Here is a 231,904-nt window from a genome sequence, read left to right as displayed (position 1 = left end):
GGAAAGGGGCTTCATCTATGTTCATAAACCACCTATTCATATTAGATTTGAAGAGATTGCTTCTGTTAATTTTGCTAGAGGTGGTGGAAGTACAAGATCTTTTGACTTTGAAATTGAATTAAAGTCAGGCACTGTTCACACTTTTAGCAGTATAGAAAAAGAGGAGTATGGTAAGCTGTTTGACTTTATTACCAAAAAGAAGTTGAACATTAAAAATAGAGGTAAGAATGATAAAACTTCATATAAAGATGACTTTGGAGACTCAGATGAAGAAGCTGCTCCTGATGCATATCTGGAAAGGGTTAAAGCTGAAGGCCAAGAAAGGAATGATGATGATGACGACGAAGATGAAAGTACAGATGAAGATTTCAATCCAGGTCAAGATGAAAGTGATGTTGCTGAAGAATATGATAGTAATCACAGCAGCTCTTCTGAAGATGAAGATGAAGAAGGTGGAGGTGGTGGAGATAGTGATGAGAAAAAGAAAAAGAAAGAAAAGAAGGAAAAAAAGAAAACAAAGACAATTTCAGAAAAACCAAGAAAGAAACGTGAGAAAAAAGACAAATCAGATAATAAACCAAAGAGAGCAACTACTGCTTTTATGCTTTGGTTAAATGCTACCAGAGAAAAAATTAAGGAAGAAAATAAAGGAATCTCAGTAACTGAAATTGCAAAGAAAGGTGGAGAAATGTGGAAAGAATTAAAAGACAAATCAGAGTGGGAAGAAAAAGCTAAGAAGGACAAAGAAAGATATGAACAAGAAATGAAAGAATTTAAAGCTTCAGGAGGTGACACATCAAAAGAAAATAAGAAAGCACCAGCAAAGAAGGATAAGAAATCTCCTGCTAAAAGGGCCAGTTCACCTAAACCTGCAGAAGGAAAGATAAAAAGTAAGGAATATATTGATGATTCAGATTCTAGTAGTGATGATGAAAAGACTAAGAAAAAAAAGGAGGACTCTAAATCTAAAAAAGATGAAAGTAGTGAGGATGAGAAAGATAAGAAAGATGCAAGTAGTGAAGATGATATTAAAGATGAGTCAGAAAGTGAAGAGGAGAGAGGAAAGAAGAGAAAGAAAGAAAGTGATGATGAGAATGAAGATAGTGATTAAAGAAATGTTGCATAAATTTCAGGATATTCGTTTTAGTATTTTTTTTAAGTAATAAAATATTTGTATTAGTTATATCTTTTATTTGAATAGTATAGTAAGTTTAAAGCTTTTTCTTCTGAATGAATGATTGGATTTTGATGTTTTTTTCTTATAGGTCTACCCATATATGGGGTGTAAAAATAAAGTTTTGTTTTTTCATCGTTTTTTGCAACACCCTGTGAAATTTATTAGAAAAACGCTACATTTTATTAATATTTTAAGATAGAAAAATTATCTCGATATCTCTATTATCAAAGATTATACAGAACTTTAAATGTAACAAGTTTTTATTAATATTTAAAGCAAAGAAAACATTACTTACATAACTTTATTAACATTTAATACAAATAAAGCATAAGAAAACATAACCTAAATAATCTTTAACAATTCCCCCAAAAACACTTAGTAACAAGTATTTCCACCTCTACATCTAATTACTTCTTCACAGCAACGAGGCATACTTAAAATCAAGCAGCGTATTTGGTCTTGATCAATTGCATCTCAAACTTCTCTCACCATAACTTCTATGTAGTCAAAGACAGGTAGTGGTTATCAGCTTCTGAGTTGGCGATCAATAATATCCCACAAATTCTCTATGGAATTGAGATCAGGGCTGAAGAGTGGCCAGTTCATGGTTTATATTCCAACCTCGTCCGAATATTTACGGACCACACATGCAATATGTGCTCAAATGTTATCATGTATTAAGAGAAAATTATTTCCTATGTAATCTCTTCGTAAAGTAACAAGGTCTGTTCGCGCAGTATGAGATATTCCTCCCCAAACCATTACAAATGCGCCAATCTCAGTAACTTTATGTTTGTCTCTTTCTTTTTCTGATCTTGAAAGAATTTTCTCTTTTATCTGGTTTTTGTTTCGCTTGTAAACTTGGTTTATCGTCAGCATTATTAGAGAATGTACATTCTTCACACTGGTCTTTCTTGGGCTGACAGGAGATATTAAAGTCTATCACAAAAATGTGATCATGCATTTGGTGTGGAATATATTGTTTATCTTCAGAAACACATTTATTAACATAATTTCGGTGTAAAGCAGCAATGGTAAGACCGCCTTCTATATATTCGCGTTTAGAACGAGATTGTCATAGAGATGGATTAATCTGGTGATGATTATTGTGTCTTCCTCTAAGATCTTCATCCTGAATGCCATTGACAGTACAGTTGTTGTTCTTTTTCACAACAGTTCTGATCGTTTTCTCGGAAATATCTAGGGTATTCATGAAGAATATTTTGCATACTCTCTTACGTTCAGTACCTAAAGGCAAATGTATGCGTTGTTAAAATTTTTGCGTGTACTGTCAACGCGTATAATATAACGATACTTTGGTACAATATAGACTTTTTATTAGATATCAGAGCTGGGAACAAATTAATTACAATTAAAAATTGAGTATGCACTTTACTTAAAAGTGAATGTAATTAATTTCCCTCTGTAGCTGTGATGTGATCGTTATATTTTCTTTTTCGAGATAAAAATGTGATTACTTTTCACTATGGTATTAAGAAGCCTAAACAAAATAAAAATACAATCAGTCCCATTAAAAATAACTGATACAGAAAGCGAATCAAAAAGGATTTTTTGTTTACGGACTGTAAATTCAAGTAAATGATTCATTGTAAAATTCAAGTAAAATTGCTTGCTACATATTTCTATTATGAACTAATTTGATGAAGAGGAAGACATAGTAAAATATATTAATCCATAAAGACTGAGATAGTATAAATATTACATAATACCAGATCATTTAATTTTTAACTATCAACAAAAATGTAATATAATACCTATGATGTACCAATTTAATGGTAATATGATATTCACAGATATAGCCGCAATAATTTCTTTGTCGATAAAATTGTTTAGATAATTATTATATTCCGACTGACACAGCAGAGCAGTAAAGTATTATACATAAAGATGGTGTTAAAGATATTTTTATTTAAAGATATTTAAAGTTATAGCGTAGGTATTTGATAAAATTACTGTTTACACAACTTGGCAACTCAGCCAATTGATATAATGATAGAAAACTGCAATTTATGTTAGGGTTTGAAAATATTACAGAGTCATCATGTAGAAATCTACGATTAAGTTAAAAAAATTACCACAGTAGTATGCCGCAGTAGAGCCATCTCTAGGATCAGAAACAAATTAATCGATCCACGAAAACTACATCAGCTAAAGTAATTGCCTGAACACATTCATCTCGGCTCAAGATTTCTTGAAATAAATTCCATTTCTACTAACATACGCAAAATAGCAAAAAAATTTTGAAATGTAAACAATATTGACAGTCTACAACTGACCTGTCAAATTGTTTGATTTTTCATAGCCAACTAACTGCTTCCATTAATGACTATTACATTTCGATAAAATCACGTTACATTTTGAATGTACTTTTCTTTTTTGATAATAAAGATATCAATGATTTTTTTACGAAAAAATATTGAAAAAAAAATGGAGCGTTTTAGAAATATTAATAAGATGTAGCGTTTGCTTTTAATAAATTCCACAGGGTGTTACAAAATAAGATGAAAAATCAAATTTATTTTTAAACCCCTATATGGGTAAAACGTGGACATTTCCCAGAAAACATTAATACAGTAATTACTTAGAAATAGTTATCGAAATCCAATTAAGGATACAAAAGAAAAATAGCTTAAACATTATGGTAGAGTTGAGATGGTGCGTTAATTTTGGAGAGTAAAAAATCACGTAATGCTTTGAACATACTTTTCTTTTTTGATAATAGAAATATCGTGATGATTTTTTTACGAAATTGTGGAGAAAGAATAAAGCGATCTCGAAATATTAATAGCATGTCGCGTTTGTTTCTAATACATTCCACGGCGTGTTGCAAAATTAGATGAAAAACACAACTTTATTTTTACACCCTGTATATAGGTAAAACGTTGACATTTATCAAAAAACATTAATATAATAATTAAATAGAAATATTCCCACAATGTGAAAAATAAATCATTGAAATCCAATTAGGGGTTCCGAAGAAATATAGTTTGTCATAATAATCATATATATATATATATATATATATATATATATATATATATATATATATATATATATATATATATATAATATATATATATATATATATATATATATATATATATATATATATATATATATATATATATATTGTCATAATCAGTTAACTGAGACAACAAAAAAAATTACAAATAATTCTTATTGGTACTCATTGTGTGGATACCAGTATTATGAAATGTTAACTACAAATTTCAATGGTTGTGGGAATAACAAAGAAATATTTGGAAATATTAAATGTTTCAAATAATAAGGGAAGTATTTAAAATTAACCCTTCACTGCATTATATTTAAAATCAACATACTAAAAATAAACATTTATTTTAATAGCAGATAAAGATGAATTCATTTGTGCTTGATGAACTCCACTAACCATGCAGTATTAATCAGCTTAAGTAGACTAAACAATCATAGATGGTGTTGGTTACCAGTAGGTTTTTTTTTTCTTCATTTATGAGGGGGGTTGGTCCAAATGTTCGAAACATACCTCAGTCCTAGAAGGTGGGCAGAACCGCCTTCCAGCCTCGGTTATGCAGGACTCCTCCAGCGTGGCCACGATGATATCCGAGGCCGCGCACTAGGGTTGTTCGGACACCATCGCCGTCAATGCCAGAGACCTACCTGCTAAAAAAACACCCTCAGCGGTGAATTACCGGCCAGATCGCCCTGATTGGGACGCAACATCAGCACGGCATTCACCCGATCTTTCATTCACGCACAATTCTCACACATTCTAGCACTTTCCCAATACGACGGAATTCTTCACTCCCTCTATTCCTCCCTGTTCATGTTCAATCTCACCCTTCTCATTCTGCATTATCTTCTTTCTTGGTCCTGGGCACCCTGCCTACCTTCGGTTCGCCTTTCTTCTTGTTCCTTTCTTTCCAATGTTCTCCTCACATGTCTCTGAACTGCTCTCCACGGATCTGACGACCTAAGCATCTCCTCCACCAGTTCAGTGACTGATTGCACCCTACTTCCTAGCTCGCTCTCAAGCAGGCTCCTTTCACCTATCCATCTATCGCATACCAATAGAGTGTGTGAGACAGTGTCCGATATTTCACAATACAGGCATTTGTCATTTTCTGCCTTTCCAAATCTGTAAAGGTATGCCCTAAAGCAACCATGTCCTGTGAGCATCTGCGTCAGGAAATAATCCAAACGCCGGTGCCCGCAATCCATCCATCTTCTCAGATTAGGAATCAACGACTTCGTCCACTGCGCCACCCTTCTCATCTCATTCCATTCCTCTTGCCACACCATTATGGACCTTTCCCTTTCTTTTTTTTTTAAACGTTCTGTTGCCATGTCTTCATTTCTTCTGTCGTATATTCTTCTTCTTTCCTTCACTAGCATGTGCATCGGAATACACCCGGTGATAACTCCTAACGCCTCGGCAGAGACTGTTCTGTATGCACAAGCCACCCTCAATAGACTCTTCCTATCTGCTCGGGTGAGCTGCTTTCTGTACGCCTTTGTTAAAACTGCAGAACTCCAGACAGGCGCAGCGTAGAGGACGATCGATTGCGCAACAGAATGAAGGGCCCTCCTCTCAGTTTTGGGCCCTCCAATGTTGGGGATGATCCCTCCCAATGCGGCGGATGTCACCGCAGCTCTTTGAGTTACCGCTTTTACGTGCTCCCCCCACTTTCCGTTTTGACTCAGAGTCACCCCTAAATACCTCACGCACTTCTTTGGAACCACTCTCTTTCCTGCTTATTCAAATGTTATCCCGTCCCTTTTCCTTGGTCCCTTGAGAATTATAGCCTCGGTCTTACCCGCAGCCAGTTCTAGCTCATGCATTTTCATCCATTCCTCGACTTGGTCGCATGTACGCTGTGCACCAAAGATAAGGTCCTCCCTGTCCCGCGCCATTACCAGCATAGCAAGGTCCTCCGCAAATGCGAAAGGGGTTACACCCTCTCCGTATTGTTGGCTCACAACCCCGTCATATGCCAAGTTACCACAGCGTGGGTCCTAGGACCGACCCCTGCGGCACTCCAGCCGCCACGTCAACCACTACTTTTTCTACCACAATTTTCCTCTCTGACAAATAGTCGGAGACCAAATTTATCAAGTACCTCGGACACCTTCTCTCTCGTAGAGCATTCATTACCTCTTTCCATTTTAATCTGTTGAACGCATTTCGGACGTCAAACAACAGTAGGATTGCCCACCTCTTGTTATCTTGTTAACCCCCACCCCGCGTAACTCCCGGAAGACTTTCATCAGCGCATCCACCGTGCTCCTGTGCTTTCTGAAACCGTACTGCCTGAGTGACAGCCCGCCTGACTCTTCAATCACTGTGTCTATTTGCCCTCTTAGGAGCCTCTCGTATAATTTACCTATGCACGACAAAAGGCAAACAGGTCGATACTTGTCTTCCCCCTTTGGGAGTAGCACGAGCCTCGAGATCTTCCAATTTGCCGGAAATCGCTGAGTTTCAAGCAGTACATTAATGTGGTCCAAAAGCCACGTTGGCTCCATACTGCCAATGCGTTTCACCGCTTCTGGTGGTATTCCATCGAGTCCCGGAGCCTTTCGTGTCTTTAGGGCACTCAACGCTTCGTTGAGTTCGTCTACGGTAAAAGGTACAGCTCGCCCAGCTTCGGCGTCCCACTGCACTCCATGCCAATGGCCGGGTGGAAATAGCTCTCTGGTAACCTCAAGCTTCCTGTCCAGCGGCATCTCATACAGAGGGTACAGCTTGAACTGGTTCATTACGATTTTGTACCCCTGACCCCAAACGTCCTCATCCAACTTATCACACAGTTCTCTCCAGTACCTCTTCTCGGCTCGGATCTTCCTATTCAATTCCTTCTTTAGCACGTTGTATATTATATCCATTCTGCTAGCTTCGGTTACTTCTCCTTTACCTCTTGCCCTCGTAGCTTGTCTTCTGATGGCAATGCATTCCTTTCTCTTATTGGCGATCTTTTCGCACCACCAATAAGGCATTTTTCTTTTTTCATCTACCCTGTTTATGCAATTTCTCATAGTCTCTCTTATTATTGATTTAAGTCCTTCTGCCGATGGCGGTTGGCATCTTCTCCCCTCTATCAACCATCTAGAATACTCATCAAACGCTAACCAGTCCGTTCTATCTCCACCTCTGCTTTCTGTTTGGTTCGCTGATGACTCCACGTTGGTAGTCCCTACTCCGAGGATCGAAAAGCCAATGTAGCGGTGTTCTGTAGCAGTGTCATCCGGCAGAACGGTCCAGTCTCGAATTTTTCTCACCGCATTCTGTGTGGCACAGGTGATATCGATATATGAATGCGAATTTCCTCTCACGAACGTTGGTTCCCGACCATTATTTAAGAGAACTAAGTCCAGAGTTCCTATCCATTCAATAAGCATTTGACCGCGAGAGATAATCCGCAGATATATGACCTTCCTCGTCACAATTAAAGCATTTTACAGTGTTACTTTGACACTGGGATTGCACATGGCCCTCCATCCCACATTTCCAGCACCCCCTTTTGCTTCCCCCTCACAGTCTCTTGCTATGTGGCGTGTGCTTGGCATCTATATCATCGTGTCACCTTCACCATCTCCTTTACCGTGACGTGTACCATCCTAATCTTTATTCTTTCTGCCACTAAAAGTCTTCTGGCTATGTCCTCATCCACCTCCACATAACAAATTCTACTTTCTCCCCTATTTGCCCTTATTTTTCCAACTATTTCACATGCTTCCTCCCTACCAGCAAATTTCTCCACCGATTCGACGATGTCTTTTTTTGTTGTTTTGATGCTACTAAATTCTTGACTTGTTCCGCCATTTTCCTGCCTCCATCTAATTCCCGGACCACATCTTCTTGACTGGTTTGTCTAACCTTGTTTATGACGACATCCTCTCTCTTTTACAAGTTTAGCATAGGGCTTGTCCTTCGGTTTTGTGATAATTACCATCCCTTTCTTTTCTGTGGCTACTATTTGCCTTTCCTTAAACGTTTTGCTGTATATCGTTGCCGTTATCTTCTTTCCTCTTGCTGCCCACTCTAGCACTTTTCTTGATTTTGCCACTCCTAGTGCTGCTATCCCTATCTTTTCTTTATCCATTCTTTCCATACGGTCGAATAGTTTCCTGGCTGCTGCCAAGAATTTAACAGCCATTGGTTCTTCTCCTCTCCTTTGTTTCAGCTTGTGGACAAATTTTTTTGATGCCCTCTCTCTCCCATTTTCCTCCACTATACATGTTATTTGAGGCATAGTCCCAATTCCTCCAGTTTCATCTTCTTCCACGTATAATCCGGGGAGGTCTGGGTACCTTGCACTAAAATCCCCATTCACTCTGCGTCAGCAGCATCCTCTGTTACCAAGATTTCCACATCGTCCGCTGCCTCCAAAATTCCTTTTTCACAGATGGTTACTTTATCATAAACCTCCTCTGACCATTCTTGATCTACTACTTCACTTATTTCCTCGGTGCTTTCTGCCGTATTCATTTTCTTATATAGTTCCTCAATCCTTTTTCTTTGTAATTCTGGGTCCTCTTCCCAATTTACTTCTACCTGTGTCCCTACGCACCTCGTAGTTGTTGCTACAGTTATTTTTGTTTGCGTCCCTATTGTTGTTACGCATCTTCTTATACCTTTCCTTTTTTCAATATCCTCTGTAGCACTATACATTAACTCTCTAATGTTTCTTTCCATTTCGCACCAAATCTGCCGTACCTTTGCGGCACCCTGTTTGATCTCGTTCTTTGTATTTACCACCGCCTTTGTTAGGTTCACTAACTCGTCGATGCATCCCTTCATTTTTGACATTCCTTTCTCTGTTTCACTTCTTTTTAAATTGATCTTACTTTCATTCTTATTTCAACCAGCTCCTTTCTCTCCGTGCGATTTCCTTTTCTTTTTTCTATTAGTGTTGGTCGTCCATTCACTCTCGTCATTACTAGCCCCCGTTTCGTTTTCACTGCCATTCTTCTCCAGTGTTTCACCTATGTCCTCGTTTTCCCCTTCGTTCTTCTCCGTTTGCTCAACATTTTTCTCCCCCCGACTGCCCTTTTCTTCCTCTTCCGCTAATGTCGCCAGCCTCTCTTCGCCTATATCCTCCATAGACTCTTTTACCCCTATGCTTACCTTCTTTTTTATTAAATATTTTTCCATTTTTCTTCCCACGAGTTGGGTCGATTCTTCGGTCCAGCGGGGCAGTGCGCCCATACTCCGCCAAGGCTACAATCCCCTTCGGTTCGCCTTCTCCTTAGGGCATCGCTTGAGACCCACTTTTAACCTTGGGCCATGCACCCCTTCGGCACCATGGTGTTACACCTTGAGGTTAGGGTGGCGATATAGAATGATGCATAGCCGCCTGTTCTATGCATATCCATTTGTTCTCAGTGGTTTTTTACTGGTTTTTGTATTAGTGGAGGTTTTCTCCTCGGGTATAGGTTTGGGTATCAGGACGTGTATGATGGGTAGGGGTGGGTGTAGTATGATTGGGAGTTTTTGTTATGACACAGGGACAGGTTAGGAATTTGGGTAGTGGACAGCGGACAGATGCTCCATTTAGTCGCCTTTTACGACAAGCAGGAGAAGCCGTGAAGGTATTCTACTTGAGCGGCCCGCCTTCACACGGGGGTGGTTACCAGTAGGTATTGTGTCTTCTTAGTTAGGTAGTGTACACGATTAGACACTGACACGTACTTCAGATTTTTTTGTTAGTTTTACCAAAGTAATTTGAGTAAATATATTTTACGTGTTATTAATAAGGTAAGTAAAATGCATGATTTCTTGCGGTATACAGTACTGCGCATATTTTTCTCAATGATATTTTTTGTTGTTGTTTACAAACAACATCATGCATATCTAGTAAATTTGATCTTTTAGATAAAAATCATGGGTTGGAAAGACTCACAAAGAACTTGTTGATATAATAGATAGGCTTTGGCATAGCGAAGATGGGTTTGATGATGATGATACTGTCGATCCAGATTTCTTACCTGACGAACAAGTTGGTACATATAAGTCTGATAATTAGTGATAAGTCTGATAATTAGTGATCAAAAATACTAGATGTTTTTTTTTTTTATTTTTAGACATTGTTTGGAGGAAAAAATTCGAACTTATCCGAACAGCCACTGGAATTTAGAGTCTTCTAAATTATATCCTACAAGTAGAAAGTCCCATTTCAATAATAACGAGAATGCCTTATCCCGTGACAATCCAAACCCGTGATAGAGTTTATAAAATTAGACCAATAAATTGATCACCTCAATAAAGCATTTTCAAACGGAATTCCATCGGAACAAGATCTGTCCGTCGATGAGCTAATTTGTTCCACCAAAGCTAGGCACTACATGAAGCAGTACCTACCAAACAAGCCACATAAATGGGGTTTTAAATTTTTTTGTCTTGTGCAGTAGCTCTGGATATGTGTATCGTATAGAATTATATACAGGACAAGAGAATGATCAAAAAACGAGACCTGCTTTTGAACCTGACCTCGGAACAACTGCAAATGTTGTAGTGAGATTGGCTAGAATTATTCTTAGGAATATGAGTCACAGACTTTATTTTGACAATTATTACTCTTCTATACCTTTCTTTGTATATCTTTTCAAACAAGGTATCCACAGTTTAGGAACCGTAAGGAGGAATAAAATTCCAAATTGTAAGCTTCTGGATGAAAAGGCTATGAAAAATGAAAAAAGAGGAACTAGTGTAGAGTTTGTTGGTACTTGCGATGATGTGGAAATAAGTAGCTTAGTGTGGAAAGATAACAAATTAGTTACGTTTCTATCGACTTTCGCTGGCGAAGTTTCTAAAACTACTGCCAGGAGATACCTATGACAAAAAAGAAAAGAGAACAAAAGAAGTAAGTTGTCCATATCTTGTACAAGAATACAACCGTCATATGGACGGTGTTGATTTGTTGGACAGCAATGACAGCAAAAAAATTGTATTTTAGAATATTTTACCATCTACTAGATCTAACCGTTGCTAATAGTTGGATTCTTTACAAGAATTCAGCTGAACATAGAACTGGCGCGAAGCCTAAAGTCACACACGCTCAGTTTAGAACACAACTGAGAGAAGCATTACGCAGGACAGAAGAGCGATTCATCATTGCAAAAAGGGGAAGACTTTCAGAAAGTGAAACTGAGGAGGCGCTACAAATAAAGAAGAGAAAAGACCCAGTTACAGGTTATGCCAGTAAAGGATGTTCGAATGGATTGAATTCACCATTGGCCTGTAAGGTCCGAAAAACAGATAAGGTGCAAATTTCCACAGTGCAATGGCTATACACATGTGTTGTGCGAAAAGTGTGGTGTAGCAATTTGTTTCACTAAAACGAAGAAAGGTTTTAAAAATTTTCATTTTTTCCTAAATATTGTTTTACATATCCTTATTTGCATAATGTTGTTCATAAACAACACTTATTATTATTTTTCCAAAATAAAAAAAAATAGTTGTTCAGAATTTTTTTATTTTTTCCCGTAAAGATAACGAAAATTCAATCTGCAAACTTTTTTGTAACGAAAAATAAAAAATTATGCAGTGAAGGGTTAATGAATATTTACACAATAATTGGTACTAGAGAAGTTTTGCGAGAACTCAAAAAATAATATCAAAAACTAATGTAAGTAACTAATGTGGTTCAAAGGTTTCAGATATATTTAAAATGTTAATAGGGAATCTAGCTTTGGGCTAAAACGATCTCATTGTAAATGGAAATCAAAATTAGAAACAAAGGCATCAACATTTGATACATCTTGTATTTATGTCCTAAGTATGCCAAGTTTCAACTTTGGGTCTTTATCTGGAGTTATCTATAACTTTGGTGATCTTTTTACCCCAAATTTATTTGAGATTTTTCTCAAATAAAGAAAAACCTATATACCAACTTTCAAGATGTGGATTTTTTCTTGGGAGGTATTTGTTTCACACAGTTTCAAAAAGTCCTTAATAACATATCAAACTATCTGCTGGAAGTTTGGGTAAAAATTAGTACAAAAAAGATAAGCGTACCAACTTTTCAGGTCGAGTGGATTGGCAGCAAATTTATGGAGTTAGTTGATAGTTAACTACTCCTCTGAGCCTGTAAGTAAATGAAAAAAGAGGAAACCTTGGTGTGTACTCCGTGCTAAGCTAGCCTGTATTGGAAAAATCTACAATGGTCTACCAGTGATTTTTATGGGTCAACTGAGTGTATTAACAACTTGATTTATCCTGATCTACCACTTTTTTTGATGATCAATCGGCATCTTATGTAAAATGGTATTTAAACACAAACATCATCACCTGAAATATTAAATAAAACTGATTAAATTATGTTTATATATGTTTATTTAGTATTTAATTTTTAGTTTCTTTAGTAATCTTAATTAGTAATTAATATTTATAGTCTAAGTATAATTGAAATGTTACATTTTTTATGCTTAGCGGGAGGGTAAGTATAAACTTGAGTTAAAGCTTGTGGGGTCGCCATACTGGTGCCCTGGCCGAAATCTTGGGAAAATAAGGGGAAAGGGTTTTCGCACTGCATCTCCTAAACTAGCAATCCAACAAAAAATTTTATTAGACATTATTGGTAGAAAATTAAATTGCCTACAACTTTATTTTTATTACTTTTAGCCGTAAAATGGAATATAAAAAAGTTATAAACAAAAATAAGCAAACATTTTGGAACAAATATTCTTTTGGGCCTTATAACTTTTTTTCTTCTAATTTTACAATAAAATGACATCAGAGCTATATCATAGAGGCCTTTTCATAGAATAATTTTTTCTACAAATCAAAACTCCAGCACACTGATTTTCTGCAGATGCAAGTGAAACTGTGAAAGTATGTGTGGTTGCCGACAAGTAGACCCCAGTGGCCCCAGTGCTCTGCAGTGTACCTCAATTGTTCAGGTAAAACCTGCAGTGACATTATGGAAATATTAAAATTAATCGAAGAATTCAAAAATGTTACCCACAATGACCCCAATTCTAACTTTCGTTCTTTCGCAAACATTCACCTTCGATACTGAATTAGATCCTGAACCGCAGCCTAGACCATAAAAAAATTAAAAAACAATAGCTGGAAAACAACTTTTTAAATATATAATTATGCTTAATATTATCTCGGCTGGAAATTGTCAGTGAATTAGGCCTAATGGTATCCACTTAAAAAAACGCGCCTCCAGACTCTTCCTCATAGATGGTCAAGAAAAAGGTCGAATAATAAAATAATAAATTATATGAATAAAAACATAGATAATAAAAAACTAAGCCTAATGGTTCGTTTTTATCGTATTCTTATGAGTATTCAAGAACTCGGTCAACTTCGTGAGTGCTGTAAAACCCACAGAAATTAATGAAATTTAATTTCATTAATTTCTGTGGGTATATATACAATACCCATTTCTGTGGGTTTCATCTACACTTTCATCAGAAGATGAAGACGCTTCCTTAAATATTCTGCTTTTAGCTGGCATCTTTTCGTGTTACACTTCATATCTTTTTTCGATGTCTTTATTGGTGCAGATTGTTTTGAAATTTTACTTGCACGTCTGTTCTTTTTTTTTTTTTGTTTAAATATTTCTTTAAAGGGCGTTGAAGTCAGAATCTCATCTGAATGTTGTTTCCGTCTTAAAGTTTTTTTCTGGGTATTTGATAGTCCGGATATTGGCATTAATTCTGTAAATGATATGTTTGGTTTTGGAAATACATATTGTTTGGATTGCTGTCTGTAAACCAATGTTTGGACTTAGAGATCTTTCATTTCTTTCTTCCATTGTTGAATTTACTTCCAGAGTCTCCGAATCTTTTAAAGTATCAGATGCCAGAAAGTCTTCGTCACTGAATACGTTTAGATTAACAGGACATATACCATTTACCTAGAATCATTTAACTGCCTCCTCCACTGTAGCGATTCGAGTATAAGTACTGTTAAACAAGGATGTTAAGTCATCTACGTAAAGTGGCTGTATCTTGTGGGACGTATGTGACGGTAATGAAAACATGTGTATTCCATTGATTTTGCAGAATAAATAACTATTAAGGAAAGTATGGCTACTATGTTTTTCCAAAATAAGAAGGAAAAACATAGTAGCCAGAATTCAGAAATAAATTTTCAGTCGTCCAACCTGACTTATTGCGTTGATAGATAGACCCAGGAAGGCCTCCTAGTTCTAATAATGGCGTCATAAGCTGTCTGAGGTATATAAACATTGGTATATTAAAGAATTCAGAGGCACTAATTGCACAACACACAGTATGGTTTTTACTTCGCTCCCAACTACTTACAACACCAACTTGTTTTTGTCTTTTTTGTGCCAGAATATTGCAAGGGTTTTTGACCGTAGAAATCTGTAGGACCTGTTTCATCTACGTTAAATATCCTCGCAGAATTAAATTTATACCGCTTCATTAAGACTTCGAGGTTGGAAAAAAATCGTCGAACTTCATACCTATTGAATGCCTTCACTCTGTTGTCGCCAGATAGATAGATTTAGAGAGGTGGCCTTTTGGCCTATTCCACTGCGATCTTTTCAGATCTATTGTGGTCCTGAAGTCCTAGATAACATTTTCTAGCCTGACCCTTTTTAAAAAGTCTAATAGCTTCGAGACTGTGGACCTTCTATGTAGCTATTTGCCGGTGGATTTTCTTCTACTAATGCAAAGAACCGCACATTTGCCAATGTGCGTCTATGTCACACTGACATAGAATATGCTCTGCTGTTTCTTCTTCGAGGTGACCGCATCTGCACAGGTGATCATCTGATAATCCATCAGCTTCAAGTGTCTATTCAGCTTACAGTGCGCTGTTAGAAGACCTACTATGGCTTTGACTGTTTTTCTGTGTTTGCTTATTAGGTCTGCCGTAAATTTTGGCTAATGTTCTGTAATGAACTGTTTCGCCTGTCTTTGTCCTGGTGAATTCCTCCACCATTCCAGAGATTTGTGAGCTACCCACTTTCTTGTAGCCGTTCTTGTTACTGACTTTGCAACGCCGCAGAAGGGTTCCGGTCCAATGAATGGCATTGATTGGCCATTTCATCTGCTTTTTAATTGCCCTTATGACCCTCGTGGCCCAGTACCCAGGCTACCGTGACCTTGCTACCGTCTCCTAGTTTATTTAGGGCACGCACACAATCCCATACTAGCTTAGAATTGACCTCTACAGAATTGAGTGCCTTAAGCGCTGCCTGAATATCTGTAAAGATGGCAACTGAACGTTCTTTCCTGCCTTTCTATTTTTTCCACGCAGTGATGGATTGCCGTTATTTCCGCCTGGAAAACTGTCACATTCTTAGATAGACTTACCGGGAAATATATCCTTGATTTGTCCCTACTATGCCGGCTCCCACACCCTCCGATGTTTTTGAGCCATCCATGTTCCAGGTAGCAGCAGCTTGCATGGGTACACCTTTATGCCAGTCTTCCCTGCCTGGTATCTTAATTGTGAACTTAATCTTAAGCTTAATTGTTAAAGCTATATCTCGTAGCTGTTGCATCGATAGGTTGTCCCATCACAATATCGACTTTTAGCTCCTCGATTAGCTTTCTGTTGTCAGCACAATGCATCTGGCTTATATGTCGCTGACTATGGATTAATCTGTGCATCTCTGATCTGACTTCGCTCTGTATAAAGATATGAAGTCGTGGTAGATTCAGCAGGACTTCCAACGATGCAGTAGGAGTTGTTTTTATGGCCCCTGTAATACACAGGCATGCTAGCATTTGTGTATTACTTAGCATCCTTATTGCTCCTACTTGCTGTCTCTTTGTACACCACGTCACCGAGCCATAGGTTATCATTGGTCTAATAACCCTCGTGTATAACCATAGAGTCATTTTGGCGTTAAGTCCCCAATTCTTACCATACATTCTTCTACATCTGCACAGGGACATAGTAGCTTTCTGTGTGGTTTTCCGAATGTAAGTATTCTATGTAAGCCTATGATCAAAATACACCCCAAATTATTTTGTTTCTTTGGCAAATGAAATCTCTGTTCCTCCCAGCACCGGTGGTTTTAGGCTTTGTAGTGCTGTTTTTTTTGGTAAAGTTGACGATTTGTGTTTTCTGAGCATCTGACTATCAGTCTCTCTTGTTTACACTAATTGTCAACTATATTTAGGGCTGCTTGCATTCACTCAGACGCCACCTAAGCAAACCTGCCCCTGACAACGATTGCTATACCGTCAGCATATCCTAGATAGAATAAAAGTCTTCTGTGGACAGATTTCTGAGGAGATCATCTACCAAGGTTGCCCAAAGTAGAGGGCACAACTCCTCCTTGTGGACAGCCTCCACCTACTTTTGCTTTGATGGTTGCTTTACCCAGAGTGGACATTACTGTCCTATTCTCCAGGGATGCCCTTATCCATCTGCATATTACCGCAGGTGCGCCTCGTCTGCTCATAGCTCCTTTCAAAGAGCTGGTAGTAACATTATTAAATCATATCTAAAAAAATCTTTCATATCTAAAAAAAGCGGCTATTGCTATATAACCTTTGTCTTCCATTGACTTTGAGATAAGCCTATTTAGATCATCCAACGCAGAGTCCGTAGATTTACCAGGTTGGTATGCATATTGACGATTGCTTAGAGGATTATCTTTTAACACTTCGTCTCTGATGTACCTATCAAGAAGCCTTTCCAGCGTTTTTAATAGAAAAGAAGATAGGCTTATCGGTCTATATGACTTTGGTGTTAAGTCTGATACTTTACCTACCTTAGGCAAGTATATAACTTTAACCTTTTGCCATATTTCCGGTACGACCCCCCATGCTAAACTGGCTTTGAGGAGCTTGCATAGGTGTGGTATCAATACCTGTATTCCCATATGCAATTATATTAGATATATGCCATCTGTCCCTGGAGACTTATATGGCCGAAACTTATTTATAGCCCATCTAATTCTGTTTGGTCTTGTGATTGCTTTGGCTATTTCCCAATCTGTAGACAGGGAGCCTAGTCAGCCGTTGGTCTATGTTGCTTTGCCTATATGCATCATTCAGAATTTTTGAGCCCGGAAAGTGCGTGTTTATCACTTCTCTAAGACTATGGATTCGAGAACATGCCGGGATATCTGTAATCTCCTCGCAAAACTCTCTCCATGAATTCCTTTTAGCTTTCCGAATTTCTTTATTGTATAGCGTTAGCTTATACTTGTAGGCATCTCAGTCTTGATTACTTTTGGCTTTGTTAAATAGGCTTCGGACTTCCGACCTCATCCTCTTTAAGCCGTTGTTCCACCAGATTGTATTACTGTATGTACTTTCTCTTGTTTTTTCTGGACAGTTTTCCTGGTAAGCCGTCATAATAGCTTCGCTTACCGTTTCTGCCACCGAATCTATAACCTCTGGGCCTTTAAACACGATCATACTTTCCCGGGAGATTTTTACTGGGGGACTCCCTATATCCTACCCAGTGTGTATCTCTAGGACTTCTGTATTTAATTTCCGATGGAAAAATATCAAGGTCAAATCGTGCATATCTATGATCCTAACATGAGGGTTCGTCAGACACAACCCAATTTGTTAATATTGTACCGTTTTTAAATAAAACGAGTGGCTCTTAATTTATATAAATATATTTATTTATATAAATACAAGTTTACAGCACGAAAATATCTTATCAACTAAACTTAACTCATAGAAGGTATGCTTATATATAAAAGTTATTATGTACTAGAATATTCTAACGTAGTCCACCTCTAATTCGTTTGCTTGTCGGGTCGAACTCTCCAGTGGTCGACAGTTCCAGTCGCTTCTAGGACAGATCATCCTCGTCCCGGCCTGCAACCGTTATATGGGCTACATAGAATGCATGTTCGTAACAATATACCACTTATCTTGCTTATGCATAGTGTTAAATCCAACACTTCTTTGCGTGCCTTAGTGACAAAAGTTGGCTTGTATCCTATATTGGATATAACCAAACTATCAGATAAGGTGAAATTCAAAATAGACTCGCCCCTTGCATTGATGTTTGTGCTGCCCCATATGGTGTTTCTGCGTTGGCATCTCATCCTATAATGAGCTGTAACCCTTTTCCTAGACAATATGCAACTATGTCACTTATAAAGTGACATATTTGCATATTGTAATTGTTGCATATCAGAGAACCAAAGTGCGGCAATTACTAGAAGAGCAAGACTAGCATGGGCAGGATTTGGAAAACTTAGTTGGATACTTATGAACCGCAAAATACACCAATACTTGAGGAGCAAAGTGTTCAACCAATGCATCCTTTCTATTATGACATATGGATGTCAAACCTGGACCCTAACCAAGGCAAACATGAATAAACTAGCCACAACAGAAAGAACAATGGAAAGAGTAATGTTAGGTATACGACTGTCAGATAAAAAGAGGAACGACTGGGTGAGATCCAAAACAAAAGTCGAGGACATAGCAACAAAAATTGCCTAAGTTAAATGGAGCTTCGCGGGCCACACTGCTAGACAAAGAGACCAACGTTGGAATACTACAATACAACATTGGAGACCTTACGAAAGTAAACGACCAAGAGGAAGACCACAGATGAGATGGGTTGATGACATTAAAAGAATAGCCGGAACAAATTGGAAATATGTTGCTCAAGATAGAGACCGATGGAAGGAGTTGGGAGAGGCCTATGTCCAAACATAGACGACGAAGGCTAAGAAGAAGAAGAAGAAGTCACTTATAATGCTTGGTGGACACAGAGCCTCATCGCCTGGAAAGTAGGCTGAACACACCACCAGTTTTTTCTCTCCTTCTTCCGTGGTTATAGTTAGAACAGCTGTAACAATATCATCGATGCAGAGCACCGGGATTAGTGTACAATCTACTCTATTACTGTGAATTATACACGACCTTGGCCTTATAGCTTTGGGTATGTATAAAACCTTACCTTGTTTAGTTGATATTCCAGCAATCTTCTCACCTATCCTCCAAGGCTCCTGCAGGATACCTCAATACCTTCTTGTTCCTCTCTTCTAACTAGCGTTGCCGATGCGGCTTTTTCATGTTGAAGATTGGCCTGCAGAAGCCTTATTTCTCTCTTCATTGCGAAGAGATGTCCGGTTCTAGATCTATGGACATTCCTTCTGCACACATTTGGACATTAGTCCTTGTGAGTGTGTCAGCTCCACAAGAAAGAAGGTTGATACTCTTCCTGAACCTCCACATGTAGGGAAGTTTCCCCTGTTTTACTGTAACGAGTTGCTACTGGCTTTTCATTCCATGTTTTTGTCTTCCCCTCTTTGGGTCGGAATTTTAACTGTCCTACTCCGAAAAAGGGTGACATTTTTAATTTCTGGAGTTCTTCTCGAGATTCAGAATCCATCGAAAAGGTCCATAACACCACTTTGTCTGAAGGTTTACTACCCCAGACTGTCCATAGATGTGTCCTGAGCCCATGGTTACTTATCCTTAGTCTATTAAGGATCCTTTTGGACTCAAGGCGTTCCCCATGTTCGTCCTGTACGAAGATAGTGCATGAGTGCGGCTTGGGTATATCTTCCCCCTCCACAGCCCTGAGAGATGCACTCTCCCATGCTTCATTGTTTATCGACTATCTAGTCTAGATCCGCTGAGTTCAGTCTCAACTGGGACACCACGTGAAGGGTGCAATTAAAGATTGATTACACGCCCCTAATCATTGTTGGCGGTACCCAGCGGTCTTGGGATAGTTTAAGGAGGTGCAAACTCCTAACACTCTCCGTGCAAAATTTGTTCTTTTCCCGCTCAGCTTTGCGTCGATTAGAAGAAGAGCTTATCCCCCGGTCCCTCTGGTGACACTTGTTGGTTCTGGTTTCCTTAGACTTAAACTAGGGTTTAACAAAAGTAAAAATAGTTTTGAGAAAAGTAAAACTTGGTTTGCAATTTCCGTTACTTCATGTTTTATAAATGTTGCAGAACGTCCTACGTTCAGGAGTGCATACGTCAGTTCGTATTCTATCTCTGATTGAACTATAAGGAAGGTATATCTACTGCTAGCACTCCAAATACTTGTCTTATTTTGAATAGACTACGAAGCACTTTCAATCACATCGACTGACCAAGAAGCAATTTGGGCGGTCCTTTTTCTTTCACGAAGCATCTGAAAAGTAAAAAAAAAAATATTGAAAGCCATTCAGATAACGATATTCTATTTTAGGGTAACTACTCTTACTATGGGGTAATCCCGCTTATAGTGAGTGGCATTACCCCACTTTATTAACTAATGATCAATAGACTAGAAAATCTTAACAGTATGTCTGTACTTACCATTAAACACAAGTTAGCACAATTTTACATCAAATATCTGCTTAATTTATTTTTAATTACACCGTCCTTGCTATACAGCGGAATGAAACGAACTGAGCTCGGTATTGTTAAGTATAACGGAATACACAAGCCAGCGTTGCCCAATCGTGTCCGTATTATAGTTTTCGTGGTAAATCGGTCTGAGCGGCATTGCTCACGCGAATGTAATTCCCCCATGTTCCCCTACTCTACAAGAACCTCATGTATCTAATCATGTGCCAATTATTATTTCCTCACAAAGTTTCTTCGCAACGGAAGCCACTTCCAGTAGAAAACATAGAATATGCAACCATAGCAGAGCCAATTGAATGATGTATACCAGTACTTTGCAAACAGTGGAAATATCATTACTCTAAAGAATTGTTGACAAATATAAACCAGGCAGCCAACATCACTATCTCAAGATATTCTTCCATTAAGGAAAAAATATAGGCCATATTCCGAAACTATGGTGAAACAATCATTGTCAGTTAGCAGCTGAAAGTAGAAAACACGCGTTTATTAATTAAACACAGAATCTAAGACTCCAAAATCTAATGGAGTATAAACGACTCGACGCTGTTGCAAAGAAAATTTGCAAACAGAAGAAAAAGAAGAATTAGATTGATTTTTGCGAAAGCCCAAACTCAAGAACAACATTAATAGATGTCTGGTGAAAAGTTAATTGTTTTAAAAATCACAAAGAATCTAACAAAGTTCCTATTGAATTAGAAGATACATGGTTGTAGGAATTCCACAGAAAAATTGCTCCGACATCGGTTCCAAATGACGACATCGTACAAGAACATTCAAACAGTACCCAGACAAAACCACAATTTCGACGAAAATTTTCATCCATGGGAAGTACTACTTAAACAAAGTAATAATACGATAATACTTTGCCTACCTACTCCAGGTATAGATAATGTGTCATATTCGCTGTTGTACAACTTACCGATAGAATATAAAATTTCACTAGTAAACACTTTCAACAATATTTGGACAAATAACTATAGGTTTGACTATTGATTATAGGTTTTGAAGATTGGGCTCTAAAAATTGAAATTCCATAGATACTCGTCAATAAAAGTAATAAATTTGATTGATCTCACGAGAATCATAAAAAATAGCAAAAATCGCGCAACGTATATTTATGTAACAACTTTATAAAAACTAAGTTCATTTGCAGCGACACAAAAATTGAATACGAAAGCTATACTCTTCACCTTTAGAAGCCATTTTGATTTTTGTCGATAGGATCAAAAGATATCGAATTTTTACCGTTGGCTTGATACAAATTTTATTTAAAATTGATTTCGCGCTCATAACTGAAATTTAAAGTTAATTAGTGAACGGTGCGTTTTTCATAAAAAGTGATACTTCACATTTTTATTCAAAATTATCTAAGCCACATTTTCCATTTGAAATATTTTTTTCTGCGGTTTTCTGAGGTTTAGTGGCATTTTCGTATCTGACGACTGGATTATAATTGAAATTCAGTCGACTTCAAAAACAAAAAATAACAAGTCTGGCTAATTGGCTCTGCCAAAGCCATTTTTCAGGGAAAAAAATACAGCTTAAATGTTTAAAATTAGTTTATTCAAATGTAATAGAAAAATAATTTATATTGAACTTTTAAAATAAAAATGTTTAATTTTTTTTTTAAATTATGTAGGCAGTAAAATTATCATAAATATCCTCCGCTTTGTTCCTAAGCTAATAAAAAAGCAGAAAATTAAAAAATATAGTCTAACCTAAACAAATACCTATATTATCTAATAAAGTACTACAAAATAATAATAATACTGTCTTACGTTAAAAATACTGCCATACGTTGTTTAGGAGAGATTGGTACACATATTTATTCTCTTTTGAAGTATAAGTTAAAAAAATTAAGAGACATGGATAAGATAGTTGAACAATAATAATTGTTAGAATGAGTAATAAATCTATACCTTTATATCAAGGTTCTTATTTTACTTTTATTATTGCTGTATTTTAAAATCAATAGGACTATATTTTATTTTACGGATTTCTTAAATACCTTTGTAAAAAATATTCTACAGATGGTTCTTCTAATAATTGTAGATATAAAAATAATTAATTGTTTATCTTTAAATTCTTGTAAAAAATCGAATGAGATCCATGTCGGTAGATTTAGATGACGTTTCAGAAGACGCTTTATTTGAAGTTTTATTGAAGTAGGACCCAGTCTTAGCTCAATTCAAAGAAAAAATTTAAATATTTATTCAAGAAATTAAGGTAAAATTACCCATAATTTCTTTTTTAATTTAGGAGTAAATATCTTAATACTTTGATATTCTTACCTCACAAATTCACGAAAACAAATAATACAAGTTGCACAGAATGAATGTTCATAACTAAAAGTCCTTATTTACTCTTCAAACAATTAAAAAAAAACAATATTTTCAATTTCCTTATGAGCAAATACACGGGAATTAGATATGTTTGGAAATGTTTTATAAGCCCCGCCCATTGTGACGTCTTTTCTTATTTGGTCCATTACCACTGGTTTCCTAAATTAAGTGTGTGCGTAGACCATCGAGCAAAAAGACAAAAGAGGGAATCTAATTGTTATGAAAAGGAGGCCAAAAAAGTGGCCTCTGATGGCGGACATATCCGGAAATTCGAATGCGCCAAATTTAAATTTCATGACACTTCACAATAATCATACAGTGGTGTAGGGGTTCTAATTTATCTATTTATTTGTTATATTAGATAATATTAATATTACATAATATTAATACATAATACACTTAAAATACTTTTTAACTAGGACACAATAAAGTTTTAATTAAATAATAACAATAATAGTCTAAAATGTGAAGCAATTGTTAAAAAACTTCAATAGAAAATACAAATAATCTTTCATGTGATAGTTGAGAAATAAAATAACCTAACTAAATTTGATTTCTTAAACAAGGAAAGAGTCTCTCTTTCCTTGTTTAATGTGGCCTCTCAAGATGGCACTTCCTGTCTAACAATATTTTTGCCCCCACTACCTTTACATTCCCTCTTTTGTCTTTTTTCTCGATGGCGTAGACAAAGACACTTCAACAGAACTAATATAATACCAATATCGACTAATTCAATACATGAAAAAACCTAATAATTAAGTTAATAGGAACGTGACCTTATTTAATTTGCCAAAACTAGTATTTTTGATTACTTTCATGTATTATAAAAAGGATCACAAGCTCGCATTTAATGTAAGGCTCTAACCAAAGTGTCGAGTTAATCAGATTATATCTTATATATCCTATCCTCTGATTTTGTACTCGTTGGAACTTTAAAGTCACACTTGTGTATTTTAATACTAAAGTAATTTTTTTGTACTTTTAATTTAATTTTGTATTATTCCGAACCCGGAATCTTTTGCGAAAAGTAACTGCAAGACGTTCTCAAACGTAACATTTGGCGACCGTGATAGGACTTACATACGGATGCGCTTAAAAGTTCGTTTTTGTCGCGATGATAGGAAAAGTTAACCTTTTTAAGTGAAAAATGGAACCAGATAAAAAAGCGCAGAACGGTGCTTCGTAGTGCATTTACGAAATTTGCTAATGTTTTGGACAGTTTGTTAATGTTAGCTGAACCGGTGAACACTCGACCCTAGCCGAAAATAAGCGTATAGTAGGAACTTTTACAAGTACAGTGAGCTTTGTGAAGTGGAAAGTGCGATACTTGAAAATATATATTCGAAGAAGCTTCTGAAGAAGAGTTAAACAGTGAGATGGAGGCAAAGGATAAATACAGTGCAAAAAGTACAAATATGATGACATACCAGGTTCGGTAAGTTCAGAGTCATTAAGTGTAAAAGATAAGTGGAAATTTAAATTACCTAAAATCAAGTTCAAGAAATTTAAAGGAGACTTGAAAGATTGGTTTCCCTTTTGGTCGCAGTTCAAAGTAGTGCATGATAATCCATCAATTTGTTTAACTTTCAGATAGTTTGTAGATACTAGTAAGGCCAGACGATTAGTGGAGAGTTTTACTAAAATATTAAGTATATGACTAGTCCAGTCGTCAGAGAGTTGACCCCTAAAAATTATACGAACAAGCTGAATTTTGCAAAGAATATTAATTTTGGGACCCCAAAAAAGATGCAAAAAAATTTACCACTTTTACCTACGGGTTTCCTCCCAAAACTTCCCTCGCAGGGGGGTAAAAACGTGAAAAAATCGATTTACCAAGAATCTGTACACCGTAGAAAAAAATGCTTTAAATAAAAAATGTAGCTGAGATAATTTTAAACCAAAATGTTAATAACCATTTTTGTGTAGAATAAACAATTCTCTTAGAAACAACGCTTGAAGCGATCGTCGATTTTGTATGTCAGTTACGAGCGCGAAACCAATGTTCAATAAAATTTGTATTAGCTGCACGGTAAAAATTCGATATCTTTTGATTCAAATGTCCTATCAACAAAAATCAAGATGCGTTTTAACGGCAAAGAGTGCAGTTTTCGCATTTTGCCGAGAATAAACTCAGTTTTTATAAAGGTGTTAAATAAATTAATGTGGTCCGATTTTTGCCATTTTTTACGATTCTCGTGAGATCAATAAAATTGATCACTTTCATTGACCAGTTATAGTAAACTTTTCGTTTTTAGAGATCAATCTTTAAAACATATGACATGAAATTTCAATTTTGAGTTGTGGTAACAAATGTGAGGCATTTGAAATACGAATACAAAACAATCACTAGCCACGGAAAATGCATTTAAGAAGACTGTTTTGGGTGTAGATTATTGCAGTAGTATTGTTCTTTTAAAAAACGTAGTAGTGTAATTTAAAAAAAAAAATTTAAATGTTTTAGGTCGTTTGTTGTGTGAAAGTTTAAATCCAACGTTTTTTAAGCATATTTCAAATGCCTAACATAACACAAAACTAAATTTTCATGCTATAGCTTTTACAGGTTAGGTTCTAGTAATCACAACTTCATAGTGGCGAGTCAATGAAAGGAATAAATTGTATTGATCTCGCGAGAATCATAAAAAATGGCAAAAATCGCGCAACGTTTATTTATTTAACACCTGTATAAAATCTGAGTTTATTTGCGGCAAAATACAAAAAATTTCATACAAAAGCTCTTTACTTTTAAAACGCATCTTGATTTTTGTCGATAAGTCACTTGAATCAAAAGATATCGAATTTTTACCGTCGAGCTGATACAAATTTTATTGAACATTGATTTCGCGCGCGCACTGACATGCAAAATCGACGGTCGCTTCAAGCGTTGATTTTAACAGAAATTATTTATTTGAAACATTGTTTTATACGGTGTACAGATTCTGAGTAAATCGTTTTCTGTGTAAAATCGGTCGATTTTGCGTTTTTACCCCCCTGCGAGGGGGTTTTTAGGGAGAAACCCGGGAGTAAAAGTGGTAAACTTTTTTGCATCTTTTTTGGGGTCCCAAAATTAATATTCTCGGCAAAATTCAGCTTGTTCGTATGATTTTTAGAGGTTCAGTATTATTTTAGTCTCTGACGACTGGAGTAGACCCTCAAAAATTTAAAATAAAATTTGCTTGTCACCTAAAATATGCAAACACAACGTCACTTCGTAAAAAATCGTGAACTTCGTATCATAACAATAACATAACCGGAGGTATTCATGTTTAGGACACTTTTTACAGCATTCACTGAGTATATTGGATATTATACATCGTTTTTCGCTTGTTTTTCGTATATCTAGAGACCGATGCGTATACATAGGTTGGGTATACCCTGTATACCACAGAGATCTATTAAATTTAATAACCTTTTATTTATTGTTACTACATCTATGATATAGTAATAATATAGATATAGTTATATATTTATATATGTATGATATATCCAGGATATAGTTATAATATTGGTTATATATTTGGAAGTGGACTCTTATTTATTGTCAAAGTAGGCGTGCGTCTATTGTATCTTGCGATGAAGAAGAGATGAAGAGATGTCAAAAAAACTAACCTGAAATGTACAACAACGATATTTGATGATGATTCCAAAGTTGTATTGGTCGTATTGATACTAATATAATGAAAATAAAATAAAAACAGTATTTTTAATTTACAAGATAATTTAGAAAATGACTGAAGAAAAATTAGTCACAGAAGTCCCGAGTAGTCTAAAACAACTGGCTAGACTTGTTGTAAGAGGTTTTTATTCAATTGAAGATGCATTAATTATAGATATGTTAGTTAGAAATCCCTGTATGAAAGAGGATGATATTTGTGAACTTCTCAAATTTGAAAGAAAAATGTTAAGAGCTAGAATAGCTACCCTAAAAAATGATAAATTTATTCAAGTTAGGTTGAGAATGGAAACTGGTTCTGATGGTAAAGCACAAAAAGTGAACTACTACTTTATTAACTATAAGACCTTTGTAAATGTAATAAAATATAAGTTAGATTTAATGAGAAAACGACTGGAAACTGAAGAACGAGATGCAACAAGTAGAGCTAGTTTTAAATGCCCAGGTTGCTTAAAAACTTTTACAGGTTAGTTTAAAATATACAATTTTACTTGCTAAATTTTAAACGATTTTGTAAAATGTTATATAAATTTAAACTACAGCCCTACATTTGATGAACTAGGTGAATTTACTAATAATACAGTATTTTTTATATATAATTGTTACTTTGACATTACCCATATGTTTACATTGAATGTCAACTATAACAAAAACTATAAACTAGATTTATTTTTTATCCTAAAGCAGCAAATAGAAATATTAAGTTATGAAAAAATAAACCTTCATTTACTGATATTGAGGAAACATGAGAGTACTATGAGAATTTATACCACCATGCTTTTATAAAGGAATTCCGGATGTGTATGTGGAATTTATAGAGCCTTCTTTCAGTTAAGAGGTATTGTATTTTAGTCATGTCAAGAATTATTGTAAAAAATTTATTTATTTATTCAGACCCTAAAGATATAATAATTACAGACCCTGAGCGAAGGCTATGTGGGTCAAATTAGAAAAAAATATGTATATTAATACTAACACTAATAATAATTACTTTGACACATTAGAAATTTTGAGTAAGAAAATGAGCTTCAATGGTGCAAACAATTTGTATAAGGTGTACAGATATTATCATTATTGATATTTAACAGAAAGAAAACTTATTATACAAAAAGGAAAAAAACAAATGTAAAAAATGTCAGTGTGAGGCAGTGATGTAAATTTTTGTTACTTTTGAATATTTGTAACGATTTGTTACTTTAAATATCAATACCAGGGCCTTTATACTCTTTACTTTCTATACTTCTGGTCTTCAGTTAAAGTACAATATTTGTGACTTTAGTGATTAGTATTTAAAAGGTAATGATAGTAGTAACTTACTACTAAGTAATAAGATTAGTTAAGTACTTATAATATATAAATATAGTCCAAACTTGGTTAACTGGGATTTTCTTAAACATAATAAAAACCACTTTATTTTCACAAAACAAAAGAAAAATACAAAATAAAATATAAATGAAAAATCAAAAATATTAAATTTTTTATAAATCGGTATTATAATGCAAAAATAGTAGTTTTTCTACATTTTTTTTATTTTAATCTGTTTCTGCCTTTGGTTGCTTTTTTACTGGCTTTAGAAAATATATGTTTGCATCAAACAGAAGAGGCACATACACATAAATACTTTTTAAATAACCAGGAATACACTCTTTGCCCCTCGCACCACCAAATGAGAGGATTCTTTTTTGCCAGATTTGGCTCTTCAGAAAACATTTTGATTTTCGGCAATGGCAGCTGCTGTTGGACTCCAAATAGTTCTTTATACATGTAGAGTAGAGTAGAGTAAATTTTTATTTGCATATATATATATATATATATATATATATATATATATATATATATATATATATATATTGACACACTTTTAAAATACATTAATATTACAAATTAAGTATGCTGATCAAGGAGAAGGATAGGCTCTGCCACAGTATATGGTCCAATATCAACTAGGTGTTGAAAAACCTTTCTTTTAAAAGCTCTATAGTGTGTTTCCTGTTGAATGTCAGATGGTAGACTATTATAAAATTTAACACATGCATACAAAGGACTTCTTTCTGTGTAGATAATCTGTGAAGTGGCAATCTACAATCTGACAATTTGAAACGGCCTCTACAAGATTCTCCTGCCTTTAGTCCTAAGATCACCCGGACTGCCTTATTTTGGACTATAAAGACAGTTGAGCTATCTACTGCAGTACCCCAGAAGATTACTCCATATCGCATAACAGAATAAAAGTTTGCGTAATATACTGATAGTAAAATCCCCTGGTCTAGATAGCTCTTTAACACTCTTAATGAGTAGCAGGCTCTATTTAGTTTTTTTGTTGTATTTTGTATTTGTTCCCTCCAATTCAGATTCTGGTCAATATGAATACCAAGAAATTTAACCAATCTAGCAGGTTCCGTGTTTTGAGATAGAAAATTAATTGTATCTGGAAACTGTTCTCGTGTCTGGCTAAATAATATGCAAATATAAAAACTATGTATCAAAATCCTCCAAATCATATCGTAATTTTCTGTATTGTCCAATAGGTCCTCCTTGATGTTTTTATTTGTTTCATTAACCATTTCATTTTCAGCAGATTGATATTCTGAAAGATGAACTAGTTCATCCTGAATTTGATTACGAACTCTTTTTAAATTGTCTTCGTTACTGAATAACTTTGTTTTAAATGTCGGATCCAAGAAAGAAGCTTTACCCAATATAATATTGTTTTCATGATTTCCAAAATGAGCAATAATCGAGGCAAGTATAGAATTATTACAGTTCTTCCTGCTTGACGAAATACTTTAACTTTAATTTATTCTAAAAAAGAAAGTAGCCCTTTTATAATAAGTATAACTTTGGAGAGGGTTACTTGCTTTTCTGCTCTCATTTGAACAGTAACTTAAAAAGGCTTTTAAAATATGGCAAAGTTCTTTAAATATCGACAATTCTTCTCAGTTAGAAGATTAATAGGATTAAGCAAAAGACCAACTATTGCAGCCAAAGGTTCCGATAATGTAACTAGTCTCTCAAACATATAGTACATCAAGTTCCACCTTGTTAATGCCACATCATTAATCAACCTTAAGGGAGTTTCGTCATGTTTCATTTGATTTTGAGTAGCTATAGTTTTAAAAAATAGACAAATGATATAAGACCAATAATTAAATGCAAAACGCAGCTTCTTAGCTCTAGTTCCCAATTCCCATCCATTAAAAGAAAACAAATATTTCAAACTTACAAAGTGAAATATTAGATTCTTTTTCTGGGCCATTGTTCTGCCTATTTATTTTCATTTATATTAAAAAACTATAGCTTTCTTTTTATTACAGTTTCAAGTAATAAATAGTGTAAATATCAAAGAAACCTCCACCTACTTCGGCAGGCGTCTCTAGTCCTTACCAACGATGTATAATATACTCCATCGTTGGTCTTTACATTACACCGCGTCGCTGGCGCCGCCTCGATATATCTTTTGAAGTGCTGATTAGTCACATGCCAATTGACAAAGATTTTGTTTTGTTTTGTGTTGCAGACATCTGGGTAATTTGCTTAATTTACTAGCTTGATTATCTGTACCAAAAGTAAAGAGTATATCTAACAATTAGAAATCTCTACTTTGGGTGTTGGACAAATACCCGTTACTTTGTAACAGGTAGGTACTTTTTTACATCACTAGTGTGAGGGTGTTATAAAATGGTTCTCATAAATTAGATGTTTTAATTTTCGTTTAAAGGCAGTGGTGTTCATTGCCTTCACTATGCCTGGGATAAGGTTGTAGTACTTTATTCCTTCTACCACAATGCTTCATTGTCCTGCAATTGTTCATTGCTGTATCTCTAAGGTAGAATTTTTTTACGTTATAGTTGTGAACTTAATGAGTGGCAGTTGTTTCCATATTATATAAAATTTCTCCATTTGACACTGGTGTAGGAACATATGTCAGTACAATGCCAAAACCACTTAAATTTTTGCCTAAGTAGTTTAGCAGGTGAGGTAACCTTGATAGCTATTGGTCAAAGTTGTGAGTGCCTATCGAGTCCAATGGGGTGTTAGGTTTTTGAGTACTCTTTGAGTTACAGATGTGTCCACAAACACTTTTCACAAAAGAAAGCTACAAATTCTGGAACTCACTTTATGTTCATTAGGATAGTGAAGAATACATGAAGAAGTATTGGCAGACCAAGAAAAAGATGGTGCGACAATTTAAACAATTTAGGAGGCTAATATTGAAGAAGAAACAGGCAAAGCCTACATACAAGAAGGAAAAAGAAGCGGAAGAACTTTAAGTTCATTCAATAAACCTTAAAATCACTTTATCAAAAAATGCTTCCTAAGGGAGCTGGAGATTTTTATCTTGCCGTTACATGCATTTTCTATTTTAATGTAGTTGCACCCCTATGAGCGTCACCCTCACCTACATCAATTTCACATATTTCGAGGAAGAATGAATGTCAGCATGTATAAAATTACAATGGTTTATACTTACATATAATAGAAAGTCTTATAAACCAAAATATTTTTATTAATTTAACAAAACAAAGTGATAAAATATTGTAAATCAAACAAATAAGTAAATCAAATATAATTAGATAATATACAAATAAGATGATGAATACACAAATGAAAAGTTTTAAAGGTAATGTATGTACCTACAGATAATGAATGGATCTACACAGATTCTTCCTCCTCTATTTCATAATAAGAGGAATTAGACCAAAAATTTTTGTGTGCTCCTTACAAATAGGGTTACCAGAATTTGACTTTCAGTACTTTGTTTGAGTTTTCGGTTCTTTCTCTTAGGATAAGAGGCACATTTATTAGATTCTCGTTTTATTGCTATAATAGAGGCTCTGCTTCAACTCGAATTTGAAAATGGTCCCTTAGTTCTTGACCATTTTACAAATCTGTAAAATCTTTATCCAAATTAAAAATGGCAATGTTTTGCAAATCAGCTTTCTAACCTAACAATAATGTTTTAATGATATACCTTAAACTTACCTAAATATTAAACAAAAACATAAAAGTTTCTTTGAAATTACAAAAACGTGATCGCATGTGCAGTGAGGAGTACCCTCACATAAAGAGGGCTGTCACTTCGATCAAGTATGACAGCATACTGACCGCCTGAAATATTCTGAAATGTTGATATCTCCTCTTACTAACGATACTAAAAGCAAAGTTGTCATATTAGCTAAGATAATTGTCATTGCTTATAAATAAATATGGTGAGGGATTCGCTCATAGCGCGTGTAACGGGGTTAAAGATGGCGCCTGAACGCATCGGTTTAATTTAAATATCTTCAAAACTCAACAGACAACAGTAATAAAGTTAAAAAAGTACAAAGATCCGGTTGTATAGGTATCACAGTTAAATTGAGATTGTACCCAACTGCAGCCTTAGATGTAATGCTTCCTCACTACAGACAGATACATATAAGGGGCAACTAATACAGTTTCAGTATTTAAAGCCCAGCGACTTTACTAGATATTGGAGCTGTGGAAGGTCGAAACAACACAATTAATGAAGATGCCCACAGACATAATGGCTGCAAAACAAGATTTTTAACTAAGAACTAAATTTCATCGTAAATGATTGCGAGGAAACATAAAACAAAATCACTCATATCACTATCATGCAACTCAACAGCCCTCGAAAATCCTAAAATATTTCAGACAGTGTTACTAACAATATATTTGGGGTTTGATTTATTGCCTCTGAAAGCCAAGCTGCACTAAATAGTCTGAAGTCTACAACCTGTCAGTCTGTAACAACTTTTTTTTTCGTCTTTTATGAGGGAGTGGTCAAAATATTCGAAACACCTCAGTCATAAAGGGTGGGTAGAAACGTCTTCCAGCCTCGATTTTGCAGGATTCCTCCAATGTGACCACGATGATATCCTAGACCACACAGCAGGTTGTTCAGACACCATCGCTGTCAATGTCAGAGACCTACCTGCTAAAAAATACCCTCTTAGTCCTGGGCACCCTGTCTCCTTTCTTCCTGTTCGGTTCTCTCCAGCGTTCTCTTCACATGTTTCTGAATTCTCCACCGATCCAACGACCTAAGGATCTCCTCCACCAGTTCCTATTGCATCCTACCTCCTAGCTCTCTCAAGCAGGCTCCTCTCAGCTCTCCATTTATTGCATATTAAAATAGTGTATAAAACCTTTGCCTTGGTCACTTGAGAACTATGGCCTCTGTTTTACACTGTGCATCAAAAATTATGTTCTTCTCTCTGCCACCACCAGCATAGTGAGGTATTGTTGGCTCACAATCCCGTCATATGCAGGTTCCAGTGTGGGTCTCAGAACCGACCCCTGCCGCACTACAGCCGTGACTCTTCCACCGCTCCTTTTTCGACCATAATGTATGCCAACTTTATGGTAAAGCTTTAGTTTAGTGACACACAGTTTGGCTGTAGAAATGGTATGGGCACAAGAATATTCTCGAACCTAGTAACTGTAGTATATATAGGTAACAATGTTAGAAGTAGAGTTAGTTGTTAAGATACTACCGAACTGTAAAGTTATAAATAAATATATGTATATAAATTCGAACCGCTCGTTTTATTTAATCTCGCTACAGTGGTGTTACGGTGTGAGTAAAAGAAATAAATTCAGCAGTGACTTTTGAAAAAGACTTTTGAACTTTTGAAAAGTATTGTTCGTCGGGAACATCCGCGTAGTTCGGTAGTGATCTTTGTACGAAAAGAACATTTAAAAAGTACGTGTGTGCCTGACAAAGATGCTGCTAGTAGAACTTTCAGTAAAACAGTTGCGTGAGCAACTAGAAGAACGCGATGAAGACTGCAGCGGGTCCAAACAGATACTTCAAGAACGACTGAAGACTGTTCTCAACAAGAATGGAGAAGACCCAGAGACATTCCAGTTCCAGTCAGCAGAAGAAGCAGTTTTAATGAAAATAAAAAATGTCTCGCAAATGATAGAAGAATCTTCTAAAAAAAATGGTGATAAATTCGAGAATGTTTCCAAAAGATTCGATGAAACGTCTCAAATGATCGAAGAAACTTCTCAAATTATTAAAGAAACAGTCAGACAAAACGACGAGAAATTCGAAAATATGTCTAGAAGATTCGACGAAGTATGTAATCAAAACAATGAGAAATTTGAAGAAGTCTCAAGAACATTTGATAAGATACAGAAAAATGTTAACGATAAGATAGAAGACGTAGAAGAGAAGATCAAACAATTAGAGACCATGATAACTAACACAAAAGTGCTACCACCAGTTAATACAATAGCCTTAGATCCAGTAGTGAAAGAAGAATCACCGAGAGACGAAATGACACATCATATGAGATTCAAATTGCCACCATTTCATGGAAAGTCCTCTTGGTCCATATACCTTAGACAATTTGAAGCTATTGCGACAGCCAATCATTGGACAGAACAAGAAAAAGCTGTTTCCTTGACTGCTGCTTTACGAGGTGATGCTGCGGATATCCTAAGATCAATTCCTAAGGGTCAAGAAAAATGTTACCAGACCTTGTTCACTCGACTAGATAAACGTTACGGAGATGCCCATCTACAACCAGTCTACAAAGTACAAATAAGAAGTAGAATCCAACGAGCAAGTGAGAGTTTGCAAGAATTTGAAGCAAATATTGCTCGTATAGCGCTGTTGGCCTATCCAGAGGCACCAGACAACATTTTGGAAGAAATCGCTGTAGATGCCTTCGTCAATGGGTTAAGAGACATTGAACTACAGAAAGCTTTACGACTAGCAAGACCGAAAGATTTAGATGAAGCGCTCGCTATTGCCTTAGAACATGAAACAGCTAGTCAAGCTTCACGGAGCTATCGAGTACGAACCTCTGAAGAGAGCGACGAACAAAACGAGAAACGTCTGGAGGAAATCGTACGGAAAGTAGTTCGTGACATGATGCCGAAGAGAAGTGAACCCAGATGTTGGAATGGTAACGACGTAGGTCACATTCGTCGTAAATTGCAAGAAAATAATACAACAGTCAGAAAGCTAGAACAAATCGAACACAGGGCTGGAAAAAGTCATTCAAATGCTGATGCTCGGTTAAGACGGCCATACAGTGCAAATCGTAATCATTGTCTTGAATTAGAAGAACGACTTTGCCCCGTGAGACGAACCGCCGTCATTAATGATCAATGGCAGCCTCAACAGCTACAAGACGCTCAAGCAGATGATCCATGTATAAAAAGAGTATTGGGTTGGATGCGTCGAAGTGAAAGACCTTCTTGGCAAGACATTAGTGCATGTAGTCCAGAAGTCAAGTGTTACTGGAGCCAATGGAATTGCCTAGTGCTGAAAGATGATCTTCTGTATAGAACCTTTGAGAACGATGATGGTACAGAAACTAAGCTTCAGTTGATTGTACCTAAAAGTAAAGTGTCAGAAGTATTGCGTCAGTTGCATGACGGTGCATCAGGTGGACACTTTGGTATCACGAAGACTCTGCAAAAGGTTCGAGAACGGTTCTATTGGGTAAACTGTAAAGATGATGTAAGAAGATGGTGCCGGAAATGTGAACTGTGTGCAACCAGTAATGGTCCAGCTGGTAAAAAGAGGGCACCCATGAGACAGTACAATGTTGGTAGTCCTATGGAAAGAGTAGCAATCGACATTGCAGGTCCACTTCCAGAGACAAATGATGGAAATAAATATAACCTGGTAGCCATGGATTATTTTACGAAATGGACTGAGGCCTATGCGATACCAAATCAAGAAGCTGCTACCGTTGCAGAGGTACTTGTTAAAGAATTCTTTAGCCGATTTGGTGTTCCTTTGGAGATCCACTCCGACCAAGGGCGAAACTTCGAGTCAACGCTTTTCCAAAACGTTTGTAAATTGATTGGTGTCAATAAGACCAGAACGACACCCCTGCATCCTCAATCAGATGGAATGGTCGAGAGAATGAACCGAACAATGGGTAAACACCTGTCCAAAGTTGTATCAGAACATCAAAGAGATTGGGACCAGCACATTCATTTATTCCTAATGGCCTACCGCTCGGCCGTGAATGAAACTATAGGACAGACTCCAACCTGCCTGATGTTAGGTCGTGAAGTTCGTTTACCCTGAGACCTAGAGTTTGGCTGCAGACCTTCCGAAGAACATGTTGCAAGCGAAGATTATGTCGACCGCCTGAAGTTAAGAATGAACAACATTCATGAACTTGCCCGAAAACACATCCAGATAGCCAGTGACAGAATGAAAGATCAATATGATTCTCGATGCAAGAGTGAAAGCTATGAAGTAGGTGATCTTGTTTGGCTTTATAATCCACAACGTCGTCGAGGCTTGTCTCCCAAACTGCAAAGACAATGGGAAGGTCCATATGAAATTAAAAAGAAAATAAATGACGTAATATACCGAATTAAGAAGTTGCCGAAAGGTAAACCAAAACTAGTTCACATAAATCGTCTTGCACCATATGCTGGCTCAAATGAAACAGAAGAAGCACGAACCCTTCAACATGAGATCAAAGATGACCGGCGACCAAGCTTTAATGAATTTATGTCAAATTACGCAGAGAGAAAGAGTGCTAGATTCGGCGTGACCACAGAAGTTCAACAGGATCTTTTTAGATTCCGCCATCCTGTGCCTACATATAGAGTTGCTGATCGGGACGATCAGATTTAAGAGGGGAGCAGTGTTACGAACATACTCTCGGCATGGCCCAGGTAACGGTTGCATTGCATCTCTAATACTCTCCTCGAAACTTCGAGGCGTATCGAGTGCGAGAGAGAATAACCGGTCACGTAGGCGAATTAGAGGTGGGACAACGCCAGAATATTCTCGAACCTAGTAACTGTAGTATATATAGGTAACAATGTTAGAAGTAGAGTTAGTTGTTAAGATACTACCGAACTGTAAAGTTATAAATAAATATATGTATATAAATTCGAACCGCTCGTTTTATTTAATCTCGCTACAATATCAAATGTAGACCAAACCAAAGAAATTAAGACACGTATTGAAATAGCACGTGCATCATTCGTTAAACTTAAAAAGTTTCTTTGTTGTCGGGATATAAGGTTAGGACTACGCCTAAGAATTCTTCGGTGTTACGTATTCACTACTCTTCTTTATGGCTTGGAAGCATTGACATTAAAACAAGTATATCTAAATAAGTTGGCCGCCTTTGAATTTTGGTATTACAGAAGAATCCTACGAATGTCATGGATTTAAAGAATGTCAAACGCAGAAGTTACTAGAAGAATAGGAAATGAAGCTGAAATAATATTGACTATCAAAAGAAAAAAACTTGAGTACCTACTTAGGCCATGTTATGAGAGGGCAAAGATACTCATTATTGCAGCTTATTATGCAAAGCAAAATTCGAGGAAAGCGAAATGTTGGAAGACGAAGAATATCGTGGCTTAAGAACTTGAGGGAATGGTTTGAATTCAGTAGTGCAGAACTATTTAGAGCGGCAGTCAACAGGGTCCGCTAAAGAAGATGGTAAAGCTAGCATATTTATATAGCTCTATCTCGGCAAGAAAAAGGGCTACAGAGCTCATTATGGCGGCACATTTTATTGCTAATTAATTGCTGCTGATTGGTTCTGGTTCATTGACCAATCACCAAAAACAACCCCATCGTCCCCTATCGCAAAAGTCACCCCCGGGAAATTGTCCCGTGGGTACATTGTCCAATCCTCAAATCTACCCCATTTTCTTATAGCGAAAAACTTACTCCGAAAAAATTGAGATGTCGGACAAAAACGTTGAAACTAGAAAAGTGAACAGCTAGGAATTAATTGTTAATAGAATTAATAAAATACTAGCGGACCAACACGACATCGAGTTTTTTAAATGAAATTTTTATTTTGCGAGAAAAATATACAATAATATATACAATGACCGGAAGTAAAAATATTTTTATCAATAACTCAAAAACTATAAATGATAATTTCGTGAACTTACATTTTTGAACTCTACGTTGAATTCTCTATTGATTTGACTAATAAAAACGAAAGCGGAAGTCGACCTCAAAACCGGAATGCAATTTTTAGTTCATCAAATGTCGACATGGATATCATTTAGCAGTTAATTTTGCATGCTGATCACGAATCCGGTGTCAGATTTGCTCTATCTTGACGTTTTATGCGCGTTTCGGGTCACTTCCGGTGTCGGATCTCAACCGGAAGTACATATTTAGATTCGTCTCGACGAGACCTTTCGATCCATATATACATTGTGGGGTCTAAAACTTAAAGTAAATTTTAACTTCCGGTCATCTCAAAACCGGAAGTGAATTTTTGTACCAAAAGTATATCTTGACAATCTCATACGTAATACTAATAATATTCCGAAAAAATATTTTAATTATCTAATATGGTTTTTGAGTAAAGTGGTGGACAAGAAAAGAGCTTAGCGTTTTAGTATATAAGATGCCGCCAAGATAGGCCCTGTAGCCCTTTTCCTTGCTGAGATATAGCTATGGCTATGCTAACTTTACCTTAAAGTTAGCATAACCATTGTTTCTCGGAAACGGCTACAGCAATAATTTTTTTCTTTCCGTAATAAACAAGCAATAAATTATAGTCTTGGTCTTAATTCGGCCTTATAAAATTTATATGCTAACTTTACTGACATTCACCCATATACTCTCCCTATACTTTCTTCTTTTTTATTAAGTATTTGTCCATTTTTATTCCCATTATTCCCACGAGTTGAGTCTGTTCTTCGGTCCAGGGTGGCAGTGCGCCTATACTCCGCCAAGGCTATAATCCCCTTCGGTTCACCCCCTCCTTCGGGCATCGCTTTTTCCCCTTCGGCCATGCATTCCTTCGGCACAATGGTATTACATCTTGAGGTTGGGATGGAGGTATATTAGAATGATTCCTTTGCAGTTTAATTTGTTTTGTAAAATCAAAATATCTTTAGCATATACACGGTGTTTAAACAAAAATTTGTACTCCCTAAAACTAAAAAATAATTTTTTTTTATTTACAATTAAGGCGCATCAACCTATGTGGTCATTAGCGCCGCTCGGTATTACAATTTTTTTTCATTTTTGGATACTTAATATATACTGATTTTGACATACATCAATTTTTACATACTTAAATCTGAGTTAACCGAGTCATACAAAACCCTTATACAACCAGTGTTGACATATGGGCCGGAGACATGGACCATTTCCAAGGCAGATGAAAATCTCCTGCTTATATTTGAACGAAGGATCCCGAGAAGAATATTTGGTGGCATCTGTGAAAATGGTGTTTGGAGAAGGAGGTACAACTACGAGATATATCACAGATATAAACATATATTTGGTGGTAAAGACGTAGTATCCTTTATAAAAATAGGAAGACTAAGATGGGCAGGACATCTGGCAAGATCACAGCAGAACAACCCTCCTAGAAGAATCCTTATGTCACAACCTGTGGGAAGTAGAAGTAGGGGTAGACCAAAACTCAGATGGAGGGATGGTGTAGATGAGGATGGTAGACAAATAGGCGCAGCAAACTGGCAACAGTTGGCAATGGATAGAACTGACTGGCGTTCTAGACTTGGGAAGGTCGAGGCTCTTTTTATAGGGCTGTAGCACCAATGATGATGATGAAATCTGAGTTAAACTAAGTACATTGGTTAATAGAAGCATTGACTATTACACATTTATTTGTACACGCATTACTGATGTTTATATTTGGTTGTATATTCCTATTGATTTTAGAAAACTTAAAACTGACGAATAGATACAGTTTTCTACTACACTCGCGAAGCGTTGTCGGTAGGTTACACTATTTCCTCTCATTTGAATATGCAGGGCATTCGATTAAGCAATGTTGAACACTTAAACTGTTGAAACACTTACCGCACATTGGATGAACACTTCCAGTAATATGGTATTCATGTGTTAAGCGTGTATGTCCTAATCTCAGTCTGTTTATTAGAGTTTGGCCTTTCCTGTTGCTACATTTATTCTTCCATCTTGTAACTGTTATTTTTATGTCTCGTAGTTTTTGTTGAGATTGATTCCATTCTTGAAGCCACCGTTCTTTCAATGTCGAGTTAATCGAGTGATAGGTAGGTTCTGTCAAATCTTCGTTGTTAACGGAAGATTTGGCGGCAGCATCTACTCTGTCATTACCATGTATACCTATATGTGACGGGATCCACATAAATTTTACAATCGCATAAAAAAAATTAATTTTTTGACAAAAATTAAAAAACCAGTTGATTTGTACATCAAGGGAGACCGATTTTTACCCAAAACTAATTCTTGCGACATTACCCTTCAACGCCCCAAAAATGTTTAAATGGGATGAGAGGTCAAATGTGCCATAATTTGGACGGGATTTTCATTAAAATAAATATAGAAGTTTGCGTTTCGAGTCGGTTTTCATTACTTACACTACCGATTTTCTTTTTTTTTTAACAACCGATCGATTAGTTACCGACAAATCTCTTTAAAATTTCAAGTTCCCCCTAAAATTAAAAAATGTTAAAATCAAAAAACATTTTTATATCGGGGGACCAGTTTTTATGCAAAATTAATTCTTACAACTTTAACTCTGTACTGGGGGATGCAATCATGTACAAATTTTTAAATTTTCGATAAATAATCTATCGATTTAAAAAAATAAATAAACACTCATGTAAGTAATGAAACTCTCTTATAAAAGTCATTCTACTCCTTGTGCTATATAAAAAAAATTGCAAGAATTATTTTTGCATAACAATTGATGCCCCTCGATATAAAAATCGACCGTTTTTTGGATTTTTGTCAAAACATTTATTTTGCATGTTTTTAAGGGTACAAATGTTCATAGATGGTTTAACAAACCATGGTAAACATGGCAAACAAGTCGCTAAACTTTAAACGCGATTCGTGGGTAAATAATCGATAGCTTTTAAACAAATAAAAACGGTTGTATTGGTAATGAAAACCTGTTCCAAATATAAGTCATTTGACACCTCATCCTCATCCTGTTTAAAAGCTTGTGTGGGGTGGCAACCCCCAGCTCAGGGTTAAAGTTGCAAGAATATTTTTGCATAAAAATTGGCCTACTCGATATAAAAATCGACTGCTTTTTTGATTTTTTTTTTAAACATTTAGTTTGCTAGTTTTAGGGAGTACAAATTTTCGTTTAGAGCACCGTGAAAATAATTATTTAAAATTAAATAATAAATATTTTTAGATTTGGAGGCTGATCAACTCTTTGATTTCACAACTGGCGAATTCCATTGTACATATTGTAGAGAAGTTGTTGAAGAAGATTCCTCAGCTTTGCCCAAAAAAGACTCTAGGTTATTATTAGCAAAATTCAATGAACAATTAGATCCTCTGTATATTCTATTGCGTGAAGTAGAAGGTATTAAATTAGCACCTGAAGTACTAGAACCTGAACCAGTTGATATTAGTACAATCAGAGGTTTGGATAAAAAAACCAATGCACCTCCAACTGGACAGGAATGGTCCGGAGAGGCGACTAGGAGAGGAGGATTTGCAGTGGAAGAAACTAGAGTTGATATCACTATTGGAGAAGAAAGTAATGCTACTGCTAACCGGAAGGAACAACCAATATGGATGACTGAATCTACTGTTATAACAAATATGGACTCACAAGAGTCTAATAAAGTTAGTGATAGTTTAGGTGATATTACAGAGGCTACAGGTGAGTTGATATATCTTAAACACAAAATTTATGTTTTCTTTCGAATTTGTTTTGTTTTGGCTAATTCGAGACTGTTTTCTGCTCGGTTTTCTCGCGGTCGAGTCAATTATGCTATAGTCGGATTCACGAGAAGAATTCAGTGCTGCCGTTGCCGTTTAAAAGCTATGCACGTTCTTGATCGTCACGTACAATACAGGACCGTGCTGGCCCTCATGTATGATAACATGAAACCATGCAATCATAGTAGAACTAAATGCAACATTTACAACTTTCAGACTTTTGCAAATCACACAAAATTTAATAAAAACTTTTTCCTTGAATTTTTTTTTACTAAATTATACAGGGTGTGACAACGAGACGGAGTTTACTAGGAAAACTGTCAGTGATATTAAAAATTCCTTCGGCAAAAATCCGCAGTGGCTACAAAGTTTAATTAGGAATTCATATACCTACTGCATGTCCCAACTTGGATCAATGATATAAATTTAAATGTTTTTAAAGCAAACCCTGTATTTTATTTTAATTTTAGAATCTTAAAAAAGTAATGTAATATTATTTATTGTATTGTATATTTTATTAGTATACGAGGTTTGTCAAAAAATGTGATTTTATGTCTTACATATGACAGATTGGGATACTGTTCAGTCGTAGAAGGTCAAATATTTGAATCATTTGTGTAGGGCATAAGAATTATTTCTTATTTTATTAGGAATTATTTTTTATTTTCAATAAAAGTATATTTTTTTTTGTCTTTTTAAAGAAATGCGTTTTGATTTTTAATGCAACCACAAAAAATTGTTCTCATTATTAAAAACCGATACAAATGCACCGCCTTATAATGTCAGTCTATTTTTATCAAGTTTATGTTATAAGAAATGAACCGGGTGTACGTAAGTAAAACAAAAATCAACGGACGGACGCACTGTACAATTTTGCCACTGTTCAGCAGAGACATTGGCAAACGCTTCATGTATGAGTTGTTGCACACGATCTTCTTTAAAGTCACTGTTTCGGCAGCAATGTAATGTATAACTTGACTCCAAACCATCTCTATCGGATTGAGCTCACAGTGATAGGGAGGCAATCGTAATACTTCTACACCATATTTCTCGGCCAAAGTTTCGATGTTATATTTGTATATATCTGCTTAACTGTTTGCTACATATAATAGTTCTGACTTTAAATAATCTTCTTTAAAACATATCCTTATTTCGTAACCATTCTTGAATTTGATGTTTGTTCTAGGAGCTTCTTGGGAAATTTTGTTTGCATAAATGATATGGAGCATTCATTATCCATTACTAGCTCATTTATCTCTCCCTTCGGGAGGCATGCGATTAGTTTATTTTCAAACTAATCTTCGAAGGACTCGCCGTTCATTTCGACATGGTTGTCGCCTAAATTTTTTTGTTAAAAATACACATTCTGAATTTGGTACAAAACCTCGTGTCATATCCAACATGTAACAAGACGAATCTTGGACCTCTTTGTTTTGGATCATTTAGACCAATAGTCAAGCCTTTTAAAAATTCATCCTTATAACTGGTTATGGTTGAATCCATCTATACTTTATTTACTGTATGCCCGATATTTACCCAACTTTCATCCAAATAGAAAATATTGTATCCTTACTATCAATAATTCTGTATTTTTCTGAGAAATTTATGCCTCTGATTTATTATGTCAGGACGCTCCATCATTACTGCTTTCTTTCCTCTTTTTTCATAAACAAAGCCTATCTCTCGCAATAGTCGGTAGAGAGTACTTTTGGAAAATTTAGGCAAATATTCATGTAAACTAACGGTATCCAGAATAGTTTTGATTGTGGGAGGTATCTTCTTTAAGAAAAATTCCATGTGGTAGTGGTAGTCTTCTCAATTGGCTCCTCATATTCTCATCGTAGGTAAACTCCCGATTGGTTTTCATTATGTTCCAATCCTCCCTAACGAATTTTCAAGGCTGTACTTGGTTTAGAAACAATTTGTGTTGGAGTCAGAACCAAATTTGTTCTTGTTGCACATATAAACATATTCAAAATCATTTCTCGCGCATACAAATCTAAAACTTGTCCTCATTTGAAACTTTTCACCTCCTAATGCTGATTTTTTTGACACAGTAGATAAAAAAGTTTAAAAATAAATTGCACTTATTTTTTGACCGGTTAACGTCCCTTCTCGAATGCACACATAAAACTGTTAAACCATTTATACAAACTGCCATTCGTCAGTAATCTATTTTCTTATTTGTTAATTTATTATAATACCCACTCGGGTAACAAATAGTAGATACTATTATCAGGAAAACTCTAAATTACCAATGGGAATTTATCAGACATTCACCTCTAAATCATTGTTTTTTTGTAGATAATGAAATATCTGTTTCATTATTTTATTTACAGTTCTCGTAACAATAAAATTTAATAATTGATTTGAAGTGGTTGCACATTTGGCTAAATTCTGAAAATCTTGTAGTTTTTTAACATCCGGTAGTTCATCAATTTCCGTATTAGTGATTCCAGATATTCCCGGTATTTGTGTCTCATTATTATCTGGTTCAGTTTCAAAAGTCTCAAAACATCCATTTACGTAAATATAACAAAACGATATGTAAGAAGTTTTGTATTCGTCAAATATTGCGAGGACGTCCGAATATTTTCTGGAATGGACGTGTCAGGGCAAATCAGTGAATGTTAGTGCAGAAATGCAAGTGTTCCTTGTATAATGGAGTGTTTTAAGTTCGAATGCAAATAGTATATCTACCCACTATCGTTTTACTCGCATCTGAAGCCGTCTCTGCCGCGGCAGGGCTGGTGACGATGAACTCGCAACAGCGCAGCATTTTCTTCCATTTGATTTACATTGTCCGTAATAGCTAACTCTGAAATCTTCTCGTGAATCCGACTATAAATATAAGTTTATTTCTCAATTTGTTATTTTATTTTAGCTGGTGGTACAAATGCCAAGAATGATGATATTATGTCAGTCCTACTTGCTCACGAAAAGAGACCAACGAACACAACAGTTAATGCTGTTAAGGGTTTGAACAATGAATCGGAATCCAGTTCAGATGAAATGAATGATGTTCATGACGAAATGCAAGATGTAGAAACAATGGATTCAGACGATGAAGACAATGATGATGTTCCAACTGTTACAGTAGGCAATAAGACATATCCTATAACTGAAATTAACGATACTATAATTGCAGAAATGAGTCAGTCTGAAAAAGAGATTTATGTACAGGTTTTTCAGGATTACTACTCTCATATGAATATTTAGATGTATTTTTTATATTTTTTGTAATGCAAACAAATTCAATACTGATAATTATAAGTTTTAAAACTAACATCTCTTTTTTATATAATTTCTTCTATATTTTTAGATGTGTGGTTGCTCTAATACAGTGAATTTCCACCTAATTTCCTCAGACTTGGTTAGTGAATGTCATAACATACCAAGTTGTAACTGTTTCATGTATTGAGATTTACATACCGTGGTCTAGAATTTTTGCTTTATGATGTTTTGTTTAAAACTGCAGTATAAATTATTAAAGGCGATACAAAAGCCGATGTACTTGTAGCCTCCTATCGCTCGTAGTCTATATTAAATGTCTCGAGTATATGCGCCATTTGTACCCTTGATGTGCTTTTGAGAGTCTGTCGGTTTTCGTACAGACTTTTCGTACATTTCGTAGTGTTGAGAGCCACAATCTATTTAGATCCAGAACCTCTTTTTCAATAAAATACGCTGCTCATGCCATATATGCATGTTTTTTATATCAAATTAAAGCTATTTTTTTAATATGATGATATAAGGTTGCCTGAGAAAAAATGGTCGCAAATTAGGATTGCCAGCTGTTAAAAACGCGAGAAATCAAAGATAAAGTAAAAGAGTGCTCGAGCTCAGCGCCACTGGTTTTGACATGGTAATGTCAGTTGTGTGAGTTTTTAAAGCATGCGTCGATAGATAGTGTTAATAATATACATATTATCACTTGTCAAACTAGTGTCGTTGCGGGCTATCTCCATTTTACTTTATCTTTGATACCTCGCGTTTTTAACAGCTGGTACCCTTATATCATCATATTAAAAAAAACTATCTTTAATTTGATATAAAAAAAACATGCATATACGTTGGTGCAGCGTATTTTAAGAAAAAATCAAATTTTTTGTTCAAAAATTAATTACCATTAATTGAATTAAAACTATTTGCGGCCACTTTATAATAAACGGTAGGTATCGAGCACAGTTCTTGGGTTAAATTTTGCCCAAGTATTTTCGTTCTCAGAGCATATTCAGGGGCATTTCGTTAAAAATTGGCTATCCAGCACATTTAAGAATGTCATAAACATTCAAACACACTTATACAAATAACAAACACTAGACAAAAGGTCACAGTTTAAAATAATTCAAATGATGAAAATGTTGCCAATGTGAGTCCATAATCTTAATATATATAAATCTCGTGTCACAATGTTTGTCTTCAATGGACTCCTAAACCAATTAACCGATTATAATAAAATTTCGCACACCATGTGCAGTTCGATCCAACTTGAGAGATAGGATAGTTTAAATCTCAAATTATAGTCGCAATTTTAATTTATTGCTAATTATTTGTCTGTTATTATTTGACAGTCACAATTATCTGTTAACTCCAAATGATTCTAACAGATGTCGATACCTTTCGACTGGGTTGAGTAAGTAATCAATAGATGGCGCTGCTATGGTAAATCTACGAACGTGTTATATAAGATACATTTTAATAGCATAATTACCACGTGTTGTTGACGCTATAAAATTAATTAAATTTATTTTGTAGTGAACGAAATACTGTATAATTCAATTATTTCCACTTTTTAAATTTTTGGTGTTAGCATAGCCGGCCACGTGTTACTTAGACTGAAGTGTAAATTGAATTCATATTATAATGAAGATAATACAGTGAAATTAATCCTGTTTTTTACTTATTTGTGCTTCATTGATCAAAACTTTATAATTTAATTTGAATATATGTATGTAAGTATTATCACATAATTATAAAATTTAATTAAAATGTCAATGCAAAAATGATACACAATTTCCTACACTTTTTCAATAGTTGTACAAATATTTTTTCATGGTCGAGTATTCAATACATACCAGGATGCATGTCGTGAACTGCAATTGCTAGAAGACGATAACCATTGGGACTTAACGCTTGCTGATGCTGCGTTGACATCAACACCGAATAACATTCGTCAGTTGTTTGCAATTATTTTGACGACATGTTATCCCTCGCAAGCACAAACTTTGTGGGAAAAATATAAAAATTGTATGACAGAAGACATCTTGCACCTAATTAGACAAACAAATCAATGCCAAAACATAGATTATACACCAGAGATGTACAATGAAGCATTGGTCTTGATCGAGGATTTATGTGTTCTTATTTCAAATTTACCACTTAATCATTATGGTATGCCATCACCTAATCGTCCAGCCACCGACTTAGTCAATACCGATTTACAACGAGAAAATCAATATGACCATGGAAGTTTAGCAACAATGATCATGAACATGAACCATTACTGACAGCAGAACAAAAAATTATTTATGATCGGATTATGCTGGCTGTTGCTGCTGAACAAGGCGGTTTTTTTTTCTTGGATGCACCCGGTGGAACCGGTAAGACATTTTTAATATCGTTGACTCTTGCCAAAATACGGTCGCAACAAAAAATCGCATTAGCAGTAGCATCGTCAGGCATTGCGGCTACTTTACTGGATGGTGGGCGAACAGCACATTCAACATTCAAGCTGCCATTGGACGTTCGTAATAAACCAGATGCAATGTGTAACATCAAAAAGAATAGTGGAATAGCTGCAGTGTTGCGGAAGAGTTCTATAATAATTTGGGATGAGTGCACAATGGCACACAAATATTCACTTGAAGCATTAAACAGAACTATGCAAGATTTAAACAGCAATAATAAACTTTTCGGTGGTGCTATCTTACATTTGTCTGGTGACTTCGGGCAGACCTTACCGGTTATACCTCGCTCTACTTTCGCGGATGAGATTAATGCATGTTTGAATGCAATCATTCTTATGGCGAAGTGTTGAAACACTTCGATTGACCATAAATATGCAAGTACAATTGCAAAATGATCCATCAGCACAAATATTTTCCGAACAACTACTAGATATTGGAAACGGTAAAATAGAACTGCAACCAAATACGCAATGCATTAAACTACCAGACAATTTTTGCACTGTTGTTCAGGATAAAAATGAATTGATTCAGAGTATTTTCCCGGATATACAGAATAATTATTTGAATTATGAATGGCTTAGTCAACGGGCGATTTTGGCAGCCAAAAACGTTGATGTTGACGAAATTAACTTCCAGATACAACAGTTGTTACCAGGTGATCTGATGTTTTTTAAATCAATCGATACTGTTGTTGATGAAAATGAAAGTGTAAATTTTCCGATTGAATTTTTAAATTCATTAGATATCCCTGGAATGCCACCACATAATCTTCGATTAAAGATTGGTTCCCCTATTATTCTCCTCCGTAATTTGAATCCACCTCAATTATGTAACGGTACGCGTTTGGTCATCAAAAAGATCACCGGAAACATTCTTGAAGCAACCATTTTGGCTGGGAAGTTTAAAGGAAAAGTGGTCCTGCTGCCACGTATTCCGATGATACCATCAGATTCTACCATATCCTTCAAAAGGCTACAGTTTCCAATTCGTTTAGCTTTCGCCATGTCTATAAATAAATCTCAAGGTCAAACAATGTCCATTTGTGGTTTAGATTTGGAAAATCCATGTTTTTCTCATGGGCAACTATATGTTGCGTGTTCACGTGTTGGGAAACCGTCGAATCTATTTGTGTTAGCTAAAGACAGGTTAACCAAAAACATTGTGCACCGATTGGTGTTAAATTAAATTGAAATTGAAAGTATTTATAATTCAAAAAAATAGATATTAATGTTTAAAAGTTTAAGACTGTCTGCCTTGCCTACCTCATTCATGAGTTTAAGCGTCACATGTTATTTACTGTATTATACTGTAATATACTTATATTTGTTATAAAATTAAATGGAAATAATAAATCTAATAAATTTTTATTTTGTACCTATTGATTTCTGCTTAATATCGAGTGTTAGAACATTTTAATTAATTGTGTTCAACGTACTTCCCCTTCAAATCTCAATCCAGTGAATTTGTATACCAACATCAACATTTTCGTCTTTGTTCGTAAATAATTTCATTGTACTAAAGGGTTATAGTAGTAGAAAGTCAAATAAGGAGATCACCATATTTTTTTACAAATACCATCTGTGTGAAAAAGCATAGTGGACTCCGTGACTGATGTTCTCTTATTGTTCCTCTTAGATTGTTTACTATAATGTAATATAACAAAAACTTTAGCCACAGCAACGCGAGGCCGGGTCAGCTAGTACTAGTATATGGGAAATGAGTCAATACTCACAATCTTAAGTATTTTTTATTTAATAAAGTTGGTAAATTTTGGGCTACGGGTTTCAAGGCTTACAATATTTGCCCCATCATCAGACCCCAGTACGTTATTTTTATTTGTATTAAAAACGAAAACAACATAAAAAAAAGCAATAAACAACTGAAATACAATAAATGACACTAAATAATAACAAATTGACTGAGCAGCTATAACATTAATTAAAAGTGAGTATACTCCCTTCGTAAAATAGTACATTCCTTCTCTCTAATCGGACAAACCGTGTCAAAGTCGTTTCACACTCCACAAGCTGGAGTCCCCCAGGGCTCAATTCTAGCACCAATATTATACACAGTCTGTAACAGTAACATCTCCCACCCCTTAACCAGATAAAAGTCAATACTACTATTTGCGATACTACGATACTGCACTCCTCTCTGTAGGAACATACGATGGGACGCGAGACATGCGTCTGTATTCGAAAGAGCACAAAACCAATTTAACAGAATTGTCATGTGGTGCAACAACTGGAGAGTCACACTCAACCCTTCCAAAATGCAAATAATTTTATTCAAATCCCCTCGCAGCCGCGATGCTGGAGATAACCCTCCTAGGAGAAAATCTTCATTTTATCAGGACTCTCAACTAGGACAATGACATTAAAAACATAGACAGGTTAGGAAAAAGAGCTAAACTCATAAGCGCGCTGTCTGGAAAACAAGAAAATACCTCGAAATCTCTGAGACCCTACAGAAAGATTATCGTGTTGTACACCTACAAGATTTTCATCAGGCTAACCATCGAATACAAGGCGTGTGCCTACGCGTCACTAAACAATCGCCAAACCAACGCCATTGTGGCAACAGAAATGAAAATCCTCAGAAAATGCACAAGGAAAAGTGCAGATGAACCGTCAGCAATAATTCACCAAATTGCGAATCTACCATCAACAAAGAACAGAGTCCGCTACCTTAGCAAAAGATACGTCTTCCTCACAATAGCTAGCTGCAACAACAGAGCTAAGCAAACTCCAAGGACTCCTTGCCAAATAAAAGTTCCATTCACTCAAGTCAAGCTTCTACACTTTGCTGGTAACGAACTTCCTGATGAGTATTAAGACATCCTTGACACAACTTCCTCAAATATCGCAGATAAAATAACTGCACACCAAAAACGCTGATTCAGAGCCATTCCGCTCATGGCTTGGATGGCTAGTTTAAATTCTCCCTCATTACGCACATTTTCTACACTAGCACTATCAAAGCCTTCGCTCTATAACAGCATATCACCGAAACAACTACTCACACGCAAGTAAAGTTGCTCACCCCCCTCAAACACGCCCGCAAAAAAGGGAACAAACACTCCCGCAAAAAAGGGAACAGCCACTCCTTGAAGAAGCGTAAGCTTAAGCACGGTTATAATGTTCAGATCTCTCTATCTAAACATCTGCTAACATCATTATTTGATCTTCTGATGAGAGGTTTTCAAAAGTTTCCTGAAGTTGATCATAGAAAGTTTCACATTCTGTTTTTATTTTTTCATTTCAATATCTATATATCTTGAGATACAAGATATTAAGGTGCGGAAAAACAACCGAGGCCGGTATAGAAATACAACAACAACGGAGTTTAGAGGATATAGGCTATGCATTTGTAACTATGAAAAGAAGGGCTTCTTCTTACAGTGAAAACACAAAGTTTGATAACAGATATCTGGAACAATTTGATTGATCATAACACAAAGTTTGATAACAGCGATTTTCCAAACTTCACAGACAATCAAAAAAGTTTCATCAATCAACGATTTACTCTGGCTAAGTACTGGGAAGGAAGCTAATTAGTTAGACCCAAACCCACATGACTTGTAAAGACTCGGAGTAAGTAGCTAGTACATATGTAAGAACTTTTATAGTTTGAATGTCAATCTAAATCGACAACAAATTATTATTTTACTATGTTCACATAACTTGTACGTCTTCTCAGATTGGCTTCAATATTTCATAGATTTACTCGTATATTGAATCTTAAACTTACCAATATAGGTTTATTCACTGAATTTGAAAATTTACTGAGTGGGAGAATAAAAAAAATATTTATTGTTAAAACAATAAAACTGTATATCTATCCATATTTTTATTAGGATACTTTACAAAAAAATAAATAGGCTATACTACAACCATTGGTACTAAAACTTTATCAGTAATACCACAAGCATTTTGATTTCTAATTAATCTAAAAAATCCGCCCTCTCCCCATGAACTGTCAACCCAGTTTTTAAGAATCCAATAGTCGGTATCATTTTCTCTGCCATATCCTATTAAGTTTACGGTCCAAGGGTCGGGATTACTTTTATTACAATCGTCAGACAACCATATTCCTCCTGTGTAACTACGAAGATTTGCACCGTTTATCATTACATTGAGAATACCTCTTGTGACTAAAATATACAGAAGCATAATAAACAATATAAAAAAAGTAAAATATGGTGTAAAGTAATAGAAAAAGTAACAATGATAGAGGTAAGTAGATTACACAGTTTCATAAGGGACATAGTTACATGTTAAATATTATGTTTATATGAGATTAAACTACAATTTGTTTCAATGAAAATTACAGTTATAACTATTTGACGATTCGCTTTAGCTTTACACTCCGAGAATCGCTTAAAAAAATTATTTTAAATTAGGGACTTATTGTTATAACCTATAGTGGTTTTGGCGATTTTGTTTACCAAATTTGACAGGTGATTTACTTGGTCCCTATCTTGTAAGCTTGTATGCAAATAGACATGCTTTTAGTTAAAAATTCTGAGGGTGGTGTTTGTACCCTCGGGATGATATTAAATTCTAATTATTTTGTGTGTTTGTGTATTATATGTTTATGTATTATATGCCTATGTATTGTATGTTGTATGTATGTAAATTCTGAATAATTGTAAATGATATGTCTCTGATTTTGTTTTAATTCATTAATGTTGGAATATTCTTGTTAGTGACGTCTTTTTTTAGTATTGGCAACCAGAGCCTGCAAGATTCTGCTGATGCATGGGTTTGCTAGACATTTTTCTTCATTAAGTAAGATGAGAGCTTTTTTTTATTTTTCTTCTGTGCTCATTGTCTCAGACATGTTTGCATATATGTAATTTGTCGGTCTCTCTTTTTGGTGTATGTTGCATGATCGTTTATCCTGACACGTGATATTGCGGTTTTCTCCACGTAAAAATGCTTGCATTCACAGGGTATTTTATAGATACAGTTCTTTGATCTCGCTTGTGTGTTGTTATTTTTGGTTTTGGATAGAATAAATCTCAGTGTATTGGTTGCTTTAAATGTGCTTGTGATGTAATACTTATTTCCTATTTTTTTATATATTTTTTTGGATCATTTGGAACTTCTCAGTGCTCATGTTAAGCCCTACATTTGAAGTTAATTTTGTAAATATAGTCAGATCGTTATCTCTGACTGTGCCATTCAATTTGCCGTAGACCAGGCTTTGTGTGTCCTCCCCGATCTTCCGATTTTTCAACAACCAGTCTTCCGTCTTGATTTTGTTTCCTTAGAAATTGATAATTTATTCATCATTAATCGATTGCATTTAAGTTTACCCCTTTCCACAGACTCTACATAGTCCTCACCACATCAGTAGTCAATTTTTTTGCATAATCGTTAGCATAGTTTACGCACAATGTCCTTGCGCTAAAGGTTGTTTTACGGAACTGCAGAAGTTGATTTTGATTTCCGATAGGAGCCTCTCCACTGCTCGTTGCAGTTTGTTGATGATAAGATCTGTTTGAGCCTGATCTAGTTGAATATCAGGATGGTGTAGTTATGCCACCGCCATCCTGAATACTTTTGTGGCATTGTTATATGACCTAGTCTGTCGGTTAGAGTTCCTTAGTTTTTTAGCGACTCTTTTTCACGGGGGCAAATAAGGGTATTCTCTCGAGGTTTTGCTGGTACCTCGACCTTGGTTTTATATGGATTTGCTGTGCTACATATTCCAACAATCATTTTTACTCTTTCTTCATACTCTTAGATAGGTGTTTTTTTTTAACTGTCTCATGTTCTGTTTTTTTTTACACTTTTACCCTGCACCATGCAACTCCTAAGTACGATTGTGTTACATCTCGGGATAAGGAAGTGCAATAGTTGCAGAACAAATCTGACCGTAAGATTAGCTTGTTGTGGTGCAACTGTCTGTGATGTACCACTGACCATGGTGTAGAAAAAAAAGTGTGTGTGGGTGTGTGTTCTATGTATTTGTTTTTCTGAGTGTGTGTATGGGTTATGTATTATCAATAGTAATGACATGGCTGCAGCTGTGCTATATTCTCAGTTGATCGACGGATGTTTAAGTTATATATTATTCACACCTATCCTATATGTCTATAGGACGTCCCTTATCAGACCCTTTAACAGTATTATCAGTTTTAAAACAGCATACTCAAGAAAGTGTAAGCCAAAAGATTTATGAATCATACATATGAAAACACTTATGAGCAGGAACTCATTAAATTACAATTTACACAAACAATTACCTAAAAGCCTTTTAAGTTCTTCTTCGCTAATTTTATTCCATATTTCGAACTGTATTGGTAAATTCGCCCCTCCGAAACAAGGTCTTTGCATTCCATCGAAATATGAGTATTGCGAATTAACCCCTCCATTTCGTTCCAAACATGCGTATGCTGTTTCTATAGATGGACCGTTGTTGCAACCATCAGAGAATGAACAGCAATCTAATATATATTGAGGACTGAAAGATTCTAAAGTTCCATTTGCTAAAAAAAGTTGAGTTTCTACTGCGTTTGCCTGAAAAAAGAAATCAGTTATGGGTACGATAGGGAGTTGATTAAACGGACTATGATAATTGTAAAAGATTAAATGAAATAATGATTAAATTTAATACCAATTATGAGGTAGTGATATGCTACCACAAAAACAAAATAGTCGAAGATAAACAGTTGTGAGGTAAGAGAATGTTTATTAGCCCATTCATCATCATCATCGGCTCTACAGCCCAGATTCGGCCTTGGCCTGTTTAATTAATCCTCTCGATTCATTCCTATTTCTGGCTTTCATTCTTCAGTTTGTAGTTTCAAGTTCTCTGAAATTCTTCTGTACTTGGTCCATATATCGCTTTTTTGGCCGCCCCTTGGGTCGCTTTCCCAACATTTATTGTGAGTTATTATTCTTGTTGGTTCAAAATGTTTCATGCACTACAAATGAGCTATCCATCTCAGTCTACTAATTTTATTAGATTTACCATACTAGGGTCTTCGTAGGCTTATTTTGCCATAACAATTATAAAGGTATTCCATGTAATTTTAGAAATATTTGTTTAATACCTGATTTGTCTAAATTTACATTTTTGTTTTTTGTTATTTGCCTTGTTTGATTTATGTCTACTTTGCTAATGTGTTGACATTTTGTAACACTTTTACCTGGCTGAACTTTTAAGAAATAAAAACTGTTAATTAGTAGCAATTATTTGTTTAATACTCTCATAATCTTCCTTTCTTCTGGTAACTGATAAGAAGCTAAATCTGACAGGAATGTAGAGCGACAATATAAGATAAGTATATTTGCTTTTCTTTCTTTTTGACTATTTATGCATTTTGGTTTTTTTTAGAGAGGTTTAGCCTATCTGCCATTTTTTTGGAATCTTTCTTAGATCAATCTTCTCATAGGTCAAGTGTCGACTTTTCCTGGTCCCTCGACAAAGGAATAGGTGCCGCCCTTTATTTTTCCCATTTTTTTTTAGTACCAAATTCTGTCATTTTCATTGGTACGTTTCAATTCCCAATTGTTTTTCTAAATATATCTCCATCCCAGATCTATAGACCCATGTCCCAAAACTCACCGTTGGGTCCTTCAAAACACCCGAGCACCGGTTTGCAAGGTGAACATACTTAAACCTTTCCTTTTTCTCTTTCTATTCCCCACTTCCCATCCAGGCAAGTATCGTTACAATCTTATGACCTGTTTAAAGAAGATGGTAGGCGAGAGTAGAAATTGAATAGTAATTGTGGACTATTAAGGGCAGTGTGCACATGAAATTTTATAAAGTCTATGATATTCAAGGAAAGACAGTTAATATTTGATTTCACGTATAGTGCGTCTGTATATCCGCTTATACGAATTTCATCCTAACAGGAATCTTCGGAGCGGCTATTCACAAACGCCATGCACGTGAAAACAATCTTTCCTGTCGTAGTAGAAGCAACACTAAAATGGCTTCTAAGAATTGCAAGGCAAAACAGACGTTGATAAAGATGTAATTAGTTGGTTTGGACAATTAGGTTCCGGTTCTATGATATTCGTTTGGAATATTGTTTTTATGATTGTGTTTAGTCCTTTTGATTTACGAAGTTTTATCTTTTTTTGCCAGTGGCACTCTTGATAGATGGAAGAAAAACTTTGGTATGGTCTGTGTCTGATTCGTGAATTGGAGATAGATATTTGTGAATGCTCTTGTTGATATTATTTTTATGGTGATCGTTTAAACCAGGGCTTCTTTTAAAGAAACAAGTTCTGAGGATATACTTGCATTGTCGCAAAGACATACTGATCTGGAAAAAGGTTATTAATTACTGAATTAATTTGGGAAGCGGATGATGAGATTTAACATGCGAATAGGAATTGATATAGGCCGCCTCTAGATAAAGGGTGATTGATTAGTGTGGTAAAGCTCAGTAGATCCGATATGATAATAGATAGCAATAAAAGTTAATAACAAAAATGATAGGCAACTTTGAGGCTGATATTACAAAATTACAGGGTGTTCAATAATATAGTGTTGGCAGACCTAACTTTTGTTTTTTTTTTTAATGGAAGACACTATATTTTATTTTATATTCGAAATCTTCACTTTCCTATCACAACAGTATAAAGTTTTATTATGTTAACAAGTCTTAAAATCTTAACAAGTGCAACTTCCTGTATAATTAAAAAGAAGTACAATAAGAATGATCTGTTGCTGCCACATTTTTTTATTATCAAAAGTTTCAAAAATGATTGATATTGCTAATTTTCTTTATATCGAATACAGGCGGAGTCCAAACGCAAGTACATTATTTTCTCAGTAATTTTAAGTAGAACACCCAGTAGGTATTTTATGTCATCATTTAAAAGTAAAATTACCATACTTCAATTTTTATTTAATATTTCGTATGTCTAAATGTATTAATTTTTGAGATATTTTCATTTTTCAAAGCAAATTATTATTAAAGTGTCTAAATTTTTATAAGTTTTAGGTAAGCCATGACTAAATTTTCTAAAACTGACAGTTCACCATAACTGATTATTAATCCGGTAATCAATGTACCTAACAATGTAACCAATAAAGAAAAAAAAAAAGAATTTTTTATTAAGATATTTTACAAAAAGAAACACAAATATTTAATTACATAAGATGTTCAAAATGACCTAAAACATTAATGCATGCCTAAAAACAGCCATTGAATGAGCCACTTACATTACGAAGCATTTGTACACTCACACATCGAAATACATTTCATATTCTATCTTTTATTGCATCCCTTGTTGTTGGAGGTATTTTATAAACTTCATTCTCAACGTCAGTCACCCCAAAAAAATGAGGTCAATTTTATTAAATCCTGGTGATCTGGGTAGCCACGCTACTAGTTCATTTCTTCCAATCCAACTATCAGGAAAATGATCGTCAAATTCACCTTGAATCAATGCACTATGGTGAACAAGAGCACCGTTATGCAAAAACCACATTTGTTCACGTATATGAAGTGGAACGTCTTCCAATAATATGGGCAATTGATTTACTAAAAAATCTAAATATATATCACTATTTAGATTTTCTTCAAAAAAATGTGGATCCAGGACATGGTCACCAACAGTACCTCCCTACACGTTGAGCGACCATCTAGTTTGACCATGTATAACGATGTGGTATGGACTAGTTGTGGCATAATAGTGAAAGCTGTGCCTATTAACAGAACCATTTTTATGAAACGTAGCTTCATCTCTAAATGGTCATTACAGAAGAAATCTCTCTGTTGATTAATTTTATCTAAGGGCCGTATGATACTATGCATTTTCTTGTATCATTTCTTATGTCGTGTCTAATATAACAAAAAATGGATAGTGTCATACAAGCGAATAGTTCTTATATCAGAAACGATACAAGAATTTGTGTCCGCTGCAGTTTCTTGTACAAGAAATGCGCTAATTTGTGCGCAAAAACGTAAAACTTCTGTCATAATGGCGGCATAACTTTGATATACAATTAGACCAAGCGCAGACATCAGAGAAAAGTGCCCACCAATAATAACCAAGATTAGAACAGCAGTAGCCAAATTTAAAAACAATAAATCACAGGGATTGGATCAAATAGCATCGGAACTACTGAAAGTAGGAGGAGATGTATAACTAAAAACAATACATAACCGCTTTAAAAATTCGTGATGAGTTTAAAGATTATTTTATATCTCCAAATAAGAGCGTAGAATTTCAAGAGCATGCCATTCAAACACATAATTTGTAAAAAAAAAACAAATAAATTATTACAACCAAATTATTTATTATTTCTGTCTTCCATTACAGCCTGTTGAATATCTTCAAAAATTGTGGTTTCCAATTTAGTTTTAATATTGGGACATTTTATTTCTTTCATTTTTGAACCACAGGATTTTAAAAAATAATCAGTAGCATCTGGCTTCTGGTCCTCAGGTACTGCAGTTCTATTTGTATAAGTGTCAAAATTTCGACCAATCATGTGCCGAATCACATACAATTTCCGGTAAAAGAACTTGCATAGTGCCATACAGAGCACAAATGTACGTGCAAGAAATGATACAAGAAAACATAAATAACTTTCTATATCAGAAACGATATAAGAAATGATACAAGAAAATGCATAGTGTCATACGGCCTTAAGGTCCATTCACAAAATACGATTATCTTTTCAAAATCTCCCTGAATTAATTCTTGGTGTAATTGAATACGGTAAGGGTGCATTCTGTTTGTTGCAAGAATTCTTTACACGGAGTAGTAAGTTGGTTATTTTTCTTTGAAAATACTCTGTATATCTACTTGTATTTGGGTTTTCAGTAACTGCCAGCAACACATTTATTTCGTTTTCCTCTCTCGTCAGTACTTTTTGTTCGTTCGTGTTTTTCATATATAACTAAACTAATGTGGTTAAACTGAACTTTCAAAGCTTACTGTTGGAGGTTGTCGCCCCTCAGGGCCTCAGAAAACCGTTCATGATAAATTCTTATTGATTGATAATAATGCATTTTTATTGCATTCCTCAGCAAAACGGCAAAAGTATAGAGAAAGTGCCGGAGAAGTTAGCTACAAATGAGGGAAAGTTTTGTACTTGGCAGTGTTGCCATGTCGTTTTAATAAATCACGAAAAAGCATGCGATATAATATTAATTAATTTTACTAAACATTCTTTTTAAGTTTTTAAAAGAAGTTTAATTAATTTAAATTTAATTTATTATAATTTAAATTAATTTTTTAAGCTTTTAAATTCTTATGTTTTTAAGGTATTCAGGTACCATTTCATCCCAAAATTATAAGAAAATAGTCATAAAATTGAAACCTTCTGAACATCTGTTGCAATCTGGCAACTAGTGTTTTGAAAGTATTGCCAAGTTTATTTGCTAATCTACCAAAGGCCAATTATAACATTTTTTTCTAATAACTAACTGCAGCTAATATCAAAAGAAACAAATATTCATTCGTTCGTGTTTTATATAAATTTAAAAAAATACCCGATTCCATAAAATAATATAATACAAATGAAAAAATGTACTGTTTCAAAGCATATTTGAGGCATAAAACGTATACATAATAAGGACATGGCAATACCGCAACGCAAATTTGACGGTTCATTTGTAGCTAACTTCACCGGCACTTCCTCTATACTTTTGTACATTCCTCTAATATCCAGATCATATTTACCATTTCATCAACACTAAAAATGATCTTAACTATTAGTAAGACAATAGTCTTACTTTCTTTACTAAACCACAGAATAATAAAACAATTGTTATTTATTCTGCAACTAAACTATCAATAAATATACCAACTTACAATTGCATATGCCCAATCAGATTTAGCACAAAATATTCCTGGCACTGTTGGAGTACCTAATACAGCTCCTTCATCTCTCCAATCGAACGATTCAGGCAAATCGTCTAAAAAATTAAATTTGTATATTTATGACTTATAATTAAACTTACAAATTTGTATACTATCCAATAGCAGCTAAGAAATGACTGACATTTTTTTAAGCTCTGCCTAATCAACATCCATACGTCCACCGAGGAAGACAGTGAGATGAAAAACCAATTCTATGATAAAGACCTAGAAAGAGCACAAAATAGCTGCACAAAAATGATTTTAAAATAATTATTGGGGAAATGAACTCACAAATTAGAAAAAAGACATGCAACCAAGATTATGTTGGTAAACCCAACCTTTACTATGTAACTATTGACGATATATTATGATTAATTAGTATGGAAATCGCCAAAAACATGGTAGTGGAAAATCCATGTTTTAATCACAATAATATTCATTATTATAGATAATAATAATGAATATTATTATTATCTATAATAATAATATTCATATTGTGGTTTTGTCTAGCGATGAATCCCCTATCCCAGCTACTGAACTCAACTGACACAGGTTTTAGCATCAAAAATAACACTACTGTTGTGGCAAAGCTTAATCATCTATTGTATATGGATGATTTAAAACTATTGGCTTCTACTTGATGCCACCTGGATCAGGTGCTGAAAACAGTGGAACATTTCTCTAATGACATTAGTATGCACTTCGGTCTTGGCAAGTGCCGTGTCTTAAATATAATCAAAGGAAAGGCTCAGTCCGGTGGATTCGATATGCAAAACGGCCAGAACATCGAGGCCATGGGTGAAAATGATATGTATAAATACCTCGGAATAAAGCAAACGCGGAAGATTGACCATAAGCAAATGAAAACTGAGATAACTAATGAGTTTATACGAAGGGTAAAACAGCTGCTTCGTTCACACCTTAATAGTAAAAATTTGTTTAAGGCACTAAACACCTATGCATGTTCCGCGCTTAGCTACTCATTTGGTATTGTTAAGTGGACAAAAAACGGATACAGAAAATCTTCAGCGAAAAATACGAACACACCTCACAAAGGCACAAAAACACCATCCTCGAAGTGCAGTAGAAAGAACGACATTACCAAGGTATTTAGGAGGACGAGGACTTAAGGATATAAGTGAGCAACTAGAAAAACACATTACTAATTTAAGAACTTATTTTCAGGTGCAGGCTGAGACATCTACTCTACATCGCGCGATTTGTGCAGTAGATGATACAACACCGATAAAACTGAGGGAACCAGAAGTGCGCATAAACCAGCTTACTAAGAACGAAAAAATGCGCAGTCAAGACCACGTCGGCAATAAAGCGTCGAACTATTGGCTGACATCAGGAAAGTTGTTCCCTGAAACAGAGGGTTCATTACTCGCCATTCAGGATCAGGTTATACCAACTAAAAATTACCTGAAATATATCGTCAAAGACCCTCAGGTCCAAAATGACAAATGCCGATATGGGTGTCAAGCTCAATAAACCATCCAACACCTTACCGGGGGCTGCCAGGCATCTGCTGCAACTGAATATAAGGAACGGCACGACTCAGTAGGGAAGATCCTTCACCAAAAGATAGCCATCAAACTGGGACTTCTCCAATCAAACCATCTCCCATATTATCAATACGTTCCTGAAAGTATACTAGATAATGATAACTGCAAGCTATACTGGGACCGCACTGTGCTCACAGACCAAATAGTGGCACATAATAGACCAGATCTCATACTAGTTAATAAAGTAAAGAGACAAACAACACTAATTGATGTGGCGATACCCAACAACAATAATCTTCCTGTTAAACAAAACGAAAAGATCGAAGTACAGGGATCTGGAAATTCAAATACGAAGACAGTGGAGAATGGAAAGTACCCAGACAATACCTATTATTCTCTCTACTACTGGAGTCATTCCGAAGAACCTCCTAGAAAACATAAGAAAGCTAGGTTTGAATTGAACATCTCTACAAGACCATGCAGAAAGCTGTACTTCTCTCAACGTCCAGATGTGTACGAAAATTTTTGGGAGATACTCCAGCATACCAAGTCACCTAGGGCTCGATAACACGGAAAAAGTCCCACCAGAGCTCAATGCTTTTGATACCGTAGGTATCTGGGACGAGTGAATTTTCCCCTTAGAGGGAGTGTGAGCCGTATGGCTAAATCTGGGGATTATAGATAATAATTATATGAATATATTATTATTATCTGAATGGAGGTTTTTCGAGGAGGCCTATGTTCAGCAGTGGACGACTATGGGCTGATGATGATGAATATTTATAAACCATCTGGATATCATTAGATGGAAGGACTAAAAATTATATCAATCAAACACAATACAATTTACATATATTTAAAAACGAGAAGTTACTGAAACTGTCATTCTTATATAAGAAAAACTCCAAACCAAGACAGTCGATCAATAAAGTACAGAAATATGGAATAACCGGAAAGAAGCTCTAAAATTTGCAGCCGAAAACACATTAGGTAGATCCCGAAATTCAGCAAGAAACATGATTTGACGAAGAATTTATGAAAATAATGGAGAAAAAGGAAAAACTCTTGCACAGAAAACATACACAAATATCACAAACTGACGTAAATATCAGCTAAGAAGAAACACGAACTTTCAATGACTAGATAAACATTATAAGACAATGTTTGAATCAATAACTAATTTATGCATCTCTAGGGATGATATATTTATTTCCAGCAGAGAACATTTTCTTATGAGATAAACAGATTACTTCTGAGAATTGCTGTAAGGTGAACCTGCTAACAATATAGAACTAGAGATCCAAACAAGGAATTTATGGAGACCTCCACAGTAGATGAAATAAAAATGGTCATACAAAATCTATAAAACAACAAATCCCAGGCAGTGATGATATCCCAATAGAATTTTTAAAACACGGAGGACAACATTAAACTTCTTTTTCTAGTTTCATGACCGCTATCGATCGTTGGATATCATGCTGGCTACCATAATCGCTATCGTGACTTTATTGACAGCAGCTCTAAATATTGATGTAGTTGATTTTTCCATACCATTGTCTTATATTTTTCAGCCATGATGTTCTTCTTCTACCAGGACCACGTTTACCTTGGATCTTTTCCGGAACAATCAGATGTAAAAGTTCATATTTTTCAGGGTCTTTATTATATTGACCAGTTGTGTTGTTTAGTTCAGGTATCTAAGGACCTTCTCATTTCTAACTCTGTCGACCCAACTTATTCTTAGTAATCATCTGTATACCCATATCTCAAAGGTTCGCAATGTTTATAAACGTCGTCTCACTTAGACTCCACGCTTCTACTCCATACAGTAGCACTGAAGAGATATAGCAATATGTCATTCAAACGTTGTATCATATATTTAGTTTTCTTAATGTTGAGTTTTAATCCATACTGATTACAGGTTTGCTTTGCTTTACTGATTACAGGTTAATTAGATTTTGAAGGTCTTCTTCGCAATTAGCCAGCACTAAGGTATCGTCGGCATATCTAATATTGTTTACGGTTACACCATTCACAATAATACCTTCTGTTGTCTCCATTAGGGCTTAAATGTTTCTTCTGAATGCAAGTTAAAGAGTAAAGGCAATAGTTTACAGTTTTGTCTCACTCCTCTTTTTATATTTATTTCATCTGATAGTTCTTGTTTAACTTTTATTCTTGTCACTTGATGCCAGTATAGATTTGTAATTATTTGTAAATTTTTCTTGTCCAATCCAGCTGTTTTCAATATTTCTAATTTAAAAGAAAGACAGTTAAGATTTAATTTCACGTGTAGTGCCTCTGTATATTCGCTTATACGTATTTTATCCTAACAGGACTCATCAGAGCGACTGTTACAGAAGCTCTGAAAGTGAAAACAAACTTTTCCGTCGAAAAGAAGCAACAATAAAACGACTTCAGTATGGAAGCTATAGCGACATCTGATAATAAATCTCGTAGGTAGAAATCCGAAGATTTCTATTGACGAAACCAAAATTCAGATTTTTGCTTTAATCTGTACCTTCTAAGAATTTCAAGTCAAAACAGACGATGTTAAAAGATGTAAAGAGAGATATGGAGAATCTAAAATTTGCATTCTACAACATATCTCCCCGTTCTAAGCAAAAATCCTTGGCGAATTGGTTTTTATTACTCATAAACAGTAAAGGTTTCGTCAATACAATTCTTCGGATTTCCACTTTCGCGATTTATTTCTAATTTAATTTAATTTTATTGTCAAAAGCTATTTCAAAATCGATTGCACAGATGTATACGTGATGATTATATCTCTGCATATATAGATCAGAACTTGTATACTGAACAAGGTTTCTCTCGTATCCAAACCACTTCTAAATCCGAAATGAGTATTGCTAACTCTCTCCTCTAATATCATGTATATTCTGCCATGTATTACTCGCAGGAAAATTCTCAAAACGTAACTCATCAGAGTTATTGTCCCATAATCACTGCATGTCTTTGCACAATGTTTCTTTAGTACTGTGGCAAACTTTGGGATAGTTGTTTCCGTTTGTTTCTTGTCATAGTGTTTGATTCATTACATTAACTATAAAATTGTGTTTTTACATCTTATTTTTTGCCTGATTATTGCGTGAATCCTCTTGTATTCGCTTTTATCTTTATTTCTGACTTCTCTTGTTTGGTCCATGAGTCTCAGTGTATACCTTCTGTCATCTACCCTTGTTTTTACTGCACTTAATTTTGTTTCTTGAACGGTCTGTAATATATCTTTAATTCTCGTACAGTTTTCCTCAATCTTTCACTTTTTCTTGATTTCAACTTAATTTTTTGTTCTAATACACTGATTATTTCTTGTTTAATGGTATCATTTGACATCTTTTCTCTATCAGTAGTAACTGTTTGCTTATTAATCTTTGTAACTCTTTTCAATCTGTCTTACTTTTCCTACCAAAATATTGTGATCTGTGAACGGATAACTAGAAATAGTTTATAAGATCTGGGCAGATGAAGAATTTTCAGAGAACTGGAGCATAGGAGTAGTATTTGGATAAAGATGGAAACAAACTAGAATTAGATAACTACCGAAGAATAACCCCTCTGAATATTGCCTGATAATACCAACATCTTGTATGAGAGATTGAAGTTATACAAAGAAGTCTATCTATCGGAATATCAGGCTGGTTTCAGGCCAAACATTTGATCATTAACCAAATTTTCATTTTGCGCAGAATTCCTAAAAAATGTCCCAAAGTTCCTAAAGTTATCCGTAGTAAACATTTAGAACGTCTCATCAGCTCCCTTTGAAACAAATAGAGGACTGCGACAAGGCGATGCGCTGGCATGCCAGCTCTTTAACTTGGCCTTAGAAAAGATTATCCGAGACGCTAACTTAGATAACATAGGGCTTATATTAAAAAAAAAAAAAATCAGTTCAAACTTTAGCATTCGCCGAGTATGTCACACCACCGATGATTATAATGATACGATTATATTAAGAAATCAAAAGTTTACTATTTCATCCTATTAAATAAAAACAAGCTAGCTATAATGTACAATAAATGGAAGCAAATTATCTATAACCAAAAACTAAGCTTAGACATCCGAATTAGAGTTATTAAATAATACATTTGGTTAGTCCTTCCGTATGGAATTGAAGACTGGACATTAAAATTAAATACCATGAGACGACTAGAAGCCTTTGAAATGTGGCTTTATCGCAGAATGCTCAGAATATCATGGACACAACACATTACAAATCGAACAGTATTAAACACCATAAATAGAGAGCTAGAACTTATAACAACAAATAAAGAAAAGAAAGACCTCGTACCTAGGCCACATAATGAGAAATGACAAATACAACCTGTTGCGATTAATAATTAACGGGAAGATAGAGGGCCGAAGAGGAGTAGGCAGAAAAGGCATGTCATAGCTTCGCAATATCAGAACTTGGACGGGCATGAATGTTCAACAATTATATATTTATACACAATATTTATTCGACATAAAAAATAAAAATCACTTACCACTATATTTGTTAGCTATACATTTGAGAATGCAGAAACAGAAGACAACAATAAAGAATTTCATTTTAAATTTGATAACATTTATAATAACATGGTATTTATATATAAAATAATCGGATTAAAGCAAATAAATACGGATCTTAAGATTAAGTAGATAACGTTAAAGGTCGTACAATTATTAGATCATTATTTAAAATCCTATAAAAAAATCTATAGGTAAACTTCATATGTTTGTTTTTTTTTTTAAATAATTATTTTATTTCAATTCCTTTAGATCTTATTCATTTATTAACTTTATATTTTATTTTACTATTTTTATTCTAAAAATAGTTGGAGCTTAACTCTTGATTCAACTTTCTATTTACTAAATATTCTGTCGTAATCTAAATTCCGATTTTCATTTTCACTTAATATTCTAATTCCTTTATTCAGACCTCATTATGTCGTAAAACATGAAATTTCTACCACACTTCAGTCGACTTTCTTTCAACCATGCGTTTACAGACTTTCGAGTCAATAGCCAAGTGTTATATCAATAGCATTGCTCACTATTGTATTATTACTATTGTCTTGTAGATTCCTATCCTAGTCATTTTTTATGTACGTCTCGTGATTTACACATCTGGTTCATAGCAGAGTACATATGCCGCATTAGCTAGGATGATTATTTTGTTATCGTATATGTTATTCTTTGTGATGTTGACTCCGAAATAGATAAAGCTATCAGCTTTTTCTAAGTTGTCAACTGTCAAGTGGGTCATGTTGCTCTCTTCGATTGGCTTTGTACTAGGATTTTAGTCTATTTTGTGTTTATATTGACAGACCTATTTGTTGATATAAGTTCTGTATACGTATTCTTGCTTGTTGCTTTGGTTCTGTTTATATTTATGTCATATACTGTTTTTTCTTTGTAAGAAGTGGTTTACCTTTGCTTAAAGTGAGATAAGTTTGAATATTTAAGATGGGATCAAGTGTTGCTTGTAAAAACTTACCTTATAGAATCAATATCCCACTTTTTGATTCTTCCCAAACAAGTGTTTTTTGAAATTGATCTACTAACAGCATGAGCTCATTTTACAGCAAATTCTCGAGAAGAAGCACGGCGGTCTTGTTTAATAAGTGTCTGAAGAGCCCGCTCATCTCTTTCGGTAATCTTTGAAGTAGTACGAACAATTGCAACTTGTTTCGAAACTTCCCATTTTTTTAACTATTAAATTATATTTCTTGAGGAATACTTAAATTTTGAGCAATTTTGTCCAGAAAGTTATATGTCCCAACAATGGAATTTCGTAAATCGATAAATAAACACTTTCCCGAACCATTTTGACAAGTAACTAAATTAAATCATTCAATTAACGTCATAAATTATGTCTTCAATGCACACTTGATAATATAATTTCCAGAAAAAAAAACAGATTTTATTGGACGAATAAATATTTGTTATTAATTTGGTGATGGTCCAATTAATTTGAGCTAAACAATACTTTCTTTGTGTTTATTTTATAATTATTGTAAGCCGATTTATTAAATTCAATTGATTTTTCAGTTATTTGAAGACAAAAAATGGAAAATCTTTTTTATTTTATAATGCCAGGAAATAAAAAAGCTCAAACTGGATCAGGAAAAACAAAATAATCCTGGTTAACAATATAGGACATAAAATAAATCTATAGGTAAATCTTTATTTATTAATTATAATTAAAGTAAACAAGTTAAACATTTCTTATATCTATAGAATCTTACATCTATAGAAACTTACATCTATAGAAATACAAAACATTGGTAAATCATCATTCCCCTTCATCAAATTTAATATGCTTAGCCCTTTCCTTCTCCGCTTTCTTCAGTAACTTGTCTCTTCCTCTTTGTTTTTTAACATTTTTTGAAAATTTTATGCTTCGGTCATTCTGTATTTTTTCCCAATACATTTGTTCTTCATCTCCTTCCAACAAAGTCTTGTCGCCAGGATATTCTTTATTGCAAAATTCTTTGGCACACTCCGAATTTGAAAATCTTACAAAAATTTCCTCGCAGCCGGCAGGTACAGGTATATCAACGTATTTAATATCTGATGAAAATGACTTGATTTCATTCTAAAAAAAGTATATAATGTATTAAACACAACTCATCATGCTCCTAATAATATTAGCATATACTGTACAATATTAAATCATCATATACAAGTTGGAAGTGATGAGAACGGACAAAAAGAGAATGCCAAAGATGATCCTAAAACGGGACCCAATCAGGAAAAGGAGGAAAGGACGACCCAGACAAAGATGGTTTCATAGCGTAAAGGAAGATCTCAGAAAAGAGGGAATTGATGGATGAAGTTCTTATCAGTGCATGAACGAGTCTTCATTAAGTGTTTGTTTATTTGTTTTTCGATTGTTATGATCGGGGATTCGGACGGAAGATATGAACCTCCTAAAAGGGGAAAAAGTATTATTATAGATGAAGTGAATATGGAATTTATCGGAAATGGAAAAAGCGACGAAACAAGTGGTATTGAAAAAATATTAAAACAAAAAAATAAATATAGTTCAACGGACCAAGGTCCATATTATGTATTTGTGCAAAGTAAAGAAGGAAACATAGGTAAGTTTCATAAAATTTCTACTGCTAGATTAATTTTAAACGCAGAACCGGAGATCAGGGATAACATTTTAAATATTTCTGTAACTGGTAGAAATAAAGTTAAAGTCGAATTAAATTCATTCAATAGTTCCAACAAATTAGTCGAATCTAAAGTATTTCAGGAAAAAAATTACGAGGCTTATATACCCACTTTCTTTACATACAAAAAAGGTGTAATAAAAAGTATTGACAAGGATATCAAAGACGATGATTTATTAAACATAATTAAACCTAAATATGGAAATATCAATGGAGATATCAAAGACGATGATTTATTAAACATAATTAAACCTAAATATGGAAATAATTTTAAAGTTTATGAAGTAAGGAGAATAAAATGAAAGGTAAATGGTGAGTTACTCCCTACAATGACAGTTATTGTTACTTTTAAGGGGCAAATGATACCTAAACAGGTAGTAATAAAAAAAATTATTTACGATGTAGACATATATGTTTCACGAGTAATTCAATGCAGACAATGCATGAGGTACGGTCACATTAATACACAATGTAGAGGTAAAGTTCGATGTGGAAAATGCGGCAATGAACATGAAACAAATTCTTGTAATTCGCAATTGACATCATGTATTTTATGCAAAGGAAATCATGAAGCAACGGATAGGAAAAATTGTGAAGAATTTCATCGTCAGAAACAAATTAAAACATATATGGCCACAGAAAATTTATCCTATAGTGAGGCTAATAAAAAATATGATCATAGTTACGCAACGGTGATAAAGAATGTAAATAAAAGCACTCATTACTCAGTACCAGTTAAATGCAGACGAAATTTAGAAAGTTATCCTAATTATTCCCGTTTTCAGGATATTCTGACGAGCATAAGGAGATTCTTTCATCTACATCTACTAGTAGTCAACCGGTATATCAAAATTATAGAAATATCCCTAATTATTCCCAATCAACAATGAGCTCAAATTCAAATAATAACTGTAAAATAAATTCTATTTGTGATATGATTATAAGCACTTTTAAAAATGTATTAAAGAATAACTCAATGATTTTGGACAATATAAAAATGCTTGACGATTTTAAAAATAATTTAAGTCGTATTCTCGCATGGGGTTGCGATCAGAATGATAGGGCTGGTCTTAGTCTCTTAACAGCAATAGAAGACTGTGAGTTATGTTTTTTAAATAATGGGGCCGAAACTATAATACCTAGATTATACACTAGAAATAAATCAGCAGTGCACATAACTATATGTTCCAGTGACATATCTTCCTGTTTTGATTGGAACGTAAAAAATGTAGCTCTAGGTTCTGATCACTTTCCAATAATAATTGAAAGCGATGTTGATAATATAACAATAGTTAATGAGAGAACCCGATGAAACGTGAACAGAGCAGATTGGTCGTTATTTTCTTCGATTCTTGTAACTACTGATACCAAAGATATAAATACTGATGAAAATATTAATATATATAATACAAAACATATATAATACATTTATCAATATAATTAATGATGCTTGTGAATTATTAATACCTAAGAAAAAAAATGACGATCAATAGTAAGTTTAATAAAAAATGGTGGAACCCAGAATGTGCACAAGCTATAAAATTTCAGCAGAAGCTTTTTTAGAATTTAAACGAAATAGTACATACGAAAATTACATAAAATATCAGAAAGCAGAGGCAATTAAGAAAAAAACAATATTAAAAAGTAAAAAAGCTTCTTGGCGAGAATTTTGTAATAAATTAAATAAAATACTCCGGTCCAAGAAATTTGGAAAGAAATTAAAAAAATCAAAAATACTTATAATGTCCCAAAAAATCAAGTAAAGAAAGATAATTGGACTAAGTTAGCTCCACCCTGGGTTCCACCAAATTTAAATACAAACCATGCTAAAAAGGCGAATAATAATAATTCAAACTATTTGTTAAATTAATTTACTCTAAAAGAACTAGAATATAGTTTAAAATGTCATAAAAATACTGCTCCTGGCTTAGACAATGTCCATTATATTATGCTGTACTACTTACCAAGGTGTCAGAAAATAAAGTTGTTAAATATAATTAATTTAATATGGATGAAATCTGAATTTCCGGATTCATGGAAAGATTATGTAATTATACCGATTTTAAAACCAAATAAAGATATAGACTCAGCGGATTCATATAGAGAAATTTCGTTAGGATCCTGTATTTTAAAAACATTCGAACGGATGGTAAAGAGAAGACTTGAATTATGGTTAGAGAAAAATAACAAAATTAGTGATACACAATATGGGTTTCGTAAACTTAGATCGACATCAGAAAATATAGCTAACCTTGTCCTTGACATTAATATATCCTTTTCTGAACGTAAATCCTTGGTATCTCTATTAATAGATGAAGAAAGAAGGTGCATATGACAATGTCAAATTAAATATCCTCTATCAACAAATGGAGAAGATAGGAATACCCAGTGACTTTGGTAAAAAAATAATAAAATTGTATTCAAATAGGAGTCTACAACTTCAAATTAACAATGAACTATCGGATCCAAGAATTTCTAATGTTGGGTTACCGCAAGCATCCTTAGTCCTTTACTATATCTCATTTATACCTCAGAATTACACAAAAAAATTAATACAAGGGGAAATGTTCTACAGTTTGTGGATGATGTGTGTATATATGTACCTAAAGTTGAAATCGATCAAGGTATCAATATAATGAGTGAAATGTTTTCGACAATAGAAGAGTATTATTTTAACATAGGACTCAGCATCTCTACAAAGAAAACCCAAGCATGTATATTCTCCAAAAAACATAGATTACCACAATCTATAGTATTCAATGACGTTAATTTTGAGGTTCAATCATCCATTAATTATTTGGGTATGGTAATAGATAGGAAGTTATTGTGGAAAAAACAGAAAAAGGATTAAATGCAATAAGATCAGTGTGTCATACAAGTTGGGGAGCTGATCCAAATATTACGCTTACCTTTTATAAAGCTTATATTCGTTCAATAATAGATTATGGGTAAATTTTTTATAGCCAAGCAGCGAAGACTCACCTGCAGAAATTAGATAGGCTAGTAAATAAAGTCTTAAGAATAAGTATAGGTGCACTTAAGAGTACACCCATTTCAAATTTAAATGCAGAATGCAATGAACCTCCACTAAATTTCTCTCCAAAGAAAAGTCCGGTAGTCCAAAAATGCTTTGAACTCAGTATTTACGATCCAGTTAAGGAATGAAATGAATGAAATGTTGGCAAAAAAAGCCTACAATTCCTAATATTGAATCGTACAAATACGTAAGCATACAACTTAGTAAGGATATTTCGACTTCAAATCCGGAATAGCATGTTCCAAGCTGACATAAAATCTATGTTCCCTAATTATTCATATATTTTTTCAGATGCATCTAAATCAGATTTAAAGGTTACATCTGCCTTTTACGATCAAGATCGAAAATTGAGTACAGTAGTAGATCTAAATATTAAAACCTCAATATATACCGCTGAATTAATAGCAATATTAGAAGCACTTAAATATAATAGTAATTTGCCAGGAACAAAATCTAATTACGTTATATTCTCTGATAGTAAAAGTTCAATACAAAAAATTGAAAATATTTCTAAATATAACGATATTGGATTTAATTATGTGTTATCTGAAATTATAAACCTGGTGGGTACAATAAAATTAAGAGGATCGAATATAATGTTTTGTTGGATAAAAGCTCATTGTGGAATATTAAATAATGAAATAGTAGACAAAATTGCTAAATATAATGAACCATCTAAAGAATCAGAATATAAATGTGTAATTGAAGATCTAAATTCTCATCTAAGGAAAAAAATGATAAATTCATGGCAAACAATGTACAATTTGTCCAACAAAGGATTATATTATAAAGATATAAAACCAAAAATACAGTCCTCAACGTGGTTCAAAAACTCAAATTTTAATAAAGATATGATTAGAATACTATGTAGAATAAGATTTAACCATGCTCTGTCTCCGTTACATAAATTTAGAATTAATTTAGCTGAAAATCCATTTTGCGAATGTGGCGAAGAAGGCTCAATTGAGCATTTAGTTTTAAGCTCATTAAATACACGATGTATAAACCAATTTATAATAAAAATATACGAGTATATCAATAATGAAAAAATTCCTATTAAAAGACCTTTTAATTTAGCAGATTTAATAAAAACCAATAACTTGCATATATATGAAATAGTTTTTCGCCACATACGTGAAATGAAATTTCTAAATGTATTATGGAAACAGTGTATATATTTCACACATAAAAAGTTAGTTATATAAGTCCTGTGTTTTAACCCAGTTGTTAACCTTTCTATCTGTGGTCTAATTTTGTGTTGTGCAAATCGCCTTGATAGACCCCTAGGCGTATGTAAAAAATCAGCAAAACCTTATATTTTCCTTTTCCTTCCAGTAAAAAAAAAGTAACAAAAAAAATAAAAAAAAATAAAATAAAAAAAATATAAATAAAATAAAAAAAAATATAACGATAATAAAAAAAAATTTTAACGTAGGTACGTACTTATATGTGTGTCAATAGAAGATTAGATTTTATTGTTGTTACGGATTCTCTCTATAACAATTGTATAAAAAAAATTAATTAATAATTCAAAACATGCTAATGGATTATGTCTCTAGTCATAAAATGAAACTTCACAGACACACACTTCCGTTTGTCATGGTTTTTATCACTAGTCATTTCAACCTCCCCTCTCCAAGATAATTAAAAACAAAAATTGATTATTTCCATCCATCACTGAATCCATCACTGTTAAAAATTAGTAAAGCACCTGGTACCGATACTACAACAGTTCTTCTTCTTCAAGTGCCCTGTCCGTTGAGAACGTTCGCTATTAACATGGCAATTCTGATCTTGTTTGCGGCGCTTCTGAATAGTTCGACCGATGTGAGCCCGAACCACTTCCTCAGATTTTGGAGCCACGAGTGTCTTCTCCTGCCTGGCCCTCGCTTACTGTCTATTTTTCCCTGGACAATCAATTGCAGTAGACGGTACTTATCGTGTCTCAATATGTGGCCTAGATATTCAAGCTTTCTTTGTTTAATTGTATTCACGATTTCTTTCTCCTTTCCGATTCTTTGGATTACCTCTATGTTGGTGACATGTTCGGTCCAGGATATACGAAGAATGCGTCGGTACACCCACATTTCGAATGCTTCTAGTTTTCTCGTGAGCGTCTCCGTCAGCGTCCAGACCTCCACACCATACAGTAAGATCGGAAAAATGTAGCATTTAACTAGACGTAGTTTTAGGGGAAGAGACAAATCCCTGCTTATGAGGAGCTTTTTCATATTGCTAAATGCTGCTCTAGCTCGTTCTATTCTCGCCCTATTCTCTACAGTAATTAAAAATGGGCTACCGATACTATTGAAACAAATACATGGTCTACTTCTCCACGTATGGGTCATTGAAATAAGTGTTGAATAGAGGAAATGGGGACTTTACACCCACTTTATAAAAAATAAACAAGAGTGGCTACCTAAAGAGAAATTATACTTCTGAATTTTTATTCCTCTTTATTGGTTTAAAATAAACCTTTGAACTCAGTAAACAGAAGAAAACTATATAAAAATCCTTTTCTCGTGTACTAGGAATACTCAAAACACTAGTAAGAACTTACTCTGATACCAAAGTATGTAGACCGGGTGTTTCTTTGGGAAAGTAAGATACGCTAACTATAAAAAAAAAATCGGTTGCCTGTAAAGTCGGTTTTACGGGCGAAGATTTTACGTGACAACGTCTTTTTCTCGGTAGAATATTTATTGATATGAATATTATTAAATTGCACAATAGGAACAAGGAATTGAATGAAAATAAGAATTGCACAAATTTTAACTATAGAAATATATTTTGTTTACTAAAACATTGTACATGTAAACTTAAACTTAACTAATTTCTATTTGAGTGATTTTGTTGAGGATAGGATGATAGCGCCTAATTCTCTAGTGCTGCGCGCGCAGCGGACCGATCATGTTTGAGTGGGAGAGAGACGCAAGGCATTCGCCGGTCCGGCGGGCCTCTCTCTCGTTCGGTGACTCACTGTAACAGACGTGAGCGGGCGTTACACTTTTTCATGAATGACTCCGAGCCACAACCTAATTTAAGACGTTGTCACGTCAAAAGGACACTTAGTCGATCTCAAAAACCCCATACGTAATGAGTCTTACTTCATCAAAAACAAAGATACTGGGTGTTTTATCTATTTTGCCAACCTCTTTTTCCAGACAACAAAATTGTCCCATTGTTCAGGCGGTGCGTTAATTTTGCTGCTTAGTGTATATATTTATATAAAGTTTCTGAGTAACAATTCCAAACATGGATTTGGCAAAGTTTTATGTCGAAATATGCTGATTATCTACGAAAAATATCAAAAGTCTGCTCAGATTATTACATTGCTGGAAACGGAACAAGTCAAAAGGATGTGGCAAGCCAATTGAATGTTAGTCATTCAATTGTGCAGAAAACTTACCAACGATATCTTGAGACCGGATCTCACTAACGACTACCCGGTACAAGTGTCAAAAGGAAGATACAAGTCAGAGAAGATCGTGTTCTCACTATTGCTGCATTGCGAGACCGGAAGCAAACTGCTAAAATGCTCCAAGGCCATCTTAAGCAACCCGAAGGAGCAGTAGTCAGCGTTTCTACTCTTCGAAAAACGTTAGAACGGAGTTTGGCAGCTTACCGTCCAACAACGGGGCCATGACTTATCGATGCTCACAAAAGATGCAGACTTGCATCCTGAACCATATACCTGTGAACACGTCAATTGGACAATAGACGGATCTATAAAAGGGTTGGAAAACGTTCTGTGGCCTGCACTCCATCACATATATAAGAGCTACTGACATGAAGTCAAAAATCAAATAAATTAAAAATTGCATACCTTTATTTTTTTGGCATCTATCACTGGTTCTGGTAGTGCCACTTTTACAATCACTCCTCTTAAAAATGTTAATTTTACATTCGGCTCTTCCTTCTGGTTTTCTTCTTGAGAGCTTTGTTGGTTGTCAATATTCCCCTTCTTGAATTTATCATGTTTCTGACTGAATTTCGGTTTATTTAAATATTGTTTGAATTCCTTCATTTTCTTTTTCTGTAGGTCCAAATATCTATTTCTCATTTTTTTCCATTCTGGCCTAGATTAAAATATAATTTATTTTAGTATTAGGTAGTCACTGTGTCCCTATAAAAATGTTTACCCCCTAAAACTATGTAAAATAAATATTTTGACAAAAAAAAATCCAATAATCGGTCTACTTTTATATCAAGAGGGACCAATTTTATTCAAAAATAATTCTTGCAATTTTAGTCCTGCGCTGTGAGTTGTGACCCCTCTAAAATTTTTAAATGGAACTTACACAGCCTTTTTATTTTTTTAAATCGATCTATAAGTGAACGACAAATCGTGTTTTAAAATTTCAAAGTTTGTATCTGCTAAGACTCAGTTTAAAAAAAAAATGAAGCCCAAAAGGCTTAAAAATTAATAAAAGGCCAAAAAGGTTTAAACTAACGAATGTATTGCCCGAAATGATATCCACTCACTTCCATACAATAATATAATCTTCATTCCAACCCAGATTTGACAGTTGTTAAGACCTCAGGGGTTATTCTTCGATATTCGGCGATATTTCTTTGTCGCAGTTCTTGAGGATTTTCGTATTAAGTGGCGCGAACGGTTTAGTTCAGATGGATCTAGATGAAAAATCGTGGGTAACAAAATCTCCTTGAAACTCGCCAATATTGCGTCATTTTATATGAATGATGAAATTATATATATATATATATATATATATATATATATATATATATATATATATATATATATATATATATATATAAACTAAGGTACACTCGAAGAGTGGTGGGTTTTTCGGTCAAAGTGGAGAAATAAAAGACAAAGAAGGTGGCTACTTCATCTATTTATTGAAGACGTTTCGCTTTCTGCTCAGAAAGCATCATCAGTTCATCTAAAAAGAACAATATGAAACCAAACATCCATAGAGAAGTTACAACAAAAGTGTGTTACCTTACAAAGACATGTAGCAGTCAATGATGATAACATCATTGACTGCTACATGTCTTTGTAAGGTAACACACTTTTGTTGTAACTTCTCTATGGCTGTTTGGTTTCATATTGTTCTTTTTAGATGAACTGATGATGCTTTCTGAGCAGAAAGCGAAACGTCTTCAATAAATAGATGAAGTAGCCACCTTCTTTGTCTTTTATTTCTCCACTTTGACCGAAAAACCCACCACTCTTCGAGTGTACCTTAGTTTATTTTGGATTGACGGTCGTACTCCTTTTCTCGATATATATATATATATATATATATATATATATATATATATATATATATATATATATATATATATATATATATATATATATATATATATATATATATATATATATATATATATACACTCGTGATCATAAAATTCGGGTCACCTTGAAAATCGCCGTTATTTCATTTTTAACGAGCTTTATCGTAAATAATAATACTACCAATACAAACTAATGCATGTTTCTGAGAATTGTTGTCAGCTTAGCGGTTTCCTTTGTAACAAAGAATTCCAATAGTGCCGATTTTGCGGAAAAGTGCACACTTTTCAAAATGAACGGTACCTGTAATTGCCGCTTGTTTTAAATTAGTGTTTATTGGTGCTTATTATTGTTTATTTTTTGCCAAAAATGCCTTGACTGTTGTTGAAACGGCACGCATTGTTGCGCTTATGTAAGACGGTCAAGTCGCCAGAACTGTTGGCGTAAGCCTTTCTACGGTTCAACGAGTGCTTAAACGCTTTCAGGAGACGAGTTTGCTAACCAAACGATCTGGCTCTGGACGAAGAAGAAAGACCACTGCACGAGATGACCGTTTTGCTCGACAATACGCGCATTGGGGAATTAATGAATGGAGCAAAGTGTTATTCTCAGATGAATCCCGTTTCTGTCTAACTGGATCCAATGGACGTGCAAGAGTTTGGAGTAGAACCCGTGAACGATTTTCACAAGCTTGCATTGCTCCAAGAATGCCATTTGGTAAAGGCTCGGTCATGGCTTTGGGAGGTGTATCTTCTGACTTCCGCACAGAATTACCCTTCATCGAAAATGGGTCCTTAACTGTCCGAAGGAACATTACGGAGATTCTGGAAGAACATGTTATGCCCACCATGGCAGGGCTTGGAGAAGACGCCGTTTTTATGCAGGACAACGCGCGACCGCACGTTGCCAGGATCAGTATGCAATACTTGGACGAGGTTAGAATTACGAGGTTACCCTCGCCAGCTAGGTCTTTGGACCTTAATCCCATCAAACATCTCTGGGACGATTTGAAAAAACGTATTCAAACCCATACACCTCCTCCTAACAACGCACAGGAGCTTAAGGATCTGTTAGTGAGAGAGTGGAATAACATACCTCTTCATGTAATCCGGAGAAAAATTTGAGAATATGCCCCGTCGTCTGCAAGAGGTTATTAGAGCAAGGGGAGGCAATACACGATATTAGTCATTGAAATTCCACTGATGTTTTACCACCTTCTGTATTTTTCATTTTTTCTTTCGTATGTCTGTTTCAACAATTTGGTTTGTTTTCTGCTTTTTCAATAAAAACCAAAAAAAAACCGTTTTTTTTTCTTTCAAAACAAACATTGATGACAAATAAAAAATACATTAGCTTAAAAAAAAGGTTATTACTGCACCAGATGCAAAAATATTCAAGAAACTCGAAATTTTCAAGGTGACCCGGATTTTATGATCGCGAGTGTATATATATAAATATATATATTGTTATGATGTATTGTTTGTTTGAATGATGAGAAATGAGTATTTTTAATAATATAATATATAGGGTTTTTATCGCGGTTCTCAAAGAATTAGTTTGTAAGTACTTTTTTAAATTATCTTTATTAGATCTACTATGAAACACACATATATATCTAAACTAGCTAATGTAAATTTAAAATAAACTATTTTTAAATTGAAATTCTTATGAAACTAATTAAATTCTATAGACAATGTAAAATTTAAACAAACTATCTACAAAATTGAAATTGTTATGACACTAACTAAATTATATTAACAAAATTTTGTACCTTTCTGTCACTGAATGCCTAAATGAACTGTTTTCCACTATATAGATTATAATCACCACTCAAATGTCTTCTTCTCAGCTTCGGTTATCCTTGTTTTTGTGAAATTACTTTTTCCAATTATTAGCTTCCACCAATTTAAGATATTTTTCTTCACCAGCATTTATAAACCACCAAGCAAACCAGCAAACAGCATTTATTTTTATTCTTCTTTTCTATATACCAATATCCAATCACCAAAAATATTATTTAATTTTAATATTCAATTAAAACTTCTTCCATTATCATCATCTATACATAACATAATTTTTAATCTTCAATATTATTTTCTTTATACTGTTTCTTAATATTGATTTAACTCACTATTCTCACTAACTCACTAACTGATTGACTGCCTCTAACTAATTTTCATACTAAAAAACTCATAACTGATTGACTAACTGAATGGACTTTCTTACTAAACTTTTTGACTGACTGACTTGAATCCAAATCACCGGGTATTTATATCTTTTTGGATGTTCCAGAACCATCTGGTAAGAAATCATGTTCCATTTGTTCTATTAAATACATGTCTGAATTTTCTGGAACAAACCATTTCGCAAACAAGGCCATCTCCGGTGATCTAGAGAATTCCATACTTTTCTATTAATAATTTTGTTGACATTTAGGCTTTTCAGATCAGAATATACACTTAAATCATTAACTTAACATTCTAATTTAATAAACTACACATTTTATTATTATAACCCCACTTTATATTCACAACCATTCCTTAAATGTCACTTTAGAGTATGTATATCTGGTTGCCTAGTCACATGGCTCACTTAAATATATTTACAACATTATAATTATATAAAAAAAATACTTTTTATATGCTAATTTCTTAAAAATGCCCTCACATAAATAATTTTTATTAAATTCTCTAGTATATAACTTCTTAAAATAACCAAATACTTGTTATATCTAATATTATCTAGTATATAACTTATAAATTATTTTCTTTAAACACTAATCATATCAATACCCCAAAATAATATTTAAAATAAATAATTTACTTATTATTTTTTTAAATATTAATTTTCTTGTCCACTAATTTAATTTCTTATTTAAAAATTGTTCTATTAAATACATCCCTGTTCGCTGTCTATGTCAAACTGTCATGTCAAATGGAGCAATTGAAAATGGAGGCTATATCAGAAAATAAACATATAATCTAATCATCTATTATTGTGTTATGTTTATTTATAAACAAAATCTAGGAATTATTTCCATTCAACAGGCTTTCATCCATATAAATTGGTAAGTTTTACACTTTATTATATTAGAAAGACATTTATAAAATCAATTTTGTATCTAACCCCAAATTATGATTTTTAGGGTACAAAATAATTTCCATATGTACAAGACAACAAGTATGATGTCAAATTGATTCACAATAATGAAATCTACCATTTATTTAACAAATCAAGTCTATTGAATAAAATGGATATATCAGTAAGCTGTTTGTGTTGTTAAAATTAGTGTTAAAAGTATAGAAAACATTATTCATTCTCTTCATAATACTTAAAGATGTCGTTGATATGAAACATGCCTCTTAGTCTATTCTCTGCATCTATTAACACATAACTATTTAGTCCATTCTGATTTTCAATTCTGTATGGACCTTCAAACATTGGTTGTAATTTCTTACAACGGTTTTCTTTAACATTACTTTTTCTAAGTGAACGAATTAACACTTTATCTCCCTTTTGAAATGTGATTGGTTTTTTTATTTTTCGATTTTGTCTTCTGATATATTTTTCAGCTTTCCTCCTAATTCGGTTATTCACTTTCTGCATTACTTGTTCTAACATATCCTGATTACATTCACTAATCCATTTTCTGTTTCCTATATGGCCAAACATTAAATATTCTGGTACTTCCTCTGTATTTAAATTATGTGTATTATTTAAAAAATATTCTACTTGTGGTATATGTTGCTGCCACGTTTCATGTTGATCTTGGCACACTATTCTTAAATATTTTATAACTTCTTTAATATATCTTTCTGCAGGATTTGCCTGAGGATGTCTGATACTTGTAAAATGAATGTTGATCCCCTTTTTCTCACAAAATGCTCGAAATTTTTGGTTGTTAAAATATGTAGCATTATTTATTATGCAATTTCTTAATGGTCCTATTTCTTCGAAAAATTGATTAATATATAATTTCAATGTTTTAACATTTGTTCTTGAGCAGGGATATAGTTTAATAAATTTTGTATATAAATCAACTATCACTAGTATATGCTTTTTTCCTGTTGGACTTGGAACTAAATTTGAAATAAAATCCATGGAAACTGTATTTAGTTTTTCATATACAACATTAGATCTATATGTGTTCTGGTTTTTGAAATTCTTTTCTTTGTTTATTTGACATATTGGGCATTGGTTAGTAATTTCCTTTGCTATACTTATGTCATTCTTTGCAAAATAATTGTCCCTAAATAGCATGAATAGCTTTCTTGAACCAATATGTATGTAATTATTATGTAAATTTTTCAATATTTTCCTTGCTAAAGTTCTAGTTATTACATATACTTCTATGCCATTTATTATTTTATAATAAACTCCATCTTTCTTAAGGACTTTTTGTTTTTCACTCAAATTGATCTGATCTCTTATAATTTCTTCTTTAGAATATAATCCTGTACTTTCTACTAATTGATTTAATCCAATTTTTATTGTTCGCTGCCCTTTTTGTGATGTATTTTCTAACCTTGATAAAGCATCTGCCACTATATTGGATTTTCCAGAAATGTATTTGATTTCAAAGGAGTATTCACTCAATATTAGACTCCACCGATGTATTCTACTGTTTCCATATTTGTTATTTAATATAGATGTTAAAGCTTGGTGATCTGTTTCTATTGTAAATTCATTACCCAACAAATAAAATCTTAATTTTGTGACACAATGTATAATACTTGCTAGTTCTAATTCTGAAACTGAGTAACCCTTTTCATGTGGCTTTGTAATTCTTGAAATGAATTGTATTGGGTATTCGACCCCATCATGTATTTGTAATAATACCCCTGATAATCTCTCTATGGATGCATCTGTTCTTAATATGAATGGCTGTGTGTAGTCAGGATAATATATTTTTAAATTTGACAGAAAAATGTTTTTAATTTCTTGGAATGCTAGTTCTCTTCTCTGATCCCATCTCCATTTTACACCTTTTCTCAGTAGTTCAAGTAAAGGAATTTCTTTTATACTTAGATCTGGTATCATCCTTTTATAATAATTAATTATTCCAATAAATCCTCTTAAAGTTCTTAAATTGTGTGGTGTTTTATATTCCTGAATGACTTGTGTCCGTTCTGGATCCATTTCGATTCCCTTAGTGTTAAGTTTATAACCTAGATATATTACTTCTTTTTGAAAAATTCTACATTTTTCTTGATTTATTTTTAGTCCAACTTTGTCTAATCTATTTATTATAATTTTTAGGTGTTTCTCATGATCTTCAGCCGTTTTAGAAAAAATTAATATATCATCAATGTAGTGAATTACAAAATGTTCATATTGATCCAAAATATCATGAAGACATCTACATAGAGCACTGCAAGATGATTGAAGTCCAAATGGTACTACTTTGAATTGATATACTACTCCATCTATCTGAAATCCTATATACTGTCTACTTTTTCTTTCTAGAGGTATTAACCAAAAGCTATGCTGTAAATCAATTTTAGTGAAAAATGACATTCCTGTAATTCTTCCTAGTATTCCATCTATACTCATTGGTGCTTCAAATTGCTTTTCAGTGATCTTGTTAATATTCCTTGCATCCAAACATAACCTGATTTCACCTGATCTTTTACGTACTAGTACTATTGGGTTTATGAAACGTGTATCTGCCTTCTCAATGATTCCATCTTCTAACATATTATTAATCGTTCTGTTTACTTCTTCTCTGTATTTATATGGTATTGGGTATGATTTTGTTTTAAAATCTTTTTCTTCTTTAACTTTTATACTATGGATATAATTTTGTGCAATTCTATTTTCTTTATTGACAAGTCCCTTGTGTTGCTGCAATATGGAAATGACTATTGATTTATATTCTTCAGGGCAATTTAAAACTTTTATCATATCTTCTTCTTTACAAATAAAATTATTCTTCATTATGTACTCATTATTCCTTGCTTCCAATTTTACGCACTCCACCTCGTAGGCATCCATCTGCTTAAAATTTCCATTCCTTAAATATTCACTACAATAATTATTCTTTACATTCTTTTGGGACATATCCCTATCATCAAAATACATTTCTTCTTCATAAACATCATTATTTTCTTTTAATAATATCCTATCAACTCTTATTCCTTCTTCCACCTCATCTTTCTGCATAAATTTAATTATTTGCCCTTCCAAAGTTACCATTTTTTCTTCAAAATCTATCTTTACTTTCTTCTTTTCCAATTCATCATTTCCCATTAATATATCAACACATAAATCCTTGACAATAAATCCTTGCATATTAATTTCTTTATTAAGAATATTAATTTTAAAATTGGCTAGTTTATCAATTTCACCCAACTTCTTATTATTTGCACCAACAATTTTAATTTTTGGAATCTTTATTATATCTGATAGTTTTAATGTATTAAAAATAAAATTCTCCGAGACTAAAGTACTTTCTGAACCAGTATCTATCATAATTTTAATCATTTTATTTTTGGCCAAAGCATTTATATAAATTAAATTAATAGATTCAATAATTTTATCTTCATCTAGAGAAATAAATTCAGAAGGTTTTTCATAATAGCAATGGCCTAACTTGTAATTCAGAAAGTTTACTGAACAAAATTTTGATTATTAGAATTGTCAGATTGTATCTGACCACTTGGATCTGATGTCCTATGTCTTTCCCTACTGTGACTTCTACTCACATTTTCTTGCCTTGTACTATTTCGTTCCCTGTCTTCGCAGCTTCTATTCCTTCGTACACAATTTACCTGTCTGTTATAGTTAGGTCGCTCTGTATTTCTGCTATTGTTAAAATCTTGTCTATTATTATTAGTACTGTTATTAAAATGTTGTCTATTATAATTACTGATATTATTATTAAAATTTTGTAAATTATTACCATATCTATAATTATTATATGATTGTCTATATTGTTGATTATCATTTTTATTATATTGAAAGTTATTATTGTTTTTTCTGTTGTTATTATTACTTGTCATATTGCCTCTTTGTATTCTTTGAATAAAATTAATAAAACTATCTATTGTTTGAATATTTTGTACAGTTACTGTTTGCACAACATCAGCATCAAAATGTCTAGATACATTTAAGACTGTTTCTTCCTCTCTAAGTGGTGGTTCTAAATATTTTGCAACTGTTATCAGTTTCAATGCATAATCTACCATATTTGATTTTAAATTGTGATTATACTTTCCAAAATATAGAATTTCTCTAAACTTGGCTTGCTCTAATTCACCCCAATAATAATTTAAAAATTTATTTTCAAATGTTTGAAAATTATCTAAATCATTTTCAATACTAGCAAACCAAGTTGCTGCATTGTCATTTAATGTCATTCTAATATAATCTTTAATATCATTAATATTATTCACAAATCTTAATTTATGTTTTAAACTATTTATGTATACCCTAGGATGCAAATTTTTTATATTACCAGTGAATTTAATCCCAGTCTCATTTGTTAAATTTAAGTAAGGTCTCCCTATGTCTCTCATTTGTGAAATATCATCTATTCTCTGTTCCACATTTCTTATTTGATTACTATTTATTTGGATATTTTGTTGTATATCGTCTAATTTTTCTTCTGTGTTTCTCCTGTCTTCGTTAATTTTTACTTCTAAGTTACATTTCTGCAACTCTATTTTCTGTTCTATATCTATCTTATTATCTTGAATAATCCTCTTTACTTCTGTCCTCTCATTTTCTATCCTTTTCTTGTAGTCATTCCGTATATTTTTTATTTCATTTGCTACTTTTTTCTCTGCAGTTTCAAGTTTTTTATCCATTTGTTTTTCTATTTGCTTTACAATTTTATTATTATTATCTTCTATTTTCTTTTCTAATTTTCTATAATTCTCTTCCAATTTCTGTTCCACTTTTTTTATGTCCTCTTTGACTTCTTTTGAATTCTCTTCCATTTTTTTTGTATTTTTTTTATGTCCTCTTTGACTTCTTTTGAATTCTCTTCCATTTTTTTCGTATTTTCTTCCATTTTTTTCGTATTCTCTTCCATTGTCTTGTTCATCTGCATCACTAATGACATCAAAGCTGCCATATTGACATTTTCCTCTCTTTCTGGATTCATTTCTGCAGTATCTTGTGGAACTTGAACTAAACTCTCCTCTTGTATAGGTTGTGTTTCTACTTCCACATCTTCTTCATTCTTTTTGCTTCTTGTACCTTTCTTTCCTTGAGACATTTTGAGACTTTACTTGTTCAAATATAATTAAAAATAAAATCTATAATTTTTTCTTTCTAATGAAAATTAATTTAATTATATGAGAGCACTTATCTTCCCAAACTAATTCTTTTAAATAGAGAGCCCCGCGGTGGGCGCCAAATTGTTATGATGTATTGTTTGTTTGAATGATGAGAAATGAGTATTTTTAATAATATAATATATAGGGTTTTTATCGCGGTTCTCAAAGAATTAGTTTGTAAGTACTTTTTTAAATTATCTTTATTAGATCTACTATGAAACACACATATATATCTAAACTAGCTAATGTAAATTTAAAATAAACTATCTTTAAATTGAAATTCTTATGAAACTAATTAAATTCTATAGACAATGTAAAATTTAAACAAACTATCTACAAAATTGAAATTGTTATGACACTAACTAAATTATATTAACAAAATTTTGTACCTTTCTGTCACTGAATGCCTAAATGAACTGTTTTCCACTATATAGATTATAATCACCACTCAAATGTCTTCTTCTCAGCTTCGGTTATCCTTGTTTTTGTGAAATTACTTTTTCCAATTATTAGCTTCCACCAATTTAAGATATTTTTCTTCACCAGCATTTATAAACCACCAAGCAAACCAGCAAACAGCATTTATTTTTATTCTTCTTTTCTATATACCAATATCCAATCACCAAAAATATTATTTAATTTTAATATTCAATTAATACTTCTTCCATTATCATCATCTATACATAACATAATTTTTAATCTTCAATATTATTTTCTTTATACTGTTTCTTAATATTGATTTAACTCACTATTCTCACTAACTCACTAACTGATTGACTGCCTCTAACTAATTTTCATACTAAAAAACTCATAACTGATTGACTAACTGAATGGACTTTCTTACTAAACTTTTTGACTGACTGACTTGAATCCAAATCACCGGGTATTTATATCTTTTTGGATGTTCCAGAACCATCTGGTAAGAAATCATGTTCCATTTGTTCTATTAAATACATGTCTGAATTTTCTGGAACAAACCATTTCGCAAACAAGGCCATCTCCGGTGATCTAGAGAATTCCATACTTTTCTATTAATAATTTTGTTGACATTTAGGCTTTTCAGATCAGAATATACACTTAAATCATTAACTTAACATTCTAATTTAATAAACTACACATTTTATTATTATAACCCCACTTTATATTCACAACCATTCCTTAAATGTCACTTTAGAGTATGTATATCTGGTTGCCTAGTCACATGGCTCACTTAAATATATTTACAACATTATAATTATATAAAAAAAATACTTTTTATATGCTAATTTCTTAAAAATGCCCTCACATAAATAATTTTTATTAAATTCTCTAGTATATAACTTCTTAAAATAACCAAATACTTGTTATATCTAATATTATCTAGTATATAACTTATAAATTATTTTCTTTAAACACTAATCATATCAATATATATATATATATATATATATATATATATATATATATATATATATATATATATATATATATATATATATATATATATATATATATATATATATATATGACTCAACAGGCACTAGGGGCTTGCAATTTTTTCACACTGTTTTCCTCCATTTCCTTCTGTCCATGGTCGCAGTTCTCCAATTTTTTATCCCGATTGTTTGTAGGTCTTCCTTCACGCTTCTAGCCACTTTTTTTGTGATCGTCCTCTTCTCTTCTTTCCTTCCACTCAGCAGCGAGTCCTTTGTCCACCTTACGACTGCCATTCTTGCAATATGGCCTAACCATTTAAGTCACTTTGACTTGACGATCTGGCTAATTTCTGGTTTCTCAGATGTTCAGCATATTTTTGCTGATTTTTATTCATAACTCATGTTTCGCTTCTGTACATGTTTCGGCGTGGGTTAGATCACTGTTTGGTATAGTCTCAATTTTGCCCCTCTAGAGATGTTTTTGCTCTTAGTAGTTTGAGTAGAGCTCCGACCGTCCTTCTTCCTCTCGAAATATGCTTCTTAATTTCTTGATTTTCTTCCCTTTTGGGGAAGGACCTGACTTCTGTTGTCATAAATCATAAGAGATTTAACTTTAACTGTTATTTGTACTTACTGCTCTGAATCCTTTTTACCACAAATATTTGATCTGTGGTGGATCTGCCCGTTTTGAATCCTCCTCTGGCGAGTACCTTTTATGTTATACCCATAAGAGCGATACCCCTGTAGTTTTTGCACACTGCTTTATCTACCTTCGTATAAAGGTAGATAAAGCTTCATACGAATTTATGTGTTTTTCCAATTCTATGAACACTAGGATGTGAAACACCAAAAACTTCAGATATCTTTATACTAGACTGACTGGAAGCCATTTACACATGACTAAAAACTACATCTTCAATACCTTCATTTCAAACTGGACTGGACTTACTTCTCATTTGTTGTTGCTGACTAAACCAATATTTTGAAACTTTTCAATTAAGTATTGCATGTATTGGTATACTAGGTTCACTAATCTAAGTCCTATGTATCTTATAATTTTACTAATTTTTTTCCCTACATTGAATCAATTAAAATAAAGGTTGAAATGTTTATTTATGAAATTTTATAGTTGTTTATAGATTAGTATTTATAAATGGAAAGTTTATAATCGAAATTATAATCAAAATACTTAAAACTTACTTTGATAAAATTTGTAGACCTATCTCTTTGATAACACTTTTCTTTTTATCTTTCTTGTGCTTTTTCTTCTTCTTATGTTCAGTATCTTCAAATTCCATATTTTCTTGATGATCTGTTTTTGGGTCAGAGTCATCATTGTCCGCTTTTATTTTTTTGTTAGACTCTCTTAAATCTTCTTCAGACTTGCTTATATTGTCACATTCATTCTTTTCTATTTGATCTTTGTTAGTTTCCTGACAATCCAGTTTTCTTTTTTTATTGGATTCATTTGAATCTTCCCCTTTCTTCCTCTTTGTAGTAGATAGCAGTTCCTCAGGCTCGTTTGCTTTAGTATCAGTGGCATACTCTGAATTGACTAAATCATCTGCATCTAAAAATATTCCAAAATTATAACTGATCATAAAAAACTATCAAAGTAGATGGGAATATTAAGGAAGTAAATATCTAAGCCTCATATATATATATATATATATATATATATATATATATATATAAATATTTATATATATATATATATATATATATATATATATATATATATATATATATATATATATATATATTATGAACAGATGAACTTTTCTGGAAAAAAACCCTCAGATGTCATAAAGTCCTTATGGTATGCAAAAACTTTTCAATAAAAAAATAGTTTTATAATTCCATTTGTATCCAATCATCATTTAAGAGACAGTGGCCAATTAGCAAAGTCAATCCAACCCCCACAAAGATTCAAAAGTGTCTATGAAACTTAACTTGATGATAGTAAACATGGAAATAATATTACACCTCATGCCTTCACACATTTTGACAAACCAAAATATTCAACTAGGTGAAACAATTTATAAAGGAATACAAAGATATACTACATATTTCCTTACTCAACCAAATTCAGAAAAACTGGGTAAAACTCCAAATATTTTCTAAGTAGAAACTGAAATCATTTGAAAATGTATCCAGCCTAACCTTCTCTGCCTGGAATATTAAGGTATATTCTCCTAGTGGAATGGAAGTGTTTACATTTCCACCAATACTAAATATTCCTATACCTGGCCCTTCTAAAGTTTTACCACTCATATGTGTACCAGGTATAAACCTGCAATCTGGGTTATGAAGAAGAAGAGAAGTTAGAGTAGTTATGTCGATATCAAATGAATGACGATTATGATCATGTGCATACTTTTTAGTAAATAAAACTATAATATCCCATATTTCATTACTGAAGTACAGCGAAAAAAGTTCGAAAGGAGTTTTACCCGCAACTCTGTGTTTAATTTCTTCACAACTATGTTTCTTACTCACTTAGAATTATTATTGTACAAACAAAAACGCAAAATCTAAATTTTATTATCTAAATCCGTTAGTCTGTCGACTTAGCGGCACCTATTACAGGAAATCCCAATATCCTGTAAACGCAACATTATTGAAATCGATTAGGAATGCAAAAACCAAAAAAGATTTTTGAAATATGACACACTATCTTTTCTACTGATAGATATATCAATATAAATTGATACATTCAGAAATATAATTTTATGTTTAGTACAGAAATTACATTGACAAAAATATGAAAAAAGAATTTTTGATTTTTTCACTATTCAATAAACTTAAAAAATATACCTTTTTAATTATTTCAAAATATTTGATTAGATACGTATTTTATGTCCTGTTTTAAATAAAATGTAGCAATAAAAATTATATTTGAGTAGTGATACATTTAAAAAAAAATACAATTAAAAATGTTGTGTTTACACAACATTGGGAACTAATGGGTTAAATTTACCATGAGCTAAGATGACTAAGGTGATCTGCATAGCCCAGGAGATGATGTCTGTTGGTACTAAGCCTAATATACCTCTGTATTTCAGGCAGAGATTTGCAATCTTGCAGTGTGCAATTGAAATTAACATAAGAGCTTTCAAACTGAAGAGGATCAATATATGCACATATAACCAAATAGTCATGGGGACACTCATAAGCCCTAAGGTGGACTCTGTGGGAATACTGAGAAGAACTCAACAGACTGGTAGAACATAACTGGTATGGATGCCAAGTTACTGAGGAATATACAGCAATGAAAGAGCTGATGCAATTGTCAGAAGAGCATCAGGTACAAAATACTTAGGCCCAAACCTGGCAGTGAGTGCCAAAAACTTTGACAAGGACTAGAAAAAAGCCTAGATCTAAAGGCAACATATACTGACTGGGAAAATATACTTGGTCAAACACATGACAAAATATATATTGGACAGACATGTGCTAATAGGGCTGAAGTACTGTAAAAAACTAGCAGGAATCAGCTCAGTCATAATAGGCTTCCTTACTGGACATGCACCAGTCAAGGTGCACCTGTGTACAATAGGATTGTTTCAAGGAGACTTGAGCCACAGGCTGTAGTAAAGAACCTGAAACAGTCAACCATATCTTGCATGACCACAAAGTATTAGATTGCAGATAGCAAACACTTTTTGGAAAGAAACAAGCGATTCAAAAACAAATGGTACCCATCCACTAGACTTGTATAAGCTGCTACAAGGTTCCAGAATCCATGAATTTTTATCATGAGGGAATAGAAGATGTATAATAAGCCTCTTGGCTGCGTTATAACCAGTTTATAAGAGGCATCTTCCAAGAAAAAAACTGAATCTAATAGACCTCAGGGACTTAATCTTTTCCTATCCTGTTTTGCCAGATTTTGGTATAAAGGGTATCCTTAGCATTTTTCATTTCATTAGGTCATTTCCTTTCGGCCAAATACTCATTATTTCAGTAACATAATCAGTTTTAAAAATGATCTAACATGTTCTTGTTTGATTGCCATATTCATTCTATAATATCCATATTCATTTCTTGAATAGGTGCAATATAATTTTTGAAGTAAGTAAGCTATAAATTAAATACTGTTAATAATGATACTAACTCTAAGCTATTAGCTTGGCTCAATATATCATCACTTTACACAAAAGATTGGTTTTTTGACACATTGTGACTTTTTATATTTTTTATACAGTAAAATTATTGGTCTTGAAATACTACATAAAATGTTTCCTCCAACATAACAACACCAAGTAATAACTCCACTGTTCCTATTCATTGTATAATTTATGGTTTTTGTCCTTTTATATATCAAGGTATTCTGGACTGGCTAATCAACACCAGAAATTGACATTTTTGCTGCCTCATTCCTGAGTGGAGTTCTAAATGGTAATCTGTAACAACTTTTCTTTTGTGATTGAAATTGGACGCTCAAATAATAAATAAATAAGGAAATAAGATCTCTGTGCCCCAATGGATTTTAAGGGATAGTAGGGCATTATTATAATTTTGACCTATGAAACAGATGTCCACAAGACATACTAGTTTACTGAATAAAGAGCTAAAGGCAACTACAATTCTATATATCTATATATTATAAAGACTTACCTTTTTCCTGAAATGTCTGAATACTTTTTAAATTCTCTGGGTTTGTTTCTGATGGCATTTTACACCCAATACTCTCAAAGTATGTAAGAGCATTTTTAGCACCATTTTCATCTTCGAACTCAACAAAAGCAAAACCTTTGTTTGTTTTATTATGTCTGTATTTTGGTATTGAAACATAAACCACATTTCCAAATTCTGAAAATATCTGTGAAACCCACTCATGGTTAGCATCAGCTTTAATATTTTCAACATATATTGTACAATTGTCTACATTTTCATTAATTTTTATCGGCATCTTCCTTCTTATTCTTTCTTTGCATTCTGATAGTTCTATCATATCGGACTTACTAATTGCTTTTCGTATATCATCTAGAGTACAGTTTAATTTTCTAATTTTATTGAATTTCAAAAATATGTTTATATCTACAACTGATAAAGGCAAAATATGATTTTTGATACAATTCAAAAATATGAATGTAATTATACTTACATGGATTTTCACTAATTAATTGTGAAAGAAATCTATCTTTAGCTAGGTTAGAATCACTGAAGTAAAATTCCATTAATTGTAAAATTGAATTGTAGAGTAATTTTTTACGATGTCGCCCTTTTTTCGAGACTTCTATATGTTCATTTTCATATTCACCTTCACCCATCTCAAATATTCTCCGAAATTCAAACTTACCAAAAGAAAAATTCTACCACTAAAGAAGTTGTTGACTGTTGACTTAGGTTAGGTTACGTTTACGTTAGTTCATTACATCTTCTTCTTGTTCTTTTTGTGGGCTAAAATTGAAATACATCGGGCTATGCAGTTCACTTCAAACCAAGGATTTTTAATGGACGATTTAATTCTGGATTAAAATTAATATACAATTCAGGAAATTGCGACAACAATTTGGGTTTATTCGAACACCATTTCCGTAACATTTTTTTTCTTTTTTTGTGAGGGTGGAGGGGGTGGTCCAAATGTTCGAAACATACCTCGGTCCTAGAAGGTGGGCAGAACCGCTCGGTTATGCAGGACACCTCCAGCGTGGCCACGATGACATCCAAGGCCGCGCGCTAGCGTTGTTCGGATACCATCGCCATCAATGCCAGAGACCTACCTGCTAAAAAAACACCTTCCTCAGTGGTGAATTATCGGCCGGATCGCCCTGATTGGGACGCAACATCGGCACGGCATTCAACCAATCTCTCATTTACGCACAACATTCTAGCACTTTCTCACTACGACTGAATTCTTCTCTCCCTCTGTTCCTTCCTGTTCATGTTCAATCTCACCCCTTCTCATTCTGCCTCATCTTCTTGATTGCTCCTGGACACCCTGCCTTCCTTCGGGTTGCCTTTCTACTTGTTCCTTTCTCTCCAATGTTCTCCTCACATATCTCTGAACTTCTCTCCACCGATCTGACGAGCTAAGCATCTCCTCCACCAGTTCCGTGACTGATTGCACCTTACTTCCTAGCTCTCTCTCAAGCAGGTTCCTCTCATCTATCCATCTATCGCATACCAATAGAGTGTGTGAGACACTGTCTGATATTTCACAATACAGGCATTTGTCATTATCTGCCTTTCAAAATCTGTAAAGGTATGCCCTGAAGTAACTATGTCATGTAAGCATCTGCGTCAGGAAGTAATCCAAACGCCGTTGCCCGCAATCCATCCATCTTATCAAATTAGGAATCAACGATTTCGTCCACTGCGCCTTCCTTCTCATCTCCTCCCATTCTTCTTGCCACACCATTATGGACCTTTCCCTTTCTTTTTTTTAAACGTTCTGTTGCTATGTCTTCATTTCTTCTCTCGTATATTCTTCCTCTTTCCTTCACTAGCACGTGCATCGGAATACACCCGGTGATAACTCCCAACGGCTCGGCAGAGACTGTTTTGTATGCCCACGCCACACTCAATAGACTCTTCCTATCTGCTCAGATGGGGTGATTTCAGTACGTCTTTGTTATAATTGCAGTACGCCAGACAAGCGCAGCGTAGAGGACGATCGTTTGCACAACAGAATGAAGGGTCCTCCTTCTCTCAGTTTTGGACCCTCCGATGTTGGGCATGTTCCCCCCCAATGCGGCGGATCTCACTGCAACTCTTTGAGTCACCGCTTTTACGTGGTCTTCCCCTTTTCCGTCTTGACTCAGAGTCACCCCTAAATACTTCACGCATTTTTTTGGAACCACTCTCTTTCCTGCACATTCGAATGTTATCCCGTCCCTTTTCCTTGCTCCCTTGAGAACTATAGCCTGGGTCTTACCCGTAGTCAGTTCTAGCTCATGCATTTTCATCAATTTCTCGACTTGGTTGCATGTACTTTATGCACCAAAGATAAGGTTCTCTCTGCCCCGCGTCACTACCAGCATAGCGAGGTCATCCGCAAATGTGAAAGGGGTTACACCCTCTCCGTATTGTTGACTCACAACCCCGTCATATGCCAAGTTTCACAGCGTGGGTCCTGGGACCGACTGCTGCGGCACTCCAGCCGTCACATCAACCACTACTCCTTTCTCTACCAAAATTTTCTTCTCTGACAGATAGTCGGAGGAGCTCGGACACCTTCATTACCTCTTTCCATTTTAATGTGTTGAAAGCATTTCGGACGTCAAACAACAGTAGGATTGTCCACCTCTTGTTAACCCCCACCCCGCGTAACTCCCGGAAGACTTCCATCAGCGCATCCACCGTGCTCCTGTGCTTTCTGAAACCGTACTGCCTGAGTGACAGCCCGCCTGACTCTTCAATCACTGTGTCTATTTGCCCTCTTAGGAGCCTCTCGTATAATTTACCTATGCACGACAGAAGGCAAACAGGTCGATACTTGTCTTCCCCCTTTGGGAGTAGCACGAGCCTCGAGATCTTCCAATTTGCCGGAAATCGCTGAGTTTCAAGCAGTACATTCATGTGGTCCAAAAGCCACGTTGGCTCCATACTGCCAATGCGTTTCACCGCTTCTGGTGGTATTCCATCGAGTCCCGGAAGACTTCCATCAGCGCATACACCGTGCTCCTGTTCTTTCTGAAACCGTACTGCCTGGCAGACAACCTGCCTGACTCTTCAATCACTGTGTCTATGCACGACAAATGGCAAACAGGTCGATACTTGTCTTACCCCTTTGGGAGTAGCATGAGCCTCAGGATCTTCCAATTTGCCGGAAATCGCTGAGTTTCAAGCAGTACATTCATGTGTTCCTAAAGCCACGTCGGCTCCATACTGAAAATGCGTTTCACAGCTTCGTGTGACATTCCATCGAGTCCCGGAGCCTTTCGTGTCTTTAGGGCAGCCAACACTTCGTTGAGTTCGTCTACGGTAAAAGGTACAGCTTCACTGCACTCCATGCCAATGATGGCCGGGTGGAAACAGCTCTCTGGTAACCTCAAGCTTCCTATTCAGTGGCATCTCATACAGAGAGCTTGATACTTGATAGCTTGAACTAGTTTATTACGATTTTGTACCCCTGACCCTAAACGTCCTCATCCAACTTGTCACACAGTTCTCTCCAGTACCTCTTCTTCTCGACTCGGATATTCCTGTTCAGTTCCTTCAGTATACCATATCCATTATGCTAGCTTCGGTTACTTCTCCTCTACCTCTTGCCCTCGTAGCATGTCTTCTGATGGCAATGCATTCCTTGCTCTTATTGGCGATCTCTTCGCACCATCAATAAGGCATTTTTCTTTTTTCATCTACCCCGTTTATGCAATTTCTCATAGTCTCTCTTATTATTGATTCAAGTCCTGCTGACGATGGCGGTTGGCATCTTCTCCTCTCTATCAACTATCTAAAATACTCATCAAGCGCTAGTCAGTCCGTTCTATATTCACCTCTGCTTCCTGTTTGGTTCGCTGATGACTCCACGTTGGTAGTCCCTACTCCGACGATCGAAAAGCTAATGTAGCTATGTTCTGTAGCAGTGTCATCCGGCAGCACGGTCCAGTCTTTAATTTTTCTCGCAGCATTATTAAGACCATTATTTAAGATAACTAAGTCCAGAGTTCCTATCCATTCCATAAGCATTTGTCCGTGAGCGTCCGTTCTGGGAGAACCCCACTCCGCCGCTTTATAGTAATTATAAAGAGATGATAAAATTATGTTATTATATTATTTAATCATAAACCATATTTTGAGGTTAATTTAATTTTATTGATTTTTGGTACAGTTATTTTGTTCACATAGATATTCTTTTTACACAAGTACACACTTTTAAAACAAGTTTTATTTATCTTTTATAACACATAAGTACAGGTTGATCAACTTATACTCCAGAGTTCAATATTTCAGACGTTTAAAAAGATACAAAAAATTGGTATCTACATAAAAATGGGTCGAGTACAGCTAAAAATTTTTAAATTATTTTCAAATATACAAGGTATTCCCACTTCTTAATTTGTTAATGATCACTTTGTAATGTAGGTACACAAAATTTGTACGTATATACTGAACTATACACAAAATCAAAATAAATAAGGATAACATCAACTTTATTTAGATCGGATGAGCTAGCTGGTCATCGAATATGAGTGTAGAGAGGTCACATAATATTGCACAATGTTTTAAATGACATCTTATGTAATTTTTACATATAAAATTATCTTGGTGGGTATTGTTTAATAATGATATTAATATGTAGGCCCATGGCTGATGTACTATTCTTTGTCCCATCCTTTTCTTTCACAGTTCGTTACGTTAAGTCTTCTCATATCTTCTTTAACTTCGTTGCTCCATCTTGACCTCGGTCTTCCTCTTCGCCTTTTGTCTGCCAATGCACTAGGTAGTACCATTTTGGAAATTCTAGATAGAATCATTATCTGCACATGGCTCAACCATCTATGTCTTTGAACCTTAATTACCGCTAATATATTACCACCAGATTTTGCAAACTAATAAAAACTCCTGGTGTTTTTTTGTTGTGACCCATTTGTCAGAAGCATACATCATTACTATTGTCCTTACTACGGTCTTGTCTTAGTTGTCCTTAGTTTTGCTCTTCCAGATATATTTTTGCTTCTTAACAACCTATTGAGAGCATATACAGCGCCAATGCCAGACATAATTTTTTTCTGTATTTCTTCCTCACAGTTAGGTTATTTTGTGAAGACATTTCCTAAGTACTGAAATTTTCTTACTTTTTTGAATTTATGTTATGTTACCTTTGCTGTTATCATTGTTTTGTACCGGCCCCGGACGCATTTCTTATTTGTGCATTCCATATACTTCATTTATATACATTCAGGGGCGGCTCGTGATAGTACAAGATGGTGAGGCACACTACACTTAAGGAAAATTATTATTATTATGGTTAGCTTCTCTTTGCTCCAGTCATACCCGGCTAAGGAGGCATTGCTCGCGCCAGCAAACAATGACTTGGCGTGAGAAGGACTTCTGACGATACGCGCGCGGATCAACAAAAGTCATCCTCACCTCAAAGCTCTCCTAAGCCCTCCTCCACCCTCCCTTATGTGCACTGAAGGTGCAACATAAGGGCTGACTGCTTTTTGAAAAAGTCCGCGATTGAGCTGTATTTATGAGCACCATGTGTAATAGGGTGCTCATAAATGTAACTTAAATGATACCCAAGGTGTCGTTAAGCGACTTACTCCGGTTTATCATGAAATCTCGTATCGTGAGATAAAAGCGAACGAAAAACGAGGGAGCTCTAATCCTCGAGCCTGCACCTTGGTTAGCGGCCAAGTTGTAGCCTCAAGGATCTAGGTGGCCTCTCCCGTGGCCTTTTTTTATTTTTATAATTTTTTTGTGAATTTTTTATTATTTTATATTTTTTTTGAATCTTTATATTTTTTATTAATTTTTTTGGGATTTTTATATTTTTTGGGGGTTAGTAGGTATTTTTTATCTGGGAGATTTGTTAGTAAGTGTTATAAATGGCGACTGCTAATCTAGTGCCATCTTCTTCACGCTCTCACATATCCCTTCAGTTGAAGCTTCGGTCTAGCATATCTCCATTGATCGTTCTCGTCGTAAGATGTTAGTCGGAAGGTCGATTTTGTGACATCATAACGTGAGGCCGTTTACGTTAAATAAACTTAAACAAAGGGTTAAATTTTGTTTTTTGGTTTTTTATTTCACGATTTTTAAAAATTATAATTATTTTAGAAAAACTTCAAAAAATATAAATTCTAAAAGGAAAACTGAGTTCTAAAATTTAAAGTTTTTTATAAATTAAAGGAATTCTGCGAGACTTCTGTTCTGCAAAATGATCTATTACATCGTCTATAAAAACGTTCTCATCCTGTGATTTTATAAATGATTTTTCAATTGAGATTTTTGCCATATTACTCAATCGTGTCTGTCCAGTTGTATTTCTGATGTAATTTTTAATCCTTTTTAGCGCGGAGAAACTTCTTTCTGCAGAAGCACTTGTCACTGGCAAAACAACACAAATGCATAATAATTTAAAAACTTCTGGCATACAAAGTTTTAAATCATAATCGTGAAAAAAAGTTAACATTTCATAAGGGCTTGCGCAATTTTCTATTATATCATTCCCGTACATAGCGGATAACTCACTTTTTAGTTGATTTATATCAAAAATATTATACTGCGTTGTCAAGTTTTTTAATAGATCATGAGGAAATTCTTTAGCAAAAATGGGAAATTTTGATATATTCAACAGATCAAAGAAATGTAATTTTTCAACGTCGCAAAACCTAACCTCTATTTGGGTTGCTATAATGTCAAGAATTTCAAAAAAAATTTGCCTTAATTGTTGAGTTTTATCAGTCATTTCAACTCCCTTACGACGACGTTTCGAGTGTAACGCAGCGGTATCCAGTTTTTCATAAATTGTATCAAAATAAGTACTGTTACTCCTAAATTCACGTATTTTACTTAGGGTATTTTGAAGTAAATTTCTGGCCTTAACAATGTCTGTATTTCTATTTTGTAGAATGGAAAAAACAGTATCAGTTTGATGAAAAATCAACGAAAATATTTCTAAAAAAAATATGTTCTGAGGATCTTCTAAAAAAGCTTTTAAACCTACTGCTTTTCTTATTGTTTTGTCATCAAAATCGCGACTATTAATAATAAAATCAAAGGTCTCAAGTAATTTATCCTTATTATTATTAACTGTGAGAACTGCGCGTGAAGTAAAATTCCAGCGACTTGCTACATTAGAAGGTATACGATTTCCTCCAATGTGTTCTAACACTTGGGTACGCTTTGTAGATTTAGAAAAATATGAAGAAAAACCGGATAAGGTTGAGAAAAAAACTTTAACTTGTTGAATTGAACTGCATGCGTTACTTAAAACTAAATTAAATACATGTGCATAGCAATGAATGAACATGGCTTGAGGCGCTATAGATTTAATTTTTGCCTGTAGACCATTCACTTCTCCCGACATTACAGAAGCTCCATCGTATGTCTGAGCCACTAATTTACTATGCAAGTTGAACTTTCGAAATTTGGTAGATAAAAATTCAAATAAATCTTGAGCAGAACGCCCGGAACTTACATCGTAAAATCCCATGAATCGTTCGACTGGTTTATCGTTTATTACGTATCGAAAAATAACGGATAGTTGTGAATGGCAGCTTATATCAGTAGTCTCATCCACCTGCCAGGAAAAGAATAATGATTTTGAAATTTCTTCCTCAATATTTTTTTATTTATAACAAAAGCAATTGAATCGATTAATTCATTTTGTATGGTTTTAGATGTCCCAGAAAAAACTGATCTAGAGTCATTATCATGTTCTAAAAATGTTTTTAAATTAGTGTCAAATTTACTAACAAGAACAACTAGCTCTTTGAAATTCCCGCGATTTAAAGATTCATTAGATTCATCATGCCCCCTAAACGGTAACTCTTGCATACAGAGGTGTAACGTAATATCTATAAGGCTTTTTAAAATTTGCCGATTTTCTTTAACCCTAGCATTGAAATTTTCAATATCTATTTTACGCGAATTGTCTAGTGCTGTGGCGATATTTTGCTTTTGTTTTCTCATAAGAGTAAGCTTGCAATTCGATGTAATATGTTGAGAACTTTTATTGTGTAACAATAGACTCCGAGACAAATTTTTCAAATCAGTATAACCACTTTTGAACCAAACTTTGTCGCTAGTATTAGCTGTGGCAAATAAAATGCATGGCCAACAAAACAATTTATTTAATGTTATACTACCCGTAAGCCAGTCAAACTTTTCGTACCATGCATTTTGAAATCCCCGATTTGGTTTTCCGACGCCACCGATAGAAACAAGATGTTTACTTAAATCTGGAATAGGTCGTTTTACGACTTTAACTATATATAATTTATCTTCATATGAATGACTTGAAAAATTCTGCTGATTGACTAAAAAATTTACGAGATCACAAGTATTACGAATATTTACATTTACCTGGGAAAGTTGTGACGAAGTGCTCGGTGCTAAATCCATTTTTCACTAAAACCGAAAATCCTGCACACAAAAACAAACCCACCAAAATTATTAAAAAAACTTAATTAGAATTGCACTGCACTTATTATATAACATGTAATCTTACTGTTTTTTTAATGAAAAACAACACGAGATACGTCAAACGTGATCCTGCCGCACAAAGAGGTCAACAGGAAGTAATTTAACTACTACTTACTCTTACTACAACAATTTTGCAGAAATGTTCCAAAATGTACCAATGTTGCCAATCTGGTAAATGCATAGAAAGAAATATTTTTTGTTAAATCGGAAAACAATAGAACAATATGTATAGTACCATCTACTAAAGGAAAATACTCTACTACAACATAACAATGTTACAATTTTCAAATAAAAATCTATGTTTTATTTAAAATGTACTTTTATACCCCGAGGGAAAAAATGTAGCGAATTGGGTACCTTTGTACCCAAACGGCAACGCTGCTAATTAAAAGAACTACACCAAACCAGAGCGGCATGCCTCTCTTGTTCGGTGAAATCGTGGGCAGAAAATAAATAAATCATGTTGAATTTCGCTAGATAATGTGATGTCTAATATGTCAGACAGAGCAATGCCGTGAGGCTTGCCTCGGCGGCTATAATTTTTAAAGAGAGAATGAGATGCACAGATGATATATTAGAAGCTGGCGCGGAAAATGGAGCCGTTGTTTATTTAATATTTTGTGGTTTAAGCTTGTCCCTTGTCCGGCCCGTAGATTATGAAGAAATATACAAAGATAAGACATCAGGGGTGTACATATTTTAATTTTTTATCATAATGAAAATAAAGTTATTTAGAAAATTCCAAAAAGTTAAATTGTAGTTAAAGAACGTAAATAGTCGATTGATACTGGTGAGGCACTGCCTCACCTGCCTCATAGGACCAGCCGCCCCTGTATACATTCCCTTGGTTTTACCCTCTTTCAGTTTCATGACTGTTTCCATCAGCTCTATTTTTCTTCTAGCCAATATTACCAAGTCGTTCGCAAATGCTAAGCAGTGATGTTTTTTGTGGTAGATCAGACCTGTTCGATTAACGTTTGCTTCCTGTATCATCATCATCATCATCATAAGTGGCTCGACAATCCGTTGTGGATCTTGGCCTGCTCACAAAGAAGTCGCCACTCCTGTCGATTCCTGGCAACTTCCCTCCATCTTCTAACCCCTAGAATCTGTAGGTCTTCTTCCACATCATCAATCCATCTCATTCGTGGTCGTCCTCTGCTTCTTGTGCCCTCTGGTTGTGAAAATGTTAATCTCTTCGTGTATTCGTGATCTGACATCCTAGCAATGTGTCCAGCCCATCTAAGTCTCTGCACTTTAACGAATTTCACAATATCTGGATCGGTGTATAACTGATACAGTTCAAAGTTGTATCTTCGACGCCATAGCCCATTTTCATTTACGGCCCCAAAAATCTTTCTAAGAATTTTTCTCTCAAAAATACCAAGAAGTCTTTTATCATTTTGAGATAAGATCCACGTTTCAGCCCCATATATCAAAACTGGTCTTATTAAGGTCCTGTATATATTAAGCTTTAGTGCACGTTTTATATTTTTATTTTTTAAATGTCTCCGGAGGCCGTGAACAGTTTTGTTTGCTATTGCTATGCGTCTTTTTATTTCGTCGCTTGTCGTGTTTGTTGCGTTTACTAGCGATCCAAGATATGTAAATTCTTTGACTTGCTCAAAGGTATGGTTGTTAATTTGAATTATTTCTTGGATATTTCGAGGGTTTTTAGAAACCAACATATATTTGGTTTTTTCCTCGTTTACCACAAGTCCTAATTCACTTGCTGCGTCCGCAAGCCTTGTAAAACACTGCACCATGTCTCTCATACTTCTGCCCACTATAACTATATCGTCAGCGAATGCGAGAATTTGCGTCGATCTATTAAAAATAGTTCCATTCATTCTAATATTTAATTGTCTGATTGCCTTTTCCAAGGCAATATTAAAGAGCAGACACGCCAACACGTCCCCCTGTCTTAGACCATTATTAATGTCAAAGAACGTAGAGTTTTCTCCTTCAATTCTAACGCATGAGCTTACGTTTTGCATTGTTAGGTGGGTCAACTTAACTAACTTAGGTGGGATCCCAAAGTCTATCATTGCATTATATAATGCAGTTCTTTTCACACTGTCATAGGCTGCTTTGAAGTCAACGAAGAGATGGTGTGTTTCTATGTTATATTCTAGTGACTTTTCTAGAATCTGCCTATGTGCTTGAATTTGATGTGTAGTTGACTTTCCAGCAGTAAATCCGCATTGATATTGACCAACAATATCCTTTGTAAAATGTTTAAGTCTTTCAGATAATACATTGCCGAAGATCTTATACGCAAATGCTAACAGAGTAATGCCTCTATAGTTCTTACACTCCAGTTGATCCCCCTTTTTATGCAATGGACATATTATTCCCTTCAGCCACTCTTCTGGTACCCGTTCATTCTGCCATATAAGTACTATTAGTTTATGGATTGCTGCAAAAAGTTGATCACCACCTTTTTTATACATTTCCGAACAGATGTCATCGATTCCTGGGGCTTTATTGTCTTTGAGTTTTAGGATCGCATCTGACACTTCTCTTCTTGTTGGGTCTTCACTGTGTAGTTGACGTTGTATATTTTGTTCATTTTCTATATTGTACTCTCCTTCAATATCGTTTATATTTAGATGTTCGCTGAAATGTTGTGCCCATCTGTTAAGAACTGAGTTTTTATCATGTAGAATTTCACCGTTAGTGTCTTTACAAATTTTTAATCGTGGTTTAAATTCTCGACGGCTAATATTTAAGGATTTGTAGTATTTCCTCGTTTCATTTTTATCGAATAAACTTTGTATCTCACTGAGAGTGTTCTGTTCGTATTCCCTCTTCTTACGTCGATGGATACGTTTTTCCTCTCTTCTAAGACGTCTATACTCTTCTTTTTTTTCTCCGTGTACAACCTGCGTCAATGGTTTTTTGATATGCTGCGTTCTTTCTATTTGTGGCCATTTCGCACTCATGATCAAACCAATGATTTCTTTTTTCTGATTTGGTTTTGCCCAATATTTCAACGGATTTCTGTAACACAATATCTCATATATTTGCCCATAGTTGGTTAATATCTTCTTCTTCTTCTAAGTTTTTTGTCCTTATTTGGTCTTCTATTTGCTGTCTGTATACATTTGCAATGTCGGGATCTTTTAGTTTATTAATGTCGATTTTTTCTCTCCTTCTTCCCATCTCCTTTTTTAAATTGGATATTCTCTCCTTAAATCGTGTTTTAACTAGATAATGATCACTATCTATGTTTGCTCCTCTAAAAGACCTAACATCTAATAAGTTAGAGCAGTGTCTTGCATCGATGATTATATGATCTATGTGGTTAATCGTTTCATTATCAGGAGATTTCCAAGTTCCCTTATGTATATCTTTATGGGGAAATCTTGTCCCAGCTATAACCATGTTCTTAGACATGGCAAAGTTTATGATTCTGAGACCGTTATCATTAGATTCTACGTGTAGGCTCTCTTTTCCGATGGTGGGCGAAAATATATTCTCTCTTCCGACTTTGGCATTAAAGTCTCCTGCTATTATTTTGATGTCATTTTTTGGGCATTGATCGTACTCTCGGTCTAGTGCCTCATAGAACATGTCTTTTTCATTATCCTCTTTTTCTTCCGTTGGAGCATGGATGCTAATAATGCTTATATTAGCGAACTTCCCTTTAAAACGTGATCCTGCCGCACAAAGAGGTCAACAGGAAGTAATTTAACTACTACTTACTCTTACTACAACAATTTTGCAGAAATGTTCCAAAATGTACCAATGTTGCCAATCTGGTAAATGCATAGAAAAAAAATATTTTTTGTTAAATCGGAAAACAATAGAACAATATGTATAGTCATCATCATCATCAATCAGCCAATCCCGTCCACTGCTGGACATAGGCCTCCCTCAGTTCTTTCCAGTGTTCTCTACACTGGGCCGCTTGTAGCCAGTTTCCCGCTACTCTTTTTATGTCGTCGGTCCATCTAGTCGGTGGTCGTCCTCGGCTTCTTTTATAATTTCTGGGCCTCCATTCCATAATTCGTCTTGTCCATCGTCCATCTTGTGTTCTGGCTAAGTGTCCTGCCCAGTTCCACTTAAGTCTCGTGGTTCTTTCGATGACGTCTTGAACTCCTGATCTTTGCCTGATTTGTCGGTTTGTTATGTGGTCTCGGAGGCTCACATTCAGCATTGCACGTTCCATGGCTCGTTGTGTAACTCTTAGTTTATTCGCAGATTTCTGCGTGAGTGTTAAAGTCTCTGCTCCATAAGTTTGTACAGGCAAAACACATTGGTTATAAACTTTTCGCTTGAGACACATGGGAATTGAACTTTTTAGAATATGGCTTAGTTTGCCAAATGCTGCCCATGTCAGGCCTATTCGCCTCTGTATTTCATTTGTTTGATTGTCTCTGTTTATTTTGATCTCGTGTCCCAGATATTTGTAAATTGTAAAACAATTGTGTAACAAAAAATTGTAAAAAACTAAAGGAAAATACTCTACTACAACATAACAATGTTGTTACAATTTTCAAATAAAAATCTATGTTTTATTTAAAATGTACTTTTATACCCCGAGGGAAAAAATGTAGCGAATTGGGTACCTTTGTACCCAAACGGCAACGCTGCTAATTAAAAGAACTACACCAAACCAGAGCGGCATGCCTCTCTTGTTCGGTGAAATCGTGGGCAGAAAATAAATAAATCATGTTGAATTTCGCTAGATAATGTGATGTCTAATATGTCAGACAGAGCAATGCCGTGAGGCTTGCCTCGGCGGCTATAATTTTTAAAGAGAGAATGAGATGCACAGATGATATATTAGAAGCTGGCGCGGAAAATGGAGCCGTTGTTTATTTAATATTTTGTGGTTTAAGCTTGTCCCTTGTCCGGCCCGTAGATTATGAAGAAATATACAAAGATAAGACATCAGGGGTGTACATATTTTAATTTTTTATCATAATGAAAATAAAGTTATTTAGAAAATTCCAAAAAGTTAAATTGTAGTTAAAGAACGTAAATAGTCGATTGATACTGGTGAGGCACTGCCTCACCTGCCTCATAGGACCAGCCGCCCCTGTATACATTCCCTTGGTTTTACCCTCTTTCAGTTTCATGACTGTTTCCATCAGCTCTATTTTTCTTCTAGCCAATATTACCAAGTCGTTCGCAAATGCTAAGCAGTGATGTTTTTTGTGGTAGATCAGACCTGTTCGATTAACGTTTGCTTCCTGTATAACCTTTTCTAATATTAGGTTAAACATTTTAGATGATAATGGATCTCAAAGATTTCTGTTATACTCTTGTTTATCTTGATTTTATGGAGAGTCCTTTGAAGAGTTAATGGTGCTGTTGTAATATGGTATTAGGAAAAAAGTGGGAAATTTAAAAGGTGTAAGATAGATAGATTGATTTATGTAAATTGCTACATTATTACATTCGTCAAACATAAAAAATACAATACATGAGACAGATACTCATTAATAGAATAGAAACTGTGGTAAATCAAGAGTTCTTTAACAGTATGTTTAAAAGACTTAGAAGATACCTGTTCATATTGTATGGGTATAGAATAGAATAAACTAGAAATATGCTTTATCACAGAAAATTTTACAATTTTATGGACAAAGCTTACAAAAAATCAGAATAACAATCATTAAAATTTACTGAAATTACAAAAATCGCCATAATCACAAAATAAAAGATAATAAAATAAACAATTAATTGCACAATTTAAATAAATTGCAAGTTGCATAATAAAACATTACGAACTAATAAGTTGAAGTTGCTGCGTATAATACCCAAATATATATTAAAAATACTTAAGTTACTTGGACATAAAGGTACTGTAATTTCTTAGTTATTCGTTAAGAAACTCTTCTACTGAATATGTTCTTTCAGATGATAGCATCATCTTCAGAACGATCACTTGTATATGAATTGTTACTACCAAGCAAAGAATATGATTTATTTGCAATTGGGACAAAGCTCACCTTCTCGACTAACTTTAAAATATTAAAATAGACTCAGGAGTTATATTTGAATCTGTTAACATCTTCTGTATTATAGAAATACTCAAACTCTTTTTATGTATATCACAAGAGTCATGTTGTACAATACTATCTTCAGAAGATATAATTAGTATAACTGGTTCTCTTGTATTCATTGTGTTCAAATGTCATGCGCCATATCATACCTTGTGTTTTGTGTTCATTGTACCATGGGAAGGAATGAATAGGTAGTGAGCCGTCGAGGACTCGTAGAGGTAGCGAGTCCGCTTACGGTCGTATGCCGAAAGGCAGGTAGACCAGGGTCCTGCCAATGCTTTCATTGGAGGGACCACGAATCTTTTTCAATGGACAATTCGGTGAAATGTAGCAGCTTACCACATTTACTCCCTCCACACGTATCGTCACAAATCCCTCATGCGTATCGATACCATATATTCTAAGTCTTCTATTAAGTATCCACACTCCTACCACACCCGACGTATCCACAAACCATTCTCTACTGCGCACTAACGTGGAGTTTGGCCCGCCGCTATCAGGATATCAATTTCAGACTGTCCTTTTCTTCCTCTTCCTCTAATGTCGCCAGCCTCTCATTGCCTATATCCTCCATAGACTCTCCTACCCCTATACTTACCTTCTTTTTAATTAAATATTTTTTTATTTTTATTCCCACGTTTTGGGTCGATTCTTCGGTCCAGCGGAGCAGTGCGCCCATACTCCTCCAAGGGTATAATCCCCTTCGGTTCGTATGAAACTCGTTTTATATGAATCATAATTGAAATCACAAATAATTAAATATATTTTAGGTTTGACTATCTTCTCCGAAACCGCGTCTAGAGATTCAAAGAAACTAATAAAATTACCAGAAGGAGATCTATACCAATTTAATATACATACTGAATTATTTAAATATACTTCAGCTGAAATACCATTTATTTCAAAACAGATTATCAGTAAAATGGTTGTCAAGCCTTATGACATTTAAAGACAAATAGTTTTTTTACCCATATGGCAGTATCACTCCAATAACTCAGCGACAATAATGAATAATAGAGAGAGAGCAGGTACAGGCATAGGATCGCTTTGGACTATCCCACTCCTCGTTTTTAGACCACGCTTCCTCCGAATTAAAATGATTCCCCTTATGGGAATGGGCCTAAAATAATATACCCAATTTTCTCCTACTTGTCGCATAAATAAATTAACTAAATCCAATTATCAATTTTTTAAATAGATATATTCAAAGAAATACACCTGAATATATAAAAATGTGAGGTTGAATGTCTGGTGGACAGATTTGATGTGGTTGTAAAGAAAAGTTTACGGTGGGAGAGGCAATGAATATATTAATACAGAGATATAGTTCTTCTCACAGCGCTTTTCTAAGAGCCCCATTTCTTTTAATACGTATACTAGTATTTTTTATTTTCTTTATTTTTAAAATTTTTCAATAAGAATCACCATATTCTTCCTCAGTAAAACGATCATAACACTTTACATTTGGAAATATAAAACAATATATAATAGTCCGATATTTGTATAATCCACAATCTTGGATTTTATAGGGTCACTTGGACACCCCACTCCTCTTTTTTAGGCCACACCCCCAGGGGAAATAAAGTCGAATCTTTCCCGCCATCCCCGCCCGACGCCTATTTGATCTAGTGCCGGATTTTACCTACGATTATTTCAATACTATTTATATAATAGTGTGTAACAAATATAGCTTTTACAGTAAACTCAGAATAAAAACAGATCTGTGGACTAGTTGTGAAAGTCGGTTTTGTATACTGAAAGAGTAAGTCGCCAATAATAATTTTAATATATGCATTTTCTTGTTAAAAATGAAGCAATTGTATGAGTAAATAAATAATAATGTAAGATAATAAAGTTCTATGTCAGTATAATATGTACTACTAATATAAATTATATAAATTTATAAATGACCTAAAAGTTCGTAGGTGTACCAGTTTTCAAATGTTAAAATGTTATTTTTTTCATGACCTGTTTCTGTGAACCGATGAAAACAATTTTTACACTTTTCTTCCTCTGTATGTACTATCAAAAGTCTCTGCAAACTATTTTTTCAAAAATATCATTAAATCACATTTTTACTGTGTGAACTTTCGTATGTATATCCAAAGAATTTTTGTAAGCAAACTGCCCCAAACAAATTTCACACTTGTAAGGATTTCCCCAGTATGAATTCTCAAATGAACCTTTAAATCAAATTTCCGAGAAAACTGCTTGAAACAAATATCGCACTTTTAAGGTTTTTCTTTAGAGTGTATTCTCATATGTCGTTTCATATGTCCTAGTTGAGAAAACTGTTTGAAACAAATTTCGCACTTGTAATGTTTTTCTCTAGTGTGTATTCCCATATGTCGTTTCATATGTACTAGTTGAGAAAACTGTTTAAAACAAATTTCGCACTTGTAAGGTTTTTCTCCAGTGTGATATCCCATATGTCGTTTTACAGTACTTACTTGAGAAAACTGTTTAAAACAAATTTCACACTTGTATGGTTTTTCTCCAGTGTGCGATCTCAAGTGTGTTTTTAAATTCACTTTATCAGTAAACTGCTTTAAACAAATTTCGCAGATGTAAGGCTTTTCTCCAGTGTGCCATCTAATGTGCTGCTTCAGGCCCCCCAGTTGAGAAAATTGCTTAAAACAAATTTCGCACTTATAAGGTTTTTCTCCAGTATGAATTCTCAAATGGATCTTTAACTCATCTTTCCGAGAAAACTGCTTAAAACAAATTTCGCACTTGTCAGGTTTTTCTCCAGTATGAATTCTCAAATGGATCTTTAACTCATCTTTCCGGGAAAACTGCTTAAAACAAATTTCGCACTTGTAAGGTTTTTCTCCAGTGTGCCATCTCATATGCTGCTTCATACCTCCTAGTTGAGAAAATTGCGTTAAACAAATTTCGCACTTGTAAGGTTTTTCTCCAGTATGAATTCTCAAATGGATCTTTAACTCCTCTTTCCGGGAAAACTGCTTAAAACAAATTTCGCATTTGTTAGGTTTTTCTCCAGTGTGCGATTTCATATGTTGCTTCATATGAAAAAGATGAGAAAACTGTTTAAAACAAATTTCACACTTATGAGATTTTTCTCCAGTGTGCGATCTCAAATGTCTTTTCAAAAGACTTCCTGTAGTAAATTGCTTAAAACAAATTTCACACTTGTATGGTTTTTTTCCAGTGTGAATATGTGTATGATTATCTAAAGAACTTCTCTGAGTAAACTGATTTAAACAAATTTCACACTTATAAGGCGTTTCTCCAGCGTGCGGTCTCAAATGTGTTTTTAAATTACCCTTACCAGTAAACTGCTTTAAGCTAATTTCACACTCGTAAGGTTTTTCTATGGTGTGTATCATCAAATGTTTTTTTAAAGTGTTTGTTTGGGAAAACGGCTTTAAACAAATTTGACACGTGTAAGGTCCCTGGCCGGTTTGAAGTTTCATATTTATATCTAATGTTGTTTCTTTAGTGTTTCTGTTGCCATATATTTTTTTAGGATATGAATCTTCAGATGTTTTCATAATTTTCATTCTGCTCTCCTCCTGGAGACAACCTAAAATACAAATCAACCATAAAACATTTTTTTCAAGCAAAAATAAAATGAATATTACATAAGAAGTATAATAACATGTTCAGCAAAAGTCGACCCAATGATATATAAAATTAGGTAAGATGCATATTAAAATTTTGACTCATTAGCCAATATTTGATTATATCAAAGAATACCCCACCCACCAAGAAACGAAAGCTTTGTCGGTAAGCATACAATATAATAAAGAAATTTATTGTATTTATTAGTAGGTATATCTCAAAAAACGAAATAAAGATTGGAAATAAATTGGAACTTAAAAAACTAAATAAAGAACAGGTGTTTGTTGAACAAGATTTATTGTAGTATTGAAAAAAGGAAGATCTAAAAACTACACTAATTTTAAATATGTTTTTATAGATGTGACAATATTTTCAACCTTTTTTACTTTACTTTACTTTAGATCCGCGTTAAAATATGTTAAAGAATAAAATAATCTTAAACAAAAAAAAATTTTACAACATATGTATATGGATATGAATCACATGGATGTTTAAAAGAAACTTCTTTCACTACCCTAAAGTATGAGTGTGATACGCTTTTAGTTAACATATTTTCAAATGAAGAACAAAACATGTGTTCTAACTTATAAATATATTGAACAAAGTCGTTACTTGGTGTTCTCAGTTCCCCATATTCACATTTATCAATAGTATATGTTTTAAAATGTATCAATATTAAACTAGTATCTATTTCTTCAATTTCCTTTGAATATTTTTTACATATGTATATGACAAACATGAATATTGAGAGCCTTTTTAATTAAATAACCACATACATAATGAAAAGAATTTTGGTTTACCTATTAGTTTTTCTGTTCTTTAATCACAGTCAATATTGTTGAGTTGAAACTTTCTTTACATTTAAATCCATTAAACGTTTATCTGAATCATCTTTGCGATTAATATTGTTAAAATGCATACAATTTGACAAAACAGTTTTTTAAATGCCCTCTGAAATTGTATGAGAGTTTGAATGATGGAATTTCTGCCTTGTTGTCTTATACTCCCAAAATAATTTTCAACAGTTTTGGTTAAGTCTTCTTGTTTTTAAGTATTTAAAATTGTTAGATGATAAATTATCCCAAAGCTGTTTGACACCATTTTAATTGTTACAATCTAACAATTTTTTTTATCGAGAACGACATATTACATCTTTACCTGTTTTATCTAATATTTCCAGTTTATGTATTAAATCTATCATGGAATTTGGGAAATTGATCTGAAAATCAGTTCCGCCAAATACATTTTTAAATTCGTTAGAATTATTCTTATCAGTAAAATTTAAAATATCAAACACATTATTAAATTTTTCAATAATCTCTGTTGTTCCCAATGCATCTGATGGAAGAATACCAAGAGCAGCAATATATGTAGGTATACATAGAACTTGCAACAATGTTACTTAAAATTTAAGATAGTAGTTTTACTCGCATTTTTTCAAAAGATATAAAATATATATGAGAGTGTGTTAGTTTTGGCGGACATCAATAAAACTGTTTATTATCTTCATGATAAAAAATTTCTATAAATGACCAAAACATTTGTAATCAAAATAAAAAAACATATTAATTAAGTTATTTCTAGTTGCTTTAATTAAATGACATGGATGAAATATATATCATGGATGCTAAAATATGGAGAAACAACACTAAGTAAATGGCTCCTGAAAGTATTAGTTGATATAATAAATACTGGAGTAGTACCAGCGGAATGGAAGGAAAGTCTCCTGCTACCGATACCTACTTCAAAAGGGAGACTCGAGAAATCCTGAAAATTATAGAGGCGTTATAAAATATAATTATAAAATCGAGGAAAAAGCGAACATGGCAGAGGAACAACAAGGCTTCCGGAAGAACCCCAGCACAATTTAAAAAGTGCTTTTGACAGGGTGAAGCGAAATGACATCTTAAATTTATTACAAGCTCAACAAATAGACCATCAGATAATAAGCATAATTAATGAAATTAACAAGAACAACAAGACCAGAGTTATAATGCCAATAGGGGCAACAGAATGCATATAATTAAAAGGAGGAATCCGCCAAGGAGACTCGCTCAGCCCATTGTTATTCAATATGGTGATGAATCAAATAATTCACGAAGTAAGAAAACGACACGGATACCACATGGGAGCGCATAAAATCACGATACTATGCTATGCCGATGATGCAGTACTAATTGCTGATAACGAAGATGACCTACAAAGGCAGCTCCACACCTTTAATATCACAGAAAACAAACTTAATATGAGAATATCAGTAGAAAAAACTAAATGTATAGTGATCAGTAAAGAGCAGCGTAGATGCAAACTAGAAACAGATGGCCAAATTGTAGAACAAGTAATGAAATTAAATTACCTAGGAGTAGAGATCACTAGTGACAGGGATATAAGTACAGAGACCACAAGGCAAGCATTAAAAGCGGCAAGAGTAAGTGGTTGCCTCCGAGAAACCATATGGAGAAACAAATATCAGACCACGGAAAGCAAAATGAAAGTATACAAGACAACAGTAAGACCAATCCTAAGGAGGGCCGATACAATAAAGACGAAACAACAAATTAACAATATCGAAATGAAAGTATTAAGATCAATAGCGGGCATATCATTAAGAGACAGACAAACCAACAGAAGTACACGCGAGCAATGCAAAATTCAAAATATTAACAGGTGGATAAAAACAAGAAAAAAAAAACTGGAACAAACATGTAAACCGAATGGGACCAGATAGATTAGCGAACATCTGTAAAAACAACAAGCCGTATAGCAGAAGACCCGTTGGAAGGCCGCCAAAAAGGTAGAAAGATAATGTACAGTCAACAACGACTGAAACAGAATAAGAGGCAGACAAACAGGAGTAATCCTAGTCGCACGAAGAAGAAGAAGAAGGATGAAATAGATAAACAATTTTTTGTCAGTTGGAGAAATCACAAGTAATTCACTCATATTTAGAAAATTTGAGCACATATCAGTAAGGAGACAGTTCACATATAAACCTTATTGAAATAGTTTTAAAATACATTCTTTTCTAATAGGAAGAAAGCGATTTGCTTCAAATCTAGTATTCAAAAAGAAATATGCTATGTGCTGTTTCCAATTTGAATACAAGCCTGGAATCATTATCACAAGTACATTTTGTGTAACTATTGATTCCTTTTTTTCCAGTTCCTATATCATATAGACCAACAGTTTCATCACGACCTGTATCAAAAAATAAATTACTTTTAATGGACATTTCTTCAATACAAATACAATGCTTGTCCTAATCTAACATTGTGTTCGCTTTTAATTTTAAGGCATCAAATATTTGGTCATTATTTAAGCCAAATTTACAGACCATATTTTTTGAAAACTTCGTTTTAAGGGGAAGTACAATATTTTTCCATAATAACATATGCTCTTGGGTCCAAAAAATATTGTGTTAATGTAAATTGTTTATTTTCATCAGAATACCTCCTACTTTTTGAAGGTTTAGTTTTAAAATTGCTGTGATTGAACTATTTCAGATAGGGACTTGCTTAATAGCTTATCACATTTGATTAAATTTATTCAAATAATATCCACACGGAAACTAAATTTCTGTAGTTGGCTATATACCATGTATCACAAAAAAAAATATTTAAAAAATTTTCTTTATAAAAGATATATTGATAAAAAATCTTATCGGACTACACAGAGCATTTTCGGAATAACTATTCCATCATCAGCGCTATCTGAATGTACATGTTTGAAGCCACTAAATATGTGGGTAAAAACCACAGAAACCGAATTAAAATTTTTACCACCGTGCTTTCTAAAACTTGCAAAGCAAACAGCTTGATAAATTACTCGGCGAGGGAATCTAAAATTAAATTCCACATGCCGTTCATCATGGTCAAAATTCGTAGTGAATTCAGTTTCTGGTACTCCAAACGGAGTAAAGTAATAAAACATATTGACGGTATTAGATTTTTGTTTCGATACAGGGCAGCGACAAGCCGCTTATACGGTTTCGTCAGGTAGAAATCGTTTGATTTCTCTTTTTGTTTTTAGATGGCGTAGTTACGTCCTTCTTCTTCTTAACATGCCATACACCAAAGTGCGTAGGCGACTATCTCATTACTAGAATTCTGTTCTTGGCGGCGTGACACAGCTCGCCTGTATTGTGTATTCCTGTCCATTCTTTAATATTCCTTAACCAGGATAATTGTTTGCGGCCGGCTCCTCTCCTACCTTCGATCTTCCCTTGTAGGATTAACTGTGGTATTTCATATTTTGCTCCTCTCAATATGTGTCCAAGGTAACCAATCTTGCGTTTTTTAATTAATTCAAAGAGTTCTCTTTCCACGCCGGCTCTCTTAAGGACGTCATCGTTTCGAACTCTATCCACCCAAGGTATGCGCATCATTCTTCTCAATGACCACATTTCAAATGCTTCAAATTTGTTGATAGAGGTTTTTTTCAAAGTCCACGTTTCCATGCCATAAAGCAAGATGGACCATATGTAGTTACGTCCGTATATAGTTATTTTGATAACTATTGTCTAGGACGGGAAAGATTTTTGTTTTGGTTCAGAGCAGTGGCTATACCGTTCTGAGGAGACCTAAAGAGGTCGAAATACGTATAAGCGGCTTTTCGCTGCCCTGTATCGAAACAAAAATCTAATACCGTCATTATGTTTTATTACTTTACTCCGTTTGGAGTACCAGAAACTGAATTCACTACGAATTTTGACCACGATGAACGGCATGTGGAATGCAATTTTAGATACCCTTGCCGAGTAATTTATCAAGCTGTTTGCTTTGCAACTTTTAGAAAGCACAGTGGTAAAAATTTGAATTTGGTTTCGCCAGGTAGAAATCGTTTGATTTCTCTTTTTGTTAACCCAGTTTAATTGATTTACGCAACCATAGAGATAATATGCACTATTTTATTCGTACTTTTAGTTGAAGAACAGATTAAATTATTTTTAATTTACTAAATTATTAATCTCTAAAAATTTAAATTACAGTTAAGTCGTAGCTTGCCACAAATTTCTCAATCCGAGTCTATGTTTCCGTTTAAAATATGGCGATTGCGTACTGACACACTTCAAAGGCGGCATCTGAGAGTGGGCATTGTTGGATTGTTTTTTATTCTGTCCCTGGCGGGCAAAAGTCACCCGAAATTACGGTACATTTAAAATTGGGAGAATACATTGATAATAGGTTGCTAGTCAAAAAGTGGCCGCAAATATTATTAATTTAATTTGTAGCAATTTTTATTTGCCTACCACGTTGTGTGTCACTTATAACAATATATAATTGCTTATAGGGGGTTGAAAGGGGGGACCAATTACTGGGTCGTGAATAAGGTTTCTTGATTTGAGGGACTGGGGAAACTAACTACAAAAAAAAAATAAAAAAATGCTTACAGAGATTTCCTAGACAACAAACACAAGAAGATTCTTAAACAATTTTGTGATGGGTAGCTCTTTCGGGGCGACAGACTCAGTAAAACACAGGTTGAAATAAAAAAATAAATCTATTAATTTAGCATATATACAATAAATAAAATAAAATGAATTCTACGCCGTACATACAATAAATGAAGTGAATTCTACGTCCCCGTCTGGGTCTCGCGATGAATGAACTCCCCGGCGAACGTCTATAATAGAAAAGAAACTAATTATTACTAATAAAGAAATGAAATAGGTGAAGTCGATCACACGCAGACTTGCAGACCCACGGCAATGTTCAATACACAATACCGATGGGTTCCGCTTGGTTAAGGACAGAATACGATCCTCAATACGGAAATCTCTCTGTCCGGGTTGGCTCTGTGCAGATCCACGGTAATGTTCAATACACAATACCGATGGGTTCTGCTTGGTTAAGGACAGAGTACGATCCTCAATACGGAAATCTCTCTGTCCGGGTTGGCTCGCAGGTTCACTACACCGGCGAGTCAGGGAGCCTAGAGAGCTAGCTACAAGACTGTCTAGTGTCTAATTCCGCTACTCACACACCTTAAATAGCCGTTCTGAATCCCACTTCGTCGTCTCGTAGAAGTGGATGCGCAAATATTGACACTCCCACGGTTCGAACTGTTAAACGATCAGAACATCGTTACAATTTAAAATGGACGGCGTTTAAAAAAATCCTCTTGCTGGTTAGAAAGAAAGGCTTTTCTTTCCTGAAAAATTTTTAAGGGTGAAAATTTTTTAAAAGAAATAATTTTAAACTCCTGGTTTAAAGAGAAACATTACATAATTATTATTATTTCACATAAACAGTTATTACAAATCAACAAACTTTACATTGAGTTTAAGCTTTTAACAATACAGAATTTAAAATTTTGGTTATGTACCAATTGACAGAAAAGGATAATACTGACTGTCATTTATGTCGAAATGAAATATCACACTTTTCTGAATTATTAATTAATTATCAAGGTTAACTTTATTTAAAAGAAGACTAATATGACAATTAGCTGATCCATAAATCTTATAATTTTATTTATATAATTTTTTAATTTGTCATGAAAGCAAATCTTTGTATATTAATAGAAAGATTTAACAAAAACTACCTTACTTCACTGGCTGTGTATTTCCTATGTATAGTATAGCTGTATAGTTATTAAGAAAGTTTATCATCTTGGGATTGGAGACAAATCAAACACACTGAACCACACAAACTGCAAATGATCTGGATTGACCCATGGAGACACAAAATGGACAAATCTTGGGAAGGACAAACATCGAATTTGGACTTTAGGTTATCCTGATGATAACAAAATGTATTCTTCAAAACTTGGCTGCTTAATTTTCACTTAAATCCATGTGGACTTCTTAAAACCTTGGAAACACTGTTTTCAATTCTCTCCTCTACCGAGAAAGATCTTTGCTGTTCTGAGCCCAATCTGCTTCTCTGTTTTGACTGCTCAATCGAATTTCCGATAACAAAAATGAATAAAGGTAATAATTTTAAGTAGAATATCCGGACTCAAACAAATACAACAAACTTCTCAGTCAGTGGTTCATCTAGTAGGGATATCATTCTCTTCCCCGCATCACTTTCTCACCAACCTTGGAAAGATCATATTTATTTGACGCACAATATCCCTGCGGAATCAAGATCAAACGAAATAGCAATTTGTGTTATTATAAACAGACTAAATATGTTTATATTATCAATCTTAGCGAAGCAAAAAGTGTTTTAATATATACGAGGTAAAATGAAATGCTACAAATTAGTAGTAATTAGTTTTTGACAAATATTTTATTTCGTTCATTCATTTTTTAAATAAAATACGCTGATCATAGCATATGCATGTTTTTTATATCAAACTAAAACTAATTTTTTTCCTAATATGATGATAAGGTTGCCTGAGAAAAAATTGTAGTAAATTAGGGTTACTAGCAGTTAAAAATGTGAGGTATCAAAGATACAGTTAAATAGAGTTAGGGTGCAACGACACTGGTTTGAGAGGTGATCATATGTATATTATTATATATCTATCGATGCATGCTTTAAAAACTCACACAACTGACACCAAAACCAGTAATGTTGTACTCTAGCTGTCTTTTATTTTATCTTTAATACCCTGTGTTTTTAACAGTTTTAACCCTAATTTTTGACCATTTTTTCTCAGGTAAACTTATATCATCATATTAAGAAAAAAATTAGCTTTGCATGCATATGTTACGAGCAAAGCCCGAAATTGGACAATCCTAACATTGTACACAAATTATTGTCCACTTCTAGCATTGTACCCCCAAACTGTACAATGTCCGAAATAATCAAAATAATTGTCGACACGTTCATCGGTTCGAATCGATTATTATTGACAAGCGACACACCAAATCAAAAATTGAAAAATCGAATCGAAGAAGAAATTGTTCTACAATAGGGATATTGTTCGTTAAACATTTCAAAGCTTCAAGAGATAGATACATCACTATAATATAGGGAAGATGTTTGTAAAACATCTTAGATTTTCAAGAGATATGTATGATAATTTAATTCTACGAATCCAAAAGTCAAAAATGCTGGTTAATTATGGATTTATAACCTCAATTGATGTTTGTTTGTCGTTAATAACAAATGGGGAATAATTGTAAAAATCGATATGAATCAATATCTGATATATTATCTTAAACTTTGACGCATGGCTACTTATTGAAATTCGAACATTGTACAGCAATTCTTTTATACAAAGTCCGACGATTATATATATTTCGGAGATTGTACAGTAAAGGGGTGCAATGCTAGAAGTGGGCAAGATTTTCTGTACAATGCTAGGATTGTCCAATTTCGGACATTGCTCGTAACACATATACTTAATGAGCAGCATATTTTATTTAAAAAATAAGTGAACTAAAATAAAAAAAAATTCAAAAATTAATTAAAAACTGTTAATTTAATTAAAAATATTTGTGCCTACTTTTTGACTGGCAACCTATTATCAATGTATTCTCCTAATTTTAAATGTATGTACAAATAAAAGTTTGATTAACTACATTATGAATGTAGTGATCCTGCAGTGGGATCTTAGGGTGTCATTGGGGGAATGCAACTGTATTGCAGCAGTCCATCTATCTTGTATTATATGTCTATGCATATAATATATATTAAATGCCACTGTCAAATCTGTCTGTAAGAAAAACATGGTGGTTGATGAAAAGTACTATGGATATTATGTATACTAATAGTTGGACCCTTGCCACAGTAGTGTCCTTGCTTTCTTAACTCAATAACTTGTGTTATTTTATGTTTTATCTCTTCTTTAACATCAAATATGCCATAATATTGTGTCTTTATCATGTGTAATTATTACTATTAATTCAAAACAGAAAAAAAAATTTTCACTATAATATTCAAGAATAGAATTTATTCAAATAGCAATTATAGACAAATTAATAATAAAACAAATCATAAGTTACTTAACTTGATAATTTATATAGTGGCACTAAAGAATATAGACACATCTATATTCATCTATATTCTTTGGTGTCACATTTGAGCAAAAGTGGACTAGCTGAAAACATTTTAACTCAATGGAAAACCCATAGAATAAAGCTGCTTTTAAAGTTCTTTTTTTTTCCCAACTGTCTCTTACAAACTGGCCATACTGCATGAAATACGAGTCATGCATGCAAATCCTGGTCAATGCATGACATATTTTAAGATTATAGTAGGTTTAACTTTTTAACTATTTTATAGTAGACATGGCAAACTGAATTTAGCTAAATGCGATAAATACATATTAGCCGCAAGAAATGCGGAAGTCCTGAGCCCTGTTTGATACATACTATAAATACCTACAAAAATATTTTTATTACCTTTCTTACCTGGGTAATCTTCCCCTGGTTCATTTTTTAAATCTTCCAGATCTACTGATCTGGATAGGTCTATATCATTTTGGTAATAATCTTCAAATTCTTTCTTAATTTCAACTTTGCCCTCCATAACTAATATAAATTCTGGGTTAACATATGGTAACAGCATAGACTATGGAGTGATATGGTCACAGTATAATATCAGCATATTGCTTTAAAAGAAAAAGAATACTCTTTTATGCATTAAACTGTGATAGGTTAACCATTGATATAATATACCAAGGATGGAGCCTGTGGCCTGTTTTGCGGGAAGCAAAGTAATCGAGGCACACTTTAAACTATTTTAATGGTTTATTAATAAGAAACTACATACCGACTAAAACAAGTAAGAAAACAATAATATTATAATAATTAGTTCCTTTTTGGAGTTGAATCCTGTTCTGACGGGGATCAGCTGACTGCCTTGTCTTGTCCAATTTTCTTCTGTTTTCTTGCCAGCCAGCCAGTCTGTCTTTCGGCGCCGAAGTTCGCTCGCTTCAGCAGACAGTCAACCCAAGTGTGGCGGGCGGTTAAGTATCAATCCGCCACCACAGGGCTCTTCTCTAGTGAGCAATCTGCTGGTTTCGAACGGCTCTGTTGACCTGTGTTGGTCAGCAGACAGTTGGCATATGCTGGTCGCTGGAATATATGCTGGTTTGAGTCGATCCATGGAAATTCGTTGATGAACATTTTGGACATCTACTGTGATAAACTTGTTACTACGTTCCAAAACTCTAGACGGGCCAGTATAGGGTGGTGTAAGGAAGGCTTCACTTTATAGGTCCGAATAAACACATGAGTCGTGGTCTGCAGATTTAGATAGACAAAGGCAGTGCGGGCTGAGTGGTTGCTTGTTGGTATAGGCCGCATGGTTTTATGTTGTTGTTAGAAAAAATATGTTCGTCGGGTGCAGCCGCACTAGGGACAAGCAGCTGTCCAGGGAGGCACACTGGGGTACCACACACTAACTCGGAGGCTGTGACATGAAATGTCCTGTTTGAAAGTGTTTCGAAGACTCAGAATGACCAAAGGGAGGGCTTCAACTCACGATAATGTATCAGCAGCGATGAGCGCAGTTTTGAGTGTTCGGTGAAAACGTTCAATACACCCGTTTGACTATGGGAGCTAGGCAGTGGTCTTAATACGATGTACTCCTAGCATTGTATTGAGCTCTCTAAGCAATTGGCTCTCAAATTGTCTACCTCTGTCTGTAGTTATGGTTGCTGGCACATCAAACTGGGATATCCATCCCTTAAGAAGCTTCTGTGGGTATGGGTATGGCCTCTCTGGCCATCTCGTGAATCTATCGAAGATTGTAAGCAGGTATCAAAAACTCTGACTTTTTGGAAGTGGGCCCACGATATCAATATGTATGTGTACGAATCGATCGTCAGGCATTCCTAGAGTTTTCATAGGTGTAACAGTGTGACGTTCAATTTTGGCACGCTGATATTGGATGCACTCTCGTGGCCATTGCTTGACTTAGCGATTCATGTTATGCCACACAAATCGTTAACGTGCCCTGAGCGGGACTGCGTGTGTAATTTCAGGAAAACATCTCTCTGGAGACGTTTTCTTGTACACGACCATCTTGGACTGGACAAAAAAGGATCGCTGGTTGTCTGGTAGAACTATGCGTTGAAGTTGTAAAGAGCTGGCAGGATCGTTCAGAATCTGTTGGAGACCCTCATCTGTTGCCTGAGCTTCGGATAGCCGCTCATAGTCAATGGTAATGGGTGCTGTGACAGCGTCTACTTCAGGTTGTGAGAGACAATCGGCAACGATATTGTCTGCACTCTGAATTATGTCGAATATCGGTAGGTAGAGAATTGGCCAATAAATTCTAGTTGACGTATCTGTCATGGAGACTGTCACTCATGTCGCTATTGGAAGGCAAACGTTAAAAGCTTGTGATCAGTATAAATGATAAACAGCATGCCCTCGAGAAAATGGCGGAAGTGATGTATGCCACTGAATATGGCAAGTAGCTCTCGGTCATAAATGCTGTAGTTTCGTTCCGTCAGCAGGTGTTTACCTACGAGCTGTTGCAAAACATCGCCGATGGCAGCATCTGAGGCATCAACTGACGTGTTCAATTGGGCATTCGGTGCTGGAAAAACCAATTCAGTCGAAGTGGCCAGGAGTCTGCTGCCGCCGTTGGTATCAATGTCAGTTCTTGCTGCTTCTCCTTTTGCTGGGATAGTAGCGCCGTTAGTGGCATTCGCTCATTGTATACTGAAGATAGAAGCATTCTCGAAAAAGGTCGTCGATGTATCTCTGGAACGTCTGGGGAGCATTTCACAAACCAAACGGCATTCGGATGAACTCGTACAGGCCAAAGGGGGTTATTACAGCCGTATTTTGTACATTTTTATGTGGACTGGGATTTGGTAACAAGCACGTATCAAATCAATAGGTACATGAGAAAATTTTCTTGCCACGCAGCTGGTTAGCAAAATCCTGGATGTGCGGTATTGGGTAGCGATCTAGTTTCGTCATGGCATTTAGACGGCATAAATATCCACAGGCACTCCATCGTCCATTAGACTTCTAAACCATGTGAAGCGGATTTGCCCAAGATGACCTTAAGCAGAGATTCTGCTCATGTAGCTTAAAGACGATGTGGTGGGGGTCTTCGTAGTTTAGAGAAAACTGGTGTACCTCGAGTCTCAATATAGTTCTGGACTCTTCCAGTATCCTCTGGTATAGCAGCAGTTGGACGATCGTAAGGATGGGCAGTGGATAGGCCTACTTCTGGTACCTTAACACGACGAAAAACGCAGGTAATACTGCTTGAGAGACTTACTAGTTGTTTGTTTCCCTATGTATACACTAATGCTGTGGTGTGACAGCAAATCGTCTCCTAGTATAGGTGTGGTGACATCTGCGACTACAAATGTCCATGTTACTGATTGGCCTAGACCAAGGTTTAGTATAAGCTGTTTTTGTCCATACGTTTGGATGCATGATCCGGTAGCAGAATATAGGCATACAGTGCTGGGCTAAGTTGCAGTGCAGATTTTTCGTGGAAGCACACTTAGTTCTGATCCTGTATCGATAAGAAACTGAAGTTGGAGAGCACCATCGGTGATGAAGAGGCGACGTGGTATGTGAGGGGCTGCAGTTGCCGCCATTACTGCGTCCTTTGGTCGTTTTTTGTAAACTTGCAGGGTGGTCTACATTTCTTTGCTTGTGCACCAAATCTCCGATGGTAGTAACACTGCGATGATAACTTGGTCCTCTAGACCATTTGAAGCTTTTGCCTTTATTCAGATACAACCTAATCTTTTGGATAAAGCGTTAACTTGGTCACTCAATGCAGCCACTGCTTTGCCTAAGGTAGGGCTTTCGGTAACAGCCATAACTGGAAAACTAGAACACCGGATATACTTATCGGCTTTCTTAACAAGGTTTTCTAGGTTTCCATAGAGAATAGATATAACACTTCGAACCGAAGGTGGTAGGCGGTCGAACTAAAAGTTAAGTGGGAAAGTTAAGTCACCCAGACTCTCCCCTATTCATAAGTATTTAAAACTGCCAATATACATTTATATCTTACTTTACGAAGATAAAAATAAAAAACCAACAACTCGGATTATGTTGTAAATTTTCATTTTATTTTAAAATTCATGTTTTTTGCGTATATTACATATATTTAATAAGATTAACGTGAGGTTTTTAAATATTTCAAAAATAAAAAAGGAAATTCATAATTGGGATTCGAACTCACAACCACCAGCGTATGAACCAAACACGTAAAGGATTTGCCAATTAGACATAACACTAACGGATTTTAAAATTGACAGTTCTCGGTAAAACAGTGATTATTTTGAAAATACAAAAGCCTAAAATAATTATAAACGTTTAATTTTAAATAATACAAAACATATCACATAAATAATAATATTAATACATATTATATTATATATAATATTATATATACAATATTATATAATATATAATATTAAATATATATACAAAAGGAACATTTTTATTCTCGAGAGGGAGAGAAAATATATCTTCTGTCTCTCTCTTACTCATTATCTTACATATGTAATGGTTTCACAGATTCACTCTCATGCAAATTTCCAACGCCGACCGTGCGTATAGAAGTATAACTTCTATACGAAAAGAAAAATCAATAAAACCTCACTCATTGTCACTCATATCATAAGTCATAACTTATCATGCAGTATAAACACGATTTTTTAAAACATCATAGAAACGAGGAATCATAACAAATCTCATATGATATTGTCATATGATAAAATCATGTAGTGTTAAGTCTACTTTACATGCATGCAACCCGTGTTGCGCTGTGTGTTGCCTGCCATGCAGTTTATCGATATTATATCCAGCCATAGCAGTTTTCAACGCTTCTTGTTTATTTTGAGCTTCTGTCATATGGCGTATATTAATATTATAGACGGATTATATGACATATTATGCCAGAAGCTCGAAACAAATGAGAAGCGTTGTAAAGTGCAGGTGGCACTGACAGGCATAGTAATTGTTTTTGACATTACTGACAGTATGACAGTTATTATATACTTAGAATTACAGGAAATTATAATGCCTCATGACTTCTAAGAAGTCTTGATAATTTTATTTGTTTCTTCTAAGTCAGGGAACCCGGGGAACCCCGGACCTACACAGGTAGTTTATAATAGATGACAGTGTCAGGGAACCCCAGTCTACATCATTGTTCGCGGTAGCGCCAATTCACCAAACTGTATTGAGTGTGGCCTATACAATGTGGAATCAGTCACCGCGATCTTATCTTGTCCTTGTAGTACATTTATTATTCACATAATTGCTGGACTTTCAAAAATAACAATTTTTTACTAAATTTAATAACATATTTTAGTCAGTTTGATTTCCCCAGATATTAAGCTGGATTTATAGTTTGACGCACTGTAAACGTAGACGCACTGGAAAAAGATCAACATAGAATTTTATGTACTCTTATTTATAAATGAACGTAAACGCATGACGGAACGTAAGTGAAACGCACTGCAACGGAAGAGTTGGCCAACTTTCATCTTTTACAGTGCGTTACTTGCGTCTGGCCAATCAAAAGGAAGAATTTTGTGCTGTCAACCAAAGTGAACTGTCTGGCCCGCCCACCATTTTGTAAAGTTGTTTATCAACATAATCGAATTTTGATTTTGTTGATTATTTGTTACAATGAACGTTAAGAATTTATAAAATAATAGTAATAAATAATAAAAGAATATTATAGTATCATGGTCACCAACTCTAGCCACTGTTTCTACTCATGCGAAAAAATTCCACTCCGTCGATTTATAAATTGAAATAATATTTACAGTCCGTTGGTTACGTCTACAGTGCGTCTACGTCTTCTACAGTCCATCAAACTATAAATCCAGCTTTAGTCATCTTAAAAAAGTTTTTCTCCAGTCCCCAAGATTCTCAATTTTCCCCAGTTCTAAAGAAAAATCCCCAGACCTGGTATCCCTGATAGAAGACAGAACAGAACATTGCATTTTGCATTCATAGATGAGTCATGATTCATAGAATGATTGACTGATGATTGATTAACCTTACAGTTAACCAGAAAACCAGAAACCAGAACACCAGAAGTTGTTTTTGTGAATTTTGTGTATGCTAAAAAATATTTATGGTGTAGTTAAAATTATCGGTCCTGTACCTACATAATTTGGAAAATTAAAAAAAAACTATCTTTGGCATGTCTAGTGCTAGTGAACCAGCTTCCATAGAAGGGCCCCATCTATATAACGATGCCTTGGATATCCAAACAGTTTTACCCTGGATTGAATCTGAAGACAAAATTATATCCTTTTTCAGAACAATTCCTCAAAAATACGAAAATTTAAGAATACGGCTAGCTCTTCAATATTTTATACAACTCAGGGATAAAGATGAACAAAACTCTAGGCTAAGTATTGAGAGTGATGCTCTAGATATATCTAAGCTTTTACCCTATACTGATAGGAATCGCATTCAAAATCATCTTAAAGACTTAGGTAATTATATTTTTATTACTACAAACTTTTTGGCACAAAATTTTAGGTACATTCAGTTTAATTTGTCACTATAATTTTTGACAAATTGCCATGACTGTAACATGTGTTTAAACATGATAAAAATTAACATTGTTCAGTACTTAAATCATGTAAACGCTCCGTTATTGATACAGTAGAACCTCTTTAAGTAGAACCTTGATGTATTGAAAACCTCCAAAACTTGAAATAATGTTTTTTGGTCCCTCCCCTTCAAGCCCCAAAACAGCATTACTTGAAATGTCAACCTTTATTTGTCGAAATAATAAGTGTGTCACTGTAAGTCATTTTGGCACATATTTTCCTCTATAACTAGAAAAATTAAATTGGACTTCTGTATCTGAAACCTAGCAATGTTTTACTTTACAACCTTTACAACTCAATTATTTGAGTTATAACATACCTGTATAGTTTGAAGAGTGGTGAAGTGCACCATTGTACAACCTTTATAACTAGATAATTTTTATTACCTCAATAGTTTGAAGAAAAATAAGATAACGAATTTGCCAACATTGTAAGTACACCATTGTCTCTTAGAAAACAATTTAGTATACAATAAATATAATTACCACTTAAGGAATTTATGACTAACATTAACACTTGCGTGCTTGCTTGGTGTTAGATATTTAATTTTGTTATTTTTGATTTTTGTCATTTGTTCTTGATTGGAAAATTGTCAGAAGTAGTTCAGGGTTACTGCAATACGCATTAATTTATACAACAGTTTACAAATAAAATTGTTAAAACATGAGTGCTGTGAAAAATAAATTGAAAACTGTGAGTCTTGCTGAAAATTTAGAAGTGCTGAAAGCTGTAAAGAACTGTCAAATGAAGAAAGATATTTCTGAATGAAAAGTTTGGCCTACCAATGAGTATTCTGTAAACAACACTAAAACTTGACAATATCTCCATCAATGACGAAATGGGACTGTTTTTAAATGTCTTCTTGATAAGAATGTAACTTTTAAAAATGATAAATGTCATGGTAGTGAAACGGCAAGGACTGTTGGACTACTCTGCTAGTAGCAAACATGTTGGATACAGAAAAACTGTCACCATTAGTCATCTTCAAATCTAACAAACTTCGTTGTTTTTCAAGATGTTGATTACTATCTTGAAATATGACGCAAATTTTCAAAAACTGGCTTATAAATATTGATAATAAAATGGTCAAAGAAAAAAGAAAAATCTTGTTATTAATTGATAATTGTATAGCCCATAATGATATCCCACAAATGAAAGCAGTTAAAATTAAAAAAATCTGCTTGCCAATAATACATCAAAATTAAAGAATATGGATCAAGGTATCATTAAAAACTTCAAGTCATTATATAGAAAGAAATTATTAAGAACATGTTGGATAATATGGAAGAAAAAAGAATTCTACTTTAGATATATTGCAAGCCATGAAAATGGCTGATAAAACTTGATGAAATATAACTATGACTACTATAAAAAACTTATGTACACTGTGGTTTTCCATTGTCGTCAACAGAAGAAGCTGAAACCGAAGATATTTCTATTTCACCTCTTGCAGAATGGAATACAGTGGTGTCTGAATCAAGAATATCATGTGAGAACTTTATTATGGGATAACGAAATTATTGATTCAGTAGCTCAGAAAACTGGTACTAATGATTTAGATGACATAGAAGACTTGAATAATACTAGATGCACTCCGTGGGTTTCCATCAAAGCGGCAATCCATTGTGGATCTTGGCCTGCTCACAAAGAACTTGCCACTCCTGTTGATTCCTGGCAACTTCCCTCTATCTTCTGACCCTTAGAATCTGTAGGTCTTCTTCCACATCATTAATCCATCTCATTAGTGGTCATCCTCTGCTTCTTGTGCCCTCTGGTTTTGAAAATGTTAATCTCTTCATGTATTCATGATCTGACATCCTGAACAGTATCTGAACAGCATTGAATACTTTACGGAATTTTATAGAGCAAACTAGCAACTATGAAGAACCAGAATTTTCTGCTCTTTATACCGTAGACAATACTATAGTTAGAGAACACTCGAATTATCTAAAGCAGAAAGAAATGTCTGATTTTTTTTATGCCATATTTATTTATTTTAAGGATGTTTTGAAATAAAGTTGATTTATAATAAATAAAAATGTTTGTTATCTTTTTTTAACATGAATTTTTATTTATTTCACCTCTCTAATTCAAAATTAGTAATAGGTTGAGTTTACCGAAAGTATAAGCTGATTATAGTCGCAAATGTCAAACATGGAATAAAAAATTTCTGTATATCAGTGTTGGCATATTTTTATAATGTAGATGCTGTATGCTTCAAATATAAAAAGATAAAGCTTTAGAAAAGTACATTTTGTTTATATTATGATAAAAATTCTGCAATTTTTTATTTATATAAAACAACAATGAGTAAATATTTGTTTCTTTGTACATTAATTGCAGTTAATTAATAGAAATTTTTTAGCAATTACCCTTTGATAGATTAAGGGATAGATTTAGCAATCGTCAAATCAGCAGTTGCCAGATTACAACAGATGTTTACAATTAAATCTTGAAAGAGGCAAATATTTACTCGTTATTGCTTTATATAAATTAAACATTGCAGAATTCATAAAATAGTATAATCAAAATGTACTTTTTAAAAGCTTTATCTCTTTATATTTGAAGCATACAACATATGCGTTATAAAAACATGCCAACACTGCCAAACCAAAATATTTTTGACATTTACGGCTATATTCAGCTTGTACTTTCAGTAAACTCAGCCATGAATCCCAACCTCTTTATGTCTAATTAAAATTTGTCTAAGTTGAAATACTCCATAAGTTGAAAACTCTATACATCGAACATTTTGACATGTTCCCTGATGTTGGACTTATTGAGGTTCTACTGTATTTTATGGACTTCAGTCATGACTGATTGATACATATTCTATGTCATTAAAAAACACTGAGTACCCAATCTAATGCGTTGTATGTTTCAAAACATCATGAACCTTGGAATTACATGTTCCAGAAAAAAAAAATGAATAATAAAAACATTAACTATTTTAATTTGATACTGAATTCAATTCAAGTAAGGGATATAGATAAAAATTAAATAATAATTGTTTATAGTTTATTACCCCAGGAAATAAAGCCAAAAAATCACTTAAAAAATCAAAAAAATACTGGGCGCTATTTTTTAACTGGAATACCTGGGGGTAGTCAATAGAAAAGGTGTACCATCTCATAGTTATCGACAATTTTACTGAGTCATGGTTTTTTATTAACATTTATACAAAAAAGTGAACTTTTTCATTCATTTTAATATTGTGAAAAAACTATGCATTTTAGAAAAAAAAATGTTCAACAGACAACTTTCTTGATGGGAAATACTTTCTCTTTAAAATGAGTTTTCCCAAATTAAAAGCTGTTTATAAACAAAAAAGTTATTTCAAATTAAACCCGGAAGTAAGCATTTTTTTAATTGTTTATAGGTACTTAATTTCCAAAATAAACAATAAAAATGTTTAAAATACATTTAATAATGTGAGTTTTTGTGTAGTTACTATATTTGCGTAAGATGGGCCCAATCAGTCAAGTAATTTTTAAACAATTCTATTGGTTTATCCCATTTGAGAGAAAAAAAGGTCATTTTCATATGGCTGTACAGGTGCTTTGTCAATACCTAGATTTGTTTTTGGTCTGATTCTCTTTAAGGTCTCAAATTTTCATATTTTTTAAAAAGCATATTCATTTTTAATTGTTTACTTACAAATAATGGGTGAATAATGAAGCGCCATGACCAGTATAATGCCAATATCCCTATGCTGCACAGTATATATTACTAATGTTAAAACTAGTTTGACCCTCGTTTTGCATACATACTGCAGATAAATAAATGTTTTAAGACGAATACATTAATCACTAGCTGATGCAGAATCCATTCATAATCAATTTCCGATTTATAGAGGTCCTACCCTCTTACTACATTGGTATACTCGATTCACTGATCCCAGTCTCAACTATCTAGTAAATTTAGTAGTCTTTATTTTGCTAGGTTGCCTAAATTTTGACAGCCTGGAAGTGGTGGGAGAATACTATACAACCAAGCACACATGCTTATAACCAATATTAATTATAATTTAAAAACAAAAAGTTATTCACATTCAATTTAGTACCATAATAAAACTGCATCTTAATTAAAACAAAAGTTCAAATCTTTATTTTTGAAGTTTTATAGTTGTTTATACAGCAGATCTGCCGAATCTTTGCACATTGTCCTCATTCATATTATAGGAATTAAAATAATTTAAATTTAAATTAATAATTTAAATCATATTTTTAAAATTGAATAAAGTAATTTTATTATTTGTTTATTATTTTAATTACACCTGTAACTTTAATAAACATGTGGTAGATAGATAGATTTAGAGAGATGACCTTTTGGCCTATTCCACTCTGACCTTTTCAGATCTATTGTGGTCCTCTAGTCCTAGATTACATTCTCTAGCCTGACCTTTTTTAACAAGGCTAATAGCTTCGAGACTGTACCTTCCATGTAGCTATTTGCCAGTGGATTTTCTTCTTCTAATGCAAAGAACTGCACATTTGCCAGACTATCACACTGACCTAATGCAAAGAACTGCACATTTGCCAGACTATCACACTGACGTAGAATGTGCTCTGCTGTTTCTTCTTCGAGGTGATAGAATCTGCACAGGTCATGATCTGATAATCCCATCAGCTTCAAGTGCCTATTCAGCTTACAGTGCCCTGTTAGAAGACCTATTATGGCTTTGACTGTTTTCCTGTCTTTGCTTATTAAGTCTGCCATAAATTTTGGAATGAACTGTTTCACCTGTCTTTGTCCTGGTGAATTCCTCCACAATTCCAGAGATTTGTGAGCTACCCACTTCCTTGTAGCCATTCTTATTACTGTCTTTGCAACACTGCAGAAGGGTTTTAATCCAATGAATGGGATTGATAAGCCTTGTTTGGCCATTTCATCTGCTTTTTAATTTAATTACTATTTAAATGGGAATAAGCCACAATTAAAGGTTAAAATAAGTTTATTATGTTTTTTAATCGCCCTTATGGCCTCGTGCACCAGTCCCCAGGCTACCGTAACCTTGCTAGGGTTTCCTAGTTTATTTAGGACACACACACAATCCCGTACTAGCTTAGAATTGACCTCTACAGAATTGAGTGCCTTAAGAGATGCCTGACTATCTGTGAAGATGGCAACTGAACAGAACATTCTTTCCTGCCTTTCTATTTCTTCCACGCAGTGATGGATTGCCGTTATTTCCGCCTGGTAAACTGTCACATTCTTAGATAGACTTACTGGGAAATCTATCTCTTGATTTGTTCCTACTATGCCGGCTCCCACACCCTCCAATGTTTTTGAGCCATCCGTGTACCAGGTAGCAGCAGCTTGTATGGGCACACCTTCATTCCAGTCTTCCCTGCCTGGTATTTTAATTGTGAACTTATTATTAAAGCTATATCTCGTAGCTGTTGCATCAATAGGTTTTCCCATCACCATATCGGCTTTTAGCTCCTCAATTAACTTTCTGTTGTCAGCACCATGCATCTGGCTTATATGTTGCTGACTATGGATTAATCTGTGGTTGTAGATTCAGCAGGACTTCCAACGCTGCTGTAGGAGTTGTTTTTATGGCCTCCGTAATACACAGGCATGCTAGCCTTTGTGTATTACCTAGCAGCTTTATTGCTCCCACTTGCTGCGTCTTTGTCCACCACGTCACCGAACCATAGGTTATCATTGGTCTAATAACCATTGTGTATAACCATAGAGTCATTTTGTTTTTTATTTTATTTATACACACACATTTTGGGGTTAAGTCTCCAATTCTTACCGCACATTGTTCTACATCTGCCCAAGAACATAGTCTCTTTCTGTGTGGTTTTCAGAATGTTAGTATTCCATGTAAGCCTATGATCAAAATACACCCCAAGGTATTTTGTTTTTTTTTTGGCATCTTAAATACAACTTTTCTAAAAAAATATAAGTAAATATTAAAAGAAAGAGATATTAAAATTAAAACCTAATTTATTTCTTGGTACCATGTCAAGCTTCTAGTAGCACTATATGGTATTATGACATCTGATCGGAATATTCTTCGCCATTATTTGCAGAGTTGTAAGCAATTATATATTTTGGTTTCACAATATCCTCTTTTTACTATGGGTCCGGATACTTATCCATCCACTTAATAATTCCTAGTTATTTTTTGCTTTTTTTCCAATAACCTCCGTTCGCTTCATCATTTTGGACTGGTTAAAAATAGGTGGTATTTCTTTTCTGTTTCCTCTCAATACATCACAGTACATCATGTTTTCTGCTAAAAATCTTTTAACGAGAGGTGTCCCTGAATGAAAGTTATCAGCAAATAATATTTTGGCAGCTGTATTTGTGATACACTGAAGTAAATTTAGAACAACTGCTTCAGAGTGTGGTACATTAACTGGTTGTTGTTTTTTTTCCTGTGTAAATACTTGCATTGAAAGTATAGTCGTCAGGTGAACAGAGTTTGTACAGTTTCACTCTATATTTATGAGTCTTGTTGGGGATGTACTGACGAAAATGGAGTCTCCCTCTAAAGAGTACCATAGATTCATATATAAGGAGAATGTTGCCAGTTTCCATTAGTTTCATCAGGTATGTCATTATTTACAAAATGAAGAGGTTTCAATAAAAGCAAAAAGCGATCTCGACTTAAAATTTTTGTAATAAAATTATAAAATATATCATCATGTGTGTTAAAATGAGTCACCGTCCTTTGCCCGCTGGTGTTTTCAGAGCCGATGATAACCCTTCAATAAAGGTTTGTTGACGGTTTGTAACTTAAAAATCTTGCGAAACCTTTGAGACAGTATGATCTTAATTTAACCAAGTTTCGTGTAAATAGATTTTTCTTCCTTAATGTTCGCAATAATACACGTCGTGATATTTTGGGTTATCAAATCGTCGGAATCTATTTCGGTTGCTACTTTCTTTAAGGTTGGGATTTAATTTTTAGAAAAAGAAAGCATTGAATTTTTTACAAATAACATAATTAGTTTCCTCTTTAAGCTGATTACGTTTTCTTTCTCTGGTTTCCATTTTTTCGACTTACCTTCAAGTTGTTTCAAATGGAATTCAATTCTGTGAACACTTTTCATAGTCATGGGGTTCACAATACATGTTATATATAATAGTTTTTTCACTTGAAAAATTTTGCAGACGACGTTTCATTTGACTATTTTTACCTTCCATATTTGTCAGAACATTATAAAAACGTATTAACCGCTTCAGTTTAATTATAAAACTGACGTATTTTAGTATGTATTTTATTATTGTATTTTAGCAAGAACTTTGGGACTTCCCAAACAATTAAAATAAGTTAAATTGTATTTGGGAGCAAACTAAAGCATATATTGTTTTCTGTTTAGATGTAAAGTTTGAGTGTTGAAAAAATCAATAATTTATTAAATGCCATTGAATTGTTTAATAGAAAGGGGAGTATTGTAATACATCATTTGAAAGGTCTTTTAAATACCTATTCAGCTATATCAATATGTCTAAGTATAATTAAAGTTTGTAATTGTTTAAAAAAATAATTAAATTTTTATTATTACAATAAATATTTATTAAGTATTATTTAATAAATACAACGAAACCTAAATTAAGTGCTCAAATTGTTTACCTTCAGCTAAAATACAATGAGAAACAACCTCATTACGTATTCTTTCTTTCAGTTCATTAATATTTTGTGGTCTATTTTGATACACCTTACTTTTTAAATATCCCCATAAAAATAAATCAAGAGGAGTCAAATCAGGTGACCTAGGGGGCCATTCTATTGTTCCTCTTCGACCTATCCACCGATTTGGAAAGACGTTGTTTAAGTAGTTGCGTACCAAGACAGCATAGTGTGGAGGCGCACCATCTTGCTGTAGCCATAAATCATTTCTGTTTGGAAACAACCGGTTCAATTCTGGAAGCAAGAAATTTTGAAGAAATTCTAAATATCGAGGACCTGTTAAGTTTTCTTCGAAAAAGTATGGTCCAATACACCTATTATCTATTATTCCCATCCAAACAATAATTTTCTCTGGGTATTGAGTATGGTACTCTTGCATCCAGTGTGGATTTTCCGTAGCCCAGTACCGATAAGTTTGACGATTGACATGACCGTTTAGTAGAAATGTAGCTTCATCAGAGAAAATAATCTTTTTTAAAAACATCGGATCTCTGTTATTTCGTTCCATTATAATGTCACAAAATTCAATTCGTCTATCAAAATCATCTTCCATAAGTTCTTGTACTAAACTTACTTTGTAGGGATGCCACTTTTCCTTCTTTAGCTGTTTAAGAACTGTTGAATGGTCCATGTCATTATCTAATGCTACTTGCCGTGAACTGTTATGAGGATTATCTTGAAAAGCTAACAGAACGTCTACTTGTTGGTTTTCAGATATTGGTTTTCTACTACCTTTAGGAAGGTCTTTAACATGACCCGTTTCTCTAAATTTTTTCTCAATTTTGCTTACAGTGGATTGTGAAATTGGTTCTCGACGGGGGTATTTATTATTAAATAACGCACATACTTCTTTCTGCGTACGTGTTTTATCTCCATAACCAATCATTATGAGAATTTCAATTCTTTGCGTTTCAGTTAGCTTCATGTTCAAAGATACAAAGACTTTTTGAATACGTTTACTACAATAATACTATTAATCACTTCACAGAAAGATAATTAAGTTTGAATGTCCAACTATCAATGTTCATATTGATAAGGTAACTAGTTTTTTTAAAAAGGTAAAAAGTAGATAAAAAAGATATTTCATTACCAGTGATGGCCTTTATAAAATTTATTTTTGGGTGTCAATAATACATCATATCAATACTTAATAAATATTTATTGTAATAATAAATATTTAATAATTTTTTTAAACAATTACAAACATCAAATACTCAGACATATTGATATGGCTGGATAGGTATTTAAAAGACCTTTCAAATGATGTATTACAATACCCCCTTTCTATTTAAAAATTTTAGCAATGACGTCATCACGCTCACATAGATGACGTCAAAAATAAAAATGTATTACGAATAGCTTATTTAAAAATAAAAATCGACGGGTTTCAGGATTTTTCCTTAAAGTCTCCGGTTTACGAAATAACGAATTTATTCCTTTCATTTCCACCATACTGTATATTTAATTATCTAACATATATACCTAACATACACTGTAAAACGATTCATACAAAACGAATTATATTTGCAAGAAACTTGTAGAAATATTTTACTGTATCAGTTTACTGATAATATCTTTTGGTCACCTAAAGTGACAAATACCTCAATTTTATGTATTAATCATATTTTTTAAAATTTTACTTTATAAGGTCCTAAATGTGTACTTGATAATGTTGTTAAGGACAACTCAGCAACAGAAATGGTTTTATATTCGTTTACCGAGGACGAATTATATGAATTGCTAATTAAAAAACTGAAAAATACCAAATCTTGTGGACTTTTTTGTTAGTATTTATAATCCGATGTCTAAATTATTCAGTTGCATTATGGCCGATCCCACATATTTGTTTAGAAGTTTCTTATTGCTAGAGAGAGAATAGTGGTTCATATAATTTGTAAAAATTCTTGAATACTGGTAGCGTTATCTCTAACTCTTACAAAACAATTTTGTACGCCACTGGAAGACCAAGAATATAAAAATCACCATTTCCTGGAATTTAGTGTCTACAATTCTGATACCCAACTAGACGTTGCGTCAACATTGACTAACAGGGTGCCCTATTTGGACATTATCTAAGGAGCGATGTATTTCATTAATTTTTTGGGATATACTAAAATCTATTAAAACGGTTTAATTCAAATTTAGATTATTATTTAGCATGGGTAATAAGAAAATGATGTTAGTTTTTATTCCAACAAAATCAAAGTACACCTTAATTAGCTTTAAAAATGATTTGTATTGGTTAACAATACTTAGTAACATTTTTAACAGTGAACATTTTTACAGAAAATAAGGTACCCATTTCGTTCCATAAATTTTGTATTATTCTGAAGCTATTTTCTTGAGGCATCTTAATGCAATTGGGAATAAGCCACAATTTGTGTTTAGAATAAATTTATTGTTGATGTTTCCATCTCCACTTCGGAAATCGTTCTCAAAATACAAAACATTAATACAATCGTGGAAAGTGGAAATCGAAATGTCAACAATAAAATTATTTTAAACATAAATTGTGGATTATTTCCATTAAAAATAGTAATTACTTATAAACTTTTGTAAAATTTAAAATTGCCATCATTATAGTATTGTCATCTTACTTGTTAATTGATTTAAATTTTTTACTTGCATTTTCTAATAATGTCTTGCTTAATATCATTGAGTAAATTTTAATCTTAATAGAAATTTTTTTTGCAGGTAATGTTTATAACAGAAAAGAAATTGTGATAAGACAATTACTTAAGGAACAGACTCATTTAAATCCACTTATAAACAGTTTGATATCAAATGTGCCAGAATTAAAAGTCTCATTAAACGGAAATGTGTTTCACAAAAGAAAGAGACCAATCGAAACTCATGTATTAGATAATACCACTGTTAATGAAGAAAAAACATCTCCATTCAAAACTATGAAAGTACAAACAAATGAAATAGAAGAAGACCAACTTCCTCCACTTTATCCTTCCTCGGCTATCAACAATGTAGAGATTGAAGAAAAACCAATAGGGTAATCTAATATTTTTTTATTGTGGTATATTGAAAAATTTCTTTTCTTTTCAAGAATTTTTAAACGGACTAAATAATATGTGGAGTTTTTTAAAGCATATTTTAAGACATTAATAATTTATTAAGAAAATTATAAAATAGATGACGCCATACACCTCCAAATTCCACACCACTGCGGAAAACGTGCTCAAAAAATATTTATATACAAATTCTGAAAAATGTATAACCAAAGTTTTTGTTTTTGGTTCTGACTGTTTTGTGTATTCTGTGTTATATGTTTGTGTGAAAAAAATGTATCCCAGTTGTAATTGAGTAACGTAAATTGAGCAAAAAATCGATTTGTTGTTTTGTGTGTTGCACACAACAAAAAGACCGAAATTGGTAGTTTCGTTTCGTTCGTATAATTTATTTATATTGTTTGGTAAATACTGATAAAATACAGGGTATGACAGATAAACGGCCAATTAGAAATATCTCGAGAACTAAAGGTAACTAAATAATGAAAATTGGATTGAAGGAGTTTTGAAGAGTGAACTGTTTATTGAAAATATTTTTATCTATTTTGTACTTCAGGTTATACCTGAAGTTGCTGATAACTTCGTTTTGTTTAATGGGACCCACTACCGTTTTTGAGTTATCATGGTTTTTATAATTATGAAAATTACACCTTTCTACCATGTATATAAAGTGCAATATCCTCTAATGTAATTTGAATATAAAAGTAAATTCCTTAGGCCTTATCGTTTACAGTATAAAGTTGCCTTTTTTATTATATAGTGTGCTGTCAAAATTATGGCCGGCATAAAACCGGCATCCTAAATTTTCGCCTAATTCCTTTTTTTAAAATGGGACACCCTGTATGTTGTTGATTATTTTAGAAGACTACTTTTCTCACTATCGATCTGTATTAGTATTCCCTATACCTATTTATTGCAGTTTTCAAATAAATTAACTTAAGACACTTTTGTCACAAAAAATTTATTTTTCTATAAACTATGTTGTGTTAATTTACAACTTTCATATTATAAGTCAAACATTGAACAATTAAAAAAATGCCATCAAAGAAAATAGGCACTAACTTATTAATGTTCAAACTAGTGATAAATGTTCAAAATGTTGCCCATTAACTTCCAAACATTTATGAACTCTATCAGATTTTCATTAGTAGCTCTTGATATTGATTCTCCATTTATCTCGTTAAAAACTTGAAGGATTTTATTTATCATATCTTCCTTAGTAGTGACAGGTTCAGAGAACACCTTATTTTTTACTTATTCCCAAATATAGTTATCTAACGGTGACAATTATAGTTGTCCTGGTGGCCAGAGAAACGGACCTTATTAGCTATCCATCTATCGCTAAATATTTCATCAAGCAATGTGCCGACTCCTCGAATATTGTGAGCCGGTGACCCACCTTGATGAAATCAAGCCTCGTTAGCCCCATTATTATTCGCGAGGAACCGCAAAGTGGGCGACGCCTGGTGGTAGATTTCAAAAGCATCCACTTCGGGAAAACATTGAAATTGTCCTTAATTTGTATACATATTAGCGGCCGGTTTATATTGTAATTAACAATGACTTCGACTTCAAAAAACTATTGCAATGTTCCTCAATGTTCATCCTATTATAATTCACAAAAAAATTCCATATATAAAAGTTTGGCAATGCATTTTGCGAATTGGCAAACCTGTAACCAAGTACATGACTGTGTGCAGTTTACATTTTACTGAGAACGATTACTTTCCAAGTAAGTATTGATTAAAATATTATTTATATTTTAATATATTTATATTTAATTGACTTTATAGTAACACCTGAAACTAAATTGAGAAGACGGAAGAAAGATACTGTTCCACCATCTAAATTGCCCCAAACGTCTCATGAAATTATTAGTAGAAAACGTAAGGCGTAATTTACAAAATATAACATGGTCAGCTCCAAAAACTGCCTCGCCCTCAACTAAAGATCTCTGTCGACCTTGCAACCACAAAAATAATTGAGACAATGTAAATTTTACTTTCCGTGTTTCAGACATACTGTAAAAAAAACAAACATTTAATTTTATTTTTATTCAGGTTTGGGAGTCAATTGCCGTATGTATAAACTCGAATCACAAACAAATAAACTTTGAAGAACCTACTCCAACTTTTACTTTGGCAAAACACACGTGTAAATGATTTATATTAAACGTTTTATAGCTTCGAGATCAAATGACAAAATTATTTGTTTTCCCGAAGTTATCGTCCATCTTTGAAATCTTGAGCGCCCCCTGTCGGAATTGGCTATCGCGAATGTAAAGCGTGCAGTGCTGGTACAATTACTTGCCGTAAAATGTTGCCAACGCTCTCCGTTCAAATTTTTGTTATTAATCATGAGAGCGAATATCTTATTATTTTTCATAGCACAAAAAACATTAAACGAAAAGCACACTTGAAATTTACTGTCTCACGTGGGCTGGGGATTTTCGTCACTCTATAAGTGACTGTTATGGCGGTTAAACATAATATTTTTTGTAAACTTCGATTCATCACACCAAATCTCTTTTTTGTTGTAAAATCTAGATCTTGTCATATTATTAAAATCCATTCACAAAAATCTACGTCTTACATAATCTCCAGGATGAAAATGTTGAACGAGTGTATACGAATATGGGGTCCAATGATTTGGTTGGTGATGGTTTTTTTTTTAATTCTGTGAATTGTTCTAGTCAATACCTGTAATAATTGCTCTAATTCCCGTAAGGATGAATTTGGATTAGCTGCAAAATATCCCAGGATATCGATTTGTAAGTCCTTATTACCGACGTGGGTTTTGGACTTTTTCCTTTTACTTTTAAACTTACCAAACTGCGAACAGTTGTTCAACAAACGTTTTACAATTTTATGATTAGTTCGAGGCTGCACACGATATCTCTCAGCAAAAACACGGAAAGTTCTGGATACTATTCTGTTACACTCATCGTAAGTTATAATTAAATTTAAAAAATCATCATTTGTATTCCCAAATGACCCATTATTATTTTGTCAAGAAAATTAGTTAAATTATTATAACTGTCACCCAACGGCATACAAAAAAGTTACTATTAAATATGAACAAAAACTGACATTTGATAAATAAATTTTTTGTGACAAAAATGTGTGAAGTTAATTTATTTGAAAACTGCAAGAGATAGGTATAGGGAATACTTATCTAGATCGATAGTGAGAAACGTATTCTTCTAAAATAATAAATCGCATACAGGGTGTCCCATTTGAAAAAAAAAAAGAATTAGGTGAAAATTTAGGATGCTAGCTTTATGCAAATTTTGAGAGCACCCTGTATAATAAAAAAGACAACTTTACATTGTAAACGATAAAGCTGTATGTGTTTACTAAGTTCCTAAAGAAATTAAACTTTTATCAAATTACATTAGAGGATATTGAACTTAATATACATGGTAGAAAAGTGTAATTTTCATATAAAAACCATTATAACTCAAAAACGGTTCACAATAAGTATAGGGACGTATTAACAAAAATGTTCATAATAACGTGAATATATTTCTAAAATTAAAACAATATACAGGGTTTTCCATTAAAAAAAAAACGAAGTTATAGGGCATAACCGGAAGTTGCAGTAGTAAATAGATGATTAAACAGTTCACTCTTCAAAAACCTTTCTTCTTTAGTTCTCGAGATATTTTTAATTGGCCGTTTATCTGCCGCACCCTGTATACAACATAATAAAATTAAATAAAAATAAGAGTATTAAAATTTTAGATTTTATAAAAAGGTTTTGCAACTGTTTTCTTGTGGCATGTTTAAGTTAAATATTATGTTTATATGGGGTTAAGCCACAATTGATTGCAACGAAATTTACGTTGACAGTTGACGTTTTGATTTCCACTCCGTAAATTGTTCTCAAAAAAGATATTAAAAAAAAAGAGCAAAATCAAAAGAAGCAGCTCCCATTCTACTTAATGAGGAAAAATGTGTAGCAAACCCATCAGCAGAATGTAGCAGGCCTTGGTTGTCAATACTAAAAGAAGAAGTCAACAACAAGAACATACAAACAATAGCGGATTAAAGGAAGTCGTAGACGTCATCTACAATTACACACGATACATATGCAAGGGCAAAAACATCACCCTCAGATTTTTTTGTCCACTAAAAGAAGGCTATTGCCTACAAGATCGAGACCAAGTGTCAACAGCCCATTTTTGAAAAACATAACCCAACTTACCAACTTGTTGGTTACACTTTTCGCACAATTTTTTAAATATCTTTTTTGAGAACGATTTCCGCAGTGGAAATCGAAACGTCAAAGGTTAACGTTATTAACAATGTAATTTTCATTACAATCACAACCTCATATAAAAATAAAAATGTGGCTTAACCTCATATAAAAATAATATTTATTTTAGATTATGTTTCATTTTTCTGATCTCATATGACCTGTCTTACTTTCCTCTTTCCTGTATTTTCAGCTATCAAAACCTATACACATTATTAAATTTATTGATATCTATGCATCGAAAATATCGATGTTTCAATTCGATACATTGAAAAACATCGATGCAAGCTTTCCGATTGATACATTGCAAAACACATCGAATGTATATTTTAAATGAACGTCCCAAAGTGGTTCAATCCCTTCCATTTTGCACGGAGAACATTTATAGGTTCTATAAAGGATAGTTGGAAACATACAGCGCTTTTACTCACTTGTAAAACCTTACGGCCTACAAAATTCGGCGGAATTGAAAGTACCGTTGGGAAATAACGTCAAAAAACTACATATTTTGGTTGACATTTATTGTTGATCACTATACTTTACATTTTCTACTTCGTCGAATTTTATGAGGCATCATGCATATTTATTTTAAAATTGCTTATAGTTATTTATTTTAAAATTGGCTATAGTTATATCTCCATGTTTATTTTTTATTTCTAAGAATTTGGTGCAGAACTAATTCTTTTGGTTTAAATTTGTAATATTTCCTTCAAACATTTCGTCCCTTGCCCTCTTTAAATTATTTGATTATGTTGACTGGACTAATGGCAAACGAGATATGTTAATAAAACAATTTTTGGTAAAAAACCGGCTTTAGTGTTTAATTTTTACCGTATAACCTGTATTTCTTGTAGGTTTTCTGCTTCCTTAAAATTACACCATTGTGAACAAGTTCCAGCAGTGCCACCGAAATTTGGACTGCCTTCTCGTTTAAATTTCCAAAACGGTGAAGAAGTTCCAGCAATGCCATCGAAATTTGGACAACCTCCTCAATTAAATTATCCGAAATATGAAACATTTCCTTCTGCATCAGAGCAGATTGAACCATCTGCTCCTTTAAATTTTCAGAACCGTGAAGAAATTCCTTCTGTATTAGTGAAGCGTGAACCACCTACTCGTTTAAATTTTCAAGACCGTGAAGAAATTCCTTCTGTATCATTGAAATCTGAATCAGCTGTTAGTTTTGTGAACTATGAAGAAGCCAATTCTCTATCAGTGAAGTTTGAACCAGCTGCTCGTTCCAATTTTTCCAACTCTAAAGAAGTTCCTGCAGTACCTCCGGAGTTTATGGATGTAATATCGCTAGTATCTGAAAGTAGTAAGTGTTTTTATTATTACGGAAATTTTGAGAATAAGATTGGGCCTTTTTTAACTTTATATATTATTTTAACTGTGTAATATTTATAAATATGGTGTCACCGATGTATAATGTTGCCTCATTTATAAAATAGTACTGGAGATACGGATAATTATACTCGGTTCGCTCATCACAATCCCAACTGTCTAGTAAATTAAATATTTTTTTGCTACGTTGTTTAAATTTTAACCGACTGGCAGTGACTGGAAATTACTATACAACTAAGCATACGTGCTCATAGCCAATATTTAAACCCAAAAATTATTAACATGCAGTTTTATAAGAAAATAAAACTGCGTAAATTAAAACAAAAGTTTATTCTTGAAATTTTGTAGTCGTTAATATATTAGTATTTACAAATATATATATATATATATATATATATATATATATATATATATATATATATATATATATATATATATATATATATATATATATATATATATATAGGTTCTTGAACTCCTAAGTGGAGCATAGAGCTTCAGTGAAAACGCGCCATCGTGTTCTATTTTGCGCTAAGGCCTTCACCTCATTCCAAGACTTTCCTTGGCCTCTTATCTCGTCCATGATGGATCTTCTCCAAGTTTGTACTGGGCGACCTCTTTTTCTTTTCCCTTGGGGATTCCACTCTAGGGCAGTCTTTGCGATACTGGAACTATTTTTTCGGAGTGTGTGACCGAGCCAACCCCACTTTTTGGACTTAATTTCATTTTGTACTCTCTTTTGTTCGGTCAGGTGTAGCAGATCTTCGTTTCTGATGGTGTTAGGCCAGAATATACGAACAATTCTTCGTAGACATTTGTTAACAAAGACCTGCAGTTTGTCTGTCAGGGTGTTTGTCACTTTCCAGGTTTCACATCCGTAGAGTAGAACAGACATGACATTTGATCGGAATATTCGGATCTTTGTCCTTGTAGTATACTCGCCAGATCTCCAAACAGGGTTGAGCGTGCTGAAAGCTTGTTGAGCTTTTCGTATCCTCATACGAATATCGTCTTCTGTACCTCCGTTTTCTGTTATGACACTTCCAAGATACAAGTTTTCCACATTTTCAATCTGCATATTGTCGATAGTAAATAGCGTGTTGTTCCTTGCATTTATTCTCATGGACTTGGTTTTACTAATATTGATTTTCAAACCTTTCTTTCCGACAATAAATCTGTTAAAATAATCCCCAGCTGAGCAAATTGACTATATAAATGATGAAAGTATAAGATTATTTTGTTTTTTTTATATATTCGTTGTATAAATAACACACAAGTTAACTAATATTCCAGTTATACACATCATCTAGTTATATATTCAAGTTTTTATATACAGCGTGAAGAAATGTGAAATTCGGTTTATAGGAATTGTATAATATGGTCGATCTTTAAACGGTATTTGCGTTATCATTTCTTCTACTTTTTCGATAACACAGGAAACTTTCTATTTTTCAGTTGATCATCTTGTAGTTCAGTCGTCAGTGAGTTGACCCCTAAAATTCATACGAACAAGCTGAATTTTGCAGAGAATATTAATTTTAGGACCCAAAAAAATATGCAAAAAAGTTTACCACTTTTACCTTCGGGATTTCCCTTAAAACCCCCCTCGCAGCGCAGGGGGGGGGGGGTAAAAATGAAAAAAATCGATTTACCAAGAACCTGTACACCGTAGAAAAAAATGTTTCAAATAAAAAAAAACTGTAGCTGAGATAATTTTAAACAAAAATGTTTATAAGCATTTTTTGTGTAGAATGAACCGTTCTCTCAGAAATAACGCTTAAATCGACCGTCGATTTTGCATGTCAGTTACGCGCTCGAAATCAATGTTCAATAAAATTTGTATCAGCAGCTCGACGGTAAAAATTTGGTATTTCTTGATCCAAATGTCCTATCAGGAAGTGTGCAGCTTTCGTAAGCAGTTTTTGTATTTTGCCGAGAATAAACTCAGCTTTTATAAAGGTGTTAAATAAATTAACGTGGCGCGATTTTTGCCATTTTTTACGATTCTCTTGAGATCAATAAAGTTGATCATTTTCATCATTTGATCATAATAACATCTTTATCAACGTCTGTTTTGCTTTGCAATTCTTAGAAGGCACAGATTAAAGCAAAATTCTAAATTTGGTTTCGAAAATTTGTTTACGGATTTTAATATCAGATGTCGCTATTTGCGTCTATACGAAACCATGTTAGAGTTGCTTCCTAAGACAGAAAAGATTTCTTTTCACGTTCAGAGCGACTGTGAAAGCCGTTCTGAAGAGGCCTATTAGGCCGAAAAACATATAAGCGGATACACAGACGTACTATACGTGAAATCAAATCTTAACTGTCTTTTCCTTTTTGATCATTTTCATTGACCAGTTGTAGTAAAATTTCCATTTTTAGAGAATATTATTTAAAACCTATAACATGAAATTTTAATTACTATTTAAATGGGAATAAGCCACAATTAAAGGTTAAAATACGTTTATTGACGTTTCAATTTCCACTTCGGAAATCGTTCTCAAAATACAAACATTAGTAATTTCACTAATGTTTGTATTTTGAGAACGATTTCCGAAGTGGAAATTGAAACGTCAATAAACGTATTTTAACCTTTAATTGTGGCTTATTCCCATTTAAATAGTAATTAATTTAAAATGTCACAAGAAAATAGCTTCAGAACAATATTATGAAATTTTAATTTTGAGTTGTGGTAACAAATATGAGGCATTTGAAATGTGAATAAAAAACGCAGAATTTAATGTTATACATTACAAACGATCGTACATCACGTACTAGTGTAATTAAAAAAAAAGTTTTAAACGTTTTAGATCGTTTGTTGTGCGAAAGTTTAAATCCAGGGTTTTTTAAGCATATTTCAAATGCCTCACATTTCTTGTCAAAACTCAAAACTAAAATTTCATGCTATAGGTTTTAAAGGTTAGGCTCTAGTAATCGAAACTTTGGAGTGGCCAGTCAATGAAAGAGGTAGGTACATTGTATTAATCTCATGTGAATCATAAAAAATGTCAAAAATCGCGCAACGTTTATTTATTTAACACCTGTATAAAATTTGAGTTTAGTTACCGCAAAATACAAAACTGTATACGAAAGTTGAACTCTTAACCTTTAAAACCCATCTTGATTTTTGTCAATAGGTCACTCTGAAATGGTCACAAACTGACACGCAAAATTGACGGTCTCTTCAAGCGTTGTTCCTAAAAGAACGGTTCATTCTACACAAAATTGCTCATAAACATTTTTGTTTAAAATGATCTTAGCTACATTTTTTATTTGAAACATTTTTTTTCTACGGTGTAGATATTCTTGGTAAATCGATTTTTTTGCATTTTTACCCCCTTGGTTTTAGGGGGAAGCTTGGGGGTAAAAGTGGTAAACTTTTTTGCATCTTTTTTGGGATCCCAAAATTAATTTAGCTTGTTCGTATGATTTTTAGAGCTTCAGTAGTATTTTCGTCTCTGACGACTGGAGTATTGTATATTTTACGATTTTTAGATTATCTATAGTTGGTAGAGTATAAATCCCGATTCACGTCATTATCTAAGTCAGAGATCTAAGTTGACATTGTTGCCAAATTACAAAAAAATTACTGAATTCATTTTAAATCACATGTATATCACATAATTATTATCGCAGAAGTGACTGCAACAGACTGCAAAAATTATACAACAAAACAAATTATTATTCAATGTAAATAAATTAAAAAAAAACTAGGAATAGAAAACAAGAATTAAGTAATAATCTTATGTTAAAAACAGTTTAAGCTGCTTGTGTAGTATAAAGAAGTAAAATAGAATGAAAAAAACAGCATTGTTTTGTTACGACTAGATTTTCATATGTTAACCAATCTTCTTCAGCTTTATTTACGTTTCATTTTTCTGATGGATACATTACAATTATGCATATGATGGTTTTATATAATTTGTGAACAATGTAAAAAAAGTGTGGTGATTAAAAGTTACACACTAGCATATGCTTCTGTTTCCAGATTTTAGTCTTTCTTATACTTTTTTCATCCATCTTATGGTTTTTTTTAGAAAAACTTTGTTTCATCATCAGTTTAAACCTATAAAAAGTTAAGCTTAATTTTAATGCTCAAAGAGCCATAAGATTCTTTACTTACTATTCACTGTCTATGTCACAGCTGCTACTGGAACCACTGTCACTGTTTATATTAATTATAATATAATTTCCTCTCGGTCATATCACTTTTTAATTAAATTTTCTGTTTGACTAATAGAATTTTGTCATATCTGGGGTGTAATAGTAGCTTCTTTCCACATGTTTAAAGCGTCCAATTCTTTATAGCCATCTCTACCAATATGTCGGTTATAATAGTTTTTGGCAATTCCCCATATTAATAAAATTCTATAGCATTGGAAACACAGTAGTATGGTGGTAGACGTAATACTTTATAGGAATATTGTTCTACTAGATAATCAACAATGCATTTTGGAGGTGGCTGGTTTCTAAAAATAAATATTGATAACCTGATCTAAACTCTAATTAGGCGTACTGCGCAACAATCTGCAAAACCTCGTTTTTCAATGTTGTCTCATTAAAAGGCAGCTTATTGTTAGTTAACCAATCTTATTTCAGTCTTGGTTGAAGACATGGTTGGTGTTTTTTCTAAAAACATGCTATGGTATAATAGGGATGGTGCAGAAACTTTTTAATAGTTGATTTTCAGACCACGATAAAAAATTTGCTTAATGCATTTCCCCATGGTAGTTCATTAAAGCCATCGAACAGAGTTTAATTAATAGTAAATATTTAAAAAAATCTGAAGTGTCTACACCGCAACTGTCAAATAAGTGTTACCAATTTATGCCAAAATGTCACCTTCATTCGATTGCAGTTAAAGTGTGATCCATACACATGTGCTTCATAAAAAGGGTTTATAATCCACACAATTAAATGAAACAAGTTATGGTGAATTTCTTAAAGTTTAGATTAATAACAATTGTTAAATATTATTTCTGCGCGTATATAATAAGATATATCTAATGGCTGTACTTCTAGTGTACTTGGCTAAAAGATTCTAAAAAAGAACGGACCTACGACTTAAGTATTTTGTGTTGGTATCATGTGACGTCACTTACTATGACGCGGATGACGTGCATCGGAATTTATACTGTACCAACTGTAATTAGTTCTTAATATTTTTCATGTAGCATTCCCTATACTTAAATAACAGATTCAGAAATGAATTTATCCTTAATATAACATTAAAATTATCAGTTTGTAATACGGATAATTTGAATGAACTCAAAATAATTTTACTGACAAACATCAGAAATTTGCAATAAATATCAAAGATGTTGGCTAATTTTTTCAAAAAGGCCTCTATTCTCCATATCTTTGTAATTATTATCATATCTTTTACTGCTTTTAATAATGTCACAAATGTCTCCAGTTTTGCAGTTAATGAGTAAAAATAATTACTATTTTCGTTGCGAATAAGCCACAATATAAGTTTAAAATAAGTTTATTTTTGACTTTTCGATTTCCACTTCGGAAATCGTTCTCAAAATACACACATTAATAAATTAAACAAATTTTGTTTTTTGTTACTTGGTCTAACAAAAAAATTAACAAAAATTACCCATCTAAATATCGAACTATTACGTTGTTTAACACCAGTATGAAACTATTGTTTCGGTGTAACAGTAACTGTCGATGTCATATTCATAATAAGACAAATAGGAGAGAAAGCAGTAGAATTTAATACACCCGCATTCATGTGTTTTATCGAACTCACCTTCGCCTTCGATTGTATTAGACTACAAGATGTGATTGAACTTTTACACAGAGAGACTATAACAGTCACTATAACACAGATAATAGAGGATATTAACTCTGATCACAAAACAAGAATAAAAATAGGAACCGAACTAACGGAGGAAGTCAACATTCAATCAGGTATAAGACAGGGTGATAGCTTGAGTCCGTTATTGCTTAACTTGATAATGGACAAACTAATAGAAGTAAAAAAAGTCAGAAACAGGGTATAAAATGGGTAATAGAGCAATAAAGATTCTATGCTACGCAGATGAAGCTGTAATAATATCAAATAATGGCGATGGCCTACAACGAATGGTCCACGCTTTGGAAGCTAACGCAGAAAAGTTTAACCTGAAAATATCAGGACTAATAACAAAGTCCCTCGTTATTTACAGCGAGCCAGTGAGATGCAAAATTGTAATAAACGAAGAAATAATAGAACAAGTATCGAAATTCAACTATCTGGGAACACTAATATCGTATTATGGAAACATTTCCGAATGAACCCGCATACAAGCTAATAAAGCAGCCTACGTGTCAGGATGCCTACGAGACATGATATGGAGAAATGAGAATGCTATAAAAACAAGAGCAGAAACAACAATTACAAAGAAAATCTTAAGAACGATAGAGATGAAAACAATGAGGGCGATAGCAGGTAAAACTTTAAGAGACAGATACACAAATCGTCAGATGGGGACGCCAAAGAAGACAAGAATGGAACCAATGCATTAAGATAATGGGAAGAGACTTGTCCGAATAGTAAGAGTTGGAAAACCAGAAGGTAAAAGACCACAAGGCAGACCCCCTAAAAGATGGAGAGATGGCTTGCAGTCAATATCGCAAATACTGCTAAATATAGCACCTTTGCACAAATTATGGAGATGGTGAGTGACGAAGAAATACCCTTTTTGGAAACAAAAAAGCTTACAGGAAAAAAGAAAAGTCCTCCGTGGTGGGACAAGGAATGCTCAAATCTAATTAAAATGAGGAAAGAGAAAATCAAGAAATACAAAGATGAAGCAAATACAGATAATTATATCGAAATCAAAAAAATTTTTGCCTATAGCAAAAAATATTAAAAATGAAAAAAGAAATAGTTTTAGATGTTTTTGTAATGGATTGAACAGGGACACTCCTCTAGCAGAAATATGGCGAACTGTTATACAGTTCTCCACATATCAAAACGCAATAATTCCTGCCAAACTTCCCAGCAAATACATAGCTTTGGATATATTGGATAAATTGGGAATTGATATAACAAATCCAGAATTTACTGTTATCAAATCCAATGAGGATGTAGAGGTCAATTCTAGAGAGGAAATAATAAGTGTCATAAAAAAAGGATAACACTACTGGTTTAGATCTAATAACGTATAGTATGATTGGCAGACTTCCTCAGGTGGCATTAGAATCACTGTCGATAATATTTAATCAAATAATTAAAAGAAAAGCTGGCTTTCCACAAGAATGGAAAAATACTCTTGTTATTCCTTTCTTAAACCCCTATAGAGATCCATGATATGCGGATAACTATAGAAATATAGCTCTAGTCACGTGTTGGAAAAACACTCCAAAATATAACTAAAGTAAGAATTGAACAAATAATTGAAAAAAATTATATATTGAACCCAAAGTAGTTAGGATTTAAAAGAAATAAAGGATGTAACGATAATTTAGCTTTAACAATAAATTATATTAGAACAGAATATAGTAAAAATTTAAATACAATCGCAATTTTTTTGGACATTAGTAACGCATATGATACTGTCAATACGTTTTTGCTATATAAATATCTAATAAAGTATAGCATTCCAACAACCTATGCAAACTTAATCATGAAATTCTTGCTTAATTGAAATAAATCAAACAATATATATGGCCCAATCCAAGCATCAACTGGATTGCCACAAGGGTCACCTCTCAGTCCAATATTATTTAATTTATACACAAAGTCCTTACATGATTTAATCAAACCTGAAATAGAGTGCTTCCAATATGCAGATGATTTTGTAATTCTGGTACAAGGGTCAGATATACCTATATATATATATATATATATATATATATATATATATATATATATATATATATATATACCTATATATATATATATATAAATTAATTCCTTAAATACTTATTTAACTTCCCCGCCTTATTTACCAAAACATGGAAATCCCATGGAAAAATGAAATAAAGTATCTGGGATTCCATGTACAGTGTAACTTGAATATGACAATTCAAATAAATGATAGATAAAGCAAACAAAGGAATTAATGTTATGAGAGCAATTTGTAGTACAAAATGGGGAGCTGATCCAAACATACTTTTAAGTTTATACAAAGGGATAGTAAGATCTCATTTAGATTATGCAGCCAATCTTCTAAACCCTTGTAGTAAAAGCCTGATGATGAAGTTGGAACACGTACAAAATCTGGCCTTAAGGATTATACAGGTTGTTTACGTTCTACACCAATTTTAATATTACAAGCGGAATGTTCAGTATCCACACTAAAAGTCTGAAATTAGTCTGAAATTTCTGAAAAAAATAACATAATAATAAGAAGTTTAAATAAGTTAAATGAAGCTATAAATGCAAATAACCAATTTTTGAAGAATAAAGCTATACTATTAGCATACACAGACATAGTCAAAAAATCAAAAAATATAATCCGATATAAAATGAATCCCATATATGAAGTAGAAAGAAAAATTCTTTTATATCCTATCACAATTAAAAGCCTAGAATATGAAAAATACGAAATTGAATCTAATGAAATATTTTTAGCAAAATATGGTGGAATATATAGTAATCATACTTATGTATATACAGATCGATCTATTATCGACCCACAAACTAACCAATCCTGATTTGGAATTTATATACCACGCATTAATTATAAATTTTCATCAAGACTCCATAATTACACACAAATCTGTACAACTGAAGTATATATATATATATATATATATATATATATATATATATATATATATATATATATATATATATATATATATATATATATATATGTAGTGGATTCAAAAAGTGCTTTATCCAAAATTTCTAGTCTCAAATGGGATCCAAGGGATTATGTTACCAGAATATCCAAAAAACTATTGGTAGAAGCTAATAATATGGGATTCTCAATACGAATAGAATGGGTACCTGGACATCAGGGGATTAAAGGTAATGAGGTAGCAGATAGGTTGGCGAATATTGGGAGGGAATTAAGAGTACCATATGATATAAAAAATATTAGTACAGAGGTACTTACAGAGTACTTATAATCCCTAAGGCCACATCTTTTGTGTTACAAAAAAGACATTTTAACACAAGTCTACAATGAATGGCATTCCCAAATTAAAGATAAAGATCCAGATTATTTTAGATTTGAGAGTGATTTCCCCGTAAAACCATGGTACGCCAAATGTGGGTATATGGGCGGGAATACTATAACAAATATTAATCGTTTACGTAGTGGACATTGTAAAACTCCTTGCTATCTCTACAAAATAGGTAAAACAGAAACACCGATATGTGAATGTTGAACCATTGGAACAGTGATCCACATCTTCTTTGAATGTCACATAAACAAACACAAAAATATGGATCTGTATTTAGAATTATTAAAAGCAGGATTAGAGAGTCCAATATCTCTACGTAGTACTGTTTACAAACCCTCTGACAAAGTTATAAAAATAATTAATAAATTTATTAAATTCTTTCAAATAGATCCATAAAAAATTTTTTACTTGTCAAAATAAGAAAAAAATAAATTCAGAAAATATTGGAATATCCTAACATATAAAAATTTAAGTATCAACCAGCTGTCAATTAGTAGTAAACAGAAATTTATCGCTGGTTGTGCATTGCCTAGAGCAAGACGAGCATAACCTTACATGGACTGAGTAATTGATTATACAATCGAAACCTAAAAAAAAACGAAGAAGACGCAGATACTGCTAAATCAGACCGGAAACCGGAAACAACAGGCCTTAAGGCCTAACAAACGAACAAGAAGAAGACTAGAATACAAGTAGTTAGCACTCGATAACTAAGAATTTTCTACAATATGGCGTACTGGAAAGGTTAAAAGAAGTCATTGTGACGTCTTGATGACAGCCGTCACTAAGTGGATAATATCGACGAAAAAAAAAAACGATTAAGTAGCCGGTTTCTTCGACTGAATTAGCCACAAGTTTTTCCATACGGATATGTGGATTGTTTCCTTCATGAAATAGCTCAAAATTGAGAAGTCTGACTGAAGTCGTCATCGACATCATTTTATGACCATTTAAGAATTTGCAAGGCTGAAAGAGGTGACATTTTTAAAACAATCATTAGTTTACGGAGTATTTTTTGAATAAATAATATTAGAGAAGATTCTTCTTCTTAATGGCTTCATGCTTTTTCAGGACGTTCGAAGCGGCGATCTAAGCTTTACTAAAACTTTTTGATGTGTGCATTGAATTAACATCATTCACACACACACACACACACACACACACACACACACACACACACACACACACACACACACACACACACACACACACACACACACACACACACACACACACACACACACAACATACACACACACACACACACACACACACACACACACACACAATTTGTACAAACCCCAGCTCCGAGTGACATGTGTATTCCAATGGATCAGTGGGACCCACATGTCCGAAGATCAAACTGCTCACACTTCTTAATGGAGCGGTACCTATCTGACTCCCAAGCTACAACCAATCACCCCTCCCTATCACAGGACATAACGAATGAGGAGACTTTTGTACTGAGCGTTACTTTGGATGCCATGGGTAATGGGGCCCTCTGTTTTACTAGCTCTGTTAGCCCTATAGTCATTTTTGTAGACATTATAGTTCGGAAGTTTTGTTTTTATTTTTTCCGTTATCTTAGTTTCTTATAAAGCTATGATGTCTATTTTAAGTGTGTTTTTTCAAACTCGTCTAGTGTGTTAATTTTCTGTCTTAGTCCTCCAGAATTCCATGACCCTATTTTCAGATCGTCCAACCGATTAGAGAGTTCCGTTTAAACCGATAGTGCCCATTGCGCTCAGTACACCGGTCATTTTCTCGAACATAAAAGTGAAGTTCTTAATTTGTTCGTCCAGGATTGCCATGAGATTGCTACTTCATAATTTTCTTTTGGTTCTTCTATCTTCTTTGCTGCTTGGGCATAGCTTATGTTGTTTTTAGTTGTTGGTGCATATTCCACTGTTTTGCTTTTTATTGGTGCATGTGGGGTGTGTGTTCTTCTTTTTGGTGCTTTGGGGCATCCTCTGTAATTGTAAGTGTGGGCTTCGCCACAGTTTGCACATTTTGGATCAGTGTTTCTGTCCTTTGTGCATTCGCTGCTGATGTGATGTGTTCTTTGCGACATTTGACGCATTTAGTTCCACAGTGGCATGATTTGGACCCATGGTAGTATTCTTGGCAATTATAGCGCTGCACAACTTCTTTGCTTGTTCTTACTTCTTCTTCTACGTGTATTCTCAGGTAGCAGAGATTTGTTGAGCTTCTTAGTTTTTCTTTTTCCTCTTTTTTTATTGTAACTAGGAACAGTGGCGGAACTTTGCCGTCTTCCTTTTTGGAAATCATATTTGAGACTTTAATTACCTTAATACTTCCATCTTTTAGTTCTTGGTGGATTTTTGTTGTTTCTGTAGTTTCGTGTAATTCTCTAATTACAAGTCTTGTTGTTCTCTCTTGGTTTATTGGATATGCAATATTTTCAATAGGGTTCTGTTGACTGTATTCTTCGAGTATCTTGATCATTGCAAGGTATCCTTCTCTGTGACTAGTCTGTATAATGATAGATCTTCCGGATTTAACGAATTTGTTCGCCGATCCTATTCCTTTTTCTAATGTTTTTTGCAAGATATCCTGGCTTTTTCCAATGGTTTTGAGAATGATCGCCGGTGATTTGGGCGCATCCTTCCTTAGCGGTTCTTTTTCGTTTGTTGTATCTTCCGTCTCCACAGGTGGTTTGGGCATGTTCTTTTTTGATTTACCTTTTTCGGTATTCTTTTTCATTTCATCGTGATGGGATTTTCTTAGGATACTTCTGGGTACGCATGTATCTTCTGTTCGCTTCTGTATTTCTTGTATCTTTTCAGCAACACTGGTCTTTTTTGGTTTATCTACTTCGGTATTCTTTCTTTCCAAGTTCGCATTTTTGTTTATTTTTCTTTTTTGATTCTGTGGAATTCTCCAGTCAGCATCATCCTTCTCTTCTGTTTCCATCTAATATTCTTTACTGGTACTGGGTCTTCCCAGTTCTTGAGTTTTTGTTTGTTCTTCTGTCATTTTTTTTTATTTTGTTTCTGTTTTTCAGTTTGTATTGATTCATCATTTGGTATTGCTACCGGCTTTTGTAATGCTGCTATTATATCTGTTAATTCGAATATCTTTTGCGTTAGCTTTTGTATTTCTTGGTCTTTTCCGCAGATTTTTTCTTCTAGTTTTGTCATTTGCTTCATATTTTCCTCCTGAATCTTATGGATTCGGTCCACCAGCCGCTTGTTTCGGTTTCCATTTTTTAGACCAATGTGTCCATTGATCGAACTAGTTCCCTATTTGTAGCCATTTCTTTGGTACGTTTGGTATATTCTGTTTCTGAGCCACTTCCTGCGGAATGGGGTATTTTTCTTTTTACTAAGTCTACGTTATTTACATTTACACTTATTTCACCTTCACTGTCACTATGGGCAATATGGGAGGATATATCACTATTACTACTATTTATCATGCAATTATTATCTACTGACTACTGAACGCATCTTTAGAATTTGTTTCTTGTAAGAACTCTGTACTATTGATATTTATTTTATTGTGAACTGTTTTGTTTCAGATGGATCTGATTTTTTTATTAATGTATTTAAACGAACTGTAATTGTACTATTTAAAATATTTACATTGTCTGAAGGACTTATTTCTAATTTATTCTTATTTGAGTTTTGTATGTCTATATCATTTGATTCATTGTCTTCTATTTCTTTTAATAAATCATCTACCGTAAAGTCAGGCAGATCATCGTCAATATTATAGTCTATAAATTCATTTGATCTACTTACTTCGGGGGTAATCTGATAACTAGTATGCTCGTTTGTAATTATTATTTAATGTTACTTGTCCGTCACTTTTATACATAAATTTAGTTAGTTGTTTGCCCTAATCAATCACTTTATTTCGGTAGTTTATCCGATTAATAATCTTTATTAAATTTATTTGGCGCCAAGTCCACACCTTTACCGGCTCTTTATCGGTAGAAATAATCGTTTGAATATTCAAATTTTTTAAGAGAAACTTTGAAATGCGTCTTAACACTTTGACCGAACATCATTCAGTACCAAAGGCACATTTGAACTGCTATGCCTTAGGCCACCTAAAATGAAAATGTTTAAAGTCAGAAATTCTTTTTATTTAAAAATTGCAGTGTTGCAACTTCTATCGGTTGTATATTAATTTCTTGGAGTTCAAACCCTGCATGACCTCTCATTTTTCATTACTTTATTGATTTTTTAATAATGCGTTTTTTTTTTCATTTTAAGATATCATGGAAGATATGTTGGAACCGAATCCAGTCGAAATAAATCTGTGCGGATCAGTACCGACAGTGGATATTACATCAGAACGTAGGGAAGAATACTATGATGAATCATTAATAATACGATTAAAAGAAATTTTTCCTCAAGCTTGCCCCGATTATATCCGAAACTTGTGTCAAGGCAAACAGTGGTCTGAATTTGATAATTTAGTAACTGAGTTATTGTCAAATGAGTATCCTCAAAGACCTGAAAGAGTTCCCAGTCCACCCAAGGAGTTAGATCTCGACGAACAACTAAAAATAGTAAAAGAATTATTGCCGGACGCAGATCCTACATATCTTAGTTATAAATGTGAAAAAATTGGAAATGATGTTGAGGCTTTAAATGCCTTTATAAACGAAGCAAGAGAACTAAAGAACTATCCAACTATGAAAGAGTATTTGAGAAAACAAAAGTTCACAGCACAAATAAAACAATATACAACAGAGTTTAATGTTGAAAATTTTGTAGCATTGTTTCCAAATCCAGAGGAGACCTTTAAAGATCCAAATAGAATTGTTGAAGTGGATTATCGTTCTGAAGCGTACGTCTGTTATTTTTTTCAACTCAGATATGACAGAATACCTCTAAAGGTTATACGAGCTGCACTAGTCGAAACTAAGTTCAATATCCAAGCATCCGACGAAATATTAAAATCTAAATTTAAAATGGGCGCTACTTTGAAATCGCGTAGAAAAACCGTTCGTCATCAAAATCCTCCTCAAAACATTCTTTTATTACAAAATCTCGCCTATTTAACTCACAAAGAGGAAATAGAGCAGTACATTAAGGAGGTAAAAGAAAAAGAAGAAGCAGAACGCAAACATGCAAAAGAAAACAGTTTATTGAATGAATGTAAATGCTGTTATGACAACGAGGTCATGCCTAAAGATTCATTTAGTTGTCCAAATGGCTGTGTTTTTTGTAAGAGCTGTATCAAAAAGAGTTGTGAAATATCTTTTGGAGAGGGTAAGACTGAAATGATGTGCTTGAATGGTTGTCCAATAGAATTTAGTCTACATACGCTACAGTTGGTACTTCCGCCAAAATTATTTTCAAAATTGGCACAAAAGAAAGCACTAGCTGAAGTCAGAGCAGCAGGTAAGCGTAATTTATTTTTAGTCAAGTTTATAATTACCTTAAATTATTTGACACAAATTTTGAGAAAAAATAAGTATAATACTTTTATTATAATACTACAGAAAAACCATGTTATTTTATATTATAATATATATTTATATTATTAGATTTCAAATTTTATTAGTTTCTGAAAATTGAATCATAATTGTTTTTGCCTTTATACTGATCACTTATACATATATAGTGGCTATCTGTAACACTCCCTCCACGTATTCTTTGGCCTTCATCTACTGCGTCTTTCAAGAACATAACACTCAGCCTTTCCCTCTATTAGGTGATTATCATTTCAGCGTTGAACATGCCTTCTTCTTCTTATTAAAGTTAGTCCAATCTCTAATATTCCTCAGCCAAGATTTCTTCTTTCTGTCCAAGCTTTTTCTTCCCTTTACTCTTCCTTGCATGATGACTTGTAGAAGAGAGTATTTATCGTTTCGAAGTATGTGGCCCAGATACGATGTTTTTCTTATTTTAATTGTGTTCATAAGCTTTTTGCCATGTCCAATTCTTTTTAACACTTCTCCGTTTCAGACGTTTGCAGTCCCAAGAAATTTTAAGAATACGTCTATATAGATACATTTCGAATGCCTCCAATTTTTTTACGAATTGTGTTTTCAGTCCAACCTTCTATCCCATATAGCAGTTGCGACCATATATAACATTCCACGAACCTCAATCTGATAACCATACTCAATTTATTATTTGTAAACATTGACTTTTATTTTATATGTAAATCCTTTTCGAGCTATTTTAATTCTGACTTTTATCTGCTCATCTTGATCTAACTGTGAGTTTAAAATTGCTCCGAGGTATTTATACTTGTCGACCCTCTCTAACGGTTTACCCTTCAATGTCAGATGTATCTTGTCAACTTGAGTTTTCGAGATCACCATGTATTTGGTTTTATGCATATTCATTGTTAGTTCCATGTTTTTGCTTTCTCTGTTAATGATTTCTATAATTTGTAAATCTTCTATATTTTCTACCATGATTGCGGTATCGTCTGCAAATCTTATGTCATTCATGATGCTTTCTCCAATCCTTACAGCAAGGAAAAATAGCAGGCAAACGCAGTTCAGGACGAAGAAGTACCTCATGGTTGAAGAACTTGCGAGATTGGTATGGTGTTGATAGAAACATGCTATTTAGGGTGGCAGTGAATAAAATTAAGATAGCTATGATGGTAACCAACGTTCTGAAAGGACGTGGTACACGAAGAAGAAGAATCCTTACACCTTCAGTTATTTCCCATAGTGCCTCATGATATAATAGTTGGGAGTTTACATTAAATAATTTTGGTGACAGCACATATTCCTGTCTGACTCCTCTTTTAATTTCTACTTGGTTTTTCTCACTATCTTCCACCCGTACGGCCGCTATTTGATTGTAGTATAGGTGTATGTGTTTCCATGCATGTATGAGTTTATCATGTTGAACTCTGTCAAACGCTTTTTGAAAATCTTGAAACATATATGAATACGGTGATTTTATTATATTCCCTGCATTTTTGTAATAGTACCGTCATTGCGCCCAATGCCTCTCTTGTTCCCATTCCACCTCTAAATTCAATCTGTGTTGTCTAATTACTGTTCTTCACATTTTTTATATATACGCTGTTGAATAACATTGAGTAGTATTTTTAAAGTGTGGCCCATGAGGCTAATTAATCGGTATTCATTGCAAGATTTGGGATTATTTTTCTTCTTCATGTGCCATCTCCTCTAAGAAGGTTGGCAACCATCATGGCAATTCGTATTGTCGATACCGCTGCTCTAAAAAGGCCAGCAAAAGTGAAGTTAAAGCAAGCTCTCAAATTGTTTAACCAGGAGATGCGTCTTCTTCCGCCGTTCCTTCTACCCTGTATTCTTCCTTGTATTATTAATTGCAGCAAGTTATATCGCTCGCCCCTCATGACATGTCCCAAATATTGCGGTTTTCTGACTTTAATTGTATTTAAAACCTCTTTATCTTTTCCCATCCTTCTCAACACCTCGTGAGGTGACGAGGTGACATTCGTGACTCTATCCACCCAACTTATTCTTAATATCCTTCTGTAGGCCCATTACTCGAAGGCTTCTAATCTGTCCGAAACATCTTTCTTTAATGTCCAAGCCTCCAACCCATAAAATAATACGGAGAACACGTAGCATCTCAGAAGTCTTATCTTTAAAGAAATTGAAATGTGCCTGCTGCAGAGTACTTTTTTCAGTTTGGTGAAAGAATTTCTTGCCTGTCCCATTTTTGCCTTAAACTCTTCTGTGTACTCATTATTTTCGTTAATTATTGTACCCAGATATTTATATTTTTCAACTTTTTTAATTTGTTCTCCATGTATTGTTATGTTATCTTGGCGCTGTTGGGCTTTTGTAATTACCATAAATTGTGTCTTTTTTGTGTTTAGGGACAGTCCGTTTTCTTCACTGCCTTCTGCCACTCTGTCAACCATTTGTTGTAAATCCTCAAGACATTCCGCTAATAAAATAGTGTCGTCGGCAAACTGTATATTATTGATTGGTCGGCCATTTACTTTTATTCCCATAGTTAGTTCTTCTAGTGCTTCCTGGATTATTTCTTCTGAATACAAATTGAACAAAGTAGGAGACAAGACACAGCCCTGCCTGTCACCCCTCTCAATCTGTATTTCATTTGAAAAGACGTTGTTCTCTTTTACCACAGCGATCTGATTATAATAGATAGCGCTAATGATCCTGATGTCTCTCATATCTAAGTTTTTCTTTTCAAGTAATTCGATAAGACGGTTATGTCTGACCTTATCGAAGGCTTTGTTGTAATCCAAGAAACACATATATACTAGCTGATTAACATCCATGCACCTTTGCACAAGTACATTCACAGCGAACAGGGCTTCCCTCGTTCCCAGTGCAATTCTAAATCCAAATTGCGTGTCACTTATGTCCTGCTCAAGTTTGTTGTGTATTATCCGGTGGTCTTGGCATTCTTTTGAATTTGGTTTTTTTGGTAATGTTATGAATGTTGACATCAGCCAATCTCTGGGAATTATTTCTATACTGTATATTGTATTGAATAAGTCGACCAATATTCCAATTTGCTGTTCTTCTATTAACCGTATTATGTCTACAGGTATTTCGTCAGGACCTATTGCCTTGTTGTTCTTTGTTCGCTTTATCGCCTCTAATACCTCATCTTCTGTTATGTCTGGGTCGTTGTCGAACTTTTCCTGCTCTAGTACTATCTCAGTCCGTTCGTCTTTAAATAGCTCTTGAATATATTCCTGCCATCTTTTAAGCCTTTCATCGACGTCTATAATTATTTTGCCGTTTTTATCCAGCAGTATGTTTGATTTTTTCTTAATATTAGTGCCTGTTATTTCCCTAATCTTTTTATGAAGGTTTAAGTTATCATGTTTCTCTTATCATGTTTCTCTACCAACTGTTCAATCTCTTCGCATCGGTCACTATACCATCTTTCCTTTGGATCTCTGATCTTTCTCCTTATTTCTGTGTGTATAAGATTATACATGTTTTTGTATTTGGTTTTATAAGATCTCCTTGTTTCCATGAGATCCAGAATCTCATCGGTCATCCATTCATTTTTGTTCTTGATCGGCTTAGGTGTTAGTCTTCTCACATGTGCGTATAAGAGCATCTTGTTACATTTCCTGTTCGAATCTTCAGTAGGAATAATTTCTATTTTGGTGAGCTCTTCTTTAATTTTTAGTGTGACTTTTGTTGATGGATCTCTCAAACGGGATACTTGTATCTTCTCTACTTTAGTTTTAGCCACAAGCTTTTTTAGATTAATTCCAAACCTTCCTACAACTGGGTTGTGATCTGATCTCACATCAGCTCCGGAGTATGATTTTACCGATTTTATGGAATTTCGGTATCGTTTGCAGATGAGAAGGTAGTCAATTTAGTATTCTCTTCCGTGTATTACCCGTAATTTCTTTCAGTTTCTTATGTAGGTTATGTGTGTCGTGTTTCATATTAAATTCTTCTAGTTCTTTACAATTTTCATTTATCCAGTGTTCTTTAGCTTCCTTTATCTGCGTTTCTACTAGTTTCTTCATGTGCTTGTATTTTTCTTTATTTGTATTTGTATAATATCTGGTGTCATCCAGTCTTTTTTGGCACTTGGTTCTTTTCTACCCACAAACGTTTCGCCTGCGTTAAGTACTGCCGCCTTTATTCCGTTCCAGGCACTGTTAATATCATTTTTTAAAGCTTCTGTGGTTGCTGGTGGAATTGCTTCATTTATTTGTTGTTGACATTTTTCTCCCTCAAGCTTTGATAAATCTAGTCTCAATTTTACTTTTTTTCTGTTGTTTTCTCAAGCAAAGATATACAAGAGTGTGGTGAGGCCTGCGTTGGTGTACGATGGTGAAGTGTGACCTGTAAAGAGGTTTCAGGAAAAGAATATGGAGATAGCTGAAATGAAAATATTGTGGTGGATATTGAGTAAGACTAGAAGGAACTGGATCAGTAACGACTTGATTGGGGAAAAAGCCAGGATGACTACAGTCTCAGAAAATATTCAAGAACAAAGACTGCAATGGTTTGGTCTTGTCAGACGTAGAAATGAAAACTATGTAAGACGAAGGATAGAAGTTGATGGAAGAAGAGGTAGAAGAAAACTGAGAAGAAGATGGAAGGACTGTGTAGCAGAGGAGGGTAGGGCAATTGTATGCACAATGGGACGTAGAGGAATATGGGGTTTGTGAATTTTGGGTAGGCCATGTATTCGAGGTGTTCTGGAAGATTTTTCACGAGGAATTAGAGATTGTTTCATGTTCACAGGAAGAGAGGTTTTATTGATATGGCTTTTGTTGTTTTCTCCAGATAGGTTGTTGTATTATTAGAAATTGGTCTGTAGTCTGCAGTATTAATGAGATTTGAGTGTTTATTAATGTAAGAAGAAGTGTTTAGGATGACGGGGGAATTGCCTTTATCGGCGGGAAGAATGACTAAATTTGGATTTGACTGAAATTCTTTCAGGGCTTTTTTCTCGGGTTGACTAATGTTCGGAGTAGGAGGCTTTGAGTTTCGAAGAACTCTAGCGATGTCTTGTCTAGTTATTTAAGCATCTTCGGAAGGTAAATTGGATATGGCTTCTTCAGTTTGACATACGATTGTTTTAATTGGAATGTGACTTGGTAACAGAGTAATTAAAACTTTTTGCTAAAGCTTGAGTGGCAATGGTCTAGATACGGGTATCAGATAAGTTATGAATCACTGTAGTGGGTTTCAACGTTGTGGTTTTTGGAATTCGTTATAAGCGCAATTAGATGCGCTAATTTGCGTTTCTGAGTTTTAGTCTTAGATTCGAAAGTGTTTAGGACTGTGTTTGTGTTAATACGGTTGAAACTTTTCAATAATATAGAATGTACATTGAAGGAATGAATAGATGACCAGGTAATGAAAATATTGATATTTGTGACATCTAGTTTTCATTTCATTTTCATTTAGTGGAATGAATAGCTTCACGGAGAACAGCAAAACTGGTCTTTCTAAAAATTTGGGAAATAGAAGAAGTACGGTATTTGAGTTTAAGAAATTTAAGAATGACTTTATGGCCTCGGTAGGCTTTAAGGAATGTAAATCACAAAGAGACGATTTTTACGTAGCAACAGATTGCTATATGATTTAGTGAGCTGGTAAAATTCCTCCCCTTAGAGACGAATAAAACTTCTTTTCGGAACATATATATATATATATATATATATATATATATATATATATATATATATATATATATATATATATATATATATATATATATATATATATATATATATATATATATATATATATATATATATATATATTAAATTTTCTTCCTTTCGTTATCTCGTTATATAATATATATGAGACCATGATTAAAACTAATCTTCTTTATGGCGCTGAAACATGGAGAATTAGTGAAAAGAACAATAAGCGAATAGAAGCAGTAGAGATGGATGCAATGAGAAGATCTTTAGGTATTTCCAGACGAGACCGAATCAGAAATGATGTAATAAAACAACGTATGGGAATAGAAGGAAATATAACTCAAGAAATAGAGAAGAAACAATTAAGGTGATATGGGCATGTTCAACGGATGCCAGCAACAAGACTCCCCAAAAAAGTAGTAGAATGGCAACCGATAGGTTGACGGAAAAGAGGAAGACCCAGATTAGAATGGCAACACGGCGTAAACAAGTCCATGAGCGAAAGAAATTTAACAACAAACGACTGCGAAGATAGGAAGAGATGGTGTTTAGGTATCGGACAACGTCGAAAGACGTTCTAAACCGATGTATATATATATATATATATATATATATATATATATATATATATATATATATATACTGAGGTCATCAAAATATTTAGAAACCTAGAATGAACTTAAATGGCGATTAAAGAAGTAATTTATGCGTTATATATTAGAGAATATTATAAAAAGTATTTATATGAGGGCATCCTTAAAAAAATAGCATAATAGTTTGTTTAGTTATTTTGATAGTTATTTTAGTTATTTTGTTTGGTTGTTTTGATAGTTATGATGATATAAATAGATTAAGATGAGTAAATTTGTTATATTGGGACATTTTGTGAATGAAAGTTATATGGGACAGTGAATCCAGGTGAAGTTGAACAGAAAGTGGACATTTGAAATAATAATTATGGATTAAAATGTTATTTACTAATTTAAGATGTTTAATTTATATATAAGTTCTCATTCTGATCTAAAAAGCCTAAATTTCGATAAAAATTCGAAATAAAAAAAGAAGGTTCTAGAAGTTTAAAAATAAAACGTTAAAAAGTCTAATATATCAAAATAGAAAGAATCTAACTTCTTTTCGCTCGAGAATTTTCGCGAGCATTGAAATATCTATAAATACGTTGTCACTTTGAGCGTGGGGATTAATTTTAGAGAAATGAGAATTGTCACAATTAATTTAAAAAAAAAGTCGAGTTTTTGTTAAATTTTCATAGAAAAGAAATCAAACAAACAATAATATATAAATAATTATTAATAGTAAAAGTCAATTAAAATAAAGAAGAAATAATATTTTACAAAAACTCAAGTATAACTTTTAATAAGAAGAAAAATAATTTGAAATGGTGGAAGTTGATAATTGAAACATTGTGGTCTATTTTGGAAAGCAATTTCATAAAAAGAAGGATAACCAGAGGCTGATATCTGAGACATTGAGTGGCGATTAAAGACTTTATTTTGGAAAACAATTTCATTTAGACATTTAGGTGACAGAAAGGTACCAAATTTTGATACTACATATTATTTAATTATTGTAATAAGAACTTCAGTTTAAAGATAATTTGTTTCAAATTTATATTTAAACATTGTATGAATTAGATATATATGTTTGTTTCCTGATAATTGTAATAAAGATAATTTTAAAAGAACATATGTACTTACAAACTAATTCTTTGAGAACCGCCACAAAAACCCTATATATATATATATATATATATATATATATATATATATATATATATATATATATATATATATATATATATATATATATATATATATATATATATCTTATATACTAAAAGGCTAAGCCCTTTTCTTGTGCGCAATACTCCTCCTAAACGTTGATAGATAGGAGAATATTTTTTTTGAATAATTAAACAGATTGTTGAGTAGATTCCCCTTAAGGTTTAAAATTTAAAAAATTCGAACCGGTTTAAAAATGGCGGCCATAAAATGAATTTTTCCTATAGTAAAGTATAGGAATTTTACAGGTTTCATTCTTCAAAATTTAAAGTCCTAATTTTCAATGTATTTTTAAAATATGCCCGCGTCTACTTTTTGCTTATACTCACTGATTGAATTCAGAATTATGAAACCGGAAGTATTTACTTCCGGTAAGATATCCTAGCCTAACCTAACCTAACTTTAATTAATTTACTTTTTAATTTATTAGTTAGAAATATATTATTAATTTTGTTAAAAATAAACTTATTATAAAGTAAAATTGTGGCGTATTCTCAAAAAAGTGGAACAGTAGGCGGTAGTGTAGACTAGAGCGGAGCATCATACTGTTTTCTGTATTTTTTAAATTTAAATAATATTTACATATAAATTTAGTTAGTTAGTTAGTTAGAGGTCTCAAACCGACTTCTTTTTCTTAAACGTGCCATTTTACAATCTAAAATATGTAAAAAAAAGTTACTTCCGGTTTTACTTCCGTTTTTATTTAAGAGGGGCGGAGTCTAACAATCATATTGTTTCCGTTTCCTAATGTAAATCTTCCTGAAAATCCTAAAAAGCTACTGTATTGATTTTCAATTTAAAAAAATTGGCGTCGATACAGTTTATTTTTAGGATATTTGGAACATTTACACCAGGCGACGGAAACGATGGATCGTTAGACTCCACCCCTCTTAAATATCAGCAAAACTTACATCAAAACTCGATGTCGAGTTGGACCGCTAGTATATATATATGTATATATATATATATATATATATATATATATATATATATATATATATATATATATTATATATTATTTTAAAATACTCATTGCTCATAATACAATCAAACAACACGTCATAACAATACATGTACATAAAGTGAACTAAAAGTCTCTAAACGCATAATTTATTATCTCTTTAACAGATGGTCCGAATTATACAATAACAGGGATATATCTATTCTTCAAAATGAAGATTTGAAATTTGATGTTTGTAACGTTGCCAGATTTACTATTTTTCTTATATCTCCACTTCCATACAAGTTTAACTGTATACAGTAATTTCGATTTTATGTAATTAGGAACATCTTAAAAAGATAAAACAAGCCTAAACGCTTAGAAACCCTAAAGCCTAGAAATGCGTATTGTCTCAATAAATTTTTTGATTCAACTAAATTTGAACGTAATAATTAAAAGTTTACTACATTGCTAAATTAATGTCTACCTCATCAAGTGTTCAAAATGTCCTCTTTTGTTAATTTGACAGTATCCTAAACCATGGTAGAATGCGTCTATTAAATTTCTGTTATGTTTATGTAGAAATTAATATGGATTCATCGATAATTCTTTGCCTTAGCTCTGCAATACATGCAGGTTACTTTTATAAATTCTAATTTTCAAGTATTCGTAATAAAAATTATCTTTATGATTAAAACCGGGTGAACGAGGAGGCCATTCAATACTACTTAATCTACCAATCGATCGTCCGGAAAATGTCTGATCTAAATAAAACTGAACATTTACACCAAAATGATCTGAAGCTCCGTCTTGCTGAAACCATATCTCATTAAAATTGATTCTAAACGTGTTTTTTAGGACAGTTATAGTTTCATTTCTAAGTTTAATATAATTATCGCTTGTTAAATTTCCTTCTATACAAAACGGTTCAATTAACTGAGTACCCACTGTACCCGACCATACATTTAGTTTTTGTTGTCTTTAATCATGGTTTTCACGTATCCAGTGTGGATTTGCCTCACTCCAATACCTTAAATTTTGGCGATTTACATTCCCATACAATATAAATATTGCTTCGTCGGAAAACATATCTTATTAACAAAGTTCTTGTCAGATACAATGCTATTCATCATTACATCACTAAACTGTAATCTACGATCCTAGTTATCTTCATTTAATTCTTGCTACAACTGGGTGAAGTAGGGTTTAAATGAATCTTTATGTAATAATTTATAACAGTTTTGTCTGTTACCGTCTTTATACTGCTGCCTTACAATTTTTTCTACGGTCGCCTTATGGATAGGAGAATGATTTGGGAAAATATCGTTGAACAAGTTTGCTACTTCGTTGTAAGATCTTTTCTATCTCCGTAGTCCCTTATCATTAAAACAGTAATTTGCTCATTTTCATTAAAAACCATCTTGATTGTAGAGCTTTTAAAAACATAAATAACTGCCAGCTCTAGTTATTAATACAATTTATTTTACAAAACTTCAGTAAACTTCAAGCTATTATTAGTTTTATGAATTAATGTAAAAGTCACAACATTATGTATGTACTGAACCACTTAAAAACTATTTAATTGGAAAACCCTGCACATTAGTATTGTATTTTGTAGAAAATATTACCATTCATTTGATATGAGGTTGTATATATCTAACATGTTTTATTTTGTAGATATTTAAAAAAGAACTGTAGATTTTATTTTTTGTAAATTTTTACTAAAACATTTTTTTGTGAAAATAAGAAATTATATCTGATTTTAGAAACATACGTTAAAATATCAAAAATTAAAATAAAAACAGTCTGCTATGACTATATAATTCGTTGACATTAACAGTCTAGTTATAATTTTTATAGTTAGCTATTAATATTCCCAACTCTTCAAATTTCTTTTTGTGAATATATATTATTATATATTTTTTGTAGGTATTGATGAGCTCGAGTCTTGCCCGTTCTGCGACTTCGCGAGTATCCCGAACGCTGAAGATAAAATTTTCCGTTGCCTCAATCCTGATTGTATGAAAGAGTCTTGTAGATTATGCAAAGAAGAAAACCACGTGCCTTATAAATGTGATGAAATTGAAAAGGATGATGACGTTAAAGCTCGTATCTATGTCGAAAATCAAATGACAGAAGCCTTGCTTCGCAAATGTTACAAATGTGGCAAAAGTTTCTACAAAGAGGAAGGTTGCAATAAGATGACTTGCATCTGTGGAGCGACAATGTGTTATGTATGTAAAAAACCAGTCAAAGATTATAAACATTTCAATGGTTTGGGAGGCGATCGATTTGAAAGGTGTCCATTATACAGTGATTCCAACGAAATTAATCGGACCAACGTTCTCCAGGCTGCTGAAGCTGCAAAATCTAAAGTTGATCCAAACAAACTAAAAGTAAGTATAGTACCTCCGTAGTTGACAAGCGATAATAATGGTAATAAAAACTCATAATTTGCGTAATAAATTTATTTCACATCATCAATTACGTTAAGGGACATTTCACGTGAATCCGACAACGAAATAAAAGTAAAATAATGGCTTTTTTCATATTTCGGTCAGTTATATTTTTATTAGATATGAATTTTAACACTATTTTTTTGTATGGTGCTTGATTACCGATATATGGACTTCTAAAAAATGTACGAAATATTAAGTCCTTACTTTTTAGATGCTATTTATTGTAAATTAGTAAGCAAGTTCATAAAAATATGATTTCATGTAGTAAATAGGCTCCGTGTCTGTCTGAGTCATCATGACAATCTTTATCTTATCTGCAGCAGGCGGAAAAGCTGCACATATGTTGTGTTGAACGAGGTTCTGAGGTTCCCTTCTTTCTGGACCTCGATTTTCAAATATTTTTCCTTGCAGGATGGCTTGTAGCAGGGCATATCTAGATTCATTTCGCATAATGTGTCTAAAGTATTGTAACTTTAGAGATTTGATAGTGGTCAGTACTTCTCGGTCCTTCTTCATTCTTCTCAGGACTTTCTCATTTGTGCCTTGGTCAGTCCATGAGATCTTCTCCGATGTAGCCACATCTCAAATGGTTTCAATCTTCTGCACATAGCATCGTTTAAGGTCCAGGATTTAACACCATAAAAAGGAAAGAGAAGACGTAGCAACGCAGCTTACTTACTTTTATACCAAGAGAGAGGTTGTGGCTTGAGAGATCATGACATAAGGACTGTAATTTAACTAGGGGACAGATCCACTTTAAGTGAACTTTTGAATTTATAATATATTATTCCTGTTCATCTTACTTATTATGTTTTAAAACATTTTTTAGTTACATGTGGGGTTATTCAACATGAGGTTTCAACAAACTGAAAAGAGTACTCTGCAACAGGGACATTTCAATTTCTTTAAAGATAAGACTTCTGAGATGCTACGTGTTCACCGTATTATTTTATGGGTTGGAGGCTTGGACATTAAAGAAAGATGTTTCGGACAGATTAGAAGCCTTCGAGTTATGGGCCTACAGAAGGATATTAAGAATAAGTTGGGTGGATAGAGTCACGAGTGTCGAGGTGTTGAGAAGAATGGGAAAAGATAAAGAGGTTTTAAATACAATTAAAGTCAGAAAACCGCAATATCTGGGACATGTCATGAGGAGCGAGCGTTATAACTTGTTGCAATTAATAATGCAAGGTAGAATACAGGGTAGAAGGAGTCGCGGAAGAAGACGCATCTTCTGGTTAAACAATTTGAGAGCTTGGTTTAACTGCACTTCTGTTGAGCTCTTTAGAGCAGCGGTATCAAAAGTGCGAATTGCCATGATGGTTGCCAACCTTCTGAGGGGATGGAGATGGCACTTGAAGAAGGGGTTATTAAAAAAAGAATGGAGGGAAACAGACACCTTGGTGGAATAACGAAATAGAAGAAATTAAGAAGGAGAAACATATGTGAAGGAAATATCTTGGAAAAACCAAAAATACGGAGGACTACTCAAGATATAAAGTACCAGAGAAAAAAAGTCAAATTAAGGGAAACACACTTTTAAAAAATGTAAGAGATAAAGATTGACAAACTATTACACAGAAAATCAACATAATATAATGATGGAGAGAATACTATAAATATTTACTTGGACAACAACTAAAACTAAAACAGGAAAGCGAAGAACAGGAGGAAGAACACAATATGCAAGAAAGAGGACAAGTAGAAGAACACGAAATTAGATTTGAAGAAACTACAAAATCCCTTCGAAAACTAAAAACGGAAAAAGTCGTAAGGATAGACAATATACGACCAGATGTGTTAAAATATATGGTGTTAATATATAAAAAGGAGCTTCTTATGCCCCAGGTTCTGTTGTACATGTTATTAATGCGATAGGTTATTCTTTTGCAAAATATCTCCATCTCCGAACAGACTATGAATGCTGCGGCAGTTTTTTGTTTCTTTTGAAATCCAGCTTTACGTAGTTGGTGACAAGGTTTGATCCGTACAGTTTCGGTGATGCGAAAGCCTGTTTGTTTAATGGAGATATTTTCAAGTATACTGTTATGACTTCTTTTAAGGAGAAGCTGTTTGATCAGTTTATATACAGCAGTTGTATGGGACGTAGTTTTCTGGCCTGTATTCGAAGGAGACATGTCGGAGTGAAGGATACCTTCTACCCGGAGGCCACTGTTTCGTTCATGCACCGCTGTGTATAAGGAACTTTGGATGAATGCCATCAAAACTAGGTGGTTTATCTGATTTTATTTCATTCGAAAGCTTTTGTGATTTCGAATATCGAATTTTTGGTGAATATTAGGCGTCTATTGCGCTCGTCACTTAAATCTCTTTTCACATTCGTTATAAGTGTTCGTGGAGCTCTAGATATAAATACTATATAGTACGCAACCTTGTTAAAGTATATTTTATCATCTTTGGATTGCGGACAACTTTTCAAAATTTTCGCAACAGAGACCAATGCCTGGCGGTCTGTTTTGTTAAGGTTTTTGACTTTTGGTGTCTAGCTGTATTGATATTGTGTAAGAACTCATCAGCTATTTGTCAGTCAACACTCTGTGACTGCCTATACATCTTCGCATATTTCAGTCCATCCGAGCACATAGCCCTTACGATATCCCGTAGGGATGATTGCTTTTACGGGACTTCTTACTGCATCCATAAATCTTACTTTCACCAACCACCATCCCATCGCTGGTTGGTAGAATCCTGCATAAGTCACAGCACAGTTGTTCTGAGAACTTCTTCCATTCCGCCTTTCTAAAGTTCCACTTAGGTCGAGGGTTTGATCTGATTATTTGTATAGATATGCTCATATTAATAAGCACAGGATGATGTTAACTGTGGGAAGTGTGCAAGTATGCTTTTAGAAGCTGTTAGTGGCCTATCGTTGACGGTTTTTGGGATAATGCTTAAGCTGTAATCCTTTCTTCGTGCGGCTGATGTAAATATTCCTTCGTCTTTGGCATCAAAAACGAGATATATGTTTTGTTCTTTGGACCATTCAACTGGTGCCTCCCCAGTTTTATCATTCTTAGTGTCCACATTTCGTCGTGGTTATTAAACTTCGTAATGTAAGTACTAGGCTGTGGTTGGACCTGTTTCACTTCGGGTTTCCAGGTACCGGCAGAAGACCATGGTCTTTGTTAACCACGGTCTTCTCACATATTTTATTGAAGATATATATTATCCGATGGATATTATTTTCATATGATGTAGAAACCAGATATATTTCGGAATAACCAGACTATAACCAGACTTCTACTGGTCGAAGTTTCCAAGACAAGATGAAATTCATAGTTTATACATTGAACTTGCCAGTTCTCAATATGTACCAGCCATGTCTGTTATAGACTACCGTAGGTTTGACTGTATGTCAGTTTTACGATCTAACTTACGGCCGGTTTCCGAAACGCTATTCAAATCTCTAATCATGTAATCAAGTATCAAATTTGATCAATTGTTAACAAGCGACAGGTTTCCGAAACGAAAATTATGGTAAAATTGCGTGATCACCGATTATAGATTATTTGACATACGATTTTACATGGAAACAGTAGAATCGATTGTAATCGTTTATTATTTCTGTACGAATTGTTCTTTATCTTGCTCTAAATTAAGAAAGTAATGTTGCTGTTTCACTTTACCATCATTCCTGTTTATGTGTAATCTGCATTATGGAAATCAACAAACATAACCTAACTAACTAATAATTTTGTGTCGTTCGTTAATGTTTACCAATTTGTCATTTATCATCTTTAATTCTTAAAATGAACCTTTGTAACAATATTTTTGGGTTCTTTCTAAACAACAGCTTTTTATAAAATACCTTAGGTTTATGTATCTTACCACGTAACCAAAGATTTTATTTTATTTACTTACAACCATTGGTACATAACCAAAGATTATAAGATTAATCGTCCAAAAATCTCAGATTACCTGACAAGCTAGTAAGTATGACAGAAGTTTGACATAGATAAAACGATAATTAGCGTTTCGGAAACCCAAAATACTTCTGTTAATCATCGATTATTTGCTTTTTAGATTAGTTAATGTGTGTTATGTGATTGAAGTTTGATCGATGTTTCTGCAACTCAAAATGCATTTAATCGACTGTAAACAGTAGATTACCTAATTTTGATAATGATCAGCCTTTCGGAAACCGGCTGTTAAACTTTCAAATAGGGATCATTCGTCATAGTACAATTATAATTAAAAAAATCCTTACTAGTCAATTCGTTAAACGCGGTAAACTGATACTAATCGAAATTTTAATATCGGTATGAAATGGAATCATGTATTATTTTAATAAAAACTCATTTAATTATTATACACTGAGTGCAAAATTAACCGGACACCCAATTAAATTTAAAAATCCAAAAGGATTAAGTTCATAACTAATCAGTCCATCTTCAGTGAACCTAAAAGCAAGTAAACCCACTAAATTAATAAAAACGTAGGGTCAAATTTTGACTATTATATGCAAACATGTGATTAATTACTTTACTTGCAAAATAACCCAAAAGCCAACAGTGGTTGGGTTTAAACGGATTAAACAGTAGTTAAAATTGTTAAATTACCTGGCTATGAGGCAGGTAATTGCCTACTAACCATTAGATGACAGTCGCTTTTATTACAGGATCCTTTAATAAAGTAAAAAATACTTGAGAGTATGTCTGAAAGAGAGTTATCGCTAACATGTTAAAGAAATCTTTTATTTTGACAAATGACATATATTTTTATATAATATAAATAACCTATAAATGCTTATAAGATTATGTTTGTTAGTTTTATAGCTAATCCTAGATTAAAAATTAAAATAAGGTAAGAGTAAAACGTTCAATTTAATTAAATTATTATTTAAATAATTCTTTAATCCATAATACTCATCTTAAAATGTAGAAGAACCATTAGATATAGCTAGATAGTTTAGCTGGCGCAAATGATATAGAGTTGTTACTTATGAATATAAGTAACAACTCTATATGAAAATAATGAAAATAATCATGAAGACTTTACTAATTAAGAATAATAATAATACTAAAAACAATATTCATTAAATAAAACAAAACATCATACAATAAATTTGATCAAATATCCAAATAAATATAAGTGAAGTTACACGTCTTTCTCCCTTCTACTCGTAATATGACAGGTTACATAAAAATAAGGGATCTTTAAATAAAAGTTATCTGGCCTGTATTTAACAGGATACAGGGGTCCTGTATTTTATTAAAGGACAAAAATAAAGGACGCAAAACAGGGCATGCGTATATGTCAAAATAAAGGAGCTTTTATTACAGGACGACATAAAATACCTCTTTAATAACTAATATCCTGTAGTGTAATTCAAACTAATTCTGTGTGAATAAGGTAATGTTAATAGTGAATAAGTAAAAAGAATTGTATTGGAAATTTGGTCAATTTTAGGGTAGGTTGTATATGTACACATAAACATCACTATTTCAGATTAATAACAAAAATTTGTGTAGAACTGTTGTTGGCAAAAATCATCTAAACAGGTTGAAACAAGAAAAAACATTATTGCTAATAAGACATAAAATAAAATAAAAAAAATTAAGTTTTTATCTATAACGAAAAAATACATCAAACTGAGTGTCCGTTAATTTTGCGTTCCAGTATATTATTAACATATATAAAATAATAAAACAAATTGTTTATATTAAATTCTCTATCGTTTGGATTTATTACTAAATAAAATATCTTTTACAGATCGATCCTACCCTGGATATTAAAAAACACTACGAACAAAGAAAGAAAGCACTTCCCGCTGAACCTCATCTTAGGTACGTTGGACAAGTGCCTCCTATAATGGAATTAGTACATATTCTGGAACATCACGGACATAGATTGCCACAATTACAACGACATCCTCCTGGACAGCTATAAAGTTTCATTGTTATATATTTTGTTTATTAACACAGTCCTGAGAACTCCAATACTGATACACTTCTAACTACCAATCCCGAGTGATTTTGATTGCACTTTTTAGTGAAAGACATTGAAGTGCGCTCATTTATAAATTTTAATATGTTTTTATGTTATTCAAGTTAATATTTCTTTTTCTGCAGTGCTCTATCGGTCATTGGATGATGGGTTGTATTGATACTTTTTGAAGATTCCATTTTTAAATATACGATGTTCGTCCAAAATGTATCCGACCTTCGTTTATAACTCCGGAATGTTTTATTATTCGTCATCCAGCTCGTGGTATTCTTTGAAATAATTCCTATTCGACTTACAATACTCCTCCATTGGTGTTTGTCATTGAAGCAGTTTTAATTAAGTTTTTGTAATGGCCTTCAGAGATGTCATCGCCTTCATTTGAATCGTCTTTGTTTCGTCGAAACGTTGACGTTTAAGTGGCATTTTCAGTTTTAGAAACATCAAAAAGTTGCAGGATGTTATGTTGGAACTGTGCGGAGTAGTGTAACCTTGGGTTTTGCCAAAAACTGAGGCGTAAGGCTTGATAACTATCCTGACGAAGTATCTTGAGGAGGAAACTAGTCGCTGCTCGGCCACAAATGGGTCGTTTTCTTCTCACTGCATTGTACTATCATTTAGGACTTCAAGAGAAATACGCTAGGATGGAAACTTCCATTGTAAAGCCTGTTGTTTTGTTACGGGATTATCGTAAACCTACGATCCATTCCTGGTAGTAGTCTCTTTAAATATATTTCATATTTAACAGCTATTTCTAAGTTGTCCAGAGCGACTTCTAAACGAATCTTTTCGCTTTCAGATGTCGATTTTCAATCGTTAGCCGTACAATTTCGGTATATTTCGGTGTTACAGTAAAAAAAGCTGACCAGAACACGGATCTTTTTTAACAAATGTGCGACCATTTTATAACTGAAACATTTTTCATCTGAGTTTTGCATATATATTAATCTCCAAAGTACTTTCGTATCATTGCACACATTCTTCGAGTTCAATCCATCTTTTTCAGCGATAAAGAAATGGTACAAACGCAAAGGAGAATATGTGGATAAAAACATGCCATTACCAAGTAGACAATTCTTCTTGGTGACAATAGCTGTTCAAGATCATGAAGAGTTATTAATTGCGATCGTACCCATAGAGAACGCGGGCGCTAGAAACTTTTGGAGTGAGCGATAAAGAAATGGTACAAACGCAAAGGAGAATATGTGGATAAAAACATGCTATTACCAAGTAGACAATTCTCCTTGGTGACAATAGCTGTTCAAGATCATGAAGAGTTATTAATTGCGATCGTACCCATAGAGAACGCGGGCGCTAGAAACTTTTGGAGTGAAATTATGAAAGAAGATTGGATACTTTAGGAATCATTTCTACATGTACATGTATATGACCAAATTATATTTTTTTATTTATAAATATTTTTATTCATATCAATATTTTTATTTATTCATTTTTTAAAATTTTACAGCCCTGAAAACTTTTGTCACAAGCTAAACAAAATATAATTAAAACATTTAAATTAAAAAAAAAATTGTTACAAAGTCAAGAAAATTCATGAAATGCATGGGAATATCCAAAAATATGCTAAATTAAAAATCCAATTTGGCTCCGATAATTCAGGCTAAATTCAAATTTCAAAAAATATGTTTCTACAATGCATATTGATGAATAATCTAGTATGGGTATAATTTTATGATTTGGATCAATGAATGAGTTTCATTCATTTTTGAGACTAACATCCTTTTTCAAACTGCCATATTTTAATACTCCAATTATTAAGTTATTATTAATAAATTTCTACCAATTTTGTCTAATTAATATTCCAAGAAACATCTTTTCAGTTCTAAAAAGATTTTTGTTGTATTGTTCACAGGAAAATTGCCAAGTTCTTCCAATATTTGAATTTATATTGATGGGTACTGATTAGTTAGTCCTGTCTGCTGGATATTTGCAAAAACACAATTTTCGGGAATGCACAGGTTGTCTAAAAATGGTGTATATAGCAAATTAATATTTAAACTGTAATAATCAGAATTATAGGAGTTGTTTTCACTACTGATATGCAGATTGGTGGATTATAAATCAAAAATATCGATTTGGTAAATTGGCGACGCACGTTTCGATTTATTTATAATCTTCCTCAATGTTCTTCGTTCTTGAATATTTCGTTTACTCACTGGTAATTATGATTATTAGTGATATTAGTTTACTACTGGTAATCGGAAATCTCAAGACTTGTATACTTGTACACAAGGTGTATACTGAGTATTATGCACACAAAATAGTTAAAAGATAATAAATATAGATAACTATGAGATATAGGATAATATGTTGTAGGTCAAACTCACCTTCCTTTTTTACAATTCAAAGTATGCATGCACCTTCAGCACAGTTGCTGTGCTTGGGAGCTTAATGGTTTTCTAGACATACTCTAAAAATAAAAAAACCCTTGAAAATGTGTTCTACCGTTTCACAAAGTATTTCTATTACTTGTATATTTTGACAGGAAACATGTTCCATATTAATTTAAGGTTACACAATATTATCCCTCGTTATTAGTACACTACTGTCCAAAATCCTGGAAACTTTACACAAAAATTGTAGGTTTGTTAGCAACATACCTCTTTTTACACGACTAATGTTATTTTCAAAATTATATATAATTTTATTGCATCGTTTTATGCTTCTACTTAATATTTAAACATAGTTTTAAGGGGACAAACCCTCTAAAAGCTTAAAAATAAATCAAACAACTGAAACTTTAAATAGTACCAAAATAGTAGCTGTAAACAAACGCGCTGTTTGTGCAAAACTATCAAAACTCAAAATTCCCAGTGGCCAGAATGTGAATCAATAATCACTGTCCATGATCACGTTGCTTTGTTTGACGTATAAGAATAAATCTTAATTTCACGGTTTTAGGTTCTGTGTGTCTTTTAGAAAAGATACTATAAAAAAATAGTTCGAAAATAATGTCATACTTTGCAAATATCCAACAGACAGACTATAACTAAGCATAATACATTTATTTTATAATATTGGGCTATGTTTTTTTCCAAGTTAATGTGTACAAATTATTTTTCACATTGAGCAATAAATACTCATCACTTTGCGTTAGTAAATTTTGTAAGTGATTTTTCCAAGTAATTTCATTTTACTGTCAGACCAATTTTACTATGAGATATAATTTGCTTTTTTTTTTCAAATTGTGTGCTTAGCTTTAACGTTTGTAGTAAATCATATTTTTATGAAAATAAAGATCGAATTTTCCTTTTCCGGAAGTCATCACTAGATTGAAAACTTCTTTTATACTCAATATTAATTTAATAACAATATAATTAAATACTGTATACGTATTCAAACTGTATCACAATCAACCGAAAAAACTTTGAATTCGTAGCATAAGCGTGACCTAGTTGTTTCAAATAAATCAATTATTTGGATTTCGAGGCAGCTAGATTGGTTTTGAATTATCCACGACGGTTATTGTCTATGCTACACATCTCATATGATTTGTATACTTTTAATTTATTGTTTACAAAAGAAAATGACGGCGAAAATGCTCCATGACGACCATATTTTTTTATTTATTCATTTTTTTTACTCCAATCCCTGCTATAACTTTTGAAACGCTTGATCTCTTCTCATTCATTTTATTTAATGTTTTTCTATAAATTATCTAGTTCTTGGGTACGTTTGTTATGACTGGTATTGTAGTTGCTTTAAGTAATTTTTTTTCTGCCCTTCATTTCTAGTGGCTTTTGACTTAAAATTGAATTATTCAATATATTATAATCTTTTTTTTTGTTCATAAATTCAGCATCTTTATTAGATATGAACATGAATTTTTTTAAATATTATTTTATCTTTGAGTTAAACAATTTTTTTTTTATTTTTAGTTCCCATGAATAGCCCTTTTTGTAAAGGCGCCTAAGATAACATTTCAAAAAAAGGTGCCCGATAGCGGACACTAATTCTCAAGAATGGTACATTTTAAACAAAACATTCCAACGAGATTACTTAAAGAAAACGCTCTTGCAAAACAATTAACCACTTCTAATCGAAAATTAAAATAAAAAAACAAAATGGCTACAATTTGTTGAAGAAAAATTTGAAAAAAATCGATTTTTTTTACCAATTTTTGTATGTCAAAATATATTTTTCGACTTTTTTTCTAAAAAGTGGTTAATTGTCTTGTACGGACTCTTTCTTTAGGTAATCCTGTTGGAATTTTTTGTTTCAGATGTGCCAATCCTAAGATTTAGTGAGCGCCATCGGACACCTTTTTTGAGACTTTTAACTGAAACTTCCTCTATAAAACCCTCTAGCGCCCTGTTTTTAGTACATGGGAACTAAAAAAAAATGCTTTTGTTTAATTCAAAGATAAAATAATATTTAAAAATCATGTTCGATTCTAATATTTCATGTTGGTATCTAATAAAGGAGCTGAGATTTTTTTTTGAAAGTATGTATTTTTTAGCTTTCTAATCTGTACTAGTACCTTAAAATGTTTCCCTGTTTTATTCCGTCGTTTATTTATAAGCCTGTGTGGGTTCTGTTCTTCTATTTATACTTTTCAGATCTAAAAGCCACTAGTTCTTTTTTTATAATATAGTAATTATGTACCTTTTAATAGTTTAATATTCTTATTAACAGCTGAATTATACACAATATTTCGTGTATTCAAAAAAGTACTTCTTTTTTCAGTACATTACTTTCTTTTATAAATATCATAGTATACAGTGCGGCTAAAATTTTCTCCCCCCATCTTTTTTCTGAATTATACAATTTAAATTAATAAATTTTGGAGTAACAATTACTGCGCCTTTTCTGCAATTTTGAAAGATAAAGATAAATGTTCTCAGAGCTGTAAATCTTGATTTTTTTGTTTGAAATATTTGCAAGGCGTTTGATTATTAATATTTGCACAATCGGAGGCATTTGTCAGTTTTTTTATTGCATATTTATTTATGTTATCAGTTATTTTTCCTTTTTTTTTCAGATTAGTACCTATTGCCCGCTTGACTTAAAAGAAACATTGCTAGTCAAGTTTCTACTCCCTAAAGTGCAATTATATGGAATCCAGTTTGTACTTATTATCATCAGAAGTATCATCCACAAAACAAGCTGTAGACTCCCTTAAAAACCCCAACTGATCCATACAAAAATCATTTTTATGTGGATTAGTCCGTTATGAGTTAATTTTTCAATATCTATTTTTTCGTATTGTTGACTATTTTTCTCTGGCCTTCTTACACTCAATATTTTATTACTTTTAAACTATTATTACTATTACTATTTTTCTCTTATCTTGTAATTTTTTTTTGTTTCTAAGTATTCTTCGGCATAAAGAAATATTAACAACTGGAACCGAAACTTTCTTTGTCTTATTTACCGATGTAATGAATAATACCTTTGATAAGAAGTCGCTTTTTGTCACTGTTTTTTATTGTATTTTTGTGTGCTTCTATTGCTGCTTTGATGGCCTACAGAATTATGCGAATTAATGTGAACACAAGTCATAATTTGAAATAAACAAGATTCATAGTTACAGAACAAGACAAAGTATTACAATTTATTGTTTTTATAGAGACATATGTCCTCCCTTGACGTTCATAACTTCTTGAACGTGTTTTTGGCGTATAATCAAACATTTTTTAGTTTTTCTGATATTTATAGATGTAGAAACAATATCTGAATTACACTCAGTTTTGTTTTTGTTGTGCAATATATTTTACAACGTCTGGCTTTTACAATAGCCCACATATTTTCAATTGGAATAAAAGTTTTCTGGCCATTCAAGCATTATATATTTTTTTCCTTGAAATTTATTATTGGCATGTAACATGGAACCGAATCTTTTAAAAAACTGCTTGACATTGGCATCAACTTCATACCTTCAATCGACACTTTTTATGGGAATCGTTACCCCTATAAAAAAAATCTTCAACGGTTTTTAACTGTTTAACCAATATGAGCAGTCGTAAGTTTTCCGTTGTCACTTACTCTAAAACGAGATCGCCGTCCTTTTACCAAAAAAATGAACAATATTTTTTTCTCAATCTTCAGTACTTCAGCTCAGATATTTTTTTCCAATCGTATCGTTTTTATATCATGACAGAAGTTAATAACTTCTGCGGCCTAATATTTTTTTCCACATTTTGTCTTAACAGTAACTCAGGCGTATACTTGTTTTCATAGAGTACCTTTGTACCTGGTTCAATCTCTATGGTTTTTCCTTATGGTTTGATTCACTTTACCTAATAAAAAGCTTCATTCATTGCTGTTTCTTTTTCTTCATCTCTTGCTGTTTGTTTTCCTTTCATATTTCCGCTATCTGTTACCTCAATCATCTCAGTGTCTCTTTTTTGTTTCAAAATCTTGTGTACAACTCCTATCTATTTCTAACAATATCTCTTTGAGTCATTGACATGTGTTCACCCAAAATAACAATATTAGTTTTGGAAGTAATATCAATCTTCAAAAATAAAAAGCAAATAAAGCCATAATTCAGCGTACTTTGGAAATAAAACGATAATCCAAATAAAAGATCAAAATGTTAACATGCCTGTAGCTTGATATGTATGTGTCATAACTTGTCAACTGCTAAAATGTAAAATTTGACGTCCATATTAATTCACACAATACTGTATTATTTGTATAATTTTATTCAATATTTTAATATTTTTAGTGCACTCTCATTTCTTTCTTTTGTTTAGTCGAACTAGTATCTGTGTGTTAATGATTTTGTAAATGTTTGTGAACATTCAGTAAATTGTTGCCTCACTAATTTTACATACTATATGGCACCCTTATTTTATGGTACTTTGATTTCTGGGTTTATAAGACACTGCTTGGAATTATCCCCTGGCGTTCCGTATGCAACTGTGGCAGATATTATTAAAGACAGTGGTCGTAACCTAATCATGATGATCCATCATCAGTGGGCGCAGAAGATTACAACTCTTTTGATGAGAAGTATTAAAATATTAAAGAATGTAATAAAGCAATTGGACAACAATAATTTGGACATTATTCCTTTAATTAGTGCTTAAGTAGAGTGTATCGTATTGAGTTTGTTATTTACTCTAGTTTATTTTAAATATAATAGTACTATCGAAAAATTGAATTTTGACATGGAAAATATAACAAAATAATTTGGCACAAGCTGCATTTTTGGAGATGATAAATAGAACAGCTTAAGTTGAGTAATTGTCGTCGAATTTGAAAGTTTTCATCTTTAAGTGTGAAATGTGTTTGTAGTGGTATGGCAAAACTTGATGTCGCGACTTTTTGCCAAAATCAGATTATTGGCTTGATATGTTATATAGTAACATTTCTTTAAATTGTCAGAGATTGATATGCCTGTGGTGAAGGTGAAACCGTTAAAAATGAGAATGAAATTTATGATATGTCAGCTCTACTACTTATTAGATACGGCAGAACTTGATATGTTATATATTAAGTCCTGCCTAATCCCATATCTTAGAGTAAGAGAATTTCTGACTCTGTGTAAACAAACACATGCTTATATGTCACATATCATGTTTTGCAACTCCAGCCATTCGTAAACAAAGCTTGGGAAAACAACTCTGTAGTAGTATGGCAATAGTTAATATGTCAATCTAGCCCAATTTTTCAGTAAACCTTTTTGAAAGTTTGATGGCCTCTAAATTCTTGAAATTTTTGAAGTCTATTGCCAACGTTTCTTGAACTAACCACCCTAACGTGCAACGAAATTTAATAACGTATTAGCTAATTGTTTAGTGAATACCCTTTTTTTTATGATTTTGTTCAGAATAGTAGACATGTCATGTTTTGCCAACCCAAAAACGAGAAGTAAATGGACTTATTATTAAAACTTTGTGGACGACAGTTTTGATTCTAGAAAGTCCTACAGATCGTTCTCATGTCAAGCATGCTCACCAATGCAAGTGTTACACCAATACCATATATACGGATGGGATTGAACCTGGTTGGTCTGGGTTCAATTCCGGCTGACACCAGAAATAATATAAATAATAAGCCAATAGGCTGAAGCACGACCGGTTTTAACAACAAACGGCTTCCAAAAAAACATTGAGTAATTAGATGTCGAATGTGGTTCTTCATCTATTTTATGTATGCTCTGTAATGTATATTTATTTATAGCTAAAATTTATATTTGGTATGAATAAGAAGACAATAATATAAAATATCTATGTAAATATTTTTCCCATACATTTTTAATATTATATTTTTTGATTCCTACTAGTATAAAGAAAAAGATACTTCTTAATTTAATCAATATAGCATCTAGCTTCTTTTATTACAACTGGATGGTAACAGTCCATAGTCGATGTACAATACTATGGCGATGCTATCTTCATTCTTTATAAAAATACATGAATCTGCATCACTTTGCTTGAAACCAAGGCATATTATGAAATCTCGTATTCTTATGTTCCAGCATCCCGTCGTTTGGTTAGGTTAGGTTAGGTTAGGTTAAGACTACATACTTCCATATAAACTTTCTCAAGATGACATACTCTATCAGTTTCAGCAGTGAAAGCTTCTGGTTGTCGCACTTATACTTGTAACACAACATACAAAAACGCTGTACAGTCGCCAAACTGTCAGTCAGCTCATTGGCAGATATACTTAGAACAGACCTTATTGTAGCTAATTTGAAAACTGGACTAAAGATTTCATTACAAACCTGACCTTTTTGTATACATTTTATGACTAATCCAGTTTCAAATTTGTCAATCGATTCATCTGATAAATGCACTTATTCGGAATAGCTTTCTTTCCTTTAGATACAGTCGTCAAAATCTAAATTTACTTTATAGGAATCCATTTCCTTTTTCATTATTTGATGATCTGGTTTGAGTCTGTATCCACTCATTTGATATATAGTAACTTTTAGATAAGTATTTGATTGTGTTATGTCCAATTGTCATCAATTATCTTCAAATTTCAGTAGTTTCTATCACTGTTTTATGTTTTCTGATATTAACTGTTTTTACGGTAACGACATTTCTATTAATCAGATCAACTACCATAATCTTCAAACCAAGTTTCTGTTCTGAATTTTCTTTGAAATATTGACACTTATTATCTTTTTCCTTGCAGTAGTACCTTGTTTCTATACATGATACTTTTACAAATTCTCAGGTACGGCTTTTTTCTCTATTTTTAGCAATCCATGCATCCACATAGTAAAGTTTATAATATCAAGTTATTTAACATATACTCCACAATAAAACATCTAAACAAAAAATATACTTCAACATCGCATACTCTGATGATAGAAGGTATGGATTGTTTGTGAGGTATTTGTTGAAAATACTTACAGTATTTTATCGAGTACCAATGGATAAAGTGATACACATCGACATTTTACAATAGTAATATGCCCTTAAAGAGTAATCATTCTTGTTCTCTTCTTTAGAATAAAATCCATTTTTAAAACATATTTTTACAGGAAAACATGAGTTTGGTCCATTTAATTCGTATAAGTACACATTTATGTCGACTGGTTACTTTTTTCTTATACTGGAGCTTGTGGTTAGTTTCAGTTTCTCTATATTCTTCGAAAATGTGAATGGAAAACATCTTACTGTTTAAAATGAGCCAAACAGTTCAATTATGGATACTTCCATTTATTAAAATACAATTTTTCATAGAACATATTTTTAACCATTTTTGTGATTTGTAGTTTTAAGAAAGTAGTTTAGGATTTTATAATTTCGTAACCTATTTTATAACTTGATTTATTAAGGTCAAAAAAGAAAATATATTATCACGTGTAAAAACCTGATACCTCGTTTTTTTTTAGTTGCTAGTAATCGAAATATTTGGTCCTGATCAAATATTAATGGTTTAAAGGGTTTTCTTTTATCAGACAGTAATTGCTATATTATTCACTATCACCGTTTAGGATATTATATCACGAAATTGCTGAAAATTTGATAATCAAATTTTTGAGATATCTGGTTTTTGCACCAAAATGACGTTTTAGTTTATTATAGTTTCATTGTTTTTAGTTATTCGAGAGGGAAACCAATGCAAATTCCTCTATGCAGTCAGTTCAGACTGAATCCACTGCTGGACATATTTCTCTATGAGTCTTCCAATATTCTTTGGGACTGTTTTTTTTACTACTCTTAATTTCTATTTTGGATTAATTCTGGCTGCGTGTTTGCAGTTACAATCTCAATTGCTCTCCATTTTTTGTGTTTTGATTGCAATTCTAAACTCCTATCTGTTTTTGATCGCTCATCACTGTTAGTTTGTCCAGTACATCTTAATACATTTACTTGGTTCATCTTATATAGGTATACGGTTCACGAGAGTAACAATATCTATATTTAGTATACCTCTTTTGGTTTCCTTAAGTGAATTTACCAATTTGTTAAACCAAAACTTATTTAAATGTATATTACACATATGTAAAATAAATAAATAGAAGAGATATAATTTAAATAATATGTAAATTACATCTCATCACATATTTCATCCACATTTATCAACGAGCGAAGCAGCTACATAGAAACAAACTTTTTTCTTAAATCGATGATAAAAGTGGATTATTTCCCTCATTTAATGTTATTCGTTTTATATTATAAATAAAAAGATGTTATTTTGTATGTATTTTGTTTTTTTTTGTTTTTAACTGGATATTGAACTAGAAGATGAAGATAAAATGGAAATGAAAATTATCATCTTTTGTCAAAGAAATGACGTGATAATAGGAACTACAATACGTTGCCAGGGCAATGAAGCTTGACTATTAAGATACAAATCCCAAATATAAAATCATAATGTAGGTATAATAAAAGGCAATTTAAATGCAATTTTCACCCTCTAGACATTTTTGGCATAGCTGATTTCCCTTGTTTCAACAATTCATCCATTGGTATACCAAGCACCTTTTAAATGAGATGTTTTCACCCTGACAACAGAGGAGTTGGCCTTCTAATATTTTTTAATGTGTGTTGTGTCGACAATCACTCTTCTAATTTTACACTCTATCAAGTTTTTTGAGAACATATACGTGTTGCCAATTTTGACCTATATTTTAGAAGTGTGTACAAGTCATACAGTCATTTTTCAATTTATTATCTACAGTATGGCAGTTGACTTTAAGGAATACCTAGACTGTCCAGGAAAGGAGAATTGCTGAACATAGAAATATGGTTCATTCACAAGTGCATCAAATTCAAAGTAACACCACAGAATAGTTGTGATTAGTATTCTGTGGTAACACCAACGTTAAGCTAAGAATTGAAATTTCTTTAAAATTAACTTTGTAGATATTATGCTCATTTAGAAAACTGTTCAGCTAAAACTTTTAACATTTTACGGAAAGTTTCATTTGCTAATTTCAGTGATTCTATGGCTAACCATCTAGATATAGTATAGAGTACATTAAAAATTTTAAAGTTACACAACTTGCTAAATGAGAAAAATAATCTCAATAACAATGATAATCAAAACTTCAATAGACCGAGGGTTTCTTTTAAGTATAAATTTTATGAACGTATAGTCAACTTAACAAATTGTTCTTTTACTAATAGGGAACTTGATTTTTTGTCAAATTCTCCACCTTAGTACCGTTTAACAATAAAACAATTGAAGCATTTTCAGTAGACATTGACAGTTATAGAAAGCTTACATTTAGACAACATTTCTAAATCAAACGTGAAACGCAACTGTTTCATCTCTACAAAAAGATTTAACCAAATTTAAAAACAATGTCAATAATATTAAAATTAAATGTTTTAAACAACTGCATTTGATTTATATTCAGAAACTAACGAATTTATAAACCAACAACTTTTAATCCTTTAAACAAGTTAGTCACTAATTTAAAAGCCACCTTACCTAAACACAAAAATTTCCTACAATCAAATAACATTAAAGAGAAAACCTTCATTTTGTCAAATCTCTAACTACTAATATATGATTTACTAAAAATTCATAAACCTGGTGTTCCTATGAGATCAGTAGTTACACCCCAGTTATTACCTTGTCCAAATTTATTAACTCCATTTTACAATCGTCACCAGGGCCGCCCAGAGCCAGGCCGGGCCCCGGGGATGAGACCCGGCAGGGCCCCTCCCCTAACCCAGTTGAACGAAAATTCCCAAAAATCTGATAACTCGTAAACTGGGATATGTAATAGTGAACACTCATGCTATTGACACAGGAAGGAAGAAAATTAAAACAGTTTTAACAATTAAACTTTGTTTTTAATTATTTACAATAGTTACAACATAACTTTTCTTGCTTTCATATCCGCAAAGTTTTGGATCACGTGGTCGAAATCAAGAGTTTTTGCAAGTTTCGACTCTATGCTTAACAGTCCCAAATCAGATAATCGTTGTTGACCCATAGTAGATCTTAAACAATTCTTAATTCGGTTCAAAACACTAAATGATCTCTCGGCCTGAGCAACGGATACTGGTAGGCAACAGAATATGCGAAGAGCAATGCACACATTGGGGAAAAGATTTGTCACATTAAGGGACACGAGCTTGTTCAAAAGTTTTGCTGGTTTCAGTGACGTATCTGAGATGTTTGATTTACTAACAGTTTTCAACTAAATCATTTCATCAACTAGATCCCTGCTTACATCTGAATTGTACTCTTCGGCGAATCTTACACAACTTTCTGAGATCGTATTCTCGTCCATTTCGTTATACTTCCATAAAAATGAAAATTTCATTTCGATTTCTCTCAGTGCTGTGGGTTGGCCACGTTTTCAGGTTGGCCACCAAAACATCAATTATTGTGTAAAAAACTTCTGTTTTGAAGCATTCTTCCGGGGATAAATTTAACATTACATATTCTGTAGCTGTTTTATCGTGAAAAGTCTTCCTCTTTCTAGCACGGGAAGTGGAGAGTTCCGGTTCGATACCATAAGCATTTGCAACATGTTTGCATTCAGACAATATCTTGTCCCAGATATTTCTTAAGGCACTTAAATCATCAATTAGGCTCTCTATATAACTACTCTCAACATCCAAAGTAGCGTCCATAGTTTGAAGTAGTTGACTTCTGTAGTTGATGGGTACCAACACTTTCACCCAAATTGACGCCATGAGGATGCACTTGAAGGTGTTAAGATATTCTAAAACCCCATTGATTGTGGCTCTCGTTTCAACAGTTAAGTTAAGATTCAACAATGATGAAACTGCCTCAATGATTTTGCCTATGTGTGCCGCTATTGGTTTCACACATTCTACTCTAGCACTCCACCTCGTATTAGACAATGAGTGCAGTAAAGATCCTACTATCTCTTTCAGAAGCTCCCATCTTTTCGGGCTGCAACTGAATAAATTGGAGCTTCCGATCAGGGACTCCCACGCGCAATGTATTCCCGATATATTTGTATTAATTGTAACTTATGCAAAGAAATAATTTCTTGCATATTGCCTTTTCCAAATGCATAATATTCCTTATAATAAATGTTGTAAAATATTTTAATAAAAGGAATTTTTTTAAATTTGCTAACGGCCGGGCCCGGGCCCCGGGGATTTTGCCCCCCTGCCCCCCCCCCTCTGGTCGGGCTTGATTGTCACTATCTTTTCTTTTGATGTCAGTAACTTGTTTAAAAATGTTTCCAGAGATGAAATCATCCCATAGTGGAAAATTTACTTATTAATAAAGACACAACTTTCCATATTTTGAGTCTACTTAAATTTTGTTCAACACAAGATTTCTTTTAATGATGTCATTTACAGACAGGCACAAGGTTTTGCTATGGGTAATCCCTTATCACCCTTGCTAGTAGATTTATTTTTGTACAACATAGAGAATAAAATCTTCACCAATCAACCTTTAAACCCGAATTTCTTCCAAAAAATCTTACATTGGTTTAGATATGTAGATGATGTGTTTGCCATTATAGACGAAAACCTTTCGGGTGCAGAAAACATTCTAGATTCGCTTAACGACTTACATTCGACTTTTAGATTTACTTTAGAAATGGAGTCTAATAATTCTATCAATTTTCTAGATCTAACTAACATTAACCAGAATGGATGATAAATTAAATTTTTTAGTCTTTAGAAAACCTACTTAGACTGACTACACTATCCCGAGATCTAATCATCCTTTTCAACAGATGATGCCTTCTTTTTGCTGCTACATCCATAGACTACTTAACTTACCATTATCAGACATGAACTTTAAATCTGAACTAGAAATCATTAAACAACTTGCACGCAGTAATGATAAAATAAATTAAGGCATAAAAGGAATAGATCTCTAGCTTACAACTCTGCCCCTGATAACTCTAATTCAGAAGTTCTGTATAGATCAATATCATACATAAGTTATACTTCAGATAATATAGCCAAAATCTTAAATAGCATTCCTAACTTAAAATTGCCTTCAAATGTAAAGAAAATATTAAATCTATTTGCTCATACACTAAAGACAAAATTGAACAAAATGTCGAAAAGTGGCATCTATAAGTTATCATGTGGAAATTTTCCAGTGACGTATGTTATGAAAACGGTGAGACCGTTGGAAATACGGATAAAAGAACACCTGTCGATCGATAAATCTAGTTTTGGTCGTCAAATATACGAGACCAATCACACTTTTTGCCCCAAAGAGATAGTTGGATCTTACATAATATGATACCTAGTAATAACCGAGGAAGAACGGTCCTTACAAAAGATCATATGGCGATCTGATCAGACACACTCTCTCGAAATTTATACACCGTAACTTACAGTACCTACTGCTTCTGCTAGTTTTCTTGCCACAAGACGTACGTGTTCAAGAAGTGGCACATATTCAAGCGATTTTCCCGACATATCTTCTATCATTTTACAGGAATTTCATGTCGACGGCTTTTACACATGTGGTTCTACAATAGAAGATATCAAAGGAATTAAATCACTTACTTCTGAATTTTTATCTTAAATCTTTTTATTTTAAACTTTTACAATCAAAATAATGTTCCTTTGGAAATTGGAACTGACAATATCATAAAAACTTTAGGCTTTTTGTGGAGTCCAAAATCTGACGCTTTTCATTTTAATGTTCAACCAATAGAGCACAAATAATATAAAGCTACAAAGAGACTTCTTTTCACTGTATTGAAAATATATCATTCCTTAGGTTTGCTTTTGGATGTAATTATAATAGCTAAAGTTATCCTCCAAGATTTGTGGAAATTAAAAATTTCCTGGGGCGAAGTCGTTCATATGGATATCTTTACGAAATGGGTTATATATCAGACTCAACTCGTTAAACTTAATCAGTTACTTCCTAGGCGCATCAAATTACAAGTCAATTCAACTACAATGGCTTTTCATATGTATCCACTACCGTATTGAAAATTTTCGTTGTCCGTCTACTTTGCTCCAAAACCAGAGTAGCTCCTTTAAAACACATCCTCACGGTACCGCGTCTAGAACTTTGTGAAGCTCTATTGCTCGCTGAGCTGATGGGCAAGGTAAAACAACACATGCAATTACACTTCGAAAAAATTACTTACTGGTGCGACTCCAAAATTGTTCTAGGATGGATAAAGACTGCTCCGAATTTGTTGAAAACAAAGACAAGATCAAATTGAGAAATTTGTATAAATTTAAATAATTTAGTACGTTTAAAATAATTTAATTTATTCTTCAACTAAAAGTACGAATAAAATAGTGCATATTATGTCTATAGTTGCCGTAAATAAATTAAACCGGGTTAATTTTTCTATGCACACCAGATAAAATGTCACTGAACAGCACTGGTTCCGTTTAAAACATGGCTGATTCCGTCTACGCGAACGAGATGCGCGTACAACTTATTTTTTTCAAGCAGAGTGGGTATTCTGTTCTGTCTTCGTAATCTCTGCTTCGTATACATCGAGCAATTCCATAGTATATAACATGATACTATGATTAAGAAGACAAGATATTGCGCATAAGTCGTGACGTAATTGGAGAGCTGCACGTTCGTAATGTCAGTTTTTTGTATGTGTCAATAAATAATCTTTAATAAATAGTTTGGAGATATCCTTTTGTGTACGATTATTGTAATTATTAAACCTTTTTTTAATATTATTATTTTGCTAATCGAATAATTTCATCACAGAATGCATAAAAATCCCATTTAACTTTAACAAGAATTCAAATTCTGCTCTCCAATGACGGCATGCGCGAACACGACCGATTTTGTGCTACGGGAAGATCCTATCTTGTTATTCATAGTATCATGGTATATAAAAAAAATTCTTGCTCGGTTTCTTATTCTGTGGTATGGCATATTTTCAATCAAGATTTTGACATTTGTTTGCCAATGAACCACAGAACACTAATAAGGCTGAAGAAAATGAAGTGAAATCGCTGTCACTGTCATATAAAGGTGTTTTCTCACAGCATAACTTCAGCAACTGTCAAAGTTTATTTTAACTAAAAATTTTATATTGCGTTTATTTTATTATGGCAGTATACTAACTTCTCAACTTTCAACAAAATAATGGAGAAATTACCAGTAGAGGTTATTGAAAATATTCTCACTTTCAAGAAAATATCTATTGAAGATGTGGTACATTTTTCTCTAACTTGCCATTATTTTCATAATATTGTAACTAACAACAACAAAATCTGGAAAACTAAGCTGTTTCAGAAGTAAGTAATTATGATCTCATGTATTTTAAAACTTAAATTATTTTTGTAATATTGGCATTTCAAAAAATGCTTGCATTCAATATTGTATAATAAAGATGGCTTGATATGAAAAAAATTGCCATTGAACCGGCATTTTGCAACATAAAAATATTAATATTTACTTATCTTTCATATGATCTAAATATATCTTATTAAAATTTCTGTAGTTGTCTAGTTTTATGAGTACCAGAATAGTGTTTTATACTTATCATTTATATATGTCAATTAGAGAAGTATTTTCCTAATTATTTCCTTTATCTATTAATATGTAATTTTCCTATTGTATATAATTAAGTACAGTAGTACTTGTATACTATCTAAATCTATTCCTAGTAATAATCAAAAAGTAACTTTGTAAAAGTAAGTTTTTGGTTATCCTGTTCTCCTCAATGATTTCTTTCAATTTGTGACTTATTTTTATCAAAATATGTGATAAATTAAAATATATAATTGATAATTTATAGACTGCCAGTTTAATATTCTATAAACTGCTTTTATAGAATATTATTCTGCCAGAATAATATTCTAGTTTTACAAATGACAATACAATTTTAAAGTGAAATTTTGTTGTTCCCTGGATAATAAAAATAGCTAATATAGTCAGTTTGCTAATCCCAGTCCCAACAGTCTTGTGAATTTAGTAATTATTTTTTGCGAAGTTAGTTATACTTTGATAGACTAGAAGTAGTCTATCACATGTAGTTTATTAACAAAATAAAACAAAATATTGTTACACTTCTTTTAAATCAACTTTTATCAGAACATCAATAATATTACAATGACAACTATAAACTTCAAAACTCAAAATAGTACTGCTGGCCTAAACTGTCAAAAACATCTGTTTATATATATTTTCTGAGGTTCTAAACTTCACTATAGAGCGTTTCACTTTAAGAAAATAACATTGCGGAGATAGGGCCATGTATTTCTTATGGACGATAGAAGCGCAGTGATGCCACGATGAACGCAAGCACGATTCAGGGTTGTATAATTTGTATTTTCGTTTTCACAGACATGAATTAAATTAATGTTTTTTAACGTAATTGACTAAAAGTGCCCATTCGAAACAAGAGATGAAAAGTAGGGAAAATGATTTTAATTAAATAAATAGTATTAACAAAAGATAATGTTGTTTTATCTTATTTTAATTATAGTAACGACAGTTTATTTGTTTTTCGGTAAGAATATCATATACCATGAATCATAGAAAATATTGCTTAGTTAAATCATACACTTTGCCGGCTATTAAAGATTTAAAAGCAAATAAACGGAATGCATATATCTAATTACTAATTGCAACTTAAAATAATATGGTGTGCGTATGTCAGCGATTTTATGTCGTTCTCTGAGACTGCATAATGATAATAAGGCTTTGTGGTTCTTCAGTTGTTATTCTGACTTTACAGTTAAATGTTAATTGAAAATGGAAATTCGAAAAATATATCGACAATCTAGTAAACCTCATGCCTGAGAGTTTTGGCAACACTGATCTCCATAAGCCTAATGTTATTTTCTTAACGTGGAACGCTCTATAGACATTTCATGAATTTTCTATGTCATCTTGAATGTCCTCGAACTACTTTCTTTTCATCAAGGGGCTTTTTCTATGTGGGATAAATCTTATGGAACTTTCGTAACAATATTTTGAGGAAATTAATGTTATAAAGTTAGGCAGTCAATCAGAAAAGGTTAAGACAATGCATCATACTTGTTATTTTTGTCTGATAGAACCAACAGAACCTTTGATTTTTTATCTTACAAAATGAGTATAATTCCCTATGGAAAGAAGATTTAGCATAGCAAATAGTAGTAATTTTCCAACAATTGATGCTGTTATGCTAGGCAAATTTGTGTCAAATTGTTATTTTTGCTCATTAAATTCGGCAATGTTGAAAATTTCCATATGTAAACAAGTTTAAAGTTAATTTAAATTATTTATATTTTAATAGAACTATGGTTAATAACAATATTATCAGTTCAAAATGCACCTAATATCTCAAGAACCTATGTTTAATAGCCTCTATTGTGTCAATATGACATTGAAAGTAGGATGACCAAACTAGACAACAATATTCTAAGATGGGTCTTACAAGGCAACAATAAACACTAATCTAGTTGTATTTATAGAAAAATACTTACAATTTCTTGTGACAAAACCAGGTAATTTAGAAGCCTTTATGGATATTAAGTTGATATTATACTCCACCAAGGAAAGCTTTTCATCTAAAGTAAGTCTTTAATGGAAGAGACACACTTAAGAGATTGCTCATCAATGAAATAAGTTGTACCAATCCTGATCACCTTTCGGTTAAAACTAATATAACACTTATTACCATTTAAATGAAGACCATTTCTACTACCTACTCCAATTGTATAAACGGTCAAGATCAGCTTGTAAAAAAGACAACTGATCTCAAAATCTTAAATAACCCTACAGAACTTTAAGTCATCAGTAAACATCAAATACTGACTGCTTAAAAAACAGCTCACAATACCATTAACAAATATGTTGAAAAAATAGGTGATATGTGTCTCCCTGCGGAACTCCTGAGGTGACCATTATTTACTCTGAAATATTACCAGCAACTTTAACTCTTTGACTACGACCTGACAGCGAATTTTTGATCCATTCAACAAACTGCACATAAAATCCCGCAGAAACCAATTTGCAAAAAAATTTGATGATCAACTTTAAATTTTTTTTTAAGAAAAAAATGGTACGCAACTGATATATTTTAAATTAAAAATTATCTTTTTCGTTTGTTTAATACATTTTCAAGAACTATCTAATACAGTAACTTTAAAGCAGAACACTAACAGAAAGTAACAGTTATACAATTTTTAAAATAGGCGTAAGCTATAAAAACATGTTAAAAATTACCTCCCTTAGATGTGACACAAAATTCAATTCAGCCTTATTATTTGTCATATTTGCGCAAGTATTCCTCATGTATTTCAGCTGGCTATAATTCGATTCCTCCGGTTATCAACATTTTCGGGGGGAGTGGAATAAACTAAGGACTTAAGAAAATCACAAATACAAGAATATAGAGGATTTAAATCCCGTGATCAAGCAGACCAATGTGTTGTATTTGAATATACTGTATCTGGAATTTCACACATTAATGCTAAAATGGGATGGTGCACGTTTATGCAATTTTTTTCTTATCTGTAGAGGAATTTTTAAAAAAATAATAGATAACTCTTCCTGTAGGAAACTAAGGTAAGATTCCCCTGTTATTCATTGCTGGAGGAAATGTGGACTGATTAAATGATCATCAATTACTCCAAGCCATATACATATAATTTACTAAAAACTGATGCTGAAAATGAACTTTAAAGATTCCAAGTGAATTTTCCTCAGCCCATAGGTGATTGTTATGGAAATTTTCATATACAATGCCATACAAAGCTGTAATAAAAATTATACTGAAATGATGCCATCTTCTGAAGTAAAATGTTCCGGAAGCAAACAGGGCCCCCGTTCGGATTTCTGGGTGAGGACTATTTCAAGGGGAACACCATTACAGGTTATAAAAATCAGGATAATAGCGTCTTGGAATCTTGGAAGTCTTACATTTAAGAGTACAGAGTTGGTAGATGGAAGCATAGAAAAAGAGCACAAATTGCTTGAATTGCAGTGGTATGTAGGGAAAAATATCACTAGTAATTAACTTGGTATCATTGCTGATAGAGAAATAAAAAAAATATAGTAGAAGTTCTAAGAATGAGTGATAGAATGACAATGAAATTTGTACTTGATAATCATCATCATAGTCATTAACACATTGGCATATGTGTTGTGGTTCATCATTGAGCTTCAACAGCTCGGGTAGTCCGATCAATGATATTTTTCCATACTGCCTCAGTATACTGCTTGTTGAGAAGCTTTTTAGTGACGTCTGCCCATCGCTGTGGAGATCTGCCGCGTTGGCGTTGACTATGAGGCCTTCCTTGGACCAGCAACCGCTCCATTTTATGATCACTTCGATGGATATGAACAAAGAACTTTAAAATTCTAGAGTTAACTAGAGAGACGCTGGTTGGGTTTAATTTAATCTAGAACCGAGATGTTCGTATGGCGAGCCGTATATGGAATTCGAAGCAGTCGTCTCTATGTCCACATTTCAAAAGCGTCTATGCGTCGTTTGATTATTTGACTGTCCATGTTTCGCATGCATAGTAAAATATGGAAAAGACCAGAGTACTATTGTACTTGATAAAGAAGTGTTAAATGTTGTGTGTGTATGCTTCTAAAAACGGTTTAGGTCAGAATGAAAGAAAAGCCTTCTATGATCAATGAAAAGATGTACTAAGTGAGATTACATGAGACAAAGAGAAAGAGAGAGAGAGAGAGAGAGTTATAATACATGGAGATTTTAATGAACATAAGAGAGGATATGAAGCAATAGATGGAGGGCTAGGCTTTGAAACTAGAAATGAAACTCTAGATGATATGCTGGATTTAGAAAAACCATTAAATATGGCGATTGTTCACACATTCTTTCAAAAGAGATAAAGGCAATTTAACACATACAACAGTGGACAAAAAAACTTCCAAATAGATTATTTTATGACAAGAAAAGAAGATATACCTACGTGAATGTAAGGACCGCAAGGTAGTTAGTGAAACTGTGAGCCAACATTATAAGTTGCTTGAAACAAAATATAGAGGACCACAAAAACAATCAAGTGGTTGATGTAAAACATGAGATCGAAGGCTAATTCAGGGCTAAAATTGTAGAACAGAATCTGCTAGAACATGGAAGGAAGTTCTAATACAATTTGGAGGAATATGGTCAGTATTATTAGAAATACTATTGAAATACTTAGAAAAACCTCAGAAAAGAAATTTGAAATAATGAGACCTGGTAGTGGTCAAACGAAGTTAAAAAAAAATAAAGGAAAGAGAGTTATATAAACACTGGCAAAAAATAGGTTGTACACAGATCTTCAAAACTATACAGTCATCAAAAAGGAAGAGAAAGTAGTAGTGGCAAAAGTTAAAGCAGAAGCTTATACAAATCTATGCTTCTGATGCCAAGGAAGGTGAAACAAAGATATGTAAAATAGCCAAACATAGAGATAAGACATAAGATTTTAATCAGATTAGATGTATCCGAGATGAAGATAATAAAATACTAGTTCACGAAAAGAATGTCAAAAAGCCATGGAAAAAGTACTTTGACAGTTTATTAAATGAAGAGTTTATTTATTAATGGGAGAACCCCTTTGTACAATTCAATTTCAAATATAAATCTAAACAATCCTAAACTAACTATGTCAAACAGTTATCAAAATAATAAGCAGCAACAACATAAATAACTATATCATAAAAATGAATACATTGAAAACAATAATATGAAATCTACAAATCATTTAAAGCTAGTTGACTGCTATGCTTAAAAACGGGCAAAGATATTTCAATAAAACCTACACTCTCATCACTGAATCCATTGGCAAGTCGGGAGAGACATGTCACTTGACTATAAAAACCATAGTGCTGTGATATGGGATATCAAACAAGCAAGTATTTCTGGGAACCCTATTAAGTATTTTAAAGGAGGACAGCTCAAGTAGGGTAGGGCAACAAATGTGGCAGATAACAGCTTAAAAAGAAGTATTTCATCTGATACTATAAAATAAATCTTTGATGCCCAATAAAAGAAAAATTGGAATAATGAAATGTCGTCGTTAATAGTAATTTGCTGCAAAGTAAGCAAAGTAATTTAAAATTTGATGACCAGTCACATGCGAAATTTCTGACTGCAATAAAAGAAAAAGAGGTATACTCAAAAGGTTACGAAAGAATAGGAGAAAAGCATTTTTAAAAAACTAGCATACATACCTTACGGTGATAAAAAAACATAATAAAACTATTTATAAAAACTATAAAACCTTATTTACAGACAAGACACGCGATGAATTTATGACCTTTTCGTTGTGACTCAAAATAAACACACCTCCCGCTTCCCTGATTTTTTACTGAGGCTTCACGAATCAAATAAGTAAGCTAGTGAAGGCCTTTGTTGCCAAATGTAAATTTTTCCGGAAATATTAACAATTTGTAATACGTGGCGTCTTTTTGACCACGTAGCGACTAGTTAAGGGTTAATAATGAGTGAGCGTATATATTAATCTGACATTTCGGGTTGAAAATGTCAGTTAAATGTATATATATATATATATATATATATATATATATATATATATATATATATATATATATATATATATATATATATTGTGACAATTAGGGTTTATAGAAAATAATTTATAAGTTATATACTACATAATATTAGATATTTGGTTGTTTTAAATAAGTTATATACTAGAGAATTTTATGAAAATTATTTATGTGAGGGCATTTTAAGAAATTAGCATATAATAATTGTAAAAAGTTGTATTTTAATATTGTAAATATATATAAGTGAGCCATGTGCATAGGCAACCAAAAATACTCTCGGAGTAATTTGACAGATAGAAATTAATCATAAGGGAATATAAAGTGGGGTTATATAATATATTGTTTGAAATGTGTATTTTATTAAATTAGAGTGTTAGTTACTAATTTGAATGTTTATTCTGATCTGAAAAGCCTAAATGTAAACAAAATTATTAATAGAAAAGAATGGAATTCTCTGGATCTCCGGAGATGGCCATGTTTGCGAAATGGTTTGTTCCAGAAAATTCAGACATGTATTAAATAGAACTGAACAGAACATGATATATACCCGTGATTTGGATTCAAGATGGCAGTTTTAGGGAAGTTTTTAGTCAGAAGTCAGGCCAGTTTATTATGAAAGTTAGTAGAGTGAAGTAAATTGTTCAGAATTTTCAAGACAGTCAGTGAATCAGTTACAAATAGTCAAATTGTTTAATATAGTGAGTTAAATGAAGATTAAAAATTATGCATATAATTTAATGCACATTTATAATTATACACAAATAATTATTGAAGATAAAAAAAGGTATATTGGAAGAAATTAAATTATATTATGGTTGGAGATTGGTATAAATCAACTTATAATAATTGGATATTGGTATATTGAAAAGAAGAATAAATATAAATGCTGTTTGCTGGTTTGGTTGGTGGTGTATAAATGCTGGTGAAGAAAACTATATCTTAAATTGGTAGAAGCTGATAATTGGAAAAAGTAATTTCACAAAAAAACAAGGATAACTGAAGTACGAAGACATTCAGTGGTGATTAGAATCTATATACTTAGTGGAAAACATTTCATTTAGGCATTCAGTGAAAGAAAGGTACAAAATTTTGTTAATATAATTTAGTTAGTGTCATAACAATTTCAATTTTGAAGATAGTTTGTTTAAATTTTAGATTGTCTATAGAATTTAATTAGTTTTATAAGAATATCAGTTTAAAGATAGTTTATTTTAAATTTACATTGACTAGGTTAGATATATATGTGTGTTTCATAATAGTTATAATAAAGATAATTTAAAAAAGTACTTACAAGCTAATTCTTTGAGAACCGCGATAAAAACCCTATATATTCTAATATTAAAAATACTCATTGCTCATCATTCAAACAAAAAACACATCATAACAATTTGGCACCCAACGCGGTGGCTCTCTATTTAAAAGAATTAGTTTGGGAAGATAAGTGCTCTCATATAATTAAATTAATTATCAGTAGAAAGGAAAAATTATAGATTTTATTTTTAATTATATTTGAACAAGTAAAGTCTCAAAATGTCTCAAGGAAAGAAAGGTACAAGAAGCAAAAAGAATGAAGAAGATGTGGAAGTAGAAACACAACCTATACAAGAGGAGAGTTTAGTTCAAGTTCCACAAGATACTGCAGAAATGAATCCAGAAAGAGAGGAAAATGTCAATATGGCAGCTTTGATGTCATTAATGATGCAGATGAACAAGACAATGGAAGAGAATACGAAAAAAATGGAAGAGAATTCAAAAGAAGTCAAAGAAGACATAAAAAAAATAGAACAGAAAATGGAAGAGAATACGAAAAAAATGGAAGAGAATTCAAAAGAAGTCAAAGAGGACATGAAAAAAATGGAACAGAAATTGGAAGAGAATTATAGAAAATTAGAAAAGAAAATAGAAGATAATAATAATAAAATTGTAAAGCAAATAGAAAAACAAATGGATAAAAAACTTCAAACTGCAAAAAAAAAAGTAGCAAATGAAATAAAAAGTATACGGAATGACTACAAGAAAAGGATAGACAATGAGAGGACAGAAGTAAAGAGGATTATTCAAGATAATAAAATAGATATAGAACAGAAAATAGAGTTACAGAAATGTAACTTAGAAGTAAAAATTAACGAAGACAGGAGAAACACAGAAGAAAAATTAGACGATATACAACAAAATATCCAAATAAATAGTAATCAAATAAGAAATGTGGAACAGAGAATAGATGATATTTCACAAATGAGAGACATAGGGAGACCTTACTTAAATTTAACAAATGAGACTGGGATTAAATTCTCTGGTAATATAAAAAATTTGCATCCTAGAGTATACATAAATAGTTTAAAACATAAATTAAGATTTGTGAATAATATTAATGATATTAAAGATTATATTAGAATGACATTAAATGACAATGCAGCAACTTGGTTTGCTAGTATTGAAAATGATTTAGATAACTTTCAAACATTTGAAAATAAATTTTTAAATTATTATTGGGGTGAATTAGAGCAAGCAAAGTTTAGAGAAATTCTATATTTTGGAAAGTATAATCAAAATTTAAAATCAAATATGGTAGATTATGCATTGAAATTGATAACAGTTGCAAAATATTTAGAACCACCACTTAGAGAGGATGAAACAGTCTTAAATGTATCTAGACATTTTGATGTTGATGTTGTGCAAACCGTAACTGTACAAAATATTCAAACAATAGATAGTTTTATTAATTTTATTCAAAGAATACAAAGAGGTAATATGACAAGTAATAATAACAACAGAAAAAACAATAATAACTTTCAATATAATAAAATTGATAATCAACAATATAGACAATCATATAACAATAATACTAGGTATGGTAATAATTTACAAAATTTTAATAATAATAACAGTAATCAAATTAGACAGAATTGTAATAACAATAGTAATTATAATAGACAACATTTTAATAACAGTACTAATAATAATAGACAAGATTTTAACAATAGAAGAAATACAGAGCGACCTAACTATAACAGACAGGTAAATTGTGTTCGAAGGAATAGAAGCTGCGAAGACAGGGAACGAAATAGTACAAGGCAAGAAAATGTGAGTAGAAGTCATAGTAGGGAAAGACATAGGACATCAGATCCAAGTGGTCAGATACAATCTGACAATTCTAATAATCAAAATTTTGTGCAGTAAACTTTCTGAATTACAAGTTAGGCCATTGCTATTATGAAAAACCTTCTGAATTTATTTCTCTAGATGAAGATAAAATTATTGACTCTATTAATTTAATTTATATAAATGCTTTGGCCAAAAATAAAATGATTAAAATTATGATAGATACTGGTTCAGAAAGTACTTTAGTCTCGGAGAATTTTATTTTTAATACATTAAAACTATCAGATATAATAAAGATTCCAAAAATTAAAATTATTGGTGCAAATAATAAGAAGTTGGGTGAAATTGATAAACTAGCCAATTTTAAAATTAATATTCTTAATAAAGAAATTAATATGCAAGGATTTATTGTCAAGGATTTATGTGTTGATATATTAATGGGAAATGATGAATTGGAAAAGAAGAAAGTAAAGATAGATTTTGAAGAAAAAATGGTAACTTTGGAAGGGCAAATAATTAAATTTATGCAGAAAGATGAGGTAGAAGAAGGAATAAGAGTTGATAGGATATTATTAAAAGAAAATAATGATGTTTATGAAGAAGAAATGTATTTTGATGATAGGGAAATGTCCCAAAAGAATGTAAAGAATAATTATTGTAGTGAATATTTAAGGAATGGAAATTTTAAGCAGATGGATGCCTACGAGGCGGAGTGCGTAAAATTGGAAGCAAGGAATAATGAGTACATAATGAAGAATAATTTTATTTGTAAAGAAGAAGATATAATGAAAGTTTTAAATTGCCCTGAAGAATATAAATCAATAGTCATTTCCATATTGCAGCAACACAAGGGACTTGTCAATAAAGAAAATAGAATTGCACAGAATTATATCCATAGTATAAGAGTTAAGGAGGAAAAAGATTTTAAAACAAAATCATACCCAATACCATATAAATACAGAGAAGAAGTAAACAAAACAATTAATAATATGTTAGAAGATGGGATCATTGAGAAGGCAGACACACGTTTTATTAACCCCATAGTAGTAGTACGAAAAAGATCAGGTGAAATCAGGTTATGTTTGGATGCAAGGAATATTAACAAGATTACTGAAAAGCAATTTGAAGCACCAATGAGTATAGATGGAATATTAGGAAGAATTACAGGAATGTCATTTTTCACTAAAATCGATTTACAGCATAGTTTCTGGTTAATACCTCTAGAAAGAAAAAGTAGACAGTATACAGGATTTCAGATAGATGGAGTAGTATATCAATTCAAAATAGTACCATTTGGACTTCAATCATCTTGCAGTGCTCTATGTAGATGTCTTCATGATATTTTGGATCAATATGAACATTTTGTAATTCACTACATTGATGATATATTAATTTTTTCTAAAACGGCTGAAGATCATGAGAAACACCTAAAAATTATAATAAATAGATTAGACAAAGTTGGACTAAAAATAAATCAAGAAAAATGTACATTTTTTCAAAAAGAAGTCATATATCTAGGTTATAAACTTAACACTAAGGGAATCGAAATGGATCCAGAACGGACACAAGTCATTCAGGAATATAAAACACCACACAATTTAAGAACTTTAAGAGGATTTATTGGAATAATTAATTATTATACAAGGATGATACCAGATCTAAGTATCAATATCATGAAGAGATTGAATAATGATTTCTATACCTTTAACACAAATATAATAACACTAATAACTTACTGATAGATCCATTTCATAGATAGATGGTAGATTTCTTTGTTGTGAATAAATTTGACATCATACTTGAATGAATTTTGTACATATGGAAATTGTTTGGTACCCTAAAAATCATAATTTGGGGTTAGATACAGAATTGATTGTGTAAATGTCTTTATAAAAAGTGTAAAACTTACCAATTCATATGGATAAAAGCCTGTTGAATGGAAATAATTCCTAGATTTTGTCTATAAATAAACAGAACACCATATCGATTATATTTTTAATTAAGGTTATATTTTATTCTCTGATATCGCATCCATTGCTTCATTTGACATGACAGTTTGACCATAGAATAGCCGAACTGTGATCCGTTGTTCTCTGCTTTAACATAGACAGCGAACAGGGATGTATTTAACACATTTTAAATAAAAAAAAATTTTGATTTATTAAATTTAATAAGGTATGAGAAAATTAATATTTAAAAAAATAATAAGTAAATTATTTATTTTAAATATTATTTTTGGGGTATTGTGACAATTAGGGTTTATAGAAAATAATTTATAAGTTATATACTACATAATATTAGATATTTGGTTGTTTTAAATAAGTTATATACTAGAGAATTTTATGAAAATTATTTATGTGAGGGCATTTTAAGAAATTAGCATATAATAATTGTAAAAAGTTGTATTTTAATATTGTAAATATATATAAGTGAGCCATGTGCATAGGCAACCAAAAATACTCTCGGAGTAATTTGACAGATAGAAATTAATCATAAGGGAATATAAAGTGGGGTTATATAATATATTGTTTGAAATGTGTATTTTATTAAATTAGAGTGTTAGTTACTAATTTGAATGTTTATTCTGATCTGAAAAGCCTAAATGTAAACAAAATTATTAATAGAAAAGAATGGAATTCTCTGGATCTCCGGAGATGGCCATGTTTGCGAAATGGTTTGTTCCAGAAAATTCAGACATGTATTAAATAGAACTGAATAGAACATGATATATACCCGTGATTTGGATTCAAGATGGCAGTTTTAGGGAAGTTTTTAGTCAGAAGTCAGGCCAGTTTATTATGAAAGTTAGTAGAGTGAAGTAAATTGTTCAGAATTTTCAAGACAGTCAGTGAATCAGTTACAAATAGTCAAATTGTTTAATATAGTGAGTTAAATGAAGATTAAAAATTATGCATATAATTTAATGCACATTTATAATTATACACAAATAATTATTGAAGATAAAAAAAGGTATATTGGAAGAAATTAAATTATATTATGGTTGGAGATTGGTATAAATCAACTTATAATAATTGGATATTGGTATATTGAAAAGAAGAATAAATATAAATGCTGTTTGCTGGTTTGGTTGGTGGTGTATAAATGCTGGTGAAGAAAACTATATCTTAAATTGGTAGAAGCTGATAATTGGAAAAAGTAATTTCACAAAAAAACAAGGATAACTGAAGTACGAAGACATTCAGTGGTGATTAGAATCTATATACTTAGTGGAAAACATTTCATTTAGGCATTCAGTGAAAGAAAGGTACAAAATTTTGTTAATATAATTTAGTTAGTGTCATAACAATTTCAATTTTGAAGATAGTTTGTTTAAATTTTAGATTGTCTATAGAATTTAATTAGTTTTATAAGAATATCAGTTTAAAGATAGTTTATTTTAAATTTACATTGACTAGGTTAGATATATATGTGTGTTTCATAATAGTTATAATAAAGATAATTTAAAAAAGTACTTACAAGCTAATTCTTTGAGAACCGCGATAAAAACCCTATATATTCTAATATTAAAAATACTCATTGCTCATCATTCAAACAAACAACACATCATAACAATATATATATATATATATATATATATATATATATATATATATATATATATATATATATATATATATATATATATATATATACGAGCTGTAAAAGTAGTCCAGAGATGGAAGCCCCAAGGAAACAGAACAAGAGGAAGGCCCCGTAAGAGATGGATAGACGACGTAGAGAGGGATCTTAAAACCATGAACATCAGGCAGTGGCGAAGGAAAGTATCCGACAGGGCAGAATGGAAGAACATTGTTAAGCAGGCCAAGACTCACAAAGGGTTGTAGCGCCATTAGAAGAAGAAGAAGATATATACATATAAATTTATAAGTAATACATAATTATGAAAAAAGTTTATTTGATATATCAATCCTATAATTTTTGATTGCCTTTCTAAAATGGTTTTAATTTAACATTTTTTATAATGTTCGATTACAAATTCTTTTGGATACAATTGGCATCGCTGCCCTAAAATCGCCCATAAGGATTGCATTGCCCTATGTTCCATCTACTGAAAAGTCAAGGTGAGGCAGTCTTTAGTAACACATTATTAGTATATTGAATGTAAGTTTAGTATAAAACAAAACATGATAGGCCCTGTTATGTACAAGAAAAATGTTTTGACACTTATTAAGCAATTTATTTGTTACAGATTTCCCCAATTGAGGAGCCTATTGGAAAGTAAACATATCATTTTCCAACATGAGGTTAAATATATTTATGAACTGAAGAAAAGAACTCGAGCTCTACTTGAGAAAATGCCCGCCAAATTTTACAAAAGGTATAATCTGAAAAAAGTCTCTTTATTTTTATTTAGGTTAGGTTTGGTTCAATATGACCTAAGACCTAAGTTGATAATGCTCAAATGTATTGAGTCTTATCCTTTCCAACTCTGGGCAGTTGCACATAAAGTGTTCCGCCGTCTCGTCTGCAATCCACTTTTTTTTTCAGTCCGATTGTATTCATGTGCTCTTCGGGCAACACTCTTCTGTTAGGAGACCTACGATAATTTACAGATCATTCCTATTCATATCTAGTAGATAGTAGTTTAAGACTCATTTGTTTGTATCCGTGGTTACGTTTCTCGGGCCTATGAATTTTTCTTTCGTCTTTTATGTATGGGAGTCATGTGGAACCAAAACAAACAGCTTCTTGTCCCGAGCAGGTTGTAACTGACCAAGAATTGTGTAGGATCTCACGATTTCAACTAGGCAAAGTACAAAAAATTGCTACATGGAATATGAGAAGATTATTTACAGCGGAAAAACTACAAAATCTCTTACGGGCGATGACTAAATGAACATCGATCTTCTCAGCATAAGTGAATTGCGATGGAAAGGCGCATGATCTGACAGCACCAGTGTAAAAACTCTTTAATACTTCCGATGTAATAGCAGAGATCCGAATCACAGACATGGAGTTGAAATATTGAAGTACTTATTCAACTGCTTGGAAAAGCTAACATAAACATCATCCTTGTTGACATCACTACGACAGACAGGTCAGAAGAAGAACTAGAGCGATTTTATCAACAACTAAGGTTGACTTATTAAGGTTGGGAGTCTTAAAGGTGACTAAAAGTCACGAAATCAACATAGTACTAGGAAATAATAACGCAAAAGTTGGAGAAGGAGCTATAGAACACGTAGAATCGGAAAATATGGCCTACGTGAGGAAAACGACAGGGCGAAAAGGTTGATACATTATTTGAAACAAAAATATCTAGTTATAGAGGGTACTTGGTATTAATTGCCCCCCATGAGACTTTATATTTATAAGTCGTAATTGCTATTACTAAGGTTAGGACTACATTACCTGGAATGAACTTCGACCATAACTCATAAGGTGTCAATATTAAAATAAGTTTAGCTACAGCTAAAAGAAGGAACCGCATGCCTTCATGAGTAGCATATAAAAAAGAAATAAACAGTAGGTTCTCTGATATAGCAGCTACAGATGGTATTGAAAAGATATAGACCACCATAAGTCATTTGAAGGTGCCAACACTTTTCTTCCCCAATATAAAACAAACATTAAAATAAGTAGATGATAATACAAATTTAGAGATGATGTAACAATGCAGGCAATGCAAAAAAGGAGACGTGGATGACTATAATTGTACTAGAGCCGAATACTTCTATACATTCAGCTACTCCTTTTATCCCCACAAGAAAACTATGGAAATTGTAGGATATTCAATAAAAAGTACAATACAGTCATAAAAAACGAGCAAAACGAACTAATAATAGATAAATCACGAAACGAACTCCGAAGATTTCTAATTGTCGAAACCAAATTCAGATTTTTGCTTTAATCTGTGCCTTCTAAGAATTGCAAGGCAAAACAGACGTTGATAAAGATGTAATTAGAGAAACGGGGAATCTAAAATTGCATTCCACAACATATCTCCTCAACTAAGCAAAAATCCTTGGCAAATTGGTTTCTAGTACTGATAAAGAGTATACCAAAATAAAAAAAAAGACAGTTAAGATTTGATTTCACGTATAGTGCCTCTGTATATCCGCTTATACGTCAAATCTTAACTGTCTTTCCTCTTATTTCGGTATACTCTTTATGAGTACTAGAAACCAATTAGCCAAGGATTTTTGCTTAGTTGAGGAGATATGTTGTGGAATGCAATTTTAGATTCCTTATTTCTCTAATTACATTTTTATCAACGTCTGTTTTGCCTTGCAATTCTTAGAAGGCACAGATTAGCGCAAAAATCTGAATTTGGTTTCGACAATTAGAAATCTTCGGATTTCGTTTCGTGATTTATTACCAGATGTCGCTATTGCGTCCATATCGAAGCCATTTTAGCGTTGCTTCTATTACGGCAGAAAATATTGTTTTCACGTTCAGAGCATCTGTAAATAGCCGTTCCGAAGATTCCTTTTAGGATGCAATACGTATAAGCGGATATACAGAGGTACTATACGTGAAATCAAATCTGAACTGTCTTTCCTTTTATTTCGGTATACTCTTTATGAGTACTAGAAATCAATTCGCCAAGGATTTTTGCGTAGTTGAGGAGATATGTTTTGGAATGCAATTTTAGATTCCCCATTTCTCTAATTACATCTTTATCAACGTCTGTTTTGCCTTGCAATTCTTAGAAGGCACAGATTAAAGCAAAAATCTGAATTTGGTTTCGACAATTAGAAATCTTCGGATTTCGATTATCAGATGTCGCTATTGCGTCCATATCGAAGCCATTTTAGAGTTGCTTCTATTACGACAGGAAAGATTGTTTTCACGTTCAGAGCATCTGTAAATAGCCGCTCTGAAGATTCCTTTTAGGATGAAATACCTATAAGCGGATATACAGAGGCACTATACGTGGAATCAAATTTTAACTGTCTCTCCTTTTAATAGTAGATACTGCAGAGATACTTACCTACTTGAAAAATTGACACAGAAAATTTGTTCAAACGATCATCGAACACAAAACCAGTCACTATTGGAATATCAGCTGAGTAGCCCAAGCATTTTGAAAACTAAAGAAATATCTATGACACTACTAAAATTAGAAAAAGTCCCAGATTGTATGTATGAAGAAATAATCCAGATCGTTAATGAAGACAATCTAGATGTTATCTAATTAACAATCTATATGATATAGTGAACTACTTTTCTGTAAAGACCACCGTCTTATAAGGCTAATGAACCAGTTTTTAAAACACGAACCAATGATAAAATATCTTCAAGAGTTGAATTATATGCTGAGTTGGATTAAATGCTAAGGATATAAGAGTTACCGCCAATCTGTATTGGAACCAGAGAGCATTTCTTCAAAACTACACCGAAACGAAAGATTTCTCAATGAAAATAAAAGAGAGTGAGGCAAAGTTGTATACTTTCTTCAATGTTGTTTAATTTATTCATACAGAGAGCATTTTCAGAGACAGTGGCAGACTCTAGTAAGGGTATTAAAGTGAACGACATATCTACTAAAATTAGGTATAACGACCATACAGCGATACTGGAAGATAACATCAATGTTCTTCAATGTCTTCCTAATCGTCTAACTATCACAAGTGATGCTTTTTGACAGAGAAAAGATCGAGCAAGTCGAAGAGTCGAAATACGTATGTTGATTGCTAAAGAATAGTTGAGATACAAGCTATCGGCCCTGTCCTCTAGATCGAAACCTAAATACTAAAGAATACCTCTCGCTGATTAGACAAACTAAAATTAAGTTGTACAACACTTTGATAAGACCAGAGCTGGCCATCGAAAGAGTCTTTCTCTTATTCTTCGTCTTCTTTTATTGCTGTATTTTTTATTTTATTATAATTGTGTCTTTAGTGGTTCTTTATTTCATGTGATATGATAAACAACGTCCACAATGTTTCAATATACTAACTATATTTTTCAAATGCTCTTAATAAATGAATGGATCTTATTCACAATAATACAAAAACAAAAGGAATAAGTTAACGAATGTCAAATGAACTGTCTCAAAATAAATTCGTTTCTGGAACGCATCTCAAAAATATCATGAACACTATTTTAAAGTCTTTTACTTTTAAGTGTGTAATTAAATTATTAAGTTATTACTATAATGGGCGCATTTGTAGATTTCAAAGAGGTCATTTGGCCGTATAGACATTTTCACACTGCGACTTGAAAGGCATTTTATCGACAATTAATTATATCTACGTTTTAGTACAAAAGATCTAGGCTTCGAAGATTACCTATTATTTGTTTGGCAGACCATAAAAATGTTCGTTCCTTTTGTATATTTGCAGAATTTTCATAGGCTTTGCTCACTTTACACAAATGATATAATATTAATGATTTTCTAAAGTGTAAACACGGCCACGGAGTTAAGTTACCTCTAACTCTCAGTGTATCTTTGTATAGGGAGCAGAATGTTGTAATAACCTTTTTTCTTGTCTTTGACTTAAGGTATTTTTCCAGCAGGCTGCACTAAGTTGCATGTACATACCCTGTACGATGCGACTTTTTGGGACACCGCAGAATGACTCGGGTTCAATTAATGGAATAATAGTTTTTTCCTTAGCAAGGTTGTTAGCAATCTCGTTTCCAGCAATTCCTCTATGACCCTAATTCATAAGAAAGTTTCTGTTGTATTTCTTTACTTAGGGGATTGTTTGCAGTTCTAAGTTGTTACGCACCCACATCTTGTCGACTTCAAAGTCCTTAGTGCAGCTTGGCTGTCAGAAGCAATAAATATTTTTTAGCCAAGTTATGGCGATTTTTCAGGTACTCTGATATTAAATTAATTACTCACTAAGATAAAATTAATTATTGTTTTGAAGCTACTTTCTTGTGGCATTTTAAAGTAATTACTATTTAAATGGGAATAAGCCACAATTAAACGTTAAAGTACGTTTATTGTTGTTTCAATTTCCACTTCGGAAATCGTTCTCAAAATACAAACATTAGTAAATTAAACAAATTTTTGTTTTTCTGTTACTTAGTGAAAAATTCTTGTAATAATTTAATTTTTATCTGACTCATTTATATTGACAATTCAGACAAACATTATACATTTTAAAGTAGACGACTTTAAAACGATATTGCCAATATTGTTGAGTTGCGCTCCTGGGACGACTTTACTTATAAGATAGTTCATTCGATTACATGAAATCAACTTTAACTTGAGAATATCCATCAGAAAAGATCATAGCATGTAATTCGTCTTTAAAAAGACAAATACATGCCATGATGACAGTCAAATTCTCCTGTTAGTGATTCCATAGTAAATTATGAGGGAAAAACCTCATAATACTATCCCGACATGGTAAGTATTTGGTCGTGCATTTAGTTTACTTTCAATAAACACCAAATTCTGATTTTATATGTTTGTTATTTAAAAAACATAAATGATGTATGCTCTATATGTTACTGACTTGCTAATAATGGTATTTTCCTTTTAATAATTTCCTCTTTCAATATGGGTAACCAGATCCTACTACATTCTGCCGAGGAATTTGAGACACAATTGGTCTCATTTAGTATAATTAGAGCAGCTTCTTTGATTTTTCTCTTTTTACCATCCGTTTCTATATTTGAATCATTCCATTGAATCCTATGTTCATTATCCCATGCGTGTTTACATATTTGAGATCTATCAAATTCTCTATTTTTAATATAAGATTGATGTTCACTTATTCTAAAATTTAATGATGCTGATCGCATTCACAAGGTATTTTATAAATGCAATTCTTTGTCATTTCTTGTTCATTGTTAGGTTTGGTTTTGGACAAAATAGATCTCAACGTGTTTGTTGTTTTGACTGTTGTTGAAATGTTGAATTTATTTCCTATCCTTTTAAGTTTTTCTGATAACCCTTTTATGTATGGTATTGTTATGTTCCTCGTATTATTCCTTGTGTATGCTGTAGGATATCGTTCTAAGTTGTTCTGTTCTATTCGATCGATTGTTGAAAATTCCTTATTTATAAACGATAAAGGATAATCATTTTTTAATAAAACAGATGTTAACAAATGTTTTTCCTCCAAGAACGAATTTTCGTTAGAACAAGTAATTTTGGCTCTATCATATAAGGATTTAATAATTCCCTTTTTAATATTAATATTGTGATTTGATTTGAAATTTAAATATCTGTTGGTGTGTGTTGGTTTTCTATACACCTGAGTCTCATATCCAGTATCGTTCTTAGAGATTAAAACATCCAGGAAAGGTAGTGTGTTATTATATTCCTTTTCCATGGTAAATGTTATTGTCTCTTCTTTATCGTTTATATCATTTAGGAATGTGTCCAACAACTCTGATCCATGAGGCCATATTTAGAATACATCATCTACATATCTCCACCATACTGTGGGTTTTACATTTTGTTTAGAAATAATATTTGTTTCAAAATCTTCCATAAATATATCGGCTAATAATGGAGATAAACTAGAGCCTATTGCTAGACCAAAATTTTGTTTATAGAATTCTTTATTTAGTTGAAAATATGTATTATTAGTACATAATGTTAATAACTCCATTATAGCTGATATGTTTAGTTTTGTTCTAGTTGTCAATGTATCATCATTCTCTAATTTTGTCTACTTTAAAACGTATAATGTATGTCTGAATTGTCAATATAAATGAGTCAGATAAAATTAAATTATTAGAAGAATTTTTCACTAAGTAACAGAAAAACAAACATTTGTTTAATTTACTAATGTTTGTATTTTGAGAACGATTTCCGAAGTGGAAATTGAAACGTCAATAAACGTACTTTAACCTTTAATTGTGGCTTATTCCCATTTTAATAGTAATTACTATAAAATTAATTAATTTGGTTTTCAACACAATAGAACAAAATAGTATATTTTATAAATTGTGTTTGAAAAACACATTTTGTTTACACAATAAAATGGTTTTACTAAGCTCTAAATATATGTTAAACAAGCATTTTTATGTTTCTAGGTATGAAATCTCAGACTCGGATCTATATGAGTGGAGCAGTATTTTACTTGAAAGAGAAGAAGTATACAAATGTCTTGTAACAGATTTAATGGAGATTGTAAATACAGATGTTTCCATCAAGAGTATAGAAGTGGTACCATTAAAGTAAGATTCTTTTTTTTTTCTTTCTGAAAATAAGTCTTCCATTTAAACCAGTGGTTTTCAAACTTATTTGGCCTATTGAGTCCTTTCAAGAAATATTACCTATCGCCCTCTGGAAATTAATTTTTTTTTTATTTTAAGAGCGTTTTTTTTTGTTAGTAAATAGGATACGGCACTGAATCCACGTTCTAATAAATATGATGGAGCAAATGCAATTAAAAATTTTTAAATGACAGCTCATATTTCAGCCTCTCCTATATCTCCTTTTATAGCCAAAGCTGTTGGTAGCTGCTTTTGAATTTAAATTTCAATTCATCATTTGTAGTTAATTCTTCGAGAGAATCCGACTGCTCACAATAATAAAGTACATATGTCTTCATCTTTTTTTCTGCTCCTGAGAAGTTTGGGAACTGGCTGAATTCTTCTCGTTCAAAGTTTCATTTGTACAGAAGAAGTTTTGTTACAAATGCAGAAATAACAGATCTTGTTTTTGTTAAATTAATTCCATCACGTTTAAGCTGAAGATTGATTTTATCAAAATTTTGAAGCAAATCTGTCAAGTAAGTGATGCCACTTTTGGATTTAATTATTGATTGTAAAGCATTATTTTTATCTTTCAAGAACTCCAGCACCGTGTTCACTGGCACCCTTTGACAACCTACGAATTTCTAGGTTGTATACAGCAGGAAACTTTTAAATTATTCATCGTTTTCAATATAAAACCGATTAAATAATCTGTTATTCAATGATTTACTTCTGATTTTGTTGACAGCTTTAATTAAAATTGTAAGGCATGTTATGTAGGCGTTCACTTAAATTTTTAACAACTAGATGTTGGCGAGGCATGATACAGTTACAGTGTAATATAAATGCATTCGATCTTCTTTTTCAATATCCAAGAAAAATCTCTGTACCAACCTACCATCGTTGGCCCATCTATGGCTACTGATAAGATATTGTTTGGATGTATTTCTTTTTCTATAAAAAAATCATCCAATGCATGAAATGTTGATTGCCCTTAGAATCAGTTTGTAAATGTTTGTAAATAATTATTCTTGGTAAATTTGTTCTTCCTTTATGAACCGCATGTAAGCTAAAAGTAAAGCTTCATTTCCTGGCTAAGTTGACTTATCAAGTTAAACAGAAAACCGATATGTTTTTAAGTATTCAGACAATAAATCTTCAATATTTGGAGTCAATCTTCAATATTTATTTCTTCTTTGCACTGTCTTATTTCTCAACGGAATTTTTTTGAAACTATCAGATGCTGGCTTGTGTAACAGCAAGCTTCCTTTCCTGCTAAAGTTGACTTAGTTGAACAGAAAACTGAGTTACTTTTAAATATTAATACAATACATCTTCAGCAGGTATAATTAGGTTTTCCCGATTTGGCAATAATTAACAAAATCTTGTGAGAAGAAAGCAAGCCAACACGATCTTGTCGATTCTTTGATAAATTTTTCTTTTAGTCTTCGAAAAAAGATAAATCCTTATCTTTTTTATCTCCATGAATGTTCTTGTAGAAGGCTTCATAGCTTCGTTTGATAAAACTTTCTGGTAAATGAGGCACATCGGCAATGTATAATTTACATGCGACTCTATGAAGCCATATTTGAAATATTCGATATTATATTGTCTACATTTTTTCCTTGGTTGAGCCATTATTATCTGTAGAAGAAATAACATTGTTATGGAGAAATTTTTAATTAATATTTTTTTTGTTAATTTTTTGAAATATTTGTGTAAAAAACAAACTAAAATGGATACTAATGAAATATGCAAATAAACATGATTTACGGAAAATCTCCTGGCTCATAGAATGTTCCAAAACCAGCTAGTAGTACTGCCAGTAGTCAGTATAGTTGCGGTAAGAAATATAGTAGAATACTCAGATTTGTAGGTTTTAATAGTTCCGATAGTAAGATATAGGTGACTGGTTAAAATATCTAAAACCTTAAAGAAAAATTAAGCGTAATGAGAAGAATACATAAAAATCAATTTTTCTTAATTTTTGCTCCTTTCTTTTATGTTTTTACTGTCCTCACAGTAATTCTTGCTCTTTAAGTAATTTGGAGTGTTTTTTTTTTTATTTTAGCACACCAGGAAATAAGACGTTCCAGTATTATGCCAATAAAGTACTCAGATACATACGACAGCATCATCTTTCCAAAGTTTGGAAGGAATACATATCTTTACCACCATCCAGACAAATTCTTGAAGTAGGTGCTGTGTTTGTTGCTCAGTGGTGTCAACCAAATGTTGAAGTGACTGTTGAGAATATAGGCCACAGATTAGATATGATAGCTGAAGAGGTTAAGTCTGCATTGCGAACAGTATATCCCGAGCATCCGATATTTAAAGTAAGAAGCATGTTATATTATTAAAAATATGTATTATACAGTTATTAACTACCGAATGTGTAAGAATTTAGTATTTTAAAAGGTTCTCCTTTTAGACCTTCTTAGTTTAATATTATATTTTAGTGTACTATACTTTAATTGCACTAATTTCCTATTCCACGAAGGCATATCTCTATTGACGACTTTATTCCTGATTGACAAGCTTTCCCATATCATTTTATTATAGTACGATTCAACTTGAGTGGGACTGTTTCGAGTTCCTCTGCGGTTTCAATTGTATAATGAACGTCTTCAACATCTGAGTCATTTGTCTTCAGTCATTTGTAATAGGTACTCACCTAGTTTGTTTGTGTCTGTACTGCCTCATACAGTATTGTGGGAATTTGTGACATCCAATAATAAATTCTGGAGTTCTGTTGCACCATCCAATAATAAGTTCTGTTCTTTCTGTTGCACCAGCCAATGAGGTTTCTTAATTTTCTTTAGCGGATGATTATTTTCGTCGCCGGGAAAGTAAGCAGAGTAACCACTATAATCTGCATTTTATTTCTTTCGGTGGGAATTGCTACTTTCGCTGTTTTAAGATTTTTAGTAATGCATTTAGGACAGAGCTAAATTTAATCAAGTGTGATATGAGCAGACATGCTCTTGGCATATCATGTATTTTTGAATAAATAAACTGAAGTTTATCCTTATATTCGGTACTATGGCTTGGAACGGGATTCTGTTCTGTAGTTTCCTGGTTTTCCTGAGTGAGTCTGCGCTGTTCCTTTAACTTGCGTGTTTCGTTTATTTTATCTTGGCTCATGGTAGTCCATTATGAAGTCCTTCGTAAGCCATGGCTCTGGAATTAGTCCAATATCGCTTAGGTTTATACTGAAGCTCCTGCTCAACACACTGTATGCAGCTTTTCAATGGTGCGCATTCAGTTCCAGAAACCTAATAGGTTTTGTGAAACCTAATAGGTTTTGTGAAACCTAATAGGTTTTGTGAAACCTAATAGATTTTAAACACTTAACTGTTTACTTCCTTGGAAATACTATGACTATTCACCCAATTTTTTTTTTATTTGATCGGGCTGTATAATCTTCCTCCACGAATGCCTTCTACTTCTCTCAACATCGTATGTTCTTAAGCCAGGAGCTCTGTCTACGTCCTGGTCCTCGTCTAACTTCGATCTTACTCTGTATTATGTGTTGAATGAAGTGATATCTATCTTATCTAATTATATAAACAAGATAGGCAGTTTTCGACTTCACGTTCCCTGCTCATCGACGCAATACTTCCATGTTTCCAAGGTATCGGCAGTTCAAGGCATTCGTAACATTCCTCGAGATACCTACATTTCAAATAGCTTAAGTGTATTCAGACTGCTAACTTTTAGAGTTCACTCTTGAAGTGAATACAAAAGTATGAAATATATGTAGCACTTTTCAATATTGTTTCTTTGTAAATCGAGCGATCTATCGCTTTGGAGGCTAGGAATTTTTAAAAAGTTTGATCTGCCTATTTCAATCCGCGCTCTGATTTCTAAGTCAGGATTAAGATTGTTAACTGCCCAGGTACTTGAACTTAAATTTTTTCTGTTCCGTATTCATTTACGTGTGCTGGTTGATTTGAATTTCGATTTCCCACCAATATCTTCGTTTTCGTTATTAATTTTAAAGCCTAATAGATCTTCTTCAGTTTATATTTTGTTAAAGTAAACGTTGCAAGCTCTCGGAACCGTCTGCAATTATAACTGTGTCCTCGTACTATGTTAAATTATTGATCAATATTCCATTCAATTTTATGCCATCTTCTGCGTCTTTGATTACGTTTTGGGATACTATATCAGAGTACATGCATGTTAACAAGCATGAAGCCCAGTATACAATATTTTGTGACTATACATTCAATAGGTACAGCTTTTGTTTGGCTATTTTCGAGCTTTACTGTCGCTATTTGATGTTCTTAGTGGTACTGAATAGTTTTTAGATTTTTGGATCTTTTCTTTTCAGAATATTCAATATGGTACTAGTTTTTAAATAGCTTTTCGTTGGTCTCTGCACTTCTGCAATAAAACTAATAGGGCATTCAAAGCCTACCTAATTCCCAATCCTTTTTGAAAACCCATTTGTAGTTCACTCAGGTCTTGCTCGCACTAGTTCGCCAAGTTTTAATAAATAACTACTATCGCAAGCTTTATTGTGTTCTTAAAAGACTAAATAAACATTTATTCATTTTTTTCCTATACTAACTCTATCTTTAGGCGACTCAAGAGCAACTCGATTTATGGCGCAGACAAAACAAAGAGCAAAATGAATGGAAAGTAAACGAATGTCGTCAGCTCATAACTATCATGCGCGAAGTACTCTTTCAACAGATGAGATTCAGTGGAAATAACCATGCTTATTATATGCCACAAAATTCATTTATTAATGAAGTTTTGGACAAACGTCAAGGTTTACCTATAACATTAGCAATTGTATTTGAAGGTGTAGCTAGAAGATTAGGTCTAAGATGTGAGCCTATCAGTTTCCCAGCGCATTTTTTGCTTAGGTAAGTATTTACTTACCTAACTTAATAAAATTTATTTATTTGTTCTCGCATCTGTTATCGATATATGTATGTTCTTTTGTTGTCATTAATCTATATTACTAAAAATGAATCGCCGAAATGTTTTTCCGGGCATCACTTCAGAACGACTGCACCAAATTAGATAATCATTTTTTTGTTGTGTTTGTTATTATCACGAGAAGGTTTTTGTAAAAGATAATTTTCAAAAAATTGGATGGAAAGACTTCAAAAACAGTTTTTCTGTCATTTTAAATCGCAATATAACTAACAGATGGCGCCATACTATGACTAACAAAGGAAGCTAGGATTAACAAAATAAATGCCAGTATTGATAGATTGGGCCATATCTCGCTGAATTTACCAGTTCTCGTTCGATCTTCGAATTAGCACTTGGATGGGTGACCGCTTGGGAACGCCGCATGTTGTTGCCATGTGAAACCTTCCTTCTCCGAAACGGCTAAACCAAGTTTTATGAAATTTTACATGTATATTCTGTAGGTCTGAGGATAAGTTTTTTCCTACCACTAAGGGGTAAGAGTGGTTCACTCCGAACATTTTTATTTTTTGAACAAAATCTTTTTTTTTATTTTTTTATGATGTGGCATTAAAAAATACATACATCCCTTAATTTCATCCTAATATTACCAACCCCTATTTTTAATTGCCATAGTTAGTTGCCATACTTCTTCGAAACGGCTTGACCGATTTTTATGAAATTTTCTATGTATATTCGGTAGATCTGATAATCGGTCGTAATCTATTTTTCATACCTGTAAGAGGTAAGAGTGGTTCACCCCAAACATTTGTTTATTTTGTGTATAAAATTTTTATTTTTATTTTTTATGATGCGGCATTAAGAAATACAATAGCTCTTAATTTTCACCCTTCTATTACTAACCGCTAGTTTTTAATAGCCATATTAGTGAGATAGAGTTAGTTGCCATACTCCTCCGAAACCGCTTCACAGATTTTGATGAAATTTTATATTTATATTCGGTAGGTATGAGAATTGTTCGTGAGATTTTTTCCTCGTAAGGGGTAAAGGTGGTCCTTCCCAAACATTTTTTTTATTTTTTGGACAATATTTTTTATTTTTTTATGATGTGGCATTAAACAATACATAAAACCCTTAATTTTCCTCCTTCTGTCACCAATCCCTATTGTTTAATAGTAAAATTAGTGTGACAAGTTATTAGTGTCACAAAGTTTGTTTTGACACTCCTTCGAAACGTCTTGACCGATTTTTATGAAGTCTTATATGTATGTTCGGTTGAACATACTGTAACGTAACTTGTCTAGATGGGAAGTGGGGGATGGAAAGAGAAGAATAAAATCCAGGTGCAAGTTAGTTCACCTTGCAAATCGGCGCTCAGGTGTTTTGAAGGACACAACGGTAAGCTTTGGGACATGGGTGAATAGATTTGGGATGGGGTTATATTTAAAAAAAATTGGGGGAATTTAAATGTACCAATGAAAATAAGGGAATTTGGTACTAAACGATAAAGGAAAAATAATTTGTCCTTTGACGAGGGACGAGAGAAACTACACTTGACCTATAAGAAGATTGGCTTAAGGATAATTAAAAAAAAATAGACAAAACCTCTATAACAACCAATATGCATACATAGTCAAAAAAAACAGAAGCAAACGCACTTACCTTATATTGTCGCTCTAGATTCCTGTCAGATTTACCTTCTAATTAGTTACCAGAAGGAAAGAAGATTATGAGAGAGTAATAAACAAATATTTGCTACAAATTAACAACTTTTATTTCTCAAAAGTTCAACCAGGTAAAAGTTATTATAGAATCTCAACACATTAGTAAAGTAGACATAAAATCAAACAAGAAAAATGCAAAAAAAACAAAAATCTAAATCTAGACAAATCAGATATTCCTAAAATTAGATGGAATACCTTTATAACTGGGTAAAGCTGAAAGGTGAATTTAAAGAGCAAAAATACTTTGACATTACCCCAGTTATAGCATAATTATCATATTATCCATATTATAGTTTACTATCTAAAAAATACTTACAAATTAGCTGAACAAAAAGGTATTACTGAACATACAAACTTTTAGGTTATAAATCTAGCATCTTTCTTTGGTTCAGCCGATCGAAAACATTCTGCTATTGTATCTCCAAATATTTTGACAAGTTTTAAATTTAATTGAAGGACTTATATAGGACTTGGGTTACTTTTTTCCAGCACTGACTCTAAATTTTGAAACTAAATAAAATTCATCACTTTATTTGATCTTTGTTTAGCTGTTTACTATCTCTCGAAATGAGACATTATGTACTTATATTTTAGTTGTACTTCATTGTAATCTGGATTTTCCTATTTTTTACGGGCCATGTACTCAACTGCGGCATTAAAAAACAAACCAAAAAACAAGCCAAGCCTGAGCGGCACTTCATTGACTTCTTACCGTTACTCACTCCGAGAAGTGACATCATCCTTCCAAAATCATTCTCTTGTCAGCATACATTTTCTCACCAACCTAAGTGGAAAGATTCATATTTATTTCCTGCGCAATTATCTAGGCGGAACCAAGATCAAAAGAAAGAGCAATTTGTTTATTATAAACAGACTCCAAAATGTTTAGATTATCAATCTCAGAGACGCAAACAAATTAAGAATATTTTTTAGTTTTTATGATATACGGGGTGAAACGAAAATGCTACAATACTACTCTGAATTTTCTTCCAAGAAAGTTGTTTTCATTTAAATCAGTTGATACAGTTATAAATCAGAATGATATCCTACAGAGTTTTTGGATTCATTGGTATTGCCTGGACTCCCACCTAACAATTTACAATTAAAAGTAGGATCAGTTGTCATTATGCTCATTATGCTGCGTAACATTAATCAACCTCGACTGTGCAGTGGAATGCGGCTGACTGTTAAAAGGCTAATGAATAATTTCATATAATTTGATTTTAAACGTTTACAAATTCTCGTGCTTCTGGCTTCTGCAATGACAATAAACAAATTAAAAAGAAAACCGCTGGAACCATTATTGGAATATTTTTATCAGAAAGCATTAAATTGATTCAACTTTTTTCATGCGTAATATGTTTGAGTATTTTTTTTGGTTTTATTTTCTGTTAATTTTTTATACACATTATTTAATTCTAAGGCGGTATGAAGTTTGCCGGGTCAGCTAGTATAGGATATATTTGGAATCATATTTTTTATTTGGAGAAATCCGTGGTACTTTATTAGTACTACGGGTTTAGTATTAGTTATGTAAATACTGGAGTATTTACATAACCAACATACCTAACTGCTAAGTTACATAATCTTTGTCCGTTATTATTTGTTTTTTCATGTAATATGCTAGTTATTTAATTTAGCCTTCCTTATCTATGTGGTCGTTGAATTCAACCTCCCACCCTCCAGCACCAATATTGTGTCTTTGGATAATCGTTAAAAATCTTTTATTATTAAAAATTTTATAATATTTCCCATTTTGTCTTCTTAAGTAGTATTCTTAATCAGAGCACATATTATGTTTATCGTGGATGATATACAGTTTTTTGGCTTTAATTCTCGGGTAAGATACACATTTATTTATTGGTTTATTGCATGTTATTTTATGACTTATTTTAAAATATATTGTTGTCTATCCATGTCCTTTTTATTAAATTTACTGTTTGCGTTCTTTATGTGATATTGTAATCAAAATCCGAGTATTGCTTCTGTAGTTATCCTTTCCCAAGTTAACATGCTCCTTTTCTAACTTAGTTGCACCGTACTGAAGACGAACAATAGTCAGAAATACGTATATATGGTTGCCGTCCATCGATATACCTATTTTGTTTTTTGTTTTCCTGTTTTGCGAGACATGCCATTACATTTTACTTTTATTCTTCTTCTTTAAGTGCCATCTCCGCGACGAAGGTTGGTAATCATCATGGCTATTCTGACCTTCGAGGCAGCTGCTATGAACAATTGCCTTGAGCTGCAACCAAACCACTGTCTCAGGGTTTTCAACCAGGAAACGCGTCTTCTTTTTACACTTCTTCTACCCTCTACTTTTCCTTGAATTATGAGTCTCAAGATGTTGTATCTTTCGCCTCTCATCACATGTCCGAGATATTGCAATTTCCTTTCTTTTATTGTATTTTCCATTTCCCTCTTTCTGCCTATTCTCCTTAACACTTCTGTATTCGTGACTCTATCTAACGCGTTAAGTCGATTTATTGTATTCCGGTTTAATGTCCATGATTCAGCTCCTTAGTAGAGTTCACTGTGTACATAGCATTTAATTAGCCTTATTCTGAGGGCCAATGTCAGATCTTTGCTGCATAAAATCTTTTTCATTTTCACGAAGTTGGCACGTGCTTTTTCAATTCTGACTCTTATTTCTGCAGTATAATCGTTATTTTTTGTGATTATCGTTCCCAAGTAAGTATATCTTTTTACTCTCTCAATCTGCTGGCCGCCTACCGTTAATACTTTGTATTGTTGTTCTTGCTAATTTTCATGAATTTGGTGTTTTTGATGTTAAGAGAGAGTCCGTATTCTCCACTATATCTTAATATTTTGTTCATTATTCTTTCTAAGTCTTCCAAGTTGTCGGCTATTATGACTGTATTGTAGGCATACCTAATGTTGTTAATTAAACTTCCGTTCAGTTTTATGCCGACTGTCTCGTTTACCAAAGCTTCTTGTATGATTTCTTTAGAATAAGTATTAAACAATAACGGCGACAGTATGCAACTTGCCTGACCCCTCTCCTTATCTTCATCTTCTTCTGACACTTCTCTTCCAATTTTCACATTTGATCGTTGGCTGTAGTAAATTTGATATCAATGTTACATCCCTCACATCCAGATTCTTGTTTTTGAGTACTACTATAAGTCGGTCATGTTTTACCTTATCGAATGCCTTGTTGTAGTCCATAAAGCTTACATAAAGATCTCGATTAACATCCAAACATCTTTGGGTCAGCACGTTAAAAGAAAATAGTGCCTCTCTTGTGCCCACTCCATTCCGAAATCCAAACTGGGAATCACTAATATCCATCCCCAGCTTAGCGTGTATTCTATTATGGATGATTTTTAGCAGGGTTTTTAAGGTATGTGACATTAGACTGATCATTCGATAATCACTATATTCTTTGGCATTTACTTTCTTTGGTAGACAAATAAATGTTGATGTCAGCATTTCACGTGGGATGATTCCTGTGGAATAGATTGTGTTCAGTAGTTGGACTAAAAGATCTATGTTTTTTTCATTGACCAGTTTTAGCAATTCACTTGGTATTTCATTTGGACCAGCATACTTTTATTATTCACTCGCACTAACCTTTTCTATAACAAACATAAATAAAAAAATATTTTCTAAATTATGAATGAAAATAATAGTACCTTTTTAGAATACTACAACTAATTCCTCACATCGAGGCAGAACATACATCTTTCACCGACGTGTTGGTATATGTGAATATTCATCAAAGGAAATCGACATTTTCTAATTTTGATCTTTGTTCATAACTTATATATAGGCTATAACGATTGTTAAACTTATTGAAGTGTACTTATACATATATTATGTTATTAATTATCGAATTTCTAGGTTTTGTGAAAGCGTTGATCCTGAATCCGACTGGTACTATATTGACGTTTTTAATGGAGGTCAAATAGTGGGAAGAGGAGCCTGTCCGCATAGCAGATTTTCAGGCTCCAGAGATCTCATTCCGGTTGCCACAGCGGTACAAGTGATTGAACGCATGGCAAACAATTTGGAAGTTTCAGCCAGACAACATGCTCATCCCAATGGAAAGATAACCCGTTTAAGGTGATTTTCATCAATTCTTCAATGCGACATAAATTTTACCAACTTATTTTTTCATTATATTTTGTAGGTCAAGTTTAGAGTTGTTGAAATTAGTGAATCCAAGAGATATTTCAGCTTTAGTCAGCTTAGCTAGATTATATATGCTACACAACATGGATACTAAATCTTTGGAAACTTTCTTGTTATCTCAGGAGTTTGAAGTTCCCGAACAAGCTCAAAGGTATGTATATTTAATAATAAAACGACTTTTTTTACTACTTACTAAATGGTTATTACCGTCAAGTAAATAAACTTATTTTTCTTTTTTGATTCATAAAGTTACTCGATCGTTACGAAAGTTTCGAAACGCTAGTCTTCTTATAGCTAAAGAAAATAAAAACAGCCCCCAAAACACCTAGAATTAAAGGAAGTCTAGAAAGTAGAAAGACAAGGACAGCTTAACGCTACAGACAAATGGAAAAAGTTAGAGAAGATCCTGAGAAACATTATATATCAACTGGGGAGCGATACATCCCCTAAAAGCCAACAATGGATAACACAAGAAATAAAGTCATTGATATTGGAAAAGGAGGAAATACAAGAATAAAAATGAACAACAATACAAAAACGTAAAAAGAATCAAGAATCGTTTGATTGTTTCAAAATCAAACTCAAAGAAGCGAAGGAATTGTGGCTATCAGAAAAATGTGCAGAAATAGAAAGATTAGAAAAACAACATGACAGCTTTAATATATACAGGGAAATTAAAGAAACAGCTGGCATATACAAAAAAGAGGTATTGTAAACATAATGGGTAAAAACAACAAAATAATAATTGAAATTACAGAGAAAATAATTAGATATGAAGAATATATAAAAGAGCTGAAGACGACGAAAGAATGGAGACTATAGAACCAAGAGGTAGAAATGGACCTATAATTACTAAAGGGGAAATTGAAAAAGAGGATAGAGGTGATGGCACCGGATGAAATACCTACAGAAATCTTAACACTTCTAACAGACAACCCCATTGATATACTAGTAGAATTATTCAATGAAATTTACTATATCGGGGAAATTCCAAAATAATTGCTACTATCTGAGTTCATCCATATACCTAAAAAAATTCAATGCAATGAAATGTGAAGAATGTAGAACGATGAGCTTAATGAATCATGTTTTAAAAGGCTTCTTGCAAGTTATACATGGACATGTCTACAAAAAACTAGACGATAGAATAACAGGAAACCAACTGGGATTTAAAAAAGACTTTGGCACTAGAGAGTCATTATTTACTATACAAACACCAAACACTCACAGACGGGGTCGAGATGTCAACTGTGACGTATTCATATGTTTAGTTGACTTTGAGAAAGCCTTCGACAAAATACAACACATAAGGCTACAAATATATACGGAACACAGAAATAGATGATCAGGATGTAAGAATCGTTACAAATTTATACGGATATCAGAAAGCCATAATACGAGTAGATCAACAAAAATCTAAAGAGATACCTATAAGAAGAGGACTATATACGACAAAGATTGTACTATCCTCTCTACTTTTTAATATGGATTCAGAAGGGATGTTTAAAGAGGCATTAGAAGACATCAATGAAGGTATATCAATTGACGGAACACTAGTGAATAATCTATGCAGACGATACAATGCTCTTTGCGGACAGCAGAGAAAGGCTGCAAATTTTGGTTGATCGCACTACGCAGTACTGCGAGAGGTAGGGAATGGCTCTGAACAAAAAAAAAAAAAACAAAAATCATGATTTTCAGTAAGCACCATATTGAATACGAGGCAATTTACGTTAAAGGAAAAGCTTTAGAGATACAATTACTTGGTATGTGAGCTAAATGAATAATTGGACCGCTGCCTTGAAATAAAACGACGCATTGTGATAGGTAGAAGCGTTTCCAATTATATGAAAGCAGTAGGATGCAATGGAAAACTATGAATATAAATTAGAACTATAGCATTGAGATGCTTCGTATTCTCCTTTTGTATGGAGTTGAAGACTGGACAATTGCGGACGCAACTGAAAAAAGACCAACTTTTAGATGTTTGGTGTTATCGAATAATGTGAAAAATATCGTGGATATAACACGTAACAAACACGAAAACATTAAGAAAGATAAAAAAAAAAAAAGATATACTCAACAATATGAGGACCGGGAAGACGATGCACGTTGTGGTTGAAAAATTAAAAACAGTGAAGTCTAAAAACAACATAATACCTCTTTAGAACTGCTGTAGACACAGTAAAATGGCCGTGATGATCACCAATGCCATTAAAGGATAAGACACACGAAGAAGAAGGGTCTTCTTGATCTAAGTTTGTGTATTAAAAAAAAGTTAATTAATAAAAATGCATGCTTTGTTCGATTTGGAAGATCGAGTCAAAAATGTTGATATGTATTCTACTTTTATTCTGTTTTATTTTTAGAGTACTTCATATGCTTCGAGATTACGAAGCGCATCATTCTCGCAACGACCTGGGTCTTTTTAGTCAAGTAGAAGCAGCACAACGTACGCCAAATTTACATTATGCCGTAGGAATGGTGATGAAGCATATGACTTTAAATTACAAATGTGTTATCTATGACTGGGACCCGGTATGCTTGGCAGCTGCCGAATGGCAAGCCGAAAATAATGTGGACAAATTGCAGCTCAAAGATGAACAACCCTTTTATAACGTTCTGGTGGAAGATGGGTCTCATAGATATGTGGCTCAAGGTAAAACTTGGTTATAAATAAGTATCGGTAGTTACACGTGTGAAATACTCATCGTAGTTTGATATTGTAGATTATCACCATTCAGCCAATCGCGTCCACAGCTGGATATATATACTGGGCCGTTTGTAGCCCGTTTACTGCTACTCTTTTCACGTCGTCGATCGGTCTAGTCGGTGGTCGTCCTCGGCTTCTTTTATAGTTTCTAGGCCTTCATTCCATTCATTCCATGATTCGTATTGTATACCTTTCAACTTGTGTTTTCGTCCTTGTCTAAGTGCGCTGTCCAGTTCCACATTAGCGTCATGATTCGATTATGTCTTGAACGCCTGCATTTGCACGTTCCATGGCTCGTGTTATTTGCGTATCTTTGCGTCAGTATTAAAATCTCTGTTCCATAAGTTTGTACAAGCAAAACACATTGATTATATACCTTTCGCTTGAGACTGAGAATTGAATTTCTTATAATACAATATGGCTTAGTTTGTCAGATGCTGCCCATGTCAGACGTATTCGTTTTTGTATTTCATTTATTTGATTCCCAGATATTTGTGTCTCATATATTTGTAAGTGTATGTTTGTTGTATGATATAGTTATATTTCCGCTCATTACGAGATTTGTCATACGTTTAGTTTTCTCAAAGTTTATCTTTAATCCTGCTCTCTCAGACAGAATTATAAGCAATTCCCGTCCATATAATAATTCCGTCACCAAACGACGTTCTGGGTGAAATATAGGAAGGTGCCAATCGATCTCCGGGTCTCCTCCATATACGTTTGCATCTGTCTGGAGATCGATAGCAAAAACGTCACTCGTCAGAAAACATTACAACACTTCGTTGCTGAACAGTCCAATCTCAGATTGTGAGATATAGTATTTGGGTAGCCAATATATCAACGGACTATCACGGCCTATCCAATGGTTTGTAAAATTTTCATTTAGCCAGTGCTTCACAGTTCTGGCGTAATGAAAAAAGCACCCATCTAACTGGATACACAAATTTAATTGTTCATTAAGTGGAAGCTCATGAATGTATCTCATGTGTAGCTGTTTAAAAATTCTGAAAACTTCTTTGAGAATAAAATATCAATAATTCGCTCGTTTAGTATATCACACCAGACATTGATTTTTGCAAATATTGGCTTTTGCAGCTTATACCAATGGGGATTATATGCTCTAAAATAGTGACAATTTTGTGATGGTGCACTCTATTTTTAGTGAAAGTGGCTTCGTTGGTAAAGAACACGTTTTTTAGAAAATTGATATTGTTTAAATATTCCAGTTGATCATTATTCTCCTGTCTTCTTTGTAGGGGGTTATTTTATACAACATATTCAGTGAATGTTCTATTTATTTTATTTACCGAACCGCATCTAATATTAGCAATCTGCATGCCTGTCAATCACTATTGTACAAACTTCTCTTCACTTCTATCGTTTTCTCCCAAAACGCGTTAAATTTTTAATTTTTTCTCTACAACTAAATCCTGCAGTATGTACTTTCATTAAATTTTTATGCTATTTTTAATATCTTTTTTTCGTGCAGTGATGGTTTATTATGAAAATTATTTTGTCGGAACTCAAAATGTTTCGAAAGAAATTGACATAACACTATATCCACACGTAAAATTCAATTCTCTATAAGTCAATAAAGCTGTCGCTTTAATAGTGCAGTAAATGAATAAGAGAGGGCGGCATAAGACGTTATTCATGACTGACCGACTGTCGTCACCCCCCTCACAATATCGTGTCATCTTTAGTTGCGACCAACAGTGATCGGGAACGCACGTGTTGCTTTGCTCATCATTTCGAGTTTCCACGTTATTGCTGAATCAGGTATGTAATTGTCATAGCTATATTTTGAGTTATTACAGTATTGTTGATTTGAACCTAACTATAACATTGTTGTTTTTCTAGTTATTACACTATTACTGATTTACACTAGCACTTTTTAAATTAATATTTTTATTAACGACACCATTATTGATTCAGTTAATTATTTTTGACATGTTACATTATTGTTGAATCATAACTTTAAATCATTGTTTGTGTTTGTAAAACATTTATTAATCACTATCTATTTTTCGATCACTGGATAGTAATAACTCATTTAAAATGTGTAGCAGAGTTATTAAGAAAGCTTACCAACTACTTTATTTTATAAATTTAGAGTTACTACACTCTTTGTGACAATCTTGCGTCACGTACCTATATACTTAATCTAATAATATTACTTGATTCATTTTTAGGTTCAATACTTATGAGTCCTGGGCGATTACTTGTTGCTTTGGCAACAAATGCTGACCACTGCGAGCAGGAAATCTCTTCGCCGTCGTTATTGTCACTGGAGAGTACAAATAATGAACCTGGTGCCTAAATAGAAAACAGTGACGATTTACGAGTCATCAAGTACTTTAAGAAATTGACGTAAACATAAGAGTAGTTATGTTAAACCTATTACAGAATCCAACCAAAGGCAATATTACATTTCACCGATGCACTCAGACCAGGGCGACTTTGATTTCGATGAGTCCGACCGAAATCCGCATTTCGTTCCTGGTGTGCAAAGTAAAACCTATAGTTTGCTTCGAGATCTAACAATAAATCCATCAAGTAGCTCTTCTTCAAGAAGCTCTTCATCGAGTAGCTCTTCTACGAGTAGCTCTTCTACGAGTAGCTCTTCATCAAGTAGCTCGAATGTTGTGGATAATTTAAGTCCTTTTGATAGAACTGGTGGGTTAACTAATGAATTAAATGTTTCTTCGGAAGAGCAAAACAACAATACCAAGGGCAAAAAGAGGATACATAATATTGAAACCTGCGTAATGAATCGTATGAATGAAAAACGCATGAATATGTGAACAAAAAACAAGTACCTGCAAGGAAAATGGGTCCGACTTGTGACGAAAAATGCAGGTTAAACTATCGTTTACGAATAAACGAGACATAAAACAAGATATTTTTATTAAGTATTGGAGTTTGGGAGATTTACAAAAACAAAGAGGATTCATTATTAGACATACTATAGAAATTAAACCAAATACAGATATTCTTTAACACAAAATTTTCGCAAAGTAAACACTGGATTTAATTTTACAGTAAACAATTATCACATTAGAGTTTGCAAACCATTTTTTAAAAATACTCTTGCTATAAACGATCGACCCATTGCTACAACAGCCCTATAAAAAAAAAACAGAGTGTGGTTTAATACAAGATGAATTACGCGGAAAACATGGCAAACAACGCAAATATATAGATTAAGTACAAGAATACTGTATTTTGTTATCTGTATCTGAATTTGTTTGATTATAATATAAACATAATTAAAACAGTCTTGATTTATTTATTAATATCAAAAACAACAATTCTCGGTAATTGCTAACGTGTAATACAATCTATTTAGATTCAATGTTAACAAATACCAAGAATCAGTTCCCAAAATTGTTGTAAGTCCAAAAACTAATGAAACCGCAGAAAAAAAATAGTAAATCAAATTGTAGTGCCACAAAATATTTCATAAATAATGTCATAACTAAAAATATTATTTTATTTCGAACATTTTGCTTAGAGCAATACAGTGTTAACTCAAAATTTTTAAATAACTTCACTGTCAGTACTTTTATTTAACTAAGAGTACAAAGAACCTTCCTTTAATATTAATTAGAAATATATGCATTAATTTTTTTTATCTGCAATAGGAAATGATTTTCGATAGGAAGTTTTTCGTTGATTCTGAAAAATCATCTTTTTTGAGTTACGACACTATTGTATATTAGTGCGATATATATATATATATATATATATATATATATATAATACATATTAATAAAAAATATTTGTGTTAGCTATTTGAATAATTTCAAATTTTTTTTAGAAAATTTATTTCCTACATCAGATAGAGAAGAGATATATCTCAATGAAGATGTTGGCAGGCATTTTTCCCACTACTTCGAGACTCACTATGTTCCGAATGCTGAGAAAGAGAAAGAATACCCAGCTGATAAAAAGATACGCCACTGGTTCCATCACCAAAAGAAGCTTGAAAGTATTAATCTTTAAATAAGTGTAGATGTGTTATTTTAATGTTTTAGACTAGTTGTTAAGTCTGTGTTGGCTGATTGTCCAATATGTATTATGATTCCAATATCTATGTTTTATTCTTTTAAGACGTGCCAAGTTGGATGATTTTAACACATTCGACATTGTGCGTGTGTAGATGTCGGTATACAATTAATTTCTTTTTCATTTCTGTTAAGCTATAGAGTTTTATATTTTATTTGTTAAATAAAATACATGTTTTATCTCAAAAATGTGATTTATTTCATATTGTAATAGTACATACGCAGGTAATAGCCGATTATAACAAAAACATGGGTGGAGTAGATCTATTCGTTCAATATCATGCTAACTACTCAATCGCATGGAAATCAAGACGTTGGTTACCCACCAATACCTTTCAAACGAGGTATCACTTGCCATAAGGTCCCATTTAAAATTATCTGTCACAGTGGCGCTGTAACGTCACCTGTTATGACTAGTTAAAAAGCCTACGTCTGTTTATTACCTCCCTCCAAATTTCACTCTTATAACAATAACCATTCAAAAGATACGAGGGCGGAACGGACTTTTGACTAGCACTGATTATAGGTAATGGTATTATTTTTTATGCCGAAATAAGGCATAAACATTGTTAACAAGGTTACATGTTAATTTATCAATTAATACCATTTTTCAAAGTAAAAACGTTTCACGTCACGATTTATACAAAGTGACGTCACTTGTATTTAAAATTTGGCAGAACAGCAAACTTGAAATATCCCTAACAAAAATAAAAATACGACATCCTTACGGAGCTGCTCGATCTTTCATAGGCGCCAACATGGTATTATAATAGGAAAACTGTAATCGTGATTACATTAAAAATTTTAGAATTATATTGAATAAATATACAAAAACATTTCGTATTATTAATAATCTAAATTTTATGCAACAGTAGTTTAAGTTTAATTATTCAAAAAATAATCATGTTAATTAAATAGATTACACAATCGTACGCCATTGATACTTCACGTTCCAATAATATGATTGTGGGGTGGCAAACATGGGACAGTCACAGTACACAGTACAGTGTTGTCAATACTTTATAACCTTATACTAAGTCTGTTTAATTATAAGTTTGTTTTGATCAATTTGACTCACATTAATAAATACATAAATTAATATAACTTTATAGCTTTAAAAACTAATTATTTTTGTGTGTGCTAAAATGCCTAAACAACTCGAGAACTGGTTGCTTGTTTATCCACTTTTATTATTATTTCTCAAGCTGTTAAAAATAAGGAACTTTTAAAATCACCCCCTAAAAAACGGTATCACAAAAATACTAAAACTAATACAGAAGAGTTAAATGTTGTGAGTTCCAGCGTCCGGAGAGTAAACCTCTTCAAACTGGTAACTGGTAGCTGGTAACTTTTTTATACAAAAATATTTACATGAATAAAGTACAGCTCCCAAAGGCAAAAAAGAGGAAAAAAACTTATTGAGTAAGAGGAATTGTTAAAACCAATATATAAGCTTTGCTAAGCTCTGTATACATAATTCTGTACATATCATATTGATAAATGAGTTTATAAGTGCATTTAATACAAGATTTACATGGTTTTTCAAGTAAAACGTTAATAGATCCTCATTTTTTTGAATTAGTTTTACTATTATTGTCTTCGAGAACTTCTTAGTCCGATTGATCTGAATATTCAATCACATAATATTCATTCAATGACGAAGAAATATGTGGCTATCGATCAGTAAATCATTGAAGTTCCTTTGCAAGTTGTTCTTGATCAGCTAATGGAACTAAGCTGCATATTTTTTGTAAGTTACCCTTTGGTATACTTTTTTTCAATTCAAGAACCTTTTTGGATCAAAACACGACACATCGGGATACGATCGCTTTTGATTTGGAAACCTTGTTGTCATAAAAGTATTTATCTGATCGATAACGACAATAAAAATCTTGGTTTAGAATCTTTGGCATTTAATTTAGCCATATTATTAGGATTTTCACCAGATATTTTGTACGAATTATTCGTCTCATGCGAGGTAGTTTGTTTTCGATGAAAATGTTTCTAAAGGTGTTATGTTTTTGTTAAACATTTCTGTCATTGCTTCAACAAAGTTTTATGCAGCAACCAGCACTTTTGGAAAATTACTTCCAATGTCTTTTAATTCATTTTGTGCACTAGATACCATGTGCCATACCTGTAGAGAATATAAATTTTTTGTTTGTAAATAATCTCATAGAGTAGTGATTGTTTTCAATATTAAAAGAAACATCAAGGCAGTCAAAATAATTTCAAAGGAAGTAAATTTCTGAAGGGTGTAGGCTATTTAACTCATTTCGGAGCTATTTGTAAAATAAGGAGAATTATTTATCATGGAGAGAGATACTTTTCTGAAGCTATTTCCTTGTGGTATCTTAATGCAATTACTATTTTCGTTGGTAATAGGCCACATAAGTATTATGAGAAAGATTTTCGAAGTGGAAATCACAACGTCAAAAACAAACTTATTTTAAACTTATATTGTAGTTTATTCCCAATGATAATAGTATTGGAAGGAAATATAATTAATTATAAATATACGTATCTGCAATGTGATGTAACGTCTCTTACAGAATCATCTTTTACCCATTTTGACCATTTATCAAAATGACAGAATATTTTACAGGTTGAATCGCTCTTAGGTTTCCACCGTGTTGCACCAATGACAGTAAATGGAAAATTCGGATTCTGCTTCAAATCAATTTCCAATCTTTTATAGGAATCCTTGATAAATACGTGAGTTTGCTGCATTAAACTAAAGAATGATAAAGATACTGTTATACATTCAGCTGTGTGAGATAATACCAACTTTAATGTATGAGCTTTACAACACGTATGAATGTGATTATAATGAAATTGCTTAAATTTCGATGCAACTTCATTGTTATACTCGCCAGGTATATTTGTAGCTGTTAAGTACGGACTTGCTCGCTCACATCGTAGTTTGAACCCTACCAATTGTGCGATTGCGTCTCGATCTACCACGATCAAACCGAACGCGCTCCATCGACAGAGGGATGCTTACGCCAAGATGAACGAAGAATGACGACACCCCCCGCTTCGATGAAGATAAAGTCCATCTAATTTACTTACCGTTGTACGTCATTATCACTGACAGAGATCGAAGTTGACATAGTTGCCAAAGTATAAATAAATCCTGAATCCATTTTAAATCAAATAAGTCACATAATTATTGCAAAAGTGGATTATACAACAAAACATATTAATATTTAATGTAAATAAATAGAAACAAAACAAAAGTTAAAAAATAATCTTGTTAAAAACAATTTGAGCTAAGTAGATATAGTATACAGATCTGAGGCCATCCCCTAAATCGCAACCCCTAAAATCGCAATCCCCGGTCGTAAGTGCCAAACGGCTTAACGTAGGATGACGTACGAGGGCTCGTTGGAACTACTGAATATGTCCTATGTAGAATGCCACGATTTATGTCAAGCGACGTCTTGATTGACACATAACTGTAACGTCATTTACGTGACATTTCACGTTCTGCATCTAATGTCACATAACTGTCACGTCCTGCGTCGAATGTCGCGTCATTTCACGTCTTGCGTCGAATGTCACGTCATTTCACGGGACATTTCACGTTCTGCGTCGAATGTCACATCCTACGTCGAATGTCATGTCATTTCACGTTCTGCGTCTGTCACGTCCTCCGTCGAATGTCACGTTCTCTTAGGCACTGTACGGAAAAGAAGAAGAAGAACGTTCATATTGAGCGTTGACATGGCTGTGTCACCAACGCTTTTGACACCCCAAAACAGGCCAATAGCAATGAAGATACGTTTTAGCGCCCATTTGGCAATGCCGCCATCTTTGTTTTTTGTCTCAACCCCGTCCCCGTTCCAACGAGCCCTCGTACGTCACGATCGGACCAATAGAAACGAAGATACCTAATAATGCCCTTTTAGCATGCTTCGATGCGCACGGCACATACTGCGTTCAACACTTGGCACTTACGACCGGGGCTTGCGATTTTAGGGGTTGCGATTTAGGGGATGGCCTCAGATCTGTATACTATATCTACTGAGCCACTTGTATGCGTCGTATAAAGATGTAAAATGGAATACTTAAACAAAACAACACTTTTTTCATTACTTATTAACATTAGTCAACACCGCAACTGTCAAATAAGTGTTACCAATTTATACCAAAATATCCCCTTGGTTCGATTACAGTTACAGTGTATTCCGAACAAATAATGTTCTTCATAAAAACCCTTTATAATGCATTTATACAAAATAAATGAAACATATTATTATGTATTTCTTTAAGTTAACATTAATATAAATCTTTAAATATTATTTCTACGCGTATATAATAAAATATGTCTAGTGGCTGTAATGCCAGTGTACTCGGCAAAGTGATTCTAAAAAAGAACACACCTACCGCCTAAATATTTCGTGTTGGTATCATGTGACCTCACGGGCTATGACGCTAATGACGTGCAACGGTATGTAAATTAGATGAAGTATAGATTTAAATTATATTTAAGTTATTATTATACAGTTATAGTTTGTTGTTTATAGTGTTTGTTCAATAAAATTACATGAAATTCTCAAAATCTTTCACCACAAGCTCTTCCAGTAGCTCCATCAAAGGAATCAGCAATAGTTTTAAACAGATCTTCTCCAGTAGCAGGATGAACACATTTCAAACTAATTATCCTTTCTTTGACTTCTATTTTATTTACATATCTTAAGGTTATTATGCATTGAACAAAACCTGAAATGTCTGTTGATGAATCCATTTGTATTGCATAATAGATGACCTGTTTTATTTCCTCAACTATTTCGTTTTGCTCAATAATGTTAATTGACTACCTCTTTCTCTATATAGTTTTTTTAGAACTTGCTTTATGAGCTTCAAGAGCTAATTTACTTATATTCATAACTCTGTTTATGTGCGCTTCTAAATTTTTATCAGTTACATAATAAAAATATTATTTTTAAAAAGATTCCTTGATTTACTGAAGGATCGTCAAAACTCTAAGGGCACTTTCAACTTATTCCCTTATTGCCAGACCTTGTTTTCCTATCAATTTCAAAACATTAATGATAGTAAATGCAACCTGCCTTAATTCAAATGCTTCTTTTTTCGGTTTTAGCATTTATTTTTTAAACAACATAGTCAACAGTTGTTTCCTCGTTATAAGAAATAGACGTCTTTGCACAATCTTTATGAGCACTTGACTTTTCATACTCATTTTCTGTTTGAATTAAATGTGTAAACCGATTAAAACCTTGACAAAAAATTATTGAAACAGCAGAAAATGCCAAAAAAATAAAAACCAGTTACAATTTCATTTTTGACCATTCGCCAAATATAAAAAAAAACACTTTCGCCTCAAAAAGTAATACTAGATTCGCTTTGAATAGGATAGAATTAAAAAAAGTCGCCCTTCTTACTTTTGTCTCTTTCTTCTTCATCTTTTTCTTCTTCTATTTCTTCGACATCTTTATTTAAAACATGAATAAAATTACCATCATGTATTGTGAGGAATGTTTCTGTTTAAGGGGGATTATTATAGTAATGATTATAGATTATAGTAAAAATGGAGGATTTTCTGGAAAGGAAGATATTACAAGTGGCAACGATGACATTTACCAATGTAATATTATTTATTATTTACGTTTTACGATTGTAATTTTAATTACTTATGCATCTTAGTGGCCAAAATAAAGTTCTATATGTTTCGGCGTAAATAAGGGGTCCAAAAAAATAAGTTGTGAATTAAATTCATATACCCAATAGCTGCAAAAATCGTGGATAGTAAATTAAAACGAGATGCACAATGACTACGAATTTAGTATTCCAAAACTGTTACCGTTAGATTAAACCCATGTGTTAAACTCCAAAATTTACAGCTATGGATATATCGTATTGAGCGTAACAACAAGCAGCGTACCAGAAAATCATTGTTTGGTCATCAGGATTTGGGTGTCATTTGTCGGGTCCATAGTTTAATTATATAGTAGTTCTTCTTCTTCAAGTGCCCTGTCCGTTGCGAACGTTGGCTATTAACATGGCAATTCTGAT

General features: G+C 33.1%; 7 protein-coding genes across 13 annotated transcripts in view; 4 read left to right on the top strand and 3 right to left on the bottom strand.

The window, feature by feature from the left end:
* Positions 1-1,179, top strand: part of Ssrp (structure specific recognition protein) — a 3,344-nt gene extending 2,165 nt beyond the window's left edge. The window contains exon 3 of the mRNA XM_072519311.1: positions 1-1,179. This exon is cut by the window's left edge and continues 64 nt beyond it. Coding sequence (XP_072375412.1) covers positions 1-1,111 — 1,111 coding nt within the window. The 3' untranslated portion in view covers positions 1,112-1,179.
* A 25,233-nt stretch (positions 1,180-26,412) lies between these two features.
* TfIIEalpha (transcription factor IIEalpha) lies at positions 26,413-44,448 on the top strand. Its single transcript, XM_072519298.1, has 3 exons — positions 26,413-26,960; positions 40,627-41,103; positions 44,047-44,448. Exons 1-3 carry the CDS (start codon positions 26,549-26,551, stop codon positions 44,379-44,381), a joined length of 1,224 nt encoding a protein of 407 aa, XP_072375399.1. The 5' UTR covers positions 26,413-26,548; the 3' UTR covers positions 44,382-44,448.
* A 6,238-nt stretch (positions 44,449-50,686) lies between these two features.
* On the bottom strand, positions 50,687-64,785 carry LOC140431352 (uncharacterized). The gene is made up of 4 exons (XM_072519291.1): positions 64,709-64,785; positions 58,648-58,751; positions 53,106-53,379; positions 50,687-51,005 (listed from the first exon to the last, which is right to left on the bottom strand). The coding sequence occupies exons 1-4, from the start codon at positions 64,770-64,772 to the stop codon at positions 50,734-50,736; spliced, it is 714 nt and encodes a 237-aa protein (XP_072375392.1). The 5' UTR covers positions 64,773-64,785; the 3' UTR covers positions 50,687-50,733.
* Positions 64,786-66,376: 1,591 nt separating this feature from the next.
* On the bottom strand, positions 66,377-90,767 carry Larp7 (La related protein 7). Its single transcript, XM_072519286.1, has 5 exons — positions 90,495-90,767; positions 90,005-90,433; positions 86,585-86,954; positions 74,248-74,500; positions 66,377-66,801 (listed from the first exon to the last, which is right to left on the bottom strand). Exons 1-5 carry the CDS (start codon positions 90,658-90,660, stop codon positions 66,499-66,501), a joined length of 1,521 nt encoding a protein of 506 aa, XP_072375387.1. The 5' UTR covers positions 90,661-90,767; the 3' UTR covers positions 66,377-66,498.
* Positions 90,768-103,964: 13,197 nt separating this feature from the next.
* LOC140431334 (uncharacterized) lies at positions 103,965-118,966 on the bottom strand. 5 transcript variants are annotated; one of them, XM_072519275.1, is made up of 3 exons: positions 117,762-118,959; positions 117,392-117,600; positions 103,967-108,055 (listed from the first exon to the last, which is right to left on the bottom strand). In XM_072519275.1, the coding sequence occupies exons 2-3, from the start codon at positions 117,555-117,557 to the stop codon at positions 106,740-106,742; spliced, it is 1,482 nt and encodes a 493-aa protein (XP_072375376.1). In that variant the 5' UTR covers positions 117,558-117,600; positions 117,762-118,959; the 3' UTR covers positions 103,967-106,739. The 5 variants fall into 5 exon arrangements, 4 of the variants coding, with proteins under 4 accessions (XP_072375382.1, XP_072375376.1, XP_072375371.1 ...); XM_072519281.1 differs by lacking the exons at positions 117,392-117,600; positions 117,762-118,959 and adding an exon at positions 108,894-109,264 and having other exon boundaries at positions 103,965-108,055; XM_072519270.1 differs by having other exon boundaries at positions 117,392-118,959.
* Positions 118,967-122,333: 3,367 nt separating this feature from the next.
* Positions 122,334-181,847, top strand: LOC140431327 (uncharacterized). Of its 3 annotated transcripts, XM_072519263.1 has the most exons (7): positions 122,334-123,435; positions 133,901-134,210; positions 139,338-139,801; positions 153,204-154,340; positions 164,734-165,200; positions 170,997-171,070; positions 176,230-181,847. In XM_072519263.1, exons 1-7 carry the CDS (start codon positions 123,138-123,140, stop codon positions 176,255-176,257), a joined length of 2,778 nt encoding a protein of 925 aa, XP_072375364.1. In that variant the 5' UTR covers positions 122,334-123,137; the 3' UTR covers positions 176,258-181,847. The 3 variants fall into 3 exon arrangements, with proteins under 3 accessions (XP_072375364.1, XP_072375360.1, XP_072375367.1); XM_072519259.1 differs by lacking the exon at positions 176,230-181,847 and having other exon boundaries at positions 122,335-123,435; positions 170,997-172,657; XM_072519266.1 differs by lacking the exons at positions 122,334-123,435; positions 176,230-181,847 and adding an exon at positions 123,814-123,985 and having other exon boundaries at positions 170,997-172,657.
* Positions 181,848-187,579: 5,732 nt separating this feature from the next.
* LOC140431324 (F-box only protein 21-like) lies at positions 187,580-226,054 on the top strand. The gene is made up of 9 exons (XM_072519258.1): positions 187,580-187,852; positions 201,391-201,519; positions 208,149-208,292; positions 210,385-210,649; positions 212,901-213,190; positions 218,795-219,016; positions 219,084-219,236; positions 221,455-221,744; positions 225,619-226,054. The coding sequence occupies exons 1-9, from the start codon at positions 187,701-187,703 to the stop codon at positions 225,801-225,803; spliced, it is 1,830 nt and encodes a 609-aa protein (XP_072375359.1). The 5' UTR covers positions 187,580-187,700; the 3' UTR covers positions 225,804-226,054.
* The last annotated feature ends 5,850 nt before the right edge of the window (positions 226,055-231,904 follow it).

Source organism: Diabrotica undecimpunctata, chromosome 1 (genome assembly GCF_040954645.1).
Source record: "Diabrotica undecimpunctata isolate CICGRU chromosome 1, icDiaUnde3, whole genome shotgun sequence".
Taxonomy (NCBI): Eukaryota; Metazoa; Arthropoda; class Insecta; order Coleoptera; family Chrysomelidae; genus Diabrotica; species Diabrotica undecimpunctata.
This window is presented reverse-complemented; position numbering and strand designations above follow the sequence as displayed.

Bases quoted from the DNA above. Each gene is read 5' to 3' on its own strand.
- Larp7 (XM_072519286.1), bottom strand. From the start codon at position 90,660: ATGGGTGAAGGTGAATATGAAAATGAACATATAGAAGTCTCGAAAAAA. The intron at 90,434-90,494 runs GTAAGTATAATT...TGCCTTTATCAG, and splicing joins ATTAATTAGTGAAAATCCAT to TTGTAGATATAAACATATTT. The intron at 86,955-90,004 runs GTAAGTCTTTAT...GAATATTTTTAG, and splicing joins TCAGACATTTCAGGAAAAAG to ATGCAGATGATTTAGTCAAT.
- TfIIEalpha (XM_072519298.1), top strand. From the start codon at position 26,549: ATGACTGAAGAAAAATTAGTCACAGAAGTCCCGAGTAGTCTAAAACAA. The intron at 26,961-40,626 runs GTTAGTTTAAAA...AAATATTTTTAG, and splicing joins TTGCTTAAAAACTTTTACAG to ATTTGGAGGCTGATCAACTC. The intron at 41,104-44,046 runs GTGAGTTGATAT...ATTTTATTTTAG, and splicing joins TGATATTACAGAGGCTACAG to CTGGTGGTACAAATGCCAAG.
- LOC140431352 (XM_072519291.1), bottom strand. From the start codon at position 64,772: ATGAAATTCTTTATTGTTGTCTTCTGTTTCTGCATTCTCAAATGTATA. The intron at 58,752-64,708 runs GTAAGTGATTTT...TTAATTTTTTAG, and splicing joins TATAGCTAACAAATATAGTG to ACGATTTGCCTGAATCGTTC. The intron at 51,006-53,105 runs GTAATTGTTTGT...TGTATATTTTAG, and splicing joins AGAACTTAAAAGGCTTTTAG to TCACAAGAGGTATTCTCAAT.
- LOC140431327 (XM_072519259.1), top strand. From the start codon at position 123,138: ATGTCTAGTGCTAGTGAACCAGCTTCCATAGAAGGGCCCCATCTATAT. The intron at 134,211-139,337 runs GTAATCTAATAT...TATTTCTTGTAG, and splicing joins ATTGAAGAAAAACCAATAGG to GTTTTCTGCTTCCTTAAAAT. The intron at 154,341-164,733 runs GTAAGCGTAATT...TATTTTTTGTAG, and splicing joins AGCTGAAGTCAGAGCAGCAG to GTATTGATGAGCTCGAGTCT.
- LOC140431334 (XM_072519270.1), bottom strand. From the start codon at position 117,557: ATGCTGTTACCATATGTTAACCCAGAATTTATATTAGTTATGGAGGGC. The intron at 108,056-117,391 runs GTAATAAAAATA...TTTGTATTTTAG, and splicing joins AGATTACCCAGGTAAGAAAG to GTTGTCTCCAGGAGGAGAGC.
- LOC140431324 (XM_072519258.1), top strand. From the start codon at position 187,701: ATGGAGAAATTACCAGTAGAGGTTATTGAAAATATTCTCACTTTCAAG. The intron at 187,853-201,390 runs GTAAGTAATTAT...TATTTGTTACAG, and splicing joins AAAACTAAGCTGTTTCAGAA to ATTTCCCCAATTGAGGAGCC. The intron at 208,293-210,384 runs GTAAGATTCTTT...TTTTTATTTTAG, and splicing joins ATAGAAGTGGTACCATTAAA to CACACCAGGAAATAAGACGT.